Consider the following 288,358-nt stretch of genomic DNA (forward strand, 5'->3'; position numbering starts at 1 on the left):
GGCTACACCCATTCTTTCTGACCCATCCAGGATCACTGTGGCTTTACCATGGTTCTCAGAGAGAATGACAGACACAGATCTCTTATTTCAAATGTCTTCAAGAAGGTCAGCCATGGCTTGTGTTCTTCCCTGGGTCCAAATGTCCAGAAAGTGACCCTTGTGCCCTCATCTGGAGTTGAGCACCTGACCTGGCCCTTAATCTAGAACATCTACCAGGAAACCCGGTGTCATCAGGGTGACCAGCCATGCCCCTGTCCTTCCTTGTGATCTTCACACTCCTCCCACACCTCACTTCCTCCTGACTCATCCTCAGCCCCAGTCTGACAGTGTTTGTCAAAACATCAGGAAAGAGGAAGGTCAAAGAAGAGGTGCTCTTGACTGCCTGAGGAATGAGATATGATCACCTCTGGGTGTCAATCCAAGGGCAAACTACAAAGTCAGCTTGCCTTCTCTCATACATCCCTGACTTAGGAGATGTGAAAATGGTGTATGTGTGCATGAGTGAGTGTGTGTGTATGTGTGTGTGTGTACGTGCATACATGCATGCACACACTTATCTTCACTTTGCCTGAGACAATGTGTGAAGCTCTGGAAGGGGATTTATGTTCTCAGGAAATGAGAAGAAAAATTAGAACTATAATACAAGAAACAAAAATAACACCAGAATGAATGCACATGAAGGGTTGGTGACCATTCAGAGGTTGAGGTTTCCAGAGCTCGTTCTTCACTCTCCTCTGACTTGGAGAGCTACTGTGTGGGTCAAGGGACACATGTGGTGAACTCGGTAGAAAACAACTGGTATATGTTTTACTCTAATATGCGTCTTCTATTAACAAGTTTTTAAGTGCAAATACAGATGTTAACTGATCATCAGTTGGAGAGAACATTCTGATATGGAAAAATCTAAGTTCAAATCTCATCTCTGAAAACAGAAAAGCTATCACACTATACCTCAGTTTCCTTATCTGTAAAATGGGGATAATAATAATGATTCACTCTTAAACAAATATCGTACCCTTGTTTTTACCAAGTACCATTCTGTGGGCTAAGAGTATAGCAATGAACAAAAGTAGGCAATGCCTCCACTTTCATGGAATTTATATTCTGATCAGGGCAGACAGACAATAAATATGGACAATGTCAGACAATGATTCAGGGTGACATGGATTTGTCATTTTTGAAAGGATGATAATGGATCTCTAATGAACTGATATTTGAACAGACTCTGAAGGAAGAGAGGGAATGACCATGTGGACGTCTGACAGAAGAGCTTTCCAGGAGGAGAGAACAGTAAGTGCAAAGGCCTAGAGGGGACTCCAGAAACAGTGGAGAGGCTGGGAAGGCTGAGTAGAAGTAAAGGATAGAAGAAAGGATAGAGGCTGGGAAGGCTGAGTAGAAGATAGATGATGATGTCAGAAACGTGTGGCTTGGTGAGGATGTGGCTTTTCCCTTAGGGAGCTGGAGAGCCATGAAAGGTTTTGAGCAGAAGAGGGGCAAGATCTGACTGAGGATGACTTCTGCGTGGAGAACAGACTGTAGGCACAAAGTTGGAAACAGGCAGGGCAGACATCCAGGTGAGAAAAGACAGCAGTTTGAATTGGGGCACTAGTAAAGGAGGCAGTGAGCAGAAGTCAGATTATGAAAATATTTTAATGGGACTTATTGATGGTTTATAGGTGGAGTGTGAGATGACCTCAGGATTTTAGGCTTGAGGAATTCAGAGACTGGAGTTTTAATTTACCAGGTTGGAGGATTCTCAGGGAGAAGCTGGTTTGGGGAAAGATAATCAGAAGTTAAGTGTTGGACATGCTAAGTCTGAGATGCCCTTAAGATGTTCACCTGGAGGAGGGCAGCAGGCAGCTGGTTCTCTGCATCAGGTTTTAGGAGAAAGGTCAGAGCTGCCAACGGAAATTTAGACATCATCAGCAGAGAGATGGTTTTGACAGCCACAGGGCTGGACAAGACCACCCCGAAGAAGCAGTGTGGCTATCTCCTTTGCAGGGTGTGAAAGCCAAAAGATATCGCATGAAAAAGACTTTCGTAAGCTGTGAAGTGCTGAACACATGGAAAAGACTCAGAGCATCAACATGTAAAGGACATAACTTGAAGAAGTATCTGCAAGGAGAGTTAGAATCACAGAATGTTGTGCCAGGAGGACCTTAGGAAACAGTCGATCAACCCCTCTCGTTTTAGCCGTGAAGAGCTCGGGTCAGAGAGGTTAAGAGGCTTGTGCAAGGACCCCTGGCTCAGCAGTGGCCAGCAGCCAAGCTGGTTTCAGCACTGGGAACCTTACGGGTGCAGTGTTCTTTCCACCAACAATGCACCTGTTCACACTTACTGCTTAGGTTCTCTCTGAATTTGTTAACCAGGGCCAAGTAATTCTTTCAAAACAGAAATCTAATTATATCTCTGTGTGCTTTCATACATGCTATTTCCTCTGCCTAGAATGATCTGCCTCCTCCTGCTTCTCTGTCTGGCAAATTCCTGTCCTGTCTCCATTCCCAAATAGAAGGGCCCTTTGCTGGGAAGACCTCCTTATCCCCACCAACTAGAGCGCTGGCAGGCCTTTCACATGCCCCCAGTGCTCTGGTCCTGCATTTGCTGTTATCATGGCTCTGGTTTTCTTCTCTTCCTATGACCTCTCCACTGAGCACTGAGAGTGGCACTTAAAATGTCTGGGGAGGAAGGAAGGAAGGAAGAAAAGTCTCTTCTCTCCCATCAGCTCAGGACAATGGCAAAGCTGTCATTTAGTGACACTTCAGTTACTCTGACATAAGTGTGCTTTTGGTTCACAAACTGACAATGACTTCTGGGGTGGGTGGGAATTTTCTTTTTTCTTTTCCATCCCCAAGGGCAATAAGCAGGTGATTCTGGGGCCAGAAAACTACTTGGACATTATAAGTGATTGGTGCCTTCTTTTTTTTTTTTTTTTCAATTCTCTCTCTCCTATTGTTATACAAGTGGCTGTGGCTTGTTTGCCTTTTGCCACAAGGCCAGATTTGTGTTTATGTCTGGGCTATGAACAGGTGGGTATATACACACACACACCTACACATGCTCCTGGGAGAGGCTGCACACTCTTGTTTTTCAGAAGTAGCTAGATCTCCTAGAAAATGCCTTCAGGTGGGCTCCCAGCTTTGTCACCTCTGAGCGTGAGAATTCGGACTTCTCAACTTCCTGGTACCTTAAGTTTGGAATTTCTAGGTCAAGAGTGAATTCTAAGAACTCCTTCTCACTCTCTGTGTTCACTGCTCTTTAGCATGTTTGTTTTGGATAATTCTGTATTAATTACTTTATTTACATTCTGCTTAACTGCTCCTAATAGAAGTAATTATTGTGCAGGTTATTGCAAAGGTCTAAGCAAAATGACAGACAGTGGCGGTGACACTGTGGTGGTGGGGTCAACAACCCAGGTTTTGTTCCTAGTAAATGATTCAGAGATTCTAACCTGGCTGGGTTTGCCAAGCTCTGCGGATGCCTGAAGCAGGTGATAAGCTAGGCTAGTAAAATAACTGTCCCTTCCTAAAGTGTGGACTTGTGAAGCTCTCTTGTATTGAGAGCTCTTAAGTAATCACTGTTCATCAATAGAAAACTGTAGAATGCAATTAGGCTTAATTAGCCAGCATCCCAAGCATCTCTGCTCCTTTGTCTGTGTCTCATTGGGTATTTCCCTTTCTTGGTTCCTGCTTCCCTTGAAAATGAAGGGTTCCCAGGCTATGTCCCCAGACTGGGGTCTCCTCTCTTCTCTTCCTGCACAGAGCCCTCTCTCACACTCATTCATAATGTGGAGGGGGGTGGGCCAGGAAGAAGCATGAAGTGATAGTGGAAAGGGAAGAAGGAAAAAACAATCAAAACATAGTGGAAAAGTGAGGGAGGATGAGAGAATATGGTGAAGGATGGACAAGATTTTTATTGCCTTGTAGGAGAGAGCTGCTGTTGTCCATGGCTCAGAAGACACTTTGTCTACTCTCCCAACCAAACAAATGGTAAACTCTCCTACTCATATCTTTTCCCTGCTATATAGAGAATATTTTCATATTTTTATATTAATGAAAATGTGTCTATATTTCACACACATTTATATTTTTGCAATAACAAAGCAGCCCCCACAGTTCTGTAGGAAATGGGAATGGGGTGTGTGGGAGGGACAACACTCACAGTAGTGGAAGGAGGATCAAGAGACCTGCCCCCACCCCAGCCTGCAACTTTGGGACAGATGCTTCCCCTCTAGGTCTCATTGCCCAGTCTGTAAAATGATGGGTTTGGACTCGATGCCCTGCGTTAACCTCTTCTGATCTGATTTCTACCCCCAATTAAATGGATGGGGTGTGAGACTAGCATGCATGACATGCCCATTGCCTTCCTTTTTCCCTCGTCTGCGTCTCTCTTCTCTTGTCCAATGTCTTACCTTTGCAAGTTCTTCTCCATTCAGCGTATTATGAATTTCAGCATTTCTGTTGCCCTAGAAAGGCATTATTTCTGAGATTGTGCAGTGTCCCTTTTTGCAGCATCTCATAAACTCCCTTTCAGGATTCTTTCTCTTTTTTCTTTCCCATCATCCTGGCCAAACTGCTTCTCTCCTTGGTTCAGAGGTGTGTGTGTGTGTGTGTGTGTGTGTGTGTGTGTGTGTGTGTGTGTGTGTGTGAGAGAGAGAGAGAGAGAGAGAGAGAGAGAGGATGCCTCTCTGGTTACTGTCTCCATTCCTCTGCTGTACCTGGGATTTCCTTTATCCAGAATTTTGTTAAGTAAAATGATTCACTCTAATTCTTCAATTTCTGGCATACTCTAGAAAGTCATTTAATGTTTTCCTTCTTCCAGCTTATCCATTTTGATTTCACAGTTCTCTTTGGCTAGCCCTTAAAATCACACTTCCTCTGGCTTAATTTTTCAGGGTCTTTGTCTTCATCCTTCATTCTTGCATTTTCTTTTCTTAGGTCACCTTTTAAAAAAAATTTTTTTTTTCAAATACCTTTCTTGGTTCAGCAGAGGGCTCTCTTCCCATCCCTCTTGCAGCCGGGCAGACAGGATTTGAAGCTTGCTCCCAGTCTTTCCCTCCGGTTTTCTAGCCATCAGAAACACTAAGATACTTACACTTGTAAACAGTTTAGCCTTGTTCGGTGTGGTCGCACTCAATCTTCCCTCCTCAGTTGAGAGCCCCTCACCGCCTTCCCGGCTCGTTAATTTCTTGGATGCCCTCCCAATGTTCCTGATGTTATGGGACTCATTGTAGCCTCGATTCAACCCGCTCAGGAGGGGTAGGTTTCACCAAGCCTAGTATTACAGCTGAAGAAACTGAGGCTTAGAGAGGTTCTCTCCAGGTCGTGCAGCTTGTAAAGTTAACCCTTCTAAGCCAATTCTAGTTTTCCAGTCCAGCCCAGCAGCCTTGCCTCATGCCCTTCGACTGCATTTTTAATATCAGATTTCCCGTTTGTACGCGATCCTTTCCGCCTTCTAGACCACTGGCAGAAAGATCGTCTCCAGATGATAGGGCTGCGGAATTGGGGAGCCGAGGGGAAGGGAGAATTTCTTGAGGTTCCAGCGGTTGGGTGGGCAGAGTTCCGGTGCGCTGACGCCCCGGCACAAAGCTGGATTCGAGACGGGGCTTACCGAGGACTGTAAGGCAGGATGTGGCAAAAGGGATCAAGACCTGTGTCTCGCCGCTCGAACGCCGACCACGGAGCGGGACTTCTATCTATTCTCCGGGTAAGCACTCTTGACAGGCTCAGGGCGGGAGCCGGGCCGATCCCGGGGACGCAGAGCTGCAGGGCGCCCCCTCGCGCTCCTCGCGCGCCACGGGGCTGGCGGGTGGCGCGCCCGCCGCGGCAGGTCCTCTCCAGCCCCCTCCTCCTTTTCTCTAGCGCTCCCCTCCCTCTCTCCCCTCGCTCGCAACTCCTCCCCCATCGCCTCTCCCTCCCTCCTTCGGCCCCCTAGGTCTCCTCCTCTCTGCTCTCAGCCGCGCGCCGGGTCGGGAGCTAGTTGGAGCGCGGGGGCTGCCGCCCGAGCCCAGCTCGGCGGAGCCGGGCGGGTCGGCGGCGCGTCCGACCGCTGCTGGCTGACCCGAGTGTGGCCGGCGCGGACCCGGGTCGCGGCTGCACTGGAGCGCCGAGTGAGGGTCGAGGGCCATTCCTGCTCGGCCGCCCCATTCCCAGACCGGCCGCGAGCCCTCCCCGTTCCCCTCTGCCGCTCCCCGCCGCCGGGAACCGGGAGCCGCTTGGAACCCGGCACCTGCGCCAGCAACCCGGAGGTGAGTCCCTGGAGTCTCGAACGCTTCGCCTACGCGGGCTGGGGCTGCAAGTTGCAAACTTCAGCAACTCGAGTGGGTAGAAGGGTAGGGCCCCAGCGGCGCTGGCAAGTTGGAACCAGGTTGCGGAGACTGCGGGCCGAGGGGAGGGAGTCCCTGGGCTTCCGCGCTGCCCGCTGCCACCTCGGCGGGGGCGCCCACTGTGCTGCCGCGCTCCAGCGGCCCGCCGGCTCCGGGGCAGTGGCCCGGCCGCGATTTGTGCGTCTAGACTGCACACCAGGATGGGGATCCGGGGCTGGGCCTGAAGGAGGGGACGGACGAACGAAAGGCTGGGAGAGAACTGGGCTGAGGCGCCGAGATGGAGGCTCCGAGAGAGGGCGGACGAGTAAACCCGGTGGAGGCAGAGTGCGGTCAGCTAGGCGCGTGGGAGCGCGTGGCCTGCCCAGAGTGTGAAATCTCGCGCTCGGGGACGTCCCAGCTCTGCCGCCACCTGCGGGGGTCCCCACTGGATTCTTCCCAGACTCCCTGCCCTGGCAGGGCCCTGCGGAGCCCAAACTCTGCCCCGCCAGGCCCCAGACGCAGCCGTCCCGGAGCCCCCCGCCTAGGCTTTCAGAAAGGGGTGCGGCGGCGGGAACGCGGGACGCGAACGGCGATTTCCTGATTTATTTTTCTCATGGTAATTTGTCTTTGTGGTTGGGCTGCCCATTCACTTTCCGCTCACGTCGTGCAGGAGATCCAGCGAAGAGGGAGGGAGTGGGGGGCGCTCGGGCACCGGGAAAGATGCAGATAGGAGAGGGGATGGGGACCCGAGCCGGGCGGGAGCCGAGAGGGAAGTGGGCGTAGGACCGGCAGAGGATGACGGCGAAGCTGAGGACACCGGGATGAGCGGAGCCGCGGGCGGGCGGCTGAGGGAGGACAGAGCCGGCTCCTTCGCCTGCCTCAAACTTTAAACAACCAGGAGGAGCCACCTGAAGCGCCCTGTTGCTTCCTACCCCTCTGTCGGTGTCCAGTGCTCGGGTTATTGCGTCTGCCCCGCCGCGCCGCGCCGGGCTGCAGTGGGCCCTGAGTTTGGATGGGGAGAGGTGATGACCCGACTCTGCCCCGACTCCTGCGACCCCCTCCAGGCTTTCCGCGGTGGGGATATGATATCAGCCGGAGCGGGGAAGGGCTGCCGACCCTCGGGATGCGCTCTTCCCCGGGCCCGTGACTGAGCCCACAAAATTGGGATTGGGAGGGTGGAAGCTTGCCTATGTCTAGACCCCACCACGATCCTACCTTCTCTGGCCAATCCAATCTCCTTGCACCTTTCTCAGACATACCCACTTCCCCTCCCATCCGCACCACTTTGGCAGCGGCTTCTCTCTCCTGGCCCTTCTGGCCCGCCTCTTTGTCCTCTCCATCTCCACTTTCCCTCATCTTCAAGCCTGTTTTTTTTCCATTTCTTCTCTTCTTTTACCGCAACATCTTTCCCACCCTCGCCCCGTCCTGGTTGCCCCAGTTCCTCTTGACATTCAAAAGTGGCCTCTCGCCTTTTCTGAACCAGGATTGATGACCTTGAAGAAGGGGACGAGGGGAACTTGAGGCTGAGAACTAGACCTCACAGCTAGGAAAACAGGGAGAGGCAGATTAAGAAGTAGCTTGCAAAAACACGCTGGTACCCTGCCCCAAATCTAGATTTCCAACCTGAGGAGGAAGGGGGATAAAATGTTAAGAGAGAGAGAGGAAGTCTGCCATTCCATCACCCATAGTGCTAGAGGACTACAGATCTAGAAATTACAATTCTAAGTGATCTCATCTCTGTGTGTACATGTTATCATATCTCCCCATACTTTGGGAATTGATTGGAACATCCCACAGCCTGCTCCTACCTGTCACCAGCTGGGCCCCCAACTCACCCTCACTCTCAGGGCCCTCTAGGATTCTACTGTGAGATAATGAGTTCCTTGAGGTCTAATTTACTACTTTCACTGAGGATTGAGGTGGTAGGATGGACATAGAAGCCAAAGGACAAGATCCCTGATTGGAAGTGCATAGTCGCTTGTTAAAGAGCCTTAAAGGACCCAGGGCTGAGCTCCAATGCCCCACCACCTACACCCTCAGCAGCTAAATGTTCCCCCATGGTCCTCAAGTATTGATTTTGTTATTGTGTAAATACAAGGTAAATGAGACCAACAGTGACAGTGAAGTCACATGGTCACTATTTATCAAGCACCTGTTATGTGCCAGATACTAGATGCTATAGATGCAATAATAGATAATATCTCTGATCTCTGGAACGGAGGTGAATCAGCATGACTAGGAGAACCTAATTACTAGCATTGCCTGATTGCTGTGATATAATTTACTGTGGGTGTTTTCCTGTGGGTTTAAGTAACCTGAGAGCTAATATAGAGTTGTCCAAAGGACTTGGGATCTGGAGTTTGAGGGAGTTGCTGAGAGGGCTGGGATTCCACCACCATAGCTCTTCACTCAGCACCATGCTTCAGATTCCTCACTCAACAAGTAGGCATGAACATCTCTGTCAATACCTACCTTGTACTTGTGGTGTGTACAGAGGCAAAGCCAGGTACCTGAAGATCTGAGGATGAGAACTCCTGAGAGGGCATGTTGGTGCCCATTATTTATACATCAGTGTTTGAACCCCAGTCTTGGGATCATCCTTTGCCTTATCCAGTCACCTTGATCACTAGCCTGTCTTCATCATCCCATGACTGTGTGTGTTTGTGTTGTGTTGGAAATAGTTACTGCTAATGAATGGGTATTCTTCACATTCAGATCTTTGCATTTGAGTTTTAGACATCATTAAGTTGGTCTTAAATTTATGACAAAGTTTAACTAACATGTCTTAAATGTATGACTAGGGGCCAAAGCAAGTGTTTTGACTAATGGAGTTTCATTGGATTGACTGAACTGAGCCCTTTTTTTAGAGCTTGTGTAAGCAACACCTGGATTTCATTGACATACTGCTACACTTTTTATGAACCTCCCTCTCTCTGACTTTTGGTTTGATGACATCTGCTTTAGCTGAGGAGATGGCTCTTTGATGGGTAATCTGGAAAAGGATCTTTGTGTGTGCCATGCTCTGCCTCAGATGGAGGAATCTCCTCCAGGACTTTTTTTTCTGGAAAAAATTCCCCTATAATGGGTTTGAATGCTAGCAAGTACCAGCTGGGAGCAGAGTTCTGAAAGGGAATGGGGTGCCAAACATTCTGTGGCTCTGCCATGTCTTTTTTCTTCCCTTTGCTGTAGTGCTTTTCTTTAGTGAGCATGAGAGATGAAAACCAAACCTTGCAGAATGCACTCTTGAATCCTGACATTAGTCCGGGTCTCACCCATAAGCCATGACTACACTTGGTACCTCCAGAGTGGGAAAAGAAAAAAAAAAAAAGGCTTCCTTTCCAATTTGCAACTGGACACAGTGGGTAAAGCAGGACAAGTGACCTGGGAGGGATGGTGACCAGGGATGGGAGAGTTTGACCTTGAGCACACTTCCCAACAGGCTTCGCATACTCCTCCATTCTGACGTGGAACAGGAGAACAAGGAATCTTTTGGGCTTTGCCTGAGCTTTAAAGGCAATGCTGTGTGCCTAGTCCTGCCATGACACTGCCCTCATTGATCTGTTTAATAAGGTTGACTTAATCAGACTTGCACCTGAAACTCTTTTGAATTTGAAGGCTTGTCGATATTATCAGAATATCTTTGCATGTGAACCAAGAACATCTCTGGCCTCTTCTGTGATAGGAAAGACTGTGATAAGATGATGGCTGGTGACTATCTGTTCAGCCATCCCCTGAGGATCAAATTAAAGGAGATTGGTTTAAATTCCCAAAGGAGAATGCTTAGAAATGAGAGAGGGTTGGAAGTGTGGGGACTTCCCCATCTTGAAGGGAGATTACAGTTACTTCTTGATTTTCCAGGAATGGTTCATTTTCTTTTTTTTTTTGTGGGCTATTTGTGGGGAATGTTTAGTCTCAGGCTAGTATTTAGTTACATCCAGGTAACCCACCTGACTGCCTGGATCTTCAGAAAGTGCACTGTCCTTTTTAGCCAAACATCGTTTGGAAGGCAAATCTATATAGTAGGTATATGTGTATATGTAATATACTCATATACATTTACATATAAACACAGATGCAATGCATTACAAAGCTATGTTAACAATTTGGTCATCCAGTATGAGTTACCCTTGGCTCTGTTTCTCTGCCAGAATTGACATGAGGCTGCCTCTAGGGAGACAACTTGAGGGAAATGGTTAGTGGGGTAGCAATTTAGATCCATCCCCACTTGTCCACCTGAGCCAAAACACCCTCCATACTGCCCTAGTCATTGTCCTGAAGCCCCCTACCCAGGAGCTCTAAAAGAGTACAGGAGTACAAAAGAGCTGCAGTTGGCTCTTAATTATTCAGGGATGGGTGGATTCAGTGTGCAAAGCACCCGACCCAGGACTCTTCTTTCTCTTCTTTTGGTGCCTTGAGTAACTCTATACCTGCAGTGAGAAGCTGGGGAGATCTTATCATTTAATACAAACTTTTGTTTCTAGCAGCCTCATCCCTCTGCTCCTCTTCCCTCAAGGTGCCTGGGGGAAACTAGGAGCACCTCCCCCCCAACAAGAGGCTCATCCACCCAAAACAGACTGCATTTAAGGTTCACACATTGCTCTGTTGTCCAGGCTGTTCAGTTCAGTTGCTCAGTCATGTCCGACTCTTTGCGACCCCATGAACTCCAGGCCTCCCTGTCCATCACTAACTCCCTGAGTCCACCCAAACCCATGTCCATCGAGTCAGTGATGCCATCCAACCATCTCATCCTCTGTCGTCCCCTTCTCCTCCTGCCCTCAATCTTTCTCAACATCAGGGTCTTTTCCAATGAGTCAGCTCTTCGCATCAGGTGGCCAAAGTATTGGAGTTTCAGCTTCAGCATCAGTCCTTCCAATGAACACCCAGGACTGATCTCCTTTAGGATGGACTGGTTGGATCTCCTTGCAGGCCAAGGGACTCTCAAGAGTCTTCTCCAACACCACAGTTCAAAAGCATCAATTCTTCAGCACTCAGCTTTCTTTATAGTCCAACTCTCACATCCATACATGACTACTGGAAAAACCATAGCCTTGGCTAGACAGACCTTTGTTGACAAAGTAATGTCTCTGCTTTTTAATATGCTGTCTAGGTTGGTCATAACTTTCCTTCCAAGGAGTAAGCGTCTTTTAATTTCATGGCTGCAGTCACCATCTGCAGTGATTTTGGAGCCCAGAAAAATAAAGTCAGCCACTGTTTCCACTGTTTCCCCATCTATCTGCCATGAAGTGATGGGACCAGATGCCATGATCTTATTTTTCTGAATGTTGAGCTTTAAGCCAACTTTTTCACTCTAGTCTTTCACTTTCATCAAGAGGCTCTTTAGTTCTTCTTCACTTTCTGCCATAAGGGTGGTGTCATCTGCATATCTGAGGTTGATATTTCTCCCGGCAATCTTCATTCCAGCCCAGCATTTCTCATGATGTACTCTGCATATAAGTTAAATAAGCAGGGTGACAATATACAGCCTTGATGTACTCCTTTTCCTATTTGGAACCAGTCTGTTGTTCCATGTCCAGTTCTAACGGTTGCTTCCTGACCTGCATACAGGTTTCTCAAGAGGCAGGTCAGATGGTCTGGTATTCCCATCTCTTGAAGAATTTTCCACAGTTTATTGTGATCCACACAGTCAAAGCCTTTGGCATAGTCAATGAAGCAGAAATAGATGTTTTCCTGGTATTCTCTTGCTTTTTTGATGATTGATCGGATGTTAGCAATTTGATCTCTGGTTCCTCTGCCTTTTCTAAAACCAGCTTGAACATCTGGAAGTTCACGGTTCACGTATTGCTGAAGCCTGGCTTGGAGAATTTTGAGCATTACTTTACTAGCATGTGAGACGAGTGCAATTGTGCAGTAGTTTGCGCATTCTTTGGCATTGCCTTTCTTTGGGATTGAAATGAAAACTGTCCTTTTCCATTCCTGTGGCCACTGCTGAGTTTTCCATATTTGCTGGCATATTGAGTGCAGCACTTTCACGGCGTATTTCTGCCCAAAAGCAGGCGAGAAGAGGAAAATACCACTAGCTCCAACTTCTGCAGAGTCAAATCCCTGCAGATTTCCCAGGATCTAGTTTTCTTCCCTCTTCCTTTTGTAGAGCCACTTGAGTTTATGGAGTCAGCTGGAAACCTGGGCCCCGTCAAGAGTCTGAGCAACGGGCAATGTCCTTGTCGTAAAAGCTCCCAAGCAGCCCAGCTCAAAGGAACATTTCTGTGAATGTGCCCCAAGGCCGAGGGTCATTTTCCTGCATAGACCAGGTGCCTTGGAGCCATCTGCTCCCTTCTAGCATCTCTCTAGCTTCCAGAGTTAGTCTTCCCATGCTGGGCTCAGTCTGGAGAGCAAGGCTCAAGTGACCTTTGTATACAGTAGCTTGGTCCCACTCAACACTAATTCCTGTTAGAATCACCTAGGAATGATTTGGAAAAATATACATGACCAGCCCCCTAATTAAGTCAGAATCCTCAAGGTTGGAGGCTGGGCATTGATTTTTTTTTTTTCTTAAGCTCCTAAAAGACAATCATGGTTGAGAGCCACTGACCTAAATCTTTCCTAGGTTCTCTCTGGCCTCACGCCAAAGGCATGCCAATTTTCTTTGCCCTCAGCCCTTCACAACAGTCAGGTACCAGCTACAGCTCCTGGCATTTGGATCATAGCTACTGTTTGTGTTCCTGGTCTGAATTTAATGACTTTCTATTATAAGCTGATTGTGGGAGCTCCCTTCTAGTGTAACTTCTTTGTGATTTTTTTCTTAAAAAGCTTTTATAAAAGTAATGCATATTCATTCAGCATTTTGGGGGCATTTCCTTCTAGATATGTGTGTAACAAAATTGTGATTGTACTGTCTGTGTTGCTTTGTATCAAGCCCTTTTCATTTAATCACATATTGTGATGATTTTCCTGTCTTAAGTATTCTTCTCAAATGGGCTTTTTAATGGCTGCTGGGTATTCCATCTTATGGATGTGCTGTAATTTATTCAACAAATCCCGTGTGGATTAGACATCTAGGTTGTAAACCATTTTTTACTGTTATAAATAATGCTGCAGTGAACATCCTTGTCTATAAATCTTTGTGCCTATTGATGATTATTTCCTCAGAGCAGATTTCTAGAAGTAGAATATTTATGCTTCTTTTTAGCATGGCCCATTTAGACAGCTTTTGACTGACTTCCTAGAGCAATAAAAATTTTTCCTATTCAGAGCTAGAAAAACAAACTATTTTTATGAACCTTTCTGAGGCATCAGGGTGGCTGCTCTGATCTGAGCTGAAAGCCAGAACCCTTGACCCAGCCTTGTGCCTGGCTCCACCTCCAGGTCAGTTCCACAAATTGCTGCCTCACTTGTTCAGGTGAGCTTCAAGGGTCTCCTGCCTCTAACCTAGTGCTCCCCAACCATTTTGACACCAGAGATTGGTTTTGTGGAAGACAATTTTTCCATGGACCGGGGGGAGGGCAGGTTATTTCAAGATGATTCAAGTGCATTACATTTATTGTGCACTTTATTTCTATTATTATTACATCAGCTCCACCTTAGATTATCAGGCATTGGATCTCAGAGTTTGGGGATCCCTGCCCTAACCCACAGAGTCTTTAGTTTCTTCTAAACCTTCTTAGCCTTTTCTTCTTCACACCTCCGCCCCTGGAACTAACAGCACCCAGCACTGCCTTCAAGCTATTGTTCCATAATAACGGCTATTATTTACTGAGCTGTTATTATGTACCAGACAGTCTGCTAAACTTTATATAAGCTTTATATAAACTTTATATAAGCTCTATTAATCCTCACGTGCCTTTCATGCACATATTATTTCTGCCTCCATTTCCCATTGAGGAAACAAAAACCTTGAGAGAGAGAACAGTTTGCCCAAGGTCACGCAGCTAGTAAGTAGTAGAACTAGGATTTAAACCTAGACTGTCTGACTTCAGAGCCTACGCTCTTAACCACTACGTACACTGTTTTCCATTCTTGGCTTATGGTGACCACAAGTTGTTCACAAATGCTCCATCAGCATCTTGTGTACATACACTGTGACTTTCTCCAGAATAAGAAGGGCAGTGCTCACATACAAATTGCAGAAAAGTGGGGATGCTATTCGTCACGTCTCCCTTTTCCTTTTGACTTCCTTGATTCTGTCCTCACCCCTCTCTCCAGGTACCCAGTCCAGAAAACATTTCTCGTGTCCTCACCGTCCAGTTGCCAAGATCCTAGCATGTCTTACAGCTGAGCAGGTTCAAGTTATAACATACCCCTGTTATAGCTTCCCCACCCAGTCGGAAGAATCTGGATGCTATTTCACAGTATGGCTTATAAAGCTGTCAAGGAGACAGGCATGCTATAGTAATGATGGCAGGAGAGAAGCCTGACTTCTGTTGGATGTCAAATACTGCTTAAAGTGGAGGATTGGATACATTTTTGCATTCTTGCCTCAATGACAATAACATTGTCATTGCCCAGAAGGTAGAGAAATAGCAGCCAAAACTGTCCTTCTGATTTGATTCTGACCATGACCAAGAACTAGCTGGTGACGTGACAGTGTGTAGATGACAGATGCCACATCAGCCTGGCATTAATGATGGCCAAGAAAAGAGATGTCATGCCTACAGACCCTCCCTAGTCTGTAAGAAATTTGAAATGGGGAAGTATGATCGTATGATTAGGGATTCAAAAAGGGATGATGGTTTGTGGCAGGTGAGGTTTTGAAAAATGAAGCTTCACGTTTTTATCCTTGACTTGGATGAAACGAGAGTAAGCGAGCTTTTCAGATTTGTTGATGACAAGGCTGTGATGGGCAGCTCCTATAAAAGACAGAATAAATATTCAAAATGATCTCAACAGCCTGGAATGCTGGGTTTAAACCAACAGGAGGAAATTTAACAGGGGCAGATGGAAAGTTGCATTTAGATTGCAGAAATTAATTACTCAAGTTCATGATGGGGGTGGGGGTGGGGGGAGACTTGATTTGGCTGCACAGCCTGAGAAAAACATCTGAGGGGTTTAATTGGACACAGGCTTCATAGGAGCCGACAGGGTGATGGGGTTGCTCAAAACAATACTGTCTTGAATGGCACTAAGAGACAGGCAAGGTCCAAATTGGTTTCTTCCTGGTCATTATGTCCTCATGTCTGCATGTAGAGTTTAGAGAGGACCCTGAGCAACTCAAGCATGATCAATTGGAGGGCATTCTGTGTCAGGAGGGGTTGGGAAACCCAGCCATGAAAGGCTTAGCAAAGGGAGGGAGAAACTCCTGGGTGTCATGGGGGCTGACTGCAGAAGAAACAGGACTTCTGTAGAACAGAACACAGTCAATCTGCCTGAAAGAACCAGAAGGCTCCAGAGTGGAAAGTGCAGGAAGCTGGATTCTTCACAGTCTGCATCTTCCCAGCCAGATGGGTTCCAGTGAATCGGCACCAGCTGGCAGTCCTGCTGCCCGGGACGCTGTTGGGGAACTCTTGGCCCAGAGACACATGATTGAACTGGCAGCATACCTCTATCTCTCTGTGGCTTTGAGGCTGGAGCATACCCGCCTCTTTTCCTGAATACTGCAGAGCTGCTGCTGCTGCTGCTAAGTTACTTCAGTCGTGTCCGACTCTGTGTGACCCCATAGATGGCAGCCTGTCAGGCTCCATCGTCCCTGGGATTCTCCAGGCAAGAACACTGGAGTGGGTTGCCATTTCCTTCTCCAATGCATGAAAGTGAAAAGTGAAAGTGAAGTCGCTCAGTCGTGTCCGACTCTTTGCGACCCCATGGACTACAGCCTACCAGGCTCCTCCGTCCATGGGATTTTCCAGGCAAGAGTACTGGAGTGGGTTGCCATTGCCTTCTCTGATACTGCAGAGCAGTGGTTCTCAAAGCAAAGTCCCTGGCCAGCAACATCAGCTTCACCTGAAACCTGTTAGAAGTGCAACAGTTCTGGAGCTGACCTACTAATCCGACAACTCCCTGGCAGGGCACGGCAGCCTGTGCTTCAGCATAGGTTGCTGTGATTTGCGCTGGAGTTTGGGACACTGCTTTTGACCACCCTGGGCTGTTCTTTCTGTTGCTGGATATTTGTGGCACTAACCCACAGTTCTCAACTGGGGAAGCAAGTGTAGAACCTTGGAAGGAACATGGATGTGGTGATGAGACAGACTGTTGTTCAGACCCAGCTTGACTGGTTTTGCCTTGTGGGCTTCCCTCCCTGAGCCTCCTTTTTGTGCTGTAAAATGAGGGAGGACCTTGATGCTGGGAAAGTTCGAGGGCAGGAGGAGAAGGGGACGACAGAGGATGAGATGGCTGAATGACATCACTGATTCAGTGGACATGAGTTTGAGCAAACTCTGGGAGGTAGTGAAGGACTGGGAAGCCCGGCATGCTACAGTTCATGGGGTCGCAAAGAGTCGGACACGACTGAGCAACTGAACAACAACAAGAAATTTAAAAAAGAATGAAAAGGTGTGGCAAAGCTCATGTAGATCTTGACCTTGCCATTAGTGCCAGGTCATCCTTGGAAGAATCTTATCGGCATCAGAGTTGCCTTTTCCACAGAAGCCTGTCTTCCCGGTTCTCACTTCGAGCCCCTCAGAGAGAAGCCTGTGTGTGGGCTCCTCTGTATCCCCTCACAGCGCGCACCAGCATGGCTCCCTCTCAATGAGGGTTCACTCTTGGACCACCAGTTCCCTCCCGCTTGGACAATGGAGAGCCAAGGCCACTTTCCTTCCCACTCCTATCCAAGACCCCTATCCATGTGAGCACGTGTGGGTGCCTCCTTCCAGTTGACCTGGGTCTTGCCAACCCTGATCTTCTGAGGTCTATGAGCCTAGACTCTCTGCCCTCAGCATGCACCGTTATCTGCTAAAACCACCAATGAAAAGTCTCGGGGCCCAAACATCTCACAGTAGTCCCTGACTTTAGGTAGGTAAGAAGCCTGAGTTGCTGGTGTCAGCCAGGCAGCGAACATGTGTGGGCCCTTCTTGGAGCTGGAGGTTTCTGGGGTCCTCTCTCCCAGTCCCTTTCCAGTGACCAGCTGGTGGAGTTTTCAGTTCTTCAGAGGCAGAGCTCATCTCCCCACAGGATGGCCTATTTGATTTTTGGCCAACAAGTCTGATAGAAAGTTCCTCTCTTTCTCTAAAAGTTTTGTCTCTCCCGATGGGCTCCATCTCTTCCCCATGTGGCTGTTCCAGGCAAAACCAATTACTTCAATGGCACAGCCTTTCCAACATTGGAGACCACTTCCCTTCTACCCCCTCCCATTCCCATTAGTCCTCCTCTGACTTGTCTCTTCATCTCTGGGCACAGGACTCAGAACATCCTCTTACTTGCCATAAACTGAGGTCATCAGAAACGAGTCTGGTCCTGTGGGTGAGGCCCGGCCAGCACACCCCATCCAGATACCACCCTACCACCCCATCCATTAGTGTGATGTCAAGTCTGCCCTGGATGTTTTTAGAAGTTGCATAGCCCTGCTGACATTTGTTAAACTTATAACCGGTCAATAACTCCAAGTTTCTTTACCATAATCTGCAACTCAGCCCCATCTCACTTTTTTGTCTTTGTGCTTGCATTCATTGGTTGGGGCTGCCATAGCAATACCAAAACTGGGTGGCTTAAGCAACGGAAGTGAATTGTCTCATAGTCCTAGAGGCTGAAAGTCCGAGATCAAGGCGTCGGCAGGATTGACCCTTTCTGAGGGCAGACTCTGTTCGTGCCTCTCTCCTAGCTTCTGGTTTCCTGGGAGTCTTTGGTATTCTTTGATTTTTAGAAGCATGTTTCTAATCTCTACGCTCATCTTCATATAACCTTCTCCCTGTGTGCCTGTGTTGAAATTTCCCCCCTTTTCTAAGCTGACCAGTCATACTGATTTAGGAGCCCACTCTACTCCAGTATGACCTCATCTTAATTACACATGCAACAGTCCTTATTTTCAAATAAGATCACATGAGGTACTGGGGGGTTAAAGCTTGAACACATGAGGTTTTGGGGAGGGGGTATGCTAGGCACAGGTCAGCCCATGGCAGTGCTGTGGCTTTTTTAGTCTTAGGTTTGGGACTCTACATTTTCTCCTAACTTCTGTTGTCTGAGTTCAGCCCACCTCTCTAGCTAATTAGCATATTATAGAGTCTGACACGGAATATATCTGCTGTTGCTCTCAGCTTCAAAAGCTTCCTGTATACTGATCCCAGGAATTATAAGATGTGGATTGGGGTAGGACAGGTCAAAGCCATCCAGCACTCACCTGGACCCCTCCCTCCAAGCAGCCTTGAACCTTGTGGTGAGTACCCTCGAGCACCTACGAGTGTGCAACCGGCTACACGCCCCACTAGTTCTGCCACCTTTCGCTTGCTTGCAACAGTTTCACCAAGAGCATGTCACTTGTTTTCAAGATCAGCTACGGGGTAAAAACCTCGTTTCCCTCACTTACCAGCCTGGTGGCCCTGTTAGTGGAGGAGCTGAGCTCTGCCGGACTGGACTTCCTTACTGAACACGTGCCGTCTGCCTGCTCTCAGCTGCTTTCTCCAAGTGCCCACCACCCTGCCTGTATTGTCTCTTCAGGAATTTTCTCAGGCGGCACCTCGACTTTCCCTCTCTATGGTTTTGCAAAAGGCAGCTCATACCCCTTTCTGGAGTGAGCCTCTCTTGTGCCTGCCGGAATCCTGTCAGGATTCCCACAAGATCCACAGCTGCTCTGGGCTTCCTTTGCATGTTCCCTGGGATGTGTGGCTGGGCCCAGTAGCCTGAACTCATTCAGAGCAGCTGGAACTTTTTTCACCAGCCTCCGGCTCGGGCCTCCTATGCCCACAGCGCCTTTCCACGGAATCCCACTCCCTGATGGAGAAGACAGGAGCCGAAGACAGAAGTGCAGGGCCCGCCAGAGGAGCCCGCAATCTGGATGCCACCTTAGTTCCCTTGTAGCATTCCTCCCCTTCCCAGTTCCTCTTCCCCACATTTCTCTCTTTCCTAAAGTCTCTCCTCTCCTTTCTGATGCTCTGTGACTCTATGAGGGGAGGTGCTTGGGCAAAGGTGAGGTGTGTGACCAAGGGGCTGGGGCAGGGGAGAGCTGCGAGGTGCCAGCTCCCCCACTCCCTCGTAGGGTGACTGGGCTAAGTATTTCTCCTCTCTGAGGCTCAATTTTCTCATCTGTAAAACGGTTATCAAACCTACTTCAGAGTGCAGTCGTGGTGTGTTTGCTTGCTAAGTCGTTTCAGTCTTTTCTGACTCTTTGCAGCCCTGTGGACTGTAGCCTGCCAGGATCCTCTGTCCATGGGATTCTCCTGATAAGAATACTGAAATGGGTTGCCTTTCCCTTCTCCAGGGGATCTTTCTGACCCAGGGAGCGAACATGTGTCTCTTACATCTCCTGCGCTGGCAGGTGGGCTCTTGACCACTAGCACCACCTGGGAAACTGTGCAGTCATGGGGGCCAAATTCAACGTGTCCCTTTCAGTAAAGTAGGTCACCTGGAAAAGTGCCTGGGGTCTGGGGGTACTCAACAAACCAGTCCTTGTACAGAGGGGACTGGCCAGCCTGAGTCTGATGCGGAGGGTGGGGAGAAGTTGGGGTCACAGCCTGGCCCTGCATATGGGAATGGGGGCCATGATGCAGTTAGGCTGTTAGAATGGAGAAGAGTGAGTGAGCCTGCGCAGATGGGGGAGGAAGAAGTCCCAGGACTGAGCAATTTGCAGAAGAGGATGGAGGGTTGTGAGGATTTCCTAGAGTTCCCTGAGAGCTTATGTTGTGCCAGGTCACTTAAAACACTCTGGTATGTATCTTAGCTCAAGAAAGCCCTAGGAGTAGGCCTGACTTTACTACCCCTATTTGGGGCTTCCCTGTTGGCTCAGACAGTGAAGAATTTGCCTGCAGTGCAGGAAACCTGGCTTTGATCCCTAGTTGGGAAGACCCCCTGGGGAAGGGAATGCCAACCCACTTCAGTATTCTTGCCTGGAGAATTCCATGGACAGAGGAACCTAGCAGGCTACAGTCCATGCAGTCACAAAGAGTCAGACATGACTTAGCAACCAACACAGCACACCCCTGTTTACAGATGGGGTGACTGAGACAGGGAGATATTAGGTAACTAGGAAGCCAATGCCCAGGTTTCCAGCCCAGGCAGGCTGCTGTCTCCTGGCTTGTGCTCTCCTCTGTTGGACCCACATGCTTTTCTGTTTCCCCATTCCCTTCATCCATCATGACGACCCCACCCCCAGCTCTATCTTGCAGGATCCTCACAGCTTCTCCTCTTCATAACTGAGGGGTTGGGTGGGGCTCAGGGCTCTACCCTTCTTTAAGGACACTTCTTAGGGCACCTTCCATGAGATCCTAACTCACATCAATCAGTCTGTAGAAGGAAGGATTTACTCCCACCATCAATCTGTAGAGGAAGGATTTACATTAGATACAGGGAAAGTGTGAACTGCAGGAGAATCTAAAACAGCTGATGGAAGGCAACTCTGGCATGACTTAGCCGGAGATCTTCCAGGCTAGGGTGGAGGCAGGAGGAAGAGGGTGGGGGTAGGCCTGCTGCACCCCGGACCTCTAAGAACCATGTCTCCGGATGCAGGGTGAGTGGCAGTGATGTGCTCCTCTTGGCAAGATGACTGACCCTCCTCATTAAACCATGGCTTTGCTTACATTTCACAGCCTGGTCCTGCTGAGAGAGAGGACTGCTCTGAGATCGTCCCACTGGGCTCAATGTCTGAAGTGGTTTCCATTTCAGAAACTCCTCTTCTTGAGAGGGCAGGACCAGGTAGTCTCTGCCCAGGTCTTGGACTTGGGTGGGATGGGAATGAGGTGGGATGCCTGTGACAGGTCAGGGCTTGTAGGAGGAAGGGGTTCAGCAGCTCATTCGAGAGGCTTACTAACCTCCCCTGCTCCTTACTCTGTGCATTCAATAATGGCACCTGGGCCTGTTCACTTGAGGGTGGACTCCTAGGACAGTTTGTCCATGTGAACGATGTCCCTGCACCCGTCTTTGAGGGAGTCCTCTAACCTCAATGATAGCTCCACGGCTGCACTGCCTAAATGTTCAGCTCAAATCACACCCCATTATTTGTCTTAGAGGTTTGGGGTGGTGAGGGGATTTGGAGAGGCTTGCACCTCAGAAGCTCTGATAGAAGTCAAACTTTACTCACTACAGGTTATCAGATTATTTTATCTGCATTAAAGAGACCTGTTTCATGGGTCTGACACAACCTGGCACCCTTCCTGTGGGTGTGGAGGTTGATGGGAGGGAGGCCGGGCTTTAGCCTGCAGACTGGTCTGTGGAAAGTCAAGTGTCCATCCTTTGAGACATCAGATAAATCAGCATTTCTCCTGCTGGGCTACCTCTGATGGGACTATGCTAAAATTCTTCCGGGTTCTAAATTCAAAAGCTGGTGAAGTGGTTACATTCTCGTCCTTATTTTCTTCTCCCACCAACTTCAACTTCCTTTTACCAAATTCCATGCCAGCTACTGTTCTACTTCCTTTTTGTACATTATCACGCTTAATTCTTACACCAATAAAAATTCTGAATTTGGTGCTGTTATACCCATTTTAGAGATGAAATCCTCCAGAAAGAAAATGTCCAGGGCCACACATCTACTAACAGGCAATTTCAAACCCTTGTTTACAATTCTGAACTCCAAGCCCTGTCCCAGCACACTGCACAGCACCTGCCATCAGAATGGGTGTCCAGGGAGACTCTGGCTGCCATGCCCTCAACAGGAGCCCTGGAATTCTGGCCTTGCTGAGGGCTCCCTGTCCCATGTGAGGCAGAGCTAGCCACCTTGTTCACTTCCCTCATTCCTCCTGGGTAAGCCCTGCCTCTCCTCTCCAGATCTATTTGGGGTTGGGCTTGAAGACGCCCACCCAGAGTGTCCACCTTCAACAGCTGTGGCCTCTCCCTTCCTTGGACATCTATGGGTGTGGAGGGTGCTGTCCCTTCTCATTCCTCTGGCACACTGGAGTGGTTTTTCTAAGGCAAGAATAGAACTCGGAAGGAGTTTCAGAAAGAGGGACAAGATGCTTTGGAGCTCCAGGCCAGCAAAGTCTCCTGGTCCTCTCCAGCCTTGAGGTCAAGGTTACAGGGAAGGGAACCCAAGCCATTCGCTTCTCACTCTGCGTAGTCCTGGCTAAGGTGGCTACAGGGGGTGGCTGTTACTGCCTGAATACCCTCTGGGCCATGCTTTGGTGGGTTAGACTGGTAGCACTTCCCTGGGGCCCTGACCCCTATTTTCCTTCATTGTGCCATTTCGAAAGGGAATGTGTGGTTTAATGCAGTGGTTCCCAACCTTTATGGCACCAGGACTGGCTTCATGGAAGACAATTTTTCCGAGAGGGGTGGGGGGTGGTTTCAGGATGATTCAAGCATGTTACATTTATTGTGCACTTTACTTCTATTATTACTGTAGCAGCTCCAACTCAGATCATCAGGCATTAGATCCTGGAGACTGGGGATTAGTGATTCTGGTTTAGTGATTCTCCTCCTTGGCAGCATATTAGAATCAACTCGGGGGACTTTTGAAACCCCTGAAATCCAGACCCCACCATCGAAGCGGGATTCCATCTGTTCATGTGGGACCCAGGCATCAGCAAATTTTAGGGCTGCCCAGATGACACTCATGGACATCAGGGACAGAGCCAAGGACACCTTCTGCCTTGACCTTCAACACATCAGTCCCCCGATGATGCTGGGAGCTCCACTCTCAGGGCAGAGAGAGGGCCGAGTTAGTCTCTGTCCTTTGCCGAGCCCAGTGCCAGACACCTGGGCCTCACACAGTCTGTGTGTTCAGTTGTTTTGAGGAAGCTAAAATCAGAAAACATCTTGGTTTTCCTCTCCTTTGATCACTTTTTCACAGCGTGGATGCTGCATGTTCTCAGAAAGGGATCCTTGATTTTACACCCCCAGTGAGGGTATTTATACCCCAGGAATCCCAACCCTTGCAGAATTTCAAGGTCACTGGTGAGTCTCAGTGGCTGGAAACAGAGCAGGGGACATGGGTAGGTCCTTTGTGGAGCAGCCATGGGGCTACCTCTCTCTTATCTCTGTTTCTGTCTTTCTCTCACACAGATGAATATAAATGTGAATGGAGGTGGTAAATCTCTAGTTACAGGGTGAGGTGGAGTGGGGCGTGATGTGTCAGGGTTGAAGGAACACATTTTGGGCTCTCTGTGTTCACACCTGACCTGTCTACAGGATCCTCATCCTGCAGGGGATGCTTGGATAATTGGAACCTGCAGAGATAACACGGACACATCCCTCTGCTCACAGTCCCTCTCCTTACAGACACCCCCACTGTGTGTTCTTCCCCTAGGGGAAGTAAGGAAATAGGAAAGAAAGTAGCAGAAGTGGGAGCCCCTCCCGGAGAGTGGAGAACAGTGTGGGCGCGTTGAGAGGCGTCTGGGTAAAAACTGCCTTTCATATGAGGCGCCAGTGCTGTGCCTTGATTTCCTGCCAGCTGCTCTGTCCACAGACCAATGGCCCTGCCATGGGCACACATCTCCTGCAGCCTCCTTGAAAACTGAGTGACATCGATGCAGGGGGTAGCACTGGGGAGCTCAGAGGTCCTCTGTCCTGAGGCCTGAGCCACATCAAAGGTGCACCTGTGGGGGTGTGCAGACTGTGCCTGCCTCACCCCCATCCCCCGCCCCCCACCTGAAGTCCTGGGTAGCCATAGTCCCCACTCCAGCTGGAGGTCCCAGCCACCCCCCTGCCACGGCTCCTGAACCCAGGGCCCAGGGAGACCCCTGTCCTGTGGGTCTACATCCCAACTGTGGCTCAGATGGCCACACCTCTCCTCTGGCCTCTAAAACAGACCCTTCTCCAAAAACCTGCAACCAGGTTGGCTGCTCTCTGCTTTTTGTCTCATCTGCTGGGTTTTCAAGTGTGTGGTCTCTGCCTGTGGCCTCCATATCACCTCCCTGCCCAGTTCTCACTGCAGTCTCTTACCCTCTGGTTGCTGTCACTTTTCCCGGTGGCTTGCTCTGAGAGCTGCTGGTGACTCAGTCCAGTGGCCAATTCCCAATGCTCGGTCCCCCAGGATCCCCCACATTTCTCACACCCTGTCCTTCTTGGCTTGCCCCTGATCAGTCTGCCCCCTGCTCTTCTGCTCTGCACTCCCTCAGGTGTAGCCCTCCCATTCTGATCCCACCCATCCATCAGGGCCAGAACAAGCCTGCCTGGTGCACGGGCCCCTTCTCCTGGGCCCCAAGCAGTGGAGGGCCTCCCACAACCCTTTAGCAGATATCTACTGTGTACCTACAGGGGCTGAATGCTCTTCTAGCCCTCAGGAAGGGAAAGAACTGGCAAGTCCTGCCCCCATGGAGTTTATATTCTAAGCAAGGGAGACAGAGGGAAAACAGTGAACAGAGTAGATCTTATAATGTGGGAGAAGCTAAACAACATGTGGTAGGATGTTGTTTTAACTATTTGAATTTGAATAATTCAAATTTGAATATATCCCAAAGCAGAGAGTGGAGAAGGAAATGGCAACCCACTCCAGTGTTCTTGCCTGGAGAATCCCAGGGACGGGGGAGCCTGGTGGGCTGCCGTCTATGGGGTCGCACAGAGTCGGACACAACTGAAGCGACTTAGCAGCAGTAGCAGCTAAGCAGAGAGAATACACAAATTCCCATATATCCCTTACTTTGCTTCAACAGTCATCATTATTTTGCCCATCTTGTTTCATCTATTCTCCCCCTCAATTTTTGTTTATCCTGGTGTATTTTAAAATAAATCCCAGACATGGTGCAAGTTTTATCTATGGATACTTCAGTGTGCATCACAACTGAGTAAGATGTATTTACATTGTATGTAAACACAGTGCTATTGTCAAGCCTAAGGAAACGAACAGTGTATTCTTCTGGGACTGTTTCACTCTTCTGTGTGTGGCAGTCTTGCCTCACCAGATGTTGGAAGCCCCTTAAGGGCAAGGATCATGGTGATAAGAAAAAGGAGCCAAAGCTTGGAAACAAGACAAAAAAAATAACCAACTCCATGTCCTGGCAACTTCCTACTACAGCCTATCTGGTCCCCCCAAAAGTTGTTTAACTCTCCTGGGGGATGTAATTTTGCTTGACTTTCAACTTATTATTAAGAGCCAGATTGTATGATGTTAGATGTTAACGTGTAGATTAACATGTAGATTGACAACAGAGATCTGTAACCAAATGATTTCTGATTTGCAAATGATTTCTGTCCAGTAGAGAAGGTAACTTCAAAAGTTATTGCTTCTTGCCCTGCAAGACATTAACCAATATTGTTTCCACTTCACAAATTCATTTCTACATTCCTTTCTTACTGATTGTATAAACCCCTATTCTTCAAATTCTCTTTGGAACTCTGAATTAAATTATATTTGTATGACAGCATTTTGAAAACTATACTTCAACAGTAGCCTGTACATTTTCTGTAGCTTTTCTTAGTCTAGTCCACTGCCTGGCACAGACTAGATGTTTGTGAAACTGGATTGTACTTGACTTGGTATCTTATTATGAGGGGGAGAATCAAAGTTTTAAATTGAGAAGTGCCTAGCAGATGTCACAGAGCTCTGGAGTGAGGGTGGAGGTGGACAAGGCAGATGTCCCTGGAGATTGAGGAGAGGGTCAGGTGCCCCTGGATGTGGGGCCGTCCAGAGAGCACCTGTCTACCCTCTGCTCCTGAGAGCAAAGCCCTGCTCCAGCCCTAACATTGAGTGGGCAGGAAGGAAGGAGCAAGAACAAGACCTCTGTGTGTGTGTGTGTGTGTGTGTTGTGGATGTGGCCCAGAGTGTATTCAGGCTTGCCAACTTGCCCCCATGCTCAGAGGGCAGGGGTAACATTGTAGGAGTTCTTTCATGTCTGCAATTACCGCTCTCTGCTTCCTCATGCCTTTCTGGGTGGGGAGTTCTCCTTTATGTCTTATCCCAATTATTCTATTATAGTTTAGGCCAGGGATGCAACGGGAGGAATAACTGAACATGCAGCTGGGCCTGGAGTGGGAGGGCTCGTGTGTGGGGAGAGGCAGCTGCCCTTTTCATCTTCTGAGAGGCTGTGTTTCTGTCTGAGAACGGGGGTGGTGGTAGGGGTGTATGTGGAACAGAGCCGACGGGTGGGGTGGGGGGTAATGATTGTTCTGTGGGTTTGCAGGACTGGAGCTGCTCAGCGTGGAGGAGCAAGTACTCACTTCACTTAAAAATATCCAGTTGCCATCCTGGCTCTCCCATCCTCCCAAGTGCCTGTTCCTCCAGGAAACCAAAGCAACAAGGTTTGAGAGGAAGGCCTTGCCTTCTAAGGCCCTGCTCCATGCTTTCAAAACTCCCAGTCTCAGCATTCCGTGTGGCACCAGCCAGGGCAAGCTAGCAACTTGGAGGGTGGCTAACAAAAGGGATTTTCAGTTCATTTAAAGGTTGGATATGCTCATTATTTTATTTAAATTGACATGGAAAAGCTTTAATAACATCCTTTTCTACTGAGAGCTAGAGTAACATTCAGTGCTTCCCTGGTGGCTCAGATGGTGAAGAATCCGCTAGGTAATGCAGAAGACCCAGATTCTATCCCTGGGTTGGGAAGATCCCCTAGAGAAGGAAATGTCTACCCACTCAAGTATTCTTGCCTGGAAAATCCCATGGACAGAGGAGCCTGGCAGGCTACAGTCCATGGGGTCGCAAAGAGTCTGACACAACTGAGCTACAAGCACTTTAACTTTCACAGAGTAATGTTTAAAAGTGACCTATCTAATTAGGGGTGGAGAGACTGCTATTTGAGTGGCATTGTTAGTTTCTGGAGACTGGAGGGTGATAGGAAAGGGGGATTTCTTCTATCCCAGATTTTCTTCATTTTTCCAGCCAGCCCCATTTCCCCCTCCTCATTCAGTGCATGTAGCACTCCCTGCCATTCCTCAGGAGACATTTGCCAGCACCAGACACACAGGACACAAAGATGAATGGGTCACTTTTCCCAGTTGGAGATGCTCCGAGCCTAATGGACAGTGGTCCTTCATGAGTGAGCAGTGCGTTCCAATGGAGGACATTCACATTTGTTATATGTTCAAAACCTCACAAGAAATGGGGAAGCTGAGCCAAAACAAGCCTCTTCCATCCCAGAAGGGGAGCTGAGGCTCAGAGAGGTTGAAGGCCATGCCTGAGGTCATACAGTAGCTCTGGATGGAGCCAGGATGGTAAGAGCCTTTTGGGAAGTGGTTCAGCTCATCATCTCGCTGGCTGAGTGTTCCAAGTCAGGACATTGCTTTCTCCCTTGTTTGGAAAAAGATGAAGAGAGTCAATTCCAGTGACCACGGAGTCCTGAGTCTCTATTCTACCTCCCCTCCTCCACCCTCAGCCAGTTGCGCTGGAACAGACTGGGGCTAGACACAAGATGAAGAACATCCAGGAGAGAGACAGGATGGAGTGGGGAGTCAATTACGAAAAGAGCCTGTGAGATAGAAATGGGTGTCGTTGTTGCACATGCATGCTCAGTCATATCCAAATCTTGGCAACCCCATGGACTATAGCCTGCCAGGCTCCTCTGTCCATGGGATTTTCCAGGTAAGAATACTGGAGTAGGTTGCCATTTCCTCCTCCAAGGGATCTTCCCAACCCAGCGATCGTACCCGAGTCTCCCGTGTCTCCTGCATCTCCTTCACTGCAGGCAAATTCTTTACCACTGAGCCACCGGGGAAGCCCAGAAACTGGCAGTGGTGCCATTTAATAGTTGACAGAGAAAGTCCTTCCTGGTTGGGGTGAGACTGTGTCTGTCAAGCTGTTATTGCCCCTTTCCCTAGACTCTGTGCTGTTGGGTTGGGGCCTGGGGAGCTAAAAGGCTCTGGGAAGGAAGAGATTGAGTGGGGAGCAGCTGGGTCTGAGGGGCAGGTTGGCTGTGGTTCTTGCTGTGTGGTGTGTGACCTGTTCCTCATTGTTGGAGAGGTGGGGGGCATGATGGTGCTTGTCCCCGGCAGGGGTGAGTGCCCAGAGCTTCCACTGTTTCTGGTGTTGCATGCTGCTCTCCCTGAAGGCAAGAGGGAGTACAAGACATGCCCTCTGAAAGGTCCATGAGGCCTAGCTCTCCCATTTGGAGGGCTTTTCTTACAGAAGGTGAAGGTGAAGGTGAAATTTGCTCAGTCGTATCCAACTCCTGGTGACGCCATAAGCTATATAGTCCATGGACTTCTCCAGGCCACAGTCCTGGAGTGGGTAGCCTTTCCCTTCTCCGGGGGATCTTCTCAACCCAGGGATCAAACCCAGGTCTCCTGCATTGCAGGTGGATTCTTTACCAGGTGAGCCACAAGGGAAGTCCAAGAATACTGGAGTGGGTGGCCTATCCCTTCTCCAGGGGAACTTCCCGACCCAGGAATTGAACCTGGGTCTCCTGCATTGCAGGTGGATTTTTTATCAACTGAGCTATCAGGGAAGCTCCTTAAAGTGCCCCTAGAAATTCTAATGATCAGAATTTCTAGGGGCACTTTAAGGAAAGAATTTGGGGCACACCCATGAGATTCTGATTTGATAGGTCTAGGTGGGGCTGTGAATCTAAATATTTGAGGAGAGCAACATCCTGATACAAACACCTACTAGAGTGTTTGTTTGGCATTGGCAAGCCTCCACCCAGTCTGGAGATGAAGGGCAATCAATTTCCATCAGCGTGCGGGAGCCTGGGGGGAGACCAGCCGTGACATCTCACTGCATGTGATGTGTCACATTTGCAACCTGCACATGTAATCCCGGTTCCTCAGAGAAGCTGGGGTGGGTCATTCCAAGTTTCATAGTTTTCTAACTAGTGTACCATTTGTCCCTTTAAGCAACAAGACTAAAAAACTGTCAACCACTGTGTTTGTGATTCTCTGTAAAATGTATTACACGCATCTCTGCCTTTTTAAACAGAGTCACATGAGCATAAATGTAACCTTTTCTTGATGTCCCACGGGTATGTTAGGAACCTTAATTAATGTACTAGGCTATAATTCAGTGGGGCTTATGGGACGATTTGCTTATACCAAATGGCTCCCTGAGGTTTTGAGTTTTTGTGCCTGCTTTATAGTTTTTCCAGCTGTGCTTCTTGCTGACTGATGTCCTGTTTTGCTAGACAAAATGTACCTGCCTAAAGCAAATTTCACTTTTAATCTGCATTCATTATAGAGGCTTGGAAAATAGATAACTAAAGTCCTTATAACCAAGTTGGGCATCCTGTAGTTAACCCAAATTTCACTGGAGTAGCAGCAATGAAATTTGGGATTGACCTCAGCCCAAGGAGGCAAGCCTGATTGGTGTAAGGGGACACCCTCTTCCATTGTCAGTGGTTGAATCACAAACGGAAATGGCAAATTTTTGACAAATGGAATTTGAAGAGAGGTTCTCAGCTGATTTCTGGGAAAGTTCTTCCTCACTAGCAATAGAGCTCTGCAGAAGTCATTCTCCTGTGGAAGAAGACACATAGCTGATTGAGAAGACATGTAGCTATGAGAAGACACAGCTGATTGCTCGGCGGCTGAATTTTAATTTCCAGATCTTTCTTTAGGAAAAAGCCTACTGGGGATGGCAGAGAAAGATGTGAAATTACAGAGGCTAGCAGAGTGGAGAGATGGAAAGAACCATGAGCTGGATGGTGTTTTTGAACCAGACACTTGCTCCTTGGAAGAAAAGCTATGACAAACCTACACAGTGTGTTAAAAACAGAGACATCACTTTGCCGACCAAGGTCTATATGGTCAAAGCTGTGGCTTTTCCAGTAGTCATGTACGAATGTGAGAGTTGGACCATAAAGAAGCTTGAACACTGAAGAATTGATGCTTTTGAACTGTGGTGCTGGAGAAGACTCTTGAGAGTCCCTTGGACAGCAAGGAGATCAAACTAGTCAATCCTAAAGGAAATCAGCCCTGAATACTCATTGGAAGGACGGATGTTGAAGCAGAAGCTCCAATACTCTGGCCACATGATGTGAAGAGTTGACTCATTGGAAAAGACCCTGATGCAGGGAAAGATTGAAGGCAGAAGGAGAAGGGGGCAGGAGGGGATAAGATGGTTAGATAGCTCACAGATGGACATGAATGAATGGACATGAATTTGAACAAATTCTGGGAGATAGTGGAGGACCTGGCATGCTATATAATCCATGGGGTCACAAAGAGTCGGAGTTGGACACAACTTGGCAACTAAACAAAAACCTCCTTTCATGAATTATGTTTTCTTGGGTTTAAGCCCCTCTGAACTGAGTTGGGTTTGGGGTTACTGGTAACTAGAAGCACACCAGGGGATAAGTATCAAATATATGAAATAGTGGATGGGTTCTGAGTGAAGCCTGTTTTAGTATGCATACTCTGTTACTCTGGTTTGGTTTCTCAGAAGTTTGGTTGTGATTTTGATGTGGGAGCTTATTTATTCCTGGGAGTTTTCAGGTGGCTGTGACTGCTTTACATTTATCTTTGTGTCTCCTGTACTTTTCACAGTGCCTTGCACTTACTGGACATTCAAAAAAAGTGTTAAATTGACCAAAACTCCACAGTCTGCGTGCGTCTGCAGCACTTTCTCCTTCTTGTTGGCAATTATATGTGCTTGTTGTTCTCTACTCTTCAGATTTGTTGGCCTATTAAAGACTTACCACACACTCTCAACACAAGTCATGTTTAGTAGTGCTTTCCAGTTTACAACACGCCACTTCACCCTTATCTCAGGAAATAAGTAGGCCGGGTCATCATTTTACAGAGAGAAGGCCAAAGGTCAGTAGGTTTACATGAAGCTTAATTTTATAATTAGTTCTTAATGAATTTAATTTTGAAATGGCAGCCAAAGCATTTTTCTTTTGAAATAAGTGCTTTAAAAGGAGCCTCTCTTATAAGACGTCTAAACAGGTGCTCTGATGGTCACTAAGAACTGTAAGTAACAGAACGACTGGAGCCTGGGGGTCAGGTCTCAGGATGGGACTGCCTCTCCCTCCCGCTGCCACCCCAAGTTGTGTGATTTGCCATCAAGTGAAAGCTCTTCAGGGTTTACAGCTTGAGCTTCTCACCTAGATAACTGGTGCTTATTCTTCAAATTGGGTTGCTCCTTCCAGTGGAAGAGGAGCAGGAATTTGCCTCTGTCCACCTGGTCTTGCCAGTTTTGCAGCTAAAAAGGGAGTGTGAAACTTGACTTTTCTTTGCCTGGGACCTGTCTCTCGTTGGTTATCCACGTATAGGCACTTGGGAGCTCTGAAGTACGTCTGCTTCTGAGAGAATGCATGCCCCTCAGAAATATTAAAAAAAAAAAAAAAAAAGAAACACACATATCAAAAATGTGGACTTCAGTATACAAAGCATTGAGCTCACAGAACACAGTTAAAAGGTTAGCTCTACCTCTGTCTTCATCCATGATGCTTGTCTGCCTGGACTCAGCACTGAGCCCCAAGAATGATGCTGTCGAATTGTGCTTCCCTTCTCACTCCCCATTGCCCTGTGGACCTAACCCATTTTCATGCCTTTCCCGCACTTGAATTTCTCCCATCAGGGCCTCGCTAATGACACTTGGCTGGGATGCACAGCTTGTTCCCTCTCCTCTGCCTTCTGTTACTGAGCTAATCTCTCCTTCACTTCCAAACATCTATAGAAATTATTGTGTAGAACACTTATTTTGACATTGTTTTTGAAAACAACACTCTATGTACAATAGATCTCATTTCCTGGAGGGCAAGGATTATGTTTTACATTGTTCTTGTATGATGCACAACATCTAGCATTTACCTTATCCAGTAGATTTCAGACTTTTCCAAGGAGTGTGTTACCCAGTAAATACCTGAGGAATGTCATCGCCTCCTAGTGTTCTGCTCTCTGGATTATCTGTGCTCACTTGCTCACTCCTGCTTCTTAAGTACCTTTCCTGGCCACTCACTGTGAGGCTGAATGCGGACGTGTCAGGCCTGGGCTCTTATGGTGATGGGTGGGTGGGAAGTTAGCTTATATTGTGTGAACTCATTCCTTAGTACATAACAAATGCATTCTGGCTTTTTGGTCCCTGGGAATTGTGGAGAAAGGTGGGAATCAAGAAGAGTTGACTGCAGTGATATGTTGAATTCTGAGAGAAAGGTCTGAAGTTCAGAGCGTCTGATGAGGAGGTGGGGGAAGGGTCCCTACGAAAGGGGACAGAGGGCTCTCCCAGTGCATCCAGGACTGCTGCAGCCCTTGGTGAGTTTTCTTCCATCAGCAACCAAGGTTTTAAATAAATTGTGGTGGGGTGGAGGGCAGATAGTTTCTTGTTTCTTCTCCAAAGTCTGTGGCTTGGTTCTCAGATTTGCTCCTTTTTTTCTCCAAGGTATTCCTACTGCTACCCAGCCCTCTGCAGAGACACTCACCCTCCAAAATTCTGAGAACTGAGGGCAGTCATTACTATTGTGCGAGAGAATATGGAGATGCTGAGGGCAGCTGCAGGCAGCCGAGTCGAATCCCACATTCAGGCTCACCTGAGCTTTCCCTTTCACGCCTCCGGTATGGAAAGTGAAAGTCGCTCAGTCATGTCTGACTCTTTGCGACCCCATGGACTATATACAGTCCATGGACTTCTCCAGGCCAGAATACTGGAGTGGGTAGCCTTTCCCTTCTCTGGGGAATCTTCCCAACCCAGGGATCGAGCCCAGGTCTCCTGTGTTGCAGGATTCTTTACCAGCTGAGCCACAAGGGAAGCCCAAGAATACTGGAGTAGGTAGCCTATCCCTTCTCCAGGGGAACTTCCTGACCCAGGAATCGAACCGGGGTCTCCTGCATTAGATGGTATCTGAGTTTATGGCTTTTCACTCCTTTTCTTTTTGCTTCAGCATCACTCTTGCCCAGCCCCGCTCCCCCTCCCCCGCAGAAGCCTGGTAGCCTAAGCTTTGAAGGGATCTTGGATACAAGAATCCACCCTGTTCCTCCCAGGCACTGCCTTCTGTGGTCCAGCCAGCTCCCTCCCAACACAGCCCCTTGCAGAGCCAGCCTCTAGGATTCAGGGCCTCTTCCCACTCCAACCTCGACTCCCACCCAGGTGGTGCTCCCACTGCTGCACACATGGGTGTCTTGTTGTCAAGGTGACTTAGGAACCCTCTTGTCCTTTGGTGGCAGAGGGCGGGGATGCCATGCACAGAGAAGGTGCGTCCCTCAAGACATGCCATCAACCCCCCTCGAGAAGTGCTGTGCACCTCAGGTTGGATGGCAAGCTTCTGATCTTTTTCTGAGGCAGGAGGCAGCCTGGGGCAGTCAGAGAAGGTCCCGGTCCCTGCTCCGGCCCTGCGAGCCGTTTCCTATCCTGTTTCCTCATCGTGGTGTGGGGTGACAACAGTGCCCCCACTTCACAGAGTTTAACTAGGATTGGATTTGTTAACATACATGAGGACTTGGGACAGTGTCTGGTGCGCATGGAGCACTGTGGAGTCATTGGCTCTTCCTGCCTGGGCCTCAGGTTGAAACTTGTCCTGGCAGACACTTGCCTCATGACCACTGTGCCTGAGAACCTTGGCTCCGGAGTGGGCACTCGCTCACATGGTCCCCCTGCCTGAGCCTGCCCGGTGCCTGGACTTCCTTCACGCTGCCCTCGGCCCAGCTCCTGCGCTGGCCCAGTCAGCTACTTCTGGAGGGCTGCTCACCTGCTCTTTCATTAGCAGTCTACTCGACCTCACTTCTCCTTTCGTCTCACTCTCCACGACTGTGTCTGTCTTTTTTAGAATCTCTTGTAGCCTGTCATATTCAAAATGCAGATTCTTGGGCCCCACTCCAGTGATCCAGGGCTGGGGTGTCCAGGTAGGGACTGAGAGTCTGCATTAACCTGATGCTGCTGGTCTCCACAGGGCCAGTCTCTAGCTCCCTGGGTCCAGTTCACATGTCTGTTCCTCCCCAGGAAGGGGGGTGGGGCAGTCATTGCTGTGCTCAGCTCCAAGAGGCACAATGCCCACGTGGCAGCTGATTACCGTATGCCTCGGGTACATATATCATTATTTTTTTTAATCTACTTAAAATTCCATATTTACATTTTCTTCCAATTGGGGTCATACCTCAATCTAGAATCGTTCCTTTGGGAAAAGGGTAGATAATAGAAGGAGAAAGGTGACATTGCTTTCTATTCAAAAAGTGCTGTAGTGGGAAGGAGGGTCTCTGGGTTGGAACTCAGTGACCTGGGTTTCTAGCCTCAGATTTGTTACTAGCCTGCTGTGTGACCTTGGTTGAGTCAGTTAACCTTTCTGGGCCTCACTTGCCTTATTTCTAACATGAGGGGGTTAAACAGGTTGGATTAGCCAAAGTTCTTTTCCAACTCTAAAGTCTGTAGGTCTATGAGTCTATTTAAATGTGCTGACAGCTTTAGAATGGCTAATTAATGAGTTTTTAGTGGGAACACAATTAAGTGATAATGAAGGCCTCGGGAGTAAATCTCTCCACTTCTTATAATGAGTTGAGCAGATGAGAGCTGGAGTGTGTTTTCACCTATTGGAATCCCTGGGAAGAAGAAGCAGAGACACACAGGCTCCTACCTGGGGACTCAAGGAGGCCAGGGGTCAAGAACAAAGCTACGTAGTGAGGAACGTGGGCGGCACTATCCTAAAACAAAATGAGTCACCTTGGAGGCCTGCAGAGAGTGGAATACTGGTGGCTCTGCAGACCTGGGGAGCCGTACCCCCGCCTTCCATCCATCTCCAGAGCACATTCACCCGTGTGCTCTTGTGTAATCCTCTCGCACCTGGTGAAATGCATAAGCCTGGAACTTTTCTGTCTTCCATTTCACAGAGAAGTGAAGGCTCAGAGGAATGACTTGCTCTTGGTGAGGTCAAGGAATGATAGTGCAGGACACAGCCCAGGCTTTTTGATTCCAAAGCCTTTCTGCTCGCCCTGGCCAGTCCTCCCACCCCAACCCCACCCAGCCTCTGCTGGCTGCTCTGAGTGACTCTGGGGTGAAATAGGCCTCTCAGGTCAGAGCACTCCAGGGGGGTTTGCAAAGCCACCTTGGCACATGGCTTTGTGGGGGTTGGGCCCTGGGAGTGGGAGAGATCAGGCCACTGTGGGGTCAGGGATGTATCATCAAGCCACTGTGGGGGCAAGGATGTATCATCTGTGGGTGGAGGGCCCCAGGGAGGCGCCTATGAGGAGCCTTCTTGACAGACTGTGGCCTTGCCTCTGACAGCTGAGCACAGCCAAGCTTATCACTGTGCCCGACACAGTGGTGCCCAGCACAGCAGCTCCCAGACAGTGTGTGCTAAACTGCCTAGGGTTGCATCTAAGTGGGGGATGCCCTAAAGGGGAGTGTGAGGGCAAGACAGAGTGATCCATAGAGCCTGGGGGTGACGCACAGTGAGACCCAACAGGGAGAGAAACCTACTCTGTGTAGTGTGGGGGAGGGGCAGGGCCTTCGGGTCTGGGAGTGAAGGCCGCAGGGAGTAGGTGAACTTCTCAGAGACTTTGCTGCAGAGACGCACGACCTTGACCTTTCCTTCTAAGTGAAATAGGGTGCAGGCATTATGCAGAGATGCCTCATCTTTGCTGCAGAGGGAGGGAGGGAGGGAGCACACCAGCAAGCATTTGTCTGGGTTCTGCCCTAGAAATGCTCCAAGTAATAAAATCAGGATGACTTAAGAAATCCATCACCCCTCGTGGCCTCCCACAACCTCTCATGTGCCCCAGTGGAGACAAGGGAAAGGCCTGGGGACCCAGCCAAGTAATGTGGCCTCTTCAACCTCATAAACCAAATGACAGAGGTAAGGTGGTCTTGAGGTCCCCTTCTGCTCAGACCTCAGTAGGTCTGGAGGAGATCTTTTGATGGGGGCAGAGGAAGGGTTGAGAAGAGACACCAGAAAGAAAGGGGAGAAGAGAGGAGAGGAGAGACAGAGAAGAGAGAAAATTGAGGGAGCAGAAGAGAAGCGAGAAGAGAGCCATGATAAAGTGAGAAACAGAGCTTGGCGGTCTGGTCTCCACCTGCCACCACCAAGTCAGACCTTCTGGGCCTCAGCTTCCACCCCTGAAAAAGGGAGCTGACGACACCCTCCCCGTGGTTGTGAAGGGTAAACAAGCAGGTTACAAACCATGAAGCGCCACAGAGAGTAACGTGCTGAATTCATGAAAAAACCACCAAGAAGAGGCAGGAAAGGCTCTGGGAGTGGGGAGATGGGGGAAGCTCCTTTCCTGAGCCTTCCCTTTCCTGAGGATGTGGATAGAGGAGATGGAGTGGGAGTGAGAAAGAAATGACCGAAGACAGACCGAGGAAGAAATAAAATCCTCCCTCCATGAAGGGGAGGGGGCAGCTGTCCGTGGCCAGCTGTGTCTGCATCTGGAGCTGGGGAGCCTTCCTTTGGGTGATAACAGTGCAAGAGGGCTGGTGCAGGTGGAGTGCCCCTTCTGCCTCCTTCTCAGGTTGGGGGGTGGGTGGGGGTTGGCAAGGAGAAGGCAGTCTTGGGCTTCAAGGTCTCACGGAACTTCCTGATTTCTGTCAGACTTAAAACTCCTGAAGGGCTGAATAGCTGGTGTAGGATTGCGGAGTGGGGGTGGGGGGGTCGTGGGCAAAACCCCTGGCAGAATCCTGGACAGGAGGAAAGGATTCAGAGAGAAAAGGAGAAAAATCTGGATGGAGAACATTCTGGAAAACCAAGCCAAGCCGGGACCCTCAATCCACGTGGGCCCAGCTCTACATACGACTCTTCCTCCTGCTGCTCGTGCCCGGATCTCCATCTTGGCATGAGGCGAGGCCAAGACAGAGGACGCACCAGGAGACGTCAGGGCAGCCAGCGCCCCTGGCAGGCTAGATTTATGATTTGGCTGAGCAGGGGAGAGAGGGAGCCTACAATGGTCTGTGGTATGAAAAGCAGCCCAGTGTTTCCTCAAGGAGCCACGGTGCCAAAGGCAGGGGCATCCATCTGGCCTTGCTGTGTGGTACATTTGTCACCCTGGAGCCCGGGCCCCAGCTGGCCTCACTTCTGCCATCTGTATCCACAGCCCCCACCTTCAGCAGCCTCTGCTGCAGAGTCCGCAGGCCCAACAGGTGCTCTGGGGGGAAGGGGTGGCTTGCTCTGTCCCCTGGGACCCTCTCCTGCTCCACCCTCCAGCTGGTGCCCATCCAAGCTGGTGTCTATTTAACTTCCCCTGAGGATAAAAAGCCTTGACATTAGAGGGGTAAAAGGCCTCAGACTGCTAGTACTGTAGTCTCATTCTGTACTCTGGGGAGCACTGGGGTTCCTCCTAACTATCTGGAAAGCTACTGAGAGAAGCCGAGCATCCAGGGTCCAGCTCCTTGCCCACCAGTGTACATCTGTTTCTATCTGATCTAGATGTTCTAGATAAGACTTCATTGGAAAAATGGATTCTGCTGCTGAAAAGGAAGTTTGAAGCCCACCAATATATTCTCATGTCAAAAGGAAGATACAGAGGGCCAGAGAAGGCCAGCAGCCCAGCCAGGTGTTGGCAGAATGCAGATTAGAACCCAAGCCTCCTGGCTCCCCCAGCCAGGCTCTCTCCACAATACTGGGGCTGCCCCTTTTGAGGTTCTGGCCCGAGCATTCATGACCAGCACCTCCTCTCTACCCCGTCAGTGCTCCCCCTCCCCCTTGCTGTCCAACAGAGCCAGGCCCACCTCTTAAATTTGGGCGCCATGCCCTTGTAGCTTTTCCTCTACCAGAGGGAGCTTCAGGATGTAAACTGTGTGCAGTCCAGGCAAGCCTATTTCAGGTAGGAAGTGAGAGCTCGCTGGTCAACCTGTGATTAGACTCTTCTGCCCCAGGGCTGACGGCAGGCCCAAATCCTTGGGCGGGGCCTCCCCCTACATCATCTCCATGGGAGATGGTTGGTGGTTACAGAGGGTTTTCTGGTGGAGTGTGGGTCGTTACTTTACTTCCCTCTTGGTCTCTGGAGAAACTTGGCTCTCTTCTCTTTAGGTCTCAGTTTGTCCATTTTGGCTTCTGATTCTTGGTGCTGATGCAGCAGCTCTGTGATGGTCCCTGGGTTCCATTTCAGAAAACTCCAGACTAACATTCCTCTGGGGGGAGGGATTCTATTCTCTCCTATGACTCCTGCAGCCCCTGCCAAGTTCCTCTTCTCCAGCCTGGATCGCCTTGTTTGTGTTCCGTCTTCTCTGCTCATTCCTCATTTGATCCTCAGAACCATTCTATGAAGTAGACATTAACGTTCCCAGTTTTCATATAAGGACACTAAATCTCAGAGGTGTGGCAGTTTGCTCAGAATCACTCAGTTAATACGTTTTAAAGTCTTGGTTCTGCCGAACCCCTGAGCCTGGACAGTTACCTGCAACACCAAGCTGCATAGGTGGTCACCTTGTGAGGCCAAACTGACAACCTTTTGGCCTGGGGTGGCAGAGCCTGACAGTGATCTTTCTCCAAAGCACTCTTCCCTCTGTCGGATCCTTCACCCTGGTTCCTGTCTTCTCCCTTATCCTCCCCCAGCTAGGACTTCCAGGAGGGTAGCAAAGAGGAATGTGGCTCACAGGGGAGCAGGCGGGGTTGGGGGCTGCTTCCTGTCCACCTTCGGAGAATGTGCCTTGGAACAACGGGGAAGGAAGACAGTGACCAAAATGGGGACAGGAAAGGATCTGGACTGGAAAAAGGAGGGATCGTGCTGCCGACTCTTGAGAAACACTGCTTCTTCCAAAGTTGTTACCCAAGAGTGTTCAGCAGAGGAAGCTGACTGCTGACAGCAGCAGCTGTGGAGGCGGCAGAAACGAGGGGTGGCATTATCACCCTCAGCGGGGAGGAGGGGATAGTGTCTCCTGCCTGTTCTGGAATCCGAGTCTCTCACCACCCATCCCCCCCACCTCTCCATCTCAAAATCCGAGGAGAGGGGGGCCAGACACCTTGGGAAGATGCACTTGGCTCTCACACATGGCTTCAGCACACACACACACACACACACACACACACACACACACACACACACTTCAGACCTCTCATGCTCCTCTCTTGCTCACATTCATGCATGCACACACAGTCTCTCACACTTTCACATCCATACAATCACATTCTTCCTCTTGCTCACCCCCCACACACAGGCACACACACACAGACACACACACAAACTCTGGAAGGTGTCTCTGTCTCCTTAAGCTAGGCTTTAGCAGTGCATCACTGCTGTCTGGTCCAGCCAAAGTTGGAGTATTTCTGGAATAAGTGGTCTGCTCCATAAGGATATAGCATCCTAAAGCATCCTCAGGCGCCTCTGAGGAAATTCAGAGAAGGAGCCAGCCTTCAGTGGGGTGGCACCGGGGCTTGGCCAGCAGACAGCCTGGGCGCTGGTGATCGGTGTGTCACGGCTGGGGCTTCGAGCTGTTTCCAGCGCTTTTGTCTGGCACTTGGGAGTGAGGCTTGGCAGTGTGAGGGACGATTGACTGCGCTGTGTCCTGCTTTCCCTGCAGCTGGAGGAAGCCGCTGCAAGCCGCCAGGCAGGACGCGGATATTTTCTCGCTAACCTGAACGCAGCAGCCCAGGCTGATTTTACAGGGAAGTGCCTTCTCTCTGAACACAGTAGCAGCAGTCTGGTTCCCTGGACTGAGAAACACTAGCGGGGACTCATCAACTCAAGGAAGCCCCCAGCCCCTTTCTGAGACGTGGGAGCCGGGTGCGCCAGTAGCCCTGTTCCCGGGGCTCCTTGGGCTCTGCATGACTGCTGGGCTGCCGGTGCGGGCTTCCCAGCATTGCTTCTCCGGCTGCTGCCGTCTGGTTTCCCCGTCTGGAGTTTTGGGAGCCTGTGGCAGAGCTGCTAGTGGTGAGTACTTGGACAGATGTCCCTTTGTGAGTTCACTGGTTGTACTCACGTGAGCCACAGTGGACTAGCTCTTCAACTGTATTCTTAGAGACTAGACCTTAATTTGCCTACCCCATGCCAACTGATGGGGTAGAAGTTCTGGGGAGCAGGGTCACCCTGGAGGAGGACATGGGGGATTAGGGAATCTGGACCGCAGGTGTTTTTCTCAGGAGTAAGGGCACCCTGGAAGGAGAAACTTCTCTCCCAGCCTCCCCATACTGGTGTAGGAAGATGTGCCATAGAGCGTATAGGGGGATGGCGGCCAACATGCCCACTCCTCACAGGTGTTTCCAGCTTTGGGACCAGCCTGCACTCTTGCTGCCAAAGTGCTGCTGGTTGAAGTGCTGGGAGCGCAGAGTGAGACTGCCTTTTCTTTCCCCATGTGGCTTGTCCCCTCCTCCCTCTCTGACATCACCATCCTGGGGCCACTCTGGTCCTTCCACTTGGACCCATGGGCTTGTGGGCTCCTGAGGGCCAGGTTGCTGCCGGCTCTGCCAGGAGAGGGCATTGGAACAGTGGCAGGTCCTCCCCTGGGATGTGCACAATGAAACGCAGCCCTTGGGTTGCAGGGACCTTCTCATAGCCTTGTCCTCTGCATCCTCATCTAAACCGTTATCCTCCATGGTCATGGTTATGTTTTCAGTTGGGGCTCCTTTGGGAATGAGGAGGGCCATGAGCCTGCTGGTCACCTAGTGAAGCCGTGCTTCCTAGATTCCTGCCTGGGTCCTAACTCTCCCTTTGACTCACAGCAATGCCCATCTATATAGCATTCCAAACATGTCAACCATCATGGTTTCTGCTCCCTTGTGATTGTACAGTCTTTGCTTGTATCTCTGTAAGTTTCATACAGTGAGTATGTTTGAACGTGATGACATCTCAGATCGTTTGGGGAATATCTTCAACCTTCCAGAAGTTCATGTAAGGGACAACTGTGCACCCCACTTTTCCAATATATCCTGATCCTTTGGGGACTGCCTAAAACCCAAGACAGGAATGTTTTTATTCAGTCACCCAGTCCGACTCTTTGTGACCCCATGGACTGCAGCACTCCAGGCCTTCCTGTCCCTCACCATCTCCTGAAGTTTGCCAAACTTCATGTCCATTGCATCACTGATGCCATCCAGACGGGAATAGAGGACCATGATTTTGACTTATTTGAGAATTCTGATCTTACAATTCCAAAATTGTGGCATGGGTGGGGGGCTGCGGTAGTGAGCAGCAGGGTTTAGGGCAGGTTTCTCATCAGGGGTAACACAGACATTTGGGGCTGGATAATTCTTGGTGATGGGGGCCTGTCCTGTACCTTATAAGATGTTTATCAGGATCTCTGACCTCTACCTACCAGTAGCACCTTCATTTGTGACAATCAAAAATGTCTTTAGATGGGGGCACAGTTGCCTCAGTTGAGAACATTGGTTCCCATTAATGCTGCTGCTTCTACCATCTCTCCTTTGGCCTCACAGGACTGGGTCTCAGTGTGGCCAACTGAAGCATACCCATCCCCAGCCTGGGAGTGCAGACACCCTGAGCTCTGGGCTTTGTGCTCTCTCATGTTCCCATCCAATTTAGGCTGAGGATCACATCTAGTTCTCTCTGGTCTGTACCACCTTCCAGGTCTTCCTGGTTCACATGTTGGGGTGAGGTTCAGGGATGCCAGATAGGACTCCATCCATGGGCTTTCCTGGTGGCTCAGATGGTAAATGGAGAAGGCAATGGCACCCCACTCCAGTACTCTTGCCTGGAAAATCCCATGGACGGAGGAGCCTGGTGGGCTGCAGTCCATGGGGTCACTGAGTCGGACACAACTGAGCGACTCCACTTTCACTTTTCACTTTCATGCCCTGGAGAAGGAAATGGCAACCCACTCCAGTACTCTTGCCTGGAGAATCCCAGGGACGGGGGAGCCTGGTGGGCTGCCGTCTATGGGGTCGCACAGAGTCGGACACGACTGACGTGACTTAGCAGTAGCAGCAGCAGATGGTAAAGCGTCTGCTCACAATGCAAGAGACCCAGGTTCAATCCCTGGGTTGGGAAGATCCCCTGGAGAAGGAACTGGCAACCCACTCCAGTATTCTTGCCTGGAGAATCCCATGGACAGAGGACCCTGATAGGCTACAGTCCATGGAGTCTTTACAGTCTGCAAAGAGTCGGACACGACTGAGCGACTTCACTTTCACTTCACTTTTCAGGAGGGGTGAGGTCTGGGAAGGAAAACCCTGCAGCAGGACACTCTTCTTTCCTCCTGACATTTGTCAACCAGGACGGGTTCAGCACTCAGGGTATGTGTGATGCACATGTACTTGCTTGCAGCTTCCTGGAATGAGGTGAGCCCAGCCTTGAGGAGCATGTAGAGTGAGACAGACATCCTGTTATGTGCCAGTAAAGAAATAAACCCTTCAGAGGATTCCACACCTTGCTTGGATTAAGTCTCGTCCTTTTAGGCAGAATGCATCTGGGGAAGAACCAACAGGAGGAGAAGCAGCCTCTTGAGTTTCTTGTTTATCAGAGTCTCTGTGGGGTTGTGGTGGCTCTGCTCTTCATCATTCCAGGAGGGCTTCACAGAGGAGCAGATGTTTCAGAACCTAAAATGTTGTAGACAGGAGCCAGTGTGGGGAGAGAGAGAAAAACCCTTGCATCCCTTTGTCTGACAGTGAGTTTGGGGGGCAGGTGGAGAAGTTAGCTATGGAGTGCCCTTCCTTTCTCCTTGATTAGGCAGGGCCAGTCCCCACCCCCAGGCCTCCCGTCTACTCTGCTGGAATTTGTCTTCGAGCTAGAAGGCAGACTTCCCTGCCCTGCCAGCACAGAGGAGGGACTTACAAGAAGCCTCGTGTTACAGAGAATTATGGTCAAATTCTGATTTGTGGGATAGAGTAGAGAGGTGCTTCAGGTGGCACAAACCAGCAAATTTTCACCTCATCAGTCTGCTGGGCTTTGAAACGCCTTGTGTGATCCATTTGCAGCAAATTTTATCTCCTAATAATGCTTGATTCCAGCAGGTAAATTTACATTCCCCAAATGAACGGCTTCTAAAGAGCAGGGCTGAGGAAGTGGCTGCAATGCCTCCAGGATCTGTGCTCATCATAGGCCCTGAGTCTCCGTGTTCTCACCCAGCAACACAGATCTGGTTCCCCAGCAACTCTTTGAGAACCTTTGACCTTCCCCACTTTCCCTGGCTCCATCTCCCTCAAGGAGCCAGTTTTCTCTGAAAAGCTGGAAGGGTATTAGAGAAGGGGAGAGAAATCTCATTACATGGGCAGCTTTGGGGCAATAAACAGCTCTCTGATTTGCAGCTTTTGAACTTACAGTGTTGTGATAATGCTCCAAGGTTTGCAGTTTCATGGTCCCAGACAGAGGTGGGTTCCCACCTCTTATATGTCTGTTTTATTCTGGGCTGGCTGGTCACATATGAGCATAGAGGCCATGGGCAGGGCCAGACCTGGGTTTATATAGCTTCCAGGATTGACATGAGACTCACCCAACATGGAATGGGGACATAGAGGTCATTCAGCAGGCCAGAGGCTCTGGTATGTTCCCACAGAGGGCACAAACCTGTGTATGTGAGACCAGGCACAGACCAGAAAGCCCTTTGGGGGCCCTGTTGGGCTGGTTCAAGGTCAGCTTACAGGAAGAAAGCCACAGTGCAGCTCTGCACTGGGGCCTTTCTCCCCACTACCTGAACCTGGGCAGCATCAGGCAGCGATGCTAACTCACAGCCCTTTCTGGCCCCTCAGCAGCCCGTGTGTCTGCTGGGTAACAGTGGGCTCTGAGCCTGGGAACTGGGTGGGTGGGCAAGAGAGCTTCTAATAGGACTGGGGTTCCAGCCCAGGCCCCTGAGCAGGGGGAATAAGTTTGTCAGAACATGTGCTGATCAGAAATGATTTTTCCCCTAATGGAGGAAGGAGAGAGAGGTGGAGGGGGCATTTGGAGAAGGGGACCCGTGCCAGTTAGTACCAGGCTGTTTCCAGCCTGGGAGACTCATCCTGAACATGTAAGCAGATGTGCCTCCCATTGGGGAGCACACTGAAGGCAGAGCCCGCTTCTGCAGGAGCTGGAGGGCTGCATTCGGTTCTTGTATTGAGTTCTTATGAGCCTGGTGCTAGATGATGCCCTCTCTGAGGAGTCCCAGTCTAGGGAAGGCTGATGGAAATGTGGTGGTCCCCACACAGCTGGGGGTGCCCAGTCAAGGTCTGGACTAATTGGTTTTCTGGCTCTTCTCCCAGCAGAGCTTTCCAGGCCCCACCCCAAGGCTTTCAGGAGATAACTGAGATGTGGGGTCAAGTCGCAGCTGGAAGCATCAGGGCAGCTCCCAAACTGCCAAGTCCTGGAGGGTCTTGTTAATATCTGCCCCCCAGGGCTGGCAGGAGGCTCCCCAGTGCCCCAGATTCTCTGCTCTGGGTTAACTGCTTTCCACAGTCTTTCTGCTCTCGCCTTCTCCCCCTCCTCTGCCCTCTGCCTGTCCCGGGACCAATCATTTCCTCCCCAGTGCCAATCTGGACTCTCCAGTGGGCTCCAGGTGGCTAGTGTTTCTGTAGATCCTACCTGGATAGATGCAGGATGGAGAATGTGTGTGACTTTAACCTCTGATGTGTTTCCTCTCCTCTTGGATTCACATCCACACATTCCTCTTCTGGTGGGGGAGGGGTTTGGGAAGGGGGCCCTCTGTATTCACAGACATAGAACCTGCAAATGGTGCGGGGGTCGGGGGCTACTGTACTCCACCACTGTATTGATATATAAGAGACTTTAGTATCCTTGGATTTTGGTATCCACAGGGATCCTGTACCAATGTGAAGGACAGCTGTACCTGGCTCTACCATTAAAGCCCCAAGGCCTGGTCCTCATAGATGAAATGACGGGGTGCTCCAGGACAGGGGAACTCACAGTGTGGTCCTCAGACCAGCAGCCGCATCATCTGAGAACTTGTTGAAAATGCAGGCCCTCGGGCCTCCCCCCAGACTGCAGAGTCAGAAACTCTGGGGTTGGGGGCTGGCAACCTGTGTTTACTGCATCCTCTGGGTGATGCTGATGCCGTTGAGGTTTGAGGACCACGACTCTGGAACATCTCAGGGGTCCCCTTCTGACTGCCGTTTTATGGCTGGTCTCATCACCCACCTTGCAGTAACTAGTGACTTGCAGAAATGCAGTAGCTACATTGTGGAGCACAGCGAGTTATCCTGAGGGCATCATTCAATTCTCAAACTTACAAAAACAGTGCCAAACAAAACCAAACCCACTATGTATACCCTGGCTTTTTCCAGAAAGAGACTCAAGGAAGCTTCCATCTCAGGCACATTAGGGAGGAGCCCGCAGAGGTGGGCTGGCCATCTAGTGACCGGTACAGGGCACCTGCAGTGCCCACCAGAGACTGAGGACCACAGCCTGCAGGCTGCCCACCCTGATGTTCCCCACGTGCTCCCGCAGCAGCATGAACGGGCCTACCCTTTTGAATCCTCTGGGGAGAGCACTGCCCAGTGACTTTAACAGAAGAGGCCTCTTCCCCTCTTCTGTTAGCAGAATGCCCTAACATCTCGCTCCCGCTGCTGGCATTTAGCCCATCGCTGGGTTAATTCAAGCAATACTAATAACCTGTTTCCCAGTGAGAGGACCCCTTGCAGACCCCTAAATCCTCCACGCTGGGGTGCTGATAACAGACTAAGAATTCTGTCTGGCCACCTGCAGTCATTCACAAAACAGCATGGCAAAGGCCCAGCACTGGATTGGATTGTGTGATGACACCAAAAGAAACAGAACTTTTGCGATTGACCTCTGTGAACCAGCCGTCTAGAGAGGAACAGTGCCACGGTCCTCGGTGCTTAATAAAGGCTTTCTCTCTTCCTGCCTCCCTCCTCTTGCTTTCCTTCTCTCCGGGCCTTATCCCCGTACCCACCCACCCCCCAACCCTGTCCTTCCTTGGTGCAGAAGGTTGCATTAGTTTCCTGAAAGTCCTCCTCTTCATCAAGTCAGGCTCAGCATCCCGCCTTCCACTGATTCTGTGAGTGGCCCGGCCCCAGCTGAGACCTTTCCCGGCCTTTCTCTGGTCTCCAAGGAGCCTGCAAGAAATGCAGCCTGAGAAAACAGCCTCCTTTCCCTTCCCCCATGGTTCTGTTCTCCTTGCTCACTCCCCCAAGCTCCCCAAGGCTCTCCCAAGCCTGCTTGCTCCCTGCCCTCCCAAACTCATGTTTTATGCAGGAACATCCCCATTCTCATGGAAAGTGCTGCAAAGTTTGGGAAAGAATTTGAAATCTCTTTTGAGAGGGTGGAGTAAAGGCAGGGTTATGGGGTTAACCTCAGCTGAGTTTTTTTCTTTGTTTAGTGGCTGTCCCTTCGTGTGTGTGTGTGTGTTCCTCGTTTCCCCTGTACCCACTATTTGCAGTGCAGGGCTGAGGGGGAGGACCAACACACAAAGACACACAGAGCCCCCTCCCCACCCACACACATGTGTTTGGAGCCTCCTCATCTCCCAGTGCCACATCCTGTCTCTCCTGCCTCCTGGGGAGCACCAGGAGTGTCTTACCTTGGATTTAAACACTTTCAGAAATTTAGAGGCACGGGGTTGGGGGGGCGGGCAGGGTTGGAAAGAGATTGGTTTTTCAAATATTAGAAAGAAAATGAACGTATAAAAGTTTTTGGTGATTGTCACAAGGCCTAATGTCCCTTTGTTTCAAAATATCAAAGTAGTTGTATGTGATTGATTTTTTAAAAAATAAGATTAGCTTGTTGAGTATATCAAATTATATGTTACAGTGTATTCTGTGAATAATTCCAAGTTTCCCCTTATAAAAGCGCCTGCTCTTTCAGAAGTCTAGTGTCTCTTCTCTTCTGACGGTTTTTAAGAGGTAGTCAGAGCCTTGAACAGAAGACTCCATCTACAATACACTTGGAGTAAGACAAAGGACAGTATTATGTTTTCTGGACTTGGTGTTGGCGAGAAACAGAAAAGCACTTATTTTCAGAAAGGGAATTGTGGAAAGAAAGGAGAGGGAAATCTTTAAATCTCATTGAACACAATTCACTCCAAAGAACTTTATCTAATCAGCTTCATTCTCTGAGCCATCACCTTGAGTCATTTTTGATTCTTCTAACACTTCATTTTTATGGTCTTTCCAGAGTCCTAAAAACTGAAGATTTGCCTGGATTGAGACAAGTTTCTCTCTTCTTTCACATGTTAATTTATCTCTTGGTTTGCACCATGTTTTCCTAAATGTGGTCTGGTTCTTTCACATGCAGGAGGAGACTTAGGGAACAGATTGGAGCCATATAATGGTGTGGCAATCATGGGGGAGGGATTTGCTCAGGAGTCCCCAGCTTCCTCTAAACCCAAACCCCAGAGATGCCTGCTGCCTGCTGGGTCATGTTTTGTGTTTGTTTAGTAGTTTTATTAAATGCTGTGACCCTCTCACCCCTCCACAGATCTGCCTCTGAATCCTAGACCCAATAGTTTAAAAGCTTGGGTTGCTGAAGACAAAACTTTTCCCTATCCTTGACTGAGGTAATTTATTTTACTTTCCTCCATACTGATAAGTGGAAATGTACTTGGATTCCTAGGAACCATTGATTTCTCTGTAGGTCATTTAGAAAGGAATGTCAAACAAGGTACATCATTATATGCCAACGAAAAGATTGATGTCACTTGTTTAACATAAAATCTTACTGCATAATTTTTAGAAATGATTTAGGAACATACAAAATACCCCAAACTAAACACATTATTCGGAGAAGGCAATGGCACCCCACTCCAGTACTCTTGCCTGGAAAATCCCATGGACGGAGGAGCCTGGTGGGCTGCCGTCTATGGGATCGCACAGAGTCGGACATGACTGAAGTGACTTAGCAGCAGCAGTAGCAGAAACACATTATTCATTCTGAAAAAGTTTCAGAGTATAGCAATATATTTGAAATCATATATTTCAAAGAAGTCTTTGTCCCCCAACAGAGGGGGACATTTTTTTTCTCTTATGTACTTTTAGGGCCTTCACATTTTCAGTCTTGTTTCTGGGGAATCTCTTATATTGAACAAATCTAGAATAAAATCTACCTTTCTCTTTTTTCATCTGTAGCTTCCTTTGTCGTTATTCTTTAAAAAAAAATTTATGGTGTATCCAGAATTCTACCGTGGCTTTTGGTTGGATCACGAGAGCCCAAGACTGTCCTAGAGGACAAGAGCAAAGTGATAAAGACACAGGTCCAAACCGAAGACTACAGATGAACATAAAGAGACGTGGACAGATTAGAGGTTCCCAACTGACAAGTGATGAAGAAAGAGAACAAACCCAGACACTCTCCTGATGAGTCCATCTGCAGGGCAAATGGGAGTTGTAGGGGCTATCTAAGCACCTTGGCAGGCTTCTTATTAGCTATGGAAGTGGGGTGGTTGGGCAAGCAGACCCAAGGGGAGGGCCCACTCTGAGATGCTGGATTCATCTCTGCAGTTTTCAAAAGCTGGGGATGGCCCTATGTGAAACAACTATAGGCCCCCTTGGGAGAGGCCACCAATGAGAAGAGGTGGGGGAGTTAGTTGGAGAATTATTGGCAAACCCTCTGTAGCAAACCACTGTAGACTGGTAAGGGTGGTTTCTTTCAGCTTTACCAGCTGTTTGTATATACTCCTCTTCACAGCAGGACCAGAAATAAGGCTGATGAATGAATATCTTACTAAAGGCCAAACCAGGTGACCCGCCCCTGCCTCTCTCTTCTCCTCCCTTTGTTCCCTTCATATACCATGTTCCCTGCCACACCTCTCCTCTTCACAGCACTGGTAATGGAGGTAACAACAGAAGCTAACATTTGTTGAGCAGTTGCTCCATGCCAGGCTGAGATGATCTGACCCTGGCCAAACAGATCCTGCCAAATTCTTAGGTTCTTTTTGGTAAACGTCAGTACCTGCAACCATCAGGGGTAGGTAGGGGCTATGGGCCTCCTCCCACTTCATTACAGGTTACCATGGAAGGCAGTGTCAGGCCAAATTCTCTCTACATACAGACTTTATTAGTAAGCCAGCACAAAACAGTCATGCAGGCTGTTCTTTGAAGCTCAAGGCAGTCCCAACCCTCTGCTCTTTTAAGTGGCCCCGTGGCACCTGGCCCAAAAGGTTTCCTTTAGACAAATGTCAGAGGACTTGACTAACCATCTGGTTCATGCGTCCGGAACCTTGGAGGAGATGTTGAAGGAGGTGGGGTTGTTCAACCCATAGAAGAGCTCAGGAGAGGGGACCCTGAAGGATGACACAGCTGACTGGTCATTTGTGACACTCCGTTGATGTACTTTTTACTTCTGATTTTAATTGAGATATTATAAAACAAATATAGAAAACCACAAAATACATATTTTACTAATGGTACCTTATATAACCATCCAGGTCAAGAAAGAGAATTTGGCAGTTGCTCTAGAAGCTTCTTTGTATTCTAATCTCAATCTCCCCCCAAAGGTAGCTTGACTTTCTGTGTGTCTTTATGGTTTGCATTTGTTTCCATGATGATTTATTACACAAAAGATATAGAACCTCAGCTTCCTGAACCCAGAACAAACCACGATTCATGGAACCTGCAGCAGAAGAGGTTTAAATTAGACTGCAAAATGAATTTCTAGGAGTTTTTACTTAGACACAGTTCTGGTTGGGGGCAGGAAAAGGAAGATCACTCTAGTCCTAGGGCTGCCTTCAAAGAATTAGGCTGACGGGATGCCCCTGGCCTTCTCTGATCAGCAGGAGATGAAGGAGCTTCTGTGGTTGGGGGGATGGATATAGGGGGCCCCTCATCCCACTGGCTAGCCTTGGAGGTCGCCCGGTGTCGGGGACCCCTCCTTCTGCCATTGGAGGCACGCTCTTCCTCCTGTAGACTCTAATCCTGCCTGAGCTGGTCAGAGAGAGTGACTCTTGAAAGAAAGAAGGACCAGCTGGGGGACAGGTCTGGGATCTGAGCCCACCCCATTCCCGGGTGACCAGGGCAGCCGAACAAACACACTCTGGCCCCAGGCCCAAGGGACACCAGGCAAGGTGCCTGGAGGAAATGGGGCAGTGGAATAAGAGGAAAGTGAATGGTGTCCCTGCTTTCCCTCCATTCAGTGTGTGGTTTCCATGGGGCCCTGAGTGTGTTTACAGGCAGCAGACCTGCATGGGGGGAGCCCCGGGGGACCTGGGCTTCGAGGCTGCAGGGACAAGAAAGGGAAGACTGGGGGGTGAGCAGGGAGGGCTGGGGCACTTGAAAAACCAAATAAAAAGTTGGCTGTCGAACGTTTTTTGCCAACCATAGTCAATTCTTAATTATCCCCGTAATGGGAAGGAGCAGTGGCAGGAATGATTCAAAGCCTCAAATAATCCCAAACCATTTAAGCTACATGATTTTTAAAAGAGAGAGAGGGAGATTTCCCTTCCTAATGATGTCTGGCTCAGGCTGATGTTAAATGAGGGAAGTATTAACAGTGAGCTCCCCAGGGATCAAGGCTAGACCTAGTCTTATTTAACATGTTTATAAATTATTTAGAGTTCACATTTCCTGATTTTGTGAACGGGTGCTGGCAGGGGGCTATAAGCACTTCCAGGAGCCAGAGGAAACCCTCTTCCAGGGGTTATGTACTCACTGGAGGGAATTCCTAAAGTGGGAAACGAGGAGATTGGAGGTGTCAGGCTAACCAGGCCAACCTCACAGGAGGGACATAGGTCAGGAACCCACACCCGGTCCCTGGTCAACAAGCCTGTGGCTAAAAGGAGTATGATGAGTCTCTCTCTGGAACAGTGAATGGCTCCCAGCTTCTCCCTGAATTAAATACATTCAAGGCCCTCCATAGCACAGTCTCAACCTCCTCTCCCATCACTCCGGCCCTGCTCATGACATGAGGAACAGCAGCCTGCAGGACCTGGTGACTTGCCATAGTCACACAGCTAAGTGCAAAGCACTTGGAATCATACCCAGAGTCCTGACTCAGACCTCTCTGTCCCTCCACGTCACACTGGGTCCTGGCTGACTTCCACCGTCATACCTCACTTTCCTGCCTCTTCTGAATCTACTGCCAGGGTTCTGTTGAGCTCAGGTACCACCTTGGAGGAGGAGGTTTCCTTGCTCCAGAAATGCTCTCTGTCCCTGCTCTGAAAACCAGCAGCTGATGCCACGCTCTGCCTGTTTGACAGCCTCGGAGTTCTTGTCCTCATTCCCCGGAAGTCCTTGCTTGGCTTCTCCTTGCAGACCCCAGCACTCTGTCTTGCCCTTGGCGTGCGCTATCCAGGGAACAATCAAGTGGAGAAGGAGAGGAAGGGAGTAGGCAGTTAGAGCTGACTCACAGGCCAGGTGTGCCCTGGGGGACAGAGTGACCTGATTTCCTCACAGAGCCCTCCCCTGCTGGTTTTCATAAGTGGTCCAGGGTAAGCTGGCTGCACAGGGTCTTGGACTGGCATCAGACCCTCCCCTTGTTGCACAGGGAGCCGTCCCGTGAGGTGCCCCATCACCTGCCCAGCGTCGTCACTGCACCCTGCCCAATGAAAGTCTCTGCAATGGAACCAGCTCTTCACATGTCTCTCTACTGCACAAGGAGGTCTGAGATCCACTCCTAATCCATGGGAGAGCAGCCCTCAGAGATTTGTGGAGGTTGTTTGGAGGGGAGAGTGTGAGCACGAGGGCCTTTACACTCCTGGACTTGCAGGAACCAAGTGTGTGCACATGCCCACGTTTATGGGGCCACTCCTGAAACTGTCCATTCCTGACTCACCAGGCCCACAAAATGCCACATGGTGACATGCCCTAATAAATTACTTGGTGACACATGCTACAGCACGGATGAACTTTGAGGACATCATTCTAAATGAAATAAGCCAGTCACAAAAGGACAAATAATGAGTGATTCCACTTAACACGAGGTACCCAGAGTAGCCAGATTCATAGAGACAGAAAATAGAACAGTGGTCACCAGGAGCTGGGGGAGAGGAAATGAGGAGCTAGTGTTGAAAGAGTACAGTTTCAGGTGGGGAACATGAAAGTTCTGGAGATGGTTGGTGGTGGTGGTAGAAGTGTGAATGTACCTAATGCCACTGTATACTTAAAAAATGGTTAAAATGGTAAATTAATGTTATGTATATTTTACCACAATTAAAAATTTTTAGGGGCTTTCCTGGTGGTCTAGGGGCTAAGACTCTGGGCTCCTGATACAGGGGAGGGAACTAGATCCCACATGCCACAACTAAAACCTGGTGTGGCCAAATTAATATTTTTTAAAAATTATAATAATTTGAGCCAGTTCTCTGCCTTGTTAGCCTGAAGGCATGGTCTTCTTCTGGCCTTGAGGTTTTCAGGGAGGGTGGGCATGCCCTGCCAGCATCCCACACCCTGAACAGGGAGAACTTCTGGGGTTCCATGGGTCCACAACTCAGTGACTCATCCTGGGATGATACATTTTTGCATGGGGGTTGGAGTGGGGTAGCTGATAGCAGAATCCACTGGAAAATGTAGAAGACATCAAAAGCTTCCAGGTGATGAAACGTCAGGTCAGCTGGCGGGTAGGGCCAAACAAAGAGTCAACTTTACTTTGCGTGCTCAGTTGCTCAGTTGTGTCTGACTCTTTGTCAGACATTGAACTGTACCCTGAACCAAGGGCAACCCTATGAACTGTACCCTGCCAGGTTCCTCTGTCCATCGGATTCTCCAGGCAAGGATACTGGAGTGGGTTGCCATGCCCTTCTCCAAGGGATCTTCCCAACCCAGAGATTGAACCCAAGTCTTCTGCACTGCAGGTGAATTCTTTACCGGATTGAGCTACCTGGGAAGCCCCAACTTCACTTCCCCCAACCCACCCCCCCCCCAACCCCGTCGTGTGTAAGGCCACACATTTGGGGGGAAAAAGTAAAGTCATGTCCACAAGTTGCCAGCCTGGAGTTTGGCCTGGTGTGCTGCTTTGGACAGAAAGACCAGCCAAATGGCCAGGGTTACAGTTGAGGGTGTTGAAAACAGCCTGCCATTTGGTTCTGACCTGGGCAAAATGGGACGTGTGGTCTTGTTCCTTCTGTAAGGGATCATCTGTCTGAGGTGAGGCTGACAGTCTACGCAGACTCCAGCAGGAAGGAAGCGTGAGGTGGGGCCATCTCAATTGTGAATCCCCTCTGCCTGTTAAGGCTGTGGCTGAAGTGCATATGGACTTCATCTCCAAAGTCTCTGAAATCTGAACGTGGTGGCAGGCAGCCCTTGAAGCTGGCAAAAGGCAGCTTTAGCACAAATGAAAGTAAGTGCTATTTACACAGCAGGTAGTAAACTTATATGGAACTCATAACCCCTGGAGGTGGCATAAGCTAAATATAGGAATAGACTCAGGGAGAGCGTGGAAATTTTCATGGATGACAAGCCATAGGTGTTCAGGGGGTGCTGGGCTATGGGCCGGCTTCTGTTTTCTCTGGAGGCAGCCTGAGTGCTCTTAGAGATGGAGTGGGCCATCCTGCCCCTTGGCTTCAGTTCTGGTTTGTCTCATGCTCTCTGCCTCGCTTTATTTGTAGAGTGACGGGCATCTCCAGGCATCCCTGGTCATCCCCTCTAGGTGATTGCCCTTCAGGGTCTTGAGGATTTTTGACACCAGCACCCCCTGCCCCCATCCCACTGATATTCTTGTTTTTTTCCCCAGGCTGCAGAGTCTCAGTCCTTTAGTCTTTCTTTTCAAGATGTGCTTTATCCCCCATATCTCTCTCTGAACCCCTATCCAGCCACTGTGTGATCAATTTCAGGGCTGGCTGAGGAAGGTCGACAGGACCTGGTCAGGATGACTGGGGTGAAGGGAGAGTGGTGGCCTTGTGGTCACACTGAAGTGGCTGAAACAGAGCAGCCCTGAGATGCAAGACACAGTACTGGAGGGCCAAGGGGTCTGGAAGAAGGAGCAGCTGTCAGCCTCCTTTCCTGTCCTGCACCCATTTGAGCTGAACATGCGTTTATGGAGCACCTACGTTCTTTGCATCAGGCACGTGCACAGCACCTAGGGTGAATCAGTCCTCCAGCGAGAAGCCCCGCTTTCCTCTCTATCCTGCAGAGCTCCACTCTAGGCCACCTGGCAGAGGCCTCCATCCTACTAACTCTGTGTTATGGGGCGATGCCAGGACTGGCAGGGAAGCCTAGCCAACCACTGAGTTTCTCTTTCTGCCTGACTCCCTCCATTCCCAGGCTGGTACTATTTAGCTCTTAGGGTTTTCAAGGATATAACTTTGAACCCTGGTCCGTGAGAGTCCATTAACAAATAAGCTATGTCATATAAGCTTCTGCTGTCCTGGATTGATTTTCCTCTTTCTGCAGGAAAGGAAGAGTGCTAACTGGCTGGCGTCTGGGATGCTGTGGGTCCCCTGCAGCCTGCGCTCTGCCTCCCCCGTGGGCCTGTGAACATTCAGCTGCTTGCTTCCCCAGCTGAGTGAGCGGTTCTTTTCAGGAGCAACCGACTGCACACAGATTCCTGAGCCATGATCTCATCAGCTCGTGAGAGGCTAAGCACGTCCACCGACTCCACTCACATAGGAGAGAGAGGGGGCACTTCAGGATCCGAGTGGGGTCAGGAGAGGCTCAGGGGTTCGCCCTTTGGGTTAGTGCTAGGGCTGGTGTAGAAACAGGTCTTGTCCTCCATCTCCTATGTCTGTCTGCAGACATTGGTATGGATCCCCTTCAGGGGTGGGACTGGCTGGCAGGCTCCCTATTTCCATCACTACACCCACACCAGAGCCCCCAGGACACAGTCTTGCAGGGGTGGCCCAGCCCTAGCTTGGATCCTTTCCCACCACACTGTCGTCTTCAGCATTCCTGTAGTCAGCAAATATTTATTGAGTCCAACTGCAGTGCTTTCCAAAGTGAGTCCATGGAGCTTTTGGATTGGAACCATCTGGAATGATGGTTAAAATGCTGGCTCCTGGGCACTGTGCCAGACCCCATGCATCAGAATCTCTGGGTAGAGCCTGGGGATCTGCATTTTAATGAGTTCCCCCAAGTGATACTTTTGTGCCCTAATGTTTGAGACTTGCTGACTGTGATGGGTAATTTTGTGTCAACTTGACTGGGCCACAGTGCCCAAATGTTTGGTCAGACATTATTCTGGATGTTTCTGTGAGGGTGTTTTGGGATGAGATTCACATTTAAATTGGTGGACTTTGAAGAAAGCAGATTACTCTCTATCCTGTGGGTGGGCCTCATCCAATCAGTTGAAGGCCTGAATTGAACAAAGACTGACTTCCCCTCGAGCAGGAGGGGATTCTGCCAGGTGATGGCCTTCAGACTTGAACTGCAACATTTGCTCTTTCCTGGACATTTAGCTTGCCAGCCTACCCTGCAGATTTATATGGCTAGACAGTTATATAATTCCTATAGTTCTGTTTGTCTAGAGAATCCTGACTAAAGCACTGGCTTGCTATATGCAAGGCTCTGGCCATCACAATCAAACCTGGGCAGATGAAAGCATGCAGATCTCTGCCTGGCCCCGCCCATCAGCTCTGGCTCCAAGGTACCAGAGAGGCTGGCGGGGCAGAGCAGTAAGTGCCATCTCCTTGCCCTGACTCGGCTGTGAGTGGGGTGTCCCAACCTTGCTGCCCTCCACAGGACAGGGCTTAGCTCCTGTTGTCAGACTTAAATAAAAATACAGGGTGCCCAGTGAAATTTAAAATTCAGATAAACAATGAAATATATGTTAGCATAAGTATATTTCATGTAATATTTGGGATATACTTGTACTAAAACATTACTTGTCATTTATCTGCAATTCATATTTCACTGGACATCCTATATTTTATCTGACAACCCATGAAATGAGCAATTGTTTCCTGCTAATGACAAAGCCCTTTACTAAGGGCTTTGTCAGGTGTGATCTCTTTCTTTCCTTGCAACAATGGGGAGGCAGAGCAAACATAAACATCATCCTCATTTCACAGCAGAAACTGAGGCTAGGAGGCTGGCACATGTTCCCAACAGAAGTCAGAGCATCCCTGGCTGCACAGTTGAAACACTTGGAGGACTTTAAAAGCTCTAACATGTCTTTGGGTGATGCATGTGATGTCACCAACTTTGAAATGTATCAAAAAATAAAATGGATGAATGCATGGGTAGAGGGATGATGAATAATGTGTGAAAAAGCAAATATAGCAAAATGTCGATGGAATCTAGGTGGTAGGTGTACAGGTGTTCACTCTACAATCTTTCAACTGCTTTATATGCTCAAAAACACTTATAAAATCTTGGAGGAGAATAATGTGAATACATAGGCCCCACTCTAGACCGATCAAATCAGGAACTCTGCAGGCAGCAGTATCTTTTCAAAGCTACCCAGGTGATCTGATCTAACCCATCACCTCTCTGAATGTACCAGGAACCACCTGAAGGGTATGGGTACCCTATACCCATGGTTCCCCAACTGAGAGTTGCTCAGAGTCTGGGTTCCTCCAAGGACTCCTCAGACTTTCTAATCCAGTAGATTTGGGATGGGACATGAAAATTTACATTTCTGACAAGTTCTCAGGGCATGCAGATGCTGCTGGTCCAGAAACCACACTTTGAGGAGCACTGCCCTTACATACAGGGCTTCCCTGGTGGATCAGTGGGTAAAGAATCTGCCTGCCGTGCCGGAGACACAGGAGACTCGTGTTATATCCCTGGGTTGGGAAGATTCCCTGGAGAAGGGTACCCACTCCAGTATTCTTGCCTGGAGAATCCCGTGGACAGAGGAGCCTTGCAGGTTACAGTCAGTCAATCTCCAAAGACTTGGACATGACTAAGCACTCACGAATGCACGCCCTCAGACACACAGCCAAACACAGGATGGATAAACCATGTGCCTTGTCCATCAGCAGAGGAAGCTGTTAGCTGTGCCAGGGTCAGAATAGGCTTCACAGAAGAGTGGGTATTTGCATGAGCCTTGAAGGATGGGAGGTTTCCATTGTAGGGGAGGACATTTTGTGTGGAGGGAATAGTAGAAGCAAAGGGACTGGGGTAGGCAAGTGCCTGACGGGTAGTGAGATATGGGATGAGTTGAGGAGGTGGGATGGAGAGGGAATGGCCAGGGAGGAGGCAGGATGAATAGTTTGTACCAGATGGAAAGAATGTTTAGATTTGATCATGTAGGCATTGGGGAGCTAGTGGAGGCTTAGCAGCAGAATAATGGGACCAAATCATCGTTGTTGACTATTGTTCTGGCAGCTCTGTGTGGGACAGATTGGAGAGGAGAGATGAAAGATAGGGAGCGAATTTTGGAGGCTATTGTGAGCTTCTGGAGTGAGCGCAGTGGCGGGTCCGCATAATCACAGCACTAATGATGATGATAAAGTAATGGCTGATATTTATCGAGTGCTGTCTAAGTACCAGCCGGTGCTGGGTGCTTTTGCAAACATTTCATCTTTACACTGCCCTGCGTGGTCTCACCGATGAGGAAACCGACTGATGGAGATGTTAAGGAGTGCCCAGTCTGGGATGTGAATGCGGGGCTGTGCGTTTAGTGTGAGCACTCACACAAAGGCAGGGAGGATGGCCTAGGGGAGGAGGCGAGTAGGTCCCTGCCTTGGTCCCCACCTCTGCGGGTAGTCATCAGTTTTCTCAGCACTTCCCCTGCCCAGGCGGAGGCCTGAGGCAGCAGAGGCACAGCTGGACAGGGAGCATTCACTACATTCCTTCACCATCAGCCGAACTCGCAGAGTTCGCTTTCCTGGCACACAGGGGCCCAGCTGTGCCTCCCTCCACCCCTCCCCCACCCTCACCCTGCACCCACTCTTCGTCCCTCCCATCCAGTCCTCCCCACAGCTGCCTGCAGATCACACCTGCAAGCACTTGACTAAAGCTTCTAGGAGCAAAACGATATTGCTTCCCTCTCCCTTCTATCAGAGGACACTTCCAGGCACCTCCCCAGGTTTCCTGTGTTTCAGATGCTCCTCCAACTGGCCCTGACCATGGCTGGTGTATGCCCAGGCAGTTCCATTATGGAAAGGGAGGTGGGTGGGGGAGGGACAAGACCTGCAGGGTGAGTAATAAAGTCCTCATAGAAAAATGCCTGCAAATAATAAGCCTGTGAGCTGTCATTCTTATTATAACTGAGCTCTATGAATGTGGAGCTTAAGGGACTTTGGCACTGATGACCAGGTTTCAAGAGAGACATTCATTAAGCACTGGAAGGGCTTTGTCAGAGCTTGACCATCTTCCTGTCTCTAAGAAGGGCTGCTTTGATACCGGGTCAGAAAGCGCTCACTGTACTTCTCTTAAAGAGCCCCCTCCTCTCCTCTCATCCCCTGGCCCAAGGCTAAAGCTCTCTTCTGCCCCCCATCAGGCCCCAAGGCCTGTCCACCTGGAAGGTCCTTGAGCACATGCCCTGCCCCCCACCCTCAAACTAGAAGGACTAGTCACCTAGTTTGTAGTTGCTAAGGGCTGAGGGAGCAGTGAGGACCTACATTATGCACCTGCAGGAGAAACCTCATGAAACGAGTCTGAACCTCAGGCCTGTGCATATGCATAGGTCAGTGCATCTGCACACTTGCATATTTGGGGCAGTGGTAGGGATGCAGCCCCTGCCTGGTCTTTCTTCAGACCCATCTTTCACCTGCCTATGCAGGCGAAGTGGGTCTCAGCTGGCAAGAGGGGCATGGGAGCAGTTCCTGGAAAGACTTGCTGGGGCTGGATGGGAGACTTGCAGGACCCGCCCATCACTCAACCACCTGTGAGCCTTCTCCTTTCCTGGACTGCAGCATGGTGTGTGTGGGGAGCAGGTGCGGGATGGTGTGCCTGAGCCCTTTCTTCCCTCAGCCAACTATTTGCTGCCAGGTGGATCTGGGCGCTGATGTAACATGCTCGGAGACTGGCAGTCATCTCCCATAAGGCCTGTGACCTTATCCTGATGAGTTGTGACACAATTATGTTCTGGAAGTTCAGTAATCTGAGCTGGCAGGACCCAGATCAAGAGGAACTAAGCCTGGTGACAAAACCCTCAGCCCTCCAAGAGGAAACTCTGGAGGGATTTGAGGCATCCCAGGATCCTCCCTGCCTCCTCACCTCCCCGCTTTGTGCTGGACTTCAAGCTGTCTGCCTGCCCTGTGAATCTGCAGCCCACCATGCCTGTAGCATTACACAAGTCCAGTACAGACTCCAGCCTCTGATCCCTTTACTGTTTTATTTGTTGTCCAAACACCATCGTAAGAGCAGTAACAAACCAAAAGGAGGAAAGATCCTTCCATTCATGACAACAGATGAACCATTGGGTTTTCTTTGTTCACTTCTAGTCCCTGTCCTTATTCGTCCCTCCCTCCTTTCCCCTCAACCCCTCCCACTTCTTTTCCTTCTTTCTCTCTCCAAGAGGAAAGGGGTAGACTCCAGAACCTACTATAGCCAGCCTTCTCTGCCCTACTCACCTTGGGGGTAGGGGAGGAGACCCACGTGCAGCAAAGAGGTCTGGGGTCCTGCCCTCAGCTGGCTTCGTCTCCAAAGCTGGACTGGACCAACCCATGTACCCTGAACTTGGCAGCTCATTGTCCAGCTCCTCTCAGGAGTCTGGAGGCCCAGGTCTGCTTGGCACCCTGACTGAGAAGCTGGGGGTGGGAAGGGAGAGAAGGACAAAATGTAACCTGAACGCAGAGAGAAGTCAGGGAGTCAGAGACCTGGACTGAGATGAGCAGTCATCCCTTCTCATTCCTGCTTTAGTCTCAATGCTGCTCACTCCCCAAAGAGGGTATTAAGAGTGGTTTTTCAGGGCACTTTGGGATTCAATCACTTCTAGCTCCCAGATTTCTGAAACAAGGTATGCAGACACTCTGAATTACCTGTCCGAGGTCTGTAGGGGCTCCCTCAATTTCAGACTCCCAGCCCCAAGTTGCTCAAAGCCTTAGGGAGTGTGAACCATCAAGACTTGACTTGGAGCTGGATGCAGGGGGGAAGGCAGATCTGGGTCAACTCCCCCATCCGGACATTTGGATCTGGGGCCACTTTCAGGTCCTCCAACTTCTCATCTGTTGAATGGAAGGATGGCAACCTCCCGGCAGACTTCACAGGCGATCTGATGGGGTCCTGGTTGTGAAGACCTTCAAGAGCCCATCAAGGGAAGGGGCTATGCATGAACCCTGACACGCTCCTTTCTGCTGAGTCATTTCAACTGCATCCAAGCCAGCTTCACAATCACTCTTACTGCCTCCTCGCTCCCCAGGACTGGACCTGTTCGCCCAAGAGCATCAGTGGGATTATCTGGAGCTAGTGGATTAAACGAAGAGCTGAATAAAGTCAAACCATAGCACAGATAATGCCAAATAGTGTATAGTCCAAAAACAACTTTTCTTTGATTCAAATTCTGGGGATGACTGATCCAGGCTGAGTTTTGCACATATACAATAAAGGGATTGATCAGGAGTGAGGGGAGAGACCAGGAATGTGCTGGAAGAAAAGGAAAAGGGCTGGCGTGTTGCAGATGGAGCAGCAACTCCATATATTACCATGTAGTTTAGAATCACATTAATTTGGACAAATCATACATTAAGTCAGTGCACACACGATATTAATGCATGACTCCAGCCAATCTGTTACTGCTGGTTTCCTGAAAGTACTGGAGAACCAGTGTTATAGAAAAGTCTCAGCAACTGCCCTCCTAGCCCATCAACAGGGAGAGTGGAATAAGAGGGTTGAAGTTGCAGTAGGAGGGAGGCAGATTAGACAGTGGAAGAACTTTCTGCCTAGAAAGGTGAGGGGCTCTTCTCAAGCCTGTCCAGACTGGGAAGTGAACCAGCTGCTGCCTGTCCCTCAATAGACTCATTCAGTCTACAGACTTAAGCATTTATGGTGCTCACTGTGCCACCACTTTCACAAGCATTTTGTCTTTACCACAGTTCTATGCAGTAGTTGTTATTGATGCTATTGTTGTTGTTGTCACTGTTACTATTATCCCTCATTTAAAGAGACGGGAGGCAGTAGGCCCCGTGATTAAGAGCACAGTGTTGGGCACTGCTCCCACTGAGGGTATTGTTGACTAGTTCAGTGGGAGCCAGGTCTTTCCACTCAAGTCCGTGTGCTTCTCACCCCATCCTCTTGCTTGCCTAAAAGCCTGAGGGAAGCTCCTCTGCAGAGGCACACCGCTCCCTCCCAGCAGTGCTTGAACTTCCCCCACTGGACATTCAGGATGGGAGGCTCTCACTCATTCATTTAACAGGCACAGGGGCTGGGGATCCAGAGGTGAACATGACATTACTCTTGTCAGCTCTTGGCAGACCTGTTAATATCTTTGCTTCTCAGCCCACACTGGATTCAAAAAACATTTCCCATCCATTACCTTGAGCAGAATTATCACCTGCCACATCTTCTTTCTTAAGGCTGGCTGCTTTATGAGTGTCTAGACTTCCAGTCATGAGTGGGCACATTATCCAAAGTCCCTTTGGCTAAGAGCAAAGATTCCCTACCCTTTGTTCCTTCATTCAGTCATTCTCATTCAACAAATAATTCAGTGTCAACTACACATCGGGTGTTATGTTAGGAGCTAGGGATACAGGGCTGAGCAAAACAGACACAGTTCTTGCCCTTAGGAGTTTACAGACATTAACCAGACAATTCCCCCATCCTGTTCTGCTGTATTGCCAAGGACTAAGGTGCTGTGGCTTCCTCACGCAAGGTGTTCAGAGGGCCATTTCTGCCCCAGAGTTGCCCTGTCCTGTCTTCTGGGAATCACAGCCACTGGGCAGTGCCCAGGGACCAGGTCTTGGTTGATTCTTCCTTTTGGAAGGTGACAAAGGATGTCTGTCGTGTCCTCTGGCTCCTGATCCGGCCCTTCCTGTGAGAGTGGCCCTAATGAACAGACTTAGAGGACCCCTAAAGAGGAGGCTGTTCTGCTCTGCCCCCAGAAAGAAGGTGTGTTCTAAAGAGGGGGCCTGTTTCTCTGTGGAATTTGATGGCTTTGCAAAAGCACTGACACTAGAGTTAGGCTAATGTGGATTCCAGTCCCAGAACTGTCACTACTAGCTGTATGACTTGGGCAAGTCATGAACAACTCTGTGCCTTAGCTCCTCAGCAGTGAAGTGGGGGCAGTAACACCTCCCTCACGGGAATGCTGCTATGATTAAAGCAGATACTGTTCAAGAACGCTTCTGAGGCACAGTTGACGCTTTATAAAGTTGTGTGCATCCTTCCTCAGTGTACACCCAACTTTCCACTTCTTAAGGACAGGATTACCTCGTGAGTTCACACAGGAAGGATATTACATTTTAAAGGTAAAGAGGGCTTACCAAGGGGCGCTCGTGGTAAAGAACCCGCCTGCCAAAGCAGGAGACGTAAGAGATATGGGTTTGATCCCTGGGTTGGGAAGATCCCCTGGAGGAGGGCATGGAAACCCACTTCAATATTCTTGCCTAGAGGATCCCATGGATGGAGGAGCCTTGGGGGGCTACAGTCCATGGGGTCACAAAGAGTTGAAAATGACTGAAGCGACTTAGCACTTACCCAAAGGTAAGGAACCATAAAATTCCCTTGTCGTATAGCCACTAGGCTAGAGCAGTCATTCCCAAAGTGTGGTCCTGGACTCAGCATTGCCTGGGAACTTGTTAGAAATACAAACTCCTGCACTCCCCTTCAGAGCTACCGAATCAGAAACCCTGGGGATGGGGCACAGCAATCTACTCTAACAAGCCCTCCAGGAGATTCTGGTGCAGGCTGAAGTGTGAGAACCCCGGGGATGGAGTTGCAAACCAGTTGTCAGTTGTCAGTGGGCCAGATTCTTTCACAGATGTGTTTTGTTTGGCTCCTGTCATCAGCTGGAGCTGAGTTACAGCTGCCCTGCGGAGTGGCTGTGCCCTTCTGAGGGGCTCCAGTCCTCGCTTTGCAGTGCACGCTCTCCTGTGTTACCCCAGCTGGCCTTGCTCACGTGGCTGCCTGGCCCCTGTGCACATCCAGCTTGAAGTTTGCAGCCAGGGCTCTAGGTCAGGGGATGGTGTGGACCTGTCTTTCAGTTAGCAGCTCTGCTTTAGCTGATCTTCAATGTCACTGAGCTCCCCGGCCCAGCAGGAAGTAGAACGGGTAGATGATTTTCTAATTCCTAAAAGCAACAGTCAGGTCCTGCTGGTTTCGCTTCAGGATTTGGTTTGAAGTGTTGCGAATTTCCAGCACATCACACACACCCACATTCAACTGTAAGTCCAAAAATACCTTCCACAGCCAAATAGAGATGATTTTTTACATTCCCTGCTACCTTGGATTATCTGCCTCACTGCTCTCTGCCACCCCTGTTGTTGGCCCAGCTGATGAGCAGTGACTGGAAAGTGACGCTCATGTGAAGGAGAAGAAGGTGCTGGTGGCACCAAGTCCCGCTGCAGTGAGCAACTCAGAGAGGCACAGAGGACTTCACTTACCCCCGAGTATAAATATAGGTGGGCTCCAGGGGGAAAGAGCGCTTGCTGGGAGGACCCAGGGCTTGTGAGGGCTGAGGGGTGGAGCAGGATGTGAGTGCAGCTGGGAGCTCCCACTGCAGAGGTTGGAACAGAAAATAATGATCAATAGCCCTGATAGCAGCAGAAGAACTGAAAACGATGGATCCAGAACCCAGTATGGGATGGGAAGTAGAGAAAATGCTCCAGGCAGGGAGAGAGGAGCTGAGCTGGAGACAGGCTTGGGGCAAAGATGAGGAGAAGGCCCAGGAAGCTTCCCTGCTCTGCACCCCCACAGCTGCAGAGACCACCAAGCCCCACTTCCTTCCTAGAGGAATCAGCTCTCCAGCAGCCCTGTAAGGAGGTGGGAAACCAGCTGGCTAAGAGCATGGGTTTTAGCCTTGAATGGATGTGAGGCCAGATCTGGGCTGGGTTACTTGCTGTGTGACTCTGGGCAAGCAACCCAACCTCCCAGTTTCCTTAGCTGTCAAAAGACAATAAAGCCCATCAGCAGACGAATGGATAAGGAAGCTGTGGTACATATACACGATGGAATATTAGTCAGCCATTAAAAAAATACATTTGAATCGGTTCTACTGAGATGGATGAAACTGGAGCCCATTATACAGAGTGAAGTAAGCCAGAAAGAAAAACAACAATACAGTATACTAATGCATATATATGGAATTTGAAAGATGGTAACGATAACCCTATATGCGAGACAGAATAAGAGACACAGATGCATAGAACAATTTTATGGACTCTGAGGGAGAAGGTGAGGGTGGGACGTTCTGGGAGAATAGCATTGAAACATGTATATTATCGTATGTGAAACAGAACACCATTCCATGTTCGATGCATGAGACAAAGGCTCAGGGCCGGGGCAATGGGATGACCCAGAGGGATGGGATGGGGAGGGAGGTGGGTGAGGGGTCCAAGAAGGGGAACACATGTAAACTCATGGCTGATTCATGTCAATGTATGGCAAAAACTATTACAATATTGTAAAGTAATTAGCCCCCAACTAAAATAAATAAATTTATTTAAAAAAAAAAAAAAGACAATAAAGCTTATTTTATAGGCATATGGTAAGGATCACACTGCCTATCCTAAAAGAAAACAATAAAGCTTAGATATAATTATTAAAGAGTAGTAATCATGTATTATCTCCAGAAGACCTCGTATCTGGGATTTGGCAAGTTGGGGTCATTGGTGAGGAAAATGTGTTCAGAGTAAGCATTAAGTCAGCAGAAGACCACAGAATTCTCTCTCCCCAAAGAGATGGAAAGAGTGTGTGTGGGTACATGCATTCTAAGTTGTTTAGTCATGTCCGAGTCTGTGAACCTGTGGACTGTAGACTGCCAGGCTCCTCTGTCTGTGGAATTCTCCAGGCAAGAATACTGGAGTGGGTTGCCATGCCCTCTTCCATGGGATCTTCCCAACCCAGGGATCGAACCTGCGTCTTCAGCGGGTTGTACTGTACTGCAGACAGATCCTTCACTGCAGAGCCACAGGGGAAGGCTTGAGAGAGAGTGTATCCTCCCCCAATTCTTGAGGCCATTGGCATTTATTAGTGCCCTTGATAACTGTTGGTTCATGGTGCAGAAAAGATGCAGTAATGTCCTGACACTGATGAGCAGCAGACACTCACGTGGTCACGAGGAGGTGTGGTTGATGTGAAGTGACCCCTATCGTCCCCAAATCCAGTTGCCCTGGTGTGGGGAGGAGCCGTCTCAGCTGGAGCCTGGGGGAATGGACAGGATGACCCCACATGTCCTCACAAGGCATTATGAACCTCAGGAAGACCCAGATTTCCCTGATTTCCCTCTGCCCTCTCTGGTAGAGAATCTGCCTGCAATGCAGGAGACCTGGGTTCGATCCCTGGGTTGGGAAGATCCCCTGAAGAAGGAAAAGGCTACCCACTCCAGTATTCTGGCCTGGAGAATTCCATGGACTGTATAGTCCGTGGGAGTCACAAAGAGTTGGCCAAGACTGAGCAACTTTCACTTTCTCTTACCAAACTTGATATTTCCAGTTGTGTTGTGGGGGTGGGGAGCTTGGAATGCAAACAGCTGCCCTCCCACCCTCCAAGCTTAGAGGCATAGCACCCTTTCAACCTCCAGCCTACCCACTGCAATCACCCCCAGGACCATCATCCCTTCTGACTCAGATTCATTGCTTCTGGGGAGACCAGCCCTGAGAAAAGGACTCCGGAAGGGGGATTAGCAACCGTGCTTTTCTGACTCTGTCTAGCTGTGTAAATGGTTTACAGCCAAACAGATCAGGCCGTAATTATCACAATTATAATGAGAGGGGAGAGCGTGGATGCAGACATATAATCCAGATTAAAGTGTGACGGGGAGTTGCACTGCCTCTCAAGGCCCTATCTGTGCTAATCCTGTGTGAGTCTGTGAGCCTGAATTTGCCTGGGGCCCATCCTGATAATCTGGTGACGTGGGGACCAATTGATTTTTGGATTTACAACTTTCTAGAAAAATGTGTGGGGCCTTGGAGATTAGGAGAGCACGGGGTGGGGCGGGGGAGGGGGGGATGAAGGTGCAGACAGCAGCTCTGTTCAAGGCTCCAGCCCTGGAGGGGTTGTGGGCTGGCCTGGCCCATGCTGTGCTTGGCATAGAGGTGAGGGGGCAAGCCCTAGGCCAGCAGGAGTGCCATTTGGTCCCATTTTCAGGTGGCACTAGTGGTAAAGAAATCGCCTGCCAATGCAAGAGTCGTGGGTTTGATCCCTGCATTGGGAAGACCCCTGGAGGAGGAAATGGCAACCTGCTTCAGTATTCTTGCCTGGAAAATTCCATGGACAGAGGAGCCTGGTGGGCTACAGTCTATGGGACTGCAAAGAGTCGGACACGACTGAGCACACACACCACCACCTGCCTGTTCACAACTTCCCTATCTCCTCATCAGTCCTGATCTGCAGTGCCTCCTAAGGGATTGTCTTCAGGCAGGTTCCCTGGAAACAGAGCCTGAGTGAGATTCTCATGTAGGTGGTTGGCTAGGAGTGCACTTGTGAAGGATCTGAGAGGGCGTGAGGGAAGCAGGACAGAGCAGAGGACAAACCCAGGGGACGATGCACTATCGGGGAAGCCTGCCTGACCCCAGTGGGAGCCCTGGAGTGATATCTGCACCGCAGAAGTTGTTACACTGAGAAGGGGCTGGGCTTTCACACCCCTGCACCAGTCAGTGATGGCCTGCTAGTCTTCCAGGCTTGTCTCCTTGAGGAGACTGCCTTAGGCTGTCGGCTGGCCTCTGGGGAAGGTCGCTGGGAGATGGGTACACTGGCCCAGAAATGGGGGTCTGTCAGGGCACCAACAGCACTGCTACAGAGCGCTTCCACCTCCACATTTTTGCCGTCTTCTTTCTCTCCTACAAAGCACCACATTAATTAAACTCAAGAAGTTCCTCAGATATTTCTGAAGACCTCATAGAGGTCATTTGTGGGATGATTGGGAAGTGGGGAATCTAAGATTCTTCTCTGTTCTAAGGTCTACAAGCTTGCACTCAAAAGTGATTAATTGCTGGGGTAATTCTTCCTTGACTAATTACATTTAAATGCTTATTTAAATAAGCATTCTTAAAGCGAATTTTCACGTTGATCGGATTCTCACAAGGGCACTATAGAAGGTTTTGTTTTTATTATTCTCATTATATAAACTGTTGCTCAGGTGGTTAAGTGTTTTACTTTAAGGTGATTTAGCTAGTCAAAGTAATCAGTCTAATAGTAAAATTTCACATGTATTGTAGATACCAGGGGACTATCCCTTTTAGGGGGAACTCTTTTCTGGGCAACTTTTCAAATCATCAGCCTCTTAGCACTTCTCCAAAGTATCAACCTCAAATGAAAATATCAACTATCTTCCGTGCTCAAGACACTGGTAGTTTATGGGGGCTTTAAAAGGATTTTGCCAAAACAAAAGGCTTTTCAACAAATTTATTTTAATATTCTAATATTTCCATTTAGGTGTTAGAGATAATGTACGTATCAAAGTAAATATAAGTAATTTTCAGCATCCACCAACAAGGACTTTTGGTTCACTTTGGGTCATGTGTTTTTGGTTTTAACTAAATGAATGCTGGGGAAATCATAAGAATTAGTTAAAGGGGATATGTTAGAATGTTTAAAATTAACATGTTAATGGCATCATTTCTGGTAGGGAGCACTCTATATTGACTTTGGTGAATTTTTCACTTACATGGAATATTTTCAGACTTTTTATATTGACCAGAGAACACTTGAAGGCAGTTTATTGGGGAAAAAAAGATCTTAACATCTGCCCAAGAGGCTTTCAGTCTGATCAGGGAGCCAGGTATGTTACCCATGGGGACATTTGATGGATTGCTAAATAAGAGGGTAGGTGGGCATAGTAGGAACTGGGTATGGGGGAACTTCTGAAGGGGAGAGGGATTCCAGGCTGGCCTTCAGAGAAGGGTGGGTCTTGAATCCATTAGATACAAGCTAGCTGCTAGACAATCCCTCCCTGCCAGCTGGTTGTCATGGGGACACCTGTGCCACTGGCACATCCATCCATTTATGTATTCATTCACAAATACATTCAGCTGAGCTCACACTACATGGCAGGCTCTGTGCTTGGCACTGGGGAGGCAGTGATGAGAGGGCTCCCCTCGGAGCTCATGGTCCAATGCAGACAGAGCCCACACTGCTGTCAGCTGTCCCATCCTTCATCCCACATCCTGGGCAGTCCAGGTTGGCAAATGCTCTGAGCAGCAGTGTCTGTTCTTGACTTAACCCTAATTAAACAAGTGGTCAGTTTGTTCTCTCCCTGGAAAGAAGTAATTTTATAGGAGGGAGTGTGCCACTTAGGAATGTTTTCAACTGCAAGAAACAGAAAACGCCACTTAAAATAGCTTGAGACATAAGGACTCATTTAATCACTTAACAAGAGGTTTGGAGGTGGTAGCAGCTGCTGGTCTTCCCTCAGTGACATGATAGCATCGGGAGAGTCTGTATCCTCCTCCCTGGGAGGGCACGGAATCTGTCCTCTCAGGGTATGGAAATGGCCACTGTAGCTCAGGACATCACATTTTTCTGCATGGCAGGGAGGAAGGGGCTGGCGCCAGCTGAGCCTATTCTCTTGTAAAGATAGCAACACTTTCCAGAATCTGTAGTTGCCAGCTTAGTTCGCATTGCTCAGAACTCAGCACACAGGCCACCCCTAACTGCAGGAGAGCTTGGGCAGCATCTCACCTGGGACTGGGAATGATGCCACTTTGTGAATCATGGGGTTTGTTGCTGAGGATGATGGGGAAGTGACTATCAAGGAGGCAACCAGCAGTGTGGCTGCAGGAGAGCCATGGACTTCCTCATGCCATCCTCAGCACCAAGCTTCTGCTCAAGAAACTTCCCGATGAATCTGAGTGCCTCCTGCTGAAACACAAACCTGCTTCTTCCCAGCCCATCCTCTTCCCCTTCAGCGTAAGGGGACCGTCACTCCCCTCCCCTCCCCATAGTCCCTTCCCCTGTCCTGCCTCTAGCCGGGACCTCCCATCCCATTTCCCACTTTCCCACCTCTGCCCACCTGGTTTCTGCTTCAGTTTCACCCATCAGGGAGCCCCTCTGGGAAAAGATGAGAGGGAGGATGAAAGAGGAGGGAAGGTGTTAATTAAACACCAGTTGTTTAACTTTGTTAATTAGTGGCTCTGTCACCCTGAGTGGCATCAGCCTTCTCTTCTCTGTCTCTTTCATCCAAGCCATTCTCCTCGTGGCTCAAATGGTAAAGAATCCACCTGCAATGTGGGAGACATGGGTTTGATCCCTGAGTTGGGAAGATCCCCTAGAGGAGGCCATGGCAACCACCTCCAGTGTTCTTGCCTGGAGAGTCCCCATGGACTGAGGTGCCTGGTGAGCTACAGTCCATGGTGTCGCAAAGTCAGACACAACTGAGCGACTAAGCACATAGCACATTCTCCTCACCACCAGAGGGCCTGACTCTAAAGCCGAAAAGCCCAGCGTTGGTTCAGTGGGGCCTGAGATCAGCAGAGGAAAGATGGAGAAAATGGCCCAGGGAGACCCCGAGAAGGTGGTTCTCCTGACCAGGAGGGAGCAAGGACGTACTGGTATATGGGAGCTGGGGGCAGAGAGAAGGAAGAGTGGGGGAGAGTCTGAAGGGAGAGGAGCCTTGAGGTCATAGACAGACGTGTTTTGTTTGGTGTACATAGGAATTTCCAAAAATGCAAATACTAGTTGCCTAAAAATAAAGGAACTTCACATAAATACAGAAGTATAGACTTTAGAAACGGATAGATGTGGGCCCCCATCCTGGGACGGCAATAGTCTGGAGAAGAGGCAAGCTGAGTCACAGCTGTCCTGTCCAGATGGGGGTGCGTCCTCCACCTCCCCTGCCCACTCCCTGTGCTCTTGTCTCGTGCGTGGCTCGCCAGCCCTGGGTTTGGGATCCACTGTTGAAGTACAAGTGCCAGGACTTGATGATGGGTTGGATGTGGGAGTTGAGGGAGAGGGAATTTGGGAATGCTGAGATGTGAGTCACGATACCTGTTGGGAGGGATCCCACTGATACAAATGGGTTATGTGGGAAGAGCAGGTTAATAGACAAGGGTGACAGCTTCATTTGGGGTAGGTTGTGGAAGAAATGTCTGGGTATCACTGAGAAAGAGATGGCCTTGTGGTCTGGCGACCTGGGGAGCTGATGGAGCTGGAGAGGAGAGTGGAAACCCTGGAGAGGAAGGAGCAGGGACCACCCAGATCTATCAGAGTGAGAGAAGAGGGGATTGACAGGAGAAACTTGGAGAACAACAGATCTGGGGAAAAGAACGAGAAGTGAGAGTTCAAGCCAAGGGAAAGTTTGCAAAGAACCTGGACGGGGTAATGACAGAGAAGTGGGTACGAGGGCCAAGGTTTTCACGGCACTTGTTGTCTGTATCGTCAGGCTCTGCAGCCCAAGGTGTTTCTTGCAGGCTCTGTGGCCAAGGAAGGGAGGAAAATGCCCAAAGCCCTTGTTCCTACTGGTGCTGCTATGTTCACTAATTCCCCAAAGAGGTGGGAAAGCAGCCATTGACATTATGTCAGTTTCACCCCTTTCAGGCCATTTGGAGTCTTCTCTCTATTATTATAACTTTAATAATAACTTTAGGATGAAAGGCACTGTCCCTAACTGGAAGTTTCGGTATTGTTCCAGGAATGGGTAAGCAAGCTGTGTGCAGGTAGGAGCAAGGCAACTTCTGCTGCTGACACAGACTCATAGATCTGCCCTCATGGAAAATCTGAAGAGAGGCAGAAGGAACTGGGCGTTGCAGTCTGAGAACTCGACCTATTGCTTCCGTCCCATCCCCTCTCTGCCCTTGGGTCGGGCACACGTGAAACGCACGACTGGTTGGATCTCCTGGTTGAAGATCCAACCAATTCATCCTAAAGGAAATGAGTCCTGAATATTCATTGGAAGGACTGATGCTGAAGCTGAAGCTCCAATACTTTGGCCATCTGATGCGAAAAACTGACTCATGGGAAAAGACCCCGAAGCTGGGAAAGATTGAAAGCGGGAGGAGAAGGGGACGACAGAGGATGAGATGGTTGGATGGCACCACCAACTCAATGGACAGGAGTTTGAGTAAACTCCAGGAGTTGGTGATGGACAGGGAGGCTTGGCCTGCTGCAGTTCATGGGGTCACAAAGAGTGGGACACGACTGAGCAAATGAACTGAAACGCAGGAAGCCTGCCTGAGGACTACATAGAGGCCGGAGACTGAGCCCCGACCCCCCGCCGGAAGTCGGTTCCTTCCCCAGGCACCAACCCCCACCCCGCCAGCCCACGGTTCCTTCCCACTCCCTCTGACACCACCAACACAGAAGGCGGCAGATGTTACTGGTCTCACTTCATTTCCATAGATTTACAAGCATCCCTTTATGTGTGACTGAAAAATTGGGTGTAAATCCTATTTTAAGAACACAGTGGAACTCATTACTTGAAGAACGCTTTGGAAAATCCTTTGGGGCAGTGAATAATCATCCCTCTTTGGTAAAACTTTTGTGCCAGTGCTCATGAATTTCTTTGTCCGAAGTGCAGTTCACCTGTAAGATCTTTCCTGCAGTCTCCCCTTTGCATCTGTGACTGCCTTCTCCCAACCTCCACCCCACCCCCCGCCCCCCGCAACACACTGCTCCCATTCCTTGCATGAGTCATCTCCCATCTCTGCTCCTCTCTCGCCACCGGCTCCGCCTCTGAGCTCCCTGACTGTCCCCTGCGCAGTAGCCTCTTTCTTCCTCCCCAGGACTGTGGCCGTGACTTGGTGGTGATCGTTTACCTGCTACCGCTCTTCCTTCTTTAGAAATTCAGGCACAGAAGAGTCTCATGCCAGCAGTGTTTATGGCATGTTGAGTGACTGGGTGGGGAGTACATAGCGTGGGTGTGGTAGGCAGCATAAGTGGAGATGTCACCTTATGCAGCAAATGAGCTTCACAGACGTGGTTCAGTGAAGGACCTCGAGGTGGAGAACATCCTGGACTGTCCAGGTGGGCCCACTGTCATCACAAAGGTCCTTAAAAGCAGAAAAGCTTTCCCGGGTAAGACCTGGTGTGGAGAGAAGAGAAAACTGGGCAGGTGTGTGGGGTCTCAAGGGACAATGAGGGCTCACAGAGCTGCCTGTCCTTGTTGTACACATGCAGGGTTACAGACTGGAAGCCAGTCGGGAGCCTGTGTGGGTTGTGGGGCTTTGAGGATAAAAGCCACAGATAGAGGGCCAAACAAACCTTGTGCCACCAGGACCCAGGGACCCCACAGGGACTGAGACAGAACTGTGTTTGAGCATGTCCTGTGGAGGTACGGGTCAGCAGTGGACTGCCACAGGGACAGGGGCTCTGGGTGCAGCAGATTTGGGTATGGCATAAGCCCTCTTGGAGGAGGTTGCCATTAACCCCACCATAGAGCTGCAAGAACTACACAGGACTGGGAAATAGACTCTTGGGGGGCACAAAGAGAAACTTGTGTGCACCAGGACCCAGGAGAAAGGAGCAGTGACCCCACAAGATACTGGCCCAGACTTGCCCGGGAGTGCCCAGGAGTCTCCAGCGGAGGCGTGGATTGGTGGTGGCCTGCTGCAGGGTTGGGGACAGTGAGTGTAGCAGTACATGCATGCAATCTTTTGAAGGAGGTCGCCATTATCTTCATTACCTCCACCATAGCTTGGCCCCAGATAAGTAGCAAGGAGGGAACACAGCTCCACCCATCAACTGGAAATTGGATTAAAGATTTACTGAGCATGGCCCTGCCCATCAGAACAAGACCCAGTTTCTCCCTTAGTCAGTCTCTCCCATCAGGAAGCTTCCGTAAGCCTCTTATCCTTCTCCATCAGAGGGCAGACAGAATGAAAACCACAATCACAGAAAACTAACCAATCTGATCACATGGACCACAGCCTTGTCTAAGTCAATGAAACTATGAGCCATGCCATGTAGGGCCACTCAAGATGGACAGGTCATGGTTCTGACAAAACGTGGTCCACTGGAGAAGGGAATAGCAAACCACTTCAGTATTCTTGCCTTGAGAACCCCATGAACAGTATGAAAAGACAAAAAGATAGGACACTGAAAGATGAACTCCCCAGGTCGGTAGGTGCCCAATATGCTACTGGAGATTAGTGGAGATATAAATCCAGAAAGAATGAAGAGATGGAGCCAAAGCAAAAACAACACCCAGTTGTGGATGTGACTTGTGATAGAAGAAAAGTCCGATTCTGTAAAGAGCAATATTGCATAGGAACCTGGAATGTTAGGTCTATGAATCAAGGCAAATTGGAAGTGGTCAAACAGGAGATGGCAAGAGTGAACGTCGACATTCTAGGAATCAGCGAACTAAGATGGACTGGATGGGTGAATTTAACTCAGATGACCATTTTATCTACTACTCTGGACAAGAATCCCTTATAAGAAATGGAGTAGCCATCATGGTCAACAAAAGAGTCCGAAATGCAGTACTTGGATGCAATCTCAAAAACAACAGAATGATCTCTCTTCATTTCAAAGGCAAACCATTCAATATCATGGTAATCCAAGTCTATGCTCTGACCAGTAATGCTAAAGAAGCTGAAGTTGAACAGTTCTATGAATATCTACAAGAACTTCTAGAATAGATACCCCCAAAAGATGTCCTTTTCATTATAGGGGACTGGAATGCAAAAGTAGGAAGTCAAGAGATACCTGGAGTAACAGGCAAATTTGGCCTTGGAGTACAGAATGAAGCAAGGCAAAGGCCAACAGAGTTTTTCCAAGAGAACGCACTGGTCATAGTAAACACCTTCTTCCAACAACACAAGAGAAGACTCTACACATGGACATCACCAGATGGTCAATACCGAAATCAAATTGATTATATTCTTTGCAGCCAAAGATGGAGAATCTCTATACAGTCGGCAAAAACAAGACCAGGAGCTGACTGTGGCTCAGATCATGAACTCCTTATTGCCAAATTCAGACCTAAATTGAAGAAAGTAGGGAAAACCACTAGACCATGCATGTATGACCTAAATCAAATCCCTTACGATTATACAGTGGAAGTGAGAAATAGATTCAAGGGATTAGATCTGATAGAGTGCCTGATGAACTATGGACAGAGTTTCGTGACATTGTACAGGAGACAGGGATCAAGACCATCCGCAAGAAAAAGAAATGCTTAAAAGCAAAATGGTTGTCTGAGGAGGCCTTACTGAGAAAAGAAGAGAAGCAAAAAGCAAAGGAGAAAAGGAAAGATATACCCATTTGAATGCAGAGTTCCAAAGAATAGCAAGTAGAGATAAGAAAGCCTTCCTCAGTGATCAGTGCAAAGAAAAAGAGGAAAACAATAAAATGGGAAAGACTAGAGATCTCTTCAAGAAAATTAGAGATACCAAGGGAACATTTCATGAAAAGATAGACTTGATAAAGGACAGAAATGGTATGGACCTAACAGAAGCAGAAGATATTAAAAAGAGGTGGCAAGAATACACAGAAGAAGTATACAAAAAAAGATCTTCATGACCCAGATAACCACGATGGTATGATCACTCACCTAAAGCCAGACATCCTGGAATGTGAAGTCAAGTGGGCCTTAGGAAGCATCATTACAAACAAAGCTAGTGGAGGTGATGGAATTCTAGTTGAGCTACTTCAAATCCTAAAAATGATGCTGTGAAAGTGCTGCACTCAATATGCCAGCAAATTTGGAAAACTCAGCAGTGGCCACAGGACTGGAAAAGGTCAGTTTTCATTCCAATCCCAAAGAAAGACAATGCCAAAGAATGCTCAAACTACCTCACAATTGCACTCATCTCACACACTAGTAAAGTAATGCTCAAAATTCTCTAAGTCAGGCTTCAACAGTACATGAACCATGAACTTCCAGATGTTCAAGCTGGTTTCAGAAAAGGCCGAAGAATCAGAGATCAAATTGCCAACATCCGTTGGATTATTGAAAAAGCAAGAGGGTTCCAGAAAAACATCTATTTCTGATTTATTGACTATGCCACAGCCTTTGACTGTGTGGATCACAACAAACTGTGGAAAATTCTTAAAGAGATAGGAATACCAGACCACCATACCTGCTTCCTGAGAAATCTGTAAGCAGGTCAAGAAGCAACAGTTAGAACTGGACCTGGAACAACAGACTGGTTCCAAATTGGGAAAGGAGTACCTCAAGGTTGTATACTGTCACCCTGCTTATTTAACTTATATGCAGAGTACATCATGAGAAACGCTGAGCTGGATGAAGGACAAGCTGGAATCAGGATTGCTGGAAGAAATATCAATAACCTCAGATATGCAGATGACACAGCCCTTATGGCAGAAAGCAAAGAAGACCTAAAGAGTCCCTGATGATAGTATAAGAGGAAAGGGAAAAAGTTGGCTTAAAGCTTGACATTCAGAAAACTAACATCATGGCATCTGGTCCCATCACTTCGTAGCAAGTAGACGAGGAAACAGTGGAAACTGTGAGAAAAGTTTTTGGGCTCCAAAATCGCTGCAGATGGTGACTGCAGCCATGAAATTAAAAGACGCTTACTCCTTGGAAGAAAAGTTATGACCAATCTAGACAGCATATTAAAAAGCAGAGACATTACTTTGTTAATAAAGGTCCATCTAGTCAAGACTATGGTTTTTCCAGTAGTCATGTATGGATGTGAGAGTTGGACTATAAAGAAAGCTGAGCACTAGAGAATTGACGCTTTTGAACAGTGGTATTGGAGAAGACTCTTGAGAGTCCCTTGGACTGCAAGGAGATCCAACCAGTCCATCCTAAAGGAAATCAGTCCTGAATATTCATTGGAAGGACTGATGTTGAGGCTGAAACTCCAATACTTTGGCCACCTGATGGGAAGACCTGACTCATTGGAAAATACCCTGATGCTGGGAAAGACTGAAGATGGAATGAGAAGGGGACGACAGAGGATGAGATGGTTGGATGGCATCACCAATTCAATGGACATGAGTTTGAGTAAACTCCGGGAGTTGGTGATGGATAGGGAGGCCTGGCGTGCTGCAGTCCATGAGGTTGCAGAGTCGTACACGACTGAGCGGCTGAACTGAAACTGAAGATGGCCATGTAACTATCAAAGAAGGGCTAGAGAGAGGCAGGGCTCCTGGCTCTGAAGATGGAATGTGGGCTGCCTCTAGAAGCTGGAAAAAGCAAGGAAGTGGGTCCTCCCCCAAGAGCCTCCAGGAAGGAATGTGGCTCTGCCCACACCTTGATTTCAGCCCAAGGGTACCCGTGTCAGACTTCTGACCTGCAGACTGGAGAGAATGAATGTGTGTTGTTTGAAGCCACCAGGTCATTGCTTATAGCAGCAGCAGGAAATGAAGACAGTGGCCAGCACACAGTCCACCCAGACGTCTGTCCTCACACGTAACGTGTCTCAAAAGAGAGCCTCATTCACTGTGTGTCCAAGGACTCACCAGAAATTGCCCCCTAGTGGTTTCAGCTCATCCTGGTCTCCATCTAATTCCTGTGGCCCACACCTCAGCCTGGGCTGTCTGATGCCCCAGCCAGGTACCAGGGTGTGCATGGATAGTAGGAGGCTCACTTTCACTCACTGATCAGGGGCAAGTATGCCTTGGGGGGTGTGAGGGTCTGGCAGTGGGCACCACACTGCGGGGAGAGCAAGAGAAGACCTGATCCTCTGGGGGCTCAGCAGCACACCCCCTGGGGTCTCCTGGTCCTCTTCTGCTGCTGCTGCTGCTAAGTCTCTTCAGTTGTCTCCAACTCTTAGCAACCCCATGGACCGCAGCCTGCTAGGCTCCTCCGTCCATGGGGTTGTCCAGGCAAGAGTACTGGAATGGGTTGCCATTGCCTTCTCCTGGTCGTCTTCAATCCTGTGGATTTTAGAAGCTATTTTCAAAAAAATTTGGTAGCATACACACAACGTAAAATTTACCATCTTAACCATTCTTGTGTACAGTTAATTGGTATTACAAACATTCGCATTGTTGTGCAGTTGAAATGGAGCAGGACCATATAGTCCTTGCCCACACATCATGTCCTCTGCCTGCCTTTTACCTCTGGAAAACTTTTGTCAAAGAGTAAGTTTAATCAGAAAAGTGAGAAATGTGGAAACAAAGGAAAACAGTCAAAGGAGACTAATAATAATGATAATGTAGTCATTAAGCATAGTCATTTAGCTCTTTCTCAAGGGCTATAGATAACATTCTGAGCCATATCCTCTGAGTTATAAAACACCAGTGGAGAAGTTAACTACATGATGACCAGACTACTCAGGATATGAGCTGCCACACTGTGAGAACTGACTGCAAAACAATGGGAACAAATGGACCCTGAAACTGAAGATTAACTTCATCTGAAACAATCAAGATGATGCTGGTCAGATCACTGCCTGTTTGAAGATGACTTAGAGATGGCTGCGCTGTTTCTGCATGTAAATACTGCCCCCCCTCCACACACACAAACACTTCTGTCTGTAAAAGCTCTCATCCCCTGCTTGTCATTGGGGGAATCCACCTTTGGACAGACATCCACCACCCTCCCTCTGCCCCAGTTGCCGGCATCTGAAATAAAGCAAACTTTCCTTTCCACCAGCCTAGCCTGTTTGCTGGCTTTTGAGCGGTAAGCAGCCGGACTGCCCACACTTACCTTTCAGTAACACAACCATCACCTTCACCCATCTACAGAACTCTTTTCATCTTGCAAACAGAAACTCTGTACCCAGTAAATAGCAGCTCGCCATTCTCCCCTCTCCCCAGCGCCTGGTAACCACCATTCTGCTTTCTGTCTCTGTAAATTAGACTACTCTTCATATGAGTGGAATCACACAATATTTGCCCTTTTGTGTCTGGCTTATTTCATTCAACATAATGTCTTCAAGGTTCGTCATGTCATATATGTATAAAAGTTCCTTCCTTATAAAAGGCTGAATAATATTCCATTATATATTACATTTTTTAAAAATTCATTCATCTTTTGATAGACACTTGAGTTGTTTCCCCTTTGGGCTATTTTGAATAATGCTGTGATATATATGGGTATACAAATATCTTTTTGAGTCCCTGCTTTCATTTTGGGAGAATATATACAGGCATGGTCTTCCCAGGTGGCGCTGGTGGTAAAGAACCTGCCTGCCAAGGCAGGAGACCTGAGTTCCATCCCTGGGTTGGGAAGATCCCTTGGAGGAGGGCATGGCAACCCACTCCAGTATTCTTGCCTGGTGAGTTCCACGGACAGAGGAGCTTAGCAGACTACAGTCCATAGGGTCGCAGAGAGTCAGACATGACTAAAGTGACTTAGCACACACGCACATACAGGCATAGCTCGGAGATGTTATAGGTTCAGTTCCAGATTACAGCAATAAAGCAAAGATCTCTATAAAGCAAGTCACAGGAATGTTTTGGTTTTCCAGTGCATATTAGGGTTCTATTCACACTATACTATAGTCTAGTAAGTGTGCAATAGCATTATGTCTAGAAAATTGTACATGCCTTAATTTAAAATATTTTATTACTAAAAAGTGCCAAAACAATAGTAACATCAAAGATCACTGATCACAGATCATCGTAACAAATATAATAATGATGAAAAAGTTTGAAATATTGCAAGAATTACCAAAATATGACAGAGAGACATGAAGTGAACAAATGCTGTTGGAAAATGACACTGATAGAGTTATTCAAGGAAGGCTTGCTACAAACCTTCAATTTGTAAAAAAAAAAAAGAAAGAAAGAAAAATCTTTGAAGCACAATAAAGCAAAGCTCAATACAATGAGGTATGCCTGCACCCAGAAGTGAAATTACTGGATCACGTGGTAATTCTATTTGTATTTTTTAAGGCACCACCACACTGTTTTCCATAGCAGCTGCACTATTGTACATTCTCCTCAACCCCGTTTAACCATTTTGTAGTCTGCGCATTAGGAACATTCACGCTGTTGTGCAACCAACAGCAGCACCATGCCTCTCTGTCGGGGTTCTCTAGGTTATAGAAATGCCTCTCCAGATGCTCAGAACTATGCTCTGGTTTGTGAGTCGACATGGACCCTCCCCACAAAGATTTATGTCGAGCAGTGGATCTGTCATTGAAACCCCAAGGAAACCCAGGCCTTTAGCTGGATTCGTGGGCTGTTTTTAAGCTGTAGGCATGTTTTCAAATGCAGTTTTCATTTTATACAGCAGCTGAATATCTGATAGCAAAATATTTCCATGGAAAGAGCTTGCCCATGGGGAGGAGAAAAATGAGGCTGCTCTAATGAATAGATAAGCTTGATTTGTGTTTGGCAACATCCTTAGCATTTAATTCCAGCAATTAAAGTAGGCAAGTCTCCTTTATTTTCTTCTCCATGTGAAAACAATTAAATATTACAGACTGTCTGAAAGACAGGAAAAAAATCCCTACTCATGACCTTACCGCCTTAGGGTGACCACCACCACCACCACCATTCATATTACTTTTCCGACAAGGCATGAACCAAACATGCAACTCACCTTATTTCATTTAAGCTGCGCTGCAACCATGAGGCAGGGTCCTGGATCTAATTCATGGCATCTCCCTGAACGCCAGGTTCTCTCCTCCCGTGTTTGGTCCAGCCACATGCCATCTCCTCATGAGGTTCACACTTGCTTCGTTTGCCAAGCGATGTAAATATTCCCTTTCTATTCTTATTTTCAGTTCTAACTTTGTGTTGATATACTCTGTTCAGAGGAACAAGTCTAGATTTTGTGATTATAAATACAGAATGGCTGTGGGCTGTGTTTTATAAGTTTCCCCATCTGCAAATACTTACTGGAACAGCCTGAGCTCCACTCCCAAGGGTCTGTCAAATAATGCCATTTTCCTGGGTGGTGCACTGAGACTGTGCCAGGGGCAGGCTCTGGAGCCCCACTGCCTGGATTTGGGTCTGAGTTCTGCCAATTTGGCCTTATACGAGTTACTTAGCAGGTCTGTGCCTCAGTTTGCCTGTCTATGACATGGGCAAATAGGCATGCTAATAGAACTTGCTTTGTAGGGCTATTGTGTGGATTAAATGGCATAATACAAAGAGCGTAGAACACATCCTGATACAAAATAACATGGTCTATGTTGTTGCTGTTGTTGTTATTATCTAGTCTTGGTTTTCCCACCAGCTCCCTGCCCAACTTAAGCTGGATACTTTTCCCCAAGCTTCACTTTCCTCAGGCTTAAAGCAATCTTTAATAGCCCTTCCTATCAACTTTCTATGATCGCATTCTCCCTTCCATCTTCCCCATAGGTTTATTTGCAGTTAGGGGATGTGGGTTGGCCTGCAGGAAGGACGACGGCAGACTCTGATGACAAATACACCACTTGGAATTTGCTAGGACAGAGAAGAGGCGACTCCAGCTAGCCCCGCCCAGCCCAGAGAGCAGAATACAAAGACAGAGAATAAACTTGCCCCGGGGAAGGGGATACTGTGAGGGTGGCATCCGTTACCCTCACCCAGAGGTTTCAGAGCTGAAAAGTGCTAGGAAACCTCTGCCCCTCCCCCACCTGGTCCCAATCTTCTCTGGGGCCCCAGCCGCCCAGATGGTCTAAATGGGAAGAAAAGGGGGAACTCCGTATCCAATCTGCTCTATTCAGAGCAATGGGAAGGAATCTGCATCTCAATTTTATCATTGTGCTGAGCTTGGCTAAGCTTTGCCCCCCAAGTGGTGAGTGATGGGTGGGTGGGAAGATGGCATTTGTGATCCTGGGTGGGGGGGGGGTGGCCCCCATGCCTTCCCCTCCCCTCCAAACCGCAGGCAGATGGTGTTCTTTCCTGCTCTTGTTTCCCCCTATTTCCTCTTCTTTTCTTTTTCTTCTTTTTCTCCTCCTTTCCCAGGCAAGCAGCCAAGTGGAGACTTTGAATGGAGGCAAGGAGGGAGGAACCCGGGGAAGGAGAACCAGCTGAGCCCCCTTCCCCAAGGGTCCCGGAGGGCTCAAGGGCTGAGCAGTGGTGGGGACAGAGGGGAGTCTCTCAGTTTATCCCATCCACCCTGGCCCCTGGCCATCCAGTCAAGGCTGGCCCCAGGGCTGCCAGGCTACTGGCAGAGCCCTAGGGGTGGGGCTCTGCCCTGACCATCCAACTTCTGGAATACCTTTCTCCAGAGTCGGTTTTTCCAGGACCTGGAAAAACTGGCCCCCACAGCCAGACTCACAGGAGACTGATTTGTGGCAGGAAGTCAGCTCAATAATTTATAGCCAGAAAGTGCTCTCCTTGGTCAGGAAGCCAACTCAGGAAACCAAATGAAACCCTGAAGGTTGCTTAGAGAGACACAGAGCCAGGGCTCGGCAGATACCAGGAGGGCTGGGGCCAGTTCTCCTCGAGGGAGGGTGGTGTGTGGAGTGGCCCAGAGGTGGGCTGCAGCAGCAGACAGTCCTGGGTTCAGATCACTCTGTTATCAACTGGTGTTGTGCATGCCTCAGTTTTGCTCATGTCTGTTTCCTCTCATCAGCTGAGCATAGTGATCCGTGGGCATCGCGCAACTTTCTTGCCAAACTGCCATGAGGTCTTGGAGGGAGGAGTGTTAGCACAGTACCTGGCACATTCTCAACAGGCAGCAGCCATGTCTATTCAAGCCATCATCTTTCAGGGTCTCTTCCTTTCTGATTATACTTTTTTTTAGCAATCAAAAGACACCCCGGCCACTCTGGGTACAACCAAATTGCAGCATTAATTTGAATGGTCTCCACTGCTGCCTTGGAGGAAATGACAACCCACTGAAGTATTCTTGCCTGGAGAATCCTATGGACAGAGGAGCCTGGCGGGTTACAGTCCATGGGGTCACAAAGAGGTAGACATGACTGAAGTGACCTAACACACACACCACTGCTGCCTTGGCTCAGCTCTGTGACCCACGCCCCTCCCATTTGCTCCTCCAGCCCTTCCTGGCTTCTCTCCAGGGCTGCGCCCCTGCAGTTGGGCAGGTGCTAGTGGGGCTGAGACCCAGCTACGCTCTGAGCATGGGCTGGGCTCTCTCAGAGGAAGAGGTACCCAGTTCCAGTTCTCAGACAGGTGGCCTGCTCTAACCCATCCCTCCCACTGCCCCTGCCATCTACCTTTCCAAAGCACAGATTCAAGCACATCCTTCCACTGCTCCAAACTATCGACACATCCTTGTTTTCAGCAGTAGAAAACCTCCTGATGCTACAGGTTCGTGCTGAAGTCTCCCTCATTTGGCCTTGGTCTTCCTTTCCAGACTCATCTCTTGCTGCCCACTTCTCCAGCCTCGCTAGATGATGCAAGGATGGACCACGGCCATGTTTCTGCCTGTGCCCTTACCAGTTCAATGTTCTGGAATGCTCTTCTCCCTGATGGCTGGGAGAGCTCCTCTTCTTTCCTCAAGGCCCTATTTGAGTTCCACCTTTTACAGGAGGGTCTAGACCTCCATCCCACTGGCATCCTCTCATTTCCCTTTCCCAGAGCACCTTGGACTGTGCTTCCTGCTCATCTCCTCTTCATACTTCCTTCTCTTTTGTGGGACCATAACCAGCAGGGGAGCTGGGACACCCCCTGTTTATCCTTCTACTGAATGGGATGACGGATGACTCAATGGTCCTTGGTGTGACTTTTCAGCTTCTCCTGCCAGAGGCAGGTCTGGACAGTGGGCCTTGCAAACAGGAAGGGCATGGTTGTGCAGGGAATGTGCTGGGAGGTCGGTGTGGGCTCTGTGGGGGGTCAGCTCACACACACACTCTCCACCCCTGTCTCCCTCATCCTTCTCTCCAGAGAGGAGCAAAGGTCCCTGTAGGACCGCGGTCCTTCCTGGACCCTGGGCCTGGCCCCTCTGCCCTTTTTTCTCTTTCCTTCATTCTCAGTCAGCAATTTCATCCCCTCCCACGGTTGCAGCTAATCCTCCTCCCACTATCTGAGCTGGGAAAATGAGCTCTGGAGAAGTCCCATGAAGGCAAGGAGTCCTCAAGGGGCAGCCCACGTGGGTGTGCATTCTCTTTCTCTGACTCTCTCTCTCTCTCACACACACACACACACACACACACACACACACACACACACATGCATTCACATGCTTCCAAGCACCATTACAGTGACCCCATAGTGAGGACCACAGGGAACTGGGGCAGCAGTGGGAAAGAATACAGTAGAATGTCCGGCCAAGGCTTTGGGAACATGCTTTCCTCATCACTGAGGGTCCCCCAAATAGCAGGATCCCACTGGTGCTGCTCTCCCACCCCCTCATCTAGAGCACCCCACCCAGTGCCAATGACAAGCGCTTGGAGACAGGGAGAAGCACAGGCTTTCTGTGCCCTCTTAGCATCCAGACCCCAGGACCAGGTCACTGTCTCTGCCAAGTGACTGCTTGTTCCTCGGGAGACTGTCTCCTCTCCCCTAGTGAACCGTGAGCTCCACGAAAGCAGGGGCCAAGCCTTTGTCCTGTGGGTGTTCCACCTCCCTCACTTCCTTTATCTATATAGGAAGCTGCACATAGTAGGCATGCAGCAGATGCTCAGTGAAGTATGTATAAACAAATGCAGGGAGAACCTGGGAAGACACTTAGGTGACCAGGTGAGTGTTTTATGTACATGAAACATTTATACAAATGGATTTCATAAAAGGCCTGCTCTGTGCCAGACTTAGTTCTGGGAGCGTGGTGACAAGCTTTCTATCCAAAGCAAGGACATATTAGCCTTATTTTACAGGTGACAAAACTAAGGTTTGCACCCAGGTCTGGCAGCCTCCCAAGCTCTGGGCTTTATGTGGAACTCTGCAAGCCTCAGGAAGGTGGCATGGCCTCCACTACACACTGCCGGTGGAGAAATCCTACGATTATTTTAATGTCAGACCACACAAGCATATTAGAAATAGAAATTCCTGATTGTCTCAGGCATATGGGTTGTAGGCATGAGAAATCCAACTGGGTGGAATAGGAATGGTGCTTGGTTAATGATACCTAGACCTGAAAAACAAGGGCTTAAATAAATTAGGGGTGAATTATTCAAAAATAATAATAACAATAGCCAACTTTTATACAGCACCTCCCTGGAGGAGGAGATGGCAACCCACTCCAGTATTCTTGCCTAGAGAATCCCATGGACAGAGGAGCCTGGTGGGCAGTCCATGGGGTCACAAAGAGTCGGACACAACTGAGCACACATACAACTCCTACTTTGTGGCGGGTGCTGATCTAAGCCTATTAGACAAAACAACTCATTAAATGTTTGCAGTGACTCTATGAGGGAGAGATTACTCTCCCCATTTTACAGACAAGGGACAGACCCCAAAGTGTGATGATCAAACATGGAAAAGAAGCCTGGAGGTAGGCAGAACAGGGCTCATTCTGTCATCAGCAGCCCAGATTCCATCTGTCTTTCTGTACCACAATTCTTACCATGTGACTGGAGGTCACCTAAAGCTGCAAGGTTGCCCATACCTGGAGGCCAGGCAGGAAGGGAGCCTTCTCAGCCACTTCCCCACAGGCCCCATGCAACTTTCCACAGTGTTTCATTGGCCTCTCAGTCTGGAAGACCAGGACAGGACCTGAGCAGGGCACACTGCCCCCACCCCACCCCTGCTGATGCACAGGCTCCTTTAGGAAAAAGGAGGGTGAGAGTGGACACTGAGGAGACAATACTGCATAGGTGACACCTGATCTGACATGACTCCAGGCAAAAACAGGGAGTTTGATTACAAGGGTCTGGGAGGGGACAGCTCATGAAAGTAGAACACAGACCTCAGGAAAGGGCTAGAACTGGGAACTGAAAGGCTGGCAGCGTCCCAGCTCTCTCCTGTCACTGGTTTCTGACTTCCAAACATCTCTGCTCCTCTCAGCCCACAGGACAGGTGGAAGATGGCACTCCATGGGGCCATTAATGTCCCAGGTTCCTCTACAATGACCAACCTGACTCTGGGCTTAGGCTAGGAACTGTACACCCAAATGGCTGGGGAAAGCATCTGATTGGTCTGCTGTGACCACAGGACTTCCCTTGGTGCAGGCAGCTGTGATGGGGTGGGGATAGGGTATGTGTGAGCCTGCTGGGGGCCTATCCCTTTGATGTGTGGATGGAGAGATCATTTCCAAAGATGGGGACTTCTTGGGAGTTGGGAAGTCAGCCTCTACCCCAAGCATCTAGAAAGAGCTCAGGAAGTCAGACCCTGTAACCCTCTGTGAACCAGAGGTTGACCACCTTCTCCTGTTTCACTATGGCAGCCTTTTTCACTATGGCAACCCCTGCCCTGCTGATGTCCTCAGGCTTTGGTTCTTGGAGCCCTGGCTATGTGCACCCCCTGCTCCAGCACCATTCCCTGCCTCTGAGCTCCTTCTGTCCCTCTTCTGAACCCCTCTTAAGGTCTCCTGGCTTTCTTGCCAAGGGCAGAGGAGGTCCCTGAAGGTGATGGACAAATAGGCTGGGCATGGCCCTTGTGGGATTCCTGAAGTCAGCATCTCCACCACCACGCATCCTCAGGATTGAAACACTCATCTCAACAAAGACTCTTCCTGTCTCCTCCCTAACGAGTGTTCAGGCTGCCTGTCTCTGGGCGACTCTGGTCTGTGTGCTGCTCCCATGTCTGAAAGCTGTTCCGGCTCTCTCTCCCTTTCTCCTCCTCCCTCACCTGAGCAGAGGAGATCTGGAATCCAGGTCCTGTCCTCAGTCCCCATCCCTCCCACCCTCAGTCCAGTGCTGTGTACCCTTCCCTTCTCCTCAAACAGCAGGAGTGCTGTGCTGGGGCCCAGGTGGGCACAGTGATGTTCAACAAGCAATTATTGATTCAGGAAGGACTTGGAGGACATATTTACATGAAAACCATAATATGAGCAGAACTTCTGCTGCAGAAATTAGGTACTTTTAGGCCTGGGGTCCAGGGGAGAGGAAGGGGCCCAGGTGCGTGCATGTGTGTGTGCTAAGTCACCTCGGCCATGTCCAATGCTGTGCGACCCTATAGACTGTAGCCTGCTAGGCTCCTCTGTCCTTGGGATTCTCCAGGCAAGAATACTGGAGTGGGTTGCCGTTTCCTCCTCCAGGGGATCTTCCCAACCCAGGGATGGAACCTGAGTCTTTTATGTCTGTTGCATTGGCAGGCAGGTTCTTTACCACTAACACTACTTGGGAAACTCCAGGATGTCCACCTAATTCAGGCTGGAGGAACCCAGAATCTGGCCACACAGAGGGCCAGGCTTGGGGACTCGGGGTGGCACGGAAGCCTGGGAAAAAAACCGCAGGACAAGGGGAGGGTTGGAAATAATGGGGGGAGAGCAGTTGTCATACTGCCTTGGATGTCCTGAGGGGCTGATGGAAGAAAAGCCCCAGCTAAAGTCTAAAAGGATGATATTTGCATATGTATGGAACATCACCAATTAGGTGTTAATATCAGCCAAGGTCCCCACAGGAAACAGATGGCACACGCAAGTTGGGAAATGGGAGGGCAGTTTAATAAAGGAACTGTTTACAGAGGGGTGGGAAGGGCTTGGGGAACCATATGGGAAGGCTCACTGTGCAGTACCCTGGGGCTGATAACCAGGGGTGTGGTACACCCCTAGGCCTGAAGGGAGGAAGGAGGGAGTGATGTTGAAACCTGGAGGCAGAGAAGCTGCAGGAAAGGCGCTCTGACCTTCTGTGGAGGGATGCAGCAGCCCACTCTGTTGCTTCCTGCTCCCCTCCTTGCCTCCCCCCCGCATCTTCTGCCGGTGCCCCCGATTGACCAGAGGGAAGGAGGCCCCTGATGCAGTCCAGGCCTACAGCAAGGAGGAGGAGAAAGAGTAGAGGAGAAAACAGAAGGCCTCCAGCCCATGGACAGGAGGGAATTTCCCAGGCCTCCCTGCTCCTCTTCCCTCAGGGCACCAGAATAGCTCTAATTAATGCTCACTGTCTGCTAGGCACTGTTCCAGGCCTTTAAGAGGTAGTACACTCCAGCATCCATGCGGGACTGGTTCCGGTCCACCCTCCCCATACCAAAACCCTCAGATGCTCAAGCTTTATAGAAAATGGTGTACAGTATTTTCTTATAACCTATGCACATCCTCCCATACACTTTAAATCATCTCTAGATTACTAATACTATGTAAATGACATGTAAATAGTTGTAAATACAATGTAAATACTATGTAAATAGTTGCTGGGGGCATAGCAGATTCAACTTTTGCTTTTGGGGACTTTTTGGAATTTTTTTCCAGAATATTTTCAATCCATGTTGGTTAGACGCAGAACCCACAGGTGCAGCCACCTGTAACTCCCTTAACTTTTACAGATGCTGAGGGAGTTGATGTTGTTATCCTCACTCCCAATTTGAGGAAACTAAAGCAGGGAGAGATTAAGTATTCTTTCCCAGAGTTGCACAACTGGTAAGGAGAAGGCTGGAATTTGAACTCAGGTTGTCTGGCTCTAGAGAGTTGGCCCTGCCTTTTGATCCCTCAGTCTCCTGAAGCCAGGATTCAGTGTCAAGGAAAGGAGATGCTGGCACCCGGGACAGGAGAGCAGTGCCAAGCCCTTTGCAGCAGGAAGGACCCAGCTTAGCACTGAGGAATAGGTTCTGTGAACAGCTGTATGAAAAATAGCTCCAGGGAGTAAGTTTGGGCCAAATCTCCCTCCCAGAGGGTTTCTGCTCAGAGAGATGGCCAGGCTCTCCTGGGAAGGAGCAGCCAGTTGAGCCTGAGATTGAGATTAAATTGGTGCTCTGGGGGCTAATGACCTGTGAGGTGCGGGATGGGGCAGGGTAAAGGTGCACGGACTGGGTGGTCACAGGGATACTTCCTGGAAGCCTTGCCGCAATGCAATGATAGGTTTTATCTTATTTCACACACAGGTGAGGAAACAGGAAGAGACATCCTGCTGTAGTTTTCCAAACCTGGAGTAAGTAGAGGCAGTGGGGAGGGAAGAGAGAGGAGAGATTAGGAGTTAATAGGATCTTGAGCATCAAGGAACCCCAGGGGCCTCTCAGCCTTGAGGAGACTTGTCAGAATTACCTTTGGGATCACTCACCTACTGGGCCCAGGACTCCACCTCCAGTGGAAGTGATTCCGATTTGCTGCTATCCCAGTCGGGAATCCCTGATCTAGTTCAACCTTTCAGTTCACAGATAATGAAAGTGACACCAAGGAGGCCACTTAGTGCATTAGGGACATGTAAAGGATGTGGAGTCAACAGGACTTGATGACACACTGGATGGACTGGGGAGGGAGAGAGGTGGGAAGTGATACAGAGCATCTGAGTCAGGCTCCAGAGGCACTGTTGGGCATCTCTGTGTATTAGAAGTTTTAGGGAACAAAAGCTAATTTTTAAAATTTTTATTGAATCAGTTCAGTTCAGTTCAGTCACTCAGTCATGTCTGACTCTTTGCGACCCCATGAATTGCAGCACGTCAGGCTTCTCTATCCATCACCAACTCACAGAGCTTACTCAAACTCACGTCCATTGAGTCAGCAATGCCATCCAACCATCTCATCCTCTGTCATCCCCTTCTCCGCCTGCCTTCAACCTTTCCCAGCATCAGGGTCTTTTCCAATGAATCAGCTCTTCGCATCAGGTGGCCAAAGTATTGGAGCTCCAGCTTCAGCATCAGTCCTTCCAATGAATATTCAGGATTGATTTCCTTTGGGATAGACTTGTCGGATCTCCTTGCAGTCCAAGGAACTCTCAAGAGTCTTCTCCAACACCATAGTTCAAAAGCATCATTTCTTTGGTGCTCAGCTTTCTTTATGGTCCAACTCTCACATCCATACATAACTACTGGAAAAACCATATAGCTTTGACTAGATGGACCTTTGTTCTCCAACACCATAGTTCAAAAGCATCATTTCTTTGGTGCTCAGCTTTCTTTATGGTCCAACTCTCACATCCATACATAACTACTGGAAAAACCATATAGCTTTGACTAGATGGACCTTTGTTGGCAAACTAATATCTCTGCTTTATAATATGCTATCTAGGTTGGTCATAGTTTTTCTTCTTCATCTTTTAATTTCATGGCTGTAGTCACCATCTACAGTGATTTTGGAGCCCAAGAAACTAAAACTAAAGTCTATCACTGTTTCCCCATCTACCTGCTATGAAGCAATGGGACCAGATGCCATGATCTTAGTTTTTGAATGTTGTTTTAAGCCAGCTTTTTTTTAAGTGAATAGATATTATTAAGCACATTTAATATTCAAAAGTGAAAATATTATTTAAAAAGTATATATTGAGACACCTAGATCACCATTTTGATACTTTTAAGTGACCTTTTTTTTTGTAATTTGGGTTTATTTTTTCCACTGTATTGTAATGCTAATATAAGCAAATATAAATATATATTCTTATTTCTACCCTCTTTTTTACACAAAGTGTAGCATGCTATATTACACTGTTGTGCACCTTGTTTTTTTCACTTAATATATCTGGAGACTCCTCCATAACAAAATCTGAAGACCAACCCCCATTCTTTTCTGTAGCTGTATCATATTCCATTACTAAGATACACCATGGCTTATTTAAGCAGTCTTCATTTGCTAGATATTTGGTTGTTACCTGTCTTTTGTTATTAAAAAAAAAAAAATGTCACAAGGAATAATCTCATGTATAAGTCACTTTGCAGGTGTTCCAGTCACCTATTCTTGTTTCTTAACTGACTGTGGTGAAGGAGCAGGTTTTACTTTTCAATATGCAATCTGTTGCAGATGGATACTTATGTAAAATTTAATCAAAGCAAATTTCTTGAGAAGTGAATTGAAAAAAAAAACTAGGCAAAATAGAAGTCCACATATTTTGTTATTAGATCCAATAGACATAAAAATTACCCTGTCAAATTACTCTAAAGTTTTTAAAAAACACTATCCAAATTCTTCATTTATCTTACCTCAGAGTGGTCACAGCTTGTGGACCACACTTTGAGTAGCACTGGTTTACTCCAGGGAATTAGGTCAAAGGGGGTCATGCCTCTGTTGTTTTGCCAGATGTTGCCAGGTCCCCTTCCATGGGGTTGTATTATTTTGTACACCATCCAGCATTATATGGGGCTTCCCAAATGGCGCTAGTGGGAAAGAACCCACCTGCCAATGCAGGAGACACAAGAGATGCGGGTTCCATCCCTGGGTTGTAAAGATCCCCTGGAGGAGGGCACAGCAACCCACTCCAGTATTCTTGTCTGGAGAATCCCCATGGACAGAGGAGCCTGGTGGGCTATAGTTCATAGAGTCACAAAGAATCGGAGACAACTGAAGCGACTTAGCATGCATGCACGCCAGCAGCGTACGAGCACCCCTTTCCCACTGCCTCCCCAACAGCTGTCATCTCACTTGGATTTGTGCAGAACTGATAGGTGAGCAGCCTTACCTCAGTTCAACTTATAATCTGAGTTACTCTTATTATGAATAAGAATAGTGTCATTCATATTTTCAAGCCCTGTTTGAATTTATTTTCTTTACCATTTTTCTACTGGATTGTTGTCTTTTCCCCTTTGATTCTCAGGAATTCTTTATATATTAGGAATATTAGCCCTTTGTGTCTGCCACAAACTGCTAATCTTTGCCCCTGTTTGTCATTTGCTTTTTGATTTTGCTGATGTTTGTTTTTTTGTGGGTGAGTGGGGAGGAGCTTGCAGAAGTTCATGATTTTTATGTAGTTAAATTTGTCAATCTTTTGTTTAATAGCTTCTGGATTTTGAGTCATGGTTCTCCACTCCAAGGTTATAAAGAATTCTGCCTACATTTTCTTCTAGTATTTTTCTGCTTTTATCCTTAACATTTAAGTCTTTCATCCAGTGGAATTTTCCCTAGTTGGTGTGAGTTACGGATCTAAATTTATCTTTTTACAAATGGCTACCCACTAGTCCTAACTCCATTTATTAAAATCCCTAAGATACCACCTTTATCATTAAAATAAATTTTAAACCATTTGGGATCATAATAGAAAAAGCTCTATAATTTGTCAGTTTTGTCCAGAATACCATTACAAGGGAAATTAGCTTTCAAGGTATGATCTATAACTTTACATTACTGGAGCAGAGCAAACTTTTAAGTATCATAAATAAAATATAAATTTTATTTAAACAAACAAATCCTGTGGGGCCACTGATGAGCACACAGGAAATCGGGAGAGGTGGGCATTGCCGAGGGAGCACGTGGTGAGAGTGAGCGTTTGCATTGCAGGTCTTCCCCCAGCCTGCCTCCGGGAGCCAGCACCACAGAGGGGCCCACCATGGTGTTCCCGGGACCTCTGGCTGTCACACTGCTGGTGGTGCACCTCGCCAGCTCCCAGGATGTCGCCGGTGAAGCCAGCGGTGAGCAGCAGCTGTGCTCCCTGAGGGAACACCCCATCGTGGCCTTTGCAGGTGAGAGCCACTTCCCACTGGGTCCTTTTTTTGCAAAAACTGTGTCCTGAAGGACTTAGGCGGGCCTTCTGCAGGGTCTCTCTGGATGTTGGAAGTCATTTCCTGTAGGTGTAAGAGGAATGGGTAGCAGTGAGCTGGAGGATCTGATTTTGTCTCCAGACAATTCCTTCAGCTCTTTCTCCATGTTTCCCTGGGGTCCTTCCCTGGAATTCTGTTGCTGGAGAATGAGGTTGTGGCTACCCAGGGTGGGGTGGCCAGGGGTTGGTGGGTCATCTCAGTTGTAGCTCTTCTGGCAGCATGAGCTCTGCTTCTTGGCTTCCCTGGGGAAGAATGAGGGTGACTCACACATGAGGGAATGCCTGGAGATCTCTGGAAAGCTTCCTTCTGCTCTAAGATGGCTACAGGGATGCCTGTCTTTGAGGCCCCAGGAATCCCCAGGGAAAGGGGCCTTGATGACTCATCATTCCTTCTGTCAAGGGAGGGCGTGAGAGTGTCCTGTTAAAGTCTTTCCCAAGCTGGGATTTGTGAATCACTGGACATATTCTGAGGGGTCCATAAGTTCTCAATAAGAGTTTCTAAAATGAGGATATACATTTGATGATAATCTAAAAATAAAACACAAATACCAGAGCATCTTGCATGTTCTCTCTCGACCTGTTAGCCAGTTTGGTGGTCACTAGGGGTGTTAGGATCCATTACCTATGTGGCAGCTCACATGAGGATCTGCAGATGTGGTCTCAGGGGTCCCCAGGTTCTTAAGATTAATAAACTATCTGTGCTTTTTCCTCTTCACAATAACCCTGGCAGCGCTGCAGGGCAAGGAATCATCTCTGTTTACAAAAGGCCAGGCTGAGGTGTAGACGGTTAGAGGGATTTGTCAGAGCTGGGTCTCAATGTTGGCCTCCTGACTCCTATCTGGGGCTCTTCCCACTTCCCGTGGCAGAGGGCAGGTGCTCCACACTTGGGTGCCCTGGCAGCCCATCCGGTGAGATTCCACACAGCCAGCTTAGAGGGACGAGATAGAAACCAGAGTGGAGAAATGAATCCATGAGACCAAGGCAGGCATGGGATCTGGGGGATGGGGAAGGCAGTATGGGTAGGAGCTGGGGCAGCAAGGTGGGGAGGCTGGGGGCCTTTCAGATGTGTGGGACTCCCAGCTGTGGGCTGGCTCCCACTCAGGGAGGAAGGTTTCCTCCGGCCGTCTTTTCTGTGCTGACTTGATGGAGCTGGGATCCGAGGCTTTGAAGGCTTAAGTGGATTAAAGTAAATTAGCAGTGTCCTTAAACCTACAAAACGCACGCACACCCTCAGACTTCTGATGGCTCCTGGCGTGCTGGTGGCTTTTGCTGAAGGGAAGGACCAAGGAGCAGGATTCTGAGGGTGGCCTTGTCATATGAGGACCCCCTGTGGCAGCTCTAATGAACCCTTTCTTCTTAGGGGCTTTGCTGGGGCATGGGTGGATCTGGGAGCAGAGACAGTGGAAGGAGAGAAGGGGAATCCCTGTTGCCCAGCCAGGCTGGTCTGTACTGGTGCAAACTGGGTGTGATGGGAGGAGGGTGGAGAGATGTAAAGGCATGTTCCTTGACACCAGTTCTGATCTTCAGCTGTAAAGTACTTGAATGAAACTGACTTCCCACCCCACCTCCTTTCAGAAGGAAGGAATGAGGTTAGAGTGACACAGACAGTTGACGTGGAGTGACAGGAATTCCCTGAGTCCCAGGAGAGGGGAGGTGGTCCGTCATCGTAGACTGACAACCCCAGAAAGTGGAGTCATCTTTGTTTTCCCTCCTCAGGCCTTCTGGACTCCCCAAAATTCAACCCTTCCCTCTTTCTGACAACTTTGAGTTTTCCTGTCTATTTGCCAAAATTTTCTTCAACCCTAGACCCAATACCTGACTCTAGGCACGGTGCTGGACTTTGTGGGCCTCAGAGGTGAAGGAGAGTTTCCTTTGAGTACTCCTGTTTCTTGTTCCTTAAGTGTCACTCCCTCTGGTCCCCCAGCGCAGTTAGTCCTGGGCCAGGGCTGGTCCTCTTGTCCACCCACCTCCCCATCCTTTAGTTCTGCAGGGCACACACTAGGAACTCCAGTCATATTAGGTGACTATGTTCTGGGTGATACCTTATTCCTGTTGCCATAATCCAGCCCAGCACCAAGCCCTAGCTTCCGGAACCCCCTCAGATGTTACACTTTACTTCCGACTGATCAGTAAGCTTCTAACCCTGTAGCTCTGAGTTTCCCTTTGCCCTGACACCTGGCTGATCTGTGACTAACCCCTAAATACCCCCCAGAGGAGCTGCCACTTGCAGAATCTGACAGCCATGTTTCTGTTTTGTAAGGTTGAATTTTCTCCTATTGGTTTCTTTTCAGGGGCTCCACCTGTGTTTCTCTCTGGCCTGCATGTTATTCCTTTCGCCACAGCTTGGCCGTTTTAGGTGGTGGGGAGAAGCCAGTATGGGGTTAACACTAACAGTGGTTAATCCACAAAGTGGGTAATTGAACTGACTATAATTAAAATCACAGGCGCGTCATGGAGAATGTCATTTTTCTCTTAAAGTCGCCATCCAAAGCCTTCACTGCACACGGTGCTCAGAACGTGCTCCGTGTTTTAATGACAGCTTTCCCTCTGGTCCTCTTTGCCTGTTTAATAAGAGGAAACTGGCTTCCTTCCCAAGACAGCTCCCCTAGGAACACCACGCTGAGCCTGCTGCATCTCCTCCCTCGCCCCTTCCCTCTTGCCCTTGTCAGTTACTTCGGGGGTAAGGAAGAGGGTCAGAAACTGAAAGGGACCACCCCTCCTCCACCCCACCTCCCACTGTCATCCTAGCTCCTCTTCCTCTCCCCTCACCTCAAGAAAGGGCTGTAATGAAGGCTGAGCTGAGCCATCTCCAGATAGTTTCTCCTGGTTTGCTGCAGACCAGTCATGCCACCTCTTCCTCTGTTCAGCATCTGGAACACCCCTGTCAGAAGGGAAGAAGGGGATTAAAGTGTGACTTTTTGCTCTTATTGGAGAGCACTCAGTATGCTGGGGACAGACAAACCCTTCACACACACACACACCACCCAGAAAACATATGAGCACATTCAGAGTGACAAAAACATACAATGTGAATGGAACTGGAAGCGTAGAGAGAACATAGAACAAAATAAGATTAGGGTGGAGAGGTTATAATCCAGGAAGGCTTCCTGGAGGAGGAGGACCCTTGGCTTAGTCTCTAAGGTACTATGATATCCTATCCGGATTCCTGAGAGTGGCCCTGAGATCAACTAAAAATTCGCCTAAATGACTCCAGATCATCTCCCTATACTGAGATCACCCAAATGCCATTGCAACTTCATGATGGCTCATGCCAGTCTATAGACACAGGCTGAGGGCAGAGGCAGACACAAAGGGTCTGCTTCATTTTGCTGCAGAATTTCTTTCTTCTCCTTTTTTTTTTTAATGGTGCGTATCACAGTTTTCTGAAAAACATCCAACTTGCAAAACCTTCAGTTCTCCAGGGAGCGATTAAGTGTTTGCCTGTCGTGCAGAAATGAAGGGCTGCTTTTACTCTGTAGTTGGAGGGATAATGAGCAATGATTTATTTCCCTTGGATTACACACACACACACAGACACACAGACGCACAGACACACACACACACACACACACACACACACACACACACACACACACACACACCCTGCACTCTCCCGTGGGCCTTCTGGGAGCCAGTTACTAATGCACTGTGAGGAAGAAAGCTCAGGGCCTCCTCACATTTCCCCATCATCTTTACCCTACCAGTGTGAAAGTTCCTCTGCCCACAGCACTCTCTCTTGACCAGTCATATCACATCCATGAGGAAGAGGCTGAAAGAAAGCTGTGAAGGGGCTATGAGCCCAGATGGGGGAAATGAGCTTCCATTTGGAGGGAAAGTTATCTGGGCACTGTTCCTGAGATGTACCCTCCCATGACCACTGCCCCATCCATCCAGAGAGCTGTGAGGTCTCCTCTGCCCACCTGGTCCCCATGAGAGACTTTGGCCTTGGTTGGGATGATCCTCCTTGGAGACAGAGATGAGCACTGTCTACCCATCCTCCCTTTCTTCCACCTCTGTGAAGTCTTGTCTGAAAACTTGAGTCTTCTTGTACAAAAGACAGTTGACAATTATTCATACATTTAGTCAAATACTTCTGGGTGCTAGGCAGAGGCTAGAGATCCCAGAACCAAGATCTTGCTTGTCCCCCAGGGGACACCCAGTGAGATAGGGGCTTTGATGGCAGTCAAGTAGAGGTCTATGGGAGCCCATCACCTTGTGTGGGGGAGTCAGAGAAGGCTTCTTGGAGGAGGTGGGGTGAGGATGGGGACAAATAGGAGCTGTTGCACTGAGGGAGAATAGAATTGCAAAGTCTCTCAAGCTATTGTGGGATAGATCTGGAGATGTGCACTGGTTGAGTGTGGCTAGGGTAGAGGGTTTGAGAGGGAATATATAAGCTGAAGCATCATTCTTTCAGTGGATCACTAGATAACTAATGCGCCAGGCATTCATTCTACTTGGGAGGACAGTGGGCCAGAAACCGAAGGCCTTCACAGGAGTTGTGACTTTGCCCGGAGGAAACTGGGCACTGTTAAAGGGCTCTAAGCTGGGGAGTATCACAACTAGAGTTGCATATTAGAAAGATGACTTGGTTGCCTTGTGGGAAATGGGCTGGAGGGGCAGGAGTGGAAGGTGTGCTGGTTAGGATGCTGTTGACAAGAGAGGATGGTAGCTTGTCTGGGGGCTAGGGTGGCTGGATTTCAGAGGATAGGATTTGCCAGTGTGTGTTTGGTGTGGCTGGTGAGAGTCTTAAGGAGTCAAGGATGGTTACAGGTTTCCTTTGTGCAGCTGGGGGATGGGTGGAGCCTTTCTTTGAGCTAGAGAGCAAGGCAGGAGCAGTGACAACACCCTCACTCCCTGTCCCCTAGCTGTCTGCTCACAGAGGTGAGCGGGTGGAGCCCAGATCTCCGGGGTACCCCCACTCCACTGCAGCCCTTCCGTTCTTGGGTCCAATGCTGGTGCAGCTGGGAGCCCCTAGTCCAACAGTAACTGAACAGCTGCCTCTCCCTCTCCCAGATCTGAAGCCATGGGTCTCTAACTTCACCTACCCTGGAGCCCAAGATTTCTCCCAGCTCGCTCTGGATCCTTCCAGAAACCAGCTCATCGTGGGAGCCAGGTAATGAGGTACAGGAGGGTTGGGGCCAGGACTGGGGGATGGATTCTAAGTACACTGAGCGGAGGGAATATTATTTGGATTGATCCTCTTTGGGCAATCCCTCATCCTGGGCCCCTGTTCCTCTCTACCAGGCACTCTCTCTGTGCCTGAATGCCTGTCCCCCAGAAAAGGAAGCATTGGGAGGAGTGACAAGGAAGTAACCGCCACGTCTCAGCAAGCCGCATTCCCCAGGGTCTGGCAGTTATTAAGGGCAGGAATGCCTGCTGTCAACCTCCTAGCCTGCATGCCAGCCATCATGCCAGAACCTACCTAGCTGGTGTCCTCCCTGGGAGCTCCACGCAGAGAAGGTGCCCCCTGCTGGCCGGCTGGCTGCCTGCACCTGGGACCCGGGCCACGGGCCATGTGCTTTTATGAAGGACCTCCCGGTTGCCCTATCAGTTAGCCCTAAGACCCAGGTCCAGTATTTAGGGATAATACACTCTTGAAGGACTTATGGAAACTTTGCAGGGTGGATTAGGAGGAGAGAAATCTCACAAAAATCATAGACCATCAGCTCTGGTTGGGAAGGGAGCTTAGAGATGATCTGTTCCAATAGGACCAGCAGCAGCACCACTGGGGAACTTGTTAGAATGCAAATTCTCGGACCCTACCTGATGAATGGGAAACTCTGGAGGTGGGGCCCAGCAGCCTGTGTGTTAGCACGCCCTCCAGAGCCTGGTGTACACTGAGGTTTGAGAATCACTGGCCTAATCCAGTTGCCCTCATTTTAAATAAGAGGAAGCAGAGGCCCAAGAGGGGAAGGTGACCTTCCCGAGATCACGTAGCAAGATAACAACAGAGTCTGGGCTTAGAATGCAGGCCCCCTAACTTCAGGGTTCGAGGTTTTTCTGCCAACCTACATTACCACCTCCAGATGCACTGGTGTTTCTCCGGCTTGACAGTGTGCGCATGCAACCAGCGGGCCCCAGAGCACGTGGAGGGCACAAAGAGGTATGAGGACAAGCTGCTCTGCCCGAGATCTAAGCTTTCTGCCCCAGGAGTTCAGATTGAGCAGGTCTGGGGCAGGGGAGGACAGCCAAGGGGTTGGACACCTCCAGGTTGCACTCTGTACATGACCAGCCTTGACTTCGGGGCTCTCCTGAATGGCCCCACCCCTTCATCTGCCATGTGAAAAAGAGGACAGAGATCTGGACCAGATGAGCTGTGTCTTGTCCTGGGTGACCTTGACCTGTGAGCCTCAGTTTCCTCATCTGTAAAGTCTGGGTTACAGTCTCTGGGCTGCTGCCACGACAAGGCTATTAAGAAGTTAGGGTTTGTAAAGCAATTATCCTTCAATAATAAATTAATTTTAAAAAAGAAGCTAGGGTTGAATGCATTTTACTGTTTTATTTTGAAATTATTATTTTGTATCAGACATGTGTTACAATATAACATTCAGAAGGTACAAAAGGGAAAAGCAGAGTCGCCCCCCCCAATACACTAGGCAAGACCTCTCACTGGAGGCATGCTGTGTGTGAGTTTATGTGTCCTCTTTGAGGTAATCTCTACATGTATAAGTAGCTAAGAATACGGATCTTATTTTCCTAGCAAAGAGAGTCATTGTTTTACTTTTTATTTGAGGCTAATGGTAGATTTGGGCTTCCCAGGTGGCTCAGCGGTAAAGAATCCACCTGCAATACAGGAGCCTCAGTAGACGCGGGTTTGGTCCCTGAGTCAAGAAGATCCCCTGGAGGAGGGAATGGCAACCCACTCCAGTATGTTTGCCTGGAGAATCCCATGAACAGAGGAGCCTGGAGGGCTACAGTTCGTGGGGTCTCAAAGAATCGGACACGACTAAAGCAATTTAGCATGCATGCAAAGGTAGATTTACTTGCAGTTCTAAGAAATAATACAGAGAGATACCATCCTTATACCCTTCAACCAGTTTTCCCCAGTGGTAACAGTTTGCCTAACCATAGTACAACACTGCAGTCAGGAAGCTGGCATTAATGCCATTTTCCCACCTGATTCAAGGTCCACCAGTTTTACATATGTAGCTTTTAGAATCCTGATGCCTTTTGAAATAAGTGAAACAGAGAAAGACAAACACTGAATGTTATCATTTATATTTGCAATCTAAAAAATAAAACAAAGGAATGGATATAGGAAAACAGAAACAGACTCAAACAGATATAGAGAACAACTAGTGGCTACCAGTGAGGAGAGGGAAAAAGGCAGGGGTGGTGGCAGCGAGATAGTAGTAGGGGATTAAGAGAAACTACCATGTATAGAATAGGCTACAAGGATATATTGTACAGTGCAGGGAAATAAAGCCAATATTTTAAATGGTGTATAATCTATAAAAATACTGAATCACTAAGTTGTACCCCTGAAACTACTATAATGTTGTAAATCAACTAGACCTTAAATAAACAAATCAGTAAATAAATCCTGATGCCTTTGCTCTGAACCTTGTGGAAGCATTTTGAAAACTGCCATTCATTCTGTACTCGGCATGTCCCAGGCACTATTTTATATATCAAATATGTGGTAAAATATCTAAATGAAAGTGTTAGTTGCTTGGTCATGTCTGACTCTTTGCAACCCCATGGACTGAGCGCACCAGGCTTTTCTGTCTATGGGATTCTCCAGACATGAATACTGGAGTGGGTTGCCATGCCCTTCTCCAGGGGATCTTCCCAACCCAGGGATCAAACCCAGGTCTCCTGCATTGCAGGCAGATTCTTTACCATCTGAGTCACCAGGGAAGCCCATAAGATATGTGAGACATGTAATAAATCATTTAATCTTCACAATAAATAACCCCAGGCAGTAGGTTCTGTGATGATCCCCACTGTATGGACCAGAAAGCTGGGAGGGTTAAGTCGCCTCCCTGTGCTCACACTGTCCTCCCTGGTCAGCTCCAACCCCCTTACCTTGGCCTGGTTATGCCTGCAGAGAACCCTTTTTCTAGGATCATCTTTCCTTCCTCCTTCCCTTCTGCCTGACAATTTCCCACTTCTCTGTGGGATACCCTGGGCCTCTGGAATTCAGGGTAGGGAAATTTTTTATTCATTTATACCCCGACTTGTTCCATAAAGGGTTTAGGGTGGGTCAGGCTATAGAGATTTCTCTCTGTTCTCATCTCCCAGAAGAGCAAACTTCGAGTTGTGATGAATGATTTTTGATGGGATAAAAATGAATAAAGCGATGCAGTGTTTCCCTTAATTTTTTTAAAGCTGTGAGCAGATGCCTGTGTTACCTGAGCAGACAGCTGGGGCAGAGCCATAAGCTGGAGCCCATCTGTCCCCAGCCTGGGCAGGTGGGTGCAGGGAAAGGACCTGGGGAAGAATGTCAGAGGCTTGAAGCCAAGGTCCCCTGGCCAGGCCCACCAGGACGGCAAAGCAGCCGAGTGGGTCCTGGGCTTGGAGCCAGAGGTATCTCCTTCAGGCCCCTGGATTCATTCAGCAGGGGCCCTTCCCTCTGTTTCTGGCCCACTCCACAACCTTTCCTCTCATTTCTCAGCACAGCTTAGGTAGGCCAAAACTTTCTAAAGCAGTTATTCCAAAAACTTCAGGAACCAAAAGAGGAACAGCCAAAAGAAGATATAAGAAGGAAAGAAAATTCTTAGGGAAAACCAAAACTTTACATCTGTTTGACATTAATAAAGCCTTTTAACATGCACTGCACCATTCCTGTTTCCATGGGTCTTATGAAATAAGGAAGACAGGCATCAGTTTCTCCATTTTACAGATGCGGACACTGAGGCCCTCGGGAGGCCCCCAGCAAGTGGAGTTCTCCCTGTCTCTGCAGCAGGGTCTACTCTGTGAGCCTGTATTCACTTCCATGCGGTTCTCTGACCTGAGGGTCCTGACACCCTTCAGGTCCACCCACAGTGCCTGTGGGCCTCCAGGGACACATGAGTCTGGGTTTCTATTCCATCTCTTCCACACACTGTCTCTCTGACTTGGTCCATTTACCCCAGCTGTTTCCTCATCTGTAACATGGCATTTTCTCTCTTCTCCCGGGATGGCTATGCAGATTAAATGAGCTAATGAAGGTAAAGCTCTCCCTGGGGTTGGCCAACCATCGGTCCTCTGTAGTTGGCACCCAGTCCTGACACCCAGTCCTGTTATCCAGTCCTGGCACCCGGAGGCAGGAGCCAGAAAGCTGCTTCCTGGGGACCTGCCTAGAGCCAGCCTGACTTACGACCTCTGTTTCTGTTTTCACAGGAACTACCTCTTCAGACTCAGCCTTGCCAATGTCTCCCTTCTTCAGGTACATTTGCTTCCCTTCCCTGTAATTTCCCTGGTATTTGGGGGCTGGGGCCAGGGCAGCACAAGGAGCGAGATTCAGAATTCAGCCCCTAGGGTTGAAAACAGGAACCCTGTGCTCTTGTCAGCGGCTGTGGAGTCACCCTAGCTGTCAGGATGACAGCTAGGAAGGTATTTGGGAGTGGGGGTCATGGCCACATAAACATAGGGGCACACACAGGGCTCCTGCATTGTGAGAACCGGAGCTGAGGGCTCCTGTTTGCCTGGACTGAGGGGCCCCAGGATGCAGGACTTCCACTAGAAGCAGTTCAGTACTGGGAAAACTGGAACAGCTGGTCATTATAAGTGCAGAGCCAAAATCCACAGGAAGGTCTCTGCATTTGGGCCTTGAGGGAAAAGGTGTCCCTAGTTGCTTTCTTAGCTTGGCCTGAGTGATCCCATTCTAGCTTAGCAGTTTCACTGAGCTGTGATTGATTTATTATCTGCTGCCAAGAAGGACTCCCCAAGCATAATTCCCTAAGTGCTTTGGGAAGCATTTTAATGGGACTCCTTGATCCAGAACATTTATCGCAGATTGAGAAACAGATGCCAAATCATCTCTGCAGAGGCTGAACATTCTAGAGAAAGGAAGGGCGTCTCTTCATCTGAGAACCTTAGTTCCTGTGTCCAGGGGAGGCTTGCTGGTCTCCAGTGATGAGGCGTTCATTGAGTGCTTACTGTGTATCACAAGTGAGCTGGAGGCAGAGGGGCTATAGACACACTGATCTCTGGCCTCTAGGGCTCACAGTACAGCCAGAAAAAAAGATAACGAGTGATACACAAAATCTAATTAGAGAATGGTTGTTAGTATATGGGGAGATTTAATAGGGTTTCACTACAAACGGAAGTTGGAGAAGGGGAGAACTCCTTGGTGAGCTAGTGTGATATTCTGGTCTAGTTTCTTCTAGAAACTGTTCTAGACCCCCAGGGCCACTGCAGCTGGTAGCCACAGAGGATGCATAAGGGAGCAAAAAAAAAAAAAAAGAATGTCACCATCAGAAGGGAGAGTCCAGGAAGAACTAGAGAAAATGGAAAAGAAATACCATTTATATATTTATAATAAACATTAATAAACATTTACTGAATAAGTACAAAAAACTGGGTCCAGTCCTGGTATTTGAGATCCAAAGGTGACTCAAGCTCAGTCCTTGCCTCAAGGAGCAAGCACATAAATTATAAATGATTCCCTTTACTGGATGGGATATGTTCCTGAGGCCTGGGCTGGAGCAAGCTAGAGTAAATTCCCAGAGGCAGCATCCCATGGCCTGCCAGCTTGATCGGTCAAAGGAGCCCAGCCAGAACCTAGGTTCCAAGTGGCTTTCATGGAAAATGAAGCCAAGATGCCAAGCCCCACATGCCAGGGTCTAGGGGAAGCCAGTGCAGAGATGGTCCAAAGTGGGTGGGAGGAAGTAGATCCAGGGGTCCTTCCCTGAGCCCAGGAAGTTAGCTTTGTATTAAGTTCCCATGGTCTGCAAATGAAGGTCTTCTGGGAGCCAAGTGAGGAAAGGGAAACAGATGCACAGAAATAATGACAGTGCTGTGGGAGGCATGTAGGAAGGGGTGCATGCTGGGTGCAATGGTGGCCCAGAGGCACAAGGAACCCTCAGCTCAGCAGGGTCTGAAAAGTCTTTCCAGAGAGCTGCCTTTGGGCTGGAGCTAGAAGGATGGAGGTTGGCCAGGTAGCTAAGGAGGAGACACAGAGATGTGAAGTAGCATGAAGCACAGAGTGAGGCAGTATGGGAGGAGCACAGGGTGGGTGTGGGATAACAATGGGAGATGAGGCCCAGGATGAAAGAGGCTGCACCACAGAGGCTCTTCAGAGGGATCCATATTTTATTTTGAAGGTATAAAGGTTTAAGCAGAAAAGTGATGTGATTATGTTTAGTGTTCCAATCACTTGGCCCCGTGCAGAAAATGGATTAGTGGAGGAGCTAGTTAGGAGAAACTGCAGTAAGGTGATTGATGGGGAGAATTGAATTAAGGCAGCAGACTGGGGATGGAGAGAAGACAGGAATTGATCTTCAGGTGGCAGACACCTATGAAGTTACAGCATCACACAGCTCCAGAGAGGACCGGGCGCATTGTCTTCTGTGTGAAGGTGACCCCTGGAGTTGGGAAGGGGACAACCCTGGAGGGTTTAGCGGAGGCTTGGACTACAGTGGTGCCATCTAGCCTTCTGGTTGCAGGGCTGAGTAGCATAAACCAGGAGTTGACTGGAGCTAGCCTGACTCTAGACAATGGTTTTCTCTTGGGTGCCCACTAGAATCACTGGGGAAGCTTTAAAAAAGCACTGATGCCTGGATCCTACCCTCATAGATTCTGTTCTAGGGTGCGGCTGGGCACTGGGATTTTTAAAGGCTCCCAGATGATTCCTATGTGCAGCCAGATTTAGGAAGCACTGCTCTAGGGTGTTAAGAAGGTCTTTATCATAGATGTTGCCCAACTGGTTTGGCTTCCCCAGGTGTCCTTGACAGCTGACCCACAGGTCCTGGGTCCCCTACCTTACCAGATGTTAGGACTGTCTAGCTTGATTCTGAGGCCTGGAGTTTGGTTCATTCAGCTCTGAGTGGATCTGGTCTCACCATGGAAGGTATTTTCTGCCAGCTCCATCACTCATGCTTGAGGCAGAGACTGGGCCTCAGGGGCTTTTCCAAAGGGTCCTGCACACCAGCCACAAGTACACCAGGAACTAGTTTTACCACCTTTCTAGGGTGTATCTTAGGGGCCTGAATCTAGGAGTTCAGATTGGATTCTTTGTAATAGAACCTAGGAGATAAATAAATGCATTTCATGTTCACATCCTCACCTCCCCACCATAGGGGGACCCACCTGGCCACAAAGAGGAGGAAACAACAGAGAAGCTGGAGGGGGCTGTCCAGCATCACCTTGACCAGGCTGGAGGTAGACCACAGCCTCTGGTCTCCTTGTTTGTCCTCTGATGAGAAAGCCCTGCCTTTTGACCATAAAAGCTGGACTTCATTGAGTGCTCCTCCATTGCCCTACCTGGGGCTTTGGGTCCCTTTTTATAAGTTTTCAGCATCTGCTATCACAAGTGGCTCACACAACTAAGGGCCAAAAATGAGCTACACCACTTTCCTGACAGGATGAGGCAGGGCCAAAGCCTCCCCGCTCCCCAGTTCAGCTTCCTTGACTGTCTTTACTGCCTGGGGTATGCTAAAGGTTGTAACTCTCCTTTACAGCCAACTGCTCCTCTCACATGGCTCTAGGATATGATTTAACCAAACTTAAACCGCAGTGTTTTATTGATAGTTTAAATAATTAACATGCCTTAAAGAAAAATCTATACAAACTGTTTATGCAAACTAGCGTCCATTAAAAGGACTTCTAAGTACCTAACCCCTATTAAACAATTTGTGTAAACTGCTGCTGCTGCTGCTGCTGCTAAATCGCTTTAGTCGTGTCCGAATCTGTGCGACCCCATAGACGGCAGCCCACCAGGCTCCCCCGTCCCTGGGATTCTCCAGGCAAGGACACTGGAGTGGGTTGCCATTTCCTTCTCCAATGCATGAAAGTGAAAAGTGAAAGTGAAGTCGCTCAGTCGTGTCCGACTCTTAGCGACCCCATGGACTGCAGCCCACCAGGCCCCTCCTTCCATGGGATTTTCCAGGCAAGAGTACTGGAGTGTGGTGCCATTGCCTTCTCTGTTGTGTAAACTACTGCTCCTCAAAAAAATAGAAAAAACTCAGCTTCCTTCCCAGTTCTCCAAGCAGCAAGATTGGAGGGATGCAGGTAGTAGCAGAGATGGGAGGGTATGTGTGTGCATGCGTGTATGTGTGTGCATGTGTGTATGTGTGTGCATGTGAATATGTGTGTGCATGTGCATGTGCACTCCTGTGCTTGCAGAGGAGGAGGGGAAATCAGAGCAGCTCAACAGTGATTGTTATCTTTCAGTGTAACTTAATAAGCTGGTTGTGGGAAAGAAAAGGTGGCCAGTAGTCGACAGTGTCAGGGGGCTGCTGAATGGTAAGCCCACTTGGATTTGTCAATCAGGAGCTCATGAGCCACCTGTGCCAGAGCAGTTCCAGGGGATGATGTGGCTGGAGGCCTAATTGCTATGGATTTATGGTCTTGGGCTGCCACATGTCCTGCAAGTGCAGAAATGTGGACTGTGATGTACATAAGCATCAGGACACATATGGGGCTTTGTTTGTGCCTGGGCAGATGGTGAGGCTGATTCTGAGCTATTTTCTAGTTATCTGCACATTGTCCAAACTAGGCTGGCAGCTCCAGAGTTGTTTGAAGTCTAAACTCTACTGAGTGGTGGACTTAATGCTCAGTCGTTTTCATGTTCAACCATCGTCTCTGGTGTCCAGGGGAGTTGTTGAATCTATAAGGAGATTATGCAGTTCCTGGCTCTCTTGACTGCTTTCTCCCATAGCAGAAAACCGAGCAGTTTCTCTTTACTAGAGATTGCTATCCTGGAATTCCTAGTTTAAAGCATTCTGTGTGGACAATTGATTATACACATCTTATTTTCACTCCTTCACAAAATTCCACTAAAAGGACAATGAGAAATTTTAAAAGATACAGATCTGCAATGACAGAGAGAACAAAAGAGATGTCAGTAGAGAAAAGATTAAATGCATTCTGGGGACATGGAAAGTGGATGGAGCAAATCATAACTGATTTAGTGGAGCAGAACAGTTTATAAAGGGAGATATGGCAGAGAAGTAAGATGACTCCCCAGAAGGCCTCAGAAATTGGGCTGTTGGGTATTGTGGAATGTGAGGATGAGGGATAAGTCTAAAAGAGGGACATGGTTGAAATTATCTAAATTGAGAAGCTGGAACCCAGATCTCCTGTCCTATCCCGCACAGTAATGCCTTCCTCCATTTTACCCCTCCCCAAGAAAGGAACCCTGGAGAAGAAAAAGGCTACCCACTCCAGTATTCTGGCCTAGAGAATTCCATGGACTGTATAGTCCATTGGGGTCGCAAAGAGTCAGACATGACTGAGCAACTTTCACTTCACTTCAAGAAAGGAAAACTAAGATTCTTTTCTTTGAAGACCCAACTAGTGAGTCTTCAAATCTGGAGACCAGGAAAGGTGAAATCTCACCAATGGGGTATGGGACTAGAACAATATTTCTCCTTTTTCTATTTTTGTGTAGTTTATTTATTGAAGAAACCTGGTCATTTGTTCTATAGAATTTCCCACAATGTGGATTTTGCTGATTGTAGTCCAAGTGGTATAATTTAACGTGTTCCTCTGTTCCCTGTACCAACTGTAAGTTGATTCTTAGATCTGAAGACTTTATTCAGTTTAGAATCTGGCAAGATTACTTCAGAGATGTTGCTGCTACTGCTGCTGCTAAGTCGCTTCAGTCGTGTCCGACTCTGTGCGACCCCATAGATGGCAGCCCACCAGGCTCCGCCATCCCTGGGATTCTCCAGGCAAGAACACTGGAGTGAACTGCCATTTCCTTCTCCAGTGCATGAACAGGAAAAGTGAAAGTGAAGTCGCTCAGTCATGTCTGACTCTTAGCGACCCCATGGACTACAGCCTACCAGGATCCTCCGTCCATGGGATTTTCCAGGCAAGAGTACTGGAGTGGGGTGCCATTGCCTTCTCCTCAGAGATGTTAGTGTGTATTTTTTTAGGAGGTGCATAGTATCTGATTTTCTCTGTGTTTTTTTTTTAATGTTAGCAGTCATTGATGTTTGTTTCCTAGATCTATTAATTCTTTAGGTTACAATGCATTAGCCAGACTACTTTTACAAGGAAAAACTTCTCATCTACTGTTTGATTACCTGATGATACAGTCGTACAGAAAGACAAGATGAATGTTTGATACTCTGTCTTTATTCACCAGTTTTGAAATTTTCAAATAATGAACAGGCTATGTAGTATCTGTCAATGATGATTAGTGAATTTTATTATTTTATTACTGTTTTTACTATAGACTCATGGCTTTAAACATTGTGGATGTTTCAACCTATTGCACTTGTCTCTCACGACTATCCCATCTTTTTTCCAGTGAAGAGCCTCTTCAAGTTGACTCCTATGACACTATGACCCTAGTGGTTTTTTATTGCTTTCTATTGGTATGAAGTGATATTCTAGGCTCACCTTGTACATTTCCTGCCCTAGACCTGGAATTAGCTGTTTCTCCAAGAAAACTTGATTCCTTTCAGTGGGAAATGATTAGTGATTTATATTTAAACATAAATAGCCAAAACTCACCAGACATTTGAGGAAGGCCTCTAAAGTCAAGGAGAAAGATAAAAACAAACAGGCAAACAGAATGAAGGAAAGTGTAAGAAACAGGGATAATGCAAGAAATACAAGAAAACACTTTTGAAATTAATTTTAAAAACTAATTAGAGTTTTCTGAGATATAAAATTATTTTGTTTATAAAACATTAAACAAAAAAGGAAAATTGAAAGAGTGATTGGGCAAATAAAAATTGAATTGAAGGATTAGAAGAAAAAGTTGAAGAAAAATCTTTCAGAAATTAGAACAACAACAAAAAACAAGAAATGAAAAGCAGGAGAGAAATAAAATAACAGAAAACTAGAGGATCAGTGCACAAGGGCAAACAGTGGATTGGATTAATAAGCGTTACTAAAAAGAGAACAGAGGAAAAGATAAGGAAGACATTAAGGATGAAATAACATGAGAAAATTTGCCAAAACAGAGGATGAGTCTTCACATTGAAAGGGTTGACTGAGTTCCCAAAGAGACCTGCACTAAGGCACATCAGTGTGAATTTCAGTACACTGTTACCAAAAAGATGATTCCGAAAGTTTCTAGCATTCTTTTCTAAAGCGAAAAAGGTCACTGCAAAAGATGGGGACTAAGAATTACACCAGACTTCTCAATAGCAACACTGGAATCTAGAAGACAATGGAGAAATAAATGTCTTTAAAATTCTGAGTGAAAATGATTTTCACCTTAGAATTCTATACCAAAACAATCAAGTATGAAGATAGAATGAATCAGACATGCAAGAATTTTTAAAAATTGATCTACCATGTTCCTTTTCATAGGAAGATACTGAAGATGTGTTCTACCAAAATAAGCCAATAATTCAAGAAAGAGGGAAACATGGGATTCAGCAAACAGGAGAGGAGAGGAGGTAAGTCCCAGGTTAACAGCCCAACAGGAGGCCCAGTCCATCCTGGGGCAGGAGGAAGACAATGGGAACTAATACGTTATCTGAACCATTTGTGTGTACAGTTAGCAAATAATACTGAGAGAGAATGTTGGACATTTGGGAAAATTCAGTGATGGGTACATTACAAAACAAGCCAATGAAGAAAATCAAGACAACTATTCAGCCCAGGAGAAACAAAAAGTTGGTCAAGAATGGAAACCTTGTCAGAATAGGCATATTTCATTGATTCTCAGAGGCATATGTTTTCACATTTTACTGAGTCTGAAATCAGGCCATGGCTTTCTATCAAAGGCATTTTACAGTCACCATTGGCAGACTGCAGTCTTGATGGAGTTGTCTCTAACTGTACAGGCATGAACTTGGTCATTATTCCTGGTGTGCTCATCCAGCAACAGCAAGCCACTGACATTTCAGTTCACAAACCATTTAAGGATCATATGAGGAGGGACTATGAGTCTTGGTTTGTCAGAAACCTTCTGTGGACACCTGCTAATAAGATCAAGAAAGCACCAGCATCCAACCTGTCAAGTAGGGGCAATAACTTGGAAGAAAATTCTGGAAACCAAAGAGAAATATTCTTGAAGAATTGCTGCATCACTGGCTTCCTGGGCAGTTCATAAAATGATGGTCTAAAACAAGCAAACAAAACAGCAAAAAATGAGCACTGATGACAGAATAGAAAAGTGACTCAAAAGAGATGAACACTCTGAATTCAAAGAAGGTTTAAAAATACTTAATAAATTTTGCTTACATTTTTCTTTGTTGTATGCATAAAATTAATATATGATTAAATATATATCTAAGTAAAAACACTTCCAATAAGCTTACATTAAAAATTTAAGTAATAAAGGAATTTGCCAGCATGTTTTCTTTCTTAATGATTCATATTACAATCAATGGTGTCCTACATTCATTTAAATCTGGGGTTCTAGTTGGTAGCAGTGAATAATTTTCACAATGATATAAATAATGGTGTTGATTTTAAAGCGTTGAATAGTATATTAAAATATTAAATAATTTATATTACATAATTATAATGGAAGGACAGGGAGAGGAGAGGGGTGGGGGAGAATGGAGATGGGTAAGTGGAAAAAAAATCTTCACCTCCATAACAGGAAGTCAGAAGATGAAGTCTGAGATTGATACATATTTTTGAGAAATTGGATTTTTTAAAACATGTATAGAAAAATCAGTTCAGTTCAGTTGCTCAGTCGTGTCCCACTCCTTGCAACCCTATGGACTGCAGCACGCCAGGCCTCCCTGTCCATCACCAACTCCCGGAGTGGAGTTTACTCAAACTCATGTCCATTGAGTCCGTGATGCCATCCACCCATCTCATCCTCTGTTGTCCCCTTCTCCTCCTGCCTTCAATCTTTCCCAGCATCAGGGTCTCTTCAAATGAGCTCTTCGCATCAGGTGGTCAAAGTATTGGAGTTTCAGCTTCAACATCAATCCTTCCAATGAGTATTCAGGACTGATTTCCTTTAGGATGGACTGGTTGGATCTCCTTGCAGTCCAAGGGACGCTCAAGAGTCTTCTCCAACACCATAGTTCAAAAGCATCAATTCTTCAGCGCTCATCTTTCTTATACAGAAAAATAAAAGTCAAAAATAATTGTCCTTGGGAAATGGAATTGGTGTGTGAAAGGAGTTGTTACTGGAGACTTTTAAATTATTCTTTCATACTATTTAACTTTTTCAACTCTGTGCATCATTACTTTGATAAAAATAATTTTTGAAATAAAATAAAAATAAATAAAATGACTCAAGCCAGTTCTGTGCTGTAATCATTATAAATATACATATTCTTTTCAGGCCATATGTTCTAACTTTTGGTTTGAGAAACCTACTCACAGTGAGAGGCTGCAGAATGTAACAGAGAGAGCTTAGCTCCAGTGTCAGTTGTCTGGGTTTGCACCTTGGATTTGTTGCTTACCAGCTTTGTGACCTTGGGAAAACTGTTCAATCTTTCTGAGCTTCATTTTCCTCACCTGTAAAATGAAGAGAGAGGTGTATCAAGTGCCTGTCCCAGTGCTCAGCTCCGTGTGACTTTGTCTAACACATTTGGATTGTACACACCTGTCCCCCATGAGCCCCTAACCCTCACAGTGGGATTCCCATCCCCTTAGAAATAAAGTTGACCCCTTTAAAGTGCCCCTGTGCTCAGGGACCCCAAGGCCCCAGTAAAGCCCTTTTGTCCACACTGTCCCCCTGCAGCACAGTCCCACTGTCCAGAGTTTTAGGCCTGGACATCTGCAGTGTATGTGGGTCTTTGCGTTTTTCTGCCCCTAGAGGCCCTGAGTTTGCTTATATCCCTCTTTCCTCTCACATCAGGCTCAGTTTGGGAACAAATGGGTGCTGAGTATGACAATGGCTCCCTTGTTCCTGTCCAGATGAAGCCCATGACTCTGTGTCCAGATGCCAGGGATCATTTGCCTTTCTCCAAGGAAAGTCTGGGAGCAGAGGCCTGAGCTCCAGGCATGGCATGGCAGGATGAGCCCAGCCTGGTCATCGGTCTGATGCCCCCAACCAAACTTGCCGCTCAGCCCCTAAATCTGGGGTCTGCCGAAGTCAGCTCTCCCTCTGCCCAGGGGCGCTGGGGCTGAGACTTTGGACAGCAGAGAACAGCTCTGCCACTCTACCTCCTGCCACCCCTTCCCCTCCCACATCCTAGGCCCTGGGAGTTCAGTAGACAAATGACCACAAGCCTAGAAGGCTTTTGTTAGATATTAAAAGCTGGTGGGTTTTTTTTTTTTCTTTTTACTCGTTTGGATGGAGGAGCTGCTTGTTCAGGGCTCCCTCTCCCAGGACAGGTAGGCAGTTCATGTTTGTACATGTGACCCAGAAATATGTAATGAACCGCACTCCGGGGCTGACGTTGCCTGGATGTGAAGGGTATCTTCCCTCCCCAGTTGCTTTTCAGTGGCCAGGAGGGGTCTCAGGAAGTACAGGCGGAGTAGATGCAGGGAAAGGCGGCTTCCTGGGTGGGGACAGCTCTGTCCTCATGCCACGGGCACTTGAGAACACGAAATGTCCTCTGGGTGCCTGAATTGAAGCTGTGTCCTCCAAACATCATTCCACAATAGAGCATGAGTGATGCTACAGGGAAACAAGGAAGCTGCCTGCACAGAGGTGGGCGGAGGGGAGCAAGTGAAAAAGGGGGAAGTCCTGGGTCCTTGAGACAGTGGGATAAAGAGGAAAAAAGCAAACATAGCTTTTGAACCAGGAATGGGGGTTCCAGTCTCTGTCTCCCACAGCCCCGCAGCAAGTCATAGAGGACTTTGCAGGGTTGCAGTGGGAAGGTGACATTGATCTTCTGTATCTAAGTTTGGCAGATCTAGCCTTTCCACCCTCCCTGCCTCCCATTCACTTAAGGAACATCTGGTACATGACTGAGGCATGTTTCTTGTCTCCTACTTAGGGCCTGGGGTGAGACTGAGGGTCCTCTTTGGCCACTCACATCTCCCCAGCTGACCTGGCGGAGGAAAGGTGGGGGAGGCCCCAGGCCAGAGCCGCATGGGGATAATGGGGGATGAAGGGGTGTTACTCCAGGCCTCCTCGACCCAAGCAGGTGTGGAGGGTGTTGGGCTGAGAGGATATCTCTGGGTAAGGAGGTCTGGCAGCTCTGCTGGGCCCACAAGGATATTGTGGGAGGAACCTTACCCTGCAGTCCATAGCTGGCCATCTCCCAGCTCTCTTCTCCAGCCCGGCCACTGCCTGCCCTGGCTATGAGTGACACAGCTGTGTGATGTCTGTGTGCTCCTCCCACAGGCCACAGAGTGGGCCTCCAACGAGGACACGCGCCGCTCCTGCCAAAGCAAAGGGAAGACTGAGGTAGGTGGCCTTGGTAGACAGGGGCCTGGCTTGGAGCCAGCAGGAGGCTCATGGTGGTGGGGACATAGGGTCACTGTGTGTGCACGAGGCCACCTGCATGGGAGACGCAGCCTGGATGAGCCAGGGGCTCCTTGCGTAGTCAAGAAGGCAGCCTGAGCATCTGAGTGGGCGGTGAGGCAGAGAGCTGGCCTGGGAGGGAGGGATGGGGGAGGGGGACAGTCACAGATGCTACCTCAACTTTGGAGTGGGGTGCATCTGGGGCAGAGCAATGCTCTCGAATATTTGTGGCACAGTGGAGTGAGGGAAAGACACCTAGCTCCGCAGTTGGAGAGCTTGTCCCTCTATTGCTTCCCCTTTCTTGCTTCAGGAGGAGTGTCAGAACTACGTGCGAGTCCTGATTGTCACTGGCCGGAAAGTGTTCATGTGTGGGACCAATGCCTTTTCCCCAGTGTGCTCCAGCAGACAGGTGGGGGCTGCATGGGGTCGGGCAGACAGAGGGGGACACCAAGAGGTTCTCTCACTCAGGCACACAGCCTCAGGACGGAGCTGGCCATTCAGCACATAAACCAAAACAAAAAGGATGCCCAATCAGATTCGAATTTCAGGTGAAAAACACAGCATGTTAGTATAAGTATGTCCCATGCAAGATTTGGGATATACTTATGCTAAAAATTATTCATTGTTCATCAAAATTCAACCTCACTTTGGAGGTGCCCTCCATGATGACTACTCCCTCAGAGGGACTGTGGGGGGCGATGAGAAGGAGGTGGAGGGAAGGAGAGGTCCAGAGAGACCAGGGACCCAGGAGACAGCAAAACTCTGGTTAAAGAACAGGCAGCCCCAGGGTCTAAGGAAAATAGCCCCATCTCCCCATTGTCCCAGGTGGGGAACCTCAGCCGGACGGTGGAGAAGATCAATGGTGTGGCCCGCTGCCCCTATGACCCGCGCCACAACTCCACTGCCGTCATCTCCTCTCAGGGGGAGCTCTACGCTGCCACTGTCATCGACTTCTCAGGTCGGGACCCTGCTATCTATCGCAGCCTGGGCAGCCGGCCACCACTTCGCACCGCGCAGTATAACTCCAAGTGGCTTAATGGTAAGGAGACCCAGCCCTAGGGTTCCCCTGGTTCTAACCCAGCCAGCCCACCCTGACCCTCATCAGGTTCCTTCCTGCCCAACCAGAGTGGGGCAGACACTTGCACAAGGACCACAGCAAGTCAGAGATGGACTCTGGATGAAATCACGGATGTCCTGAGGACCCAGAGCAGGTGGAGGGCAGACTATGAAGGGAAAGAGAGAGTTAGGAATTGATGAGGAGGAAAGGTTACAGGAAAGAAGAGATTAGGGGATGGTGTTAGGAGTTTCTTGCCCTTTGGAGTTGAATCCCTGATTCTCCACTAGTGAGCTATGTGACCTTGAACAAATACTTGACTTCTCTGTGCCACAATGGTCTCATCTGTAATATGGGGACAATCACAGTATGTACCTCATATCTTGTTAAGAGGAACCAATGGGCTAATCCATATAAAGTACTTAGAGCAGTCTCTGGTGCACAGTGAGTGCTCAGTCATACATGTTAACTATCATTGTAACTGTACTCTCTGTTGGGGGTGGGAACGGGGTTAGCACCCCCAGGTCACCAAGCTGGCGGGGGGTGTAGGACGCCCATCTAAGGAAATGGAAGTGGTCGAGTGCTCCCAACTCTGTCTTCTTCCTCCCTTGTGGCCTGACCCACCTCTTCTTGTTCCTCTTCTGCCCCCAGAACCAAACTTTGTTGCGGCCTACGATATTGGGCTGTTTGCGTACTTCTTCCTGCGGGAGAACGCCGTGGAGCACGACTGTGGACGCACCGTGTACTCTCGGGTGGCCCGCGTGTGCAAGAACGATGTGGGGGGGCGCTTCCTGCTGGAGGACACCTGGACCACATTCATGAAGGCTCGGCTCAACTGCTCCCGCCCGGGCGAGGTCCCCTTCTACTACAACGAGCTGCAGAGTGCCTTCCACCTGCCCGAGCAGGACCTCATCTATGGGGTCTTCACCACCAACGTGTGAGTCTCTGCCTTTCCCCCTACCCTTCCCTGGATGTCAGGGACCAGCTCTGACCTGCCTTCACAGCCTGGTGGCCTCGGGCAAGTCCCCATCCTCGTTTTTCTTTCTGTAAAATGGGGATGGCCGTGCCTTCTGCCCTGGGTCCTCTGAGGATTTTGTGACTCGCTGCCTCTAGAGAGGTGAGCCCTTGTTCTGGGTTGCTGTGACAAGTAGGCCTAGGCCAGATGTGAGGAAAATAAAAGGAGCTGGATTGTGACTCCATGAAAGAAGAACTTGCTGGGGATGAAAGTGCAGCAGGCTGCCTTCGATGAGGGGGTGACAGCCCCGGGAGGGTCCTCCAGCTGCCCACATGGGACGCCCAGAGGGGACTCTACCCTTCCAACTTCAGGACTCCATGATCCCACTAAATCTAACCATCAGAGTCTTCTGGCAATCCTGACTGCCCTGGAAAACACAGGCCGGGATTAGAAGGGTAACCCCCCACTGAGATCATGAGTCTGTCCTTCCACCACCTCCTTCTGTGTATAGGCTGACCCATTCATGTGACTTTTGTACAGAGAATGCTGAATGGGCAGCAAAGACCGTGAAATGAATTTGCTGTCCAGGATGCTGTGGGGAGTTCTCAGTAAGGACATCAGAAACATAGGAAGCAGAGAGTGGTGTTTGCTTACCTGGGGCCCAGCTAGCAGGACTGGATGAGGACCAGACTAGCCACAGAACCGACGGTCTAGGGGATAGACAGGGAGAAGGGAAAGCAGGGAAGCTGGAGCAGAGAAGCCATCCAAGCTAGGGGAGACATGCGACACAGCTCACACAGGCCATGAGCTGACAGCTGGGACTTAGTGACCAGTCCACTGTCAGCAGTAGAAGGTAGGCAGCTGTGAGCAAGGGGCAGGAATCACTGGAGAGGCATCAAGGGAAAATAGCAATGTTAGTATAAACTGCAAATTGTTTACGTATTGTGCACCTTCTCCATGTCCCAGGTTCTTGTCAAATGGAGGTGAGGGTGGGAGACACACCAGTCAGCAAGAGCAGACCTGACTCTGCCCATAAGGAGATTACATTCTCGAGAGGGTCATTATTAAATGACCAGTTTTAACTGCAAGAAAATCTACAGAGGGAAAGGGCAGTGTGCAGAGAAGCTATGATCACTATGGAGGGGTGATGATCAGGGAAGGCTTCCTGTAGGAAGTGACATCTATAGGATGACTGGGAATTAACTAAGGGACAGGAGCATTCCAGCCTGAGGGAACAATATGCACAAAGTTTTGGGGTGGGAAAAAATGTTTGCGGAACTGAGAGGAGACCTGTGTGGCAGGAACCTGGTGAATGAGGAGGAGAAAGACACGAGTGTTGGCTGAAGGGCAAGCATGGGAGGATTATAGATGGGAGGGCCTTGTAGACTGCTTTAAGGGTTTTGATCTTTATCCTAAGGGTAAGGAGAAGTTATTGGAGGGTTTAAAGCAGGACAAGGGCTAGCTCAGATGTGCATTTGGCAAGTCACTCCAGTTGCCACATGCAGGATGGATTAGCGGAAACTGGACATGCTGCAGGGACAGCGTGGTGTCCTAGAAGAGAGTGGGGGCTGCAGCCAGGCAGAGGGAGAGTGAAAGGCACATATTTGGGAGAGGGACTAAGTGCAGAGAACAGCCTGGTAACATTTGGTGTACTGGCATCCTCTCTCCAAACTGTCCACATCAGACTCAGAGAAACATTTGTTTCCATGACTGAAAGGGATCTAAGAGGTCATTTGGCTCCAGGCGTTGAGCTGCAGCATAGAACACTGGTTTGGTAACCAGGTTGTTGTTTTTATTTTTTTAATAAAATAATAAAACAGAATTGACTAGAAAAAAAATCAGAGTACAATGTATTTAGTAAGGTGATACCTTGTTTCATGAAAATGCATTGCAAATGTGTATGTCTATAGTATGTGTGTGTCATACTGAGTTGTCATATAAAATGTATTTCTTATGGTGGACCATGGACTAAAATGTTGGAAAACCATTGACTTTATTTGCCCTCCCACTGAATAAAGGAAGGGGATGAGAAGCACAGAAGGATCCACCAGTTCTTCTCATCCATGGGTCCTTCTTTCCTGGGTGGTTCCCAGAGTGTAAGAACCATGTCTCCTCCTTCTGTGAGATCTCCATGATACAGAAGGCCCCAGACTCATCATAGGTGCTTAGTAAGCTTTGGAGCTGTGCCACGCTGACATGACAGCTGGAGGTTGGATTTAGGGGAGGGTGCCGAGGCCTGCAGGGAAGGCAGCATCCCGCCATCTCTTGCCTTTCAGAAATAGCATCGCTGCGTCTGCTGTCTGCGCCTTCAACCTCAGTGCTATCTCTCAGGCTTTCAATGGCCCATTTCGCTACCAGGAGAACCCCAGGGCTGCCTGGCTCCCCATCGCCAACCCCATCCCCAATTTCCAGGTACAGCTTCTCCTCCCCTTTCCCTCCCCTCACATACCACCCTCCCCTAGACTATCAGCCACAAGCTGATGCCCAGCTACTTAGTGTAACCGCCAAATATGTCCCTGCTGGTCTATGCCCATCTGTGGGGTCTGCAGTGGTTCCCTAAGAGGGTGGTAACCTCAAGACTGTGGAGCGAGAAAGGAAGAGTGGATGGGATGCAGAGCAAAGGGGCCTGCTCTGAGCCGTCTCTAAATGTGACCCCTCACCTCCTGAGAGGGAGGGAGGTTGGACCTCAGCCCTCCTCAGTATAGGGGACTGGGGCTGAGGGGCACACTCACAAGCTGTCTGGCCAGGAGTTTGCTCTCAGTATACCCAGCATGGGTGGTGATGCCTAGAAGGTCTCTGAGTACCAGGACTGGTCAGAGCCTAGACATGGTGATATGAGCATCCCCAGTGTGTGATGGAGAAGCAGGAAGAGCCACAGGACAAAGAAAAATACAGATGGTTGACTTTCATATCCATCTAACTTCCTTCCAGAATGGAGCAGGGAAAGACCACAGGCTTTTCAGTCATACAGTCCTGACCCAGATCTAGCCCTCTCTATGTCTGACCTTGGGCAAGTCACTCAACCTCCATGAGTCCCTTTACCCTGATCTGGCACATCGGGATAATACCACCAACCTCAGATACGTTGGAGGGTTGACATGTACCTGACTGGGGTCCGTAGAATGATATGCACCTGACGTGCTCAGTAAACGACAGTTGCCTTCCAGCTTTGGTTTAGAAGGCGTAAGAACCTTGAGATGAGAGGGACAGGGGAGAGGGAAGGCAGGCCTTGGCCCAACGTGGGGGAGGGGCACCGACAGCGACAGCATGAAATAACAGGACACTTGTTATCCACACTCATATGATCAGCTTTTGGATAATCAAGCCCCCTTTTTACCTCCCTGCCCTCTCCATCCTGGTAGGTCCTTCCTCTCCCATTTTCTCAGCTTCACTGTCCCTTAATTCCCAAAGATGAGGTATCTTCCTGGAAGAGGGTGCAGGACCCTTAGCGGGGATGTTGGGGGTGGGAAGCAGGAGTTGGAGAATCAGAGACTGGGTAGTGAGGAAGAAGGAGGGGACCCGGGATCATGGCAGCCCGGCGGCTGGACACCCATGAACCGGCTCCCCGCCACAGTGCGGCACCCTGCCGGAGGTGGGCCCCAACGAGAACCTGACGGAGCGCAGCCTGCAGGACGCACAACGCCTGTTCCTGATGAGCGAGGCTGTGCAGCCGGTGACACCGGAACCTTGCGTCACCCAAGACAGCGTGCGCTTCTCACATCTCGTGGTGGACCTTGTGCAGGCCAAGGATACGCTCTACCACGTGCTCTACATCGGCACGGGTGAGGCCGCCCCGCCCAGCCTGCGCTCCGGGTGGGAGGGGCTGGAGGGGTGGGCGACTGGGCTGCGAGGTTCCGGGGCCACCCTGAGGTTCAGGGCCACCCTGATCTGGCCCCTCCAGAGTCAGGCACCATCCTGAAGGCGCTGTCCACGACAAGCCGCAGCCTCCACGGTTGCTACCTGGAGGAGCTGCACGTGCTGCCCCCCGGGCGGCGGGAGCCACTGCGCAGCCTGCGCATCGTACACAGCGCCCGCGCGCTCTTCGTGGGGCTGAGCGACGGAGTGCTGCGCGTCCCACTGGAGAGGTGCGCCGCCTACCGCAGCCAGGGGTGAGTGGGCACCGCGCCACGGCGGGCGGGCTGGTGGGCAGGATTCCCAGCGCCGATCTCTGTCCATCGCACTGGGAACTGGAGATCCAACAGATGGAGCGTCGGAGTCAAGGTCGCCCTGGGTGGCATCGTGGCGCAGTCACGGATTGTGTGCCTTTGGACAAGTCACTTAACTTCTCTCAGCGTGGTTTCCTCCTCATAAATCTCTGCAGGGTTTTTGTGAAGGATGGTTGGGATAATCTGCCCAAAGCACTTATCACTTTCCCTAGGGGAAGGATGTGTTAAGCACAAGGTGGTGGCTGTTGTTATCCCTGTTGTCAAGCCCACAGTGAGGGCCTGGCGGCCATCTCCAGCTGATTTACTCAGTCCCTTCAGTTCAGAGAGAGGCCTTTATCTTTGAAACCACAGCGCTTACTACCCAGATGTGAGGGCAGATGGGAGGTTATGCTCCCCAAGCTTGCTCCTCTAACTTCCCCACTTAGAAGAGGCAGAGATTTGGCTTGGGTGGGTTGGAGGTGAGGAGCCATGTGGAGACCCGACAACCCAGCCGCTTCTGCCATCAGTTCTCCAAACCTTAGCTTCTAGTGGATCCACAAATTTGACAACAATGACACTGGCATTTAAGGGGGAAACAAAATCTGTCCCAAAGCCAAATGCAGATGTATCTCAGACTCCTAACCACTGGAGGCGACCCTGAGCTGCCCGCCCCCATTATGGAGATAATAAAAAATTGCCTGCAGCTGGTATAGCCAAGGCCTCGTAGGCTCCTGTGGCCTTTGCAACACAGGGACCTCCTGGCTGTGCCCATCTGTTCTCAAGATTTGGGAGACAAATGGCATGCCTGCTGCCAACGGTTGTTTTCCAGTCCCAGTGGAGGGTGCTAGGATCTGAGGATGGGCCTGGAGGGCTGGGGAGAAGGCTGGAAGGTCATGGGTTGACAGGGGGTGGGGCTGGGGGTGGGCTGGGAGAGGAAGGCAGTGGGCAAACACCCAAACTTCCCTCAGCCCTAATGCAGGGCTCCATCAGCAAAGCACCAAATGTGCTAAGCCCTCCCATGGTCAGAGTTCTTTGCGGGCTGTCAGCATAAAAAGAGGGAGGCCAGATGGAACAGGCCTGGAACACTCATTTCTTTCAGGGCTCTGGTTGGGGAGAGAAGCCTTGATGTTAATCTGATTGTCCTGTGGGCAGAGACTGGGGTATAATGCAAGGGGCTTGAGTGGTGGAATTGGATACACCTGGGGCTCCATGGAAGTGTCATCTATACCAGCTGTATGATCTTGAGCAAGTTACTGAACCTTTTGAACTTTGGCTTTCTCAGTGGGAAAATAGGGGGAAACTGTGATGAAGCAATTTAATTTTCCACTCCAGTATTCTTGCTTGGAGACTCCCATGTAAAGAGGAGTCTGAGGAGATACAGTCCATTGAGTTGCAAAGATTTAGACATGACTGAAGCAACTAACTTACACTGAGATACCAGGGGATAGGACTTGAATGCATGAATTTGGGGAGATACATTTTAGGCCATAACAGCTGAATGGATAATCTTCAGACGTACAGTTTTCCCACCTCTAATATTTACAAAATAACAGCTCCAGGAGGTACTGGAGAATCAGCTGGATAGAGTATGTAAGAGTATACTGTTCAGAGTTCAAGCACCAAACACACCTCGATAATTATTCCTGCAGGTCAAGGACCCATTTTATGTCCATAGGGTTGCAGAGAGTCAGACATGACTGAAGTGACTTAACACGCATGCAATTTAATTTTGGCAAACAAACTGTAAGGATTGGGAATAATGCTCATGAAGTGCCTAGTCCAGCAAGTGAGTCATCATTGGTAACTAGTGTCCTTGTTCCTTTTTTTTATCTCTGCGAATGCATTTGGGGCCATCAGCCTCTTGGGTTCTCTGGAGTCTCAGGATCTGTGACACTGAATACAGACAGCACTGCTTGGCAATGAATCAGGTTCCCTCATATCTTATCTTCTTCTTTACCTCTTGTGTCATTATTAAGCTTTTCACATGTACCCTGTTCTTTAAGGGGATGTAAATCCTTGAAGGTAAACCCAGTGTCCCAGTATTTTCTATACTCCACCAGGGGGGCCACATCCAGCCCCAGGCACAAAGTGGCTTTCCACACATGACTGATCCTGAAGTTGATTGATTGTTTGGCATTGAGAGGAGGTTGGTGCAGGAGAAGAGTGGGACTGGAAAGTGGATTGAGGCCATCTAAGAATGCCAAGGGAGGATTTTGACTTGAATTCTGTGACTGGGGGCACTGAAGTGGTCTTTGAGCAGGGGAGTAGAGTGATGGGCAGTGTGAATAGGTGTTTTACAAAGATCAAGCAGTGGCGAGTAGTATTGTCGCAGGGCAGATGGTTGGCCAGTGTGAGCTGCTGTGGCTCTGGGCCAGATATGATGTAATGGGGTCTGCAGTGGAATGAAAGGAAGGATGATGCCAGTTGTTTCCCCATCCACGTGGTGCTGCAGACAGGGGACAGGGAGGTCATGGAGCATGGCCGGGTGGAACAGAAAGATAGAGGTCAGTTTCGAATCTAATACTTTTGGTTTCCTGAGTTTGGGATAAGAGGCCTTGATGTGTACAGTAGAAACCCTACTGTAATGCTGTAGGTGGATCTAAAATGTGAGGTCTCATTAATGCGAAGTTAACACAATGAACCGAGTAACCCTGTGCCGCCAGGAGGCTGTGCTCTCCGGGAGTCTGGAGCTACCTGCCCATCACACTGTATCAGAATGTGTGCTGTTGTGAGGCAGTTTGTCACGGGGTTTTATTGTGTTCCACGATAGACATTTCTCACCTTTTTCCTCATTTCTTCCAAAGCTGGCAAGAAGCTGAGGATAGGTAAGCAGAGGCCCCTTCAGGCCCCTTCAGGCCCCTTCCGGCCCCTTCCTCTGCCCAGAATCCAGGGGCTTGTCTCTAGACCCCTCCTTTCACTCAGGCAAACTTCAGCCCCAGGGGGCATGACCAGGACACCGAGTTGACCACAGAGAGACCAGGGCTCACAGGAGAAGGAGCAGAGGGAATGAATGCTGACTAGCTCTACAAAGCGGTGTTTTATGCCTGAAGAACCGCCCCCTTCCTCCTTCATGCCGCCCTGGAGGGAAGGGCCTGTTTTGCCAGCTTATCCCAACCTCCCTCCCTGGCAGAGGGCCTGGGCTCCCTCCACTGCCATCTTAAGTAATGACCACTTGCTCCTAACCTCCACCCTGGACAGCTCCCATTGTGAAACTATGGCTATGCGGTGCTGGAATCGGCCTCCTTGTAAATTCCACCATCCATCTTTGTCCTGCTTCCGAGCCCATGGAATGAACCTGTTCCCTTTTGTAATGACTGCTTGAGACACTGCAGTAAAAAAGACATGGTGATATATTATTGGTCTGATGGCTAACTTCATGAAAGAAACTCTAAACTGCCACCCATTCCTACCATCAGAGACACACTTCAACTCTCCTCTGCTTGGAGCTTTAATTTTCTTTAGGACATTCTCTGCTCTGGAAGCTTTGAAGTGGCCTTTGGTCAAAAGCAGCAAATATGGACAAGCAAAGAGCTCAGGCACTGGTGCCAGGGGAGTCTTGCAGGTCCCCTCAGGCAACCTGGGCCAGGGCAGGGCAGGTGTGCCCATGGAGAATCTGGTCTCCTCTTTCTTCTCTGGGAGGACTGAGTGCAGGAGAGGCTGAGGGTGAGGGATCCTGACTGAGGAGCTGGGGCCAGCATCTACTCTGTGTTTTTCTTTGCTCTTTATCCTGTCATGGATTAGAAATACAGGATACTTCATCTCTTGACTTGGGAACCCTGACAAAAGAGGCCCTGGAACAGTAGTTCTAAAGGCTATTGTTCATTATAATCACCTGAGGAGTACTTCAAAGACTCCAGTGCCTGGGCTTACTCCAGTCCTGAAGGCCCAGAAATAGGAGGATTTTTGTTTTGTTTGCTTAAGCTTTTAAAAAAAAATCCCCAGGAGATTCTACTTTGTACTCAAGACTGGGAACAACTGTTCTAGAACTGGTTAGGCTCTAGATGAAAGAAGTAGCATGAGGCAAACTGCATTCCTCCAGAATCTTCTGTTTTTACCTTGTATAAATCAATTCAAATTTTATACTCTTATCCATTCTCTCTTCTGGCATATGGTTGTTTCTGATGGATAGACTCATATGTATTATTATTAATCACTAGCATGACTAGTTCTCTTTTTATTATTTAATCTGTGCTGCTTGTGAAGTACCATGTCAGTGCTTCTTGAGTTTGATACCCATTTCTGAGAGCTAAGGCAAATACACTCAGGAATGGGCTTTACTGAGTTTTGATTGACTCAATCTGTTCACAGCAAATTTGGCCCAAATGTCAGCGCAGAACCTCAAAAGCGCCGGTTGCTGGGACTACTTTTGCACATGTATTATATTTAATCCCATGATGTCTAGTTTGACTCATTTGCTGGTGAAACACTCCCAGACCAAACCATTGATCCTGAATGAAAACATGAGCACCTGTACATTGTATAATTTACACAAATTGTGCTTGAAAGAACAAAGTGGAAACATAGTGTTGAGCAACAGATGAGCATTCTGGATTTCCAGGTGGGCCACGGTGTGCTTACTGGCAATCAGCGAGGCTGTCACTCACTGAAACCCCAGGCATTGTCTCACTTATATGAGGTCAAAGAGCATTGTCTTTGATCTCTGGCAATGAGGGGAGCCCCGCCCTCTTCTTTATAAGGTCTTCATATAACTTCTTTTCTCTCTGGAGCCAGATATGGCCTACTGAACTCACTGAAAATAAAGAACTCCCCTGACAGGTGATTTTCCCTGAAGCTTCAAGAGGAAAGGAAGATTCTATCCTAGAGACATGAAAAGGGGCACCCCCTTGACTCCTTCGTGTATCCCTTCAGGGCTAGGCAGCCTTGGCCCCTTTGGCCAATGGAAAAATCCCTCTGTAGACTCAGGTCGTGGCGTGGCCTCCCCCACTCTCTTTGTCATGCAGCACCTCCTTCACCCCAAGCCTCTTCTGCTTTCTTTTTTTTGTTTTTGTTTTGTTTTTTTAATTTAAATTTATTTATTTATCTATTTTTTACTTTACAATATTGTATTGGTTTTGCCATACATTGACATGAATCCACCATGGGTGTACCTGTGTTCCCTTTCCAGAACCCCCCTCCCACCTCCCTCCCCAAGCCATCCCTCTGGGTCATCCCGGTGCACCAGCCCCGAGCACCCTGTATCATGCATCGAACCTGGACTGGCAATTCGTTTCACATATGATAATTTACATGCTTCAATGCCATTCTCCCATATCATCCCACCCTCACCCTCTCCCATAGCGTCCAAAATACAGTTCTATACATCTGTGTCTCTTTTGCTGTCTCGCATACAGGGTTATCTTTACCGATTTACTAAATTCCATATATATGCGTTAGTGTACTGTATTGGTGTTTTTCTTTCTGGCTTACTTCACTCTGTATAATAGGCTCCAGTTTCATCCACCTCATTAGGACTGATTCGAATGTATTCTTTTTAATGGCTGAGTAATATTCTGTTGTGTATATGTACCACAGCTTCCTTATCCATTCATCTGCTGATGGACATCTAGGTTGCTTCCATGTCCTGGCTACTATAAACAGTGCTGCGATGAACATTGGGGTACACGTGTCTCTTTCAATTCTGGTTTCCTCAGTGTGTATGCCCAGCAGTGGGATTGCTGGGTCATATGGCAGTTGTATGTCCAGTTTTTTGAGGAATCTCCACACTGTTCTCCATAGTGGCTGTACTAGTTTGCATTCCCACCAACAGTGTAATAGGGTTCCCTTTTCTCCACACCCTCTCCAGCATTTACTGCTTTCTAACCTCTGATTTCTGCCCCACTCTCAGTGCTCTCCTAGATTGTCTGCAGCAGGCCCTCTCAGTGGGAGTGGAAGTTGGGGAAAGGAAGGCAGAAGGGACCCAGGGTATCCCCTGAGATTGGCAGTGGGCTCTCTGGGTGTTGGAGGGAACTTCCTTCAGGGTCCAGAAGCTGAGATTGTGTTTACTTAGCAATGGATAGCACATCCTGATTCCCTAATTCCCATACTCTTTTCCCCCTCCTTGAAGTCTTATTGGTAGAGATACAATTTTTTGTTGTTAAAAACTGTAGAGGATACAATGACTAAGTCAGAATGAGAAAGGAAAGAGAGGAGCCTAGGATATGAGAAGTGGGGGCTTTGAGGCGTGCACCAGTGTGTGAACCATTCCTCTCCTGGCTTACTGCAGATCAACCAGCCCTGAGGGCCTGCCTGGGAAAGGGGACGTGGGATGTGACCCCTGGCCCATCCCAGTTTGAGCTTATTCTTATGATATTAATGCACTGGACTCTGGGCCCTGCCACTGAGCAGCACAAGCATGTGGATGTCCAGGTAACCCTGGATTATGTCCAGGTGTCCCCTGCATCTATGCTTTACGGCATGGGCCCATGTTTACTTGGTGTGTGAAGTCAGATACAGCCTCCAGCTGGGAGGCAGAAGCGTAAGGGGAAGAGTGTGGTGGTGGTGGTTGTGGTAGGGGGCCTAGATTCTAACCCCAGCTCAGCCATGTAAAATTTGTGTGCTCTTTGGGAAATACCTCTTCCCTTCTCTGTGATTGTTTTTCCTTTGTTTAACAAAAAGTTTGTATTATGGATGCCCACGATTCCCAACCTGGCTCCCACTAGAATCATCCACAAGCTTTTAAATCCCCTACCACCCACCCAGAGATTCTTTGTCTGGGATGGGCCCAAGTATCAGTACTTTTCAAAAAGCTCCTTTAATGATTCTGATGTGCAGTCAGGATTGAGAACCACTGAGACAGATCATCTATAAGGTCCTCTCCATCACTATAATCATAGTGTCTGGCAGGGAGGTACTGCCTCTTTGGATTTCTGCTCACCACATCTTCGCCTGTGGCCCTAGATGTACAGTGTGGAACACCCAGACTCAGGCAAGGCAGTAGTTTCTTGGTTAAGTGTGCAGGCTCTGGAGGGTAAGAGTGTGAGTCCAGGGTTAGCTCTGGGTTTCCTCCATATAACATAGGGATAATAACAGTACCTTCCTCATTGAGTTGTTGCACTGAGTTAATTCACACTTGTAAAGTGCTTAAAATGATGCCTGACACACAGTAACTAGTCAAGGAACTTAGTTACTATTGTGGAAGACACCTGGATGAGAGAGGTGTCCAGAGAGGAGTGTCCAGGCGTATTCTTGGGATGCAGATGAGGGTGGGAGTCCAGTGGGCTTGAGGCTCCGGACCTCTGTCTGGCAGGGCCTGCCTTGGGGCACGGGACCCGTACTGCGGCTGGGATGGAAAGCAGCAACGTTGCAGCACTCTCGAGGACAGCTCCAACATGAGCCTCTGGACCCAGAACATCACAGCATGTCCTGTGAGCACCCTTTTGTAGCCCCTACCAGGGACTTCTTCCCCTGAATTCAGGCCAACTCTCCATCAGTGTCCCCACAGCCCTAGGACCTTGTGTCTTCCTTGCTCCTGCCTCGGGTGACAGGGTCCTGCTCCCGATGTGTATCCACAGGTGCGAAATGTGACTCGGGATGGGGGCTTCGGCCCATGGTCACCATGGCAACCATGTGAGCACTTGGATGGGGACAACTCAGGCTCTTGCTTGTGTCGGTCCCGAGCCTGTGACTCCCCTCGACCCCGCTGTGGGGGCCTCGACTGCCTGGGGCCAGCCATTCACATTGCCAACTGCTCCAGGTATGTGAGGATACAGGGCTTGCCCGCGGTGGCCTTGGAATGGAGTAAGGGGAATAGAGGAAATAGGGCATCATCCCAGCCAGGTGTTTGCACTAAGGGACAGAAAATACTTCAGGGCTGTATAGGGTACTGGACAGGTGGCTGAGGTCTGAGGTCTGAGGCCTGAAAGAGTTTCCATGCCAGTGGGAGAGACATGTCTGCCTGGTGGTGCTTTTCATACAAAGAGGAAGTCTGGATAGGCATGGGAGTCACTCCTAGACAACCTATAGCCTCAGTAAGCCTTGCAGTCCCAAACTGAAGGGACAGCATGGGATGGTGGTAGCCACGTAATCACTCTGAGCTTCTCTAAATGGGGGTTACAGTGCCCTCCCTGAAGGTTGTTGGTAGGGTGTGTGTGTGTGTATATATATATATATATGTAGATAGAGAGAGCTGCCTACTACCTACTACACACTGCCTACTATCTGGGGATTCCCTAAAGTGGTTAAAATAAATAATCTGTAATTCCAGACACTCTTAAAATAATTTTATATCCATTTATTAACTTAACCGTCACAACACCCTCCTGGAGTAGTATACAATCAGTACCCTTACTTTAAAGATAAGAGCATGATGAAACACAGAAGATTTTAATAACTTGCTCAGCCTTAAACAGCCCATTAGTGGTAGAGCCCAAATTTGTAAGGGTCTGCCAGCCAACCAGGCTTGAAACAAAGTTTACAGATGGGAAAGGACTTCTTCTCTAGAGAACATGTCCTTTGTCCCTGCAAGTAGGGGCCATGTTCTATCTCTGTGCTCTAACCCTGAGTACAGCCTGATGTATGGAAGAAGGCTCTCAATCCACGTTCGAGGAGTGAACAAATGAATGCAGGAGTAGGTCATTCCTGAGATGGTCTGGTTAGGAGCTATTGTATTTCCCGTGAATGGCACTTCCTGACAACAATACAAAACCCCTCTATGCAGATATTATTAGATTAGAGAAGCTAGGAGCAGGGTCATTGTCTCTGTCCCCTCCGGCCCTACCAGGAACGGGGCGTGGACACCCTGGTCGTCTTGGGCCCTGTGCAGCACCTCCTGTGGGATCGGATTCCAGGTCCGCCAGCGAAGCTGCAGCAACCCTGCGCCGCGCCACGGGGGCCGCATCTGCGTGGGCAAGAGCCGGGAGGAGCGGTGAGCTAGGGTGTGGCTGGAGGTGTCCGCGACAAGCCAGCCCCTAGGTCCCCGACTTCCTGGGCCCCCCAGAAGGTGGTCTGGATTCTCCGGGTGATCCAGTGGGCCCTCGTTTTCCCAAGTCTTACAATCCCAGTGACCTCTCATAGGAAAAGGAGGAGTAATGGCTCCTCCCGTTCTGCCCCTCAGGTTCTGTAACGAAAACACGCCTTGCCCGGTGCCCATCTTCTGGGCATCCTGGGGCTCCTGGAGCAAGTGCAGCAGCAACTGTGGGGGCGGCGTGCAGTCGCGCCGCCGGACCTGTGAGAACGGCAACTCCTGCCCGGGCTGCGGCGTGGTGAGGGTCCGGCCGAGGCGGGGGTGGGCGCGGGATGGATGCCTGGACCCGCAGCCCGGGGTAGGGCAGACGGGGCGGGGTCGGAGCGCTGGGGCAGGCCAGGGTCTGCACGGCTGTGAGACAGCACCAGATCTTACCCCGAAGGAGTTCAAGACGTGCAACCCCGAGGCCTGCCCCGAAGTGCGGCGCAACACGCCGTGGACGCCGTGGCTGCCGGTGAACGTGACCCAGGGCGGGGCGCGGCAGGAGCAGCGCTTCCGCTTCACTTGCCGCGCGCCGCTGCCCGACCCCCACGGGCTGCAGTTTGGCCGGAGGAGAATGGAAACCCGAACCTGCCCGGCGGACGGCTCAGGAGCCTGCGACACTGACGGTACAGCCCCAGGGCGATGGGAGCGGGGAAGGGGGGGAGGTGGAGTGAGAGCTGGGAGACGCGTGGCCGGGGAAGGGTTGCGGTTTGGGAGAAGGCCTAGGTGGCGCTAGTGGTAAAGAACCCGCCTGCCAATGCAGGAGACGTAAGAGATGCTGGTTCGATCCCTGGGTCGGTAAGATTCCCTGGAGGAGGGCATGGCAGCCTACTCCAGTATTCTTGCCTGGAGAATCCCATGGACAGCCTGATGGGCTACAGCCCATGAGGTCGAAAAACAGACGGACACGACTGAAGCGACTGTAGCTAAAGCTAGCCCCCTCTATTCCCCCAGCCCTGGTGGAGGATCTCCTGCGCAGCGGGGGCGCCTCCCAGCTCACGGTGAGTGGGGGCTGGGCCGCCTGGGGCCCATGGTCCTCCTGCTCCCGGGACTGTGAGCTGGGTTTCCGCGTCCGCAAGAGAACATGCACGAACCCCGAGCCCCGCAACGGGGGCCTGCCCTGCGTGGGTGACGCCACTGAGTATCAGGACTGCAACCCTCACACTTGTCCAGGTAACCCTCCACCAAGGAATCTTGCCCAGGGAACCCCTCGCCCAGGAAACCCTGCTCTAGGAGACTCCCAGGCCTACCCAGGCCACAGCTCATGCGTGGAGACCACTCCTCCCCGCCCACTCTGCACACAGGGCCCCAGAGCAATTTCTTTGGCCCTGAAAATGGACACAGCAGCGACTCCCAGGGACCAGGCATTTCCTCACCCTCTGTGCTGCTGTTTTCTCTCCCCTAATGGGTTAGCCAGAGAAGGTGTTTAATTTGACATGGAGTTGGGTTTGGGGGTCTTCTCTGCAGCCTGCATTTCCCCTGCCTCCCCTGAAGGGAGGAGGCACTCCCTCACAGTGGTCTGTAGGGGTGGGGTGGCCGGGGCAGAGTGACCTAGCCTGGGATGGGGGGAAGACTGTCTTGGGCCCTACCTGCACCCGCAGCCCCTCTTCACACACCCCATGCCTTGCAGTGCGGGGTGCCTGGTCTTGCTGGACCGCTTGGTCCCCGTGTTCAGCCTCCTGCGGTGGCGGCCACTACCAGCGCACCCGTTCCTGTACCAGCCCTGCGCCTTCCCCTGGTGAGGACATTTGCCTCGGGCTGCACACAGAGGAGGCGCTGTGTGCCACACAGGCCTGCCCAGGTACTGAGTACGTCTGGCAGGATCTGGGGAGCACCTGTGGAGCCTGCCCATCCCCACTATGAGATCTGAGGGGTTAACTTCATCCCAACCCACAACCCACAGAAGGCTGGTCGCCGTGGTCTGAGTGGAGTGCATGCACTGAGGACGGAGTGCAAAGCCGTGACAGGCACTGTGAGGAGCTGCTCCCTGGGCCCAGCGCTTGTGCTGGAAACAGCAGCCAGAGCCGCCCCTGCCCTTACAGCGAGATTCCTGGTGGGTCTTCTAGCCAGCACCTTCACACCCACCCTCTCTGCTCTGAGTCCCCAACTTCCTTCCCCTTCTGAACTATTCTGGGGGGTGCGGGATGAAACGCCAGAGTGGGACGTTCACACACTTCGGGCCTTTGTCCCTCCTCATCTAGTGGATGGGCCAACCCTTTTTAGAGGTGGGGTTCAGGTGGAGACAAAGGGGAATGAAAGTCGCCAGTCCCAGTCCCACAGGTTACTGCTGACCCAGGGATCCTTCGAGAGAGACACACCGAGCACTAAGAGGGACCTGTCTCCTCCCCTCCCTGCCTCTGACACCCACTCTGCTTGTCTCCGTGCAGTGATCCTGCCTGCCTCCAGTGTGGATGAGGCCACCAGCTGTGGAGGTAAAAGGAACCTGCCCCAGCTCACAACGCTGCATTTCTACCCACCACCACCCCTACACGGAGGAGGCCCACCTACTCCAAAATCTGAAGTCTGCTTCTCGCTCTGGACTCGCAGACCTTGTTGAGGTCCTGCACTGCTTTAGACCATATGTAGGGGAGTCCAGGCAGTTCCACCCTTGTCCCCCAACTAAGAAGTGGTCGTCTAGTCTGTATTCAAGAGGAGTCACGCAACTCCACACCACTGGCTGCCTCCGCTGACCCAAGCCACAGGTGGTCCTGTGAGACAGGTCCCTGGTGACAGGCCACTCAGCCTCCTTGTTTCTGATAGTTCTGGCCTCAAAGCCCTTGATGTCTCAGAGCCTCCTCTTGGGAGGCAGTTGGTGGGGGGTCTTCACAGTGGCCCTTTCCTTACTTCTGGCCTCTTGCTCTCCCAGGGTTCAGTCTCATCCACCTGGTGGCCACAGGTATCTCCTGCTTCCTGGGCTCTGGGCTGCTGACCTTGGCGGTGTACCTGTCCTGCCAGCATTGCCAGCACCAGGCTCAGGAGTCCACGCTCGTCCATCCCGCCACCCCCAACCACCTGCACTACAAGGGTGGGGGCACTCCCAAGAATGAGAAGTACACACCCATGGAATTCAAGGTGAGAGCCCTCCTGTAGAAGCAGGGGCTGGGTGAAGGGTGCAGGGGTCCTAGTGCTAAGCTGGGCATCACTGGGATGGGCTCTCAGAGGGAGCAGTGGTACTATAAACAGAACACTGTGTCAACAGCCAGAATGTTCTCTCATCGATGGGCTCCTGACTTCCTTGCCCTGGCCTGTTCCCTTACCCCATCTCTCCTTTTCACCCTTTCCTCTCTGGTACCTTCCTTCTCCCACAGACCCTGAACAAGAATAACCTGATCCCTGATGACAGAGCCAACTTCTACCCGTTGCAGCAGACCAACGTGTACACGACCACCTACTACCCAAGCCCACTGAACAAACACAGCTTCCGGCCTGAGGCCTCACCTGGACAACGGTGCTTCCCCAACAGCTGATATCACTGTCTTGGGGACTTGGGCTCCTTGCCTTCCAAAGGCACAGAGCAGGTGGAGATGGGACGGTGGAGCCAGTTTGGTTTTCTCCCTCTGCAGTAGGCCAGGAACTTGCTGCTTTGCCTTGCGGGGGTCCCATCTGGCTTCAGAGAGCTCTGGTTGGCAGTGACCATGGGGGAGAGGGCTGGCTTCAGGCTGGCACGTGGCTGCAGTTCTGGCTCAGCCCAGGTCTCTCATGGCCTGCTTGCAACCCACCATCATGCTGATCTCCCCTGCTGTGTCTGGGCTGTGGACCTCCTAGGCATGTGAGGGAATTGGGGAGTGAGACATCAGGAAGGCAGGCTCTTAGGTTTGGGTTGGAAATGATAGCCTGTGTGGCTATCATGGGCTGAGTCTGCCCCTCTCTGGCTGGCCCCAGGAAGGGCCTGGGCCACATCCCGATTATCTTGGAAAGAAACTAATCTAATGGCCCTAATGGTTCTGGATTCTCTGCCCAGGGCTGGGCCATCGTGGTGCTGCCCCAGTGTGACATGGGGACCAAAGCTGGCCCAGGTTGTCCACCTTCTCCTAGCAGTCTGAACATGGCCCAGGGACATCCCTCCGGTCAGAGGCAGTGAGGACTGGGGGCTGGAGGCTGATCTTTGCTGAGAAGTCCTTTAATCTGGGCTGGCACATCCCTCAGCCTTTCCTTCAGAGTGCACGAATTGTAGCCCAGGAGCAAGGGAGGCGGGAGTCCAGCCCCCGTGCTGCTCTGGAGACTGCCTTCCAGTTGCTGCTCGATGTAGCTGTTGGCTGAGACCTGCTTGGGAGTCTGTGCTGGCTCCTCATCTGTTCAGGAACACACACACACATACATACACAATCACAATCCGCTACAGCAACAAAAAGGATGTTGGGCTGTGGCATGATTAATTAAAGATGATACCCAGTCTCCAAATGTAACGTTGTCTTCGTGCATATGTTTGTGGGCTCTTCTTGGCATGGTCTGATCAATTAGGGCAATGCACTGGGGTGACAGATGGTCCTCTCACAGTGGGGCAGATGACCCAAGTAGAGTTTGACTTTAATAGAGGATAACTTGCCATTTGTGAATAAATTTCCACACACATGTTGCCTTAAACCCTTGTTGGAAAAGAGGTTACAGATAAACAAATTCACAAGTAGGGACACAAAGAAAACTAAAGGCAGTACAACAGGAAATTTCTGCCTGTTCCCTTAGCAGCGCTATCAGGCTCCACAGTGGAAATATGTGAATCCAGCAGGGGAGTATTGATGAGGGGTATTTTATGAGGTATTTACATTGCTGAGTTTAATAAATCAAAATTGACTGAGGAATGAGTAAGCCTGTGAGGTGGGGGAAGCCTGCTGTAGTTTTTGCTGGATTAAATCAAAATAGCCTCAAAGTCTCAGCCCAGCAAATCAATGCTTCCATGTTGGATGAGACTGATGTACATGTTAAATTTAGAGAGCAATTTCCTGACTTAATTGGCTGGATCAATTCTTACAGGATTCCCAGCAAAATCTACTTGTAGGTTAGGCTGTGAAGTGTGAGATCCTGGGGACAGAGGAGGCAGAAAATCTTGGGGAGGAGAGGAGGAGGAAGAAAAGAGCATTCCTGGACCGTGTGTCTTGGAGACCTTTGTGCTCAACAGGGACAAGGGCAACAGCAGTGGCCTCAGGCCGAGGGGGAGCCCAGTCAGAGCTCAGGGGACATACGAGGATTTCTGGGGATCCCCAAATCCCTCTATCTGGGGATTCCTCACTGGGTTCCTGCTCACCCTGTGAATGCAGAGCTACAAGCTCTGTGCTAGATCTTGGGGTTTTGGATTCCCTTGGACTTCGTAGGGACAGGGAAGTTCAAGAGTGTTCTAGGGCCCAGGGTGCCTGCTTCACAGGGGTCACTCATATATGCCTGGTACTGTTCAGGTCTGGAGGAAGTAGTCATGGAGAATTCTTGTGGTATGCCCAGCCACTGTGGCTGGAATGGTAACAGTGGGAGGTAAACCCATGTGTGTCATGGCAAAACACACACCACACATGCATGCACACACACACATACACACACCGTGAATTCTCTGTTTGTAAAACCTGTTGTGTTTTTGGAGGCATGACCATTCATAACTCTGGAAAGGATCCACACTGCATGCAGTTAGCTGCATGGATGGCACAGGGTACTTCATAGCCTGGCCCAGAACTGAGGAAACCAGAAATGTGCTCCCTGATAAGGCAGGTGTGATGCTCCCTGGCAGGTGCTTGAGGCCACATGGATGGCTGCATGGTGTCAGGGAGCTAAAGTGTGAAAGAAAAAGGGGCTTCACTGGCCCAGCTGGCTCAGCAAGAACCTCCAGCAAGAGGGAGGAAGATGCCAAGTTGGTGCTGCAAGCCTTCTTGGGCCCTCTTGTCTCAAAATAACTGTGTGTGTATGTGTGTGTGTGTGTGTGTGTGTGCATTTTCTTCTTATTAAAGTAATACACTTTCACTGCGGAAAATTTAGAGAATTCAGGAAACCAAAAAATACAATTAACAGTTATGTTGAAAAACAAAGCTGAGACTTGGGGAATGTAAATAAATGGTGGTATCTCAACATCACTCCAAAAACAAAGAGAACAAAAAACAAAAGCTCTGTCACTATTTTCAATAAAACTAGGATGTATCTGTAATCCAAAATCATAATACATGAAGACAGAAAGCAGATGAAGGAACAGCAATCATCTAGTAGAGTGGATGTGGGTCAAACCTGAGCACTCAATTTCAGAAGGAATCAGAAGTTGGAAGAATGAAGTATCAGGGAAGGTGAGGTTAAGGTAGGAGCCTGAAAAGAGAGGGGTTGGTTCATTTCTCCAAGAGGAAGAAATAGAGCTGGGCACCTTCTTCCTGTTAGGACAGATGAGATTTAGAACAAAAACCGGCCTTCTCTCTCTGGTGGCAGACACTGGCCATGTGGTGGACAGTTATTGGGACCCAGAGTACAGAGTTCTTGTCTCATAGCCCAGTCCTTGAGCAGCTCAACCGTTAACCCTTAAGCAACCAAGGTTAGGAGCCCATTAACAATGCAAAGAGATCATCTTCCCACATGGTCAGACAGGTGTTCTTGACAGGAGGCGGTACACCTGGGCAAGTATCTGGGCTTCCCCCACTAGAGGCTGGATTTCAAGTCCTAGTTCCAAAGTCAGACAGCACAATTTAAGCCTTTATATTCAAAGTTAAATTTTAGTTTGATTTAACACATGTCACCTGGAGAGAGAGGATACTGACCAAACTTGCTTTGACATCTGGCAGTGGACAGGCTCTATTCCTCTAGTACGCATTCTGCTTATTCATTGTGTCGGAGAATGGGTGTTGGACAGACTGTCAAGGACTCCTCTCTCCAGCTTTACCTCTCACCACCTGTGTGATCTCTGCAAATCTCTTCCCTCTTTGGTTTCAGTTTTCTGGTCTGTATAATGTTGGGGTTGGGTCAAGGGTCCCTACCAACTTCTGTGATTCCTAGAGCTTTGGGAAAAATTCTTGCACGTGGTGCTTTTTCCTCTCTGATGCTAGCCATGTGTTCCCGTGTTGCTTGGGCCCTGTCTCTGGGATCTCTAACTTGTCTCAGAGTGTGCTGCGCTACTCGGCGCTGGGTCATATTCAGGGGAAACCAGGTACCCTGAACCCACTGTCCTCATGCAGGAACCTGGGGAAATGTCTTCCTCAGAGTCTGCCATTCTTGATTTCTGGGCTCCAAGTTCCCCTTCCCTGAGGCAGGTGAAGGTAGACAATGGATACACATGTATATAATGTGTGTTTGTATGTCACCAAAGCTTGCCTTTGACCTTGTTTTTTGTTGTTTAGTCACTATGTCAGACTCTTTGTGACCCCATGAACTGCAGAACACCAGGCTTCCCTGTCCTTCACTATCTCCTGGAGTTTGCTCAAACTCATGTCCACTGAGTCAGCAATGCTATTTAACCATCTCATCCTCTGTCAACCCCTTCTCCTCCTGCCCTCAGTCTGTCCTGGCATCAGGGTCTTTTCCAATGAGTCTGCTTTTCACATCAGGTAGCCAAAGTGTTGGAGCTTCAGCTTCAGCTTCAGCATCAGTCCTTCCAATGAATATTCAGTGTTGATTTCCTTTAGGATTGACTGGTTTGATCACCTTGCTGACCAAGGGACCTTGATATTCAGTCAAAACTCTGTGAATTGACCTTCAGCCTCAGCTTTTGGAAGTTTAATTATAACATGGGCGGAGCACATGCCCATTATCAGCCAGCTGAGATCTGCCTCTTCAGCAGGGCCTGGGTACTGGCGGGAGGACCCAGACTGGGTGCTGCACGAGTGCTCCCTGGCGGGGTAACCAGCGGGCACAAGGACCCCCTCCTCTTAGCCAGAACCTGGACCTTGGGGGGTGAAAGTTGAGTCTGGGACCTTGTCCTTTCTTGTCAGAACAGAGAGTAACATTTGCTTGGTGGAGATTTATAGGAACATCGTTACCTGACCGTGACTGACCTGCAGAACAAAGGATCTGACACCAAGATGTTTGCAACAACTAACCACGCCTCTCCCTCACCTTTCCTAGAAAAGGGCTTTGCTGAAAGCTTTGAGGGAGTTTGGGGATTTCAAGGTATGAGCCACCCATCTCCTTTCGGAGCCCTGCAGTAAAACTTTCTCTGCTCCAAATTCCAACGTTTTGATATTGTTTGGCCTCGCTGTGCAGCGGGCACACGGACTTGCATTCAATAACATAAATGTGTACTTTTTCATCATTTAAAGCACTCCAAGCTTGTGCCTGAGCTACAGCTGTAGTTAATAGGTTACCATTATATCAATTCAGCTTGTCAACTCTGGTGACATGCACAGGGCACACCATTTAGATTTATTGTTAATAGATCACACTTACTATAAATGTCTAGATGAATCTTGAAGTGAAATCTCTTTATACTTCATATGTTGAAATTCAATTAGTTGGTTGAACTATATATGCATATTTAGTACTGTAAGAGTAAAATGCCCCAATAATAATGATTGTGAAAGCTGCTAATTTTATGTTCAAACACAATTAAGCCCTTTAAAATTAGCAAATGAATAGGGAACAAGACTGAGAATTTAAAAGAATATTGAGAGACAATGGTAGCTAGATAACTTTAGGAAGTACAGTATAGTCTTTGTGCGCTGTGTTCTCAGTCACTCAGTCATGTCCAACTCTTCGCGACCCCCTGGACTGTAGCCCGCCAGTCTCCTCTGTCCATGGAATTTTCCAGGCAATAATGCTGGACTGGGTTGCAATTTCCTCCTCCAGGGGATCTTCCCAAACCAGGGATAGAAACCTGTGTCTCTTGCATCTCCTGCATTGACAGGTGAATTCTTTACCACTGTCTCACCTGGGAAGCCCATTAATTTAAAATAATACAGGGCAGAATAATAGAGATTTGATTAAATCATAATTCTAATATTTGCCAACTGGCTTGGTGTCTATCATTCATTATGTTAAACAAAATAATCTTTAACCATTATGTTTAAATGTTGGTATTTAATTCCACTTAGGTTATGAGCCTTTCAAGAATAAAGTCTATTTGGGAGTTCACATCTTATCAAAATGGATTTTTAGAAAAGAGTGTCAGTTTTTTGACTTCAACATTTTGTAGGCAGAAAATGTTACCAAACTGTGTATAATATCCATGGCAAATCACCTTTAACCTAGACATAATACAGAACATAAAAGGAATGGAGAAAAGAAAAAGGTCCAGGAAAATACAATATCCAAAAACATCCCTGGTTTCTCTACTGTTCTCAGTGAAGTGAGCATCTATTTAGCACCACAAAACTGCAGCTGACCACACCAAGCAATTATTAATATTCTTCCTGCACTGTGATGTCAAGTTTAAAATTTAAATATGTAATGTTAATCATTTAATTTAATTAATATAATTTTAATAGCAAAATTATAAGAATAATTACATTCTTTGTGATGAGATTTTAGATTAATTCCTAAAATCCCAGATGTTTTGTTTTGAGATGGTGATATCTGGCTGTGGCCTCAGTTTTAACCCAATACAATATTGATCTCAGCATTTGCCCCAGTGTGTGTTCTGGATGACATATGAGTCTGCCAGCACACACTGCTCAGCATCAACCTGGCCATTTGCCCATCTTCTTGCAGACTGCTTCTTGGCTGTCTTTTTTCCCTAACAATTACACCACCATTTATTTAACCTAACCCCTAATGATAGACTTTGGGATATTTTCAGTCTTTTGTTATAGAGAGTGTTGCAAAGACTCTCCTTGTATAGGTACAACTATAATGGCAGAATGAATTCCTAAAAATAGAATTATTCAGTGAGTGTACATATTTAAAATTTGATAGATTGTCCAACTTAAGGTACCTCACTTCATACCTTCTAGTTTTATCTGTCTTTTTCTTTTAGAGAAAGTTCTTCAGTTTTAATTGTTGGGCTTATTTGGGGGGAAAGAAGATCAATTAAGGTGATTTCAGTTCCCCTCCATCTCCGAGGTGCTCCCTTCTCTCTGCCCCTCACTGTGGTCCTGTCTCCTAGGTACCTGGTCAGACCCCTTTGAGGGCCCCACTATTCCTGTTCTTCTTTCGTCATCAAACCATGTCTGCTCAATATCCAAGGTTTCCTGGGCCTCCATTCTCTTAACTGGATGAGCAGAACCCAGCTTCAGTGTGACTGGTTGACACTGCCTTATAATTAAGGCTAACCTCAGCAGAAGAAAGGAGCAGACAGCAACGCCAGAGAAAGTGGCTGAGCTGGTTGAGGGGGTGGGATTCTCATAACTGGAGGGGCACCCTCCACTCTCCAGCTGTTGTTCTCTTCCGCCTTCTGCCTCCTCCCAAGTACCCTGCTGAGGAGAGTCTCCACCCACAGGGTATAAGACTGACTCGGCCTGTGACCTTCACCTTTAAATTTCCTTTCAGAGAAAAGAGGAGTTTGAGATGTTTGGTTTGCTGTCCAGGCCCCTCCAGAAACAGTCAATGTGCCAAGGTAAATCCACTTTCTGAGCATGGTGTCTCCCTTTCCCAGGAGCATGCCCAGAACTCAGCTAGCACTGCCCTCCACCACTAGTTCTTTTTTGAGAGGTAGAGCGGTGGCTATAGGTAGTAGTGGTAGTATTGCCTTTTTTTGAAAAAAAAACAAAAAACAAAAAAAAAACACACACTTTCTGAAAGAATTTTGAAAACTTTAGTTACAGCCTTACAATTTTTACATCGACATCTAAAATTTTTCATCACAGCTTAAAGAGCTGCAAAGGATGTAATTTCTGGCATATTGCAAATACTGCCACTTAAAAATAAAACCATTCTTTTAAATGTAACTAATAGCATCTAAGGGCTTCCCAGGTGGTGCTTGTGGTAAAGAACCCTCCTGCCAACACAGGAACCGTTCTCTGAATGTTTTTATGTCTGAGACATAAGAGATGTGTGTTCGATCCCTGGGTGGGGAAGGTCCCCTGGAGGAAGGCATGGTAACCCACTCCAGTATTCTTGCCTAGAGATCCCATGGACAGAGGAGCCTGGCGGTCTACAGTCCATGGGGTCATAGAAAGTCAGACATGACTAAAGTGACTTAACAATAGCATCTTAAAAACAAAGGATTTAAAAAAAATACAGGAAAAGCTCTACTTTAATGATTGGAACTTTTTCATTGTTCCTTTTTCCCTTTGAATGGGTATATTCCCACAGAATATTATATATTCCCACAGAATTTCACCCTAATGTAATATATTTTTAAGCTTGAAAGTCTTTTATTGTTCGCACTATGATACTTCTTTGCAACTAAAACATATCTGTGAAAAGAAATGCTAATTTAAAAAGGTATAAGTTAAAAATTATTTGGGATCAAGATACCATGATTATTATTAACATCAAACGTAGAGATACTTGAATTTTAACAATTATTAGATGTAAAGTTAAATTTTAGAGGGCAGCAGTTTAGAATTTATCACTAGAATGAGAAAGATTAACAGCAGAGAGACAGAGAGAGTGAGTGTGTTGGGCTTACAAAGCATGCATCAATAATTATTGTCAAGTGCGTTATTTACAGAAGAATCCACAATATACTCCTGGTAGAATGTGGACATTGAAATCTATGGTAGGATTTTAGAACAATAGAGAAGTTGGCAATGATAACAAGGAAGCGATGATATTCATCTTTTGCTTGTAATCAAGTAATACATCAATGTAAAAGATGAGTATGGATTTATGGTATCTGGTAATGTTTTGACAAAATTTAATAAAAAGCAATAAAACGTTTAGAAGAAAGAATAGGAGAAAAACTTCATGAGCTTGGAGTAGGCAAGGATTTTATATGACACTCAAAGCACAGTTCATAAAAGAAAACTGCTAAATCATACTTCATCAAAATAAAGAACTTCTCTTTGAAAGACCCTGTTAAAAGAGTTAAAAGATAATCCACTGGGCTGGGAATTCCCTGGTGATCTAGTGAAGGACTCCATGCCTAAGGCTTGGGTGCAAACCCTGGCCAGGGAACTAAGATCTCACAAGCCATGTGGTGTGGCCAAAGGGAAAAAAAGGAGATAATCCACTGGTGAGGAGAAAACACTGGTAAATCCAGAATATATAAAGAACTATCAAGGTGCAGTAACAAGAAAACAAAGAACCCAAGAATAAATGCGCAAAAGTCCTGAAAGACCTCTTGCCAGAAAAAATTATGAATGCCAAATAAACGTGTGGAAATATGTCATTTGCCATTAAAAAAAATGTGAATTAAAACCACAATGAGGTACCATAACAACTATTAAAATGGCTAAAATTGAAAAGACTGATCATGCCAAGTATGACAAAGATGTGGAATAAGGGAAACTCTCCTACATGCTGTCAGAATGTAAAATGGGACAACCACTTCAGAAAATAGTTTGGCAGCTTCTTAAATAAACATATATTTACTGTATAATCCAGTCATTCCACTCCTAAGTATTGACCGAAGAGACAGGGAAGTATACTTCCATACAAAGACACAAATGTTCATAGCACTTGTATTTTTAAGGGCCAAAATCCAGATACAGTCTAAATATCCATTACCAGGTGAAGGGATAAACAAATTGTGGCATAGTCATACAATGGATACATTCAGCAATAAGAAAGAGCAAAATATTGATGCATGGAGCAAATGAATGAATGAGTGAAAGGAACCAGAGAAAAAGAAAGAATATCTACTGTATTGTTCCATGTATATACAATTCTAGAAAATGAAACATCTGAAATGGCAGAAGGCAGATCAGTGATTGCCTAGGGATGGGGTATGGTTGACAGGGCAGGTGGAGGGAAGGATGTTAAAGAGGCAATAGATAAGTTCATTTATCTTGATGGTGGCAGTGGTTTCATGGGTATGTGCATGTAGCACAAAGATTGTGTCATATACTTTAAATACCCGAGGCTAACTGCGTGTCTGTTCTATCTCCATAAAGCCGTTAAAAAGCATGAATACATGCCCAAGAAAATATAAAATACTAACTTAGTTCTTACAATGTTTCCTTTACTTGAAGGTGTACTATTTAGCTATCTAAAGTACACAGGGAAACACCTTCCTCCCCCCTCTTTGAAATGCTCTGGATTTTGCCCACAGGGAGGGCTGGGTGACAAAGGACTCTCTCAAAGCTCTTCCCCCAGCTGAGAGTGGGGAAGAGTCGGAGAAGAGGAGCTTCCAAAGCCGCGTGCTTCACTGCAATCTCAAACATTCTAAGATACAGTTAGGTAAGGCTGCAGCCCTGACATGCATGCATCACATGGGAGAAGTCAGGTCCTGCCACCTTTACCGCCTCTCACTGATTTCAGCCCTGACCTTGAGCCGACAGGAGCTCTCTCTGATGGTTTGAAGAAAGGGAGTACTTGGTTTCCTTAAACCTGTCACTCTGTGAAACTCTTGTGCTCTGGTCTGAAGGCCCCTGACACAGAGGGACTGTCACTAACATGGGCCCCTGGACTCTTTCTTTAGTTACTAGAAATTGAGGCCAGGTGAGAATTCCATGCAAGGCTTTATTGGGGTTTGTGCTGCAGCACAAGGCAGTGAAAACAAGTAACAGGTACCCTTGTGCACTCTGGGACAGGAGCAGCTTGGGTCCTTAAAGGAGTTAACAACAGGTGGGTCCATGGGGTGGGCAGGAGACATAGCTTAGGTGGTCTGCCCACCCTCTTGGTGGTGCCATGGGCAGGGATCATGGATAGCGTACCCTGCTTTTGCTCTTGGGACCTCAGAAATAGCAGTTGGTTTGTGGCCTTTTTTGTATTTTCTTGTCCATGATTTGTCCCACCTGTGCTTTGGGCAGTTATGTTTAATCCCTTATAATGTCTTTGTATTCCACTGCCTGAGGAGACGTGTGTCCAGGGGCAAGCACTCCAGTGTAGGTCCCAGGTTTCAGCCTAACCATGATGACCCTGGACTTGTGTATTCTAGACCCAGCATTCACTGTGATATGTGAGGTAGGAACAGTGACACTTACCTTGCAGGTCTGTTGTGAAGAGTAAATTGACTCTAGAACAGGGCCTTGTACAAAGGCTGGCCACGCAAATACACTGCTCTTGGGAAAGCTCCTTTACTAGTGTGTGTGTGTGTGTGTGTGTGTGTGTGTGTGTGTGTGTGAGACACAGCCTTACCCAGGACCTACTTCCTCCTGGTTGGAGCCCAGAGCTCTGTAGCCACAACCTGAGCTCAAATACATCCCTGGCTCATCACCTATTTGACCTTGGGCAATTTGTTCTTATGCAAAATGGAGCGAATAATAGAACCTACCCCGGGTTTGCTATGAGGGCTGAAGCCGGGAAAGTGCTTACAGCAGAATCAGGCACTTAGCAAGCACCCAAAATCGTTACCATTGTTACTGAGCTAAGCATGGGAGTTAGGTTTGTCTTTGCAATCTGAGTCACTGGGATGTCAAAGTAAATATGTGTCGAGTGAAAAATGCACAACGTAAAAGTTTGAGAATTATGTTTTATTTGGTGAAACTTCTGGAGACTTAAGCCTGGAAGACAGTCTCTCAGATAGCTTCAAGGGACAGCTCCGAAGATATAAGGGAGGAGCCAGGATATACAGGAGTTTTGCAACAAAAAACCAGATAGTCAAAAGATTGTTGTTGTTTAGTCACTAAGTTGGGTCCTACTCTTTTGCAACCTCATGGACTGTAGCCTGCTAGGCTTCTCTGTCCATGGGATTTCCCAGGCAAGAACATTGGAGTGGATTGCAATTTCCTCCTCCAGGGGATCTTCTCAACCCAGGAACAGCTGTGTCTCCTGCATTGCAGGCGGATTCTTTACTGCTGAGTCACTAGGGAAGATCTAGTCAAAAGATTACCATTAATTAAAGAAAATCAGACATCTAAAGTTAATGAATTTAGAGTTTTTCTGTGTATGAGAAGATGCAAGAATCTAGGCTTATTGAAATCATTCCTTTGATATGCACCTTAACTATCTAGGGCCAGTATCTCAATTTTCTCCATCTTGAATCCCCTCAAAGTATATAATTGGGGGCAGCTGCAGTGGCTTCTGGCTTGATGGCCACAACATCATTAGTTTACTGATATGGTAGCAAATACAGAAATATGGAAAATATGATTCTGAGTTTCTCAAAATTTGCTTTGTTGACAAAATTCCAAAATATACCCTAGCTTTCTTTGGGGAACAAATGATACCAGCCCAGTAAATTACACATGAAACAGGTCTGTAAGACACTGGAAAAAACCAAAGTCTCCCATATAGGCCTTTCCATCTCCATTTACCTAAACTTGAGAACTTCCACCCTTCCCACCACCCCTTCTGTATGATCAGGCCACCCAAGATGGCTGTTCTCTTGCTCTCTCTACATCCCCTGCTCAACCAGCTCCTGCTTCACTCACACTCCACTCACATGACTGACCTTCCTACATTTTTGCCCCCTGGCCCCACGTAATGATTGTTCTAATCTTTAGATCAGAACCTCTCCACCAGACAGTTTATCAAAGGGGCAGTAGGAGGCGTGCTCCCCAGCTGGTTTCCCAGGTAACCAATGGGCCAACGTGACTTCAATTACCCTTTAATCTGCCCCTGCCCGGGAGCAAAGCCCACCGCCAAGTCCTGTCTGCTGTCTGCCACGAACACAGTGGGGTCTTGCTCCAGGACCTTGCTTCAGACATGTAAGCTCCCCCATCCATTAAATCACTGATGTCTCTGTTGCTGACTCTGGGCCTTTTCTTCAGTCTTGAAGCTGGACAAGCACTGGGTTTGCAGGTCTGTGGGGTGCAGCCCAATACCTTCCCGCATCACTGCCTTCTTTCTGCCTCTTACTTGCTGGAATTCAGAATTGATCAGGCCTTTAAAGATCATTAGGTCCAGTGTTTTAATGGGAGAAACAACTAATGGGTTGAATCAGGGCCCATGCCAAGGTGTGTGGTTTATGAGAAGTGAAAAAAGAACAGAAAACAAGAGCGGTCTCCTGTTGCCTCTCCTTGTTAATTTTTTCACCTGAGCAGAATCCCTGACTTTAACTCATTTGCTGGTGGACCCTAATGGGGCTTGTGACACAGGAAGAAACAGAATTTCGTCTCTGCCCCCGCTTCCTGATACACACACCCCCAAACCCTTGGAATCTCTGAAGGACATGTCTTTTGTATAGTATGGATGGCTATGGGCTGGGGGCTCCTGGATAGCCTCTGAATGGAGGGGTGGTTGCCAGGGGAACCGACCCGCTGATTAGAGGGCTGGCCCATTGGCCCCAACCTCCTGGGAAGGTTGAGCTAATCACTAAGGGCTAATGATGTACTCAATTGTGCCTGTAATGAAGCCTGCATTAAAAAAAAAACCAAACAAATCTCTAACCAAAAGGTTTTGAGAAAACTCACTTCTGGGCTGGTGAACACTCAGAAGTGCTGAGAGGACAGTATGCCTAGAGAGGTCGTGGAAGCTCTGTGCCCCTTCTCCCATGCCCTAGCCCCTAGCCCACTCATCTCTTCTAGTGGCTGTTCCTGAGTTGCATTCTTTTATAACAATGTAGTAATCTGGTACAGAAACTGTTTTCCTGAGTTCTGTGAGCTGTTCTAGCGAATTATCAAACTTGAGGAGAGGTTATGGAAACCCCTGATTTTCTTTTTTAATTGAACTATAGTTGAGTTACAATACTGTGTTAGTTTTAGGTGTACAGCAAAGTGATTCCGTTGTGCGTGCACACACACACACACACACACACATATATATATAACATTTTTATATTTATATACATAATCTTTTTCAGACTATTTTCCATTATAGGTTATTACAAGATATTGAATATAGTTCCTAGTGCTATACAGGAAATCCTAACTGTTTAGCTGTTTCAGAGATAGTGGTATGTATCTGTTAATCCCAAACTCATAATTTGTCTCTGCCCCCCTTTCCCCTTTGATAACCAAAGTTTGTTTTCTATGGCTGTGAGTCTGTTTCTGTTTTGTAGATAAGTTCATTCGTATTATTTTTTAGATTTCACATATAAGTGATATCATATAACACCTTTGTCTGACTTCACTTAGGATGATAATCTTTAGGTCCATCCATGTTGCTGCAAATGGCAATATTTCATTCTCTTTTATGGCTCAGTAATATTCCATTATGTATGTGAATATATACACACACATAGCACATCTTAAACAAATCATCTACTGATGAACATTTAGGATGCTCCTATCTCTTGGTGATTGCAAATAGTGCTGCTATGAACAGTGGGGTGGATGTATCTTTTCAAACAGGAATTTTAATCTTTTCCAGATATGCCTAGGAATAGGATTGCTGAATCATATGGTAACTCTATTTTTAGTTTTTTTTTTTTTAAAGGAACCTCCATACTGTTTTCTATAGTGGCTGCATCGATTTACATTCCCACCAACAGTATAGGAGAGTTCTCTGTTCTACACATCCTCTCCAGCATTTATCATCTGTAGACTTTTTGATGATGCCATTCTGACCATTGTGGCTTGATACCTCATTGTAATTTTGATTTGCATTTCTCTAATATGTCTTTTCAAGTGCCTGTTGTATGCCTTCTTTGGGGAAATGTCTATTTAGATCTTCTGCCCATTTTTTGATTGGGAACCCTGTGATTTATATCCTTTCAAGGGTCAGAAGCAGAGGTGACAACTTGGACTTGTAACTGGAGTCTTAAAGAGGAGGGAGGAGAGGGGAACTCTGTGAGACTGAGTCCTTAACCTGTGGGGTTTATCCTATTCCAAGCAGTTAGTGTCAGAGTCGAGTTCAACTGTTGGTGGCTGCTGAGAATTTGAGAATTGCTTGGTGTGGAGAAACCCACACATTTGGTGTCACAAGTGAGCATAGAGAAGAAACAGGTTTTTCCATTGTTGCTGTTTAGTTGCTGAGTCATGTTCAAAGACTTCAGCCCACTAGGCTCCTCTATCCATGGGATTCTCCAGGCAAAAATGCTGGAGTGGGTTGCCATGACCTCCTTCAGGGGATTTTCCTGACTCAGGAATCAAACATGAATCTCTTACATCTCCTGCTTTGGCAGACAGGTTCTTTACCACTAGCGCCACCTGGGAAGCCCATGGGAATACTTGTCAGGAGTTAAAAGTCTTCAAAACTGAACCAAGCAATTCTCCTTCTAGGTATCTTTTCTAAGAAAATAATAGAGAGTAGAAGGAGGATAAATATGTAACAACAACCCCAGAAACAGCCTTAATGTCCAACAATAAAATTAAATACTTCAAATTATAAAAGCTTCCCTTGTCAGGGGAAAATATCCATGATATGTTAAAGATATAAAACAAAAATACAGTTATGATCTGTTCTATACTAAAATCATTTATAGCAAGATGTAAAGAAAGCATGATACTTTTCCATATTTCAAAAAATGAAGACTTTGGAACCTTCAAGAAGAGAAGAGGACTATTAATATTTGATAACTACTCCAGGAAGACTAAGAAAACCTTTCCTTCAAAAGGCTAAAGGATATGTACGATTCCAAGTTTTTCCAAGAACAGTCTCCTCACCACCTAACCTGGGATGTGCTTGCTTTAAAACTGTTAAAGTGCTTCCATGTTTTTGTGGTGACTCCGAACCTATCTTCATAGCTTTTGCTGCTTGTTCTTTTCTTTTAAATGATGCAAAGGCAAATCCCTTTAGCTTGCCAGTAGACTGGCAATGTGTTTATGCAAACATTGCCACACTTCCTAAATACTGTTTCAATCCAGTTGTGATCAGCATTTTTGGGAATTAACTCCTATGACAAATTAGAGATACTATTAAACATGTAAGGATTTCATAACTATCATCTTACTCAGAAAGTCAATACATTTTTAATTTTGAATACTGACTTTAAAAAAAATGAAGACTCTGAGAGGGATATAAGAAGGAAGGAAAGGAAGAAAGCAAATAACACTTATCAGGCAATCCAAATGTGCCAGGTCCCTTAGGTTCATCACTTTATCCCATCATCACAAATTGTATAAGTAACCCTCTCTTTTACTTTATCTCTCTCTCTTTTTTTAATGGATAAGAACACAGGAGCTCCAGAAGTGCTGAAGGAATTCCCAAAGTCTCAGGGCTCGTCAACGAAGGATTTGGCCCAGCCTGTCCTGCTCCCAAACTCATGTTTGTTTATGTTTTTTTGCCACCACATCTCGCTGCCCAAATACTTAGGGAGCTTTGGCTCCACTTCTATTGCCATTTGGAGTTTGATTAAAAACAAAATGCGGACCATGTTATCACAAGTGCTTTCAATACACATTTATTTCAAAACCACAGCACAGTAACTATAAAGTCAACATAACCATATTTCCAAACTGAGCAGGAAATCACCATTCTCGTGTGCCTTCTCCCAAGAAGTGGGGGCTGACTCAGAGGCTTCGTACTGTGAGTAATGACTAGAACCCCCATTCTGAACTAGGAGTTCTAAACCATTAAACATTTAATTACCACTTTGGCAAAGCAATGCACATTACCATTTCTAAAATGTAACAGCACAGAGATTTTAAATGCATCTTTATTTTTCAGAGTCTTCAGTATTCACAATGTGTAAAATGAAGCCGAGTTTTAAATAAAATGCTATGCCAAAACACAGTTCCTTAAAAAGACCCGATGGAGAGGAAGGAAAATCGCATATGAATAATATTTATCAGTGCTTACAGTTGACATTAACTATAGTTTGAAAAGAATAAAAATGCTCAAGACTTTAACATTCCCTTACAAAAGTATACTTGGCAATAAAATAAAAATCTATAAAACCCCAAATATTACAAAAGTAAAATGCAAAAAAAATCTTTTTATTAAAGTGTAATATATTTACATGGTAAGAATTATTTAAAAATGCACAGAACACTCATAAGTTGTGATGAGTGTCAGAGGGGAATTTATCACACCCACGTTTGGACAGTTGCACAGACCAACCAGGTCGAAGAGCCAGGTCAGCAGATACACACATCCCCTGGCATGAAGGTGCAGCGTGGGCAGATTTTAAGCCTTCTCCCTGCACCTATTTTTGCACTGTGTCTCGTGCTGGGAGAACATCTTCCCAGGTGCATGGGGTGTCATGTGAGGAGGAGCACCTGCTGGCAGGGAGCCTGTGTGTTAACTGGATCTTAGTGTTGCTATTTAAAAGTCAGGTTCTGGGAGGAATCTCAAGAGATCATCGGGTCTATCCTTAGTCCTTTGGGATGGTCCTGGCCTGTTCTCTGACTTAGAACCCCAGAGGCAAGGAACCTGCCAAAGCCTGCTGGAGGACTCATTCACGCTGACAGTCAGAACTTCTTTGCGCAACTGCAGCTGTTTCAGCCAAAAACCATCCTCAGGGTGGACCAGATTCCAACAGGCAGAGACTCTGCTCTTCCAAAGAATGAAAGGGAGTCAGGGGCTTCAGTGCAGCCTGGGGCTGGGAGGAGGGGACAGGAAGGGCAGGGACTGCAATGAGACTCAAAGCCAAGGGGAGGCCCAAGGGAAGGGGGCTGCCTCCAGGAAACCCAAGGAATGGGGGAAGGTGGAGCCTCTATGGCACACCAGAACCCCAGTGCGGGTTGTGATGGCCATGGGACTGTTGCTCCCACGCCAGCAGCTGCCTCTGCTCTGTGTCGGCAGCCATCCTGCCTCTGCTTGCCTTCCTGCTCTGACAGTCCTGTGTTGCAGAGCCACAAAAGCCAGAGAACTATAAATGGAGTAAGATCAGACCAGATACACTGTGCCTTGAAAACATAGGGAGAATAAAAAAGCACTTAGGCTTTCAGGTAGTGATTTTTGTTGGATGAACTTTCTGGTTTGCTTCCAGGAATGTGACTGAGAGGGTGAAGGCAGATGGAAAAGTCTGAATGGAGTAGGGCTTGCTGATGTCCTTTACTTGGATCTACGTCCACTTGGACCTCATGTCCTTTACTTGGATCTAAGGCCACTTGGACTACCCAAGATTTCCCTGCATCCAAGAACTGGTTTGAAAAGTAATGACTTGGACAGAGCACGTGGAATGCAAAAGGGTACTGAAGACATGAGAGGCAGCAGATGTCTAGATTTCCACCGCTTTCATGGAGAGGAACAGGAACCTTCGCTCTGCCAACCAGGGTTTCCGTAAGGTGGTTCCAGATGGCGGGCTCCCCCTTCCAGTGTTCCCACCGCCCTGGAGTATGAAGCAGGGTGATGTGAGACGACAGTTCCCACCTCCAGCTCCCCTGCAATTCCCCTGCTCTGCTTGTCTCCCCATTTTTGGACCACCTCTCTCCTGCTTCCATTCTTTAAAAGCAAAAACTTCTAAGTGCCAGGGGGATGTGGTTCTGGAACAGACAACAGGGTAGGTTGTGGAATATCCATCCTTGGAGAGCTGAAAGAGCAGTTGGTCAGACACAGCACAGGCGGGATGTGCTTGGAGGTAGGAGGTTGGGTCAGATGACTCTGAGAACAAGCCGGTTTCAGGGTTCTGTATTTCAGCATCTGCTTCCACCACAACTCCCTGCCTCCACACCTCCTCCTCCACCTTCGCTCAGCAGACATATTAACAAATGCCTGCAGCCTGGCTTCTATCTCACTAACTCCTTCAGTGGGCTCTCCATGCTGGCTTCCTCTTGCTAGAAGGCTTTTCCCTCTGCCTAATCCCATGTCTGAACACTAGCAGATCTGAACATTTTTGGAGCTTGGTAGTTTTCCCTAAAAATCTTCCATTTCTTTTCAAGCCATCAAGACAAATTTCTCTGCCTATCCCTTCAAAAGCTGTCTAGAGGCACTTTTTTACTCTATGAAGGTTACACATAACTATATACATTGATTAGGGACAAGCATGGGTTTCTAATGGCCCAAGAAAGCAAGATTTAAAACATATTAACAAACTGAGTTAAGATCCCATAGACAGTCATAGAAATAAGCTACAAAGCTTCCAACAGCCTTTGGGAGGTATTGCTAGCTTTGAATTACCATTGTTATGAATGAATTCATCAGAATACGAATCTCTGTGAGGGCTAGGATGCTGTCCTATTTGTTTCTGTATCCTCAGAGCCTAGACCAGAGCTTAGCATGCAGCAGGAGCCTCAAATATACTGGTTGAATTATGAGATCCAGCTTCCTGCATCCCAGCCCTCCTTCTATCTTTTCAAAAAATACGATCTGCCTCTCCCAGTGTTTAGTAGTGGTTAGGATGAAATCCCTGCCTGGCTTTATTTTAGAATGTTCTATTATGTTCAAATTGTATTATAAAGTACTCAGAAGCAAAAAGCTCACAGTCTGCTATAAGATAAAAGAAGCAATTTTGTAAGAAAAAATTAAATCTTTAAAAAATGAAATAAATTTTAGGACCTAGATAACAAAGAATTTACCAGTAAAGGTATACTGATAAAAGAGTGAATAGGTAAGGGAATCAGTAGCTGGTTCATTAGAGTAACCTTCCCCCCAATTAGAAGGAAGGACAATTACAGGCTTCAGAATGCAGCATGGAACTGCGTGTGCCTGGGGATCTTTATTAACCTTGAGTAAAAAACACAACAAATGTGAAGGGGTTTCTGCATTCTGAGATAAAAGAGGGTGAAATGTCAGGGCTAAGATATCAATCAATGTTTTTCTCCCTGAAAAGGACAAGGGTAACTGAATTTCTCTGGGACATGGAGCAAGGATTCTGGGGCACAGACCGAAAGGACGGTGGGGTTATGGAGGGGGATGGCTCCACTGGAGACGTTTACGTCACGTACTGAAATGATTTCTCAGCAATAACTTATTGATCCAGAAGAGCAGTGCAGCGTGAACTAGTGAGTTCAGGGAAGGACTGAGAGGAAAGAGACCACCTCAACGCACACCCTCCATTTTAGCTGGAATCCAGTGGGTCTAGACACCTGCCCCGACTCTTCCAGGCCCCTTCTCCGAGTCACAGACCTTCCTTGACCTTATATACGTGAAGGTCAAGGAAGTGATTTTGTTTGGGACTTGTGGATGCAATCTTGTGGATGAGGGCAGAATTTTCCTAATACTTAATTTTCATAAGCCTCCAAAAGATTTATTTCTGGTGAAGAGGGAAGTAAGTTTAGAGATGGAGATACTGGCAGTAAATAAACCCATCTGCAGCACTGAAACTTGCCCTTTGGAGCATCTTTGGGTTTCTGAAAAGGCTTAGACGGCGAGGACTGCACTAGTGAAGCATTAAGTGTGGCTTACATTTACTCACAGGTGGATGCATCTGAAGGGCCCCTACAGAGCCTCCTGCCCCCAAAGCAGCCCTTCTCTCTCTCATGGGCTGATGTCCCAACTTCTATCATTAGAAACTCTTTGTTTTGGGTGTTTAGTCTTTGTTCTCTGTTGAAACTTAAATTCCCTTTAGAAAGGGAACTCACAAGGTCTTATGAGGACTATATCTTGGTGTGTTTGTATTTGTTAAGTCTTGTTTTCAGAGGAAGGTAGAGGTGCCAACAATCCTTTCGACCTTCTAGAGGAATAGTAATCCACTCGCCAGACACGGAATGATGGGAAGGTTTGGGATTTCTCATGCAAAAGTTGATTCAGTGCTCCCAGATAGATCCAGGTTCTGTCTATGATGGAAATTCCAATGGAACAGAATACCTTTCTCTGAAACCAGTCATGGTTAATGATAGTATGAGAAAAAAAATTTGGGTTCCAGATACTCATTATTATTTGGGAAACTCTCGTTGATTTCTTTTAATTGCTAGTTCAGGAGATTGTTTGTTTTTTTTTAATCTGTCTAAAGTGTCCTGAAAGGTAGAAACATCCCTTGTTTTTCCTTCACAGGCACACGTAATTGCTCTGTATACAGAATGAATAAAAGGGTAAATGAAGGCAGAGTGGATATGTCTATGGCCTGAGAGTTTCTGTAAGTGCCTGGCACCTATAACATATGACTAATGGGACTTTCCTTATAGAAGATCCTTGTTTGTTTGAAAAGGTAATGTGTAACTGAAAGGACCAGTGGGAAGGTATTGCACTCCTGTTGTTTTTTGTTTTGTACTTCCTGTTTGGTCTGTGTGTGACCAAACAGGTGCATATCAGAAGCTATAAAACTCTTCGGCAAATAGGACCATCAACTTGACCCTTCTATTTTAGAGGTGAGGAAACCAGGGTCCAGAGAGAACAGGTGATTTTTCCAAAGCCCCAAGGTGCTCAGCAGCTGCCCTGAAGAGAAAGACTGAGACCCAGGGCTCCAGACCCCCTGGACTTTTGGTTCATTTTCCTGACAGCTATTGTACCCTTGTTACAATCTCAGTGAAGCCTGGTTTCCTAACACCTGGATACAGATCAGACCTGACCTGCTGAACCTCTGCTCTTACCCTATAAAAGATCTGCCCAGCTCTCCTGGCAGAATCTGGCTGTTAGAGATGACATTGTTGCGGAGCAACTTACAATTCTTCAGTGCTGCAACTTAGAAATATCAGTTCAAGGATCAGCTTTACCATCTGATCTGACAGTTTGATTTCCACAGGTGCAAACTCACTGCTGACTCACAATAAATCAAACCAAACCAAAGGACGGGTTTCTGGTCTGGCCTGATTCTGGTGAGCAAATGCAGTAATCTGACCTGGCTCTTAGCATGCTATCTCAACAACAGATGACAGATTTTCTCTTATCGCATTTGATAAATTTAACAGTCCTTGGGTTTCATATATAAAGTCCTTTGGGGAAATAAACAGAACCTATAGCTTATCTTCTAGCAGAGACAATGAAAAAGCCATTTCTTCTTGTTGCTGAATGTGTGGTCTGTGTGTTCACGTATAGGGACTCATAGAAAGAGGACTACTGAGCACACAGGTGGGTGTTTGTCAGTCACTTCCTAATACTTCAATAGAAGGGAACTGAATTCCTGAACAGGAAGAGACCTCAGAGAACACCTCTGTTCATTCTTTCATTTCAGAGTTGTGGGTAAATGAAGAATGAAGGGACTTGCTCAGGGTCAAACAGATGGAAGATACCAGGCCTGGCAGCAAGCTGGGCCCTGGGGCTTCTAGGCCAGGGCTCTTTTTCTGTCCTCTCTAGTCTACTTCATGAAGAAATGGACCAGCTCTCTTCAATAATAGTGACAACTCGGATAATGTGGCTTGCTTCCATGCATAGTCAGAAATAAGTATGAAGATACAATCAGAGAGGGAAAAGCTGGATGGGGAAGAGGGCAGGAAAGAAAGTGACTGAACAGAGCTCAGATTTTGTCCTGCTACACTCATCGATTTTACTGGTTGCTTGAAAGTTACAACAGCTAAGGGAGGTGACAAGGAAAACAGCATTACCAAAATCTTCATTAGCTATTATGATTATTTTTAATGGGATTGTATAGGTTGTCCTCACAACTTTCTGCTTTTCACATCATGGCATGCTTCTGCTGAGATGAGGGCCAAGCAAACTGTCAAGAAAATCTGTTTGGATTTTGGGGGTGGGTCATTCATTTTCTTCTCTCATGAGGCATGGAACTGAGTTGGTGGCATTAAAAACTGACTATATTTCCAACAAGAAAACCAATATTGCACATCGAAATTCACCGTTAAACTTGAGAATATGATAGAGCTTGACGGCACATAACCAGATGGCACATAACCATGAAATGTCTGTTAACCACTGCTACGTTTGACACAGATTCGTCTTAGAGAAAAAATAAGGAGCTCAGAAGCTCCTGCCCAAAGTGTTAATGGCAACATGGTATCAGGAAACAGTTCCTGAGATGACATGATTTTAAATCCTAAGTTTTTATACTTATGTATGTAAATGCATAGAAAATTTTCTGAAAGGACTCAGAGGGATTACTTCTGAAAAGGAGACTGGATTAACTAGTACACGTTTGGAGGAAGACTTCACTTTATATTTCTGTACTGGGTATTTTACAATGGGTATACACTGATGTGTGTTAATTTTCAAAAATTTAAAAAGAAAGAAATTTTACTTAAATTATTTCTGGTTTACACATTGATCACTTATGGAAGGAATGCTGGTCTAGAAGTCAAGTGATCTGCTAAAACCGAGCTGTGTCATGTAACCTAAGAGATTCTCTATTATTTGTAAAGTGGAGTGGTTGGATTACATTATCTCTCTGATTCTACAGTTCTGCTAGGTAAATGGGGAGAAAGCCAATCTGAACTAGAGGAAGTCTAAATTAAATGATAGTTTTGAAAGTATCATTTTCTAACATTAAGGTAAATCAAGTGTCTCTAAGTCATTCTTGCTGTTTTGATCAAGACTACGGAAGCCTTGCTCACAAACTAAAAGAGCTGGTGTGTGTATGTGTATGCTCAGTTGTGTCCGACTCTTTGCAACCCCATGGACCGAAGCCCGCTGGGCTCCTTTGTCTGTGGAATTTTCCAGGCAAGACTACTGGAGTAGGTTGCCATTTCCTCCACCAGGGAATCTTCCAAACCCAGGGATTGAACCATGTCTCTTGTATCTCCTGCATTGACAGACAGATTCTTTACCTCTAGCACCACCTGTGGGGAGACCCAAGAGCACTGTACTGTAGGGCTGATCTGGTATTCCTTCTGGAGCCTCACAATGCACCAAATATAGCATGTTTAGAGCTAAAATGAACTCTGTTCATTTCCAAGGCAAACCATTCAATGTCACAGTAATCCAAGTCTATGCCCCATCCAGTAATGCTGAAGAAGCTGAAGTTGAACAGTTCTATGAAGACCTACAAGACCTTCTAGAACTAACACCCAAAAAAGATGTCCTCTTCTTTATAGGGGACTGGAATGCAAAAGTAGGAAGTCAAGAGATACCTGGAGTAACAGGCAACTTTGGCCTTGGAGTACAAAATAAAGCAGGTCAAAGGTTAACAGAGTTTTGCCAAGAGAACGCACTGGTCATAGCAAACACCCTCTTCCAACAACACGAGAAGACTATACATGGACATCACCAGATGGTCAATACTGAAATAAGATTGATTATATTCTTTGCAGCCAAAGATGGAGAAGCTCTATACAGTCAACAAAAACAAGACCAGGAGCTGACTGTGGCTCAGATCATGAACTCCTTATTGCCAAATTCAGACTTAAATTGAAGAAAGTAGGGAAAACCAATAGACCATTCAGGTAAGACCTAAATTAAATCCCTTACAATTATACAATGGAAGTGAGAAATAGATTCAAGGGATTAGAACCAATAGACAGAGTGCCTGAAGAACTATGGACGGAGGTTCATGACATTGTACAGGAGGCAGGGATCAAGACCATTCTCAAGAAAAAGAAATGCAAAAAGGCAAAACGGTTGTCTGAAGAGGCCTTACAAACAGCTGTGAAAAGAAGAGAAATGAAAAGCAAAGAAGAAAAGGAAAGATATACTCATTTGAATGCAGAGTTCCAAAGAATAGCCAGAAGAGATAAGAAAGCCTTCCTCAGTGATCAATGCAAAGAAAGAGAGAAAAACAATAGAATGGGAAAGACTAGTGGTCTCTTCAAGAAAATTAGAGATACCAAGGGAACATTTCATGCAAAGACAGGCACAATAAAGGAAAGAAATGGTATGGACCTAACAAAAGCAGAAGATATTAAGAAGAGGTGGCAAGAACACACAGAAGAACTATACCAAAAAGATCTTCACGACCCAGATAATCACGATGGTGTGATCACTCACCTAGAGCCAGACATCCTGGAATGTGAAGTCAAGACGGCCTTAGGAAGCATCACTGTGAATAAAGCTAGTGGAGGTGATGGAATTCCAGTTGAGCTCTTTCAAATCCTAAAAGATGATGCTATTAAAGTGCTGCACTCAATATGCCAGCAAATTTGGAAAACTCAGCAGTGGCCACAGGACTGGAAAAGGTCAGTTTTCATTCCAATCCCAAAGAATGGCAATGCCAGAGAATGCTCAAACTACCACACGATTGCACTCATCTCACACACTAGGAAAGTAATGCTCAAAATTCTCTAAGCCAGTTTTCAACAGTATGTGAACTGTAAACTTCCAGATATTCAAGCTGGATTTAGAAAAGGCAGAGGAACCAGAGATCAAGTTGCCAACATCTGTTTGATCACTGAAAAAGCGAGATAGTTCCAGAACATCCATTTCTGCTTTATTGACTACACCAAAGCCTTTGACTATGTGGATCACAACAAACTGTGGAAAATTCTTAGAGATGGGAATACCAGACCACCATACCTGCCTGAGAAATCTGTACGTAGATCAGGAAGCAACAGTTAGAACTGGACATGGAACAACAGACTGGCTCTAAATTGGGAAAGGAGTACGTCAAGGCTGTATATTGCCACCCTGCTTATTTAACTTATATGCAGAGTACATCATGCGAAATGCCGGGCTGGATGAAGCAGAAGCTGGCATCAAGATTGCCGGGAGAAATATCAATAACCTCAGATATGCAGATGACACCATCCTTATGGCAGAAAGCGAAGAAGAACTAAAGAATCTCTTGATGAAAGTGAAAGAGAGTGAAAAAGCTGGCTTAAAACTCAACATTCAGAAAACTAAGATCATGGCATCCGGTCCCATCACTTCATGGCAAATAGATGGGGGAACAATGGAAACAGTGACAGACTTTATTTTGGGGGGCTCCAAGATCATTACAGATGGTGACTGCAGCCATGAAATTAAAAGACGCTTGCTCCTCGGAAGAAAAGCTATGATCAACCTAGACAGCATACTAAAAAGCAGAGACATTACTTTGCCAACTAATGTCCGTCTAGTCAAAGCTGTGGTTTTTCTAGTAATCATGTATGGATGTGAGAGTTGGACTATAAAGAAAGCTGAGCGCCAAAGAATTGATGTTTTTGAACTGTGGTGTTGGAGAAGACTCTTGAGAGTCCCTTGGACTGCAAGGAGATCCAACCAGTCCATCCTAAAGGAAATCAGTCCTAAATGTTCATTGGAAGAACTGATGCTGAAGCTGAAACTCCAATACTTTGGCCACCTGATGCAAAGAACTGACTCATTTGAAAAGACCCTGATGCTGGGAACGATTGAAGGCAGGAGGAGAAGGGGACGACAGAGGATGAGATGCTTAGATAGCATCACCGACTCGATGGACATGAGTTTGAGCAAGGTCTGGGAGTTGGTGATGGACAGGGAAGCCTGGTGTGCTGCAGTCCATGGGGTCGCAGAGTTGGACACGACTGAGCAACTGAACGGAACTGACAGCTAAAATGGATTGATGTGTTTTATTATTTCTCCAAGTTTGCTGAAATGAATTCCATGTTTTGTCTCATCTTTTTAGCTGTTTTTTAAAAAATTAATTCTCCCTTCTTGCATGAACAGCACAGCTAGGGTATTGTGGTTTTATGCTCTCTAAGTGTTGGCTGAGATGGAAAGCTACTGTCTGAAGTTTACCAGGTTCAAAGGCACAAGAGAAAGACTACACGCACGAGGCAAGTTAGTCCACATTCTAAAGGTACAGCAAATAATAACTAGGGAAACTTGTGAGAGATCTTTGTAATTCCCTCCCCATTGCAGGGGAATATTCTGATTTATAAGATCTGGTTGTGAGAAGAACTGTTAAGTTTTTATGGATTTGCTTGTGTTCTGCTCATGCTATCATCCTGTTCAGGAGAAGGCAGCCTGCGTATCTGGCTTTACTACCAGCCAGGAAAGACACTGAGTTTTTAGCTCCAGGTCTTAGGGAGGGGTTGAGGGTAAAGAAGCCTGTGCTAGGAAGTCAGCTCAAGGAAGCAGAGACCATGATGGAGCTGAGAGCAGATTCGTGCAAGTGCTCAGAAAACTGAAGTACAGGGCAGTGAGGACAAGTAAAGAGGAGCCTCAGGAAACTTTTAGGTGAACCAATGGGTTGAGATTTCAGTCCTGACCAAAAGCAAACTAAAATTGTTTATAAAAGAAGAGTGGTTTAGGGGAGAGATTTAGAGCCATGGCAGAGGATGAGCTGGTTAGATAGTATCACTGAACATGAATTTGAGCAAACTCCGGGAAATAGCGGAGGACAGAGGAGCCTGGCATGCTACGGTCCATGGGGTCGCAAAGAGTCAGACACGACTTGGGGACTGAACAACATTCCCTGTACTCTGCCCACAGCCTCTATCATTCCCATCCCCTAGCCAGAGGTGACACGCTCAAGGGTCTCTTAAGGGCTTTGGTATTAGTCCCTGGAGGCCATCCCCTAAGTCTGAGGTTCCAGCTGAACCTGGAGGTGACCTGGAAGGACGTGAGTGTTCAGAGTGGCCAAGATGTCTGCTTACTGAGCAGAAACTCACCACTGTCGAGCACAATGGATGCTATTAAAAATGCACCTAAAACTCCCCGTTAAGCTTTGTTATGGGATGGTCCAACACTCTCCCGCCTCAGTATTGTTTATATTCCTCAACAGACTAGCAAACTGTTGATAATATGGAAATAAGCTTTTATATCATTCTTTTCTGTATGATTATAATCCTACAAAGTGGAATTCTATTTTTCCTACATTTAGAAATAGGTCTGATGAAATATCCTTATAGTTTTCTATATGTTTCTTTTTTAATAGGACACTTGCTTCATATCATAGCTTTTGCATCTGCTTGATACTATGGTATAGTAACAGTATTTCCTGTATTTATTTTTTCAGGGACAAATGTGAAATTAATGTGATTTTTAACACTAATTTAAAGCAAATCTACTCTGCATTTGCATTTGATCTTGAGTTTAAAATGAAGCTTGTACTTATGCAAACAGCAAGATGAATGCCTAGATTTTAATAAAAATGGTAAAAAAAAGAATTAAAAATGAAAAAGAATTAAAAGATGAGACGGGAATTCAATCTCCTCAATTTAAAATCTCTTAGCTTGAATCCCTCATTAGAAAGCCTTCATAAAGACAAGCTTTAAGCATTCTCAGTAATTAAACATGAATGTATGATCTATGTTAAAACATGGCCCTGAGGCTATATATGCTTAAATATACAAAATGGTGCTTGACTCCCTCTTGTTAGCTTATTAGCTCTGTCCTCCAGTGAGATGCATTTGTGTATCTAATTGCTCTATATCTCCACTACGCACCATATTTAAAAAATGCTTCTTCCCATAAACTGTGAAGTATTCTCTGATAAGCCACAGGGAACTTACATTATATTGTAACATGTCCTTACCAATTAATACTGCTGCTGACTTTGTTTATGAGGACTGAATTATTCATCAGAAACTTTTCAGATCCTGTCACTCACTGCAAGCTAAGACTTTAGAGATGTTAGAACATCAGCAGGATAGCGGAAAGAAAAAAAGACAGATTTTACTTAGAATCGAGCAATCACCTCATTTTAAGGGCATTTTACTCTTAAGCCCCAACATTTCTGAACATGAAAGTGTATTCGTGAACATCCCGAAGTGTACACAAATTAAGCTCCAATTTTGTGAGGCAGAGAAAAACACTACTTTGGGAGTCAGAAGACGAGGGTTATAGTTAGTTTTACTTTTGTCATTAACTAGAACTGTGACCTTTGGCAAGGCCCTTTACCACTCTGGGACTGTTTCTATAAATTACAAAATGAGCGCTTGGATTAGTAGAGGGTTAAGATTGTTTTAAGTTATAAAATTAATTAGGACTCTTTAATGTCTGTTTATAAAGTGCAGATATAACAGCTGGTCTTTTGATGCATGTGAGAAATACAAAAAGTAAAAAAAAATTTTTTTGGAAATACACATCTAATCCTCCCGCTACGCCTAGAGCCTTTGGGTGCTCTGTCAGGTTTGGTATGTGAAATTTTGATCACTTAAAAAAACTACTGCAGTTTGTGATTAGAACAATTATCTGTTGGAGGGGTTAAACAGAAGTAAATGAGACAGACACATCTCATCTCATTTCACATATGCTAAAAACAGTGGTTGGTGCCTGGTACAACAAAAGAATTTAAAATCACCACCCATTTGGGATGTCTTTGAACTAATCAGTCATTTAGGCAATACTTTTTAACATTATTTTTCACTTTGTGTTAAAAATAGAATTAACCATAATTAAAATGCTCTGCATGAGAAGTCTTATAGCTAAATTTTATATAGGAATGCCCTCAAACACAACAGTTCTCACTAAAACCAAATGCATCATAATTCTTCCCTTGCCTTTCTAGCCTCATTCTAAACAGGAGTGGGTGGTGGTTATTTTAGCACCTGGGTCATGTACTGGGTCTTGACTAGCTTTCAGTTATACTGAAGAATTCTCCTTTCCTTTCCTTTTATTTTTAAGAAGAATGATAGAGTTAAAGGCAACTAAGCCTAGCTTTCGTAGGTTTTCTTCTCCTCTTTAGCAAGTTCCTTAGTTCCTTCAGTTCTGGCTGCCGAGTTATTAGCAGGGAGGTTATAAAGGGGGATGGTCTAAAGGTGACTGAAGACATATGTTAAATTTGAGGATTTTCTTACTTTCCAGGTTGCACAATTTAGGATCTTAGAAGGCCGGCAGTAATCGCCTCCTCCTCTAGGACGGAGGTGAGTTAATGCATAGCCTTCAACGTATCAAGGGGGTAAGGAGGGAGTATATGGGACTATGTGTGATGGTGTGTGCGCATGTGTCAGATGAGTCAATCAAATGCTGACCAGGTCCCCTTAACCTTACTTCAGCACCCCGGCTAATGGAAGAAGCTGGCTTACACTCTGCCTGTCCAGGAAAAGACAAATAAAATAGATACTTAGCTGACAAAAACTGTACTCACATTCTCAAAAAACAATAAATATATATATACATATATAGTTGACAATGAAGATACGATTTTAAGTGAAGAAAAAGGAGAAGGAACTGGAGGAAGCTGAAAACACTGAAGGTAAAATGTTATTTTGGACTTTTTGAGAGAGTATTTGATTTGCATGAGGGGAATTATGTAAATCTGAAGAGTGGTAATACCATAACCCCACCAGAGCATATTACTTTATGTCATAGTGAAATACATGTCTAAGAGCTATCCAATGGGTGTTATTTTTGAAAAAGCTGTCATTTACAGAAAGAAGGCAGAAACTGGCAAAATACTGCCCTCTCCAATATACTGACTCCATATAGAACTGAATATTTTATACCCTGAATAGAGATACAAGGAAGGAATTCAGAAATCACTCCACAGATTTGAAAGTTTCAAGGCTATAAATTGTTATTTTCAAATAAGAGTTATCTAATAAAATGCAACCCTGGTAAATAACAGCTGGTGCTGGATTTCCCATTCCATGCTACCACACATATATCTGCCCGAAGACACAGGATGTAATATGGGATTTGTCATTTCACTTTTCACAAAGTGCTAAATCGGAACGGAATTACATTTTTTCATACAGCATTTAATGCAACTATATTAAACATTTAGTCACCTTTAATATAAACATTTAAGAGCCTAGTAGATGAAACTGTATTTCACAGAAACAAGGATAAGTTAAGATCGAGACACAAAGTATGCGCTCTGAAGTCGCTAGAAAGCACTTGACCACCATAATTAAGGTGGCCGAAGCTTTCCGATCTAATTACAAATAAGGAGTCATATAAGAAATTGCTTTATTAGAAAAAAATGTAGTGTACATGTGGCTAATTTCTATCATGGATACACCTCTTGGCTATTTTATAATTAAAATCTGATATAGGGTTTAAACTTCTTTAGAAGTTAGTGGCATTTTTTCCTATTCTGATATGTGGCTTAGGGAAGGAGCTATCTTCATGTGATAGGCACCCTTTATTCCTTTTCATAAATACAATGAACCAATCAGTAGCTTAGCACTGGCACAAAACATAGAGGGAATTACCTAGGTAGTGCTTTCTGGGTAAGACTTCACACTTCTAACCCGACTCCGACACAGGTATGTCACTGATACAGTTTTAAATCCACTATTATCACTCAAGTTCCACATTATTATTACCTAGTAGTAATTAAATTAATGTGATCGCCTGTAACCTAACAAAACCTCTGAATGAAGTTTCTCTCTTCTCCTTTTGTTTTTTTTTCCTGTGCAATTCCAAGCAAATGTGCAGTAGGCAGTGTTGATTTCCAGTCTCCTTTTAAACTCCTTCAGGTCTGTGCTATTAAACTGAGACAACCACATCAAGATACAGTCTGTCATAGGATTCCCTGAAGCACAGAATGAGAAGGAGACTGAGCAAACACGACCCGGGAAGGCACCAGTTGAACCAAGACAACTCTGCAAGACAAAAACATGCACTTGTAAGCATTCGTGTGTCACCAGCAGAATGCCACTTGTATGCTGGCTGCAACCTGCTTGCTTTGCATTCAAAAGCACTTAAAATAAGCACTCATAATAAATGTGCCCTGGGACGCCTGAAAACTGGCTTTCAATAACCAAATTTGGAGTCTAAGTGATGCGTGTTACAGGGCTTTCCTGTGGATATTTTTAATCAGTATTGTTTATGACTTTTCATCAGTTTAATCCACCTTGGCTTCAGTGGCAAAACAAAACAAAACAAAATCTTACTTCAAAGAAAAAAAAATCAATAACCTTTAAGTGTTAATTTGTTAATTATGTATAAAGTGCCCTCTATCACCATCACTCTTATCCTTGTTTTAAAATATCTGATGGATTACACAGACAAACAAAATCACTCAAATCTTAAGATAAAATTTTTATATTTTGGGGGAAAGACATACCAAACTCTCAGCAAAAAATCATATAGTAATCACAGTAAAATATATTTATATATATATGTGTGTGTGTGTGTGTGTGTGTGTGTGTATAATAAGTAAAACATTATAAAATGAATCCTAATTCCAACCTGCGAGATACTACTGAGAATACTTTGGCTTCTTTCTAGTCTTTTTTTCCTACCAACAGAATGGTTATGTATGATGCCAATTACCAGAAAATTGATAGGAATTATCTAAACAGGCAATTCAAATAATGATGTGTTTGATTTAATGGAATTGAGAATGTGATTCCTCAAAAAGGCTCATTCATGAATTCAGAACGCTCCGACAGGCCATTCTCAGGTCTCTTGTTACCAAAACACGTGTGCTGCCCAGCCCCCTGTGCTGTCTCTGGCTGCTTCCTCTGGCTCCAGGGGCCCTGGAGCCAACTATCTATTCAGCATCCTTCTATCCCGACCCCTCAGTCAGTCAGTTCTAAGGTTTTGGTGTAGAAGTGAGCAGTTTCTTGGCACAAAGAATCTGGTGGTGGTGGTGGTGGAGGGTGGGTGGGGTGGATAACTTCTCTAGTTTAATATCCATTCAGCAATTTCAATTAAAAAAAAAATGAAGGAAATGTGTTTCCTAGTACATTTTTTCCTTTGGGCACTGCTATACATTTTATATTTCCCCTCTCTGTTTCTACAGAATGCTAATACTGCCTTAATCTTCAAAAATCATCCAAAAGATTTCTATGCTGCTGCTTTAGATTAATCCATAATTCATATGGCCAAAAGAGCAATTTATGCTCAGGAATGGAAATCAGAAAACCAACCGGTAAGAAAAGGTGCTGTAACATTTTTTTTTCCCCTGGAATATGTTCACAAAAGCAGCCTCCCTAACCTCTCCATTTCTGCATTTTAAAAGTCAGACATGCTATTCTACAGCATGCAACAAAGATGTGTATTTCAATGGTATTTTTCACACAAAGCTGGTTTCTGTCCTATACTTGGATTGACTATAATCTAAACAATCAGAAAGGCTGTGATCTTTGGGATCTTGTCTTTATTCTAATATTCCCTGAAATGGCATACCCAGCATTTTCTGCTTTTATATTAACCAGATAGCCTCTGGATTTATGATGATAATTTTAACAGGCAAAAAGAAACAGTGAAAAAATAAGAGAAGAAAGCGGCAAAATAGAGATAACAGCATAGCGTTTATACGAAAAGTGAGCGTTTCTGACTTTACGGTCAAATTTTAAGCAGTAGCTCAGGAAGTACAGCACTTGACAAGAAATCTACATCAAGGACATTTTTTAAACCTTAGAGACTGTATTTCATGGGAGCTAGAGTAACACACGTGTAACAATGATCAACTTGTCCTAGCTCTCTTTAAACCTAGAAATTAGTCAAATATTGCCAAAGCAGACCTTTATTTCATCAGCATTGTAAAACGAATCCTTCTACCTAGGTTTAGATGAAATTTCTAAAAATAACTCAAAACTGCTCTTCAGTGTCATGGTTTGTTGGTTGATGTTCACTACTGCGCACACTTCTCACCAAAAAGCCAAGTCCACTCTACAATGAGATCATCTGGCTTACCCAACTACCAGTGTTCTAAGAAATTATTGTTTAGAGAGAAGAAGGTCAGAGAGGAAAACTTCTGCATTTTCCACTGAAAACCATTCACATACATCACAGCTAAAGTGGCTCTGATGTGCAGGAAATGGTTTTGCTTAAAAGTTCGACTTGACTTGGCAGGAGTAAAGTGAACTGTGGTTCTCTGAAGTCCAGGGTCATATGACATGATTAAACCAACTGAGTCCTTATCCGTCGAAACTGTCTTTGTATCTTTGAAAGTGAGTACAGTTTTCCAACACTTCTTCCCTTTGCCTTTCACTAGAGAGCATATAAATCCCTACTCCACAGCTCATGATTTGCTTCTACATTTCCGCTGGTTCTTAACCATCTCCTGTGCTGCAGCCTGAGGACTCTGTCAATTTACAACTTTACAGTGAGACACGTGCTACATTTCAGGGCTCTGCACCAAATGCTGAGGCTCTATTGGGACTGAGCTAATTAGGATGAACCATTCTACTTTTCACCTCATCTTTCCCTGAAGTGATGCCACACTTTCAGTTTCTACCACCTTCAACTTTAACTTGGAATAACACACTTTCCAAAACCAGCCTTCTACTTTCTTTGTTGATTTAGCCAAAATTATGGTGATTTAACAAAATTGTCTCCACTACATCTCAAGAGAACCAGCTGACACCATGATTTCACAGTGTAATACTCCCTTCTGCTACTGCTGCTGCTGCTAAGTCGCTTCAGTCGTGTCCGACTCTGTGCGACCCCATAGACAGCAGCCCACCAGGCTCCGCCGTCCCTGGGATTCTCCAGGCAAGAATACTGGAGTGGGTTGCCATTTCCTTCTCCAGTGCATGAAAGGGAAAAGTGAAAGTGAAGTCGCTCAGTCGTGTCTGACTCTTAGCGACCCCATGGACTGTAGCCTACCAGGCTCCTCCATCCATGGGATTTTCCAGGCAAGAGTACTGGAGTGGGGTGCCATTGCCTTCTCCGAATACTCCCTTCACTCCACATTAATTACCCAATAGCTTTGACCATCACATTGCGTTATTTTTATTCTTAGATATAAAATTACTTCTCACTAGTATACACCCGTTGAACCTGTTCTGGTAACCACCAGACAATACCTCCCTCCTCCGCACACAATGCAGCCTCAAATTCATGGTTGGCTACTTCAAAATGAAAGCCTGAGTTAAAAACCTTTAATGCTTTTAGCCAAAACTTGTTGCAGAGCTTCTAGAACAACAACAAAACCCAGACAATACAAACTACAGAACAAGCTACAAACTATAAAAATAGAACATTAGAATACATTTTAGAGCATATAAAGAATATAATAGCATTCTCAAATGGATTTTGTATGTGAAGTTATTAGGATAAAACATCACTGTGCTATCTGAAATAACTCACTGAGATTTGCAAAGCAAATATTATAGAAAGCAACTCAGTTTTGCAAATATGATTATATTAAGGAGCAAGTAACTTTTTTTAAAAGTGACCCTGAAAAACCCAAGTCAGACAAACTCTAAGAAATCTTTGACAGGGTCCCAGATTCCCAAAGCAGAATCAACACAGGACAGGGGAAACTCTGTGACCTAGGGCTCCACGTAAGTCAAGGGGCATTGGTATAGAAGCCCATGTGACATTCATCATCCATGATGGCAATGGCTATAATCTGCAGGCAAATCAATACTAGAGCCTATCTTGCCAGGCAAAGCACTCTAATGTGGTCATTTTGGGTTAGTCTGCATGGCTCTGAAAAGCCACATCTGATGTAGTCATCTACCAGATAGCACATGGTGGGGAAACAAAAACTCTGGTCAGGAAGTTTAGTACTGCCTTGAGAAGTGATCTAAAAAACCACCGATCTTTACGATGATTAAAAATCAGACCCTCCAATCATGTAGCTAATTGCTGAATTCTGACATATCACCAACTTCTGGGTGAGTTTTTCAAATTTAAAATGACTAAATTATGACATTCAAACACTGGTTCTAATGGAAGGGAATTTATCATATACAACATTTAGCATACCACATTGTGGAACTAAAAGTTTAGGAAATAATTTTACGTAATTTTTTTTCAGATTTGTCATTTCTGTATTATCACACCTAGCTATAAGGCATGTTGAATTTTTCTGTGGGACTTCTGGGGGGGGGTGAGATCAACTAATCATAAGGGAAAGAATCTCAACAGAGTTTTCATATTTGTAATAACTTTTTAGCCTTAGAAAGTTGTGGGGTGTGGGTTTATGTGTATTCCTTACACACACTGAAAAATAAGCATATAAAAACATTTTTTAAAAAACAGAAGCTTAGATGTTTAAATTCCTATCATTACCAGAAGGAAAAAAAAATCATCCAGAACGGGAAAAAAAATTAGTGAATGCCAGTCATGCCCTGGTCAAAGCTCTTTCACACTGATTTTCTCATTAACTCTAAAATGTCAAAACATACTGAGATTTTTTTTGTCCTGAAAATCATCCTGTTTGACTAATTTTTATTTAAAGTTTTATTTTTCACAGTAGTCATGGAGTTTAGGCAGAAATCTTTAACATCTATCTATACAGATATGTGTAAGAACATGTAATCAGAAACCAACCAAAAAGAGGGAAGATTTTTCCCCAGCTAGATAAACCCTCAATCATATCAGTGAGATAGGAATTAACAGAAATGGTGCTGTTTCTAACACTGCCCATGCCAAAGAAACACAAATGTCTGCTTGTATCTGGTTACCAAGAACCTGCAAAAGGAGGAGTGGGCACTGACTGACATTCAGATGCCTGTCTCCGCTGAACAAACTGGAAGCTGCCACATGCAGGAACCAGGAGAGTGGCCGAGACTCTGCTGGCTGAGCGCAATGGTAGGAACGCACCGGCCTCCTCCACAGTCAGACAGTGCAGGAGTGGTTCCTGCCTTAAACTGACCAATAAATACATGTCTGTTATATTCTATAGGCCATGTGCAAGAGGTCTATTAAGGGTAACATGATCTGGCATCTACTGTTGATGTTTTTAAATGCTGGGAAGACACAGCAATTTCCATTCTATAGGAGAAACTGTGCATGCTCAGCCAGGCTGCAAGGACCACTCAGCCCACCTATGTCTGTGAGCTGGAAAACCATTTCTAAGGGCAACAGCCATCTCTGTCAAATGTGACACTACTGAAGTGGGTTAAAGCTGATAATGTAATAACTGTTAGATGATTCCATTTAGAAAACTAACTGGAGGCAAAGACTTTACCCTGACACCTGGTGATGACATTTCCTCTAATGGAAACACACATTTCCAGGAGGACAGTGAAGAGTGGTCTGACTTTATTAAGATCACTCTCCTTCAAAAATATTACTGTCTTTCATAGGGCAAACCAAATGGATATCAGGTTTAGCAAAGCTGAAAACTTCTTTTCCTGAATTACTGATCGACAGAAATGATCTAGTTTATTGTTAATTATATTAAGAAATTAATATAGCATTTGGATGCTCTTTGCTGTGAGGTGAAAGTGCTCTGCCAAAAGCAGTCCAAAGTTCAGGGAGATTCTGTTTCATCAGTTTTTAAAGTTTCAAAAATTTATTTTCGAGTCAAGGATGTTATTGTTGCTATTATTTCAATTACAAGCCTGTGAGGATTCCTGAAAACACTTAGGTTTCTTGAAGTGTCACATTTCAGAGCATTTCTTATATTTGCATCCTATAAATTAGATTCTTACATGTACAAATTACCCATATTTACTGATATCTGATAAGTAGTTAAGAAAACAGCAACCAGAAAAAAAAAAGGTGGTAATATTCATTTGTTTAAGATGAAATAAAATGGGACAGAAACCTAGTAAAAATTAATAAAAAATTTATATTTACAACTCACAAGTACAAAATAAAAAAATAAGAAGTATAAAATAAGTATAAATCTTTATTTTAACATGCGAAAAAGAAGCCTAGATAATTGGGCCCCGATTTTCTAAACCAGTGAGCAAAATCTGGGCTGCAGAAAAGACAGAATCAGAGAAAGCCAAGCAACTGCAAAGCAGAGTCACTACAAAGCTGCCGACCCCAACACCATGGGGTCTGCCTTCAACATCCTCAGTGAGCTTTGCAGCTGTCCCTGAAGCAGTACCTCCCACACCCTCAAAAGCGATTTCATTCTCTCCTTAGGCCCGTTCTCCACTGTCTTCCCACAAGCTCATCATAGATGAACCGGCTTCTAAGCAGAAAAGTTGGTGACATTAAGAAGGAACTCTCCCCGAGCAATGTACCTGGCAGAGATGTCTGCTTCTAAGGCATGTACACTGCCTTCTCTCCACCTCCTTTGGTCCAAGGCAAACTCCTCCACGTGGGTTGAGGACTCTAATCCTTTCTTTTGTGAGGACCTCCCTCTTCTTCAAAGGCATACCCCTGGATTCTAACTTTAACCTTCTTTGCACACTATACCTGCACTGACCAATTCGGCAGCCATATGTAGCAATTAAATGTAAATTTAAATTAATCAAAATGAAATAAAATGAAAAACCCAGGTTGGCAGCTGCATTAGCTTCGTGGGGTTAGTGACTACTGTGTTGATAGCACAGACAAAGAGCACCTCTGTAATCATAAAATGTTCATTGGACAAGCTGTCCTATACACTGGATCTGCTCTTTGAGTGACCTCTCATTATCCATAAAGCTTTAAACTACATATATATCCCTGACCTTAATTTCGACCTTATGTTAAGACAGTAGAGTCAAAATAATTTTTAAAGCAAGATATCAGTGGTTCTCAATGAGAAACAGCATGTTAGAATTACCTAGAGGGTTAGGTAGAAATGCTGCGCCCCTGTCCAAGTTAAATAAATCAGAAATTCCAGGTGTGTGCGAGGGGTTAGGGTACATTACATTAGGCTAGGATGCATTTCAAGAAAAGCAACTGAAGATATTTTCTTTTATTGGCATGTGAAAGCTCAAAGTGATGTGCCTTAGAACTCGTCACATAATTCTCTCTATATCAGCACCACAAACCTCTCTTCTAATGGACACATTTAGATAGTAAATGAAAAGTCAAATTTCTTACCTGTGTGATAAAATGTGAGAAAAAACAAAAGTACTCCCATGAACATATTACTTAAAAAAGTGACAACTCCACAAGTAATTCCTTCTGGAACTGGGTAGACAGTTTCCACAAAAAGCTCAAAAAATATAGGTATACTGCTATTCAGGAACACTCCCAGGAGAATACAGGAGGCGTACAATGTCACTAAAATAAAAACACAAACATTTCAGTTTCACAGGAGTGGCAGTGAGTCATATCAGATGGATTTTCTGGTGTCTCTTTCATGAGTATTAACTCTGGAATTTTACCTCTTCTCAGTGGCAGTTGATGAAGTTCGACAAAGCTTCACACATCTGTCAGCTCTTTGCTCAGGTTTTGGGGAGTATATAGGAAAAGGTTTTGTGGCGGGATGATTACCAGTTTATTTGCTTTATCTTTTTGGTGGATTACTCCAAAGCACAAAACCAATTTTAACTGTTACAATTTAAAGGGTTCTTCCCCCTGAGTCACACTCCTGGCATATCAAGGGACAGACAAATATAGCAACTTAACACAAAATCTAGACTCATTCTATAATTTTAAAGAAAACTTAAAATCTAAGAAAAAATGTAAGCGACATTAATTATTACTGAAAATTACATATTTTAAGACTGTTTAGTAACAGTCTTCAAGGACAAAATAAAAGTTATCTACTATGTAATTCCTGGAGAAACACTTAAAATAGAAATAGTCCTCAATTTTAGAATGAATTTCAGGTCAAGAGTATTTTAAAAATACATGACTTTTTTGGAACACAGAAAAAAAAAATCCACCTAGAAATGTATAATTAATAGTGGCTGGGATCCCAGATTAGCCTATAAATAGCCTATGAACTCAATCTATAGCGAAAATTTTGAACAAGGCCACTGCTCTTATTCTTAGAGGAATGGTTAGGGAAATGTGCCCCTCTCCAAATAATTATATTAATGCTACTGTCTGCACACAAATCTTCAATAATGTTAATTTGAAGGTGAATACAGAATCAATGGGCTTTCTTGGTAGCTGGTTGGTGAAGAATCTGCCTGCAGTGCAGTAAACCTGGGTTAGATCCCTGGGTTGGGAAGATCCCCTGCAGAAGGAAATGGCACCCCCCTCCAGTATTCCTGCCTGGAAAATCCTATGGACAGAGGAGACTGGTGGGCTACAGTCCAGTGTCACAAGAGTCAGAAACGACTTAGCGACTAAACCACAGAATCAATGAGGAAAGAATGATATCCTATTTAGAAACCTAAAACATCTCCCATTGGATTAATAAGTATGTCATGTCCACTGATGATAGTGAGTAGCAATTAATTTAACCTTAAAGTTACCAGGAAAATATTTTTAATAAAAATATTTGTTAAGAAAAAATTTCTATTGAGGAACAGAAGAAAGTGAGGGGAATTACTCTAAATCTGTTATGTATTATTCATAAAACTAATATCAAATTACCAGAATTTACCATACTCAATTGCAATCATTAATAATCCCTAACATTGTTGGAGAAGTTAAAAAAAAAAACAAACTGCATCCACTGTTTCCTAACAGCATTTCTCTAATTAATCTCAACTCACACTTCCTCCTCCAATTACACTGGCCTTTCAGGACTATCAGATATTTTGCACATTCTACTATCACAAATAGTTGGTGATTACTCTGACTCTCTTTGATTAGAAGACACATGGAGATAGAGGACAAAAGGATGACAGTGAATAAGGGACACCCTGCTGGCTACAGTGATGACCAGACTAGACACAGAACTAAATGGGAAGCATCCAACAGATACAATAAACATATTTAAAACATAACACAGTTTTCAAGTTTCTTAAAACCCAGCACCTCACGCTTATTGTATGTTTCCTGGACACAGATCATACAAATCAACAACACATTCTCCTTACACATGACTCATTAGTGTACATTAGGAAATCTAGAGATGGAATATCACTGATAGTTTTATAGAAGTGTAGTCTATCTAAAAAACACTTTATACTAATTTACGGTAAGTCATGGTAATCAGAGCAGAGACCACTACTGACCCAAAAACAGATGAGCCTAGATGGTAAAGATGATAAAACATTGAATATAGCACAGAGAACTAAATTCAATATCCTATGATAAACCATAATGGAAAAGAAGATTAAAAAAAGAATGTATATATATTTATAACTGAATCACTTTGCTGTACAGCAGAAATTAACACAACACTGTAAATAAACTATACTTCAATAAAAAATAAATAAATACAATGATAAAACACTGAAATAAGTGATAAGAAAAAGCAAACGCTTAAGAACCGAGTGCTACTTCTAAGAAAGGGTTCACAAACCGCTAATGGAATTAGCTGTTTTTAGAAAATATGTTTAAAAATAAGCCCTTTGACATTTATATTTCTGAAGGAAATATACCCTCATATGTAATTTGTAATCAGGAAAATTAAAGTGTAATAACTGAAAAGTAATAATAAACTATACATAATAAAATAATTTCATGTTAGAAAAGAAAGAATGATAAGGTAAGAATGAGGACACACTAAAAGGGGACTGTGAATATGGAGTCTTTTTTTTTTTTTAATAAATTTATTTATTTTAGTTGGGGGCTAATTACTTTACAATATTGTAGTGGTTTTTGCCATACATTGACATGAATCAGCCATGGGTTTACATGTGTTCCCCATCCTGAACCCCCCTCCCACCTCCCTCCCCATCCCATGGAGTCTTGAAAAGAGTTTTGATGTTACTGATTTTTATCAAGCGTGGTGTGGGAAAAAAAAAGAGGCATGAGATGTCTCAGAAAAGTAGAGGCTGGTTAAGCAGGGAATCCTGTCTGAAAACTACTGTGAATGAAACTGTAAACAGTTCATCTTCTAGTGGGTAATTTGGGAACATCTATCAAATAATGCACTTACTCTTTGACCCAGAAATTACACTTCTAGAAATTTATCCTACAGCTACGCAGTACACGTATATATAGAACAGTCGCTGCAATATTGTTTGTAGTATGAAAAGATTAAAAACTAGCTTGATGTCCACCAATTGTGGGTTGGTTGTTTAAAAATATATCAAGCATCCAAACAAAGGTATACTACATAACCATTAAAAATGAAACAACTGTATTTGCTGATGGTAATGACAGCAAAGATACATAAATGAAAAAAGTATGGAAAAGTGTAAGGTATACACACACATACATACACACACACATATACACTTGTTTATAAATGTACAGAATTTTCTGGGAAATACCTAAGAAATTGACATTCAGGGTTGCCTCTAAAGAGGGAAATTGGGGGCCACAGGATGGTAGACATTTTTCACTGTATACCCTTTTCTACTTTTTTGAACTTAGTTTTTACTATGTGTCTATTTTACCTATTTAATAAATTAAAAAGAGAAATGTCATTGTAAACTAACTGGCAGCTGATCCAACTCAGTTTATGCAGGTTTGTTAGCTCCCTGACTCAGAAATGGTTATCAGTGTGAGAGCTGACTCACACACCTGATGTCTACATCCAGGAGCCATATAATCCAGCCTTGGTCCAGGATCCTTGACATAAATATTCCCACCTCATTTATTAAAATTCTTGTTATATGTAGGATAAATGGGCTAAGACTGCTGATATAACTTCAGAGGCCAGAAATTAAAAAAAAAAAAAAGTACATTCATTCAATTCTCTCCTTCTCAGTGTTTGCTTCTTGAATTACTATAAAAATGATGACCACGAGATTGCTTTATGCTAACTGGATTTGCTGAAATCACTTGTTATCATAGAAATTAAAGAATCAAAATAATTTACACAGGAAAGGGTTAAATTAAGATCTTCATAATCAGAATGAGGGAAAACTATCTGTATCAGGATTGATTTAATATTCTCCCCAGTATTCTGGACATGCACAAAGTAAAAGCTGATTATTATGAGTCTGAATTTGACTTTCATTTGAATTTTCAGTTTAGAGTCTGATACAGTATCTTTACACACTAGTTTGGCAGATCCAGTGGGTGAAAGTCATTTATTAAAAGTCAGGCAGACAAGATAATTTACTGCTCGTCAGAGGGTTCAAACTACATGATCATTAAATATTTCCATGACTTCCTATGGTACTGATACTAAAATTAAAATAAACTGCCTTTCAATTAAAAAGTCAAGGTAATATAGTAGAACAAAACACAATGCAGATGCAGAATTTTTTTCCAAGAAGCTAGTAAAATTTCATAGGCTTGTAATTTACATTGCCAAAAACAAAGACCTGTGTACCACCAAATACACTCAAATAGATGTTTTTCAGGAATATGAAGATCATAACCCTGAAAGAACTCTTCTCTCCACCCATTTCCAATGACAAACTAAATTACTATACTTTTGGGAAGTAAAACTATGTGTGAACACATTTTTATTAGTCAAGACACTCAAACCTTAGGTGATTAGCAGTTATAAAACAAATTATAACATTTCAGAGACAAACTATTTCTATGGAACATTTAATAAGATTCTCAAGATATTGATAATAGCAGTGAAACATATATATTATCATATGTGAAACAGAACACCATTCCAGGTTTGATGCATGAGACAAATGCTCAGGGCTGGGGCAATGGGATGACCCAGAGGGATGGGATGGGGAGGGAGGTGGGTAGGGGGTTCAGGATGGGGAACACATGTAAACCCATGGCTGATGCATGTCAATGTATGGCAAAAACCGCCACAATATTGTAAAATAATTAGCCCTAAACTAAACTAAATAAATTTATTAAAAAAAAAAAGATTCTCAAGATATCATCAAAAACAATAACAACTTCAAATTTTGGATTTATATAATTTTTGAAACAACTTTTAAAACTGCTTTCAAAAATACTGTCATATTTGACCATCCTATTAACTCTTCGAGGTAGGTAAAGTAAGAAAAAGTAACTGAAGTTCTGAGAGTCAAAGTGATTCTTTACAGACTGAGCCACCAAGGAGGCCCAATGTTAGGTTAGCAGTGTTAATAACAATAGTATAATTAAATCTACAGAATCAAGTGTGCTTCCCACCAAGCCACTGTATCAGACTGAAAAAAAGTAGTTCTTCTTTTATTTCTTTCACCCAATGGTAGTGACACAAAAGGAATGCTTCTCAAATCTGTATTCCACACAAAAAGCTGGAAGCAACTGCACAGAAGACAGATGACAGAATCAAAAACAGAGCACCAAAAGGTTATAGACAAAAACGATGAACTTTAATCATGATAAATGTAAAATAGGCTCAAGAATTATTGCTTAGGTATATAAAAGAGAAAACTTAGCTTAAGCTTTTCTGCAAAATCATTTATCAAGTGCTTTGTATATGCAAGCAGCTATGCTGGAACAGTAAATAGGACACTAACCTCAAATCATTCCTAATTTAAAGGAATATGATGGACACCTATGGGTTCAGCAGCCATTTATACACACAGCATTAAGATAATTCTACTTCATTCTCTTTAAAAGCAAAAAAGGCATGGAGAAGCCACAGCCTCCTACCATTAGGTGCCAAGTGCAGCCATGGACAGAGGAGCCTCGTGGGCTCCAGTCCATAGGGTCACAAAAGAGTTGGACGTGACTAAAGAGACTAAACAACAACAAAAGCAGCAGGGAAAGTGCTAAATTCTAGTAATACTGTTTAAGGAGGGTCCCGACAAGGTATAGTAGGTTTAGAAGACAGTGACTATGCTGGTCAGTGGTATGGAATCCATGTTTGATGAGGAAAGGTTATGAGAATTGGGGGATGTTTAGATTAACGGCTAATGGAGCCATAACCAGTATCTTCAAGTGTTCTGAGAGCTGCCAAAGGAAGTGGAATGTGGCCAAGTTGCTCTGTGGGAGATGTGTTGCTCCAAATGAGTTACAGCGTGATAGGAAGAAAATTTCCTAGGATCCAGAGCTGACTAACAAGGGAGGTTTTCAAGCAGCTAATGCTACTCAATACCAGAAAAACAACCCAATCAAAAAGTGGGAAGAAGATCTAAACAGACTTCTCCAAAGATCTAAACAGATTTCTCCAAAGAACACATACCAACAGATAATAAACACATGAAAAGATGCTCAACATAGCTCATTATTAAGAGAACTGCAAATCAAAACTACAATGATATAATTACCTCACGCTGGTCAGAATGGCCATCATCAAAAAAATCTGCAAACAATAAATGCTGGAGAGAGTGTGGAGAAAAGAGAACCCTTTTGCATTGTTGGTGGGAATGTAAATTGAGACAGCCACTATGGAGAACAGCATGGCGATTCCTTACAAAACTAGGAATAAAACTATCATCCGACCCAACAATCCCACTATTGAGCACATGCCCTGAGAAAATCATAACTGAAAAAGACACATGGACCCCAATGTTCATCGCAGCACTATTTACAATAGCTGGACATGGAAGCAACCTGATTGTCCACTGACAGATGAATGGATGAAGAAGCTGTGGTATACACACACACACACAGACACACAGACACACACACACACACACACACAGTGGAATATTACTCAGCCATAAAAAGGAATGCATTTGAGTCAATTCTAATGAGGTAGATGAACATAGAGTCTATTATACAGAGTAAAATAAATCAGAAAAAGAAAAATAAATATCATATATTAACACATACATATGGAATCTAAAAAGATGGTACTGATGAACCTATTTGCAGGGCAGCAATGGAGACACAGACATAGAGAACAGACTTGTGGAGAGTGGGGGGAAGAAGAGGGTGAGATGAATGGAGAGAGTAGCATGGAAACATATACACTATCATATGTAAAACAGATAGCCAGTGGGAATTTGCTCTGTGACTCAGGGAGCTCAGACTGGTGCTCTGTGACAACCTAGAGGGATGGGATGGGGTGGGAGGTGGGAGGGAGGTTCAAGAAGGAGGGGATATATGTATACCTATGGCTGATTCATGTTGATGTATGGCAGAAACCAACACAATATTGTAAAGCAATTATCCTTCAATTAAAAATAAATTTTTAAAAAAGGAGGTTTTCATTAAAGTTGTGGTCATATGAACATATATCTGGGTTGTAATGGAAGAGCTCATTTATTGAATAAGTTATATCAGATGATGACTAAGGTTCATTTAAGCAGATCAATAACAAATTTAGACAGGTGTAGACAGAAAGCTTAACTAGGATATTAAAAACAAAATCTTAAAGGTGCTTCGTAGAGGATAATAACAAATTTTTTTACAGTTTTATTAAGAAGCATTATAAATATGAAATAAGGATTATAAAATAACAATACATTTTTATCATAAATTATTTTAAGAATTAGAATCAAGAAATTTCCCTAAAGAATAGGTTTATTAACATTAATACACTTTATTGGTTAAATTATTAATATTGTCCATATGGACTGAATTTTTATTTCATGATAAAAGTTAGGAAACTTAACTAGGAATTATAATAGATTAGACCTTTATTATGGAGAAGACACTGGTGACCCACTCCAGTACTCTTGCCTGGAGAATCCCAGGGACGGAGGAGCCTGGTGGGCTGCCGTCTATGGGGTCGCACAGAGTCGGACATGACCGACTTACCAGCAGACCTTTATTAAAAATATTTATAAAAACTAAAACTTGACATTGCAAGTGAAATAAAGATACATATGTAAAGACAAATGGTAAACATTCAAGTTTGCTAACTACTGTTCCTCATACATTTTGGGCATGTTGAATATACAGAATACATATGGATGTTTATATATACACACACACTAATATACATTTCTATATCACTGAATCGTGCCTTTCAACTCAGCCTCACATTTTCTTCCTAAAAATGACTGCTGTGGCCTTAATGACCTAATTTAACATGCAATACATGAAAGGGTTTCAAAAGAGGAGGGGGCATATTTTGCTGCAGTATTCATTCATGGTGATGGTTTTCTTTCTGCATGTTATTAATTTGTGTGTGTCTCTTGTTTAGACCCTTTGTTGGCAGAATTCAGTCCTATAAAGACTAACTGTTATATTTACAGTCCCTTATGGCTGGAAAGCATAGTTATTATCTTGCAGAAATGAAGCACAACTAATAATCCTCTGAAACAGTGGGCCCAGAGTAGACTAGTTAGGAAATGAGACATCCTAGGTCTAGGTTTATCAGCAACTTTTAAGCTCCCAAAGAATGACGTATGGTTCTGTAGAAGGCGATGTACTACTAAATCATGGAACACTTACCATCTGGTCAAACCCTCCATCTTCAAGAAACACAAGTTCTACCTGAAGACTTCTTTCCCTTCTTGAAAATCTCCATGGATGAACATTACAAGACCTTCAGTAAGAAGCATTTCGCTGAGCCTTTCATAAATCCATTCTCGTCTTTTAATCCCTGTTCTATTTTTGCCCCTTAATCAGTCACAAACATGAGTAATTCACTTTTAGTTCATCAAACTGAAAATAATAATTCACTACTTAGCCTTCTTTCTTTAAAGCTTAAAATCTCTAATTTCCTTAATAATGTGCATTTCTTTAATTATGATCATCACCCTTGTCTGAGTTTTCTCATTTCCCCTCATTTTGGGGCAAGTATTTGTTTTTATCTCTTTGCGTGCTATTAAAATGGGGCATAATTATCTTAACAAAGGTAAAATGCATAAAATATATTAAGAGGATTACTCTCTAGTTTATACATTTCACATGATTTTCAATACAAACAAATATACTTCCTTTCTTCAATTACCATTTGAAATCAGCTTTTAGTGGGCTATCACTCTCAAGGGGTTTCTGTCCAGCTCATCATCTCCCCCTTATGCCCCCCTACCAATTATCATCATCCTGGCATTCTAGTAACTTGCATTAAAGAACTTGTCCCAAAGCATCTTCTGTTAAACAGTTAAATGACATTGTTTCAACAAACTCAAGACCAAAGTGCTAACATTTTTCAAAATGTCATTTTCAAAGTACTCACCTGTTCAGTGAAAAATGACATGTGAATTGTGGCTAGCAAGGCTAGACATCTATTTCTCAGATAAGGTGAATAATATATTTTCATAGTTTTGTTTATAGCGTAAGATTCAAGATTTCAAAACTCGTCTAATCATGAGTTTATTTATTTCCCTATTACAGCTAATTCAATTAATGAAGATACAGTGCTGCTAAGTCGCTTCAGTCGTGTCCGACTCTGTGTGACCCCATAGACGGCAGCCCAGCAGGCTCCGCCGTCCCTGGGATTCTCAGGCAAGAACGCTGGAGTGGGTTGCCATTTCCTTCTCCAGTGCATGAAAGGGAAAAATGAAAGTGAAGTCGCTCTGTCGTGTCCGACTCTTTGTGACCCCATGAATAGCAGCACGCCAGGCCTCCCTGTTCATCACCAAGTCCCGGAGTCCACACAAACCCATGTCCATCGAGTCGATGATGCCATCCAGCCATCTCATCCTCTGTCGTCCCCTTCTCCTCCTGCCCTCAATCTTTCCCAGCATCAGGGTCTTTTCCAATGAGTCAGCTCTTCGCATCAGGAGGCCAAAGTATTGGAGTTTCAGCCTCAACATCAGTCCCTCCAATGAACATCCAGGACAGATCTCCTTTAGGATGGACTGGTTGGATCACCTTGCAGTCCAAAGGACTCTCAAGAGTCTTCTCCAATACCATAGTTCAAAAGCATCAATTTTTCGGCGCTCAGCTTTCTTTATAGTCCAACTCTCACATTCATACATGATCACTGGAAAAACCATAGCCTTGACTAGACGGACCTTTGTTGGCAAAGTAATGTCTATGCTTTTTAATATGCTGTCTAGGTTGGTCATAACTTTCCTTCCAAGGAGTAAGCGTCTTTTAATTTCATTGCTGCAATCGCCATCTGCAGTGATTTTGGAGCCCAGAAAAATAAAGTCAGCCACTGTTTCCAATGTTTGCCCATCTATTTACCATGAAGTGATGGGACCAGATGCCATGATGTTAATTTTCTGAATGTTGAGCTTTAAGCCAAATTTTTCACTCTCCTCTTTCACTTTCATCAAGAGGCTCTTTAGTTCTTCTTCACTTTCTGCCATAAGGGTAGTGTCATCTACATGTCTGAGGTTATTGATATTTCTCCTGGCAATCTTGACTCCAGCTTGTGCTTCCTCCAGCCCAGTGTTTCTCATGATGTACTCTGCATATAAGTTAAATAAGTAGGGTGACAATATACAGCCTTGACATACTCCTTTACCTATTTGGAACCAGTCTGTTGTTCCATGTCCCGTTCTAACTGTTGCTTCCTGACCTGCAGACAGGTTTCTCAAGAGGCAGGTCACGTGGTCTGGTATTCCCATCTCTTTCAGAATTTTCCACAGTTTATTGTGATCCACACAGTCAAAGGCGTTGGCATAGTCAATAAAGCAGAAATAGATGTTTTTCTGGAACTCTCTTGCTTTGTCGATGATCCAGCGGATGTTGGCAATTTGATCTCTGGTTCCTCTGCCTTTTCTACAACTAGCTTGAACATCTAGCAGTTCACGGTGCACATATTGCTGAAGCCTGGCTTGAAGAATTTTGAGCATTACTTTACTAGTGTGTGAGATGAGTGCAATTGTGCAGTAGTTTGAGCATTCTTTGGCATTGCCCTTCTTTGGGATTGGAATGAAAACTGACTTTTTTCAGTCCTGTGGCCACTGCTGAGTTTTCCATATTTGCTGGAATATTGAGTGCAGCACTTTCACAGCGTCATCTTTCAGGATTTGAAAGCGCTCAACTGGAATTCCATCACCTCCACTAGCTTTGTTCGTAGTAATGCTTCCTAAGGCCCTCTTGACTTCACATTCCAGGATGTCTAGCTCTAGGTGAGTGATCACACCATCATGATTATCTGGGTCGTGAAGATCTTTTTTGTACAGTTCTTCTGCGTATTCTTGCCACCTCTTCTTAATATCTTCTGCTTCAGTTCAGTTCAGTTGCTCAGTTGTGTCCGACTCTTTGCGACCACATGAATCGCAGCACACCAGGCCTCCCTGTCCATCACCAACTCCCTGAGTCTACCCAAACCCATGTCCATCGAGTCAGTGATGCCATCCAGCCATCTCACCCTCTGTCGTCCCCTTCTCCTCCTGCCCCCAATCCTACCCAGCATTAGGGTCTTTTCCAATGAGTCAACTCTTTGCATGAGGTGGCCAAGTATTGGAGTTTCAACTTCAACATCAGTCCTTTAGGTCCCTACAATTTCTGTCCTTTATTGAGCCCATCTTTGCATGAAATGTTCCCTTGGTATCTCTAATTTTCTTGAAGAGATCTCTAGTCTTTCCCATTCTATTGCTTTCCTCTATTTCTTTGCATTGATCGCTGAGAAGGCTTTATCTCTCCTTGCTATTCTTTGGAACTCTGCATTCAAATGCGTATATCTTTCCTTTTCTCCTTCGCTTTTTGCTTCCCGTCTTTTCACAGCTATTTGTAAGGCCTCCTCAGACAGCCATTTTGCTTTTTTGCATTTCTTTTTCTTGGGAATGGTCTTGATTCCTGTGTCCTGTACAATGTCACGAACCTCCATCCATTTTGCCATTACTGATTTGAAATATCAGCCTAAAGGTCTAGATGTGTCTATAATTAGATTTTGTAGTAAGTTCCCTTTCATCAAACTTTTTTACTTAAAAGGAATTAGGTCAGATTTTTACAACGGCAGTAAAAAAGAGTATCTGTGACAGATTTATTCAAATTCTCCATTGTTCTATTAAAATGTGCCCTTTGACCTTCCTATAGCTAGTGTTGAATAATAAAGAGTAGCCAAGCTTCCTGACTATTATTGGCAATAAATCATACTTATTGAGATTCAAAATGGAGATAAAGTATACTTCATTCATTCATTCACTCATTCATTCATTACTCAGGGCTTGTGCTAGGTACTAGGGTGGAACTGGGGTCAGAATTTATAACACAAAAGTCCATGTTCCATATTACCAGGCTGATACAAAGATAAGACATATACTCAAGTAATTACTAAGTGGTAAGTATCAGGAAAGAGAAAACAATACTCTGATAATTCAGAGAATGTATGTGAACAAATCTAGTCCTTAACCCAGTGTATTTATAAGTTAAAAATGCATCATTTGGGAGCTTCTAAGTGACATTAATAAACTGACATTTGAAAACAGGAGAATTTACGAATTCAGTGGTTAGGACCTCTACCTCAAACTCAATTTCTCAATTCTAGCCTTGGTTTATTTCAGAATTCTGCTTTCCTTTCTGTCCAACATAATTATTTTTAAGGATAGAATGGGAAAATTAGTCTTGACTGGGATCAATTTTCAATTTCCTTTAAAGATTTAAAAAGATGAATAATTTTCAAATATATTAATATATACGCTTTCTGATTATAAAAGTAAAACAAGCTCATTGTTACAAGTCCAGACAAAAAAGGAGGTGAAAACTAAATTTATAATGCTGCCATCCAGAGATAAAACTGTTAATTTTATCAAGTTAAATAGAAAATATAGGATATTTAATGAACATACTATCTTATAATGAATATTCTACACTTAATTCAAGGAAAAAAATCCGTTCATCATGTACTCACAACTGTGTTCTTGTGAAATCTAACAGATGCATACTTGACATACAGTATCACAAAAAAATTTTGAGCGTAATGCCATGAACAAGAAGAACTGTAAGCTAAAACTGTTCCACCAGAATGTTGAATAACTGCTAAATTTGAAACTACACCAGAATAAAAAAAAAATTTCTGGCTCAGAATACTTGCCAAAATTGCTCAAAACCCTAATGAAGGAATGTTAGTATATTAAAGTGTGAAGTATCCAAAAAAGATTACTCTGGACAACTGGGATTTATAGGCAAAGCAATAAACACTGAAAAGAGGGAATCCTAGCAGGATGTACAGAGCAGAGGTTTCCAATCTTCCTTCTCAGCACCATTGGTATCTCAGTAATTGTTTAGTGTTGCCCCAAAGTCAAAGAAAATAGCTAACAATTCTGTTAATTACATAGTTAGGCTCAAACAATTTAATATATATATATATATGTCTTAATAATTTAGTGTCCATTAAAAAAATAATACATGGAATTTGAAAGATGGTAACGATAACCCTATATGCGAGACAGAAAAAGAGACACAGATGCATAGAACAGTCTTATGGATTCTGTGGGAGGTGAGGGTGGGACGATCTGAGAGAATAGCACTGAAACATGTATATTATCATATGTGAAACAGAACGTCAGTCCAGGTTTGATGCATGAGACAAGTGCTCGGGGTGGGTGCAATGGGATGACCCAGAGGGATGGGATGGGGAGGGAGGTGGGAGGGGGGTTCAGGATGGGGAACACATGTAAACCCATGGCTGATTCATGTCAATGTATGGCAAAAACCACTACAATATTGTAAAGTAATTAGCCTCCAACTAAAATAAATAAATTAATAAAAAAAAACCAGGAAGAGACAAAAAAATAATAATATCCACCTGTTAAAATAAATGGATTTTTATTTCATTTATAAATAGCCGCAGCTGGCTTGGTACAGTTTGGTAATGGTGGGTATATCTTATCCCACTGCCTTATTGTCACTACACTCACTCCTAAATAAATGGTTGTCTTTGAAAGATTTGATGCCTCTGATGTGCAAACTTCTGATCTTTTTATTACAGAGCATGTTATACATTAATTACATGCAGCCAAAAGGAATCATCTTCTTATGCATGGAGTCTCATGGAACGTCCATGTCACTGGGTAACAGGTCCCCATAGAGCCACTCTCAGACTCTCCTATATTCCTATCCACATAAGTGCTTGTTACAATAAATAAGCCTATGGTCTACTTTTATAATAATCCCATAATTAAACATATAATCTAAAAAGTGGCTGAATATTACGTGCAAATGGAATTAAAAATATGCATTTTAACCAATCTTTTGTTAAAGCGAAGAAGCAACAACAGAGCCTTCTTGGCTTATAAAATAATCTGTCAAAGTAATTGTAAAAAGATCCTGTGGCAGGCAGAATAATGTCCCCTCCTTCCTCTAAAAGATATTCATGTGTGAGTTTCTGGAATCTGTGAATATGTTATACATGGCAAAAAAGGATTCAGGCTGCAGATGGAATTAAGGATACTAATCAGCTGACTTTAAAATTGGGAGATTATCTTGGATTATCTGGGTAAACCCAATGTAATCACAAGGATTCTTAAAAGTGGAAGGAGGCAGAATATGATGTTCAGAGGGAAGGAAGGAACAAATGATGAAGGAAGGAAGGATTTGTAAGGAAGAAACAGATGATGCCATATGAGGACCTGACCTGCTATTGCTAGCTTTACAGACAGAGGAAGGGAGCCACAAGGAATGTGGGCAGCCTCTAGAAGTTAGAGAAGGCAAGGAAACAAATTCTTCCCTAGAGTCTGCCCACATTTTGACTTTAGCCTAGTGAGAGTCAAGCTCACTTCTAACTTACAGAAATGTAAGATAATAAATTTGTGTTGTTTTTTTAAAGTCACTACATTTGCAGTATAGTTTTTCCAGTAGTCATGTATGGATGTGAGAGCTGGACCATAAAGAAGGCTGAAGGCTAAAGAATTGACGCTTTTGAACTGTGGTGCTGGAGAAGACTCTTGAGAGTCCCTTGGACTGCAAGGAGATCAAACCAGTCAATCCTAAAGGAAATCAACCCTGAATATTCATTGGAAGGACTGATGCTGAAGCCGAAGTTCCAATACTTTGGCCACCTGATGTGAAGAGTTGACTCACTGGAAAAGACCCTGATGCTGGGGGAAACTGAGGGCAAAAGGAGAAGGAGCAACAGAGGATGAGATGGTTGGATGGCATCACCAAATCAATGGACATGAGTTTGAGGAAACTCAGGGAGTTAGTGATGGACAGAGAAGCCTGGTGTGCTGCTGTTCATGGGATCGCAAAGAGTCAGACGTGACTTAGCGACTGAACAACAACAACATTTGTGGTAACTTATTAACAGCTGCCCGGAGAAGGCAATGGCACCCCACTCCAGTACTCTTGCCTGGAAAATCCCATGGACGGAGGAGCCTAGTAGGCTGCAGTCTATGAGGTCGCTAGGGGTCGGACACGACTGAGCGGCTTCACTTTCACTTTTCACTTTCATGCATCGGAGAAGGAAATGGCAGCCCACTCCAGTATTCTTGCCTGGAGAATCCCAGGGACGGGGGAGCCCGGTGGGCTGCCGTCTATGGGGTCGCACAGAGTTGGACACGACTGAAGCGACTTAGCAGCAGTAGCAGCAGCATTAACAGCTGCCAGGGAAAGATTAATTTGGACTCCCAAATGATACTAATAACAATCAGAAACAACTGCAGTTATAAATGTTTCAGGTCAACTGGATGAGCTAATAATATATAAATTGCCAATATTGTATTCCTTGGCTAACTTCACCAAGAAAAAAAAGAGAGAGGACTCAAATAAATAAAATCAGAAATGAAAGAGATGTTATAACTGATATCAGGAACACAAAGGATAAGAGACTACTATGATACAATTATATGCCAACAAAATAGACAACCTAGAAGAAATGGATAAATTCCTAGAAATATACAACCTACAAAGCCTGAATCATGATGAAATAGAAAATCTGAACAGATCAACTGCTAGCAAAAAAGACTGGATCAATAATCAAAAACCTCTCAACAGATAAAAGTCCATGACCAAAAGCCTTCACTAGTGAATTCTACCAAACTGCCAAAGGAGAACTAACACAATTCCTTTTCAAACTCTTCCAAAAAATAGAAGAGGGGGAAATTTCTAAATACATTTTAAAAGGCCAACATCACCCTGATACCAAAACCAAACAAGGATGCCACAAAAAAAAAAAATTACAGACCAATATCCCTGCTGAATATAGATGCAAAAACCCTCAACAAAATATTAGTAAACCAAATTTAACAGTAAATTAAAAGGATCATAAACCATGATCAAGTGGGATTTATTTGAGGAATCCAAGACTGGTTCAACATCTGCAAATCAGTTAATGTTAACCACCATGCTAACAAAATGAAGAGTGAAAAACCATGTGGTCATCTCAATAGAGAGAGGAAAAGCACTTGACAAACTTCATCATCCATTTATGATAAAAACTCTTAACAAAGAGGATATAGAGGGAATGTATCTCAACATAACAAAGGCTATATATGACAAGATCACAGTTAACATCATACTCAATGGTAAAAAGCTGAAAGTTTTTCCTCTAAGATCAGGAACAAGACAAGGATGCCCACTCTCCCCACTTTTATTCAACATAGTATTTGGAAGTCCTAGTCACAGCAATTGGGCAAGGGAAAAAAAGGCATCCAAACAGGGAAGCAAGAAGCAAAACTGATACTATTTGCAGATGACATGATATTATACATAGAAAATCCTGAAAATACCATCAAAAAACTGTTAGAACTAATAAATTTAGTAAAATTGTAGGCTACAAGATCAACACAAAACCCTGCATTTCTCTATACTAGTAATAAACTGTCTGAAAGAGAAATGAGGAAAAAAATCCCATTTACAATTATAACAAAAGAATAAAATATCTAGGAATAAGTTTAACCAAGGAGGTGAAAGGTCCGTATACTGAAAACTACATGACATTAATTAAAGAAACTGAAGAAGACACAAATAAGTGGACAGATATTTGTGCTCATAGATTGGAAGAATAACTATTGTTAAAACATCCATACTACCCAAAGCAATGTACAGATTCAATGCAATAGCTATCAAACTTCCAATGGCTTTTTTACAGAAATAGAACAAACAATCCTAAAATTTGTGAGGAACCACAGAAGACCCTGGATAGCTAAAGCAATCTTGAAAAAAGGAACAAAGCTGGAGGCATCACATGCCCTGATTTCAAACTATATAACAAAGCTAATTAAAATAGTATGGTACTGGCATAAAATACAGACACAGATCAACGGAACAGAACAGAGAGCTCAGAAAAAAACCTATACACTTACAGTCAATTAATTTACAACAAAAAAGCCAGGAATATACAATGGGGAAGAACAGCCTCTTCAATAAATGATATTGGGAAAACGGTACAACCACATGCAAAAGCACTATCTTACACCATATGCAAAAATTAACACAAAATGAATCAGAGACTTGAATCCATAAAACCTTGAAATCATAACTTGAATCCATAACACCTGAAACCATAAAACTCCTAGAATACAAAAGAGACAGTGAGCTCCTTGATACAGGTCTTGGCAATAATTTCTTTATTCTGACACCAAAAGAACAAAAGTGAAAATTAACAACTGAGACGACATCAAATTAAAAAGCTCCTGCACAGCGAAGGAAGCAATCAACAAATGAAAAGGCAACCTACTGAATGGGAGAAAATAACTGCAAACCATTTATCTGATAAGGGGCTAATATCTAAAATATACCTAGAATTCATACATTTCAGTACCAAAAAGCAAACAATGCAATAAAAAATGGGCAGAAGATATGAATACTCATTTTTCCAAAGAAGACATAGAGATGGCCAACAGACACATAAAAGAAACTCAGTATCATTAATCATCAGAGAAACATGAATCAAAATCACAATGAGATGTCACTCCACACCTGTCAGAATGGCTATCACCAATAAGATAAGAAATAACAAGCGTTGGCAAGGATGTGGAGAAAAGCGAACCCTTGTGTACTGTTGGTGGGGATGCAAATTAGTGCAGCCACTATTGAAAAGAGTACTTAGGTTCCTCAAAAAACTAAAATTAGAACTACCGTTTGATCCAGCAATCTCATTTCTGATCTGAGGAACTGAAATCATTAGCTCAAAAGGATATCCACACCCCCATGTTCGCCTCAGCATTATTTACAGTAGCCAAGATATGGAAGCAACCTAATCCTAACAAGGGGTAAATTGTGGAATATATATGCAATAGAATATTACTCAGGCATAAAGAACAAAATCTTGCCATCTGTGACATGTTTTGATCTTGAGGATATTATGCTAAGTGAAGTAAGTCAGATAGAGAAAGACAAATACTCTATGATCTCTCTTATATGTGGGATTAAAAACAAACCAAAAAACAAAAACCAAAAAAAACCCAAGCTTATAGAAACAGAAAACAGATTGGTGGCTGCAAGAGGTCAGGGGTGGGAAAAATAGTGAACTTTTTTTTTCTTCTGTTTTTAGTTTATATAGATTGAATAAAAAGTTTTTAAAAGCCTAAATATAAAATAAACCTATAAGTGTTCATTCAAATAATTTTACTCGTGTGTACTTGAAACATAGTTTTTCGCCTTTGTTCATTTTCCTTCCTGTTTAATAGTGATGTAATGGCTATTCAGAAGATACAAATCTTTGTATTATGCTCTGATATGATTTTCCAAGCTATGTAAGCTTAGGCAAAATATTATATACTTCCTTATGCAAATTACCAATGGGAATATTTTCAGTTCCTTCTTAGATGGGATTATGGTCTGATGGCTGGACAAAGGAGACCTTTTTTTTATATTTAACAATTACGTATGGAAAAAGCCCTACTTTCAGTGAATATATGCTTTTATAAACTGAAAATATTCATTCAAAATTCAAAGCAGTCTGTGCTTACCTGTGGTTAATGGCAGGTGTGTGATGCTGTTCAAACAGGTTAGAGTGAACCACGTGGATGAGAGTGTAGCCCCAGAAAACAGGAGGAGCAGAATTAGTTTCAGCATACCCCTGATAAAATCTGCAAACCTGAAAAGAAACAATGTATTAATCCTAGCTGGATTTTTAAAATACTCTTTACATCAATGACACACTTTCATTAAACAATAATATCTTGAAAAATTTCAATGCATTCTTTTAAAAGCAAGTTTTTACCTTTTTAAAAACTGACACATTTTATGTGTTTGTGTGCATGAGTGTATGTGATAAATGTTGCTCTGTGATTTTTTTTCCTTTTACAAAACACATAAAATGTGATCTTTGTTATGTATCTATTAGTATAAGTTATAGGATAGATTCTGAGTTTTTAATTGCCACTTTTACTTTCTTTATATATTTTCTATAATTTCCAAACATCCTATAATGAGCACATAATGTCCTAGTCTTAGAAAATGGGCCAACGTTGATGAAAACTTACAAAGACAGCTCTCCCAAAATTCAAAGTCACTTAGAGCCAAATACAAATCCTTACATCAGAGCCCTTGGGGTCCTATATGATCTAGTTTCTGCCTCCATTTTCCCTTTGCTTTACTATTCTTCACTTGCACAGCCCTGCTTCTGTTTCTCCTACATACTAAGGTTGTTTCCCATAGCAGCTGTAGCTTCTGCCCCTGTCCTGGAATGCTGGCATCTCCAGACTGTCCCATGACTTACTCCTGCTTACTCCTTAGGTCATTCAGGTCTCAGTTCAGGAAGGCTCTCCATGCTCATGGAGAAAGCCCTCCCTACCCCATCCTCACACTCTTTATTTTCTCCACAGTATTTATTGAAATATCTCTTGCTTTTGCATTGTTTTTCTTCCCTATCAGACTGTAAGGTTTGTAAGAGCAAGAACATACCTCGAGAATAGTGAATTTATTCTACAAAATTTGTTCATAATGTTTCATAGCATTTTAAGTTCTCAAAAATCCTGCTTTGTCTTGAATTAACATGAAACTCCTGGTAGAGATACTATTTAGTCACGACCAAAAACCTGTCCATTTGCCAATCGTTCTCCCTCATCTGCAGATGAACCACTGATTTTATAAGCACAATTGTTTGGTTCTGCCTGTACACAACTTACTCTGTCCTTCAGAATTGTTCCTATTGTAGAAAAACTGATCCCATCACAAATATAACATTTACCATGTTTTCTCTTTGCTTTTGTAAAATAGATTTTAATTTCTATTGTAATGATATGACTTAAAATACTCTCCTTCATTTTGCACTTATTTGACATGACGTGGTTAATCATGTTTGTAAAGTATTATCTAGACTAAAACGACTTCCTATGAGAGCTGATGCCATCTTTTGGTGGGAAAAATGGATGCACCTTTGCCCAGTGACTTTGGTTAGTTCTCTACTATTAAAGTTAACAAAATTCTTAGGTACTCTGAAAAATGTTCCACAGCTTGATGGAAATGCTCCTCAAGAAAATCCAAAAGTTTGGTTTTAATTCTATGCTCATTACTTTTTTGATTTATATTAAGTGATGTGGCATGAACTTGCTGGTGAGATAGGCAGATGACTGGTCTGAGAGAATAAAACAGTTTTCTGGTACAACCAGTTGAGTGAAGTTGAACAGTGAGTAAATTTTCCAGGGCCTGATCACATAAGACTAAACTGACCACTCTGGTCCACCAATATTGGAGACCTAGTCCTTTCAAATGGGCTAATACCATCAAAGTGTACTATTAAGACCAAAGTAGTACATTTAGTAGTAACCTTTAGTAGTGTGTGAAAATGAAAGTGTTAGTTGCTCAGCTGTGTTTGACTCCTTGCAATGCCATGGACTGTAGCCTGCCAGGCTCCTCTGTCCATGGAATTCTCCAGGCAAGAATACTGGAGTGGGTTGCCATTCCCTTCTATAGGGGGATCTTTCCTACGCAGGGATTGAACCTGGGTCTTCTGCATTGCAGGCGTACTCGTTACTATCTGAACCACCAGGGAAGCCCAACCTTTAGTAACATAATCACACACATGAAAAAACAACCACCTAAAGCACTCATGTCTGTAAGGAGATTTCATTCTAGGGACCCCAAAAAGGCTGTTTTGAATATAATTTAAAAATTGATTTTAGGCTTAGGAGATACTACAATTGACTTTGGATTCCAGAGTAAGGGCTGTACTTTTTAAAACTTCCATTTCAACAATTTAAAAACAGAAATGTCCTCATTCTAATTTTTTCCTCTAGATTGATTTCCATAAAGTTAAAATTAAGGGTTTGTAGAAAAAATACAGAGAAAGGCACATATAAGATGTCATTTCTGATACATAACGTGTCCCTCTTTGACCGACGTGATGCTCAGAAAAGGATCTGGTAAATGATGACTCACTATCATTGGTTTGGAGATTTAATTAGAAAAATTAGATAGGATTCTTATCAAAAGTGATAGTATCAGTGCAGTGATTTCATACAAATAGCTGTGCTCATATTCTTCGTTAGCTTTTTGATTTTATTATCATATTTCCTAACTTATAAAACCTCAGAAAAAGTGATTTAGAAATAACAATGTCAATTTATTCTTTTATTAGCCCAGAAACACTATGCAAACTGTAAGGTCTAGATATAATATTATCATGTGTCAATTATGTTTAAGTATTTAGACAGGTGCTTCATATATCTTACTTGATCTCCCCAAATATGTAGTTAGATTCTTCCTTTGATTACCCAATTTTGTTTTTGATTAAACAGGGTAAAATGATTTAGAAAGTGAATGAATATTATCTCACTGGAAACATCAAGAGTAGTTTTATAGGTAGTCACCTACATGAGTGACATTTTCATTCTTTTCTTTTTTAGAATAAATGAGATTTTCCCCTTATTCTGACTCTTTCAAAAAATGTGTTGTCATGTTGGGTTAAGATTAAAGAGAGTTTGATGAAACTCAGTCTTTACAGGCATTTTTCATCAAAATGGGATAACTATAGGGTCATACCTGTCAAAAAAGACCAGAAATAAATATTTGCTAATCAGTATACTGACTTTTCATAGAAAATTATAGATATGCTCTTATGAATGATTCCCTTCAATTCTTTTCTACTCCTGGTAACTGTCAATCTGCCTTTATTATTGTATCATCTTTCCTTGAGTCCCATTTGTAGATGCTGTTCTTTAAAAATACGGAGAGAGGAAGCTCAATACACTGGAAATACATCTCTAGTCTCCAAGAACATTTTACAGTGGACTCCTGAGAAGGTTTCTTGCAGCAGCAAATTCTACCTACTGTGTGTGGATTTTCCTATAGCCTGAACAAGTGTCCTTTTTGTGACTTTTGCCTGTTTTACTTTTCCTTAAATGTTAACGTCTATCTAGGGTAGCTGAGTTTCCCTTTGGGCTTTTTTTTGATTGTGCTTGCTCACATGTTTACCATGAAATATTCTCACCTTGCCATAGCTATTCCAACAACACAGCCTCCAACTATGGACCAAAATCCAATCCAGCCAGCATCTACCTGTTAAGAAAGTGGCAGACACATTTAATACAAGATTTATCATGTTGTAGTTTAGAAGGCATGGAAAAAATCGTCTTTAATCAGTATGTTAATAGCTAAATGGCATCAAATCTAGGAAATACTATTTAAGAAAATGAATCAAATGAAAGGATTCATGTGTGACTAGTTAATACAAACGTTTTAACTAAATAAATACCAGGAAACTACCAGGCAATAATGAAGTGCTAAAATGTCTGGTACAAGTCAAAATGTATTAAGAGAACACAGATGAGTGGCGAGGGAAAGAGGGTTGCGGGTGGGAGAGAGAGAGAGAAAACAGGTTGAGTACCCGAGGAGACAAAGAATTTGAGCTGGATTTCAAATGGACAGCTCGTTCTACTCCTGAAGAAAACATTTCCAGCCCTGTCATTTACTAGCTTTGTGACTCTGGGCAAATTAGGTCTTCTTACCTATAACACGGACATGAGATAACTGGCACACAAACCTTAAATCAGCAGTCAACATGCAGGAAGTGCTTGATAAAGGTTAAAGGTGTGGTTGTTACCTGATGATGTTTCTCCATCATCTCAAGTCTCGTCTCTTCCCTACCTTCATGGACAAACTTACTCAGAGCAATCTACAAATGCTGCCTATGTTTCCTAATCACTCATGTAGCTTTAACTCTTACTATGACTTGGCTTCTGTCTCAACGTACACCCCATGTCTCAGTTTTCTCATTAGTAGGATGGGGATAATGAGGGTTTTTCTGAGAATTAAATAAATTAACCAATGCAAGGTGCCCAATACCTGTTAGCTGTCAATACTTGACATTCCATGTGTTCTGAACAATACTGGTGCATTTTGTCTTCTTTTTCTTTTTCTCCTTCCCCATCACGGCATCACAATTGCTTTTTTTCTTCTTTTGTACTTCTGGACTTCTGTACTAGCAATCTTTTTGCCCACTATTTCCAGAATAATTATTTCAATCATTCCACTTCTCTGCTCAGAAACAGTTACTGGCTTTCTTTGTGGTTATAGGACAAAGTCCAAACTTGCCCTGGCACTTGGGAGCTGCCCAAACTAAATTCTATCTCTTATTATTTTTCTAGTCATCTTTTTCATTACAGATGTGATAGAACTGGTCAGCTGTCCACCAAAATATATTATATCTTATCCTACCAGGGCATTTAGCTACTTTACACGTTCTAGCCCATATTCAGCTACATGGGACCACATGACTAAGTTCTCATTAATGGAAGTGGAAAAAAGTGAGGTGTGCCATCTCTAGGCTAGAACCTAGAAGACAACTCTATGCCTCCTTCATGCTTTCTTTCCCTCTCTGCCAGCTGGAATCTGGACGGTCAGCCAGCTTCACCCATGCATATAATGACAAGGCCCTAGGAGACAGAAGAGCATCAAATGAAAGCAACCTAGGTGTCTAAATCAGTGCAAGCAAGAGAACAATCCAAACTGTGAACAACTGTCCTAGATTATTAGGCAAACTGTGCTAGATAGCTATGTGAATGAGAAACAAATGTCTTCTTCAGTCTCAGAATTTTGGGATTCTTAGCCTACTCTTAGTATTACAATAACTTTACACAAATCTTCTTGCTCTACCAGTGTCTGGTGCCAGAAGCAAAGATAAATGTTCTCTGGAGAAAAATAACACCAGAAACTTAAATCATCTCTACATTTTTTTCTTTCATATTACTGGCATGTGGGGTAAGACAATTGTCTGTTCTTCAGAACTGCCCTTCTTCTTGCATTTCAATTCAGTTCAGTTGCTCAGTCGTGTCTGACTCTTTGCGACCCTATGAACCGCAGCACACCAGGACTCTCTGTCCATCACCAACTCCCGGAGTCCACCCAAACCCATGTCCATCGAGTCGATGATGCCATCCAGCCATCTCATCCTCTGTCGTCCCCTTCTCCTCCTGCCCTCAATCTTTCCCAGTATCAGGGTCTTTTCCAATGAGTCAGCTCTTCACATCAGGTGGCCAAAGTATTGCAGTTTCAGCTTCAACATCAGTCCTTCCAATGAACACCCAGGACTGATCTCCTTTAGGATGGACTGGTTGGATCTCCTTGCAGTCCAAAGGACTCTCAACAGTCTTCTCCAGCACCACAGTTCAAAAGCATCAATTCTTCAGCGCTCAGCTTTCTTTATATTCCAACTCTCACATCCATACATGACTACTGGAAAAACCACAGCCTTGACTAGATGGACCTTTGTGGATAAAATAATGTCTCTGCTTTTTAATATGCTGTCTAGGTTGGTCATAACTTTCCTTCCAAGGAGTAAGCATCTTTTAATTTCATTGCTACAATCACCATCTGCAGTGATTTTGGAGCCCAGAAAAATAAAGTCTGACACTGTTTCCACTGTTTCCCTATCTATCTGCCATGAAGTGATGGGACTGGATGCCATGATCTTAGTTTTCTGAGTGTTGAATTTTAAGCCAAATTTTTCACTCTCCTCTTTCACTTTCATCAAGAGGCTCTTTAGTTTTTCTTCACTTTCTGCCATAAGGGTAGTATCATCTGCATATCTGAGGTTACTGATATTCCTCCAGCAATCTTGATTCCAGCTTGTGCTTCCTCCAGTCCAGCATTTCTCATGATGTACTCTGTATATAAGTTAAATAAACAGGGTGACAATATATAGCCTTGACGTACTCCTTTTCCTATTTGGAACCAGTCTGTTGTTCCATGTCCAGTTCTAACTGTTGCTTCCTGACCTGCAGACAGGTTTCTCAAGAGGCAGGTACGGTGATCTGGTATGCCCACCTCTTTCAGAATTTTCCACAGTTTATTGTGATCCACACAGTCAAAGGCTTTGGTATAGTCAATAAAGCAGAAATAGATGTTTTTCTGGAACTCTCTTGCTTTTTCGATGATCCAGCGGATGTTGGCAATTTGATCTCTGGTTCCTCTGCCTTTTCTAAAACCAGCTTGAACATCTGGAATTTCACGGTGCACGTATTGCTGAAGCCTGGCTTGGAGAATTTTCAGCATTACTTTACTAGCGTGTGAGATGAGTGCAATTGTGTGGTAGTTTGAGCATTCTTTGGCATTGTCTTTCTTTGGGATTGGAATGAAAACTGACCTTTTCCAGTCCTGTGGCCACTGCTGAGTTTTCCATATTTGCTGGAATATTGAGTGCAGCACTTTCACAGCGTCATCTTTCAGGATTTGAAAGAGCTCAACTGGAATTCCATCACCTCCACTAGTTTTGTTTGTAGTGATGCTTCCTAAGGCCGTCTTGACTTCACATTCCAGGATGTCTGGCTCTAGGTGAGTGTGAGTGATCACACCATTGTGATTATCTGGGTCGTGAAGATCTTTTTTGTACAGTTCTTCTGTGTATTCTTGCCACCTCTTCTTAATATCTTCTGCTTCTGTTAGGTCTCTACCATTTCTGTCCTTTATTGAGCCCATTTTGCATGAAATGGTCCCTTGGTATCTCTAATTTTCTTGAAGAGATCTCTAGTCTTTCCCATTCTATTGTTTCCCTCTATTTCTTTGCATTGATCACTGAGGAAGGCTTTCTTATTTCTCCTTGCTATTCTTTGGAACTCTGCATTCAAATGGGTATATCTTTCCTTTTCTCCTTTGCTTTTCTCTTCCCGTCTTTTCACAGCTATTTGTAAGGCCTACTCAGACAGCCATTTTGCTTTTTTGGATTTCTTTTTCTTGGGGATGATCTGGATCCCTGCCTGCTGTACAATGTCACGTACCTCGATCCATAGTTCATCAGGCATTCTATCAGATCTAGTCCTTTAAATCTATTTCTCACTTCCACTGTATAGTCATAAGGGATTTGCTTTAGGTCATACCTGAATGGTGTAGTGGTTTTCCCTGCTTTCTTCAATTTCAGTATGAATTTGGCAATAAGGAGTTCATGATCTGAGCCACAGTCAGCTCTTGGTCTTGTTTTTGCTGACTGTATAGAGCTTCTCCATCTTTGGCTGCAAAGAATATAATCAATCTGATTTTGGTGTCAACCATCTGGTGATGTCCATGTGTAAAGTCATCTCTTGTGTTGTTGGAAGAGGGTGTTTGCTATGATCAGTGTGTTCTCTTGGCAGAACTCTATTAGCCTTTGCCCTGCTTCATTCTGTACTCCAAGGCCAAATTTGCCTGTTACTCCAGGTGTTTCTTGACTTTCTACTTTTGCATTCCAGTCCCCTATAATGAAAAGGACACCTTTTTTGGGTGTTAGTTCTAGAAGGTCTTGTAGGTCTTCATAGAACTGTTCAACTTCAGCTTCTTCAGAGTTACTGGTCGGGGTATAGACTTCTTGCATTTAGCATTCATTAACACTATGGATTGAGGCCTATTATACTATGAGGTCCCCATAAACATTCTCATCTATCTTCTAGGTCCCTGGGATCCTGCATCAGGTGAAGAACCACTGTGTATCTGACTGTACTAACCATGGTCCTTTCAGGCCATTTTCTGCTTTCTCTATTCATGATATTTGCTTTAGTTAATAACATTCTTCCCAATAATTAATTACTTTTTTTTTGTTTGAATTTAATTAATTAATTTTGGGGTGTGACACTTCTCTGAGTCCACCAACCCAGAAGATCTGCTTTTATTTAATTTTAAATTTCATTTTATTTAATACCTAGTATGATTCATAGTCTCTGTATCTCTTAAGAGTTTGTACAGAGAAAGACACTTGGAAGGGCTTCTCAGGCTTTGTAACATGAATCATAAGATCTACAAAATCAGCATCATCTGAATGGGTGCTACACATTTCCTTCCTGAAGCTGAGTATGCTTGGAATACCTGCCATCCAGAAAAAGAGGAAACTGAAAGGTTTTCTCCTCATAGTAAAGGTACACTAGGTATCTTGGGTTAATTTTCTGGTTGCAAAGCAGAAAATCTAGAGTGGGAAATCTGTCTGAAGGCAGCAGAGAGTCAAGAAAGTAATTCATAATTCTGGAACCATGAGATAAGATGAGAAGGAAGCCCGGGTATTTGGGGGCACTTTTTCCTTAGGGGTGTGTGTACTGATTTCAGAAAAGGTAGCTAAGGGGCTGAAAAGCTACTGACAGCCTCATGAATCTAGGAAGAAAAAAAAAATACGAGTTTGAGGCCTGCTCTTAGGTGCTCAGCCTTGTAGAAAACCCCAGGCTTTAGCCAGGGACTATACCTAAGAGCAGGCTTCCCTGGTGGCTTAGTCGGTAAAGAATCTGCCTGCAATGCAGGAGACCAGGGTTCAATTCCTGGGTCAGGAAGATCCCTGGAGAAGGAAATGGCAACCCACTCCAAAATTCCTGCCTAGGAAATCCCATGGACGGAAGTAGCCTGGCGAGCTACAATCCATGAGGTCACAAGAGTCAGATACGACTTAGCAACTAAACCACTACCATGCCTAAGAGTAGTGTAAATTAGAAATGGAACTTTAAAAAAAAGAAAAAGAAAGAAATGGAACCATATTCTGAGGGACTAAAACCCAGTTTTAAATGGTCTCAATTCTTGAAACTGGATTAAGTGATCCTTAGACTCCTAAGAAAAAACATAAGTACTTTCTAAAGGAAAAGAACACCATTTCAAGCTTAAGTTATCACTACAACTTTTCATATACTATGTTAAGCACTCAGTCAAAAATAACTGAATACATAAGAAAACATGAATGAGTATCACAAATATAAAGAGACCCACAAGGGATCTAGATAAAGGGATTAGGAAATATAGACTTCAAATAACTATTTTTAATAGTTTCAAAAACAATAAAAGACAAGATCAAGCATTTCTACAGAAATTTGGAAACTATGAAAAAGCATCGAATAAAAATTTTATGACTTAAGAACATAATAGTTGAAATTAACTCATAGGTGAGTTTAACAGCATATTAGAGCTGAAAACTGAAATTATAAGTTGGAAGAAAAGCTAGGTAAAATATTCAGTTTGAACACAGAAAGGCAAAGGATAGAAAATTCAGAAGAGAGAGTACAAGACATAGGAAAGAAGTGTGAAAGTAGAACACATATGGTTAGAATTACTGAAGGAAAGAGAAATAGAGAAAATGAAACATAAGCTTTGAAGGGACATTGGCTAAGAATTCTCTGAAACTAATGAGACATCAAGCCATAGATTCAAGAAGCCCTACAAGCCTTGAGCAGAAGAAATGTGTTTCATTTTGAATTGCTTTTTACTTATTCTTATTTTTTAAATTGAAGCATACTTGATTTATAGCATTATATGAGTTTCAGGTGATTCAGTATTTTTACAGATTACATTCCACTAAAAGTTATTGCAAAATAATGGCTCTAATTCCCTGAGCTATAAAATATATCCTGTTGATTACCTATTTTATACATAGTAGTTTGTATTTCTTAGTCCCATACCCCTAATTTGTTCCTCCCCATTTTCTTCTTCCTTTTGGTAACCACTAGTTTGTTTTCTATACGTGAGTCTGTTTCTGTTTTGCATATACATTCATTTGTAATATTTTTTTGATTCTGCATATAAGTGATATATCTGACTTACTTCACCAAGCGTAATATTCTCTAGGTATATCCATGTTGTTGCAAATGGCAGAATTAATTCTCTTTTATGGCTGAGTAATGCCCCATTGTGGGCTTCTCAGGTGGCTCAGTGGTAAAGAATCTGCCTGCAAAGCAGGAGCCGCAGAAGATGTAGGTCTGATCCCTGGGTCTGGAAGATCCTCTAGAGGAGGCAATGGCAACCCATTCCAGTATTCTTGCCAGGATGATCCCATGGACAGAGGAGCCTGGTGGGCGACCGTCTATGGGGTCGCAAAGACTGAGCGACATGACTCAGTGACTAAGCATACACACATAGTAGACGCTTAGATGGAATGAAAGGGTTCTGAGGACCCTGGACAGTCCTGGAAGAGGTAAAACTTCTAATTTATAATAGATGTTAATAAGTGAAATGTACATTCTGTACCCTCTAGGATAACCACTAAATAGTAAAAGAGACTAAAACTACCAAGCTAATAAAAGGGGAAAACAGAGTAGTAAAAAATACTTAATCCAGGAGAAAGAAGAGAAAAAGGATAGACTACATTGGAAAAAAACTAAAACCAATAATAAGGTGGTAGATCTAGACTCAAATCTATCAATAATTGCATTAACTGCAAATGGACTAAATATTCTAATTAAAACACAAAGATCATCGGACAGAAATAAAGGGAAAATGGTATCACAAGAAAACTAGATGGCTTTATCAGCAAAATCTACCAAATATTTACGGAAAAATAAAAGCCCCACACCATCAAACTTACATAAACTCTTTCAATAATAGAAAAAGAGGAAACATTTCAGAAGTTCTTTTCTGAGACTAGCAAAATCTTGATACTAAAATTGAAATGGCAAGACAAGATAAAAAAAAATTATAGACTAATCTCAGGAACATAAATGCAAAAAATCCTAAACAAAATGCAAGCAAACTGAATTCAGTGATATATAAAAAGTATAATAACTCACTGACAAAATGGATTTAGTACAGAAATGCAAGGTAGTTTAACATTTTATAACCAACAAATGCAATTCACCATATCTGCAGTTTAAAAGAGAAAAATCATATGATTATCTCAGTGTTGAATTTTATTAAATGTATTTTTCTCCATCTAATTGTCATTAGTTACAACTGATATGAGATGTATGTAGAGAGGTGAAAATATCTATGGATAAATAAATAAGTGAATTTAGTAAGGTTGCTGGATATAAGATAAGCTGTACTTCAATCACTGTCAAAAACCAGCTATACTTCTACATGCCAGCCAACAAAAAGTAAGATTTTTAAAGTTACCAATTATAATAGCTTCAGAAAACAGCAAATACCTGGTAATAAATCTAACAAATATATAGAAGGTGTTTTTGCAGAAAAGAGATTTAGAGAGACATTAGGTAAGTAAATGAGAGATATAATGATCATGATTTTGAAGACTTACTATTACAAAAAAGTTAATTCTCCAATTGACCCAGAGATTCATAAAATTCTAATCAAAATCTCAAAGAGTATTTATTCTACTAGACCCTAAAACTTATTATAAAACTAAAATACTTAAGACAATTTGGTATTGGCAAAGAGACAGACAAATAGACTAGAGCAAAAAATAATTTTGAAACATCCATGCATATAAGAGCATTTCATTATGACAAAGATGACACTGGAGAGTAATGGGGAAAGAACAATCTTTTCAAAAACTGGTGTTAGGTTAATGAAGAACTATCTGGGAAAAAAGAAATTTAATCTCTACCTTATAATAAGCACAAAATTCAATTCTAGGTTTAAATGTGACAGGAATAACAATAAAGTTTCCAGAATAGCACTGTTCAACAGAACTTTCTATGATGATGGAAATATTCTATGTCAACACTGTCCAATATGGCACCCGTAAGTTGCAAGTGGCCACAAGCACTTGAAAAGTGGTTGGTGCTATTCAAGAAGTTAATATTTCATTTTAATTTTATTTCAACTAATTTAAACTATTCACATTAAATAGCCACATGTGACTAGTGGCCACTGTACTGGATAAGAGAGTTCTGCACAATAATATATGGGTTGGTGCTATTGAGGAAGTTAATTTTTCATTTTAATTTTATTTCAACTAGTTTAAACTATTCAAATTAAACAGCCACATGTGACTAGAGGCTACTGTACTGGATAAGAGAGTTCTGCATAATAATATATGGGAATAGATTTATGAATTTGGAGCAAGGAAAGATTTCTCTCACTCTCTCTTTTGCAATACCATTTCTGCCTGCTAAATCCAACATCTAGACTATCTCCAAATTGGTTTCTATTGACTATGTCTTTTTGTTTTTAAATAAGAACCATATTTTCCTATTTCTTTGTATGTCTAATTTTTAAAAAATTGTCTACTATATGTTGTGGATGATACAATATAGAGATCTGGATTATCTTTTCAAAGATAGTTAATTTTTGAGTTTATATGCCATTCAATTAATTAATGGCTGATCACCTTGAACTTGTGTAAGCTCAATTTTGCACTTTATTAGTGAAGAATATTAGAAACCAAGTTGTTTCTCAAGTTCCTTTCACTTGGCAGGCTTCAATCTCTAAATCATGTCCTCTGCAGATTTTTGCCAGGGCTTGGTTTTAGGTTTTGTTCATGGTGGGTCCAAGAAGAATTTACTCTACTGAGGGTATGGTCCTTAATTCTAAAGTTTGTTCTTTCTGGTGTCTCAACAGAGGCCTAAGATAGGCTTGGTTTTAGGTTTTGTTCATGGTGGGTCCAAGAAGAATTTACTCTACTGAGGGTATGGTCCTTAATTCTAAAGTTTGTTCTTTCTGGTGTCTCAACAGAGGCCTAAGATATCAACAAGTTGTTAATGAGGTCTTACCACTCTGGCTGGGCCAGAACTCCAAGGGTCCTGCATGCTTGCCCTCTACTTCATTTGTCCTAGCTTTCCACCCCACAGCAGTCTCTCTAATAAGTTTCTGGTAGCTTTGCCTTTTACACGTGCAGTCCATTCCTCAGCCAAGCCTTCCTGGGGAGACCACTTTCACATAGCTCTCCTCTTTACAAATCAGTAAGAAAAAGGCAGCCAGGTAGTGGTCAAGAAACTTGAACAGGTGTGTCATAAAAAAAGGATGTCACTTAAAAAGCTGTCATGGAAGTCACTACAAGGGCATACAACTGCACAGTCATCAGCACATCTAAATTTAAAAAGATTAACACTGCCAAGTGCTGGTAATGACATGCAGCAAGGAGAAATTTCATGTACCGCTGGTAGGACTATAAACTAAAGCAACCACTTTGGGTGAGCTTGGCATCATCTATCAAAGCAGGCATATCCTGTAACTAGCAATTCCATTCCTAGATAGATATCCAATAGAAATGTATATAGAAGTGCCCCAAGATATGAAAATATACATACAGCACTGTTTATGACAGCCCAGATGTAGACATTCCAAATGTTCATCAAAAGAAGATTGGAAAAGTTGTTTATTCATACAACGGATCAGTGTGCTAGATTTCTTCCATTTGACCTTTCTAGTCTCTCTACCCCTTTCTATCATGCTATTTGGAAGCAAGGAGAAGGAATGGATGTCATCAAGCATACAGATGAAATGGTTATTTTAAGGAAATGAGATACTGAGACTGAAGAGAAAGTGAAAAATTAGATGTATGAATAGCCTTATATTTAATGATGGGATCTTCACCTTTATAAACCAAGAATCAAGGATCCTAAGATTTTTTTTCATTCTTTATTTTTCTTTTATTAGCATCATTAATCATATGTGAAATTCATGGTGGTTAACAAAATCCAAGAAGAAAATCAATATTGTTTATAACTATTTCATAAAGATCTTCCTTTTGCAGCAGTGATATAGAATAATGCTTTACCTAGGCGTTGAAGCTAAATGTAAGAACAGGTAGACAATACTCAGAATTTCAGTGAACTAAAAATACCTACAAGATATAAAGAAATAAAATGCTTACCTGGCTGACATGCACTGGTGTTAAAATTAAGTCCAGAACTCCAGACCAGCCAGCAAATACACCAAGTGGTATGGCATATGCTAAAGCAATCATCAAAAATCTCAAATTGCTGTAAAAGAGAAGAAAAGAAAATATTATTACAAGTTCAAAATCTAGAATTTAAACTCTTATTCATAAAAAACTAAGTCATTTGGAAATTGGAACACCAGAATCAGAAATAGAAAATATTTGTCAGTTTAATAAATGTGAAGTTCCTTAAATTTTTTATTTTATATTTATAAGAATAATGTTTTTTGTTCACATTATTTAAAAATGTCAATGTTTATTATATAGATGAATTACCAACAATATTTCATAGAATGAGTAGGCATTTTCATTTTTTTTAAAAAAAGCTCTTATTTGTAAAGATAAATTACTGTTTCTTCTGATGAACATGTGGAGGGAAAAAAAGATTAATGAACATTTAAACAAACTGTCTATATCCAAACCACAGAATACAACTGAGCAACAGAAAGGAGTTACTACCAATACACAAAACAACCTGGATAAATCTCCAGAGAATTATGGTGGGTGGAAAAAAAAAGCTAACTCCAAAATTTTATGTACTATATTACTCAATTTATATAACATTCCTGAAGTGACATTATGGTAATGGGAAACAGATTAGCTAGTTGTCAGGGGTTACAGAGTAGAGTGGGAGGGAAGTAGGTATGGCTATAAAAGGGCAGTAGGCAGGATCCTTGTGATGATGGAAATGTACTGTATCTTTACAATATAAGTGTTAATTTTCTGGTTGTGATATTGCACTATAGTTTTGTAAGATGTTACCACTGGGGGAAACTGGGTAAAAGGCCCATGTTATTTCTTTGTATTATTTCTTACAACTGCATGTGAATCTATAATTATCTCAAAATAAAGTTTAACTTTAAAATGTAATAAAAGTTAGATATCATTCACAACAGCTTTTTAAAAAATTTTAAACTATAAAATATTTAGGAATAAACCAGGAAGACCCAAGATCTCTATGGGTGGAGGGGGGAACACAGGAGGGCACAGAAGATAATTTAAATAAACAGAAACAGAGTCCATGCTGTCAAGTTACCATCAATTCATCTATAATTCAATGCAGTCACAATTAAAATTCCAGGTGAATTTTTAAAAGGAATCTAAGAATAAAGTTCATGTGGGAAAATGAAAGTCCTTGGAAAGCTAACTCATCCTTGAAAAATGTGGAAAAGGAAGTCCTTGTCCTACCAGATATTAAGACAAACTGCACATCCAGAGTAATAAATATAGTATGGTATTTACTCAAGAACAAAGAGAACAATGAAGGTAAAAAGAGACCCAAGACACAGAAACTCAACCTACAATAAAGGTGGCTCTACAAAAATCAAATGGCTGAGGACTGTTTAGTGAATGGTACTAGTTCATTTTATGAAGAGGAAAAACCTCCCAGTATTTAACACCATGTACTAACATGGAGTTTAGGTAGGCTGTACATGTAAATGTGAAAGAAAAAGAACAGGAAGTTATAAATAATACATTCACCGAGAAAATCAGTAAACAGATGACATAATGGGAATAGATATTTGAACTTTTAAAAATCAACAGGGAATTTATATCTAGAATATGTAAATCATCAAGAAAAAGACAGAAACTACCACTGAGAGATGGGTAGAATCTATGAAGAGGTATATACAGTAGATGAAACCTAAATGGCAAACAACTACATGAAAGTCTCAAACTTACTAATAATGCATATTAAACATATAAAATGCATATTAAACAAAAGATATATTTATTTTTACCCACTAGACTATTGAATATTAGAAAGATGGATAATGCCAAGTTTGGCAAGCATGTAGGAAAATGGGCACTGCTGATGGAAGTATAGACAAGTGTAGGGATTTTTTTAGAGCAGTCTGACAATACTTGGCAAATTCAGCTTAAAATATCTGATGATCCAGCAATGCTGTGTGAGGACTGTTTTCCAAAGAAGTCTTAGGTCTACAGTGATGCATATTAGGATGTCACTGCAGTGGTATTTGTGGTGACAATGAGTTGGAGGCAGAGTACACAATGGGAATGGGTATAAAAAATGTGATGGTTTCATACCACAGAGTACAGAGAACTAGGTATACACATAGCACAGAGATATATCTTGAAAACAGAGCACTACTATCACAAGATCAGAGTTATCTAGATATCACGTGCCTTCTGATGGAAGAACACAGAATGAGGTAGTTCTGTAAAATTAAAACCAAAACCAGAATCAGAATGCAGTTCGAGCTAACAATTTATAGGAAATACAGAGGGCAGAGGGGCAAACTACTCTACAAAGAGATGATCAACACATTCCAGACCTTGGAGACAGAGAGCTGGCTCCTCAACAAACAATTACAAAGAAAAGAGAGGGAGATGGAAGGAAACGTACAGATTATAAGGCATTTGAGCCAACTGCAATGCATAGATCCAATCTAGATCCTGACTTAAAACAAACAAAAAGCTCTTATAACATTTATGAGACAATTGAAACACCAATTTGATAGTAGCAAACTACTGCTAAAATGTTTTCAGTGTAACAATGGTAATGTATTTATGTTTAAAAGAGTTCCTATTTTTTTTAACATAAACATGTTAAAATATATATGGATGAAAATGATTTATCATTTGGGATTTGCTTCATGATACATGAAGAGGGAAGTGTACAAATGAAACAATATTGGCCACAAAGTGGTAATTGTTGATATTTGGTTATGTGAATATGGAGGTTATACTGTTCTACCTTCCTATTTCCAAAATAAAAAGTATTTTATAAAAACCACATAGTGTTTAGTGAAAAAAGCCAAACAGAATGAGATACAAAATATGTCACTGTTTAGATAAAAATAGAAGTATACAAAACAATACAAATGTTACAAAAGCACAATGAGATACACATTAAATGCATTTAAAAGGTGGCCTAGGTAGGGAAAAGGGAATGGGAGTGAGAAATATAAAGAAAAGAATGAATGAATGAATGAATAAAGATGTTCATGTATCCTGAAGCAAGGAACAAGTTCAACTTAACTCTCCACTCTTTAAGTCTAAAAGCAGAAAACAACCACCATCATCAAACATTAAACTGATGCATAAAGGGAGAGAAATGTTTACATTAGGTCATACAGGTTATATACATCTGAAGTGATGGGAATCACGTGGACAGTAAGTAAATAATGGAAACTTTGAAGTGTAACCAATGATTTTTTTTTCTGCCTAGACAATGGAATTAGAATCTAGAGAAGCAGTTACTCTGATTAATCTAGGAAGCAATGATATCAGAAGTTCTCTGAAGGACCAGGGATTTGAATTACACAGGTATGTTAGGGAAACGGACCATGGCATGTCCAAAGAAGTCCCCTGGAGAGCCCAAAGCAGAAGTAGGCAATCCTGCAGAGTAAACAAATGAATATGGGAAGAGAAAAAGGAATGTTAGGCACTGGTGTAAAGGGGTTTTAATTGAGAAGAAAGATCTTATACTTTGTAGTTTAAACAGAGAATAAAGATCTTGACTCTAGGGTAGTTAGAAGGAAACACAAAGTAGTTTGTTGTGGTCAAAGTGATCATCATTTTAAGTTGTTTTTTCCTTCTCAGAACAGTCTTTTTGGTAACTCCTTACCTTAAAACCCTGCAATGACTCCTCACTTCCCACAAAATAGTTCAAAATTATTTCATTTCATTTCAGTCGCTCAGTCGTGTCCGACTCTTAGCGATCCCATGAACTGCAGCACGCCAGGCCTCTCTGTCCATCACCAACTTCCGGAGTCTACCCAAACCCATGTCCATCGAGTCGGTTATGCCATCCAACCTTCTCATCCTCTGTCGTCCCCTTCTCCTCCCGCCCCCAATCCTACCCAGCATTAGGGTCTTTTCCAATGAGTCAACCCTTTGCATGAGGTGGCCAAAGTATTGGAGTTTCAGCTTCAACATCAGACCTTCCAATGAACACCCAGGATTGATCTCTTTTAGGATGGATTGATTGGATCTCCTTGCAGTCCAAGGGACTCTCAAGAGTCTTCTCCAACACCACAGTTCAAAAGCGTCAATTCTTCAGCGCTCAGCTTTCTTCACCGTCCAGCTCTCACATCCATACATGACCACTGGAAAAACCATAGCCTTGACTAGACGGACTTCTGTTGGCAAAGTAATGTCTCTGCTTTTAAATATGCTATCTAGGTTGGCCATAACCTTCCTTCCAAGGAGTAAGCGTCTTTTAATTTCATGGCTGCAATCACCATCAGCAGTGATTCTGGAGCCCAAAAAAATAAAGTCTGACACTGTTTCCACTGTTTCCCCATCTATTTCCCATGAAGTGATGGGACCAGATGCCATGATCTTAGTTTTCTGAACGTTGAGCTTTAAGCCAACTTTTTCACTCTCCACTTTCACCTTCATCAAGAGGCTCTTTAGTTCTTCTTCAGTTTCTGCCATAAGGGTGGTGTCATGGGCATATCTGAGGTTATTGATATTTCTCCCAGCAATCTTGATTCTAGCTTGTGTTTCTTCCAGCCCAGCGTTTCTCATGATGTACTCTGCATATAAGTTAAATAAGCTGGGTGACAATATACAGCCTTGACGTACTCCTTTTCCTATTTGGAACCAGTCTGTTGTTCCATGTCCCGTTCTAACTGTTGCTTCCTGACCTGCATACAGGTTTCTCAAGAGACAGGTCAGATGGTCTGGTATTCCCATCTCTTTCAGAATTTTCCACAGTTTATTGTGATCCACACAGTCAAAGGCTTTGGCATAGTCAATAAAGCAGAAATAGATGTTTTTCTGGAACTCTCTTGCTTTTTCGATGATCCAGCGGATATTGGCAATTTGATCTCTGGTTCCTCTGCCTTTTCTAAAACCAGCTTGAACATCTGGAAGTTTACACTTCACGTATTGCTGAAGCCTGGCTTGGAGAATTTTGAGCATTACTTTACTAGCATGTCAAAATTATTAGGATGGCATAATCTGACCTTAACCTACCTCTCTAGCTTACCTATTGCTCTCTAACCTCTAGCTTTGCATGGAGAACAACTTGGTTAACTAGCATTAGAAAAAGACCAAACCTATCAACTTACAAATGTGTGCCACTGATCACAAGTAAACTGAACTAATATTATTACTTTGCCTATCATGTGGAAGGCAATTTACTAGGTGCTGTAGAGATGTGGTTTTCAAAACTTTTTACTGTATTCCAGAGTAAGAAATATTTACTTAGTAACGTACAGTACATAGAGATTCAGTACATATGTACTGAAACAAAAGTATCACTCCAAAATATGTATCATTATTATGTGTGATATAATAATAGTTTCTGTTCTATTTTATTCCTTTCTACTCTGTTTAACAAAAAAAGGTGGTCAGCCTACTAAATTAGCTGGCTATGAATCAAAGTTTGAGAAACAATGTTACATAGCTATGCTACCTAACATGGTAGCTGTTTGTGCAATGTGGCTATTGAGCATGTGAAATGTGACTAGTGCAACTGAGGAACTAATTTTTAATTTTATTTCATTTTAATTTATTTAAGTTCAATTTAAAAACACAGTGAAGAGAAATTTTCCATTAAACACAACTTCACTTTTTGGCAGAAGTACATTTCACTTTAACTGCTATCCTGAGTAAGATACTATTGTAGTATGCACATGGTAGCAAATGTTGTTTCTAGTATTATAAACAGTTAATGATCTTATTGGTGTCAATGAACTAACTTAGTTCTAACTTTTTTACACACTGATATAACATTGTAATTTGTTTATGAATATTTTATGCAGAAAGAAAATATATGTGAGACTGAAAATATGTTGCAAATTTCACAACTGTAAATGTAACTTATTGCAGCAGAGTAAAAATGATGTCTGTTGTATAAAAAAATTTTAGGATAATTAAGTGGATAATATTAAGGGATATGTTCAACAAATATACAGTGAATTTTATAAGAAGTGTCTTCCTAAAGTCAAAAATGAATCAAGAAAATTCATTGTCTGAAATCTGGATTAAATGTTCAACAAACATTTTGAATTGATTTTTTACCAAATATGAGCCTATACTTTGGTCAACTATAAAATGGTCTGGATTTCTGCACAAAAACAAAAGCATTTTTAGATGGAGAGATGGCAAAGGAAATTATTTTATCTATGGAAGTTTTGTTTAAAATTATGAAGAGAAAAAAGTATTCTACAGAAGTGAAAGATCTTCAATTAAGGCCCAAACAACTGCCTATTGAATATAAGACCTTTCAAATAATATCAAAAATGTGTTGATTCAAAATTTGAAAAATTCCAAGTAGTTCTTTTTAACTTTAGACAAATAGTTCAATATGGGTGATACTGTCAATGAAAACTTTAATAGTAAACTTAATGAAATCTAAATGCAGACCAAGTATTTCTAATGTAAATTTAGCATTTAAATTGAGATGTGCTGTAAATATAAAATACACACTGGATTTCAAAGATTTTCTATGAATAAAAGAATGTAAAGCATCTCATTAATAATCTTGGAATACTATGGAATACTATGTGTTGAAATAATACTTTAAATATATTGAGTTAAATAAAATATTAATAAATATAATTAATACTACTAAAATTAATTTTACCTGTTTTTACTTTTTTAAATAAGGCTACTAACAGATTTAAAATTACATATGTGGCTCCCATTATATTCCTATTGGACATTAATAACATTAATATAGAGGATACAAAGATAGTTCTTCACCACAAGCAACTTATCATCTGTGGGAGACAGGAAGACTAGAAAAGAAAGAACTAACCAGGGAGAGTTGTTGATGAAGCAATAAAAACTCATCACAATTAACTGGAGAAAAAATGCAAAAGATAAAATTTAGTGGCCCAATTACAAATCATAATCACCGGTGATGGTCTGCAAATCCAAGGAATCAAATTCACTACTGGGACTTCAAGTATTTGAAGTCTTCAAGAATTTAATCTAATTGCTTTTAAGTTGTACCAATAAACAATTAAATTTCTCAAAGTATGATCCCACTGGAGGTTCAAGATGATTTTAAGTGATATGAAACAAACATTATTTATTTTATTTACTTTGTATTAACTACTACTTGTTTATTTCAATATGTATTAAGAAATATATAATGAATAAAATAATTTGTGTATTAGGAAAAATATAATAATCACATAAGACCCATGATTTCACACCATTATGTGATGTTTCCTTATAAAAGAAAATTATTTAAATAAAAGATTTGATTTTAAAAATATTAAGTAAATAACACTATAGGTGTTAATACAGAGAAGCAAAAGTTATAAAGGTTTTTCCTTTGAGCAAACTTTAAAGATAGAGTTCTGATAGGAAATCCCTCTAAAATATTTAATCAGTTTTTTATCAGTTATTTACAGCCTGATAAATAGGTTGTTGAAAAACTACTGTCTTAAATTATCTGAGATAAATGTGAAATTATCCTAAAGGTGCTAACCAAAACCACTCAGTGACTTTAAGTATGTTTACCTTAATAACCTACAAAAGCTCCGTCGATAACTCAGCCGCTGGCTAGCTGCAGCAACACTGGGAGGAAGAGGCGGCCGAGGTGGGAAATAAGCTAGAGTTGCAGAAAATAGTAAGCAGACACCTCCGAATTCTGAAAAACAAAACAAAAAAAGTAAAATGTTAATCAGACAACACAAAAAGTTCAACATTTCAAGTATTTCTTTAACAAATACTTATTGAGCATCAATGCAGCTTTAGATATATTGCTGTTCAGTCACTCAGTCGTGTCCAATTCTTTGCAATCTCATGGACTGTAGCATGCGAGGCTTCCCTGTCCTTAACCATCTCCTGGAATTCGCTCAAACCCATGTCCATTGAGTCCTTGATGCCATTCAACCATCTCGTCCTCTGTTGTCCCCTTCTCCTCCTGCCTTGAATCTTTCCCAGCATCAGGATCTTTTCCAGTGGGTCAACTCTTCCCATCAGATGGCCAAAGTATTGGAGTTTCCGCTTCAGCATCAGTCTTTCCAATGAACATTTAGGACTGATTTCTTTTAAGACTGACTGGTTTGATATTCTTGCAGTCCAGGGGACTCTCAGGAGTCTTTTCCAATACCACAGTTCGAAAGTATCAATTCTTCAGCACTCAGTCTACTTTATGGTCCAACTCCCACATCCATACACGACCACTGGAAAAACCATAGCTTTGACTATGTGGACCTTTGTCGACAAAGTAATATCTCAGCTTTTTCATACGCTGTCTAGGTTTGTCATAGCTCTTCTTCAAAGGAGCAAGTGTCTTTTAATTTCATGGCTACGGTCACCGTCTGCAGTGATTTGGGGAGCCCAAGAAAATAAAGTCTGTCACTGTTTCCATTGTTTCCCCATCTATTTGCCATGAAGTGATGGAACCAGGTGTCATGATCTTCGTTTTCTGAATGCTGAGTTTTAAGCCAGTTTTTGACTCTCTTCTTTTACCTTCATCAAGAGGCTCTTTAGTTCCTCTTCATTTTCTGCCATAAGGGTGATGTCATCTGCATATCTGAGGTTATTAATATTTCTCCCAACAATCTTGATTCCAGCTTGAGCTTCATCCGGCCCAGCATTTTGCATGATGTCCTCTCCATACAAGTCAAATAAGCTGGGTGACAATATGCATATACAGATATATACAGATACACCTATAAACGTATATACAGGTATATCTATAAATGTATATACAGATAAATACAGATACGCAAATAGTTATATATAGATCAAGCAAAATATAGTACTTGCCTAGACAAAACAGCTCAGTCTTGTGAGAAAGATTGACATGCAAAGATATAACTTTCAGCAGAAAGTCATACAAGGAAATAAGTATGGCAGACTTATGGTATGGTACACTACGTAAAAAGAGGATTGAAGCAGTAAACAAATGTTACTCTATGGAGAAAACCCATTAAAATCCAACAGTATTATCTATAACAGAGATCTTTAAACAGGCCTAGGATGATTGTTTTATAAGCATGGTCCTCAAAAATAAAGACTAGGCTAGAAAATTGGTAAGACCAGGACAGGAAAAGGTTTGTTTGATCAATGGTAGGATATTCTAATGCTTTGTGTAGAACAGATTTAATATATAGGCTTTATGGGAAATCTGAACAAGACAGGGAAGCATCCAAAAAAAAAAAAAGAAATCAAGAGACAGTAAAATTTAACAAACACAAGACTAGCTAATGTAGGCTATTAAACAATCAAAGGGCTTCCCTGGTGGCTCAGTGGTAAAGAATCTGCTTCCAATGCAGGAGCCACAAGAGATACAAGTTTGATTTCTGGGTTGGGAAGATCCCCTAGAGGAGGGAATGGCAATCCACTTCAGTATTCTTGCCTGGAGAATCCCATGGACAATGGAGCCTGGTGGGCTACAGTTCACAGGGTCGCAAAGAGTCAGACATGACTTAGCACACACACACATGAAACAATGAAAAGTAAAATGAACATCTGATCAATCTCAGTTTGGGCACCATTACAGAAGGAAAAGTTCCTAGGAGTCCTGATCTTTCCCTCCAGAATTTTGGCACATGGAAGTCCCAGCTTTTAACTATGCTCAATTTAGTAGAAAAGCATGACTCTGATAGAAAAGTCAGGAAATCTTGGAGTACAGACCAGTGTATCCCATTAATTAACTTATAAACTGAATGAATTCCTTACTCTTTCTGGGCCAATACAGGGAAGAGATTAAGTGATTTCTAGATGTTCTTTCAGTAGGATAATTCTAACTCTAGACCTATATTCTTAGCAAAAGGTACAATATTTCTATAAGACACTAACCACAAACAATGTCTTTATTTTTTGTCAATCTTAGGAACAAATTTAATGCATTGTTTTAATTTACAGTCCTTTTAATTATGAGTAACAATGAATAAGCATCTTCCATATGATTATTGGCCATTTGTATTTCTTCTGTGATTGCCTTATTTGTATTCTTTGTCTATCTTTCTACTGACATTTTTGTAAACAGCTTCACTGACATATAATTCACAAGATATATAATTCACACATCTAAAGGGCATGATTCAATGAGTTTTACAATCATCACCACAGGTTTAAAACTTTTCCATCATCCTCCAAAGAAACTCTGTCAGTCAGTTCAGTCGCTCAGTCGTGTGACTCTTCCCGACTGCAAAGACTGCAGCACACCAGGCTTCCCTGTCCATCACCAACTCCCAGACCTTGCTCAAACTCATGTCCATCAAGCCAGTGATGTCATCCAACCACCTCATCCTCTGTTGTCCCCTTCTCCTCACGTCTTCAATCATTCCCAGCATCAGGATCTTTTCCAATGAGTCAGCTTTTCGCATCAGGTGGCCAAAGTAATGGAGTTTCAGCTTCAACATCAGTCATTTCAGGACTGATTTCCTTTAGGATGGACTGGTTGGATCTCCTTGCAATGCAAGGGACTCTCAGGAGTCTTCTCCAGCACCACAGTTCAAAAGCATCAATTCTTCGGCACTCAGCTTTCTTTATAGTCCAACTCTCACATCCATACGTGACTACTGGAAAAACCATACCTTTGACTAGATGGACCTTTGTTGGTAAAGTAATATCTCTGCTTTTTAATATGCTGTCTAGGTTGGTCACAGCTTTTCTTACAAGGAGCAAGCATGTTATAATTTCATGGCTGCAGAGCCCATCTGCAGTGATTTTGGAGCCCCCCCCAAATAAAGTCTCTCATTGTTTCCATTGTTTCCCCATCTGTTTACCATGAAGGGATGGGACTAGATGCCATGATGTTAGTTTTTGGAATGTTGAGCTTTAAGCCAACTTTTTCACTCTCCTCTTTCACTTTCATCAAGAAGCTCTTTAGTTCTACCTCTCTTTCTGCCATAAGAGTGGTGTCATCTGTGTTATCTGAGGTTATCTATATTTCTTCTGGCAATCTTGATTCCAGCTTCTGCATCATCTGGCCCGGCATTTCCCATGATGTACTCTGCATATAAGTTAAATACACAGGGTGACAATATACAGCCTTGAAGTACTCCTTTCCTGATTGGAACCAGTCTGCTGTTCATGTCCAGTTCTAACTGTTGCTTCTTGACTTGCATACAGATTTCTCAGGAGGCAGGTATGGTGGTCTGGTATTCCCATCTCTTTCAGAATTTTTCAGTTTGTTGTGATTCACACAGTCAAAGGCTTTGGCATAGTCAATAAAGCAGAAATAGATGTTTTTCTGGAACTCTCTTACTTTTTCAATGATCCAGCGGATGTTGGAAATTCAATCTTTGGTTCCTCTGCCTTTTCTAAAACCAGCTTGAGCATCTGGAAGTTCACAGTTCATATACTGTTGATACCTGGCTTGGAGAATTTTGAGCATTACTTTGCTAGTGTGTGAGATGAGTGCAACTGTGTGGTAGTTTGAACATTCTTTGGCATTGCCTTTCTTTGGGATTGGAATGAAAACTGATTGTTTCCAGTCTTGTGGCCACTGCTGAGTCTTCCAGATTTACTGGCATATTGAGTGCAGCACTTTCACAGCATCATCTTTCAGGATTTGAAAGAGCTCAACTGGAATTCCATCACCTCCACTAGCTTTGGTCGTAGTGATGCTTCCTAAGGCCCACTTGACTTCACATTCCAGGATGTCTGGCCCTAGGTGAGTGATCACACCATCGTGGTTATCTGGGTCATGAAGATCTTTTTTGTATAGTTCTTCTGTGTATTCTTGCCACCTCTTCTTAATATCTTCTGCTTCTGTTAGGTCCCTACCATCTCTTTCCTTTATTGTGCCCATCTTTGCATGAAATACTCCCTTGGTATCTCTAATTTTCTTGAAGAGATCACTAGTCTTTCCCATTCCATTGTTTTCCTCTATTTCTTTGCATTGATCACTGAGGAAGGCTTTCTTATCTCTTCTTGCTATTCTTTAGAACTCTGCATTCAAATGGGTATATCTTTCCTTTTCTCCTTTGCATTTTGCTTCTCTTCTTTTCACAGCTATTTGTAAGGCCTCCTCAGACAACCATTTTGCCTTTTTGCATTTCTTTTTCTTGGGGATGGTCTTGATCCCTGCCTCCTGTACAATGTCATGAACTTCCGTCCATAGTTCTTCAGGCACTCTGTCTATCAGATCTAATCCCTTGAATCTATTTTTCACTTCCACTGTATAATCGTAGGGGATTTGATTTAGGTCATACCTGAATGGTCTAGTGATTTTCCCTATTTTCTTCAATTTAAGTCTGAATCTGGCAATAAGGAGTTCATGATCTGAGCCACAGTCAGCTCCCAGTCTTGTTTTTGCTGACTGTACAGAGCTCTTTCATCTTTGGCTGCAAAGAATATAATCAATCTGATTTCGGTATTGACCATCTGGTGATGTCCATGTGTAGAGTCTTCTCTTGTGTTGTTGGAAGAGGGTGTTTGCTATGACCAGTGCATTCTCTTGGCAAAACTCTATTAGCCTTTGCCCTGCTTCATTCTGTACTCCAAGGCCAAATTTGCCTGTTACTCCAGGTGTTTCTTGACTTCCTACTTTTGCATTCCAGTCCCCTATAAGGAAGAGGACATCTTCTTTGGGTGTTAGTTCTAGAAGGTCTTGTACGTCTTCATAGAACCATTCAACTTCAGCTTCTTCAGCATTACTGGTCAGGGCATAGACTTGTATTACTGTGATATTGAATAATTTCCCAGCCCTATGCAATCAGATAATCTTCTTTCAATCTTTATGGACCTGAGTACTATGGACATTTCTTACAAACGGAATCTCATAATATGTAGTCTTTTGTGATTGGCTTCTTTTACTTAGCTTATGGTTTTCAAGATTCACCCATGTTGGGGCAGTATTTTATTTTTTTTGCCAAATACTATTCCGTTTAATGGATATATCACATTTTAAAATCCACTTAGTTAACTGACATTTGGATTGTTTCCACTTTTTGACTATAATGAATATAGTAACTACGAATATTTGTGTACAAATCTCTGCATGGATGTATGTTTTCATCTCTTTAGGCATATACCTGGAAATGGAACTGGTGGGTCATATGGTAATCTATATTTAACATTTTAAGAAACTGCCAAACTATTTCCAAAGTGGTTGTACTCTTTTATATTCCCATCAGCAATGTATGAGGGTTCCAATTTCTCCACTTGCTCATCAACACTTGTCACTGTATTTTCCATTTTATTGATTATAGTCACCGTAGTAGGTTGTAAAGTTTATCTCGTTACAGTTACTTGCATTTTCGTAATGACTAATGACAATGATTATCTTTTCATGTGCCTGTTGGCCATTTCTATATCTTCTTTGGAGAAACGTCTATTTCAAGTCTTTTGCCCATCTGTTAATCAAACTGACTTTTTGTTGCTGGATTCTAAGAGTTTTTTTTAACATATTCTGGATACAAGTTCCTTACCAGATATATGATTTACAATTATCTTCTCCCACTCTGTGGGTTGTCTTGTTGCTTTGTTGATGGTATCTTTTGAAGCACAAGATTTCAATTTTAATGAAATCCAATTTTTCTATTTTTCTCTTTTGCCATTTGTACTCTTGGTGTCCTTTTTAAAAAGGATTCACCTAACCCAAGTCATGAACACTTATTCCTATGTTTTCTTCTAAGAGTTTATAATTTTAGTTCTTACATTTAGATTTATGATCTATTTTGACTTAATTTTTATACATGGGGAAAGGAAGGGATTCAAATTGATTCTTTTGCATGTGGCTATGGAGTTATTCCAACATCACTTGTTGAAAAGACTACTCTTTTCCCTTTGAATTGGCTTGGCACTATTGTCAAAAGTCAACAGACTATAATAAAAAGGTTGAAAAGTCATTTCACTATAAATGTAATGGTTTATTTTTTGGAATCTCACTTCTGTTCTGTTGATTTATATGTCTGTCATTATACCAGTACCACGCTGTCTTGATCAGTGCAGCTTTATAGTAAGTTTTGAAACTGGGAATTGTGAGTTCCCCAATGTTACTCCTTTTCAAGGCTGTTTTGGCTATTCTGAGTCCCTTGCATTTCCATACAAATTTTAGGATGTTTGTCAATTTCTGTAACAAAGGCAGCTAAATATTAATTGATATTGCATTTAATTTGTTGATGCATGTGGGGAGTATTACCATCTTCAATATTAAAACTTCCAATACATGAACAGGATGTCTTTCCATTTCTTTAGGTCTTCTTTAACTGTATCCAACAGTGCCTTCTAGTCTTCAGAGTGCTAGTTTTACGCTTTTCTTAAATTTATTCCTGAACATTTTATTCTTTTTGAGGCTGTTGCAAATGCACTGTTTTCTTAATTACATATTTGGACTATTCATTACAAGTGTATAGAAATGCAGTTGATTTTTATATATTAATCTTGCATTCTAAAGCTTTTTTTTTTAAGATGAGCTTGTTCATTTTTGCTGAATTTGTTTTTTAGATCTATTAGTGTTTTTTAGTAATTTACAGAGGATATTTATATATTCAAGATCATGCCATTTTCAACAGAGATAGTTTTACTTCCTCATTTCTGATCTAGACGACTTTTACTTTTTTTTCTTACTCGGTGATCGGTGATCCTGTTCTCAGCAGGGGATGCACTTTGTCTTTGACCATCAAATATGATCTTATCTATGGGTTTTTCATAGATGCCCTAATATTATTAGGTTGAGAGAGTGCCTGTCTATTTCTAATTTGGGGATTTTTTATCTTGAAAGGGTGCTGGATTTGCCAAATGCTTTTTTTTCCCCATCTATTAAGATGATCACATAGTTTTTCTCCTTTATTCTATTAACAGATTATATTAATTGGATTTTGAATGTTAAACCAACTTGTATTCCAGGAATAAAACCCAATTGGTGGTGGTGTACAATCTTTATTATGTTACTGGATTTGGTTTGCTAGTATTTTGTTCAGGACTTATGTGCCTATGTGTATTGGTCTACAGCTTACTTATAATGTCTTTGTTTGTAATAATTTTAGTTTAAGAATCATTAATCTTTTAAGGTCATTATTCTAAGCAAACTATTTTTTAATGGAAAGAAGGGTCATGGGACATTATCTCAGGGAAACAAATGGGAAAATATGAAAGCACTGAAGCAATAGCTGGAAGCTTTGAATAGGGATTTCTGCTTGACGACCTGGGAATCATTAGCCAGAGGATGTAGAACATTAATACATGCCCAATAGTGCCTAAAATCCAGTCATTTAAAAGACACAACAACTGCCTAAGCTTTAAATAAGAAGAAATGATATAACCAAAATAAAGTTTAAAATTTGTTTTACCTACTTTTGGTTTTATTCTTACATTTCAGCTTCTTTCTTTAAAAGGAGTGAGTTGTCTACAGGGAGCTTTATTTACCACCACCACCTCTAATTTAACTTTATGCCCTCCAAATCAGATTTTTGAGATATAAATTCCATCATATAGCTCTCTAGTGTAGAAATCCCTGGAGTGTGGCCTTTGCCTACAACCTGGTGAACTTCAAACCCTTTACCTCTGCTTAGAAGGCTTGCGTGGCCTGACTTAACCTCTCTAGCTCTATTTTTCACCACTCTCACCAGATCTAAGCCCTTCTGGGCCTTCAGTTGCTTGACTGTAGCAGGCTCTCCCCTCTTACTAGAGGTTTCTCCTCCAGGGTTCTCTCCCTCTAATCTGTTCTTCCTCCTATAATGAGTTAGCCCATTATATTTGGCTAACTCTCTCTCATTCCGTAGGTTCCAAATTAGATTATGTGCCTTCAGGAAGCTCTATTTGACCTCCAAAATCTGGTTAGGTGCTTCTCCTCTGAGCAATCAAAGCAATTGTAGGTCTTTTGTTTTAGCCCTTAGCACCTTGTTTTACAATTCTTTTTTTGTCTATACGCTTTTGGACACTGTAAGTTCTGTCTGGGCAGGAACTGTGTTTACCTCAGTGCCTAGAACACTTCTAGATTGATAGGAGCTCAAAATATATTTGTTAAATTAATAAGTAAACACATGAACTAATACGAAGTTCATCATAATCTGGTCCTTTATCTTTTCAGTCTCATTTTCTGTCACTTGCTACCTGTACCCAAACACATACTTACACTACCCTCGTCACACAAAATTACATGCAGCTCCCTGGACATACTGAGCTCTTGTATACGTTCTCTGCCCTTCTATGAGGGACACCTTAACCCACTTGAACATTCAGTGAACACCTGTGAAGTTCTTAGTTTTAATTATCACATTCCTAGTGAAGTCTTCCCTGACTCCTCAACTTCTCCCCAAAGCCAGGTCAGTTAGGCTTCCCAAGCTCTGTATATCCTTATTTGTACTGTAATGATCTCATCAGGGATCTTGCCAATTCCCAGTGCTTACTGTGGTGTTTGGTACATAGTGAAACACTTACAAAAAGTTTTCTGAATGCAGAAGGAAATAATGAACAGGCATACGGGGAGAGGCAATATACTTAAGATTTAAGAGTGGGCTAGGGCTTGAGTCTAAAATAAAGAGAAAGGACCTAGAAAATGTTTTGAAAAGGTCAACATCCCTTATTAATAGACTAAACATACAGAGAGTAGGAAATGAAAAGGAAAATCATGGGTGATCTACGTTTATGAAGTTAGAGGACATGGCCAATAACAGGAAACTACAGGGAGAAAATGGACTTAACACCTACCAGTAGAGGCTTAACAAATATGTATCATGGATTGTTATGTTCAGTTTTTTACACTGATATCTAGAAAAGACACTAGACAAGGTGTTATATAGTGCCTAACTGTAAGTGGATGGAAAGAGTAAAGTTAAGAAATAACCTTTCGTGTAGCAATAATACATTTTAAACTTAACACACTTCCTAGAAAGGGTAAGTTTTAAATAGGCATCTCCATATTATATGAAAGGGAAGCACATATATGAATATGTATGGATTAGGCCTCTATTTTATAAGAAGTGATCTGGTATACAAAAAGTGGAGTGAAAATGACAGGGATAAAAGACAAAATATAACAGCAAGAAAATAAACTTTAAAATACCTGCGTATAATACAGTCTCTATGAGATCTTTAATGTGGGCCCTGCTATTCTCTGAAGCAAGAAGAGGTGCTGTCCCATTGGGAGCTGGAACGACAAGCGGTCCAACTAAAAATGCACAAGCTCCCCCAAGGTAACTGAGCATCGACGCGATAGCTGTGGCAGTGGCCCGCTCGTCTGCAGAGAACCATGTTGTGGAGAGGAATGGAGCTGCGTTCATTACAGTTGGACCTGCCAATCCATTTAACAGTTGTCCTCCATGGATTAGTCTGGAATCAAACAAATTAAAAGGCTGTGAGGTAGCTAAAATAGGCATCTTCTAGACAAAAAGAAGTTAGCCAACAGTGTTTACTACAGCAATAAGAATACATATCTATAAAGAACAAGAGACACCTGAAAGGTAAAGAATGGTGACTCTCTGTGAGGAAAATCAAATATACCAATCTGATTCTCCAGGCAAGAATATTGGAGTGGGTTGCCATTTCCTCCTCCAGGGCATCTTCCTGACCCAGAAATCGAACCTGTATCTTTTATGTCTCCTCCATTGGCAAGCAGGTCTTTACCACTAGCGCCTCTTGGGAAGCCCCAAATACACCAATAACTGAATATAATCATAATACACCAATGGTCACCCCTTATTCATTTCACAAATACTTACTGAAGACTGTGATTTGTGCCATGTACCAAAGTAAATACTTTCAATAACTTTGTTTTATTTATTATCACAACATTAAGTGCAAGATATTATTATCTCCATTTATTGAAATGTGAAAGCTTTGGCTTGGAAACATAAAAAAACTTGCCCAAGTGCTAACAGGCAAAGCTGAGATTCAGACCCAGGTCTGACTCCCAATTCCATATCCTCAGAGACTGCCACTTATAGACACCTAGTAAGTGCCTCCAGCCCTACAAATAACACAAATGAGCTCAACATTTCACACCTACTCTCTGCAGGATAACAGAAATACAAAAAAGGAAAAATAAACATTATAGAATCTTCTAATGGAAGAGGAACTGGTCAAGGAATCAGAGGATTTGGTCTTCACCTAACTACTTTAAGGCTCCTGGGTACTATGTCTCTGTGGGATTCCATTCCTTCTCCCATTAAATGAAGAGATTAGTTTAAATTCAGTTTGCATGCCATGAGTATTTGTTAGGTGAAGGTACTATAATTACAGATCCCTAGGTCCTTTCCAGTCTCAGACTTCAATTGCAAGGCTTAGTGAAGAGTAGTTTCTTGCTTCCATTTCATTTGTTCTTGCGCTCACCTTTCCTCATTACCGTATTCTGTTCAGTGCTCTGTCCTGTTCCCTGATGAACATGGAACCTGAAAACCCTTTTCCCACATTTCTTTTTCCACCCCCAACATAAACATTCACATTCAAAAGTAGCCTTGAAGGAGAAAAGAAGTCAGAAGTTCAAAAAACACAGACAAAAAAAGGGAAGTGAGTCAACCTCTTCTGCTTTGGAGGTAAAGGAAATGAAAGGAACAGTGTACCTGACATATATATGATACTACTTTTTCGTTCTGTTCCTTTTGCTTTTTAATCATCGTGTGGGTGTCAGATCTTCCTTTTAACAAGTACCACCTTGATAAAAGTTTTTTGAATGTAGAAGGGAAAATAAACAGGCATGTGGGTAGAGGTAGGGCTCTTAATGTAGAAGCATAAGTGAGTGGGAAGTAGAATATGTGAAATACGTCTGCTCAAACCTTTGTACATGTTGGAAAAGTTATTTGAAGGCAAAATAGCTTCCAGAATCATTAATATTACTAATTTTAGGAAACCAAAGACATTTAAAAATATGCTCATGTAAGGGGAACTATTTTCTAAATGACAAACACAATTAAACTGTTTATAAACCAAATACCTCCTCCAAATGCCAGAGGATCCCCAGCTGTCACACAGCAATTTCATCATAGAAATATTCTTGAAACACTGTCATTAAGTGGTTTTAATCATGACTCCCTTAATCATGACTCGTGACGGTACAACAATCAAACAATGCATGATGGCTTATAATGGTAGCTTCTGTGATATTTAACACCTTTAATGAGGTGTTCCTGAAAGACTCATCCCATCTAGAAGGAGAAGGATTGGAATGAGCAAGTCTTATTACGTCTAAATACGTTAAGAGTGGAAGGAGAACATGGAAAGAACAATCTATCGAAAAATAGAAAAACACTTGCCTGGTGACCCCGACTCAGGGGAACCAGGCGCGGTCCCTGGTTGGGGAACTAGATCCCACACGCCACAACTAGGGGTTCAGAGGCCGCAACTCAAGATCCCGTGTGCCAGAACTAAGACCCAGTGCAGCCAAATAAATAAAGAAATATTTTTTAAAAGCCACTTGATAAAACAGAATGAATCTTGAAAATTAAGGTGTAAAACTCAAATAATTGCCATGGGTCAACTTTTGCTACCTCTCAGTGGAATCATGAAAAGATTATTTTCCAAGTAGCAAACGTACGTGTCATAGAACGTGTGAGCTTGAGATAATATGAGGACCATCGTAGTTCAGTTTACTCAATGCACAGATCAGGATACTTCTAACACATGTATACCTGCTAAAGTCATATCGAGAGCACATCTGGTACTAAGGACAATTCGCATGGCTTCTAAGTCTAAAAGGTCACCAAACTTGGGATTGCTGGGGTCTTTGTGCATCTACAACATGGATTATCAAAGTGAAAAATCACAGTGAAAAACATGCTGATTTGGTGTTTAAAAATTATTCTAATTTAAATAATTATGTGCTTTTTTTTGCATTAAAAGTCATCATACATAAATGCACTCCTCATAAATGAGTTCAGTAGGAGAACTGGAACCTACAGGACTGGGGGTTATCCTCTGAATTCGTGGGAAATCTGGCAGGGAAATCCAGTCCCTGCTCTTCCCAGCATATTTAAATCTTCCAGAACTTAGTTCTCTTCCTTCCTGAACTTGTATCCTACATTCCCTCGGGACTTGTCACTTACTTATTGGTTATAAGCACTGCTATCTGGTGACCATGGCATAACACCAATCTGTAACGTAAAGATTTTCATGTTTGCCTGACATAGGTTTCTGTCACCTACCATTAACTTACCCTATTTTAAGAAATTAATTTGTTTGTAAAAATATATTTAGAAATAAAATTAAGTTACATATATATACATACACACACACATATATAAAGTCTAGTTTTTCCATTTAATAGTAATGCAAAATTAGAGATATGTTTTTTCCTGAAAAAGTGCTGGACCTAAGACATAATAAAATCATGCAAAACATTACCATAAATTCTTTAAAAATGACAATTAAGAAGAAGAAATAATTATAAATTCTTCAATATAAGCTGTGTGCTGTTTAATTCAATCAACCAACATGTACTATTCATTGTGTATTGGGTAGGGACTGTGATAGCAATAGGTGCAAGGGAATTTAAAATTAAAAAGCTAAAACTCTTTAAGTAGAGTAGCCGAAGAGCCACTTACCAGCACTGTATCAGGAATATAAAGAAAAATTAGGCAATAACTAGTCTAAGCTTGTGAGGCCTGTGACAAGAGTATCAATGGTGGTCCGCCTTCCTTGTCCTCTGACCTCTGACTCTGGTCTACAACACAGGGGCTTCACATGTTTGCACATGGACCTGAAGGTCCAATCCCATCCCAAGCTCCATCTATTCCCTTCCAAACAGCTGCCCCTTAGCTACCCTTTGGGCCCAGGAAGTACACCCCAGGGATGCAGTTTATCCTTGGAAGCACAGGCCTGGGAAAGAGGCAGTGCAGGGATTGCTGGGGTCTTGTGTAGCTAGAAAGTGGTGATGGCCAGGGCAGACATACCTCTTTGGCCCTACAGACTTCTCACCCCAAAGGGAATGGCCAAGCTGAAGGAAAGCCAGAGTGGAACCCCCTCAGGCATGGAGTCTAGGACAAGGACTTGCTGTCACTGGAAACAACAGTGGGTATAGAAAAGGGATGGTTTGGAGGGCTGTTGAGGTGGTACAATAGGTATGGTTATGTGAATGACTAGATGTGGGGGGTGACATTCATAATTCTGTAAAAATGCCCAGTAAGTGCTTGACTACAGGTCACATGATTAGGAAAGAGGTCTGAGATGAGACATATATGATGGAGTTGAGGAAGAAACTCTGGAGAACCATCACTTTTAAACAGTCAGAGGAAGAGGAGTCTAGAAAGACAATTGAGAAGAAGCAATTACAGAGGTAGAAAAAAAATGAAAAGCAAGAAAGGCTGGTGTCATAGTAACTAAGAAGAAAAGGGTTTAAAAAAGTGAAAAGTGAGGTACTAATAGTTTCAAATCAAACAGAAAGAGGGTTTAACTGAAACGTAAGCTCCTCGGTAACAAGGAGGTCTTCCATGATCTGAGCAGAGGCAGTTTCAGCAGACTGTTGAGGATGGAAATCAGACGTGTAAGAAAACGGAAATTTACATTTAGACTCTTTATTCCAGTTGTTAAAAACAGATGCCAGAACAAGAATTAGGTACATAAGCTTAACAGCGTGAAAAGGAAAAACACGCAGCCTAAATGAACAGTCTGAACAGAAAAGTCTCTCTGCCTTCACTTGCTGAGAGAGAAATGCAACTTGTGATTGTCCTAATGCTTTCGAAGCACTCCTGAAAGGTGGCTTTCAGAAACTTGTAACTATTGATCTGAGTTGGGTGTTAAAAAAAAACACAGAAAAACAAAAGAGGTATTATCCACAATCTACCATTAAGTAAAGCAGATCTCATAACTTAATGATAATTTTTCTGGATCATCACTACATGCTTTAGTTTTGTTTTGCAGTCAGCAGCTAAGTTCCTTGTGGGTCAGGACTGTGGTTTCTAAACTCCCCAGAGTGAGAAGAGAGTGGGGATGCTCTCTAGGATCCAAGAACAGGGAACTGGGATCACGCGGTTCAAATCTCACAAGGTTCCACCACATACATCACATCAGTTCCACTTTTAGGTTTTAAAAAGCTTATAGTCAGCAAAACGAAAAACAAATTTTCCCCCAAATTTGGGGAAAAAAGCTTTTAGAAAAAGACACTGAGGGTGGTAAGAGCAAGGTCAAGGCTTCAGCACTGTCTCAAGTACCGTGCACCATGGAAGGGCAGGCAGAAATTAGCAGTACGAGGACGTAGTTTTGTCTCCTGGGCGATAAGCTCTGGAGCATGAGGGAGCTTCTGAAGGAAGCTCACTGGTTAATTCAAGGGGTCTAACCCTGGCTTCCTCACCTGAAACTTTGTGCCCGATGAAGATGGGTAGTCATATATTGGTTAGGAGGCCGCAGGCATCCTGACCTCTGCAGCTCAAGCTGTGACAGACGTGCAAGACTTTCCTTCATTCCAGTCTCCTCTCACTGGTCCCTTAATTTACTCCCTTTCTTTCTCTCCCCCTAGCCCACTGAACTTCTTTTCTTCCCTTCTTTCTTGGGTCCTTTTTCTTTGTCAATTTTTTTCTCCTTACCTAGCTTCTGCCTACTTCTGAGGCCTAGTTTGTGTCTTCCCCACAGGCCAGGTGGAAAACAGGGCAATTTCCCTAGTGGGCTGAGGAGAAGATTAGATCAGAGCTTTGGGAGTTTCTCCAGCACTGGTAGAATCAGGTGGTAAAGGCTAGCAAGTGGGAGCAGTCCACCAGTGTTAGTACTGCTGAGCCTGGGGACCCCTGCCATGGCTGGGCTGTTAGCCTTGGCCCTGTGCACATCAATCACTGCTCCTGTTGTGGAGAGGCTGGGGCTCAGGGGCATGTGGTGTAGCATTTATGCACAGCTGTATTCCTTTTCATATGATTCAGTATACTATAGCTTTTCAAACAAATGCCAACAGCTAAAGTTCAAACTGAAGACCTGTAAATTCACGTTTTCTCAAGAACTTGACATTTTAGCTTGTATGTAATATTTTGCATCCCAATCTTTTGCTTTCTGACATTCTGGAGCAAATACCTAGGATTCTTAAATTATTTTCTACTTAGAATACTATGATGTTTCAAAATTAGAATTTTTATAGTTGGAAGAGACTTCAAACCTCAGCAAGATGACCTACCCTCTTCATTTTATTAAAAAAAACTGTTGCTTCCTGACCTGCATACAGGTTTCTCAAGAGACAGGTCAGATGGTCTGGTTTTCCCATCTCTTTCAGAATTTTTCAGTTTATTGTGATCCACACAGTCAAAGGCTTTGGCAGAGTCAATAAAGCAGAAACAGATGTTTTTCTGGAACTCTCTTGCTTTTTCGATGATCTAGTGGATGTTGGCAATTTGATCTCTGGCTCCTCTGCCTTTTCTAAAACCAGCTTGAACATCTGGAAGTTCATGGTTCATGTAAAGCCTGGCTTGGACAGGAGAATTTTGAGCATTACTTTATTAGTGTGTGCTGCTGCCACTGCTAAGTCGCTTCAGTCGTGTCCGACTCTGTGCGACCCCATAGACGGCAGCCCACCAGGCTCCCCCCCGCCCCTCCCTGGGATTCTCCAGGCAAGAACACTGGAGTGGATTGTCATTTCCTTCTCCAATGCATGAAAGCGAAAAGTGAAAGTGAAGTCACTCAGTTGTGTCCGACTCTTAGTGACTCCATGGACTGCAGCCTACCAGTCTCCTCCGTCCATGAGATTTCCTAGGCAAGAGTACTGGAGTGGGTTGCCATTTCCTTCTCCAACTAGCGTGTGAGATGAGTGCAATTGTGTGGTATTTTGAGTCTTCTTTGGCATTGCCTTTCTTAGGGACTGGAATGAAAACTGATCTTTTCCAGCCCTGTGATAGCTATATCTTTTTTTTTTTCTTTAGCTTCCTTGCATTTTAACTGGGGGCATGGCTGCTGAGCCACATGTCCAGCTCCTCTTGCAGATAGGTGTGGCCATATGGCTAAGTCTCTACCAGCAGGGTGTGATTAGAATTGATACACACAGCTTCCTGGTCAACACCTAAAGATGTGGTCAATTGCCCTGGACGTCCTATTTCTCCTTCCTGTGGACTGGAATAAAAGCATGATAATGAGTCAGCTTTGACCACCTGGACAAGAATATCACCACAGGGGATGTTAGAACAACAGAAAAGGAACTTGAGTCCCTGGAACAGAGCTGCCTACCTGGTCTAGGGCAGCCCATTATCTTTCAGACTGTTTCTTGGGAGAAAGATGAACTTATTTATTGAACTTGTGTATTTTTTATCTTTTTATACAGCTTAGCTTATCCTTTACAAATAAATAGACTGTCAATAAAAGTTGACTCCCAAGTTTTGACTTAAATAATGAAATCTAGGAACCAACATTTGTTAAGTATGTCTATTATGTCCATTTTCTTTCATAAGTGCTTATACTTTTAATATTATTTTATGTTAGATATATTTACAACACATTTTTGCTAGTTTGTATTTTAATTTTATGATTTATCTTAGAAGCATGAGGGTTCAGGGTTTATGTAGTCAAATCTACACATCTTTCCCTTGTGATTTCTTTCATTGTTTTCACACTCAGAAAAGCAGTCTCTTATCTTTCTTTCTCTTATTCTCACTGTTGAAGATTTGATGTGATCATTTTAGATTCTCTTAATTAGTGTTTTCACTCCAAAACGTGATATTAGCACATGGTAAAGATATTCTCAAGCAGAGTTAAGAGTATAAAATAAAAAGTAAATCTCCTTTCCACCCCAGACTTCTAGGTTCCCAGGCTTCCTCCTCAGAAACAACCAATGGTAACGATTTCTTTCAGCAACAGTCCTTGCTAAATACATCCCTCCCACTTTTTTTCTAAGTAGGAATATATTAAACATAATATTATAAACTTTGTCTTTTCTAAAACTTAACAATATATCTTGGAGATATTTCCAAATCAGCACTTAACAGAACTTTTACTCCCTTTTCACAGATACATACTATTTCACTGTATACTTCATCATCACTACCCCTCTGCTGAAGACATTTAGGTTGTAATCAGCCTTTTGCTATTACAAGTAAAACCAAACAAACATGACTGTCCTTACAAAATGATATAGCTTTATATGTGGGCTAATTTTCTAGAAGGACAACTATTAGGTTAAAGGACATGTACATTTTCAATTTAATAAATACTGTAAAAATGCCCTCTAAATAGAATTCTCCAAATTACTTGTAACACTTATTTTTTTCCCTATACCTCAGGCAACACAGCACATTATCATACTTTTTCATCTTTTCCAATAATCAGACATATAATTGCTTTTTCAGTTTTCTTTAACTATGATGAAGTTGTTGAGTATCTTTTCTTAAGATTTATATTTCAATTTCTGTAATTACTTGCTCATAGTCAATATTTCAGTCACTCATTTTCCTACTGAGTTGCTATTTTTCTTATTGATTTGACAGAGTTCTTTTCAACTAAGGAAATTATCCATTTGTCCTATTGTTGCAAACATTTCACAGTTTTTAACTTTTCTGTTGACTTTGTTATATAGTATATATATATGTATTTTTATAATATATTGAATCATGCAGATATTCTAAACTTTTACATAGTCAAAAGTATTATACTTTTCTATGGCTTCTGAGATTTGTGTCTTACTTGGAAGGCCTTTGCCATTCTAAGATTATTAAAAGTTAGTCTCATCTTCTAATATTTCTATGGTTCATATTTTATACTTAAATGGTTGATCCAACTGGAATTGACTTAAGTGGTAGGACAGATATAGGGCTCTTCCTCATTCTTTTTTCAGATAGCTAAGCTGTTATCATAAAACCATTTACTAAACAACTCATCTTTTCTGCTATGATCATTTTAAATTTAAGATTGTCAGCTACAAAGCATTTCACAATGGAGTATATTTCTAGAAAATCTACGTTTACTAGAACCATACTGCTGCTGCTGCTATTTAACTATTTATCATGTTAGTAATCTATTATTAATAAAAATCACACTGATTTGAAAGATAATATGTCATGGAAATTACTGGATACACCTATGATTAAAAGCAGATATAACCTACTATAAGTTCACCTTCTAGAAGTCTGTAAATTGTTTACTGGGCATGCCATATTGCATTTCACACTATAGAATAATACCATCTAGTATTTTTTTAATATATGATTTGCTTCCCAATCATAGAAGAAATGCTTTATAGTTCATTATTCTAAGTTCCTCATTTATTTGTGGTGTTAATAAGAGAAAAGTGGCAAAATAATTTTTCTTCAGTTTTCATTGGTACTATGTAGATAAAAGAAATACTGATACTATGAAGAGGTAAAACACCATTAGGAAGGTGGTATTAATAGCTGTGATTGAAGAAAGAGCTTATCAGAAAGCTGCTTCTCTCATGTCTTAAGACTCATAAAAGCTAAGATACAGGAAGTAAAATGTACAGGGTCACTATTCAGAAGGCTGGGTCAGAAGCTCAAAAAGTTTCAAGTGAAACAGGGGCACAGAAACAGATTGCTAAATACTTGTTTCAGTGCTGGCCAAATGCACAGAAGGTCTTTATCCCTTCCGGTTCAGTGTCAAATGGGAGTCTTAAGCTTAATGAGGCTTCAAAAATAGGTATTCTAACTGTAGCATTTTCATTGTAACAGCTGCATGTGTGTTGTTAATAATATTGCTCTAAAGAAATATTGCATGGACATAAATGAAGTCTCCGGAGAAGGCAATAGCAACCCACTCCAGTATTCTTGCCTGGAAAATCCCATGGATGGAGGAGCCTGGTAGGCTGCAGTCCATGGGGTCGGTAAGAGTCGGACACGACTGAGCGACTTCACTTTCACTTTTCACTTTCATGCATTGGAGAAGGAAATGGCAACCCACTCCAGTGTTCTTGCCTGGAGAATCCCAAGGACGGCGGAGCTTGGTGGGCTGCTGTCTATGGGGTCGCACAGAGTTGGACATGACTGAAGTGACTTAGCAGCAGCAGCAAATGAAGTCTCATTTCAAGGGGATAATATTCCCATATTCCTAATATGATAGGTGAACACACAAAGGATGAAAAATTCAATTTACACTTTATTTTTATGAAAGGTTCAATCTCTCAGAATTCTTTCTTTCTTCTCTTTCCTTTCCTATCTTCGTTTACATTTCTTTATGAGCTCTATTTAATTTTCATACCATTTTCTCCACCACAGAGTCAACTCTTTATTATTCCTATAATGTTATATTTGGAAAGGATATGAAGGGATATAAAACTACAGAGAAGCAATAGAATAGATGGCTCAAAACAGAAGAAAAGCTACCAAATACTAGGAAGCATTTTTAAAGCATTTTATTGAATTTAAGCTTATACTGAAATTTGTACTTAAAAACTGTAGCTGCCTTGAAAAAAAAAGCCACCTGTATATTTGAAAAATTAAGACCATTTCAAACACAATGAAACTCATCTGTTAAAATCTCACTCAGAAGGATAGGAAATGAAGACCAGCATTCCACAGGAACCCAAATGATATCTGCCTTTAAAAATATGAAACACTTATACTCTCAGTTTTCTAGAAAGATAACATATTTTGAAAATCTGAAAATGAACAGCATTTATTTTGAAAATGAAAAATTCTGTTCCAAATAAAAGTCAGCGTCTTGTACCTAAAATCCACTCCTTCTCCTCCTGGGTCCCGTGTCTCTGTTAATGGAATCAACAATGTCAGAGTCTCCAGAGTGCAACCTCAGTCATATCACCTCTGATGTCTTTCTCACATGTTCTCTCTGACATCTATGCTATCCTTTCCATTCCCACAACTTCTCAGGGTAAGACAGTCATTCTGGACTCCTCACTTTCTGTTATTCCCTTTATTCAATCCATTAGCAAGTCCTTCAAAATATAATCAGATTTGACCACTCCTCACCACCACCACTGCCACCACTATGGCTCAAGTCAGCATCATCTCTCATGTGGTTTATTGCACTGATTCCCTACCTGATCTCCTCACTCCTGCATCCTCAATAAAGCAGCCTGTGACCATGGTTCTCTTTAGCTCAGAGCTGCCAATGATTTTCTAGCCCGAAAAAAGCTGAAGTCCTTACGAGGTCTTGAAGGACCTGGTCTCACACTCCTGTCACCACTACTGGCCTCATTTCCCAACCACTCTTCCTATAAAGTCTCTGGTTTGGCTACAGCCCTGCCAGGCTCCCTGCCAGGTTTGCTCTTCTCTTCCCATCCTTTATACTCGCTGTTCTCTCTGCCTGGAATGCTTGCCCCTTACATAACGCATCATCCATCCATTCATTCCTCCAGGCTTTACTCTCAAAAAGTATCTTCCCAGTAACAGTTTTTTTGCCCATTTTTTCCTGAAATTTCACCATCCTTTCACTTCTTTCCTATTTCAAATCCTTCTTTCCATTTTTTTTTTTCCACAGCACATACTATATATTTAACTTATTTATCTAGTTTATTGCCAGTCTCCCCAACTGGAATGTAAACTGCACAAGGCAGAGATTTTCCTACTGTGTTTTCTGCTGCATTCCCCATGTGCAGAAAAGAGCTTGGTATACAGGAGGAGTTCAGTGAATTTTGTTGAATAAATGAACTAATAAATGAATAAACAAATGAAACAAAAGGATGACTCCAGCTTGGGCTCTCACACTGCATCCTTCCTGGTCTCCTGCTAGCACTCTTAACCCTCTGTAATGTAATGTAATCAATCCAACAGTTCAATCCTACAGTCCTCAAATCAACAGTTTACCTAATATAGGTCTGATCCTATTGCTGCTCAGATTAAGAACCTAAGTGGCTCCCAACTGACCAGTGAGGAATTATGGTTCTAAGGATGGCGTCAATATCATGTATAATCAGGATACCCTTTTCTAAAGTCATCTCTACATACTGCTTTCTTATGTTTTATTCTGTATACCAGTGTCTCCCAAACTTCAGTCATTTACAGCTCCTTTTTAATGGGAAAAATTTTCTCAACAGCTCTTAAGGTCAAATCCAAGGATCCCAGTTTGATAAACACTAGGAAACTGACATCTTGGTCAATAAAAATGTTTCTTTTTAATTACAGATTATTATTGGTTAAAAAATCTTTAATATTATAACTGAAAGGAAAACAAATTTCTAAAACCTTCATATACTCCGTATCCCTTGAGAATAAATCCATATACCCCAGGTACAGAAATGCTGCTATACAGAAAAGAAGCTACCTACCCATCCCAGAAGAAACCTGTGCTTACCTGCCTCTGTGTCTTCATTCTAGTTGTTCCTCTACCCTGGAATATCCTTCCCCTAACTATAGTTATCAAAATTCTATTTATCCTTCAATGCCTACTTTAATTATCACCTTCTTTATGAAATCTTCTTTTTGAGATCCTCAGCCAAAACTTCTCTCAGTCTATTGTGGCAATGTTATAAATCTTCTACAGCATTACCTATTAATACATTACTCTTCCTTTTGTTATACTATTACTTTCTCATGGTTATTATAGCTCCTGGATAGCTAGAAGATTAACTTTCTATTTATTTACACAACAATTAGTACAGTATCTTCCATATAACAACTAATAAATGTACACTCAATTATTCACCATGTCAGGGAAAAAATGCTACTATAAATATGACCCTCTACTGATTTTAAAAACAGAACTGTTTACCAAAAGCTTATAACCAAACATATATAATACACTCACAACAGAAGAATGTGGAGAAAAAAAATTTAAGTTGTTTATACGATTTACCTTCTTTTAAGCATTAAGTCTGATACAGGTATGCACCTTAGACCAGTTCCCAAGACCATAAGGAAGGATGTCAGAAGCACAGTTATCCGAAGACCTAAAAGAAAACAAAAATATCTGGATTATTTTCTATTTTCTTTTCAAGTAAGTCAATGTTAAGAACAAAGATTTTTTTACTCAATCATACTGGTATTATATTCTAATATGGCTTTTCTCTGTAACTCCCAACACGGGAAGGGGGAACTCTATGTGCTGAAAATGAAATGATTTTAACTTTAAGAGAAAACCTGAATGATCACATCAAGGATTGAGTAAAAAGTTCTATGAGCTCCAGTTTTTTGAAATGAACAGCTAATAATGCTTTGTTCAGATATAACACTAAAATATATAGAAAATAATTTAAAAGATATTTTAGTTTTACATCTCAAATATAAAATGTTCAATTTTCAAAGGCAACCTGTTAATTTAAAAAATTCTAAACTGCCCCCATAGTTTTTTTTACATGATAGATTATTGCTTCAAATTTTCTCAAAAAATGACAAATGGCCAATTCCTTATTTTATCTTATAGTCAGGACAAATTTGTTATAGGGTCTTAAGAGATAGACCATTAGAACCCTTTGATTATTAATACAATAGTATTAATATAATAGTATTTAATGTTGTTGATTTATCAGATGGCTTTCAACTTATAGAATGATGTTAAAAAAAAAAGAGAGAGCATGGTTTAGGGTTTTAGAAAATAATGTGGATCAGATAGCTCTTCCCTTTGTATCCCAAATATGATCAACTATTTTGAAAATGTGTGCCAATGGTTATGTGGATAATAGGGCAAAAGAAAATATAAAATGTAAAAACAAGATAACCAAAAACAGATACAATAGTCTGACTGTGGCTGAATACTATAACAAGATTATATCTTCCTATTGTTGGAATGCTGCACTTTTCTTATCACTAAACTAACGCTGCCTTACTGTTTTGTAGCAGCCACATCACAGAGGTGGCTCATATGGAGTATGTGGGGAAAGTAGCAACATTTCTTCCAATTTTTCCCAGACCCAACACCCTTGAAACCATTTCACAGTGAATAGACTTAAACTGTTTAATGCAAATTTTCTCTCTCTCTCTTTTTTTTCCCCCAGAGTTTTCTTTTCTTGGCAGAAGGGAGATGGTTAAATGTTTGGTTTCCAAAAGGCTTCTCTGCTTGAAGGAAATTGAAAGTCAACAAAACTATAATTATGCAGATTAAACACAGCAAGGAAAATAAACTTGAGATTCAGATCAGGCACACACATGCTACATTGAGGATAATTTGTGACATGAACTGAGTTAGCTTTATATGATCTGAATATGATTAATATAATTTGGCAGAAGGAATAACATAGAAAATTGTGCTACTCAAGAACAAGTAATGCATACATACTGCTCATTTACTGCTTCTACTAACAACGCAGATTTTAAAACCACATTACAGCCACAGGAAATAAAGTATAATTAATAAAAAGTACATTCATGGTCATAAATATCCTAAACTTGCAAACTGTTGCTCTTAAAAGGTCATAGTGGGTGCCCTATGAGATAGTGGATAAAATTTTATCAATTTGGGTCTATAAGGCTCACATTCTACATTATGTTTATTTTCTCCTAGTATTTGGTTTGTAATTAAGGTAAATAGCCACCAAGTGGGCAGTGGGGCATTGTTTATAGCCCTAGGGTCCAAACAACTAGGTTTCCTATTACTACTGCTCAAAACTAGCACAAAACAGCTGATATAAACTTTTAAGAATAAAGAAGTAGTGAAAAGCTGATTATTATAAAGCAATGTTACAGGCACAACTTGTGGCTTTCTTATTTTTTTTTTAATAAATTTATTTATTTTAGTTAGGGGCTAATTACTTTACAATATTGTAGTGGTTTTTGCCATACATTGACATGAATCAGCCATGGGTTTACATGTGTTCCCCATCCTGAACCCCCCTCCCACCTCCCTCCCCATCCCATCCCTCTGGGTCATCCCATTGCCTCAGCCCTGAGCATTTGTCTCATGCATCGAACCTGGAATGGTGTTCTGTTTCAAATATGATAATATACATGTTTCAATGCTATTCTTATTTTTAATTGTTGCTAAATATTACCCAATCCACCTCAACTGATGCTCAGTTTTGAACAGAATGCTTTCTTGCTTTCTTGATCTCATTTGAATTTTGACAAGGCAGGACTCTGTTGTTCCATGTACTCAAAAAGATAGCAACTGACTTTGGCAAGAAGTATGAATTCCCCAGGAAAAATATGCTTATGAGACATCTAGGACCTTCACATAAATAAATCCCAAGTGACTACAGTACTAGGACGTGAGTGCAAAAACCATCTGATGGTTGGAATAATTTTGGAAAACCAAACATGCTGCTGCTGCTGCTGCTGCTAAGTTGCTTCAGTCGTGTCCGACTCTGTGCGAGCCCAGAGAAGGCAGCCCACCAGGCTCCGCCATCCCTAGGATTCTCCAGGCAAGAATACTGGAGTGGGTTTCTCCAGTGCATGAAAGGGAAAAGTGGAAGTGAAGTCGCTTAGTCATGTCTGACTCTTAGCGACCTCATGGACTGTAGCCTACCAGGCTCCTCTGTCCATGGGATTTTCCAGGCAAGAGTAGTGGAGTAGGGTGCTATTGCCTTCTCCAAAACCAAACATGATTGATAATAAAAATAAATTCTACTCAAATATGGCATCCAGACTTTGCAGGAAGTCCCCTTCCAATGGATGATAGCACCTTTGCTGGGAACCTATTGGGTATAGGAAGACAGTCTCCACAATCGGTGCCTAAATATCATGATACAAAATTGAGTGCCCCCCAAAAAAACACCAGCCCCACTCCACCACACATACACACACACACACACACACACATCCACAGTGGATGTATGGAAATAAGTTTTATCTGGTGAAACTGTCCTTCTCAGGCTCCATCAGCTAGAGTGAAGATAAGCTCTGATTGCTCCTGGTATAGACCACTTGTCCCTATCCCCTGCAGCCAGAGCCTCGCCACTGGATCTGTCTCCGAGACTATGAGGACTAATCACATTGTGCCTGTTTTTCCTGTTTACACTAGTCACAAGAGACCCAAGATTCACAGGTCATCCTTATTCCAATATGGCTTCACACATCCCAAAATCTGACCTCATCTCTGCCAGGGCCTGAACTCCCAAAATCTTTCCACTGTGCCTTCTGGAGCTCTCAGAATCTGCAGATCAGTGGAATCCCTACATTGTCAAGCTCTTTCATAAACACTGTCTTCCATCTTTTTACTCCTCTGAAACCTCTTCCCTGAGGACACTGCTTCCCCAGCCACTTCCAGATCACTGTTACTCTCTCCTCTCTAAATAAAGCTCCCAGTCTCTTCTCTCTTGATGCTTTGATTTTCTCTGGTTGAAGCAGTATGATGATTATGTGCCTTGCTGTAGTTTTATTCAGGCTGCGATTTGTTCTATATGGTTTTGTTTATGCTGTTTCTTCTACTAGGATTATTGTTATGTCTGGGTTTAAGGATATCAACAAATTTGGAAATTTTTATGGAATTATTTCTTCAATCTCCCCCTCCTACCCCATTTCATCTTACTCCATGCCCTCTTCCCTTAACAAATCTCTTTTCGTCCGGGACTCTAATTATACATACATTAGGTCACTTAAAACTGTACAGCTTCTACAAGCAATAAATGCTGGAGAGGGTGTGGAGAAAAGGGAACCCTCTTACACTGTTGGTGGGAATGCAAACTAGTACAGCCACTATGGAGAACAGTGTGGAGATTCCTTAAAAAACTGGGAATAGAACTGCCATATGACCCAGCAATCCCACTGCTGGGCATATACACCGAGGAAACCCGAATTGAAAGAGACACGTGTACCCCAATGTTCATCGCAGCACTGTTTACAATAGCCAGGACATGGAAGCAACCAAGATGTCCATCAGCAGACGAGTGGATAAGGAAACTGTGGTACATATACACGATGGAATATTACTCAGCCATTAAAAAAAATACATTTGAATCGGTTCTACTGAGATGGATGAAACTGGAGCCCATTATACAGAGTGAAGTAAGCCAGAGAGAAAAACAACAATACAGTATACTAATGCATATATATGGAATTTGAAAGATGGTAACGATAACCCTATATGCGAGTCAGAATAAGAGACACAGATGCATGGAACAATTTTATGGACTCTGAGGGAGAAGGTGAGGGTGGGACGTTCTGGGAGAATAGCATTGAAACATGTATATTATCGTATGTGAAACAGAACACCATTCCATGTTCGATGCATGAGACAAGGGCTCAGGGCCGGGGCAATGGGATGACCCAGAGGGATGAGATGGGGAGGGAGGTGGGTGGGGGGTCCAGGAAGGGGAACACATGTAAACCCATGGCTGATTCATGTCAATGTATGGCAAAAACTATTACAATATTGTAAAGTAATTAGCCCCCAACTAAAATAAATAAATTTATTAAAAAAAAAAATGCTCTAAAGATGAAGTACTATCACTTGGTAAGATACCCCAAGATGACTTCTATTTTATATTTGTAAATTTTACAGTGATAAATTTGAAAACAACTATGTGTAACTGCCAAAAAAAAAAAAAAAAAAACTGTACAGCTCACTGATACTTGTGGGGTTTTTTTAGATCACTTTTTTCATCTGTGTTCCACTTTAGATAGTATTTATCACTCCATCTTTAAGTTTACTAATCTTTTCTTCTACAATGTTTAATCTGCTGTTAAATCCTGTCTAGTGTTTTTTCTGGTTTCAGACACAGATTACATCCTCATCTCCAGAAGTTTAATGTTGGCCTTTTTTACGTTTTCTGTGTCTCTCCTTAACATGCTTTCTACCTTCTTGAACATATGTAGTATATTTATTTATAGTAGCTGCTTTGATGTCCGTCTATTAATTTTATCATCTGTGCCATTTCTTGGTCTGTTCTACTGATTGGTTTTTCTCCTTTTGAAATGTTATATTTTCCTGTTTCTTTGCATGCTTGGTAACTTCTGATTTGGATGTCAGGCATTCTGAATTTTAACCTGTTGGGTGATACATTTTTTTCAACTCCTTTAAACATTTTTGAACAATGTTCTGGGATATAGTTACTTTTGATCTTTCCAAGGAGTACTTTTAAGTTTTATTAAGTAGAACCAGAGCAGCCTTTAGTCTCGAGCTTGTTAGTCATTACTGCTGAGGCAGCACCCTTCTGATCATTCAATCCAACCTCCTATGTATTATGAGGTTTTCCCATTTTGGCTGTTGGGAGTGGGAACTATTCCCAGATGTGCATCAACTTTGAGAATTGTTCTACCTGCTCCTTTCTGGTAGTCCTTTTCTCAGACTTGAGTAGTTTCTTCACGTGTAAACTGCTAGTCAGTGCTCAGCTGAAGACCCAAGAGGAACTCCCTGCAAATCAAGAACTCTCTGAACTCTTTTCCTCTCTGGAATTCTTCGCTAAGAATTCTGGCTATGGTGGCCTCTTACACATCTCAACTGTCTCCTCAACTTAGGAAAACTGTGGGGCTCTGTTTGAACTCCATATCTTTGGGTGAAGCAATTGTAAGGATCACTGTCCTGCTCTACCTATTGTCCAATGTCTGAAGACCACTGTTTCACATACCTTGATTTTGTTTTCTGTTTTGAGTAGTTTAAGATGGAAGAATAAATCCAGTTCCTGTTACTCCATCATGGCCAGAAGAGCCATTGACCCAATTCTGACTGTCATGCTCACCACTCCCAGCTGTGACTGCCTACAGACCACCACAAACCTGCCTCCACATCATTCACCCTCAAGGCTTAAACCTGTTTTGGCTCATTATTACTTCTGAGGACACTATATCTTTCATAGATCTGGTGATTTCAATGCAAGAGATGACCTTTTCAATATCCAGGCCTCTCAGTACCCTGACTTCTTATTCCACGATCATGTCCTCTACCCTATCTTGGTTGTCTACTCTCTTGGTTATACTCTGACCTTATCTTTAACATAACTGCATCCACGACACAATCCCAATTTCAAGCATCCCATTCTTCAACCATGACCTTCTCTCCTTCCCACTCATTCCTTCCAGTACTCTAAATTCTTCACCCATTGGGAATAACAATTGTGAAGCCTACTACTTTTTCTCATCCATCTCATGTGTTTCTTTTTCTCCTTTACCTAGTTTAGATTCCGTGGTCCATTGTTATATCACTCTCTACATAATCCTCTACTCTTTGCCTGCACTTTGTTAGTCGTACACATTTGGCAAACTGCACCTCTGGTGATCTCTCTCTTTGCCAACTCTGCCCATGCCTGTGCTTGCCCAACAGAACAGGCTGGAGGGAGACACACAACCATGCTAACCAGTCACACTTGAAATTAATGCTCAGTCACTTAAAGCAGTCCCTCTGAGCTGTCCAACAATCCTACTACAATTTCCTAGTCTGCATATTCTCTCCTTCCCTAGGAAATGGTATTACGACTTATCACATCTCTTCAATTTTCCAAGAATTGTTCTCCTAGCTTCACTGTCAGGTGGCAATATTGTTTCTTATTTTCTGAGAACTACAAACAAAGATAACTCCCACAAGCTCCTAGCACCCACCATCTGCATCTGTAATCTATACGCTCTATCTTTTCTTCCATTACTATTGAAGCATTAGCTGTCAATACTTCTTTCTAAGGCCAACCTACCTACTTGTGCTCTTGAGGACTGCATCCCATTTTGCTTACCCAAGGCCATGGCTACAGCAGTTCCTCCCCCTCCCTCTAGCATTGTCAATTTCTCCTTTTCTTCTGGATCCATTAGGACACTGCATTCCAGAGAAATGCTTTAATATCTCTTATCTTTAAAATACCTTCTCAGTAGTCACATTTCCCCCGGCTACTCCTTCATTTCTCTGCTGCCCTTTACAGTGTGTTTAACATAAATGTCTACACTCTTGAACTTATCCCCACCACTCTAATGAGACTATTCTTTTAAAAGACACCAAAGATCTCCATGTTGCTAAATCTAAGGCTCTACTCTCAGTCTTCACTAGCTGGTTCTTCCTTATCTCTCCAAGCTCTAAATGTTGGAATGCCCCTGGGCTGTTTTCTTCTGAAGCAACATCCCTCTCCACAGGTGATCTCACTCAGCTCTAAGACTCTAAATACCATTGCTGCTGCTGCTGCTGCTGCTAAGTCGCTTCAGTCGTGTCCAACTCTGTGCGACCCGAGATGGGAGCCCACCAGGCTCCCCAGTCCCTGGGATTCTCCAGGCAAGAACACTGGAGTGGGTTGCCATTTCCTTCTCCAATGCATGAAAGTGAAAGTGAAGTCGCTCAGTTGTGTTCGACTCTTCGAGACCCCCTGGACTGCAGCCTACCAGGCTCCTCTGTCCATGGGATTTTCCAGGCAAGAGTACTGGAGTGGGTTGCCATTGCCTTCTCCGACTAAATATCATTACAGGTTGCTGCTGCTGCTGCTGGTTGACAAAACACAAATTTATTGCTCAGGCAATAAATCCAGATCAGTTCAGTTCAGTTACTCAGTCATGTCCAACTCTTTGCAATCCCACAGACTGCAGCACGCCAGGCCTCCCCGTCCATCACCAACTCCCAGAGCTTACTCAAACTCATGTCCATCGAGTCGGTGATGCCATCCAACCATCTCACCCTCTGTTGTCCCCTTCTCCTCCTGCCCTTAATCTTTCCCACCATCAGGGTCTTTTCAAATGAGTCAGCTCTTCATATCAGGTGGCCAAAGTACTGGAGTTTCAGCTTCAACATCAGTCCTTCCAATGAATATTCAGGACTGATTTCCTTTAGGATGGACAAGTTGGATCTCCTTGCAGTCCAAGGGACTCTCAAGAGTCTTCTTCAACACCACAGTTCAAAAGCATCAATTCTTTGGCTTAGCCTATCCTATATCAAATAGGCATTTCAAATTCTTGATCTGCAGGCCAGATTCATGATTTACCCCAAAATGCTCCTCCCACAATCTTCTACATCTCAGTAAACTGCAGCTTGATTCTCCCAATTACTAATGCTAAAAAAAGTTGAGAAAGATCTTAGAATCCTCCAATTTCCTCCTACTTCACCTCTGCCTATCCATCAAAGAATACTGGTAAGTCTATTTTCAACATCTATCTGGAATCCAACCACTTCTAATATCCTTCACTACCTTCACCCCAGTTGGAAGTCATTAGCCCCATCTGAGTTGGTCCATTATCCTTCCAACTGGTCTCCCTGCTGTGGCTCTTATTCTCAAGGTATTAACAGAGTCATCATTCTACCCTCCTGCTCAAACCTTCCAGGAGTGTGAGCCCTCCTCACATTTTCGTGACTAGCATCCTTATAGTGGCCTTAAGACTCAACTCAGCCACACAAGGCTCATTTGTAATGAATGCCCAGTCACTTAAAGTAGGCCCTCTGAGCTGCCCAACAATCCTTCTACAATTTATTTCTCTTCTATGTATCTTTCTCAGTTATGCCAAACAAGTTTATGACCTTTGTCTTTGTCCCAAAGAGTCTTGTCCAGAATTGCCAAGGTGTGTTCCCTTCTTCCCTTAGGTCTCTGCTCAAACACACATTATCAGTAAGGCCTTCCCTGACAGTCTAGAGAAAGTATCACCCAATCACATTCCCTTTCTCCCCTTACTTCCATTTTTCTCTAAAACATTTATCACCATCTGACACACTAAGTATTTAATTTTACTGTCCTTTGGTGCCTGGATCTCCTCATTAGAATGTAGGGTCCATGAGGGTTATGTCCCTAGAGCTCAGCACACATTTGGGTGCTATCTCCTTCTTGAAATTTTCTTCATTGGCTTCCAGGGCACACACCCAATTTTGGCTCTTCTATTATCTCACTAGGTAGTCCCTTTTTATCTCCTTGCTGGAAAATGAAAAGTGAGAGAGTACAAAAGCAATTTCAGGAAGATAACTGGTCTTCTAGTAAGTTGGGTGGGACCCATGACCACAAGTGGACCAGACACCTACCTACCCTCTAGGGAGAAAGATACCCAGGGATGCCAGGAACTTACTTCTACGTACGCAAACAGGACATGTGCAGTAGGACAGCCAACATATGAAAGCAGAACTGGCTTTCTTCTACTGAAAAGCAAGGGAATTTTAAATTTCTTTTTTGTTGCTCTAGCCAACAGAAAACATAAAATAGAATTCACCATATAGTCGTAGAAACGCTGAAAGAACTCCTAAAGTAACTTATTTTATAAAGAGAACGTGTGTGTGTGCTCAGTCATCTCTGATTCTTTGAGACCCCAAGGACTGTAGCTTGCCAGGCTCTTCTGCCCATGGAATTTTCCAGGCAAGAATACTAGAGTGGCTTGCCATTCCCTATTCCAAGGGATTTCCCGAGCCAGGAATTGAACCTGCATCTCCTGCATTGCAGGTGGATTCCCTGCAATGGGGAATCCCTATAAAGAAAATAGGTAGTCCCTAATTTATCTGGCCAAGAATAGTAGATGTAATTATATATATATATATATATATATGTAGTTATCCTATATATATATATAGTGAATATAATTATAATAAAAAAAGACAAAAATTAGCATTTTTCTACCTTAAAAATATAGTTGGCTAAATTTATGGAATAATATTGAAAAATGTTCCTGATAAAAAGTTAAAAGAAACAATAAAATAGCATTTCCCCTTAAGTTATCCAACCTGGTAAAGAATGACAGAGGAATTGTCACAGATTGAAGGAGATTAACAAGAAATAACAACTAAATGTAATTTGGGACCCTCGACTGAATCTTAGAACAGGGGGGAAAAAAAAAGAGACATTCGTGGAAAAACTAGTAAAATCCAAATAAAGTCTAATGTAGTTTAAAACAAATAAATCCAAACTAAGAAAACCCCCATTCAGTACAAGAAACTTTCTCGGCAACTAGCACATATCTCTGCCTGGAAGTTCCACACTTTCCAGGGCTGGATACTTTCATTGTAAGAAGGTTCTTTCCTGTATCCCTTTGAGTTACAGCTTCTTGTAACTTCACTCAGTTTAGTTCTTCCTTCTAGAACTATGCACATTAAGTCTAATTCCTCATTTACTTTATTTCCACATATTTATATCCTGTCTCAAGTTTCTTTTTGAAGCTTGACACACCCAGTTCCCTTCATTTGACACATTATGATTTTTATACCCTTTACATTCTTGTCACACAACTTTTAAAGGACTCCACTTTGCCAATGGCCTTTCAAAAAGTAATGCCCAGAACTGAACATTAGAAGCATGTCAAACTATTTCTCTTCTTTTAGATACTACACTTCTCTGCCTAAAATTGTCCTCTACTTTTTAGCAGGCACATCACACTGGTCATGAATCATTTATCCCTACTTGTGTGGTACAGTTCAACGTCTTAACGTTCAATCCTATGAACATTTTTCTCCTCACAGAATCACACTGGCAAGTGGTAAAGTGAGATGTCTGTCCTGAGTATTCTCTATGAAAAGTGAGTCTTCATTCATCTGTAAGCTTTATCTGAGAGTTAAAAATCTCAGCTGACACTTGCAGCTGGTCACATACACACACTTTAAAGCTGCTGTGCACCCTTTTACAGAAACCAAAGCGTCAGGTCCTGAGTTCCCCAACAGCTCTTCTTGGGCTGGAGTCATCTATTATAGAAACTCATTACTTCCTTGTATCTGGGCATCATCATTCTATTTTCTGACCTGTCACCCTCAACACCCCCAAACCTCTTTGAAGTCAAAGCATCAGTCATTTTTGTCAGATGCAGAAAACACACACAGCATATGCATGGGATGCTCTTATATCCACACATGCAGAAACTCGAACATCCAAAGATCGTCTAATCCCTGCTGTTGCATAATGGGCCTTGACTTAAAAAAAAAAACAAAACAAAAAAACAGTATCTCCAAAGAAATCTTCCCTTATTTGTCGCTTTGGGGACGGAGGGTTCCTAGTCAGGCATGGGATGCCAGCAACACTCGGTCACCTCATACAACCCCTAAGACGAAGCCAAGGGAGGCGGCTCCTCCAGGAGTAACATCGCCGGCCGGGGTTCCCGGGACCCCCTCACCTCTCTTGTCCAGAAGCCACATGAACGCGAAGCAGGGCAGGAAGCCGATGGGCCCCCACAGCACGAGGAGCGCGATGTCCCAGCTGGAGAAGCCGTAGGCCTGGCGCGCCGAGTTCTGGATGGGGCCCCAGGTGTTCCAGACCAGGCCCTGCGCGAACGCCAGCAGCGAAAAGAGCAGGAGCACCAACCAGCGGCGCCCGTACACGCGCCCGGGACTCGGGGCTGCCGCGGGCAGTGCCGCCGCCGCCTCCCGGCTTCGCCAAGCAGTCCCCGGCGCAGGCCCGAGCCCTGGCCCTAGCAGCGGCTGCCGTTCCTCCTCGCTGCTCCAGCCCGAGCCCATCTCGACGCGCGGCCCGCGGGGCCAGTGCCCCGCGCGGTCCCGATGGCCGCCGACCAGCCCCGCGCGGATGCTGCCGGGCGAAGCGGAGGCCGAGGTTGCTTTGGTCTCCCTGGGCCTCCCGGCCGCGTCGCTGCGCCTGCGCCGCGCTACCCGGCCCCGAGCGGGGAGGAGGGGCAGGAGAGACCGGAGAGGAGGGGGCTGAGGTGCAGACCTGAGGTGCTCTGTCTTCGGGGGCTGGAGAGGCAACCTGGGCGAGAGAGGGAGTGGAGCCGGGGTCCCGGCGGACCGGGAGGAGCGCCGCTGAGCCTGGGGAAAAGGGACCTCCCGGACAGAGGAGGTTGGGCGAGGAACCTGGATTGTTCGGAGGAAGTGTCCAAGTTTACGTCATGTGCCCAGTAAACAACTAGAAGATCTCCGGTCACTTAAGCTAATGCTTGTTTCTATATTGGGTTAATTCTCAATTCTGAAGGATTTATAACTTCAGAATTTAGAGCGGGAGATAGAATAAGAGTGACGCGTAGTAGGAAGGACTGCCGCATGAAAATCGTTTGTTTTTTGTGTACAGTAAGTACTGGCTTATTTAATCAGACATTTTTCAGTGCTTTACATGCCCAACGAGGAAATTATAAACGAGTCAGTTTAATTCATATATAGAAGATATAGATCTCTTTCTACTCTTTTGCCTGTCATTATTAGGAAAGCAATAAAGATATATTTATTAAACCTGAAAGATTTTTGCCCCCAAATGACCTAGATCCATCTCCAGTTATTATGATTTTGACTAGATGAAGAGTGAACGAGAAGACGGGAAGTTGTCGATCTCTTGATCAAGCAGCCAACAGTTGCGTTTATTTTTGATATACAAATCCAAAGGTTTGACAGCTGTCGGTTAGTGTCCTGAAAATCTAAGTCAAGCGATATGGCTTGTTCAGGGTCGGAAATGAGTCACAAGGAACGCAATTAAAGCACGGTAGCCTGAGGCTCACATTCCCGGCAGCCACGAAAACCAGGTGGAGTCTTGTTGCTGCTAGAAGGGCAAGAGAGATGGGGAGAGACGGGGAAGAGAAGCGTGACCTCTCCCAGTATCCAAGGCTGTTAAGAGTGGCTGCACAATAAAGCAAACGCAGAGCCACCTTCCACTGCCTTGAGCGCCACAAAAAAACAAACCATCCCCTAAAACTCCAATACCGTTGGGAGGAGGAAAGCGCCAAGGCGAAAAGGAAGGACCTGACTAGGAAACGAGGAGAAGCAGAAGCAAAGCCAAGAAACGTCTTCAGTAAAAGAAGACAACGGTCTGGAGAAGATAACAAGGGCCACAACCGAGACCACGTGCATTCATTTCAAGCACCCCCGAATCAAAACAAACCTGGGTGGCCCCGCCCATTCCCCGTCACGTGACGTCCACGCTCGTGCAGCTTCCGGAAGAGCCCGGTAGCAACCGCTGCGATTCCTTCCTGTGCTGAGGCTTCACAGCCACGGTTTTGGCCTCTCTCAGACCGGTTCTCGCTCCGTTTCTCATTTGGTTTGGGCTGAGCCCACGTAGTGCTTGCCATGGCAGCAAGCCCCGGGGCAAGCACTAATGCGGACTCGGCATCTGGAGGTGGAGAGGAGGAAGGTAGGTACTAGTTAGGTCAGGCCAAGAGGTTGTAACCCTGTCTTCGTGACACCTCTCATATGACCGTTTGTCTCTACGGCCTAGCAGTAAGCTATGAGGAAAACGATTTGTTTTCTAATAAACGTGACTTTGTTCAAATTGTAGCGCCCAGCTTTTAGATCGACTGATCCAGTTTCCTTCCATCCTACAAGTGTTGTTTCACCCATGAGGGTGTTGTGAATGTTACAGTGGATTGAACCACCCTTGAGACACATGGAGTTATCTTGGACTTTTGTGAACAGGATTATGATTTCAGTGGAATCCTGCTTTAGAGAACGAATAAGGTTTGAAGGCTGGTGAGCCTGAGATCCCTATTAGGATTTATTGAATGATTGCTTCATGCCTGGCACTGTTCTGGGTACTGCCACGGGATCCAGAGACCTTTGACTGTATATAACAATGCCTTTTCCCAGTTGAGTAGAGGGTCTGGAAGGGCAAAAGAGTGACTAATGCATGGTAAAATGAATACTATCAGTAGTGCATACTGAGTGAGGATTGTCATCAGGAGAGATGCCAATGGGGAAAAGATAAATACTTCAAGGAGGGAATAGTTTGAGGTGGGCCTTTATGATTTGATGAAATAGTGACAAACTTAGGTGGTTATGCTGGGGTGGGGGGGGATGTGAGTCACGGGAAGACAGGGAGCAGAAAAGCATAAGATGGATATGATTGGTGATCAAATAGTAATGTTTGTCTAGAGGAAGAGATGACCATTCCAAGCAGAAGCAGCAAATTACAACTTCTTACTATCTGACCACAATCTCCAGCCTTTATAACTCCCTTGTTTATGTACCCCAAAGAGACAATTCCTGAGCTTCATCTGTACCTCCAGTCCATTGCTCTTTACATTTTCTATCTGTATCTCCTTATCTAGTTTAGAGTGCGTGTCATAGTTTATTATTCTGATCTTTCTCTTGAAAATACACTATTCTCTTGTCCTTGCTTGCCTTTTACTCCCCTGATAAAACCATACTCTGGATGAACCCAAACTTTTGTCCTCTGCACTTGCACCTATATTGCTGAACTTTGCTAGGAAAAGTCCTGGGCAAGTTGATGTGATGTTATAAAATTAAAATAGGCAACCTCTTGAGTATTCACTCAGCATGAGCCTGAGACCTTGTGATCCTCTGTTCTTGTAGTAACCTTACTTTCTTTTATCGGTGAGGATGCTGCAACTCGATATATCCTCTCTTCATCTCTTCATCACTTTGAGCTGATGACTTTGTAAGTCAGGTCAGCTCTGCATCTAATCTGCTCTTTTCCTCCTTCACTATCACACCATTGTCCAAATCATCCACAATTCTCACCTAAACCACTACTGTATCTTCAGGCCATGTGTCCCCGTTTCTTCTCTTGTGCCCCTCCAATCCCTTCTCTATTCAGTGGCAAAAATGACACTGTCTTACTTAAAAGTCTTCAATGAAATCCATTGCAGTAAGAACTTAGATTAAAATCCAAACTCCTAACCATGACCTACAAAAATTTTTGATCTGGGCTCTGCTGATGTCTGTAGGAGCACCTCTTGTCACTCATCACCCCTTCCACTCTTACCTGCTTTTCATATAACTGGCTTCTTAGTCTTCATATTTTAAGGTATGTCACCACCTGAAACCTTACCAGATTAACCCATGTAAAACAGTCCTTGTAGTTTTCCCCTGATCCCTAACTGTGTTTGTGATCTGTAAGACTGCATCCTGCTTCCTGCCTTTCACTTAGCACGATCTGTAACTACTTGTTGATTATTGTGTCTTCCCTTAGACCTTAAGGCCTTGAGGGCAGTACATATATCTGTTTTATTCACAATGTTGCCCAAGTAGCAATACAATGTCAGGCTCCTAGTGGGCTCTTAATACCTATTTGTTGAGTGAATGAATAAGGGAACCCAGAGGCAAGCCCAGAGGCAGAAGGAGAAAGATCCAGGAACTCAAAGAAGTTGGTGTAAGGAATGTTAAGAGACAGTTTAAGAGACAGGGATCCCTAAGGCACCTTATACCAAATTAGGGACTCTGGACTTTGTGACAGAAGCCTTTGAGGAGCTTTAGGTAGGGGATCACTGCTTTAAGATCACTGCAGCTGAAGGATAGAGGATAGATTGGAGGAAGAAACACTGAAGGACAAGGTACTTAAATCTCCTTAGCCACAGCATTCTCCCCTGTAAAATGCATAACTGTTGTGAAAATTAAAGATACTTGTAGATCACCTAGCATAAGTGTCTGACAAGAATTACATATTCAACAATATGTAGTTTTTTGTTGGGAAAAAAAGGTGCCGGCATTTGTGACCAACTGATGTTCAAACTGAGAGAAAAGAGATTGGAGATGTCTCTGAAATTTTCTAACCTGAGTAACTACGTGTCAACTAGGAACTTGAAGAAAAAGGAGGTGGTTGGGAGCAATGTTGAGTTTAGTGTGCATGCTTAGAGTTTTAGGTTTAGAAGGATGATGTGAAAGATGTCAAGCATGTTGCTGGGGAGGAGGAGGTTTTTTATTGTTTATTCGAATACCACAAATTCACCCTTTTAAAGTGTTTTTCAGTATGTTCACAAAGTTATGCAGCCATCACTACTGTAATTCCAGAACGTTTTCATCATACCAAAAAGAAACCTAGTTCCCATTAGCAGTCACTCCCTATTCACCCTCTCTCCATTCCCTGGCAGTCACTAATGTACTCTGGCTCTATGGATTTGCCTATTCTGGGCATTTCATATAAACTTGGAATCACAATATGTGGCTTTTTGTGTCTGGCTTCTTTCACACAGCATAATGTTTTCAAGGTTCATCTATGTTGTAGCATGTGTCAGTACTTCATTACTTTCTGTGGCTGAATACTATTCTGAAGTATGGATATGCTACACTTTGCATATCCATTCATCAGTGGGCATTGTCTTATTTACACTTTGGGGCTTCTATGAATAATGCTGCTATGAACATTTGTTTACAAGGTTCTCTGTGAACTTATGTTTTCTGTTTCTCTTGGGCATATATCTGAGTGGAATTGTTGGGCTATCTGGTGGTTCTATTTAACGATTTGAGGAAACTGGTCATTCTTAATCTTGAAGAACTAAGGCAGGAAATAAATCTGATTAAAATATGGATTTGCTCCCCTGAAAAATGTAGCACATGTACACATTTTTGCAGGTGACTTCAGATATTTGTATTAAAGGATTGATTCTCTGAATCCTGTCTGTGGAGCTTTCAACCCTACTTTTAAACTGTCATCCTCCCCAGAAAACACCACTTTGGGGAGACTGCCTATTACCATTACAAGTAAGTTAAATGGGCAGAATCCTCCTGGAAGAGAAGATTTTGCTTTCAATTAGATAAGGCTTGTGTGAATAAAGGATAAGAAAAATACAGACATTAAATAAATGCATGTGAAAGGTTCACTATGTTTAGTATAGTAACAAGTATTGTGGGGGGAGGGGTCATAGAAAAGTTAATTTTTGAGCAAACTTATTACTACTCCATTATCAAAAAATATTTGAATGTCAATGTAAATGGGAGACTGAAGACAGTTCCTGCCCTAAAATAGCCTATAAATAAAATTTGGGGGGAAGAACACAGATAAAAAGACTTGAAGGATAGTGCATATTCACACCACAGGAGGCACGTTACATGCTTTGGGGGTGAGAGGAGAATGAATACAAGTTGTATTGGTGTGTGCTTCTGTGCATAATTTGAAGGTTTGTTATACATTTCTCACTCTGCACACAGCCTTGGGTCCCACAGGCCCACTCTTAGAGGACTTAAGCACCCAAGAATTTTAGAATTCTCAGGGTTCCTAGAACCAATCGCCTCGAATACTGAGGAACAACTAGTGTGAATATGGAAATGAGTGAAAGAAGCCCTTTCTGGTAAGGAGGCCGGGAGTAGAAGTGAGTGGAGAAAAGCCCAAGGCACATAGTGGGCAGAGAGTGGGAAAGAAAGTGAGGAATCAGACTGGTTCTACTTGGAGTGGAACGTGGTAGGGCAGAGAGGTGAAACGAGGACGATTATGTCCTTGGCGACCAGAGAGGAGCAGGTTGAACCAGAACATTGAAGTGAAGAAGAGGGAAATCATAGGTTTCAGTTTTCTCAGAAAAACAGGGTAAGGCACCACACTGAGTGAGGGTGTGGAGAGAGAGATTGGGGATTTGACAGTGAAGAAACTGTCAAGTTGCTGTAGGGGCAAGGGCGATTAGGAGTTCCTTAGTGGCGAATAGTGTGTTTGGGTTCTGGAGAGGGAACGGTAGAAGTGAGCATAAAACCCTGGAACTGATTGATCCCTTTGTTTTGAGACTGCTTGTGAGTTTGCTCAATAGTTCATTGTACAGAAGTGGAGAAAACAAATGGTTAATTTTAATAAAGTTTTATACACTTAAAAATGAGCTGTGATTTCAGAAAACATTTGTTTGATGTTAGTTTATGTCAAGCACTGTACTAAGCTCTATATGGAAGTAATGGTTTGCTTTCAAGATTGTGATTTTTTTTAAATTGTGGTTGGCACACAATATATTATTTTCAGGTATATTACATGGTGACTTGATATTTGCATACATTACGAAATGATCACAGTAAGTCTAGTAACCATCTGCCCCATACAAAGTTGTTACAGTATTATTGACCATATTCTCTATGCTGTGTATTATATCGTTGTCATAGCTTGTTTATTTTATAACTGGAGGTGTGCACCTCTTAATGTCTCCTTTACCTTTTTCACCCACCCACACCTTCCTCCCTGTTTGTGCAGTGTGTCTGTGAGTCTGTTTTTGTTTTGTGTGCTTGTTTGTTTTTTTAGAGTCCACATTAAGTGACATCATATGGTATTTGTCTTTTTTCTGTCTGATTTGAAATAATACCCACTAGATCCATCCATGTTGTTGCAAATAGTAAAATTTCTCTTTTTCATGACTGAATAAAATTCCATTGTACGTATACATACCACAAGGATGTAATATTTCTTGTTTGAAGTAACAGCTTGGGAATTATTAAAACAAACATGAGTAAGCAGAGCACAGAGGATTTGTGGGACAGTGAAAATACTTCATATGATATCATAGTAGTGGATATATGTCATTATACTTTTGTTGTTCAAATCCATAGACTGCACAACACCAAGTGTAAACCCTGAGATACACTGTGGACATTGGGTGATTACGATGTGCCGGTTTAGGTTCATCTTTGGTGAAAACTGTACCATTCTGGTGAGTATTGCTGATAAAGGGAGGGGCGTATATGGGAACTTTCTGTACCTTCTCCTAATTGTGTTTTAAACCTAAAACTGCTGTTTAAGAAATGGATTTAAACAAACGTGAAACTACTTATTGTTAACAATCAAACTCAAGTGCTGAATGTGAGATGTTACTTCTAAGATCATACATTGGATGAAGCATTTCAGTGAAATTAAAAATTGCAGTACTTTGAATCTGAATCTTTCAGAGTGAGATTGTATTTGTTTCCATTGGACTGTCAGTTTAAAATTTTTTCTGATTGATGTGTTTTAATTGAAGTATAGTTGATTTAAAATACTATGTTAGTTTCAGGTATATAACATGATTCAGTATTTTTACAGATTATACTAAATTAAAAATTATTACAAGATGATAGCTGTAATTCTGTGTACTATATGGTATTTCCTTGCTGCTTATCTATTAATATTTTATACATATTAGTTTGTATCTCTTAATCTCCTACCCCTAATCTCATAGTTGGGGCTTTCCGGGTGATGCTAGTGGTAAAGAATCCCCCTGTCAGTGCAGAAGATGCAAGTTCACAAAGAGTTGGACACAACTGAGCACACAGCACAGCAATCTTATAGTTTGAGTTATAGCCAAGTTTATGTCTTGATGAAGTGAAGGATTAAGTATTACTCAGTTATGTCCGACTCTTTGTGACCCCATAGACTGTAGCCCACCAGGCTCCTCTGTCCATGGGATTCTCCAGGCAAGAATACTAGAGTTGCCATTTCCTTCTCCAGGGGATCTTCCCGACCCAGGAATCGAACCCACATTTCCTGCATTGCAGGCAAACTCTTTACTGTCTGAGCTATCAGGGAAGCCCTGGTGAAGTGAAGGATGCCTCCTTTCTAACTGTTCTTCTAGTCCTGCCCGAGGAAATAGCTCATTCCAGAGCTGAATGGACTTTAGTTTCATTAACAGCTGACACTCATACAGAATTAGATTTATTCCTTTTCAGCGAGAGGCGCCATACTCTCCATGTCATTCTTATTCTCATATTTCTAAAGGGCAGGAGGAGGCAGGGAAACCTGAAGAAAAATAAGAATCTGTGTGATCTTAAAAAGTAAAAAATTCTCTTGCTAGAGCACATGTGTAATTCACATGTGGCTAAAGTACTTCATATTTGATAATGATTAATACTAGCAAAGCAAAACTGTTCAGTATTTTAAAAATTGTGACAAAAAACAAATAACATAAAATGTATCATCTAACCGTTTTTAATCATTAGGGATTTGATTTAGGTTGTACCTGAATGGTCTAGTGGTTTTCCCTACTTTCTTCAATTTAAGTTTGAATTTGGCAATAAGGAGTTAATGATCTGAGCCACAGTCAACTCCTGGTCTTGTTTTTGCTGACTGTATAGAGCTTCTCCATTTTTGGCTGCAAAGAATATAATCAATCTGATTTCAGTGTTGACTATCTGGTGATGTCCATGTGTAGAGTCTTCTCTTGTGTTGTTGGAAGACGATGTTTGGTATGACCAGTGCATTCTCTTGGCAGAACTCTATTAACCTTTGCCCTGCTTCATTCTGTCCTCCAAGGGCAAATTTGCCTGTTACTCCAGGTGTTTCTTGACCTTCTACTTTTGCATTCCAATCCCCTATAATGAAAAGGACATCTTTTGGGGGTGTTAATTCTAGAAGGTCTTGTAGGTCTTCATAGAACTGTTCAACTTCAGCTTCTTCAGCATTACTAGTCACGGCATAGACTTGGATTACCATGATATTGAATGGTTCGCCTTGGAAACAAACAGAGACCATTCTGTCGTTTTTGAGATTGCATCCAAGTACTGCATTTTGGACTCTTTTGTTGACTATGATGGCTACTCCATTTCTTCTAAGGGATTCTTGCCCACAGTAGTAGATATAATGGTCATCTTGAGTTAAATTCACCCATTCCAGTCCATTTTAGTTTGCTGATTCCTAGAACGTCAACGTTCACTCTTGCCATCTCCTGTTTGACCACTTCCAATTTGCCTTGATTCATAGACCTAACATTCCAGGTTCCTATGCAATATTGTTCTTTACAGCATTGGACTTTGCTTCCATCACCAGTCACTACCACAACTGGGTGTTGTTTTTGCTGTGGCTCTGTCTTTTCATTCTTTCTGGAGTTATTTCTCCACTGATCTCCAGTAGCATATCGGGCACCTACCAACCTGGGGAGTTCATCTTTCAGTGTCCTATCTTTTTGCCTTTTCATACTGTTCATGGGGTTCTCAAGGCAAGAATACTGAAGTGGTTTGCCATTCCCTTCTCCAGTGGACCACATTTTCTCAGAACTCTCCACCATGACCCGTCCATCTTGGGTGACCCTACATGGCATGGCTCATAGTTTCATTGAGTTAGACAAGGCTGTGGTTCATGTGATCAGATTGGTTAGTTTTCTGTGATTGTGGTTTTCAGTCTGTCTGCTCTCTGATGGAGAAGGATAAGAGGCTTACCTGATGGGAGAGACTGACTGAGGGAGAAACCGGGTCTTGTTCTGATTGGGGGGCCATGCTCAGTAAATCTTTAGTCCAGTTTCCTGTTGATGAGTGGAGCTGTGTTCCCTCCCTGCTATTTACCTGGGGCCAAACTATGGTGGAGGTAATGAAGATAATGGTGACCTCCCTCAAAAGATCTCATGCATGTACTGCTACAGTCTGTGCCCCCAACCCTGCAGCAGGCCACTACTGACCCACGCCTTCACTGGAAACTCCTGGACACCCACAGGCAAATCTGGGACAGTCTCCTGTGGTGTCACTGTTCCTTTCTCCTGGGTCCTGGTGCACAAGGTTCTGTTGTGCCCTCCAAGAGTCTATTTCTCAGTCCTGTGTAAGTTCTGGCAGCTCTATGGTGAGGTTAATGATGACCTCCTCCAAGAGGACTTCTGCCATACCTACACCCAGAGCCCCTGTCCCTGTGGCAGACCACTGCCGACCCATACCTCCACAGGAGATGCTCAAACACAGTTCTGTCTCAGTCTCTGTGGGGTCCCTGGGTCCTGGTGTGCATAAGGTTTCTTTGAGCCCTCTGAGCGTCTCTGGCGGGAATGGGGTTTGATTCTAAATGCGAATTCGCCCCTCCTACTGTCTTGCTTGGGTTTCTCCTTTGCCCTTGGGCATGGGGTATCTCCTCATGGCCGCTCCAGTGCCTACCGTCTTACTGGGGTTTCTGTGACCTTGGACGTGGAGTATCTCCTCTCAGGCACTCCAGCGATGAGATGCAGAGTTCCAAAGAATAGCAAGGAGAGATAAAAAAAAGCCTTCCTCAGTGATCAGTGCAAAGAAATAGAGGAAAACAATAGATTGGGAAAGACTAGAGATCTCTTCAAGAAAATTAGAGATACCGAGGGAACATTTCACGAAAAGATGGGCTCAATAAAGGAAAGAAATGGTATGGACCTAACAGAAGCAGAAGATATTAAGAAGAGGTGGCAAGGATACACAGAAGAACCGTACAAAAAAGATCTTCATGACCCAGATAATCACGATGGTGTGATCACTCACCTAGAGCCAGACATCCTGGAATGTGAAGTCAAGAGGGCCTTAGGAAACATCACTGTGAACAAAGCTAGTGGAAGTGATGGAATTCCAGTTGAGCTCTTTCAAATCCTAAAAGATGATGCTATGAAAGTGCTGCACTCAATATGCCAGCAAATTTGGAAAACTCAGCAGTGGCCACACGACTGGAAAAGGTCAGTTTTCATTCCAATCCCAAAGAAAGGCAATGCAAAAGAATGCTCAAACTACCACACAATTGCACTCATCTCACATGCTAGTCAAGTAATGCTCAGAATTCTCCAAGCCAGGCTTCAACAGTACATGAACGGTGAACTTCCAGATGTTCAAGCTGGTTTTAGAAAAGGCAGAGGAACCAGAGATCAAATTGCCAACATCCTCTGAATCATCGAAAAAGCAAGAGTTCCAGAAAAACATCTGTTTCTGCTTTATTGACTCTGCCAAAGCCTTTGACTGTGTGGATCACAATAAACTGTGGAAAATTCTGAAAGAGGTGGGAATACCAGACCACCTGACCTGCCTCTTGAGAAACCTGTATGCAGGTCAGGAAGCAACAGTTAGAACTGGACATGGAACAACAGACTGGTTCCAAATAGGAAAAGGAGTACATCAAGCCTGTATATTGTCACCCTGCTTATTTAACTTATATGCAGAGTACATCATGAGAAACACTAGGCTGGATGAAGCACAAGCTAGAATCAAGACTGCTGGGAGAAATATCAATAACCTCAGATATGCAGATGACACCACTCTTATGGCAGAAAGTGAAGAAGAACTAAAGAGCCTCTTGATGAAAGTGAAAGAGGAGAGTGAAAAAGTTGGCTTAAAGCTCAACATTCAGAAAACAAAGATCATGGCATCCAGTCCCATCACTTCATGGCAAATAGATGGAGAAACAGTGGAAACAGTGGCAGACTTTATTTTTGGGGCTCCAAAATCACTGCAGATGGTAATTGCAGCCATGAAATAAAAAGACGCTTACTCCTTAGAAGAAAAGTTATGACCAACCTAGACAGCATATTAAAAAGCAGAGACATTACTTTGCCAACAAAGGTCCATCTAGTCAAGGCTCTATTTTTTCCAGTAGTCATGTATGGATGTGAGAGTTGGACTATAAAGAAAGCTGAGCACCGAAGAATTGATGCTTTTGAAATGTGGCATTGGAGAAGTCTCTTGAGATTCCCTTGGACTGCAAAAAGATCCAACTAGTCCATCCTAAAGGAAATCAGTCCTGAATGTTCATTGGAAGGACTGATGTTGAAGCTGAAACTCCAGTGCTTTGGCCACCTGATGTGAAGAGCTGACTCATTTGAAAAGACCCTGATGCTGGGAAAGATTGAAGGTGAGAGGAGAAGGGGATGACAGAGGATGAGATGGTTGGATGGCATCACTGACTCAATGGAAATGAGTTTGAGTAAACTCCAGAAGTTAGTAATGTACAGAGAGGCCTGGCGTGCTGCAGTCCATGGAGTCACTAAGAGTTGGACATGACTGAGCAGCTGAACTGAACTGAACCATTTTTAACAGTACTGTTCATAGTAAGTATATTCACATTAATATGAAACAGATCTCCAGATCCTTTCATTTTGCAAATCTGAAACTTTGTACCCAGGAAACAACTCCCCTTTTTCCTCTCTCCTCAGCCCCGGTAATTGCCATTCTACTTTCTGTTTGAATTGGGCTGTTAGATGCCTCATATAAGTGGAATAATACCATGTTTGTCTTTCTGTGACTGGCTAAGTACTTGCATAATTCCATTCGAGTTTTTCCGACCTGGTTTAAATGTTCATTATTTTTTACCCTGATATATACCATTCCAGATGGTAGATTAATTGTGTGTATATACAGTAGTCATCAGATTAATGAAGCCATCATGGACTTACATAGTATATTTAGAAATAAATTAGCTCACAATACTAGGACCCAATTCTTTGTTCATACTGTATCACTAGGGTGAATCTCTGTATTGTAACTTGAGGCTTACCCTTATATCACCCTCTGAAATTTTTTAAATGTGCAACTATTAACTTTAAAATTAATAGTTATTAAAATTATACTTGACATGAGAGGAGAGCTAATTTCAATTTCAGGATCTTTTTCTTTGTTATGTGTGCTAAGTCGCTTTAGTCGTGTCCGACTCTTTGCGACCCTATGAACTGTAGCCCACCAGGCTCCTCTGTCTACGTAAGAATACTGGAGTGAGTTGCCATGCCCTCCTCCAGGGGATCTTCCTAACCCAGGGATCGAACCCACATGTCTTATGTCTACCTGCGTCGGCACACGGGTTCTTTACCACTAGCACCACTTTCTATCAATATTAGAAGAGTATTCTGGAATCTTGGTAAATTTTCCATATTCTTGTCTTAAATTTTAAATTTCAAATACAAATCCAAGCCAGATACTGACTGAAGCCAGATTGCTAGCAAATTCAGAGAAATTAGGTTTCAACTGATATTATACTTTGCATTAATTAAAGAAAAAATTAACTGAGAACAAAGTAAATTGCTTTTTGATGGTGTTTAACTATCTCCAAAGAATTGTTACCAAAGCTGTAATAAATTGTCCAAATAACATGCTGCATTTAGAGGGAGAAAAGACTATTGTGTGACACGTAGATCACTAATCTGTTTTTTCAGCAGTTTCTAAGTCATCTAATTAGAAATTGCTGCTTGCTACAAGTTTAGACCTAAATACACTTATCCTTTGAAGGCTGTTGAGGTTGCTTCAAAATTTTTATAGCTCTTTGCAGACATCTCTGGCGTGGAATGACTGGGTGCATCCCTAGGCTATTTAACTAATACAATGCAGATTGCATTCTTCTTTAAATAAGTTGTAACACTTAAATTTGTTAATTTAACAGCCCAGTTCATTGTTGATTAAACGATCAGAAACCAAATTAGTTTTATTTCACAACCAGCTGATTGTTTTATGTCACTGATAGGCCTGAAATTCTGCAAATATGCTGATTTCCTGTTATGGTGAACAGTCTACTGATCTATTCTGCATATGCTGTATGGCACTTTTCATTCATTTAGCAAATGTTTGAACATTTAATATATTCCAATCACTGGGCTTGGTACTTTCTCAGCAAATTTTAGTTTTTAGGGTCTCTTTTAAATAACCTCTGAGATGTTTGGAGTTTTTTCTTATCAGATCATTAGATACGTTCTGAAAAAACTTAATGTTATGTTAGAGGAAAAAGTATTTATTTACTTCTTTGAAACTCTTCTGTCCAAACACTACTCATGTATTACTAACGTTACTAAGCCCATGTTCAGTTCAGTTCAGTTGCTCAGTTGTGTCCAGCTCTTTGCAACCCCATGGACTGCAGTAGGCCAGGCTTCCCTGTCCATCACCAACTCCCGGAGCTTACTCAAACTCATGTCCATTGAGTCGGTGATGCCATCCAACCATCTCATCCTCTGTTGTCCCCTTTTCCTCCCACCTTCAATCTTTTCCAGCATCAGGGTCTTTTCTAACGAGTCAGTTCTTCTCATCAGTTGGCCAAAGTATTGGAGTTTCAGCTTCAGCATCAGTCCTTCCAATAAATAATCAGGACTGATTTCCTTTAGGATTGACTGTTTCGATCTCCTTGCTGTCCAAGGAGATGTACTTGGTTGTAAAAATATGAGGACTCTTTTGAGAACATTCAAAGCCATATGATCTATTGGCTCTCATTTAAGATAAGCAGAGTAAATAAATCCTCATCCCCAAAGGGCTGATACTTCTATCTTTCTCTTGTCGTTTAAAGTTCTGGAAGCAAGATGTTCAAAGCCTGAGATTTTACAACCTTAAAGCTGAAAGAATGTTACAGTGGGTCACACCAGCCATGATTCATTCAGCCTGTTAACAGAGCACTCTAGGGAGAATACAGTTGTCCTTGAAAATCACAGCCTCAGAAGGAAAGGTGCTATACTGGTTATGAACTAATAACAGAGCCCTGACTGCAAGTTAGTTTATTTATGTGAAAGGATTCAGGAGGTAGAATTTTGCTGGCTTTGGTTCAAGGGCACAAAGATGGACATTCTTTACGTACTTTCAGCTAGTGTTCACTGTTTCCCTGGCCTTTGTTTTGTCTCTCAAGATGGTAACCATGATACCTATTTTCCAGGCAGTATGTAGGAGAGGAGGACGAGGCAGGAAAGGCTGATTCAGCAACTTCCAGATATATATCTGGTCACTCCCATCGGCAAAGGAGTCTAGGAAATGTAATTTTTCGGCCACTCCCATTGCCCAAAGTTCTGTTAGTGAGGAAGAAGGGAAGAAGTACTGGATAAGGTAGGCAACTAGCAGTCTCTACTACAGGATTAACTACTCCCCCCGACACACATGCATACAAACGAGAACATCCCTCTGTCCCCAGCAGCACACATGTATCTGTTACCTGTGAATCTGTCTGAAGTTTCCCTTTACCAACTTTTTTTAGGTTATACTGTCTCGGTGAGTTTTCAGTGCTTTTGTAAGTCCTACGGTTTTAATTCTTTGGCAGCAGGATTATGCGCTAGAAAGAGCACCAGACTTGCAGTTGGGGAACCTGACCTGTAGTCCTGTCACCACTGCTGTTTTGACCTTTGACACCTGAACTTTCATTATCATTTGGATAATGGAAATAAAATACCCTCTGTAGCTGTGTTTTACAGGCTTCTTAAAGGATCCAATGAGCACTTTTCTTTTAATGTCTATAAAAATGTGTGGCAAATAGTAAAGCCTTACACAAGTAAATATCTGGTATCCAGGTGGCACAGTGGTAAAGAATCCACCTGCCAGTGTAGGAGACACAAGAGACATGGGTTCAATCCCTGGGTCAGGAAGATCCCTTGGAGGAGGAAATAGCAACCCACTCCAGTATTCCTGCCTGGGAGATCCCATGGGCAGAGGAACCTGGTGGACTACAGTCCATGGGTCACAAAAGAGTCGGACATGACTAAGCACGCACACACCCATTGTTACGATGATGAAGATGATGTTCAAAACCAAACTCTCATCTTCCCAACAGAAGATGTTGCTTCTAACTTTTCTCTCATGGCAAGTCAGAAAGTCTAGAAACTTGTCTTCCTCATAGCTGCATCTGCCTTCCACTCCACATCTCTGTGGTCATAGCAGTCTTTAATGTTATTCTCCCAGTATTTCTCCATGTCTACTGTCTCTACCTTCCTCACTGCCACCCCTTGTTGTTCAGGGCCTTATTACCACACTTCTCGCTTGACTGTTGCAATAGCTCTCTGAGTCAACTCTAGTCCCTACAGCTGTACATATTTCCATAGAGCCCTTGTTTTTATTGTTAATGAACAGAATGTACCAGGGGACTGTACCATGGGAGAAATATCTAGTAAATTATTTTTCTACTTTTGAGACGTTAGATTGTTTATATTTTCAGTTTTTTTCTTATGGTAATAGATGTTTTATGCAAATGTGTGGATTGTTTTATTTCACTGATAGGCCTGCTGGTCATATACATGTTCATGATTCATATATATATGAATAAGTATATGGCTTATGATTACCTATTTTATTAAAAGCAAATTTCTCTAACATGAGTTATTAAGTTAATAGGTGGTTCTTTGGGACTTCTACTTGATTTTCCCAGTTGTTTCCCAAAGGGTAGTTCTAATTTATATGTCACAAACAACAGGTACTATCATGAATGTATTGTAGCTTTTCAGGGTCTAGGAAAACTTTATATAATTAAAACTGTGGCTTGTCTATTTTCATACACAAGGAATCCAGGCACTCCCAGTCCAGGAAGACTTGGTACAATGCAGTGTAGGTAACCCTGTACTTTTATAGGCTATACATTTATAGGTTGGCATGGGTTAAGACCTTTTTAAAAAACTTCCTGGTTACAGCCTGTTTTCCTTAACAGGGCTCTTCAGTACATAAAGGTCACTTAAAGATAAACCTTGGGCTTCTTTTACACAGAGACCTAAGAGTGTAAGTGTATTAACTGATCAGGTAACTTGAAATAAAGAGTTTCACTGATTGTACTGCTGCTACTGCTAAGGCGCTTCAGTCGTGTCCGACTCTGTGCGACCCCATAGACGGCAGCCCACCAGGCTCCGCCGTCCCTGGGATTCTCCAGGCAAGAACACTGGAGTGGGTTGCCATTTCCTTCTCCACTGATTGTACTAGAGAATCAAAAATACATGTTTTATGGATCTGAGTATGAATCATTGTTTAACTTCCCCCCTCCCCCAGCCTTTCATCTTAAGATATCTTTAAAGAGAAACTTACTTGTTCTTTTATTTAACACATACCAATCTTTACTGGGATTAACATTCTGTGATTGAAATTTATGGCTGTCCTCAGTAAATCAGTGTTAGTTTGTGCATATTCCCCTATACAGATTATAGATGTAGTCGAAATCAAGGATTACCACTGATATCCACCCTAGCACATCTTTTATCTTTATAAATCTTGCAATAAAATAATCCCGTCTCCCTGCCCTCCTCTCCCCTCCCCATCAACTGCTATATGAGTTCGGTAGTCTTTTTGGCATAAACCTGTGCTATATCAAGTAGAATTGTTGACTCCAGCAACTCTAGTTGTGCAAGAATAATTCCCATCAGTATTTCTTACATAATTCTCTAGGAAATAATATTTTCAAAAAATTGCATCTTTTAAAATGTATGTCATACTTGGAAAGCCTTAAAAAAAACATTTTTGACATTGAAAATTGTAAATATTTTCCAACATCTACAATTTAATATTTGAGAAAAGTCACTGAAGAACTATGGCTCTTTGGGCCCAGATATTTATGTAAACAGTAAGAAGTGAAGTGTAAATGCAGTGCAATTATACCAAAAGATTTGCCATAGTAGAAACAATATTAGCTGTTGATGCTTCATATTATATTAAATAGCTTTTTAGTTATCTATATATTTCTCTTATTTCTCTCCCTAGGTAAACATGTCAAACCTTTTACACCAGAGAAAGCAAAAGAAATCATAATGTGTTTACAACAACCTGCAGTCTTCTATAACATGGTTTTTGATTGGCCAGCACGACACTGGACTGCGAAACATCTTTCTGAGGTCCTTCATGGCAAGCAGATACGATTTAGGATGGGAACGAAAAGCACAGACACAGGTAGGGCTACCAGGAATCATCGTCATAATGTCTCTTCATAACATTCCCATGGTTTCTTTATCTCTGGAGAATCCTTTATTTCTAATCCTCTTTTTGACCATTTGCAGATGGGGGAACTTTATTAGAAGTTTTCAAAGGATAATTTAAGATTTTTTTTAGGCTAAATAACCTGTAATTTATAACCCCATGTAAAATGTGTTTGTTCATATTATCATAGTTTGTTGATCATGGTAGACACTTAATAAATATTTGTTAATGTGCTCTTACTTACTTGACTGAAAGAGACCAATACTAATCTAACAGTCCCCTCTATTTTTGTCTCATGTAGAATGTGTCCTTTTATTTGTAACTTCAGTTACTATTTATAGTGCTTAGTCTTGGTGTAATTTTATCTCTCTGTTTTATCAGCCGCCTGACCTCTGTTGTGTTGCATAAATGTGAAACATATGTGAAGCTGTTTTTTTCATCCTCTTAAGCAACTAGATTTTGCCAGCTCATTTTTTTCCCCTGAAGACTTGTAACTGATTTTTTTTGCCTTACAGTCAGAGAAAGCAATTACCGTTACTCTAAAAATAGTTAATTTAAAGGAAAAAAAAACAGTTCAGATTAGAAATGTTTCTAATCTAAAGAAGTCCATGATCATGGTCTGGCGTCAGAATATGTGTTTATCTTCTATTTAAATGTGGACAGATTTGGTGGTCTAGAAATTCATTGTGTTGTAAGCATTGCTGTGAAGTGGCTCTGTGAAGATATTAAGGATTTCTGTTAATAACCCCAAAGGAACTAAAAAATTGCTCAGTTTCTCTTCTAGCTTCTCTAAGCTTCTTTCTCCCATGTATGTCTCATAAAATTACTGGGTTTTTGGTGTCTAGGACCCCTTTGTACTTCAGTGACAGGTAGAGCAGTATTAACATAAACTCTTTGGCATCTCATTGTGGTTTATAGTATTTTTATTTTATTTTTATTTTTTATTTTTTTTTTATAAATTTATTTATTTTAGTTGGGGGCTAATTACTTTACAATATTGTAATAGTTTTTGCCATACATTGACATGAATCAGCCATGGATTTACATGTGTTCCCCTTCCTGGACCCCCCACCCACCTCCCTCCCCATCCCATCCTTCTGGATCATCCCATTGCATTTTTAAACTAAATGCTAGACCAGCAGCAGCCACGTAAAAATCAGCTTCTGCTTTTGTTTTCTTGATTTTAGTCACATAAATCTTCCACTCACTGAAGTTTCTGTTAAATAGTAATTTGAAGAAAAATAGAAATTGTATTTTTTTTCACCTCCTGGTTAGACTCCAAATACTACTACTAATAGCTATTGACATCTATTGTGTCAGACACTGTTCTGAGTGCTTTATACATATTAACTCTCTTAATCTTCTTCAAGCCCACTTGGAGTGGAACTATTATTATCCTGTTTTACAGAAGAACTAACAGTAATTTGACATTTTAAAGTTAGTACTCATGCAGAAAAGAAAAAGGAAAGCAGAAAGTCTCTTAGAAAGATAATCTGTTCTTTTTTAAAATTTGGACAAAATTCATATAAAATCCACCACTTAAAAGTACACAGTTCAGTGCTTTTAGCAACTTCATAATTTTGTGTAACCACCACCACTATCTAATTCCAGAACATTTTCATCACACTGCAGAGAAATCTGGTTCCCACTGGTGGTCACTCCCCATTCTCACCCTTCTCCACCGCTGGCAACCACTAATCTACTTTCTTGTTTTTATAGATTTGCCTATTCTGGACATATTGTAAAAATGGAATCATGTGGTTGTGGCCTTTTGTGTCTAGCTTTTTTTCATGTAGCATGTTTTTAAAATTTACCCGTGTTGTAGCATGTATTTGTATTTTCTTTTATTGCTGAATAATATTCCATTATGGATAAACAAAGTGTTGATCCGTCCATCAATTGATGAATTTTGGGTTATTTCCACTTTTTGACTGCTATGAATAATGCTACTATGAACATTTATGTACAAGTTTTCATGTGGACATATGTTTTCACTTCTCTTGGGTTAAACCTAGAAGTGTAATTGCCGAGTCATACAGCAACTATGTTTAACTTTTGAGGAACTGCCAAACTGTTTTCCAAAACAGCTGAACCATTTTACATTCCCACCTCAGTGTGTGAAGGGTCTAGTTTCTCTCCATCCTTGCCAATACTTATTTCATTTTTCATTCTGGCTATCCTAGTGTGAAGTTTTATCTCATTATAGCTTGATGCATTTCCCTAACGACTAACGTTGTTGACCATCTTCCTATGGTCTTATTGACCATTTGTATATCTGATTTGGAGAAATGGCTATTCAAGTCCTTTGCTTGTTTTCTAATTGAGATGGTTTTTGTTTTTATGTGGTTTTGTTTGTTTTGTCTCTTTTTTGTTCTGTGGTAAAAGAGACCTTTGTATATTCTGAATACTAACTCTTTATCATCTATATGACATGAAAATATTTTCTCATGTGGGTTAATAATTTGTTCTTTTTAAGTTATTTCTTTTCATATAAATACACTACTTCCACAAGCACTTTTGGGTAGTGTTGTAAGAGAGCTGATTCAAGTCGGCTCTTGCGGGTTCAAATTTTGGCTTACTCTGTGACTTTGAGCAAGTCACTTAACTTTTCTGTATCTTAGAAATCTTTTCAGAGTTAAATGTGTTCCTATTCATTAAACATTTAGAATAGTGTCTGGCACATAGTAAATGCTCAACAAATGTTATTTAAAAATAGAAATAATTTAAAAATAAAAAATATACCATCCTCGTTTTAGAGAGCACTAGAAAAATGGAAAGACCCAAAGAAAATTAAAAAGACTTACCTCTGTTACCAAGAGGCAATCACTGATTACATTGTGATGTATGTTCATGCAAGCCTTTTTATATTTTAAAAATAAAGTTGTATAAATTTTAACAACCTGCTTTTTTTTCTTAACATATTCTGAGTAGCTTTTTTTGACATTAAAAATGACTTTTAAATGGATACCTAGTATTCCATTGTATGCTAATATCATTGTTGTTATTGTTGTTGTTTAGTCGCTAAGTTGTGTTCGACTCTCTTGCAACCCCAGGGAGTGTAGCCCGCCAGGCTCTTCCGTCCTTGAGACTTCCAAGGCAAGAATACTGGAGTGGGTTGCCATTTCCTCCTCCAGGGGATCTTCCTGACCCAGGGATCGAACCCATGTCTCTTTATCTCCTGCACTGGCAGGTGGATTCTTTACCATGAGCCACCAGGGAAACTCTGATAGTATCAGAGTTTTAATTTAGTTCTAAAATTCCAATTTGATTAGATTGCTTAGAGGTTTTAATTTATAAATAAGACTGTAGTGAACATGTTTGTAAGTAAATCTTGCCCAAATTTCTGATTATTTTCCTAGGAGAATGACTGGGCCAAAGGGTATGAGCATTATCACCAGGAGCAGCACTATCCATGGAGCTGCTTACACCATAAACCTCTGAGTCATGCTGATGGCCTCTCTAAGTGGTGTCTGGTGACTCAGTGACTTACATCCTAAATATCCAGCATCTACCTGCTCCATGACCATCCTCCAGTTGGGATTACCCTGCTCTCTCTCACCTCCATGGTTGCAGTAGCCTCATGCCTAGTCCCTTTTCACCTGCTGTCCTCTCTCCCCAGCCATTCCTCATAATGAAACCAAAGACAGTTTTTTAAAAAAGAAAAATCTCATCTTCTTTATCTGTTTAGAACCCTTAGATAGTGTCCCATTATCCTTAAGCTAAAGACCAACATTTTTGTTAGTGGTATAAAAAGCTCTGTTTGCCTCCTCAGCTTAATTCCTCTTTCTGAACTTGGGGCAGATAAGCTTTTAAGATTTTGTGTTTCCAGAGATTTGCTTCTTCTTACTTCAGGGCCTTTGCATATACAGTCTAGTGGTTCTTCTCTCTTTTCCCACTTCCCTTAACCCCAGCTTTATCTAGTTGATTCCACTGCTTCCTTCAGATCTCAGCTCAGAGGTCATCTTCTCATGGTAGTCTTTCTGACCACATTCTCCCTCCCTCACCCCCCAAATCAGGTATGACTACCGAGTTATCTCAGAGCACCTTGTATTTCTTAGTAACACTTAGCGCAGTTCTGATCACATGGTTAGTTGTGTAAGCAATTAGCAGTTTAAAGTCTCTCTTTGCCTCAAGAGGGGTCCCCTCGTGAGAGCCAGGGCCATGTCTCATCATTGGCTGAACACCTAAATATCTGGATAGTCAGACATCTGTGGAGTGAAAGAATAAAAGACCTTTGATACCTGAGGCCAAGTGCTTTGCAGAAGGGTGGTTTACATTTACTCTCCTTTCAGAATATACAAGGGTACCTGTTTGGCCACTCCTTTGCCCTAACGGAAATTTATGTTTTTAAAAAAACATCTTGTTGATAGGTGAAAGATGAGTGCCTCATAACTTTAACATTTCTTTGTTGGTGCTGTTGAACATATGTTCGTGTGTATTAATAGTTTGTATTTTGTCTGGTAATTTTTCTTTCAGTTATCCTTATTAGGGTTTCAGGATTTGGGTTTTTTTTAGTAAATAAATTACTTATATTTAAAGAATACTGTGTTTGTTACTAATGTACTAATTTCCCAGTTTATTGTTTGCCTTTTGAGTTTGCTTCATATCTTTATAGTAAGATCAAATAATATTTAATTAATATTTTCATTCTTATTTTATTTAGAAATTCCTTCTGTATCCTGACAATAGGTAAATGTTCTAATATTTTCTTTTAATAGCTAGATTTCTTTTTCACATTTCACTCTTTATCCATTCCATATTTATTTTGGTATGTTGTGTTCACTGACTTTTTTCCAAATAGTTAAGTTGGTAATAGTGTCTTTATTGTAGTACCATTTACTAAATAATCCCTTTTTTTCCTACCGACTTTGAAATTACCTTTATTATATCACCATATTTTTATATATTTCAGCATCTGTTTTTGGACCACATACTGAACTATCAGTTTTGGGGCCAATAAAACACTTGCTAAAAACTATTTTTTATAGTTGTTATGTATTTTAATATTTGAAAGAACAACTCATCTTCCCCAGTCACTCTTCTGTCTCAGCATTTTACTAGATACTGGTGGCGCAGTGATAAAGAATTCACCTGCCAGTGCAGGAGACACAGATTCAATCCCTGGGTGAGGAAGATTCCCCTGGAGAAGGAAATGGCAACCCACTCCAGTATTCTTGCCTGGAGAATTCCCCTAGACAGAGAAGCCTGGCGGGAGCAGTCTGTGGGATCACAAAGAGTTGGATGTGAGTAAGCACACACGCATGCACATGCACAATTGAACTTTATTACTCTAAATGAGACTTAGAGTTAAACGGTGTTCAGTTCAGTTCAGTCGCTTAGTCATGTCTGACTCTTTACCACCCCAAGGACTGCAGCACGGCAGGCCTCCCTGTCCATCACCAACTCCCGGAGTTTACTCAAACTCATGTCTATTGAGTCGGTGATGCCATCCAACCATCTTATCCTTTGTCGTCCCCTTCGCCTCCCGCCTTCAATCTTTCCCAGCATGAGGGTCTTTTCAAAAGAGTCAGTTCTTTGCATCAGGTGGCCAAAGTATTGGAGTTTCAGCTTTACCATCAGTCCTTCCAATGAATATTCAGGACCGATTTCCTTTAGGATGAACTGGTTGGATCTCCTCGCAGTCCAAGGGACTCTCAAGAGTCTTCTCCAACACCACAGTTCAAAAGCATCAATTCTTCCGTGCTCAGCTTTCTTTATAGTCCAACTCTCACATCCATACGTGATTACTGGGAAAACCATAGCTCTGACTAGACAGACCTTTGTTGGCAAACTAATGCCTCTGCTTTTGAATATGCTGTCTAGGTTGGTCATAACTTTTCTTACAAGGAGCAAGTGTCTTTTCATTTCATGGCTGCAGTCACCATCTGCAGTGATTTTGGAGCCCCAAAAAATAAAGTCTCTCACTGTTTCCATTGTTTTCCCATCTATTTGCCATGAAGTGATGGGACTGGATGCCATGATCTTAGTTTTCTGAATGTTGAGTTTTAGCCAGTTTTTTCACTCTCCTCTTTCACTTTCATCAAGAGGCTCTTTAGTTCTTCTTCGCTTTCTGCCATTACGGTGGTGCCGTCTGAATATCTGAGGTTATTGATATTTCTCCTGACAATCTTGATTCCAGCTTATGCTTCATCCAGCGCAGCGTTTCTCATGATGTACTCTGCATATAAGTTAAATAAGCAGGGTGACAATATACAGCCTTGACGTACTCCTTTCCTGATTTGGAACCAGTTTGTTGTTCCATGTCCAGTTCTAACTGTTGCTTCTTGACCTGCATACAGATTTCTCAGGAGGCAGGTATGGTGGTCTGGTATTCCCATCTCTTTAAGAATTTTCCACAGTTTCTTGTGATCCACAGAGTCAAAGGCTTTGGTGTAGTCAATAAAGCAGAGGTAGATGTTTTTCTGGAACTCTCTTGCTTTTTCGATGATCCAGTGGATGTTGGCAATTTGATCTCTGGTTCCTCTGCCTTTTCTAAAACCCGCTTGAACATCTGGAAGTTCACCGTTCATGTACTGTTGAAGCCTGGCTGGGAGAATTTTGAGCATTACTTTACTAGCCTGTGAGATGAGTGCAATTGTGCGTTAGTTTGAGCATTCTTTGGCATTGTCTTTCTTTGGGATTGGAATGAAAACTGACCTTTTCCAGTCGTGTGGCCACTGCTGAGTTTTCCAAATTTGCTGGCATATTGAGTGCAGCACTTTCATAGCATCATCTTTTCACTTTTAGTAAACAGTGTACTCACATTAAAGAAGGCATGTTGCCTGCCCTCAAGCCATCAATCACTGCAGCTACCTCCCCCTCCATTATGGTGCTCCCTGAGGGGCATTAAGAATGGAGAAAAACTGGATCCTGGTCCCAGATGGTTAAGATGCATATCAAATAAATTTTTTTTGTAATTAGCTGTAATCTTTTGAATGTTTAACCTTTTTTCCCCTCCCCCCACAAAAATTCCTATATATCCCAGCTCCTCCCTTACCTCTTTGAAACAGTTCCTCAGAGCTATTTTAGCAACTGTCTCCTAGGCTGTATTTCTCAGTAAGATCCTCCAAATAAAACATAACTCACAACTTTTAGGTCATGTGGTTTTTTTCTCCTTCAGTCAACAAGATTTTTAAAAAATATTTATTTATTTCGCACCGGGTCTTACTTTGTGGCATACAAGATCTTTAGTTGCAGCACTTGAGATCTAGTTCCCTGGACCAGGGATTGAACCCAGGCCCCATGCATTGGGGTCATGGAGTCTTAGTCACTCACTTACCAGGGAAGTCCCCAGTCAAAAGGATTTAAATGAAAATTCTTGAAGTACTATGAATTACATAATTTGAAAGAATCTACCATGTGACAGTACTGTACCATCCTACACAGGAACATGAAATCTTTGCTTATCAAGTTGTTTTTTTTTTTTTTTTTTAATCTCAGAAAAAAGATTTGGGTAAAAGAAAGTTTTCTTACAAGTCTACAAATTTCTTAAAATATTATAAATTTTTTATAGCTGTTAGGAAGGAAGTATTTTTGCCTATTCTGTTTTTCTAATTGAGATTGGTACACAAATGCCATTTATTTTTGTATGTTTTTTTTAATTTTTTTATGTTCATTTTTTTTATCTTTAATAGTGTACATAGTTTTTTATCTTAATAGTGTACATAGTTTTTTAGTTTATTCTTGTGGGCTTTTTAGGATGACAAGTATTTGATCTTACAAGCAGTGATAACTTTGTTACCTTTCTGTTGAGCATACTTATTGCTGTTTTAGGTCTTGGTTAGAATTTTTCTAGAATGCTTGAAATAATAGTGTTGACAGCTAGCATATTTGATTGTAATGTAGCTCAGTTTATTTTAGGAAGCAGATTGTGACATCACATCGCTCTTTGAAGCCATTTTGGATTGAATTAATTTGCCAACATATATTCTCAGTGACAACACTATAACTCAGCTGGCAGTAATTTGCCAAGTAGATGTATAAATAAGCCTAAACATTTGTAGGTAGGGAGTGGAGTAACGATCAAAAGTCATACTTGGTACCCACATTCGAAACGTTTCTTGCTTGGGAGATGATGAAGTCTTAACAAAATGGAAAAATACTTGTTTCGGTGCTATGCACAAAAAATACTTTAGGACTCCCTTGATAAGAATTAAAGCCTAACTCAACTTACACACTATTTCCAAATCCTAAAAGCAGCTAAGCTGCTTCTTACCGAAAATTTTGACAGTAAGTAGGATGAAAGTTTCGGCTGCCTGAAATATTAAAGAACAGTAACAATTAAATTAGAAAAGAAAAATTCCGTTGCACAGAATAAACTAAGAAAAACAACTGTACTACCCAGAAAGAAATTGTCATGATAACAGAATGAAAACAGTGCCTTTGGTGCTACTAGTATGAGGAAGGAGTAAAAAGATTCTATTTGGAAATCACTATGTAAATGAAAAAGTCTATCATTTTCATTCATTCCATTCATTGCAGTTTTCCCTGACATTAACAGTTCTCTGTTACTGTCTTTCCCTGTAACAGTTCTTTCCCTGACAGTAACAGTGTAATTTTTGCATTTTTAGGTTTTCATTTTTTTAAGTATAGAACTTGCTGTGACAAAATGATGAGGCTGCAATACCAATATGCATTTGAAAACTGGTCATAACTGAAAAGTCCTTCTCAGTCTACCCCAGAGGCAGATGGCTCAAGTAATGGCTTTAGTATTCAGTTGGATTTGTTGAACTGAATTCTGTGAAGTGAAAACTCATAAGACAGTGGAAGGTCTTCAGGCTCACATTGGAGCTTAATGAAGTGATTTGGAAATGATTTCAGCACCATGTAGCTTTCTTGTTTGTTTAAAAAAAAAGGTGTATTCCAGTGCTGTTATGGTAAATTCTTGATGATGATGTTGATGATTAAGAGCTCATATATGTTGATAGGTTACTGTGTACCAGCCACTGTTCTAAATGTTCCTCAAAAATGATCAAATTTAAACAGTTCATAAATATGCAAGTTTTTATCTTTTAGATAAATGTTCCCTAGTAAAGACTTTCTGCTTCTCAAAGTCAAGTGACAAATTGACAAAATAGGTGAATTAGGGATGACACACACCCTCCCCTCTATTATTTCTCTGCAATTCTGAGGTTTTAGGATAAACAAATGAGGAAAGGTGATTGAGATAATCCTGAACTATTTGAGAGGAAATGGAAGGAAAAGATAAAAGCTCTTTGAATACCCTTTTCTTCGTAGTACTAATTCAGCTAGTTTTTCGGTGCCCCAAGTCATGGGATGACAAAGAGTCAGACATGACTTAGCAACTAAACAAGTAAATATATAAATAAATAGTAGAAAATTACCAGTAATTGTGCCTATGGCAACCTACTGCAGTATTCTTGCCTGAAAAATCCCATTGACAGAGGAACCTGGCGGGCTGCAGTCCATGGGGTCTCAAAGTTGGAAACAACTGAGCAACTAAGCACAGCACAGTACTAGTAATAGTGCCTAGCTTTTACTGAGTATCTGCCATGTGTCAAGCACTGTGCTGATTGAATTACATGTGTTAGATCTACATTCCCTCTTGAAAGGATTTCATGCTTTGCAAAATAGATCATCATCAGATTACTTGAATATTAACATTCCAGTGAACATTTAGAGTATTCTGCAACTGCAAAAGAGAAATTATTTCATCACTATTTAGAATAATAATTCATGTATTAAAGAGTTCTACCCGTAGGAACAAACCACTCTGGACAGACAGCAGACTTTCCTTCAAGCTTTCCTGATCAACCCTCATCGCCGGTGTTTGCCTTTTCCTAGGTTGTCTGTGGCACAGAATTTTGCATCTAATTATATGATGCCTCACATTCCCTGTTATTCTGGTTAAAGTTTTCTTTTTGTCTAAATATATTCTAAATTCAAGAGTATTATCCATTTCTTTTATGTTCCTGGAAACCTGAACACAATACTAGTTGCAAATTAGGTACTTAATAAATGATTCTGAAATAAATGAGTTAATGAATAAATAAACAGACTTTAAATTGCCATTCTCCACTTAATGGACTATATGATAAATGTACAGTATAAAGTCAAAAGTTTTCAAAAGACAGTGTTGCCATTTTTTTTAATTTGAAGAAGTAGTTCTCAAACTTTTTAGACTCAGGATTCCTTTATACTTAAAAATAATTGAGGGGACTTTACAGTAACTAAAATTCTATGCTCCCAATGCAGGGAGCCCGGGTTCCATCCCTGGTCAGGGAACTAGATCCCACATGCCACAATTAAGACCCAGCACAGCCAAATTAAATAAATAAAAAACGATTGAGTACCCCAGTGAGTGAGCTTTGGTTGATATAGGTTATATCTAGTGATACTTACCATTCAGTTCAGTTCAGTCGCTCAGTCGTCTCCGACTCTTTGCGGCCCCATGGACTTGCAGCACGGCAGGCCTCCCTGTCCATCACCAGCTCCCGGAGCTTACTCAAACTCATGTCCATTGAGTCAGTGATGCCATCCAACCATCTCATCCTCTGTCGTCCCCTTCTTCTCTCGCCTTCAATCCCAGCATCAGGGTCTATTACTAATTAAAACCGAGATATATCTACTTAAAGAAAAATGCTCAACATGATAGTTGTGAGTTTAAGTTTTATTTGGGGTCTTAATTCCTTAATAGCTCAGTTGGTCAAGAATCCAACTTCAATGTAGGAGACCCCAGTTCGATTCCTGGGTCGGGAAGATCACTGGAGAAGGGAAAGGCTACCCACTCCAGTATTCTGGCCTGGAAAATTCCATGGACTGGACACGACTGAGCAACTTTCACTTTCACTTTCTTTCAGTGAGAATTTCAGCATAGGAGAGAGCCTCTCAGGAGCTCTGAGAAACTGCTTCTAAGGGTAGGGAAGAAGCCTGTATATATATATATGAATTTGGGCTAGGGAACATGTGGAGTCAAGCAGACATCTTGGTAGTCACAAATAACCAATATCTAAAGTTAATGATTTTAGTGCTTTTCTTTAGGAGGATGCAAGAATCTGGTCACTAAAGTTCTTCCCGAGATATACATCTAACTATCCAAGAGGCCTGCTCGTCCAAAGCACAGAGCACCCTGTTCTGGTCTTAATTTCTTCTATCTGAAGCACAGAGTGCTTCATCCTGTGGTGGTCTTGGTTTTCTCTGAGAGCGCACTGTTGGTCAGTGACTGCAGTGGGTTACCACTTAGTCCTTGTAGAACTGGCTGGTGAGCAGTTCTCTTTGTTCTTCTTTGTTTACAGACATTTAAAAATTTAAGAATATACACACATACTCTACTAGCTGTCACAGCAGGACATCAACACACGTCGTGTAGCCCCTCGAAAACTCCGCTGTACTCTTGTGAGAGAATAAGCATGAGAAGGACAAATACTGTCATAGTATTATTATGAAAATAGTTTAGACCTCACAGCTCCCTGAAAAGGTCTTGGAGAACTGATAAAGTATTCCTCTGGCTCATTGTATCAGGCTATAGAAAGAGTAGTCTTTAATCTTAAGATTAAATTTGTGTTTTTTTACTTTTAAATTTAATCATGAATATTGTTAAGTGTTATAGATGGTTCTAATTATTTAGCAAGTACATAATTAATTTCTAATTAATGTTAAAGAGTAATTTATTGGTTGAAATGATCTTCATTTGAAAAAACAACAATATTTGGAAGCTGTGTTCTGAATGCATTTAAAGTTGGGTTCTCTTCCATTGCAGCTCCTCAGTTTGAAACCACATGTAGTTATGTAGAAGCTACACTTGAAGAGTTTCTTTCCTGGAACTGTGACCAGTCTAGTATTTCCGGAGCATTTAGAGACTATGATCATTCCAAATTCTGGGCTTATGCTGACTATAAATATTTTGTCAGTTTATTTGAAGACAAGACAGATATTTTCCAGGTAAGTCAGTACATTTCTTTTAGTCATGGTAAAATTTGTTCTTGAGAAAAGATCACAAGTTAGAATCTTCAAGGTACTCTTTTCCTCACTGTCTTTTTCTGTCAAAAGTCACGGTGAGTCTTGTGTATTCTATCCACTCACACCCAAAGATTCACTCAAAGGAAGTGTGATGTTTGGCCCACAAAGGGAAACAGCCTTCTTACTGTTTTCCTAGTTGCCAAACTTCCTGCACACTCTCTCCTTTGCCTTTTAAACAGCACCTGAATCAGTTTGGAGTATATCAGAAACATAGATTGTGTATACAACTTCATTTCCTCCTGACGTTCATCTAAGTTGTTATTCTGTCAGGCAAGCAGATGGAGGTACAAAGCTGGTTACGTGAGGAAGCATTCAAGCATTGCTAGGATCCTAGAAACCCTCCTGGCTGCTGCTGCCTGCTCTCATTGCTCGGGGGGTGGGGGGCCGGGGGGTGTTTAATGCAGGTTTATGGCCTGAAACAGAAAGTGCTGGGTTCCCAGAGATTGATGGAAGAAGTCCTACAGAAGTGTGCGGGCACTTGCAGGAGTAAGAATGTGGAAGTCCTTTGTTATGTGTTGACATAACCTACAGCAGTTTGCGTACTACAGTATCCTCTTTTCAAAATGCTTTCTACCTCAAACTGCCAGTTCATTTTGTGGAGTGATTTGCAAACTCCCTGCTCTAGTCTCTGTGTGTCTTAGGCACATGGGCCAGGAATGGGAGTCATCCCAGGAAGCTGTTTGAATGACTCTGCCTTGCCCACCATCAGGTCGAGGTTCTAGAGTCCTTCATCCTGCCCTTCCGGGATGTATTTTGCCATCACAGCAGTCTGTTTACCCCTCCCCACCCCTACTCCCCTCCTCCTGCCTGTCACTACCACACACCCTCTGGACTCTCCTTTCATACAGGCTGATAGTCCTTGGACTCTCGAGTCATTTTCCATTGAGCTTACATTTTTCTGTTTCACCTTGAGTCAAGGTTTGGATGCTGGTGTTTTCACAGTTATTATAATACAGCAATCAGTAATACTTTATGTCTTTCCTTTATTAACATTTAAAGTGTTTTCTTGTAATAAATTATCCTTTTTGTAAAAGAAAGGAAAACATATCACTTGGCTCATAATTGTTAGCTGAGGATACTTTTTTTCCTCACAACCATGAAAGAAATGCATCAGTTTTAAAAACATTCAGTAGATGCTTTCTGAATCCAGTCTATATCAATGTACTATTTACTCATTTTTAAATGATGATTTTGAGGTAATATTTTAATAACCTTAATTGTGATTACTCTATGGAACTTTAATCCTAGACCTTTTAGAAATCATAGTTAACTTTTAGAGTATTTTATTATATTTCTCATACCCTAACCCACCCTACATATTAGACTAGTATTTTTTTTTTAATTTATTTACTTTTGGCTGTGCTGGGTCTTTGTTACTTTACATGGGCTTTCTCTAGTTATAATGAACATGGGCTACTCTTCGTGCAGTGTTCAGGCTTCTCATTGTGGTGGCTTCTCTTGTTGTAGCACATAGGCTCTAGATGTATGGGCTTCAGTAGTTACAGCACTCAGGTTCAGTAGTTATGGCTTGCGGGCTCTATAGCGCTGGCTCAGTAGTTGTGGCACACAAGCTTAGCAGCTTCAGAGCATGTGGGATCTTCCCAGATCAGTGATTCAACCCGTGTCCCCTGCATTGGGAGGTGGTTCTTATCTGTTGTGCCACCAGGAAAGTCCTAGACTAGTATTTTATTATTTTATATTTCAGGTAAAACATTATAATCATAATATTTATCAATACTTGGTCAATTTTCATTTCATTCCCAAAGAAGGTCAGTGCCAAAGAATGTTCAAACTACTGCACATTTGCACTCATTTCACACGCTAGCAAAGTAATGCTCAAAATTCTCCAAGCTAGGTTTCAACAGTATGTGAACCGAGAACTTCCAGATGTTCAAGCTGGATTTAGAAAAGGCAAAGGAACCAAAGATCAAATTGCCAACATCTGCTGGATCATAGAAAAAGCAAGGGAATTCTAAAAAAACATCTGCTTCATTGACTGTGCTAAAGCCTTTGACTGTGTGGATCACAATAAACTGTGGAAAATTTTTAAAGAGATGAGAATACCAGACCACCTTACCTGCCTCCTGTAAAACCTGTATGCAGGTCAAGAAGCAACAGTTAGAACCGGACATGGAACAACAGACTGGTTCCAAATTGGGAAAGGAGAATATCAAGGCCGTATACTGTCACCCTGCTTATTTGACTTCTATGCAGAGTACATCATGTGAAATGCCAGGCTGGATTGAAGCACAAGCTGGAATCAAGATTGCCAGGAGAAATGTCAGTAACCTCAGATATGCAGATGACACCACCCTTATGGCAGAAAGCGAAGAGGAACTAAAGAGCCTCTTGATGAAGGTGAAAGAAGAGAGTGAAAAAGCTGGCTTAAAACTCAACATTCAAAAAGCTAAGATCATGGCATCTGGTCCCATCACTTTATGGCAAATAGATGGGGAAACAGTGGAAACAGTGACAGACTTAATTTCTTGGACTCCAAAATCACTGCAGATGGTGACTGCAGCCATGAAATTAAAAAGACATTTGCTCCTTGCAAGAAAAGCTATGACCAACCTAGACAGCATATTAAAAAGCAGAGACATTATTTTGCTCACAAAGGTCTGTATAGTGAAAGCTATGGTTCTTCCAGTAGTCACGTATGGATGTGAGAGCTGGACAATAAAAAAGGCTGAGCCCCGAAGAACTGACGCTTTCAAACTGTGGTGCTGAAGAAGACTCATGAGAGTGCCTTGGACTGCCAAGAGATCAAACTGGTCAATCCTAAAGGAAATCAGCCCTGAATATTCGGTGGGAGGACTGATGCAGAAACTCCAGTACGTTGGCCACCTGATGCAAAGAGCCGACTCATTAGAAAAGACCCTGATGCTAGGAAAGATTGAAGGCAGAAGGAGAAGGGGACAACAGAGGACAAGATGGTTGGATAACATCACCAACTTAATGGACATGAGTTTGAGCAGGCTCCGGGAGATGATGAAGGACAGGGAAGCCTGGCATGCTGCAATCCATGGGGTGGCAAAGAATCGGACACGACTGAGCAACTGAACAGCAACAGCAAAGTGCTTTACTTTTGTAGTCCTCACAATAAACCTATGATTTAATAATATCCCTGTTTTAAGAAAAATGAGGCACTAAGAGGTTAAGTAAACCTTTTTTTGAAATTGTACAACTAAGAATAACCTAAGCAGTCTGCCCCCCAGGCTTTAACTGCTGCTCTGTATGCCTGCAGAAGGCCCAGATACATTACTCCACGGCTAGGATGAAGGCTGTCTATCTGTGCTGAATCTCTTCTCACTCTGCCTTGGGTGAAACTCTCAAATGACCCCATTAGTTGTTCTGTCTCAGCCCAGGCATGGCAGCGCTGTGCAGACATGTGTCCTTTCCTTAAGTGTGGGTATAAAAGACAGCCCTTTGGTAATGTGCTGGAATTCTGTTTGAGCCCTTATAAAATCTGATATTTTTAGTTGAATGAGTTTTCTGTCAGCTCACATTACAGTGATTAATTCTCTGGATTAGAACAGGCAAATTTGCTATAAACAGCCAAGTCCATTAAGATTATATCATTTTTTTATCTCAGAGTTTTCTGAGCACAAAGTCTTCTTATATTTAAGATACCTAAGTTATTTTACTTTTACCACTATAATTCAGTCACTAAATCTGACTACTTTTGTTTCAGGCTTTCTTCCATCTGTCTTAAAATGGTGGGTAAACATTAAAACTACTAAATTTTTAAGTGTTTATTTAAAATAAACTCATTGTATGTGAATATAAATGACATTTTTATGAAAATAATTATATTCCCAAATTTTTTAATGTTAGGAGAGTAGTGGCATTGTTTTACATTCTTGTAAGTCTCTTTAATGTCTGGCATGGCAACCAACTAGTCCGACACAACAAGCACAAGAGTTGAATAGAAGACAGCTGATTTTTTCTGTCTGCGTCATTCAGTCTGTTGCGATTTGTTGGTTTGTTTGAGGTGTATGAAGAATATCTGGTTTTACATACATATGCAGCTGAAAAAGAGAGGAGCATTTTGGCAACTTTTCTAGACAATTGTGGATTTTTTTTTTAATACTCCACCAAATTTGAGTTATTTCTACCTCTAACAAGTAGTCTTTTAAAGGTTCATTAGTTACAATAATCTGAACCCATAATCAATGACTCTTCATAGTAAAATCCATTGGTCTATCTTGCATGGAATGAATCTTCAATAGTGGTGTACTACATTGTATAGAGCTTCCAAATGTTGATGCATTTTTATATACTTCATTATTTTAAAAAGTGACATTTGTAAACAGCATCACCATTCTTATCATAAAAGTCTTCTAAGTTTTAGGAAGCTTTCTAGCTCATGTGTTCCAAGATACAAGTTTCCCAGATCATTTTTATTCTGTTCAGAATATTTTCTAATTTCCCTTGTGATGTTTTTCTTTGACTTATGGATTACTTAGAAGTGTAATGTTTATGTTGCAAATATTTGGGGATTTCCAGCTGTCTTTCTGTTGCTCATTTCTAATTTAATTCCATTGTGTTCAGAGAACCTACTTTGATGATTTCAGTCCTTTTAAATTTATTGTTTTATAGCCCAGAATATAGTCAATCTTGATAAATGTCCCACGTGCACTTGACAGTAATCCATATTCTGCTGTTTTTGTTTTATGAATGTCAATTAAGTTGATTGTTCATGTCTCCTTTATCCTTACTGATTCCCTGTATTCTTGTTTTACCCATTATATAGATATAGATATTGAAATTTCTCAACTCTAATTGTATATTTGTTTCTTTTTCATTTTAGATTGGTCAGTTATTGTTTTGTGTATTTTGTAACTAGTAACCATTTAGGTTCATACACATTTAGGATTACTATTTCCTCTTAATGGATTGATATTTTATCAAAATATAATGATCCTCTCTTGTCTGAGTTCTTCCTTTTTCTGATGTCTGAAATCTACTTTGCTTAGTTTGCCTTTGGATGGCGTTAGTATGGAAAAGGGGTACTTGCACTGTGATTCCATTTATATAAAATTGTGTGTGTGCTAAGTCACTTCAGTCGTGTCTGACTCTGAGACCCTATGAACTGTAGCCCTCCAAGCTCCTCTATCATGGGAGTCTCCAGCAAGATTACTAGAGTGGGTTGCCATGCCCTTCTGCAGGGGATCTTCACAATCCAGGGATCGAACCCATATCTCTTAGTCGCATGCATTGGCAGGCAGGTTCTTTACAATTTATAGTGACAGAAAATAGATCTAAGAAGGAGGGGTAGAGAGAGGTTACAAAAGGTTATAGGAAAACTTTTGGACATAACCAAAATGTTTGTCATCCTGATTGTAGTGATTGTTTTTCAGGTGTATATGTAGGTGAAAATTCATAAAAGTGTACACTTTAAATATACACTGTTTATTATACATCAATTATACTTCAATAAGGCTGTTTAAAAAAATGCAATGCTGCTAGTACTCTTTGGTTCCACAGCTTGACAATAACACTTTTATCACCATTGTTTTTGTGCCTTCAATGCAAATGTCAACACAGTGAAATAAGAAAATAGCTCACAGATCCCCTGAAATGGTCTCAGGGGTCCCCAAGAGGTCTGTGAACCATTTTAAGAATCTCTACATCATCCCTTATGAAATTACTCTCTATTCTTCTGGTTCTGACTCCTCCTCTAATTAATTCTAATAGTTTCTTATGAAAATATTGAAATCATATTCACAACCATTTCATGACTTGAAATTCAAAGTGGAAGTTGCTCAGTCGTGTCCAACTCTTTGCGGCCCCCGTGGTCTATACAGTCCATGGACTTCTCCAGGCCATAATACTGGAGTGGGTAGCCGTTACCTTCTCCAGGGGATCTTCCACAATCCAGGGATCGAACCCAGGTCTCCCGCATAGCAGCAAGAGCTGCTCTTTACCATCTGAGCCACAAGGGAAGCAACTTTAAATTGTGTAAGGGAAATAGCATTTAAGACTCTCCCCAGTATAACTGACACAGCCTGTCTCCTCTGCATCTCCTTGCAGTGCAGGACCACAAGTGTTCTCTCTTGTCTTCTGCCCTTTGCTCATGCTCTTCTCAATTTCTGCCTATTAATATTCAACTTCTTAGGGCCTGGCTCAAATTCACCCTTGGCTCAGAAGCCTTCTCAACCACTCGTACTTACATCCATCTGTCCCTTGTCTTCATCCCTGTGTGTTTTATTTGGATTGTTATTTAAATAGTGCATGACATAGAATGCCTATATCTTGTTCCCCTAACAGCACTGTAAACTCTTTGGAAACAGTGTAATTTTTTATTCCTCCAGACTGCTAACATAGTGCTGAACATATAACAAATATTTGAATGATTACATAAGTATGTTTTTTTTCCTTAGTCCTACCATTTTTTGTTTTGCTGTTTCTTTGGTCTTTAGGGCCCTTCACAGAATGTTTTAACTTAAACCCCAAGTTCACCCTCATCCAGTTTTCTGTGGCTTCTAGTTAATCAATTGTAGCATCTGTCAATCTTGATAAGAAATTCTTAGCTCTCTTCAGCCTTATAACTAGTTTTATAAGCGTTTACTTATAGCCTTTACTTTTTCTATGATAAATGTATTTATATACTGATAAATACACTGGCAAAAATGTTGGTATTGTTGGAAAATATCCTATAGCCTTAAGGGTGGCCAAAAATTATGATTTTGACACTTAACTGACTCTCATTTGGCACATAAAATTGGTCTGATTTTTTTGGCTATACATCATATCATTGACTGATCTAAGCAATGCATTTTTTGCAACATTTTATTCTCTACTCCCCAAGGAAAGGAAGGAATTTGTGACAATAACATAAAATTACTTTGACTCATTAGGTAAGAATGGCAGATGTTACATTTTATAACCATCTATAAGTATCATTGTAATTGAAGCTATTGTGGACTTCCCTGGTGGCTCAGTAGTAAGGAATCCACTTGCCAATGCAAGGAACACAGGTTTGATCTCTGATCCGGGAAGATCCCCTAGAGAAGGAGATGGCACCCACTCCAGTATTCTTGCCTGGGAAATCCCATGGACAGAGGAGCATGGCAGGCTAGAGTCTGTGGGCTTACAAAACCCGGACACAACGTAGACAATTGAAGCTATTAAGAATCAATATATAGCAAAAGGGATTTGCCCCAAGAACATTTCCCAGGAAGATTCCATTTTATGTTGTGATTCAGATTGACTGTGGAGAGTCAGGAGCCTTGTTAAGTCACCAGGACACAGAATCTCATAATGCAACACACGGAAGATTAGTTCTAGCCTGTCTTGGGCTTCATAACGTAGTTAATAAGAGTATGTTGAAATTGAGTGGTTTAGTAATGTTCAAAGGGGCTTGATGGTCAATGATGCTTTCTAATGAGGCAAATTGGATGTAAGAATTTGGGTATTTATCCAAGTCTATCTGTGGGTAGAGTTAACTACCTCTTTTCTGTTTATGTTACCTAAGGTAATTTTTTCAAGGAAAAAAGAGCCATAAGTACTTGCTAATTTATAGTGTTCAACTAAGGGGCTTCAGACAATAAAAAGAATCTGCCTGCAATACAGGAGACCTGGGTTTGATCCCTGGAGAAGGGAATGGCTATACCCATTCCAGTATTCTTGCTTGGGAAACTCCCATGGACAGAAGAGCCTGGAAGACTACAGTCCTTGGGGTCTTAAAAGAGTGGGACACGACTTAGAGACTACACAACAGCATAGTTAATAATACTGTATTGTGTAATTGAAATTTGCTAAGAAAGTAGAACTTAAATGTTTTCACCAAAAAGAAAAAAAGCAAGTATCAAGTGAGGCCTGGCCAGTGAGATGGAGAGGGTTAAGGTGTCAGAGAGATGAGAGGGGCCTGGTCATGCAGGCCCATGATAGAGGGCATTTGTAATTCTAATTGCAGAGCAAAGGAGGGGACAAGACTTAATATTTTAAGATCATTCTTTTTTTTTTAATTAATGCTACTTTTGCTGCTTTGAGGAGAAGGGGTCAGACAGGCAAACAATCAAAGTTCTTTAAGAGAGAGAGACCAAAAGAGAGAATGACCAGTTTGCATGTGGTAGGAGCGGGGAGGGGTGTGGTGTGGAAGCGTCCAAAAAAGTGACATCTACAGTGGGTCTCAAAAGAGAAATGTGAATTGGGGTGTGGGTAGTAAGTAGACTGGCTATGCAGAGGCAGCAGCAGGAGCAAAGGCAGGGAGATATGTGGTCCCTGAGCAGTAGAGAATGGTGTAGCATGGTCTCATATCTTGGAGAAGGGAATGACTCCCCACTCCAGTATTCTGGCCTGGAGAATTCCATGGACTATATAGACTGAGCGACATTCACGTTGCTTCCCTAGTGGCTCAGCTGGTAAAGAATCTACCTGCAATGCAAGAGAACTGGGTTCGATCCCTGGGTTGGGAAGATCCCCTGGAGAAGGGAATGGCAACCCGCTCCAGAATTCTGGCCTCATATCAGAATCTGCATCCCCTTTATGGTTCTGAAATGCAGTTTTCAGGTAATATAATTAACTCTACAAATAATTTTTTAAAACTATTCAAATACATGAGAATTTAAGTTCAGTTCAGTTGCTCAGGCGTGTCCGACTCTTTGAGACCCCATGAACCACAGCATGCCAGGCCTCCCTGTCCATCACCAGCTCCTGGAGTCTACCCAAACCCACGTCCATTGTGTCGGTGATGCCATCCAACCATCTCATCCTCTGTCATCCCCTTCTCCTCCTGCCCTCAATCTTTCCCAGCATCAGGGTCTTTTCCAATGAGTCAGCTCTTCACATCAGGTGGCCAAAGTATTGCAGTTTCAGCTTCAACATCAGTCCTTCCAATGAACACCCAGGTCTGATCTCCTTTAGGATGGACTGGCTGGATCTCCTTGCTGTCCAAGGGACTCTCAAGAGTCTTCTCCAACACCACAGTTCAAAAGCATCAATTTTTCAGCACTCAGCTTTCTTTATAGTCCAACTCTCACATCCATACATGACTACTGGAAAAACCATAGCCTTGACTAGATGGACCTTTGTTGGCAAAGTAATGTCTCTGCTTTTCAATATGCTATCTAGGTTGGTCATAACTTTCCTTCCAAGGAGTAAGCATCTTTTAATTTCATGGCTACAATTACCATCTGCAGTGATTTTGGAGCCCCCAAAAATAAAGTCTGACACTGTTTCCACTGTTTCCCCATCTGTTTGCCATAAAGTGATGGGACCGGATGCCATGATCATAGTTTTCTGAATGTTGAGCTTTAAGCCAACTTTTTCACTCTCCTTTCACTTTCATCAAGAGGCTGTTTAATTCTTCTTCAGTTTCTGCCATAAGGGTGGTGTCATGGGCATATCTGAGGTTATTGATATTTCTCCTGGCAATCTTGATTCCAGCTTGTGTTTCTTCTAGCCCAGCGTTTCTCATGATGTACTCTGCATAGAAGTTAAATAAGCAGGGTGACAATATACAGCCTTGACGTACTCCTTTTCCTATTTGGAACCAGTCTGTTGTTCCATGTCCAGTTCTGTTGCTTCCTGACCTGCATACAGGTTTCTCAAGAGGCAAGTCAGGTGGTCTGGTATTCCCACCTCCTTCAGAATTTTCCACAGTTTATTGTGATCCACACAGTCAAAGACTTTGGCATAGTCAATAAAACAGAAATAGATGCTTTTCTGAAACTCTCTTGCTTTTTCAATGATCCAGTGGATGTTGACAATTTGATCTCTGGTTCCTCTGCCTTTTCTAAAACCAGCGTTGAACATCTGGAAGTTCACGGTTCACATATTGCTGGAGCCTGGCTGGGAGAATTTTCAGCATTACTTTACTAGAGTGTGAGATGAGTGCAATTGTGTGGTAGTTTGAGCATTCTTTGGCATTGCCTTTCTTTGGGATTGGAATGAAAATTGACCTTTTTCAGTCCTGTGGCCACTGCTGAATTTTCCAAATTTGCTCACATATTGAGCGCAGCACTTTCACAGCATCATCTTTTAGGATTTGAAAGAGCTCAACTGGAATTCCATCACCTCCACTAGCTTTGTTCATAGTGATGCTTCCTAAGGCCCACTTGATTTCACATTGCAGGATGTCTGGCTCTAGGTGAGTGTCCGTGATCACACCATCATGATTATCTGAGTCGTGAAGATCTGTTTTGTACAGTTCTTCTGTGTATTCTTGCCACCTCTTCTTAATATCTTCTGCTTCTGTTAGGTCCATACCATTTCTGTCCTTTATTGAGCCCATCTTTGCATGAAATGGTCCCTTGGTATCTCTAATTTTCTTGAAGAGATCTCGAGTCTTTCCCATTCTATTGTTTTCCTCTATTTCTTTGCATTGATTGCTGAGGAAGGCTTTCTTATCTCTTTTTGCTATTCTTTGGAACTCTGCATTCAGATGGGAATATCTTTCCTTTTCTCCTTTGCTTTTTGCTTCTCTCTGTGTGATTTAATGTGTAAATAATTCAAGCATGGCTATACTAGAAGACATAATGAATTAATCAGATGCTTTTACCTACCTACAGCGAAAAGGTTCAGTTTTGAAGAATTAAGATAAAATTCCAGTGAATATTTCCAATATTTTATATTTAACATTTTGAAATGAAGCTAAATAAATGTGTTTGTATCTCTACACATACAGTCACCATGATGAGACAGTACCAGCACAGACTGATATTGGTGTATATATTGCCGACCCAAATGTCATATGAGTTTCAGTGCTGTTGGTGACTTATTTTTCAAAGTGGTGAACCGCTCTGGATAAAGCTACAGAAACACAAAAATACAATCCTCCCTTAACTTGCTTAGTAATTGTGAATTCTGAAATTCAGTATGTGTTAATACTATGCAGAAATCCTTTTATTTTTGAAAGGATTATGTGAAATTAGAGTTAGAACTCTAGTCTCAGATAACTAAGATCAGTTTTTCCAGTGTTATAAATATTGTACAAGATAAAAGTTTTTATATTGTGTTGAGCTGCATCCGTCATGCCCATTCACTGAATACCAAGGCACTCCCGTCCTGTTTATTATGACAATCAAAAATATCTCCACATTTTTTAACAGTATTGTTAAAAGGACAGAACTGCCCCATAGTTTCCACATGCATAAAATGGGTATAACTACTTTCAGTTTCCTAAGATTAAATGGGATGATGCATATAAAATGTTGTGATTTGGGCCTGTCCAACCATATGGATTCAATAACCCAAAAGTGATAGCTTGTTAGCCTTTGAATATATAAATTTAGTGGTAAATAGACGAGAATTTAGGACTGGAGATGAAAGTTTAGGAGGCATGTATGTAGCTTGATTTAAACATTATAAAACAGCAGGCAGAAAGTTAAGATTCATTTTAAGAGGGATAAAAGTAGGGTTCCATGGCCTCCTGAAATCTACAAAATCAAGGATAAAGAGATATGGCTAGGCAACAGTTTATAAGAAAAAGGCAAGAAATTCCCAACTCTCAAGAGCCTGTGGGGAAAGTCAAAATAGGTACACTCAATATTGTCTATTTTATGACAAATTTGCTTTAACTTACTCTCTCTCTGCCACTTTGCCCCAAACCCTTATCCCTGTGGTTTTCCCAGCCAATTTGCAGCTGAATTTTAGGTCGTTTAGGTCACCCTGATCTAATCATTTCAAAATAATTTTTCCTTTCTTAGTGATACTGTGTTAGATAAGAGGTTCGGGAAGCCTTGTGTCAGTTTTTCATATGATCACCCCCCCACACCCTGTAGAACTTTCCTCTTGTGGTTTTTTCTGAAGCAGTGATCTAGAACAGTTTCTCACCTGAGCTCAGTCCACTGACCCCCTGAAAGTGCATGTGAAAGAGTGTGTGTGTGTGTGTGTGTGTGTGTGTGTGTGTGTGTGTATGCACTCATTTCTCTGAGGAAAGGGGTATTGGCATTCCTTAAATTTCCAAAGAGGTGTATCTATAAGAAGATTGAGTGACTTAAACCAGCTTCTTAAATGAGGCAGATCCCTGTTTTCTGTTTTTATACTCCATGTCTTTCAGCCACCTTTAAATTCCAAATTGAGGTGTGATGAATTGTTCACCAAAGACCAGATTTATCGGAACCCTCCCTAAGCTCTCTGCTTGGACCAGGTGCCCTTTTTCTGTGATCTCAGCGTGCTTTCTGCTCACTTCTGTCAAAGCACTTTTTCCACTCTATGGGACGGGTCCATTTATGGGACTCTCTTCCATTATTAGATTTAAAAGGAGGGCCTGTGTTGTCTTAATTTTTTTTATTCAAAACATTCAGCATTATACTAGATATGTAGTGTACTGTGATGTGCTTAGTTGCCAGTTGTGTCCAACTGTGATGTGCTTAGTTGCCAGTTGTGTCCAACTCTTCGCAACTGCATGGACAGAGGAGGGAGTCTCCAGGCAAGAATACTGGAGTGGGTTGCCATGCCTTCCTCCAGGGACTGAACCCAGGTTCCTCCTTCCCAACGCAGGGATTGAACCCAGGTCTCCTGCATTGCAGGCGAATTCTTTACCATCTGAGCCACCAGGGAAACTCAGATGCTCAAAAAATGTTCTCGACCTGAAACATTTACCTATAATAAACCAACATATTCATCTTTCCCTCCCAAGCAACCAGGATTCTAAGCACTTAACCTGAGCCAGGTATTCCAATAGGCATTAGGAAAACAGGTAAGCTCCCTGAATGGAGCGTATGTGCTGTGTCCAAAGGCGACGTGACTTTTGCCATCCCCAGAGCTGCTGCATGGGACCATATGCATGTATAATAGTGCTGACTTTTCAAAAACTCTGCCTTTAATAACAGATATCAGTTATATGCACATATTCTGCTATCTTCATCACTGAAAACAAAAATGAAAATACTTTTTTTAGTCATCCTTAAAACCATTAAAATGTCCCTCCAGAATCCTTTCTCTTTGAGTAATGTTAATGTTCTGCCTCTAAAAACAGAAAATGCAGATTGAAGATACTGTGAAAGTAGTGTCAGTATTTAGGACAATGTTCGGCACCTAAAATTGTTTTTTATTTTGCTTTATTCTTTAAAATTCAATAGGGAAAATTCATGATTCAGAAAATAAATAAAGCAAAACCTTTCTGTCTGGTTCATTAGTGTGTTCTTTTCTTTTCAGTTTATACATATTTTAAGTTCCATAGATTTGAGTTTATGTCAGACTACATTTGTAGTTTTCCAACTTTTGTTTAAAAACAGGAATATTCTTTCTTTAAGCCTAAATAAAATCAAGCAGAGCAGTTTGTTGAAAGAAAGAAAACTAGACATAAGGAATGCCGAGTTCAAAGTGCCGTCTCTGTTTTAAAGTGCTTTACACTTAAAGAGTTCATGACTTTAAGGAGCATAGCAATAGTGTTTCAAAATATATGCTGTGTCTCCCCCACCTGGACACTCTGATTTAGTAGGTATGAACTAAGGTTCCATAGTAAAGGCATCTATAGTTTAAAACAACTCCACTAACCTAGGAGACAAACCTAGACAGCATATTAGAAAGCAAAGACATCACTTTGCTGACAAAAGTCAGTATAGTCAAAGCTGTGGTTTTTTCAGTAGTCATGTACAGATGTGAGAGTTGGACCATAAAGAAGGTTGAGCGCTGAAGAATTGATGCTTTCAAACTGTGGTGCTGGAGAAGACTCTTGAGGGTCCCTTGGACTGCAAGGAAATCAGATCAGCCAATTCTAAATGAAATCAACCCTGAATATTCATTGGAAGGACTGATGCTGAAGCTGAAATTCTAGCACTTTGGTCACCTGATACGAAGAGCTGACTCATTGGAAAAGACCCTGATGCTGGGAAAGATTAAAGGTGGGAGGAGAAGGGAGCAACAGAGGATGAGACTGTTGGATGGTATCATCGACTCAATGGACATGAGTTTGAGCAAACTCTGGGAGATAGTGAAGGACAGAGAAGCATGGCATGATGCAGTCCATGAGGTTGCAAAGAGTAAGACACGACTGACCAACTGAACAACAACAACCTAGGAGAAGCCTTCTTTCATGTGGTCTTTGAAGTGCAAAAAGTTAATGTATTACTATACCTCGAAATATCTACACTGTTTAGAGGGAATATGCCTTTCTAGATTCATGAGTTGAGCTTCAGAGATTAAAAAAAAACCTTCTATTTCCGTGCAGTCACTGTTCCTACTGCCTGAGTCACTTCCCCAAATATCCTCATAACTCTGTCTAGTGTTTACTGTCGGTCTCCAGCCTCTAAAATGTAGACTTCATTTGGGTGGGCATTTTTGTCTATTTTGTTCACTGATTGATCACATGCTCTAGGAGAGTGCCAAGCGTGTTGTAGGCAGACAGTAAATATTTGTTGAATAACTACTATTAGTGAGGTCATTCAGATATGTTATTGGTTAAAAAGACTTCTTGGACTGCTCTGGAAGCCTAAGCCCTTCCATCTGTAGTGTTTCCTGTAAGAGAGAGGTTCCCATTGCCCCAAACCAGATGTGTAAGTGAAAATGTATAGCACTGCTGTACAGCAGAGTTGGTTGGTTCTTGATGGATTGTAACTTTATTTTCTAACAGGATGTGATATGGTCTGACTTTGGTTTTCCTGGAAGAAATGGACAGGAAAGTACATTGTGGATTGGCTCCCTGGGGGCCCATACACCCTGTCATCTGGACACCTATGGTTGCAACTTAGTATTCCAGGTACAAGGAAGGTAATGCACATGTGCATAGGCATGCAGGAGGGAGAGAGAGAAATAAATGTATGTGTGCGTGTGTGTGTGTGTGTGTCTTTGTGTGTTGCACAGGAAAAGCAGTGACTATTGGGTAGGCAGCAGGACTCCCTGATCCATTCTATCAGCCTGCCTCATGATCAGGGCAAATCTCTTAACCTCTGGTTCAGTCTCCTCCTCTGTGAAATAAGGGGAGCAGTGTGCACAGTGGTTTCTGTGTGCTGTGTCTCTCAGCCATGATCAGGATTGCTCTTAGAAAGCTGATCCAGAACTTTTAGGCATATACTCCCAGTTCAGCTAGACAGTTGTCTGCTTAGCTGGCTCCTTCTTCCACTTCTCTGAAAATAAAATTAGGCTGATAAGGTCTTTCCAGCTCTGACATTCTAAACATATTCTCCCGAACGAGTCCAGGGGAAGGGAGCAGCTTTATCATCTCTAAGGCAAAATAAGACTTTATACTTCATAGTTTAAGAAGAGCAGGCAGCTATCTTGAAAGGACAAGATAGCCCTACTGTAACTGCCAGGGGTCACTAGAGGGCTTTAGGACTTGTCTCAGAACTTGGTTCTTTTCTCTCTCTACTTCCCCATTGGTGGATTTCTGTTTGTGTCTCTTCCCTTTTCACACTTCTCCCTTCTTTGCCTCAGATGACCTCCCTCTGTTGGCTCCAAGTATTGGTGTGTCTAATGTTTTGTGAGTTAAGATTTATCACTTCCATTTTCCAAAAAATTTTAAAGTGACTGAAATTTTACAGTTTTCTCTTTTTGCAAATTCCTATATTACAGTACTTTTTATTGTGTGGCATTATTTGTGCATTTCTCTTCCTTAATGGATCAATTTAACAAATGTTTAACTTAAGAAATTTACAGTCCAAACAGGGAGAAGTCTGAAAACTTAATTTGATGGACAGAACCCTGACAGGTTACCCTGGATAAGATAAGAATACAGAGATTTGAAAGAGTGGAGGTTATTCAAGGTAGCTCTAGCTATAAGAATGGAAACACCTTATGAGGAGACTGACTTTGATTAGAGAATTATCTTACAAAGCAGATCTTGTCCTTGCAAAGGGGCTACTTGGGACATCCTGAGATACCCACTAGTTGCTACCCTACCTCCACCAGGTATCTGCAGAGGAGATTCCGGAACTGAGTGAGAGATAGGCCAGGTGACGCCTGAGGTGGCTCCTATATTCCTTTATGGACTGAACAAAAATGGGTGAAAACGGGCACCTAGCTGCTGCCTTCTTACATATTTTGTCTCAACTCTACAATACTAACTTTTATCTTTTTTTTTTTTTCATTAGGAAAAGATGGCATCTATTTCCTCCTGAACATACTCCTTTCCTTTATCCAACTAGAATCCCTTATGAAGAATCCAGTGTGTTCAGTAAAATCAATGTTGTCAATCCTGATTTAAAACGTTTTCCTCAGTTCCGGAAAGCTCGAAGATATATGGTTACGCTGAGCCCAGGACAGGTAATGGGAGCTTTAAAACATTGGTGACCTGTCAGTGAACACCCCAGCTATAACTTCCTTCAAGTCCTATGTCACATGCCTCCCTGCCAATACAAATGACTGACAGTGGTCCCTTCCCTGCTGCTCTGCTATTGGAAGCTAGCTTCTCCAGCTGCAGGCTTCACACAGTCCTGGCTTCACAGGTCGTGGAAGGGAAATGAGAGGAGGGTGCATGGCTCCTCCTGCTGGTGAAGAGGAGAGTGGACTGTGGAGGAAGATCCAGGCGCTCAGTCATTTTTATTTAGGTTAAGAGAAGGTGTCAAGGGATGAATACTTGAGCACTTCTGAAACATTTATTCACAATTAATATCTGTTCAACTACGTTAGAATCCAGGCACACAAACACAGGTTCGAGTGTATCCACTTAGTGGGCCAACAAAGGCAGGGTGAACTAACAATGATTTAGGGATTTAAGGGTTTTTTTTTTTAATTGAAGTATAGTTGATTTACAGTATTGTGTTAGTTTCAGATGTATAGCACAGTGATTCAGTTATATATTTTTTCAGGTTATATTCCATTATAATTTATTACAAGATATTGAATATAGTTCTCTGTACTATACAGTAAATCCCTGTTGCCTATATATTCTGTGTGCAGTAGTTTGTATCTGTTAATCCCCTACTCCTAAATTATCCCTTCCCCATAACTAAACGTGATATCCATAAGCTTGTTTTCTATGTCTGTGAGTCTGTTTCTGTTTTGTATATAGATTTGTTAGTATCATTTTGTAGATTCTACATGTAAGTGACATCATATAATATTTGTTGAGAATGATTTGCTTTTAAGCAAGAATGGAGGCTGCTTTTGTAACTGTCTCTAAAGTGTCTCCAAAGGTCTGGTGCTTAGTGCTCCTACCAGTGGGGAAAATCACCTCTACAACACTGGCATTTACAGTCCCATATTTTATTAACATTTACCAGATTTTCTTAGTCCCTTAAAGAGATTTTATTCCTTTGATTATCCCTTATCTGCCTGCGTTCCTTCCTTTGCCCCCTTCTCACTGGCTCTTCCTGCCTCCTTTACACTCGAGGGATCCAGCTCAAACAGTTTTTTCCCTCATCTTGTCAGCAGTCATCCCCATTCATCCATCCCCCTAGACCCTGACAGCCACTTCTCTGTTTTCTTTCTTTATAGATTTACCTATTGTGGACATCTCATGTAAGTGCAGTTGTGCAATCTGTGGTCTTTTATGTCTGCCTTCTTTCACATAGCATAATCTCCTCAAGGTTCATCAACACTGTAGAATGTTATTGGCTCTTCATTCTTTTTCATGGATGAATATGTTCCATTACAAATAGCTGAGGAAAGAAGAGAAACTAAAGGCAAAGGAGAACGGAAAGCTATACCCATTTGATGCAGAGTTCCAAAGAATAGTAAGGAGAGATAAGAAAGCCTTCCTCAGCGATCAGTGTAAAGAAAGAGAGGAAAACAATAGAATGGGAAAGACTAGAAATCTCTTCAAGAAAATCAGAGATACCAAGGGAACATTTCATGCAAAAATGGGCACAATAAAGGACAGAAATGGTATGGACCTAACAGAAGCAGAAGGTATTAAGAGGGAGTGGCAAGAATACACAGAACTATACAAAAAAGATCTTCATGACCCAGATAACCATGATGGTGTGATCATTCACCTAGAGCCAGACATCCTGGAATGCAAAGTCAAGGGGGCCTTAGGAAGCATCACTACGACCAAAGCTAGTGGAGGTGATGGAATTCCAGTTGAGCTCTTTCC

General features: G+C 43.6%; 3 protein-coding genes across 29 annotated transcripts in view; 2 read left to right on the forward strand and 1 right to left on the reverse strand.

Annotated features, from left to right (window-relative positions):
* Positions 1–5,629: 5,629 nt before the first annotated feature.
* On the forward strand, positions 5,630–130,982 carry SEMA5B (semaphorin 5B). Of its 6 annotated transcripts, none has more exons than XM_081538022.1 (24): positions 5,630–5,703; positions 5,932–6,244; positions 90,791–90,972; positions 96,063–96,162; positions 97,076–97,152; positions 100,374–100,419; positions 111,364–111,426; positions 111,794–111,892; positions 112,309–112,522; positions 113,189–113,474; positions 115,769–115,904; positions 117,067–117,274; positions 117,394–117,601; positions 124,884–125,001; positions 125,149–125,330; positions 126,357–126,500; positions 126,690–126,837; positions 126,982–127,207; positions 127,536–127,754; positions 128,212–128,382; positions 128,485–128,634; positions 128,969–129,013; positions 129,448–129,653; positions 129,890–130,982. In XM_081538022.1, the coding sequence occupies exons 5-24, from the start codon at positions 97,076–97,078 to the stop codon at positions 130,046–130,048; spliced, it is 3,105 nt and encodes a 1,034-aa protein (XP_081394148.1). In that variant the 5' UTR covers positions 5,630–5,703; positions 5,932–6,244; positions 90,791–90,972; positions 96,063–96,162; the 3' UTR covers positions 130,049–130,982. The 6 variants fall into 6 exon arrangements, with proteins under 6 accessions (XP_081394148.1, XP_081394154.1, XP_081394137.1 ...); XM_081538028.1 differs by having other exon boundaries at positions 126,690–126,834; XM_081538015.1 differs by lacking the exons at positions 5,630–5,703; positions 97,076–97,152 and adding an exon at positions 87,472–87,518 and having other exon boundaries at positions 5,792–6,244.
* A 28,454-nt stretch (positions 130,983–159,436) lies between these two features.
* Positions 159,437–241,098, reverse strand: SLC49A4 (solute carrier family 49 member 4). The gene is made up of 9 exons (XM_081571774.1): positions 240,633–241,098; positions 229,579–229,672; positions 216,986–217,251; positions 207,535–207,664; positions 200,020–200,128; positions 189,523–189,590; positions 186,059–186,186; positions 167,565–167,747; positions 159,437–160,495 (listed from the first exon to the last, which is right to left on the reverse strand). The coding sequence occupies exons 1-9, from the start codon at positions 240,970–240,972 to the stop codon at positions 160,380–160,382; spliced, it is 1,434 nt and encodes a 477-aa protein (XP_081427900.1). The 5' UTR covers positions 240,973–241,098; the 3' UTR covers positions 159,437–160,379.
* Positions 241,042–288,358, forward strand: part of HSPBAP1 (HSPB1 associated protein 1) — a 54,802-nt gene continuing 7,485 nt past the window's right edge. For 2 of the 22 annotated variants that reach the window (XM_081571757.1, XM_081571773.1), the window contains exons 1-6: positions 242,393–242,587; positions 247,708–247,808; positions 258,244–258,429; positions 270,176–270,357; positions 284,957–285,093; positions 286,413–286,584. In XM_081571757.1, the coding sequence (XP_081427883.1) occupies positions 258,291–258,429; positions 270,176–270,357; positions 284,957–285,093; positions 286,413–286,584 (630 nt within the window). In that variant the 5' untranslated portion in view covers positions 242,393–242,587; positions 247,708–247,808; positions 258,244–258,290. Of the gene's footprint in view, positions 241,537–242,392; positions 242,588–245,763; positions 245,893–246,441; positions 246,501–247,707; positions 247,809–255,454; positions 255,622–257,206; positions 257,275–258,243; positions 258,430–270,175; positions 270,358–284,956; positions 285,094–286,412; positions 286,585–287,757; positions 287,782–288,358 lie in introns of those variants that run through there. The other 20 variants (XM_081571767.1, XM_081571769.1, XM_081571760.1 and 17 more) reach the window with 20 other exon arrangements.

Source organism: Giraffa tippelskirchi, chromosome 2 (assembly GCF_054371585.1).
Source record: "Giraffa tippelskirchi isolate mGirTip1 chromosome 2, T2T-mGirTip1v1.2.pri, whole genome shotgun sequence".
NCBI classification, from domain to species: domain Eukaryota; kingdom Metazoa; phylum Chordata; class Mammalia; order Artiodactyla; family Giraffidae; genus Giraffa; species Giraffa tippelskirchi.

Excerpts from the sequence above, each read along its gene's own strand:
- SLC49A4 (XM_081571774.1), bottom strand. The coding sequence starts at position 240,972 with ATGGGCTCGGGCTGGAGCAGCGAGGAGGAACGGCAGCCGCTGCTAGGG. Across the intron at positions 200,129-207,534 it reads AGCTTTTGTAGGTTATTAAG|CAATTTGAGATTTTTGATGA; the intron begins GTAAACATACTT and ends TCTCTTTTACAG. Across the intron at positions 186,187-189,522 it reads GTTGGAATAGCTATGGCAAG|GTTTGCAGATTTTATCAGGG; the intron begins GTGAGAATATTT and ends GTTTCTTTTCAG.
- SEMA5B (XM_081538011.1), top strand. The coding sequence starts at position 90,840 with ATGGTGTTCCCGGGACCTCTGGCTGTCACACTGCTGGTGGTGCACCTC. Across the intron at positions 100,420-111,363 it reads CCAATGTCTCCCTTCTTCAG|GCCACAGAGTGGGCCTCCAA; the intron begins GTACATTTGCTT and ends CTCCTCCCACAG. Across the intron at positions 129,014-129,447 it reads TGAGGCCACCAGCTGTGGAG|GGTTCAGTCTCATCCACCTG; the intron begins GTAAAAGGAACC and ends TTGCTCTCCCAG.